Raw genomic sequence first — 228,675 nt, 5'->3', positions numbered from 1 at the left:
TGTAAGCAAACAAATGTTTAACCAACTGAGCTAATGTTAGAATTATACAACAAGGTTGCTCTCAAGCAATTCCATGCCAAATAGAGAAACGGAAACTTTATAGAAATCCGAGTACCCTCTGGTGTTAAAATTAATGATTGACCTATCATTTCAAATGTCACCTCGATTTTACCACGGGAAGCCCTCCCTTTAAGCCATTAGAGATTGTATGGAGGTCAAGGTTCAATTTTCGAATGTTTTTATAGAACTTGCTGCGGATGTCTCTTCAAACTGTGATATTAAAATAAGAAATTCCCTCTTTCTTCTAACTTTCCCACATCAATAAGCTACTTCAAAGGCTATATTGTAACTTTTTTCCTTCCCCTGCTCAATTTGTTCTCTTATGTACCAGTAACTCTTACACCATCTCAGCTTAGGTTAATTACTGCACTAATGTTTTTGCTTAAACTATCCTCAGTGAGGAAAAAAATACATGCTTTTATTATTAGATTTTCTGTTTTTAAGGTTTTAAGGTCAAATTTGAAAGTTATCGTGTGAGACTTTGTAGACAAGTTATCCTAGACTTATATAAGCCATTTTTGTGTATATGGAGCCAGTTGCACTCGATAATGACATTTGAGAAGGGCGTAAGTAATTTAAATACTTTTGTAGTTCGTAATTTAAAATTACTGTGCCTCGAAGCCGTTGCATCGTATCAAAAAGTGGCCATAACAAACTTGTAGGAAATTAGACGGGCTTTCGGAAAAAAATACACAGACAGAAAAAAGGGTTGTGAAGGGGAAAATTTAAACTAATTTTGTCGAAAATGCCAGTACAATTCCTGTCAGTTTGGGAGCTAGCTTGCAATAACATTTTGACCGAAAATTGCTTTTTGAAAAAAAAAAACAAATGTTACCTCTCAAAATGTGTAAATTCACCACTATTCCAGTGTTTTTTTGTCTTAATTGAGGTAATTAAAAAGCATTAAAAAGGAATATTACACCTTCAATATTACAGGGATCATTGTTGGAAGAAGCAATACGTTTCAGCGATGTCAATGAAACTTTGTAGAGATGTTATCTTAGGCCTATATAAGACAGTTTTGTGCATATAGAGCCAGTTGCACTCGAAAATGACATTTGAGAAGGGCGTAAGTGTTTTAAATATTTTTGTATTTCGTAATTTAAAAATAACTGTATCTCGAAGCCGTTGCATCGTATCAAAAAGTGGTCAAAGACAAACTTATCGGAAATTGAACGAGCTTTTCGGTAAAAATATTTACGAGAGTGAAAAATCAAGGCTGTCCAAATGCCAAACCCCCTGTTTTTTAAACATTTTTATTTTTAAAATCGCTGTATCTTCACAAGGATTGAACTTGGGACAATGATAGATATGGAAACTTTCATGTAAAATTGTCTGGAGAATCGATTTTCATCGGTTTTAAAAATGTTGACGTTTAGACCAGATTAAAAAACAGTTTTAGCAGATGATTTTTATATTTTTTTTAGGAGGGACAGACCACCCTGCATTTTTTGTGAGTCTTTTTTAACACCTTAGGCCTTTTTCTCAAAAATTTTGAACAAACAAAAAATGTGACATCATCTTATTTTCATTGATCCAATCCCACCCAATACTTTGCCATAATTTCGCTGCCGGCCGCACAGAAAATGTCTATCATTTATTTCACCGATCAAATATCCAGTAGAACAATTATTCCCAGAACCGCTCCCCAGGAAACGACTCAAACACGACTCCCACACCAAAAATAACGCAACGACAACGGTCTCCCGCTGGATCGATGATGTGTTTCCAGCACATTCCTAACCATTTCTTCACTCCCCAACCAGAAAACCCCGACTGTGTGTTATCCTTTCTTTCAGTTCAGCAGTTCGAATCAAGCGTGCGAGACCGGACTCTATTCATTAACGTCCGCTCGAGTGGAAAATTCAAATAAAATATATTTGCATACTTCGGTTGAGTGGGTTGGGTGGTCTCCATTGTTTTGCTCGGACAGGACATTCTCTCCCAAGGGGTGCGGAATCCTTTTCTTTCATCAAAGGGCCGTCTTTTCATTGAGCAAATATTCTCATTGTGCGGAAGACAGGTGGGTGTGAGAGCAGGTACATCAGTCATCTTATTCTCGAGAGATCCAATTATTCATCTTTATCAGGTGGACGCCGTCTCAAGTGAGAGATAATTGCTTTGTTTGACTTACTCCCTAAGAATTGGTACAATGGGACCGAAGAAAGCGGCGGAACGTCAACCGGTGGAGCGGGTCCATCCGAGCATGGAGCCCGTCGTTCGGGATGGAAAAATGTAAGAATTTAAAAAAGTGTCGTTTGATGTATTTTTTATTGACGCGGGATAATTTCAGTCGCGAACAGATCGAGTTGGAGAGCAAGGTGCGCCAAGAGTATCAGAAGAAGTGGGGCTTTATCAACCAGCCTAAGATGACCGAATATTTCGATTTGAAGAAGAACAACCAACGGCTGAAGGAACTGCATCAGCAGCGCAGCGAGAAGATCAACATGCACGAATACGACGGCCATGGAGAGTCGTTTTTCGTATCGCGCCAGATGTTTAAAACTCTTTTGGATACGTGCCGGTGTGGCCGGAAGAAGGTGACCAACTCGCACGCGCTAAAGTGTCTGCAGAAGTCGAAAAGTACGTACGAAAAGACGGACGACGAGGAGGAAGACGAGGAAGGGGAAGCTAAGAAGGTTGAGACTGTAGACACGGCCAGCGATAAGAGCACCAATTACATCCCGAAGGTTCCTCCGGTGAGTTCGGGTAGGTATCGAGTCGGACTTGAGTAAGGTCTTTAAAATTGATACGTTACTCTTTTCACCAGGAATGTACGGTTGGCCCCAGAATCGCTTCGTCGAAATGGAGAAAACGACGTACTACATTTCGCCGCGGTACACCATGCCCGGACATCCGATCGTCGATTCCCAACCGTACAGCGCCATCATTCTGGGTTAGAGGGACGTTCTCACACTTTCTATCGACAAACAGCACAAGAATCTTTTTTTCGCTTTGCACACGATCACAAGGTGGCTTTATCTCGAGTGTGGTGAAATGTAAGAATTTGAACAACAGAATAAAAATTGGTTTGTGTGTCCTACCTTAACCCTGCTGTATCAAGCGACCCATTCCATCCGAAATTATCTTCAGGTCCTTGAGATCTTTGTTGACCGTCTCCACCAGGAAGGCCATCGCCTTCTGCTGCATCGTCAGGAAGCTCTTCATCTCTTCGGAGGAATCTGAGAAAAGTGGAAAAAGGTAAAAGTGGTTATGTTACAGGCATGACCAAAATTACAAACAACTAAATTAGAAAAAAATAATTAAAAAAATTCTTGAATCAAAGCATTTTTGAGTTTTGCTGCAGAAGATCTTTGAACGCCAAACAGGTATTCACGGTTATTAACCCTCTATCTCTGGAACCATGCATTTTTGTTTTACCTGGTTCGACCTGCATAAGTTTATATAGAATGTTAACTTTTAACCAATAAAATTTCATCTAATTTGGTCGATCCAGTTACGAGTAATGTAGAAAAACGTAAAAAATCTCGATTTTGCTCTGGGCGGGAAGGGGTTAAGGGTCACCTCCTCGACGTATTTTTTAAATGTTAACCACATACAACTCACTGTAACATGGAAGATTTAAGAGTTTATTTTGCTCATCATCTTTGCAGAATCTAAATACTTGCTGTACAGTTTGTAACCTTTGTAAAAAAGCGAGTTCCGTGACTCTGTTACCGTTGATTCTTGCTGTTTCAAATATGTACTCCAATACCTTATGTTTTCCTCCTTCGCTGAGGGGTAAAATTGTCATCCTGTGTATCAAGTAATGATATGCTTTCATTTTCTGTTTTAAAGAATGGTTTGACATGGCGAAAATTGTTCTTCTGGTGTTCGTTGATTTCCTGTAGATCTCAAAGGTAAACGAAGATGGGTTCTCTTAGGATCAGGATGTCTAACAAAGGTAACTTTCCCTCAACATTCATTTTGTAAGTGAACTTGATGCTTCTGCGTGCACTAGTTATGTTGTCTAGTACCGAAGTTAGTGAACCCCGTTTGATTATTCAAAATACATCATTTACGTATCTCCACCAACATTCTGGAAATAGGTTTTTGGTATGTAGCTCGTGTATATGTCACTCAAGAACGGTGCTAGTGGGTACACATCGAAGCTCTAAACTTTTGTTGGTAGATGCAATCCCTGAACTGGAAGTAGCTCTGTTTAATGCATAATGTGGCTTATTTCATGTACTGGATCGATTACTGTCTCCATGGTTCGCCCACGTGTCGTGCGCCATTTCCGTAAAGATCCAATTGCGTTGTTTACCGGTATGCTTGAAGATAATGCTTTGACGTCGAAGGAAACCATTATTTCATTCTCAGCTATCGGTTCCGTCTCAAGAAGCTTATTAGTAAATACCTGCGAACTGATGACTGAACGGCTCAGGAAGGGTTTCGGCATACCGATGCCTCTGTGCTCTCTTGTACTAAGCTTGCTGGTTTTCCTATCTAGTTAGCATAAGAGAGCACAGAGACATCGATACTCTAGAATTCCTCGACGAGCAATTTTGCAATCCTATGGGTTGGGGCATCCATTGCTGAAATTATTTCTCGCATCTCGTTGCCTGGTAGAGTTTGGTTTGGTACTCCAAAATCTACAGCTGTTTCTGATGAGACCACACTGTTGTAGCTCGTGGCCTACTACCGTATTTCCAGGTCATCGCTGAACCATTTCAATACCGTTCCTCGAGTCCCGCTTTTCCTCAGAACACTTATCAATTTAGTCCGGTCAATGGTGTCGTAGGTCCACTTCAGCAACGGTAGATTCAGAACCGACTCGCAGGAATGATGTTTTCGAAAACCAGATTGTTCTTTCAGCAGCGCACCCTGTTCGCTCAATGAACGCGGTCAGTTGTTCCTTCACGATCGTCTCAAAGACCTTCTCGTACAATGGCGACATGTTGATTGGTTTATAGTCTTCAGGTTTTATGGACTTCAGAACATTTGGGATTGGAATTACCAGCGCAACTTCGGTGGAACCCCTCAGATAAAACTTAAAAAAAAAAAAACAAAGTTGTTTGTTAACCCGATCTCAATCAGTCTTACCCTTATCCAGCGTGTACTCGTTGATGCCGCCGGCGTGGGCCCACTGGTTGCGCTGCATTCGCATCTGCGACAGCAGCTCGCTCAGCTTGCCCTTGAACTGGGTGGGCGTGGAAACCAGCGCGTGCATGTTCTCCAGCTTGCTGCGAATCTGCTCCTCCTCCGGAGACAGCGCCAGTCCCATCTTGCGCGTGCTCTCCTGCTTCACAATCACCTTCAGTATGCGGTGGCTCAGCTCGGCAAACTTGCGCCGATGTTCCATGATTTTGGCGGTTGTGTTGGTGTGGCGCTGCTTGAGCTGTTCGATTTCTTTCTCTACCTTGGCCAGATAGCCCACGTGCAGGTCGGTTTCGTTCTCCTGGCACTTGATGCGCCACTTGAGCTCTTGGAAGCCGATCATCGGCACCGGGATAAAGCGCTTCGGATCGGGATTGTCGATTTTGGCCTGCTGCCACATGCGTGGGTCGATTCCTTTTGGTGGGTTTTCCAGGTATTCTTTAAGTTGGTCTTCTTCTGGTAGAACCAGCGCCACTATCGATTCCACTCCCAGCGTTCCCGCTTGCTGTTTGGGGTTCGGCTGGTTGAGGTAGCTGGCCACTTCCGTCGCAAGGATGCGTTTGGTTTCGTTGGAAGTGACCGACTTCTCCTCCACGTAGATTATGATCTGACATTTGTTATCTCCAACGGATTTGATGCTTTCCACGTTGATCAAAATGTTCGGTTTGTTGCCAAAGATTTGATTCAAACTGGTTATGAATTGTTGCTGTTGGTCCTTCAACTGGCCAGCGGATTTGTTCGTCGTTAGCCCAACCAGTCCGGCCTTGTTTTCCTTGCCCGGTAGCTTCGTGTAACCCATGGTTTTGAACCGGCACAGATAATTGTTCGGTGTAATGTCCACGGGTGCGTTCGACTGCGAGTAGAACGCCTTCCCGGTTCCCAGCATGGCCTGCAAGTAGTTCCACTTGGCAATGACCGTGTCGCGTTCATCTCCAAAGATCGACACATTGAAGATGGACTGCGCGAACGCTTCTTCCGGCGTTGGAACCGGTGCTTGCTGCTGTTGCTGCTGCTGCTGCTGCTGCTGTTGACCAAAAGGTTGCTGTCCAAATGACAACCCGGTGTTCTGCGGCTGCTGCTGCTGCGTTTGACCAAAGGCACCCGTACCAAAGCTCGATCCAAATCCGCCGAAAGCCGAGCTCGTGTTGGTATTCGTCTGTCCGAACAGTGACGGAGCCGAACTCGTCGTGGTGGTACCAAAACCACCAAATCCTCCAAAAGCCGGTGCGCTCGTCGTCGCCGTCGTACCGAACGCTCCCGCTGCCGTCGCCGTACCGCCACCGAATCCGAACGCCGGCGCGGCAGTGGGAGCCGTGTTGGTTCCAAAGTTAAACGCCGACGTACTGGCCGCTACCGGAGCCGTAGTCGCTCCTCCGAAACCCCCGAATCCCGTGTTGGTCGTAGTGTTGACCTGGCCACCAAACAGCGACGGAGCGGAACTGGTCACGGTCGCGGTACTGCCGAACGCCGGGGTCGCCGTCTGACCTCCGAAGGAGAAGTTTCCAAAGGCGGCTGGGGAAAAAAATGGGAGAGCAAAACAGAACTCGATAAGTCAAGCGGTAGAACGAACGGACTCACGTGCACAGCGTGATTTCATTGTGCTTGCGTTGCTGACCACATGGCAGCACAAATTGACCGATGGGCAAGGGAGTCGCCTTACAAGTGAGTTCGTAATTCGATTATAGGAGTGCATGTTCTGGCTGGTTTTGTTCTGTTTTGTTGGCCACTACTTGCACATTTACCTATCGGACGTTGTTATGTTTAGCAGTATTTAGTGAAAAACAGTGGTAAGAATTATCCTTTTTTAAATAACTCAAAATCATTTCAGAATTAAAAAGAAGAAAAACATCAAAGTCTAAAAATAAATTGCCAAAACCGTACAAAATTATGTTAGAGACGATTAGTTTTCCGAGAATGTCGGATTAGTTGTTTCATAATCCCGTCAAAGCAAAGCAAACAAACCGCCGACGAAGCAAAGTATCGATCAATTCCCCCGTCCAAGCCCGCGAGGTCTCGCTTTGCCAAAATCAATAGTCGTGCCCCATTTCCCAAATCGTAGCCGTCGTCCTCGCGGTGTCCCACACCTGTCCCCATATGGCCACAGGAAACTTGGTGCACTGCGGCTGCCACGGCGGAAACTCGTGCGCCGCACATTACCCACAGACTGCAGTCGCGGTGACCCTAATTGAATTAAAATCAGCGCCTCAAAGCGAAACCCGCGAAAAACACACACAATCCGTTCGTTGGCCAAACCTGGGGAACGGTCAGTCGTCAGTCGTTGTTGGCACGGTCGGTCGGTCGGTCTCCGGGGCAGAACTACGATTCTCTAAGAGGAAGACTCTCCCAAGAAAGCAGTGATATGTGTCCAAGGTTCATTTTGGCAGGACGGGGATCGATTCGGATTTGAGGCGGTTCTACGCAAAATCCGCTGTTAATTAGCTGTGTGATTAAAGGATTACTGCAGCTGCCAGTTTGTTTCTAAACCAAATCATCAAATCTGTGCTTTTGTTACTACACTTTGCTGTGATGGAACATTGTGAATTTCGACGAGGGGTGAAGGAGTGTTTTTAATTGGTAAATCCCCAAGTTAGAGCAAGTGCCTAAATCGTGTTGTGCAAATGTAAAAGGAATCAATCCTAATTTTCTATTTGTTTCTCTACTTTAAAAGCCATGTTTATCAAATCGGCCCGTTTTCTTGCCGACAAAGGTCAGATAGTATTTCCCGGACCGCCAACTCGGTCAGCCTTTTCGTTCTCGTACATCCCAACGACCGCCCTCTCCACGACCAGTACCACCACGACGGTGGCCCCTCCCGAACCGGAATCGTTGGACGTTAACGAGGATTCAAATTATCTCACCGGTAAGTGTAATCGAATGAATTCTTAACCAAACTAAACTAATCGTTTTGTTTTCCTTCTATCAGACATGTGGCGCAGTAAATCTCCGACCAGTTCGGACATGCTGTCTTACAAAATTCAGATGTTTTACATCTACATCACGGTCACCATTACATCCGTCCTGGTGCTCTTCATGCTGGGAGTATTTGCCTACATGTGCTATAAGAGGTACCCAATTTAAAATGTTTTAATTATTACACATTATTTTATTCAACAAAAAATCTCGACTTTTTAGGAAAGGATTCCAGAGCATCGACAACCAGGCAGACATTGAACAGGCTAGAAGACAGAGTAGTCGGAGGGCTCGAAGCCAGTCGCGGAACTACTCGAAGGAGATCGAGGCCCAGGAAAGTCCGGGACGGACGTTACTTCGCTGAGCGGCATTTATAAAAAATGATTATAGATTGATATTTTGTGCTATTGAATATTTTCAAACAGTGCTATATTTTATAAATATTGTATTTAAAATTCAAATTCTACAGTAAAATTTCAAAATTACAAAATTGGGATATTTGTGTATTTCCACACCAGAACGATCAAAACAAACAATCCGAAACATAACCCAAAAAGATTGCACTTACGTTTGGCCGGAGTGCTCGTCGATCCGAGGCCACCGGCTGCGGTCGGGTTGCCAAAGTTGAACGACATTGTCGACGTATTTGAATTACAGCTGTTTCAGGCAACTAGCGCGGATTTACACTTGAATTTTACTGATTAATTTGAAAAGTTAAACAGAAATCACTCCGGCGCGCCACCAAAACTCGCGAAACCCAGCAAGATTTTGTATACAAAAGCGCGAAACGTCAAAATCGGTTGATGATCCCGAGCAGAATAAAGTTGCTTGTGTTTTTAACGAAAGAATTGACACAGTCGCCAAGGTTCATGGATTAATCAAGGTTTGTCGAATTTCACTCAGGTTTCGGCAAAAGCTGTCAAAACCGAAACTACTCAAGTAACCAATCAGCACTAAAAGTTGTAATTCGACGGTAACATTTCAAAAGGCATCATGTACATTTTGACACTTTCTGGGTTATTGCATATTCTGAAAGTACTCCTAATAAGCTACCTCTCCACCAAAAATGAGCAAAAGTTACTTCAGTAAAGTCTGTTTAATCATGATTTTAAATAAAGTAACATAAACAAAATCTCTGCCATCAGCAGTCCCTGTTTATATAGCCCTGTCAACCTGTCAAACAAAAGACTACATGAACCTCGTGACGAAAAAAAAGCAACATGAACAAAGCGCCATGTACATTCGGCGAAGAAAAACGAATCATAACAAAGCATCCCCCTCAATGACAGCAGGGTGATATAGACGTTGGTGATTTCAAAAGGAGTTATGTTTGTTTTACTCAAATAAAATTACGGAAATGATGTTTTATTGAATTTGGATGATCAAGTATCAATAAAAGCAACGTTTTTCATCGTTTGTTATTATTAGAACATCTTATTTTGCTTTTATATTAAAACGGGAATTGAAAATGGATGCTCAACATTCAAATGCGTTTTTCTCAAAACGCATGGTTTGTACATGATGCTTTTTGAAATGTTGGCGTCGAATTGTTCAGCACGAACAGCGCTTTACCTGCAATTAATAACAGCTGAAATGGTTTGGAAATGGAATACCCGATACAAGTGGTAGTTTGACAGTTCGCTCCATAAGAAATACATTGTTCACTACCAATCGCGTCGGGTACTCCATTGGTGGAAATGCGCTTTTACAGCTGATTTGCAGCTGAATTTAGACTTTATATTTCTGTTTTACAGCTGGGCCCCTACTGTTGTTGATTCAGCCCTGCAAAGCGTCAAAAAATGTGAGACGCAAAAATTTTGTTATCTCTTTCTTTCTCCTACCCCAGATCTCTTTTCGGTTTGTTTACCAAGGGGGAGGAAACTTCAAAAATATTAAGAACATTTTGGTAGAATAACGAAGTTTTAATATACTTTTTAATATATTAACGAAATGTCAACCATGAGTTCTCACCAACACTTGAAGCACCTTGATTTTGACAGTGCAAGCGGATTGTTGTTGTTTTCATTTATCAGCTGATTGAAATAGGTTTATATTTCTTCTCACGGAACTTGTCCGGATCTTTTAGGAATCCGTTGATCAGTCATCGCAAAGAGAAAGTGCACGAGGACATGGCCACAGCAGCAACCGCTTTCAGTAAACTGAGCATCCTGGAACTCCCGCCAAACCGACGTCTGCGAGATTTACCGTAATTGAAGGGGGAGGAAGGTGGCCAGGAAGCATCAGGAATTCGTGGCGAAGAGCAGAGAGACAAACCGGCCATGAAGAGAACGAATTGGCCATGGTAGACGGCTTCAGGCCAGCTCGAGGTTCAAAGCCGATTCTTTATTTTCAAGCACAATTGAATAATAAAACAATTTTATAATCAAAGACCGTTCGAGGGGCGGGTTGGGAGATGTTTCGTCTAGGCTAGATTTTCTGCCGCGATATTTGTGGACCTGATTTGGACCTCAACCTTGACCTCAACACATTATCGTGCTCGTTTGCCTTAGATGTCAGGGCACGTTGACTGGCTTCAACATCCATCTCCAAATTGACCGTGTCTGGTGTAACATCTTCGGTAGGGACTCTTGACACATCAGCTTGCCACGTTTGTTTGGCTAGAGCTAGCCGCTGTGCCCGACCAGGCTCGATTGTCGGAATTTCCACCGTCAGACAGGCACTTGCAGTGGCATGACAACACTTCAGAAAATGTCACCCTCCTTCTCCTCCTACTACTGTTGCGCTCATGAGGCTGTTCCTTTGGCACTGGAATTATAGCCGTTCGAGGAACGGCTGGCAGAAATTCCGTCATGCCGTTCTGGACAGAACCAGCTACAACGGAATCCATCTTCCGGCAATCGCATGTACTCCGGAGATGGCAAAGTTAAAGCTTCCAGTTGGCGAGTTTGAACGATATGCGAGTATTTCCTGTTAGATACTTGGAACAGAGCTTAAAGTTGGCCACATCCCGTTCTCGGCGTGAAGAGCCTGGGTGGGAATCGGATGGGAACCTGGCTTGTGAGACCAGCAAGCGGCAACGGTCGACCGACGACGGTCGACGGTAAACAAAAACAACAATAAAAATCTGACTTTTCTATACATCAGTTATGACATTTCTATTAAAGGTGTATATATTCAGGGTGGGAAAGTATTAATATAATAGCGAAAGTTAGTATACTTATTAATATAATAGGTAAAGTTCAAAGCTTGACTTTTTTTTGATAAGGTCCTATAAACAAATGTAAACATTGAGTGTATCCCTTTCACACCTTATGTCAAAGTCCATCGGAGTAAGCGGGATACACTCAATGTTTACATTTGTTTATAGGACCTTATCAAAAAAAAGTCAAGAAAGGAGTTTCCTGCCCCTTGTTGTTTACATCTTCTATCCAGGTTTTTAAGCGAAGATGGCGTTCGAATTGTGAACGCCCGAATTGTCAAAATCGCGCAGTAGCACCAACATTAGAAAAAAAAGTATGGCTGTCATGCCATGGCACACTTTTTTCGTAATGTTGGTACCACTGCATGATTTTGACATTTCGGGCGTTCACCATCCGAACGCCATCTTCGCTTAAAAATCTGGATACTGAGTTTTGGAACATTAAATTTTCTCGAGTTTTTTTAAAGTCCAACAAACTAAATTTTATTTTATTTTGGGAGCGTTCTTTTATTACGTAACGCAAAAAAGCGGATTTTTAGACCCCCTCCCCCCCCCCTCGTAACAAAATTTCCATACGAATTTGTAAAATGTTGTATGGTACGCTCCATACATGGCCTCTGACCCCCCTCCCTCCCCCCCAATTGCGTTACGTAATAAAAGAACGCTTCCTTTTTGCTTTTTGAGTGTTCAAAACACTCTTGCTTTAAGCAAGTCAGAGAGGATCAAGAAAAGCCCCAAGAAATCGCTCCCTCTCCTTTGTTCTGCTGTTCGTAAAGCTGTTTCTTGACCCCTTTCCTTCCGATCTGCATACTAACCTTTAAGGCGGTTTCAAAAACACTCGAAAAGCAAATAGTAAAATTATGTATTTATTGGACCTTTTTTAAAAAAAAACTCTAGATTCCTGGGTTATTGGGTCCTAAAATAAAGCTTAGATTGCTGATATTATTGTTTACAACGATAAAGCTTATTTTTCTGAGTACAATGACCCTTTGTACGACCACAAAGAGTTTAAAATGGATTTTTAAATCAATTTTGAAAAATTAACCTCCCGGTCCTTCTTGACAGAAAAGCTCCTACTTGACAGATCGTTCCAAGGAGACCATAGTTGATCCATCGAAAAAGTGTTGCCTTGTCAAAAAAAATTTGCATTAAAATGAAAAAAAAAATGATCAGAAATGGTTTTTAATCGTGTTTTTTACCGTTGTACATAAAAATTGACATATATGACATATATCTATAGATTTTAAGACTTTCAGATTAAATTATTTTTAGATTTTTAGATGTTAAGTTTTTTAGATTTTAAAACTTTCAATTTTTTAGATTTTTTTAGATTTTTAGATTTTTAGTTTTTTTATACTGTTGTTAAATTTTTAGATTTTTTAAGAGATTTTTCGAATGTTGTTAGATTTTTAGATGTTTTAATTTTTTTGAATTAAGATTTTTAATACTTTGGTTGAATTTCAACCTGGTAACCCTGTTGCCAACGACAAAACTTAACGAAACTCATCTGTCACTTTCGACTTTTTTGACAGCGCCAGCCAAATTGCAAAATCCGCTCGCTCTCTCATCTCTCATTCGCAATCGGTCGTCCCTCGTGTGTTGTGGCCAGCAGCAGCAGCAGAGCCAGCAGCCATTCACTTTCGAGTTTTTCGGATTACGGAATTTTGAAGCCCTCGGTTCGACTAGTTTAAGCTCGTTCAAATCGTCGGTGTGGTCGCGGTCGAGCTGCTACTACTTTTGGCTACTAATCGCCCTGCGTGTGTGCGTCGGAAAATAGGTGCCTGCCAAGTGTTTTCCATTACGTGATAACCAGCGGGGGGAGGAAAGAAGAAAAAAAAACACCTCGAAACTTCCCGGAACATTCCCTGCACGCTGAAGAAGGAGGCGGTGGCGGCTGCGGAGCAGGGTTCAGCAGGGATCTACAGCAGAAGGAATCCCGGTTCTGTGGGACGTCAGCAAGGTGAGCGAGATTTGCGACCGAGTTTTCCTTTTTCTGGCCAAAGTATTGACCACTTTCTGCTCCTCTTTCCCACCCCGCAGGTTCGCGCACAGGTTCTTTCTCTTTTTGTGGCCCTTTTCACAGGCTCGCGGCCACTAGCGACTTGGTAGATCGAGTTTAGTAGATCACACCTCGGATGACGTCGAATTCGAGCGAGAGAGATTGAGCCTCCGCAAGACTAACAACTTGTCAACTTTTGGTCGCGGTTGTGTGTGAGCCAAAGTAGGACCGTGTTTTCGGGGGCGGAACTGTGCAGGGGGTGGAAAGAAGGGACACGCGATGGTGTTATGCAAAAGGCAAGAATTTTACTCGGCTCTGTCGCAGCAGCAGCAGTAGTAGAGAAGAAAATGAGGCATTTATCTTGATTTTTTGGTTGGTTCGACAGCTGGAGAGAAGATAAGTTCGGGAAAGTGGACTAGAAATTTCACCAAGTTTGACCAAAGGCACAAGAAAACCCTCAAATCTATTTGCGTGAAGAAAAAGTGCAGTTTGTTGTGTTTATGTAATCATCAGAGTATGTGAAATTCTTACTCCACACTCTGGTTGTGGCCGCGAGGTTGGTTGTTTATACTGCAATCAAATAGTAGCGATTCTCAAGTATTGATAGTGCTGCTGCTAGTGCACACAAAACCGTACACCAGAAGCGGCAGCGGCATTCGTGGCATGGAGAAGCTCTAAATTGATACGAATCAAGGATCGCACCGGACGGGCGGACGACTTTTTTGCAATAACAAAATAAGTGAATTGATTGTGAATGCTCTCTTGGTCGGGTTTCTACTTTGTATGACATTAATGTGTTTTGTCCAATTAGTTTCACGCGAAATGTGAATGTGTTTTGATGGTTTTGTCACGTTCTGGTGTGTGCCAAATTGTGAAAATTTGTAGCTAAAATCAACTTTCACTGCACATTCTGAAGAAGTTAAAACTTAAAAAGTGCAACTGAACCACAAAATGAGAACTCTGAATCACAATTGTGGCTCCTAAAAGTATCACTGAATTCTTGTATTATTATTAATGCAAACTAACCACTGTGACAGATTTGTTTAATTTTTGTCTTCTTAAAACGCATTTGAATATTTTTTTTTTTAATATGGATAAACATAAAATCATGGTGCAACAAATTGAAAAAAAAAATCGCTGAATTTGTCGAATTAGAAATAAAACCTTAGTTTATGGGATTAAACTCGATTTTCACCATTGTCTTTTTGTGAAACAAACAAAAGTTTTAAATTTAATCCATATTGTTTTCTATGGTTTTGTTAATACATAAAAAAATCCAAATCGATCTGATTTTGAAAAAAAAAATTTTTTGCTTTTTTTATTTTTAAGTAGGTTAGCAATTCTTCTGAAAAAAAAAATCTTTAGGTTTTCTAAATTTTAGAATTTTTTTAAATCATCTTAAGAAAAATTTGGATTTTTTAAATGAAGCCAATGCAAATTATACGTCAGGTATAAGTTTCCCCAAAAAAATCATAGTGCAAAAAAAATGTACTGCTAAAATTTAAAATTTTGAGGATAAAAGCTATACAAGGTGATTTTAAACTACTTTAAACTCATTGTAAAACGTGTATTTTAGAATTTTTAATCAAAAAAATGGCACATTAAAGCCTTTTACAAATTTTGAATGTTTCGACCTATCGGTAAAGACATAATATATTTTCCTACATTTATGAAACTTTTTTTTTGTACAATGTTCAAGGCTTAAAAATAATAGTTTATAAAGCATTTTGTGATACATTTTGCCTAAATATTTTTTGCCCCTTTGGACCTGACTAGAGATTAGTAACAAAAACCTTAAATAAAATCTACACAAGCTTTATTCAATTATTAAAATGTTTGGTGTTTTCAATTTAATTTATCCCTTTCAAGCTTGAATTTGAAAAAAAGATTATTAATGATAGGAAAATGAACTTTAGGCCATATGAAAATCATAGGCTAGAAAAAGCTAGTTTATAATTACTAATTAAAAAAAATCCATGTGTTATTATATTATTTAAATCATGACAAATTTTTAATAATATTTAAAACAAAATAAAGCTTTCCTAAAAAATGATAAGGGGTCATCCATAAACCACGCGGACAATTTTTGGGAAATTCTTTTTTATACACTTTTAATTTAGTTTAGTTTTAGCAGCTTTTTAATTGGGCAGTAGTCCACTTAAAAATCAGACAGACGTCAAAAACAAAAACAAACCAAGATTACCGAGGGGTCAATGTGTAAAAGTGTAAAAAAACAAGTTTTTTTATTTTTTTAGATATTTTAAGTCACGATTAATGGAAACATGAAAATTAAGCTCTGAGCATAAATAAATAACTTTAATTTTGTTATATTTTATGAAGAAAACAAAATGCATTGGTATACCCCTCGGCATTGTTTGTCCTGTCCAGTTAGTGAGTTAAATTCGCCAGTTACCGAACAAGTACTGTAATCCAATCCAGTGGAATTGTTCTCCAAAGCTCTACATTAATTAATGATTGTATTTGATAATGCAATATGCCCAGTATAACAAAAAAAAACATGAATAGATTTGAAAAGACTTTCTAATAACAAAAAAAAACCCAAATAATTATTTAAAACTATAAATAGATTTCCAAGTTTTCCTGAGTTCGCCGTTCAAGTCAAGCTTCTCCCAAACGCGTCCACTGCATCCCTGCATGATCAAGAATTAAATTTCACCAGCACCAAGCTGCTGCTGCTTTTGCAATTGCAAAAGAATTTCTCAATCCAAGCGGCGGCGTTGGCCTTCGTGAACCTTCCCGGTCTGATATTGCGGCTTGAACTGCGTACAGCGTACCGCACCGCGAACGCTGACCGCAAGTTTGATGATAAGTAGTCACTTTTTACTGTGTGTTAGTGTGTTTGTATATATTCCACGCTATAATTGATCGCGACTTTTGTTGCACCTCCAACTTGAACTTTGTTACAATTGCTAATTAATGAGCATTTACGTTTCGAGACTTTTCCAAATTGTTGACTTTTTTATATTGTTAGTATGCCCTTCAAAGATTGATGTGCTTAATAAAAGGAATACAATATAAGCTTTAATTTCAATAGAAAAAAAAACTACGAAAAATCGATATCGACGCTAGAGGCAAAGTCTGAAGAGTAAATGAAATAGGAACATACGATACGTTTCATGAACAGATGGTATCACATTTGGTATTCAAACCGAGAGAACGAGTTGATTATTTAATGATCCAATCAATTAATATAAAGTATACTTAAGTATAGAAGTTTCAAGCCCGGGTTCATACAAAATGTCTGCTTCTTTGTCATCGTATTGTAATCGTATTGTAACTTGTAACCAAAACGAAAAACTTTCTTAAAATACCGTTAAGAGGTCATTCTACCAGCTGATGTTTGCAGTTTCACCGTGACTCGGTGGGCACGTGACCGCACCTGACTTCCAAGCAAAAGCAAAACCAAACAGTCGCTGTTATGATAACAAACCAATGATTTATATCTTTTATCACGCGTACTTGTACCGACGACACACACTTGAGCCCCTCTCAAGTAGGTGCTTTGACGTGGTGGTTTTTTGTCGCGAGATTTGCATTCTCATTGCCCGCCGGATGGTCATCACTAGCAAAAAACCGATCTTTAAATGGTCGAGTGCAACGCCTCGTGATTACTACTATTTTTGCCCCCCGTGATGGATGGTCGGGGTGTATCGACGAGAGTCGAAGAACCGCTCTCCCACTCTTGGGTTAGATTGTATATGGTTGATGTAATCGTCCCGGAATTTGGCTTAATAGTTATACTTTCGGGGAGGATGATGATGAGATACATTTTTTGGCATAGAAAGACCAACTTGGCAATTGGCATGCATGAGTTAGTTGCACTACGTGCAATCGGTTGCATTCACCGGCAAAGCGAAGTAATGGCAAATTGTCACTGCACATCGACAGCCTAGCGAAATGAGCGAAGCAAGTTAGGGCAATTCCAATAAGCGAAACAATCAAACTTATGGATTAATCCCAAACATTAACTAACTTTTGCTCTTTCTTCTTTGTTCTTTTCAGGCACGATTTGAAAGGGGGAAGTCCCTGAGTCGAGCAATCTAAATTGCAGCGAATCCTTCGGGAGATCCCCGCTAAGTAGTTGGATTAACATTTTTCATTCGGTGAGTACGTTAAATAAAATAATATGATGATAAAATGAGGTGCTACATAATAGAAGAAACGATACTTTCTTAAATACCCTTTCTACAAGTTAATTTGTTAACTTAACTCTGCATTGACAGTGGGTCTTATAAAAAAAAACTTGGTTGTCATTAAATATAAAAAATAAATATGTTAACTCTAAAACCCTTGTTTTATGTGACTTTTTCAAATTAATATACTAAATATGAAACAAGAAAAACATAACACAAGAGAAGTCAAGTTGCTCAAAATTAAAAATTAATTTGGGCATTAGAGAGTTGAAAAATAGACATAGTAAACTTCTATGTTTTTAGGACCTTACCAAACAAAACCAATTGTACAATTGAAACAATTGTTCAAATTAGAAAAAAAAATATTTTGGCCTTCTGATTTTAACAAAATTGAATGGGGGACAAAAACATGATATAAAATTTGCATTGGCCTAAAATGCTCCAAAAATGATTATACGCTGCTTTATTTATCCTTCTGTTTAAGTAAAAAGTAAATCTTTCCCAGTTCCTGAGGGGAACACCCTTGAAGAGTATCGGGGCCGGCATTTACAAAGCGGATTCAGTGACAGTTTCATTCTTAACTTAATGTTAACATGTTAAGATTAATGTTAACATTCCATAGGTCGCCTCCCTAAGGTGTCGTGATAAGGTCCAGTTTGTGACGATACACTACCTTCCCTTTACTAAGCAATCGATTCCAGAAGGGAAAAGATCACCAGTTGTGTTGGTCCGAGCCGGGATTTGAACCCCGATCTACCGCTTACGAGGCGGAAGCGTTACCACTGGGCTACGTGGCTCGGTCAATCCTTCTGTTTAGCTCTTACAAAAAAAATCTTTAGTTTATGAATTCATTAGAAAAAAAAATGGCTTTTCGAATTTTATCCAACTTTTGTTAAAGCTGCGAACACAAAAATATATAACAATTGTATAATATGTACTTTTAAAATCCCCTCGTGAAGTTTAATTTTGTCAGGCATTTACCTTTTTTTTTCTCTCAGTTTCAATTTTTGCCATTTTGCATCATTTGTTTTCCTATAAGTCTTCCTACAATTTTACGGGCTGCTAATACAAAATAGGTACGTAAATATAGGTAAATATGTAAATATCTAAGAAAGGAATTTCTAATCAATTTGGTACCTTCAGCAAACTTCATAACCTAAATTTTTCTAGAAAAATAGACAACCAAAAATATCCTTTTTTAAGTTTAACTTCCAAAATTCGTTAATTCGTTTTTTTTCGAAATTTTTTATTTTTCCCGTGTTTAGGAGATCATTTTGAGCAACTTTTGTTCTACGAAAAACTTTACTTCTCTTGTTTTATGTTTTTCTTGTTTCATTTTTAGTATTTTAATTTGCATTTATCTTGTTTAGTTTATATTTGTTTTTGGTAGTATTTGGCCTACTCTACCACCTCCTATCATTACATTTTGCCTATCTAATTTTTTCATGTTTTTACAGGAACTTTTTAATTTTTTTGCATGTTTTTCACATTTTCTGCTATAAAATGGAACCATTATCATTTAAATTGTAAATAAATGCGTAGAGGCATAGTCTGGGGCACTAGAAAAATTACTGCATACTTCTTTTTACTTAAAATATAGGAAATGTTAGTAAAAAACACAGCAAAAGTTGACCCCTTAAAAAAATTATATTTTTAAAAACATTGGCAAAGTCACATAAAACAAGTCAAACTTCCTACCCTAAAATATTCCAAAATTTTAAAAGTTCTTCTTTCCAATGCTTTTTGAAGATCAAAAATTGGTTGAAAAATGGATTTTTGGCGATTTTTTAAATCGAAGTCCGCCTAGAGGCGGGGTTGGGTTGTAGAGGGTTAACTTAGATTTTCGATTTTTTTTTATATCTGAAGTTTTTTTTTTTCTTGAATCCCCTTCCTGACTCGAGGCGGCTTAAAGAAACACAAAAAATGAAAAAAATAAAATTTTGTTCATTCCTTTAAAAAACAAAATCTAGGTATTTAGTTTAGGGGATCAAAAAAGTCATATTTTGCGCTTGAGTTTGGGATGGCGCAAAATTTGGTCCTGGATTTAAACAATTTGAAAAAATGCATTTTTTGAAAAGAAAAAAATAGGATATAGTACATCTAAAACTTTGCGTCTAAATAACAAGTTATAATAGTTTAAATGGAATAAAAAATAATTATTGAAAAGGAAACAAATTAAAGCTTAAATAAATCAATATTCAAAAAAACCATGCTGAGCCCTCCGTACAAATGTATTAACCCTCTACAACCCAACCCCGCCTCTAGACGGGCTTCGATTTAAAAAACCGCCAAAAATCCATTTTTCAACCAATTTTTTATCTTCAAAAAGCATTGGAAAGAAGAACTTTTAAAATTTTGGAAAATTTTAGGGTTGGAAGTTTGACTTGTTTTATGTGACTTTGCCAATGTTTTTAAAAATGTATTTTTTTAGGGGTCAACTTTGGCTGTATTTTTTACTAACATATCCTATATTTTAAGTTAAAAAAAGTATGCAGTAATTTTTCTAGTGTCCCAGACTATGCCTCTACGCATTTATTTACAATTTAAATGATAATGGTTCCATTTTATAGCAGAAAATGTGAAAAACATGCAAAAAATTGAAAAAGATACTGTAAAAACATGAAAAAATTAGATAGGCAAAATGTAATGATAGGAGGTGGTAGAGTAGGCCAAATACTACCAAAAACAAACATAAACTAAACAAGATAAATGCAAATTAAAATACTAAAAATGAAACAAGAAAAACATAAAACAAGAGAAGTAAAGTTTTTCGTAGAACAAAAGTTGCTCAAAATGACCTCCTGAACACGGGAAAAATAAAAATTTTCGAAAAAAAATTTTGGGCAGTAGAGGGTTAAACAACCAGGAAGCCTTGTTATTGTTTTTGTTACCTTTATGTCTGGAGTTTTTTTTTTTTTTTTGAAAAGGTCCAATAAACCAAATTTCTAGTTTTTGCTTTTTGGGTGTTTTTGAAATAGCCTTGAGTCAGGGGTATTTAAAAACACCCAAAAAGCAAAAACTGAAAATTTGGTTTGTTGGACCGTTTCAAAAAAAACTCTAGATGTATTTTTATTTTTTGTATCATTTTTTTTATTGTTGTTAGTATTTGGATTATTTTTAAAAATTTCCAAATTTATAGAGTTTATAAATTTACCTTTTTTATATTTTCAATATTTTCCAATAAAAAAAGATTTAAAAAAAAACAAAGAACTGATGTAGGTTGTGAAATTCATCGACCGGCATCAAACAAACGGCTTCTCTCTTTGGCTAAAAATAGTATCACTATAAGATTCATGTGTGTGTTTGTTATGAACGTTCATGTCACGTTATATAGTAAGTGAAACAGAATCAGTTTCTGGAAATAATACCTAATAAATCATTGATATTTTATTCAAACTATTTTTGTTGTTTGCGCTAGAAGAAAATAATTGTTAATTTCTCTTATGCCTCAACGCTAATTAATTATACATGGAAATGTTTGTACAACTTAAAATTAAAATGTTAAGAATTTTCATTTATTCAACACATGAAGCTCCAACATCACAATAAAATGGCCGCCACACTTTAGACCCAATTATCGATTTTTCCACCTTCTGGGCGCCACCACATCCATACTGATTCGAAAACGAAGCCCTCGTTGAAGGGATGTTTCCACAATTACGTCACGCTGACGATGGTCTGCTGTTGTTGTCTCCAAACTTGTTGGATTGCTGCTCCTTGTGTATGTTTCATGACAAATTTATAAAACTAATTTCGGAAGTTACACACGCAAATGTCGTTCGCCTTGGCTGGGGTTAGATTTAGGATTCCGACGGAGGGACCAAAATATAAGTGCATCGCATGACACGGTGTCGTATAACTTCCTAAGGTTTGGGGACAATTTTGTCAGGATTTTGTCTGCCATAATGTTTACGATCATTGAATCAACAAAACTTTGTTGCCACTGTCTGAACTTGAGTCGTCCTTCGATTGGTGTGATGGCAGTGAATTTAACCAGGAATTTGAGTGGAGACGTTAGTTGAAGTGTTTCATGTCTAAAATTAGTTTTTGTTTTGCAAGTATTAACGATTTGCAGTTAATCATAAATATCACTTCCTAAAAATCCTAGCATTGATCAAATTTAACCATGACTTGATTTAATAACAAGCAGTAAATGGGGATACAAGTTTAATATTAACGAGAATAACAAAATTTCATCAATTTAAGTATTGTTTAGTTTCTTGAAGGATTGTCTAAAAATATCAAAAAAGTACTCAACACTCTTTTCCACCGTGTCACGTGACATTCATTCTCAAGTCGATGATCTGTTTTATGTGAATGAAGTGTTGTGGTGGTGGAGAAGAGAAAGAGCGCGCAGACACGTGGAAAATCGATAAGTCATTGTCGCGTGTAACAAAGTTGGGAAGGACGATCCAGTCCAGTCAAGGTGAGGAGGCGTGGTAAGGAGCATAGTTCGGTTGATGAACATGACCCCACCCAACACAGCGAAGGAAATGCTATACTGTGCTGCAGGTTTTGCCCTCGAAAATCAGGACAAAGTCCGCCGTGGTGCACTTGTCCTGGATTATTCTAATTTATTTCAATTCCTGTTGTGATTTGGTTCAATATAAGCTTAGTTTTACATTCTGAGTTTTTCGAAAATTTTATTATTTTAAATAGATTGATAAATTTTGGATTGATGCTTCAACAGATATAATTTCATATTTTTTTTTGTATTTTTATATTTATTATTTGAAAGTAAATTTTAGAAACATCAACTTTATCGTGACACCCCTAGCTTTCCGTCCAACTGAATGAATGAAACGCATCCTGGCCATGTATAGCAGCGAAATAGGTTCTGCTTAACGTTTATCCAGCATATCAAAACCAACAGCAACATTCATTCCGTCTCTTTCTGCGAGGGCTGCATGTCGTCATTAGGTTTTACACCGTGACGTCATTTGACAGCTCGCGTGCACTGTTTACATAGTCTTAATCGTGTTCGGTTCAAGAGTGTTTAAGTTCTTCAAAATTTGGTAAAATGCCTCGAAAATGTTTTGTGGATAACTGTGATCGGAGTCAATCGAGCGGAAAATTTACCTTCCACGCAGTTCCCGGGAAAACCGTGGATAACCATACGAACAATTTGAGCCTCAAACGACGAAAACTGTGGCTTGATGCTTTGAAGAAAAAAGACGATTTCAAAGTTAAAAAATTTGTTTGTGGCAGGCACTTCGTCGGCGGTAAGATGATATTTTTGATTAAATACTAATCAGATTATAGATTTTCATATATTTGTAGGAAAACCTTCTGCACTTTTGGACGTGGATAATGTAGATTGGGTTCCGACGATCGATTTAGAATTGACGCGCAAGGATGAACTTCCCGATGATGATTCTTCCGACAGCTTGGACGAGCCTGTTCGCGCCTCCAACGGTTCGACTGCCAGGCTGCAACCGGATGGTTCTGTTGCACGAACAACCGGTCACCGGCCTTCAACAAACGGAGCGGTTAATTCAACTCACGACCGTTCACGGTCCATAAGCGAACACTCCGACATGTCTACAAGGGCCGGATCCGGAAACATGGAGTGCGGAGCCGATAATTCGACCCACGGCCGGTCGCGGTCCAACAGCGAACACTCCGACATGTCCTCCAAGGCTGGTTCCGAAGACATGGATACTGGAACCGATCATTCGTCCCACAGCCGTTCACGGTCGATCAGCGAACGCTCTGACTTTTCCTCCAGGGCCGGTTCTGATCACAATTATTCCTCTAGCGATGATATGGATTCTGATGACATCAGGGCTGATTTGAATATGGATCGTTCTGATTTGCCAGAAAATTTCACCTCGTTACCTACAGACCAGCAACAGTCAAACCCATCTATATTGGCATCCAAACATCAAGAAGATGAGGCTGTTGCATCATCTTCGCGTAAGGGAAATTGCAACGTACAGGAAGGAGGTTTGCTACTTAATGTTTTGCTATTTATTTATTTTTGCACAGATTTTAATTTTAATTTTAGGTGTCTGCTATCCCGCAAAAACTTTCCAGCAGTACTATGATGAAATTATTCGCTTGCAAACAAAAAACGATGAGTTGGAGGCTGAGGTCCAAAAGTGTAGAAGAGGTCTGAAATTTGTCGAAGACGACCGAAAATGTTTATTCTATACCGGGATCAGCAGTTATGAAACCTTTTTTAAACTATTTAAATTTTTAGAACCTAGTCTAGATCAGCCTGTCTGTAATTTGTCAAAAGACCAGCTACTTGTTTTAACCCTAACGAGATTACGATTGAACACATCGCTCTCATCATTGGCCTATGACTACAACTCTAGCTTAACAACAATTTCAAAATATTTCCACAGAACCCTCTATCAAATCCACGAAAGCCTCAAGTGGGCAAATCTTCCCACAAAACCTGAAATTGCTATTCGACATTTGCCACAAAATTTTCAGTCCAAGTTTGGAAACAAACGAATATTTATTGTTGACTGCTTTGAAATTTTTTGCCAGAATCCCTCTGATTTAAAAGCGGCAACTTCTCTTTATAGCAATTATAAAAAACACGAGACGGTTAAATATATGATTGCGATCGATCCATTGCGATCCATGTGAATTATTATAGCAACAAAAATAATGTAACTGTGTAATTCTTCCCACAATTCGCTGTAATCTTTCAAATAAATTAACCTCTAATAACATATAAAACATTTAAACGATCTTTTTTTCATAAACTATCAAAAACATAATCGCAAAGTAACTTAGCCTTAGTTTGAAAGTTGAAAAACAACTGTTTACTTGAACTTGCGAACCGGCTTGAAATTTTCCCGTCCATAACGTTGATTGCTTCCGAAACCGGCAGTTAAATCATAGTCTTTCCAGCGTTGGACAGAGACTAGCTAAAGGTTAAACCGTTTCCTATAATTTGTTTTCAAAAGACTCTTAATCTTATAAACAAATACACAACCCATGTTCATACCGGCTAAGCAAGACCAAGAAACATTGTCGGTCCATTTGAAAAAATAAATAAAATAACTTGCTAACACCGAAAAGAACCTAAAAAAATAATTTTATGAAAAAAAATCTATCACTTCCGACTAAGTCCATGTAAACAGTGCACGCGAGCTGTCAAACAGAAAAACGAGATTGAGGTTAGCCGCGACGGCGTAAAACCTAATTGCAGTCTCCCCCTTTCCTCACCCCCATAAGAGAGTGGGGGCCAGCTAACCCAGACTTGGTGTTTTCGTTTTCTTCCCTTTCTGATGCTTGTTCTGCTTTCTATGCTATGTGGCGAACGGCAATCTCTCAAGGTCATATTTGTTATTTCGTCACGCGAGTAGCAACAAAAAATTTAAAAAGCGTATCCAATTTTAAGTGACAGTAATTGAGATATTTCCTTTAAATAACTCATCAAATTTTCAATTCTTCCTGTCGATTTCAATATGTTTAAAATTTTCAAGCTTTTGTATTGCTCAGAACACAAACAATTCAAATTGATGAAATATGACGTAAACGACAGCAAAAAAAGACATCTCCCATTTCGTATGCTCACGAATACATGCTGTGACAACTGTACAACAACACGCTCGGAGTTGTTGAACAAGTGACAGCAGTGCCACACGGTGCAAATTTTAGCAACTGCGCAGAATCTCGCGTAAAAAGCTTCAAGCTCGGGTGGGCAGCAAAGCAAGCCAGTACGCTCGCGGTTCGTTCGGCAGCTGTCAAACTAACCCACATACAGAGCGATGTGCATTTTTTAAACAGTAATACACATGCACACGTGTAGGAATATTGCATGTGCAACGAGAAAATGCATCCGCTCGACCGCGTGTGGGGAAAATGCAGATACGTGGTGGCGGTTTGTTTTAGCACAGCAATTGATTTGTTTTAAAACTTTTAGCATTTAAAAAACACACACAATTATATGAGATTTAGGTTTTCTGTTGAATTTTCATGGATATATTAGACTACGACAAACAAACAAACTTTTTAACTGTTTGGGAGTTTGCCTGCTTTGATTGTTTGTCTGAATTTGTTTGCAGAAACGTCGGCCTAAAAACATTTGACTTTGTTGGCGATACCTACTTCAGTTAATCAAGCCGCTATTACACTATCACAAACAAACAAACAAACAAACTAGACAAGACACAAACCAAAAACGCTTCACAAACAAACAAACAAACAACTTATTGGGGAAATGTTTGGGCAAACTTACACGCTTATGAACTTTTCGAAATTTTTGTAAACCTTGTTTTATTATTTTATAAAAAGTATTTCTTTTAGCATATTACGGTATTTCCACAGACTGTCTGTGGTATTTCTGGGTATTTCCTTTTGTTAAACAGGTATGAAAATCAACACACCATTTGTGTTACCTGTATAACTTCAATTCTAAAAATTATTAGTTCTTTATACTGAACCATATTTTTAAAGTACAAATTAAAGCAAAATCTTCGAAATATTGTACAAAATAAAAAAATATTAGTGAAGCAAGACACAGTAAAAATGTACTATTTAATCCTTTTACTATATTCATCAAGCAAGATTAAACATGCTGTGACTGTTCAAATGTTATGGGTCAACCTAGGGGCAACATATTTTTTAAAGTCCATCACAATAACATTTATATATGTAGTCAAAATTTATTCATGGTCAAATAATTTATTTTATGTCAAATAATAATTTACATTTAGATTGCCCACTTCTTTGTAAGGAGTACTTTTTATTCATTACCTTACACCTACACCTACACTTTAATTTGTATCCATAATAGTTACTTCTATACGATTAAATTTTTTTACTAAAAAACACGGCTCTAAAATATTTAATGGAAAAATAATATGTTATTGAAGGGCAACCCAAAATGTACAGTGTAAAAGTTTGAACAAACAGTTTGTTTGCCAAACTCGCTAACTGTTTGTTAACAAACTTTTCCGCAAACAATATGGCGGAGCAGGCAAACTGTCAAACGCCAAAAAGTTGCGTGTCTTGTCTAGTTTGTTTGTTTGTTTGTGATAGTGTAATAGCGGCTTCATTTAACAAACAAATGAAAAAATGATTTTCGATTCACTCAAACAGCCCCAATTTTTTAATGTCAATATCTCAGTAACTAATGGTCCAACTTTTAATGTTTAAAAAATTGAACAATGGCCAAATAATTGACCCATTCGAAATGTTAGCTATGAATCCATTTTTTTCTTATTTTTTTTAAGGAGATCAGGAAATTTGGAAAAAAAATCAGCATTAAAAATTTGACTATTAGTCGCTGAATTATTGGCATTAGAAAAGGGGGGGGGGGGTTTGGGTGAGACTTAGAAAACTTTAATTTTCTGAACTATTCAAATATATATTTTCAGAACTGGACACTCACAGAGACTAATATTAAAACTCGGAAAACTATTTTTTTAAAGTAAAAAAAATGTAATATTTTTATTGTTTCTTCATAGTTGAATTTTACCTCTTTTATGTTATTTAGCCTAAATTAGTGTGTAAAAAAATTACATAGAAACAGATCAAATTCTAACCTTGCATATTATATGTAATTTTAATTATTTCTGATGTAAAATTTCTATTTTTTATCTGACAAAAAATGTTTCTGAAAAATATTGTATGAGAAAAAAATGTATTATTTACATCAGATCGCCAAAACAATTTTTACCAGTTTTTAATCTCCGTGAACTCTTAGTTTTTTAGAAAAAAAAATTGTTTGCAGAAACGTCAGGTGGCATACATTTTGCTTTGTTTGCGAGTTTAACAAACTGTAAAACACGAAAAAGTGCGAGTTTGTTTGTTTGTAATAATCTAATACGTATTATACGTCCTTTACCCACCTTCCCCTGTAGTATTTTGGTATTAGAGATTTGACTATTTCGCTAGATTTGAAGAAGCATTGATTTTATCGATATCCGCATGATGATAATCAGACTTTGAACTTGTTTCCCCTCGTTATCATAGATCAGTTGGATTTGTGTTTACTTAAAACACGTGCCTTTTTTATATGTTCCTCATTTGTTTTACGTCCAAATTCGCACGTTTGTACTAGTACATGAAACCGCGCAAGGTGGTGCGTGTATCAAACTCGTATAGCATTTTTGATGTGTATTGGTTGGTTGGTTGGTTGGCTGACTGGCCGTCGTGTCCCGACCACTTTCAGTGCAAATCATACACATCGCAGTTTAAGTCGGCGCGGTTTACGTCTTACGCGAAACACACTAATAAGTCAGCTGGTGGTTTTACTTAGCTCGAGCAGTCAGACTGAAAATTATTTGGTTTGACCAATTTGAAAAAGTAAGTAAGTGGAAGTCACGGCGCGCGTTGACCCTTTAGTATAGTGACAAATAAGTTGCACAGCTCACAGTTGAGTTGCTGGTTGGTTCTACCTATATAGAGAGAGCGGTGTCTTATTTACCTCTGTGAGAAGGAGAGTGCAAAGTAAAAACAGACCGGTTTTTTTCTTTGCCGGTTGTGTAATATCGCATCCTGACCAGGAGCAAGTGTTCGAACAGTATTTAGTTGGAAATTGATTGAAGTTCTTAAAATTATGGTCAATTGTTGCCAAAATGTTTTCATTAGTTTGTTCTTGTTAATGTAAAACCTTTTCAAAGGTTAGTCGATCACCTAAGCTTCTAGTGAAGACTGTTGAATTTGAATAATTAGTTCGCAAATGTGCTTGAGCAACATCATCCTAACTCGTAAGAAAAAAAAAACAACATTCTACAAAGTGTGTGAACGAAAAAGTGAAATAAGGTATCGCGGCGCGCGCGTCCCTTGCGATAAGTTCCAATCACGATGACTTTCAATTTGTGACGAATTGGATTTGTTGAGGCGGGTCGAAGTATTTTTTATTTCTTCTCTTGCTGGATTGACTCAAATATAACCGGGCACGTTCCCGTGAATCACCCACTCGCGCATCTTGAGAGGAGAAATTTCTGATTCGCCAGTGCAGAGTTGTGCAATTAGCTAGAATGAAGTCATAACTTGGTCAGATGAGAGCGACTTGTTTTTATCGTACCTTAGTTAAACCCTTAATGACCACCATCAGTCAAGCACGGAAACTATTCAAATACAGTGTTTAAACAGAGTGCATGGAAAAAGAGGAAGTTGCCAACTTCTGCCAGAGATATTTACACCGAGTCAACTGTTTGAGGTCGGCAAACAAACTTGAGGGGTGTTTTGCTGTGACAGTGGACATGTCCCTTGTGAGTAAATAGTATCTTGGTCGTTTATCACCTCGAGTGCAAATTTAGGTTGCCTAGAGAAAGTGTGAAAAGTGTAATTTCAGCCAAGAAGGAAATCAAAGTTGTATTAGAACCGTATTGAACAACATTAGAGCTTTGTTGATACGTGATAAGAACCCAAAACACAGTCCACTCATGACCGGGGTACCATTTCAAGTAATCACGTGCAGTCGCAAGAACGCCACAAATCTAAGTCAAGCACGCCTTTGTAATACGAGGTGAGCCAGGATCATCTCGAAGTAATAAACATTAAACCGGTTTCCCGGGGCTAAGAATAATCTGCCGGCTCTCTACATAGAGGGTTGAAGCTTCGTTCGACGCAAAATCGTGCTAATTTGAAAGAGATTTTACAACCGGTAAGCCAGACCACAGACAAACAGGCGTGAATCTCTTTCAAAATCCATCAGTAAGCATTTTAACGGTTGATTTGAATTAGTAGAAACATACGACGATAAATCTAAACTCATCACAGTTCATTTACACGACCTTTTTTTGAAAAATATTTTCCAGTTCCTGAGCGATAAGCCTTTAGGGGCTATCCCCAGACCACAAAAACACGTTTTTACCTAGAGGGCATCTACAACTTACGTGATCTTAGTTTTTGACAAGCAAACATTTCGTTTTTGTTTGGATTTGAGAAAAATATTATATTTGAACTTTTAACCCTCTAACACAAATTTAAATAAAAACAACATCTCAAAAGGTAATTTTGAGCGACTTTTGTTCTACGAACAAGTTTACTTCTCTGGGCCTTTTAGCTGATAAATAAATAAATTTAGCTAATTAAAAAAAAACATTTTGTTTTTTTTATCAAGGCTAACATATTAAAAAAGCCAAAAATAATAAAAATAAATTTTATGTTGCTATATTTTGAAAAGACGCACTTTATCAAAAAATCGGTTAAGTCCTTTTCGATTGCAAATTTGATTTTACATAAAAAATTGAAATCAACTTTTTTTTTTCCAAAAAAAAAACTTTTTTTCAAAATATAAAAAAATAACTTGGTGGCAAAATTTTTGTCGATCCTTCTCTATGGCTTAAAAGTTGCGGTTTTTGTCCCCTAAAACATAAAAAAAAATAAAAAAAAATAAAAAGGTGGATTTTGAAAAAAAAATTGTGAAAAAAAAGTTAACTTAAAAATCGGCAACAAAATTCCGTGTAACCTTTTTCAAATACTTCTCACATACAAATTTACCGAAGACACCAAATAGATCAGAAATTCTTCCCAAAGTTACAAATTTTGAATATATTTGTATGGAAATCAAATTATTCGCTCTACAGCATTGCCACAGCATATTTGTATGGACATCTGCCAAATTTATATGGAGCCTTTTATGGGTGCACCAATGAAACAAAATGGCTTCTTTGGTGGTAGGAAAGGTTCCCATAAAGTAAAAAAAAAAAACATTTGTTTTAAAAAGGGTCGAAATCAGCCGATTTCGTAGAAAAAAAAGTAAAACTTCTAAACACATTTTTTTTTTTTTGAATTCAAAGAGTTCTTTTTGCATTGCTTTTTAAATATCGAATATTGTTTGAAAAATGGATCTTTGTCGAATTTTTAGATCGAAGCCCCCGCCTAGAGGCGGCAAAATGTTGGACACATTGAGATTAAAAATAGTTTTCAGTGTCACAGTGTGTGTTGCACAAAAAAACGAGATTGCAAGCCATGGAATCAGCATTTTGATGAAAAAAGTATTGTAAAATGCATAACACTGCAGTACAGTTGTTTTTCAAATGTTGGTTTAAAAAATATTCTAGTTTTGACAAAAAACATGTGTTTTGCAAAAAATAACTATTTGCGTAATTTCACAAAAGTTTAAATTTTTTTTGAACTGGTTAAAACACACCAACAAAAATTTAGTCTATTGCATGTCTATTAGGATGTAACAAAAATGACTTTTTGGCGGGCATTCAGGGGTTTGTTCCGATGGGCATACTGAGCCCAAATCCCAAATATGAGCTTGATTGGACGTAACAGGAGCTGGCGCTCCGCCCTTCAATTTTGAATGGGATTTAACCCGTAATTTTTTTTTTTCAAAAATGTCTATTTTTGGGGCACTTTGGTCACGAATGCGTTTACCAAAAACATCACTGGCGTGTAGGCCAGATCCTTGCGCATCTTTTGGTATATATAACATGTAAGTTTGGAGCACCCTGGAGCTCGGTACAAAGTTTGGCATTTTTTTAAAAAATCGTTCTCGGCAAAAAAGATATGCGTCGCACCTCGCGACGCCGAAGACGCCATTTGATTTTGCCGAGGCCGACTTTTCTAAAAAAAATGCCAAACTTTGAAGGTCTGTACCGAGGCCCAGGGTGCTCCAAACTTTAATGTTATGTATACCAAAAGATGCGCAAGGATCTGGCCTACACTGCCGTTCTACGCATAATTGTCCCATGTTCAAAAAAGTGCAATTGAGAAAAACGCGATTGAAATTTTTCGACCGATTTCTGCGTTTCTACGCATAATTGTCCCGTGGGTTCCTATTCGCCCTATGTGTCCCTAATTGCCCCAGTTAGCAGTTTATCACCCTCATTTGTGATTCTCTTGCTATACAACAGGTAACGAAGACATAATGCTTCGTAAAACTAATGATTCCGTGTAAGAAAATACTTGGTGGGACAATTATCCGTAGAAGTTTAACGGTGCACATCAACCAGAGCTTTTGCACCAAGATTTTTGTTACAGATATTTTAGTATTTTCAAAACAACGAGAACTATCGAAATATTTTTTTATTCTTCCCCTAAAGTAGTGTCCATAAAGTAATTTACAACAAAGTATGATTGGTTTTACAATTCCGTTATTGCAGGATTGGGTCCGTAAGTTTGACAATTTTGGAATAAGAAGACAGCAACTTCCGTCGTTGCTGTGCACCCTTAACGATGGGACAAACAGACTTGGTGTTGTTTTTAATGAGTTTCCGAACAAAGTACCAGATTTTATGTGTTTTTCTTAAAGTACACATCAAACTAAACTTAAAAATGTCATAAAGCCAAAATCGTCCAAAACTGACATGGGACAATTATGCGTAGAACGGCAGTACACGCCAGTGATGTTTTTGGTAAACGCATTCGTGACCAAAGCGCCTCAAAAACAGACATTTTTGAAAAAAAAAAGTACTTTTACGGGATAAATCCCATTTAAAATTGACGGGTGGAGCGCCAGCTTCTGTTACGTCCAATCAAGCTCATATTTGGGATTTGGGCTCAGTATGCCCACCGGAACAAACCCCTGAATGCCCGCCAAAAACTAATTTTTGTTACATCCTAATGTCTATGTATTTTCATAAAGTTTTGAAGTTTTTAAAAAATGTCTGACTGATTTTTTGGGTTGATTTTTAAAGGAGAGGGGGGAGGGGGAGGGGACGTCATAAGGGTTAAAAATTGAATTTTAATTTTTAAATCAATTTAGAAAAATTTACTACGTGACAGAAAGTCCCTTCTGTGACAGCTTGTTCCCAACTTAATTTTTTCGAAAAAAATGATTAGAAATAATTTTTAATCTTGTTAAAAAAAACTGTTTAATACAAAAATTAACAGATGGCTTAAGGAACTTTTTCGAAAATGGGATTTTAGTTGCCACTCTGATTAACACGACTTTGACAGATGCTTTTGAAACTAAAACTGCATTAACTCACACTACTACTACCATACATTTATTGTGGTGCACGTGTTCACAACTAGATGGCACTAGTGAAGAATCGTCAAAAATTAAAACAAAAAAATACAATGATCTACGTCGGTTTGTCTGTGGACTGTCTTAATGGTATTGCTGCCGTTGCGACTAATACGCAATTTGTAAGTCCTAATCGAAGATAAATTCAATTGTCCGCTTATAACGTGACTCCCATCAGTCTGAGTGTGAAGAAAGTGTCCAATCTAGTCAGACACTCGTTCGTGTGATAATCTGTACGCCATGCGAGAGAAACCACTCCAATCTGGTTTCACGCGGGAACTGACCTCTCCAACCGGCCGCCAGTCCGAAGAAACCATATGGTTTTTGATGGCAGTGGTTGAACCACGCGAGTCCGAATAAGTCGGCAGATTTTTGTATGTATGCTACAAGTACCTCACAATTACTCAATCCCTGAGTTGATGATAAGAAGAGTCGAGTTCTTCACATCTGCTATGTGCAGCAGCAACAACAACAAGGCGACTGTTATCAGTGTGGTACAAGTACAACACAAGCACACAAGATAAGTGTCGAGCAAAGGTAGAATGCGAGCGATGCCGGCGACGTTCTGGGGATTGATTTGAACGACGACCGGCGAGCAGAGCGGATCCAACTTCTGGGAAAGTACGTGACGTGTGATTTAAATAATAACTCTATAGTTTCGTGCCAAGTCACGGTGCGGCATGGGGAATTGATTCGCGACTAAGCGATTGGCGGTGATGTTGCGCAATTTGTTGATTTGGCTTATCTAGCGTGCGTGCGAGGGGGCACCGAAATCGACCAAACAAAATCTAATGAATTATCCTTTCTTTTGTTGCAGATTCGTTTCACCTGGAGATGCTAAAACCCTAGGAGGACAGAGGAAGCAACTGGTTCAAATTCCCACCCGTGACAGTTTTTCCGCTTGCCGCCGGAGGAGGACGGGTTGCATGTGTCATGAACCCGGACGAGTATGAGCAGCTGCCGACGACGAGCGTAACGACCAACATGACGGCCGGGGCGATTGCCGGCGTCATGGAGCACTGCGTCATGTACCCGTTGGACTCGGTCAAGACGCGGATGCAATCGCTGACGCACATGCACGCGCACGACACAATCGTCTCGACGATGCGCGACATGGTCCGGACGGAGGGGCTGGGTCGGCCGTTCCGAGGTGTGATGGCCGTGGTTGCCGGGGCGGGCCCCGCACACGCCCTCTACTTTGGCGCGTACGAGTACTCGAAGGAGGCGATCGCGCGCGTCTCCGACCGGAACCAGATAAACTACATGGTGTCGGCGGCGTTGGCCACGCTCGTCCACGATGCCATCTCCAATCCGGCCGACGTCGTCAAGCAGAGGCTTCAGATGTACAACTCACCGTACAGATCGGTGCTGCACTGCGCCCGGGTCGTGTACCAGACCGAGGGCCTGCGAGCGTTCTACCGATCCTACTCGACGCAACTCGTGATGAACATCCCGTACTCGGCGATCCAGTTTCCCACGTACGAGTTCTTCCAGAAGTTGCTCAACAAAGACAATAAGTATAACCCGCCGGTGCACATGGTCGCGGGCGGGGCCGCCGGAGCAGCTGCCTCCGCGCTGACCACTCCACTGGACGTGTGTAAAACGCTGCTAAACACACAGGAGGACGGTGCCGGCAAGACGCGCGGTCTGCTGGAAGCCGCCAAGAAAATCTACCGCACAGCCGGTCCGCTCGGCTTCTTCAAGGGTCTCCAAGCGCGCGTCCTCTACCAGATGCCAGCGACCGCCATCTGTTGGTCCACGTACGAGTTCTTCAAGTACATCCTGACGGGCCCGGCCACGCGAGTCTCCCGAGGCGGTTCCGCGGACATTGTCGCCTCCGCAGACCTCGTCAAGGAGGAAAAGAAGCTGTCCGATCTGCGGTACGTCCTGCCGGTCAGCGCCGCCTCCGCCGAAGCATCCGCCAGCAGTCTCATCGTACGAACCGGACCCTCCTCGTCGGCCGGAGGTTCTTCCACCTCCGGCGAGCGAGACTGTGGCCGCCGGGAACTGCCGGCCATGTCCGGAGCGGGAATCTACGGCGCCATGAGCTTCAACACGATGCACTCGAACACTGACCACACTCAGCACCAGCTGCGGCGACCCACCAACTAGAAGGTCGGTATCGTGTCTGTGTCTGTGTTTGTGTAATTAGGTTGGCGTCAATCATTGTTTCTTAATTTCTCTCGTTTTTTTATTATTATTTCATCGAAGACACATTGTGTAATCGGCCCCCAAAATCCCAGTTCAATCGCCGTCGTCCCCCCGGGCGGGGACGAACCCTAGAATCGAGTTAATCAAAAACAAAAATTCCCTCCCTTCATCGAGATCGATGCGCGCGAGCGCGCGCGGTTTTCTTGAAGCAGGACGAAATCGAAACCCGTTTTTCCGTGATTTTCTCATATTAAAAATTTTATTTATGCTTTTGCTCGACATTTTACGTTTCTTTTCCTTATAAGTTACCCGAGCCCCAAATATGATCCTTGTCGGTGGCGGCAGTCGTCCTCTGGTTCAAAATCCCTTGTATAATTGTTATTCGTTGTGTAAATAGAAGCGATCGCGATCTCTTTGGTCGTCCAAGCGCTGCCACCGCAAACCTAACAAGCAACTTCACACAAAAACAGTCAATTAGAGAAGTGTATGATGAAAAGTCGCGCGCTCCCCCGTTGCTGCTCAATTTTTTTTAAATCGAACAAGCCGAGACAGTCTGGCTTGGTTTTTCCGTGGCTTGGGCAGTGTCTTCGAAGCTGGACGTTTTTTCGGTTCAAGTTTTCACCGATTTTTTTGCGAGAAGAAGAAGAATTGAACGTCGAGGCGACGACACCTCTCCGCCCCCCTCCACTCCTGGATCGGTACTAAGTATCGTCTGATGGTGAGATGCCATAGAATGCTTGATACCAAAGGAATCAAGTTTGAAGAAGTTAGTAGCGAAATTTGACGAAAGAGGAGAAAAAACACACACAAAGTAGTAGCGAGTACATATTTAAAACAAACAAACTAAAAAGAAAAACAACGCGCGCGCCGGAAAATAAAGACCGAATAAAACTCTGATATTAGGAAAACAAGAAAACGCGCGCGAGATCATATAAGAAAGCTTGCGTTCACCGGTGTAAAGAAGAAAATAAAAAAAGCAACGTGTATTTAGAAGGTGCGACACACGCAGGAAAGCGTATAAAAGAGAAGAGAATAACACACAAAACAAAACAAAAAAGTGTACAGTTGTACAATGTGAAGAGCAACGTTTCAAATTAAGCAGAAAACAATAAATACCTGTATATGAGTCAAGTTGAAGTTTCAAGTAAACCGGCAAACGTTTTTTGAACCTCTACTCGCAAAGCATACCGAAAAGTCCTACTTATTCCGATTGTAAATATTGATCAAACCTAAAATAGTTTTCCTGGTCACAGTCGAGTCAACTAGATGCAACATATTTTGTTTAACAAAATTGAATGTTCCTCCAGTGCATCCATTTCCTAGTAGCATGTCCTGCTTAACCAACTACTGTCCAATATTTTTTTCGGAAATTTTTATTTTTCCCGCGTTCAGGAACTCATTTTGAGCAACTTTTGTTCTACCAAAAACTTTACATTTCTTGTTTTATTTTTTCTTGTTTTATTTTTAGTATTTTGATTTATCTTTGTGGTTTGGTTGAGCGTTTTAGCAGAATGCATTACTATGAATACAAAGAGACGAGTTGTTCCTTTTAATTCCGCTATATATTTTTTAATATCTTGACAGATACGTATTTCGTCTACTACTTGCAGACTTCATCAGTGTTCTGTTCTCGACTAGAGAACTCGAGAACAGAACACTGATGAAGTCTGCAAGTAGTAGACGAAATACGTATCTGTCAAGATATTAAAAATATGTAGCGGAATTAAAAGGAACAACTCGTCTTTTTGTATTCTTAATGTATCTTGTTTAGTTTATGTTTGTTATTGATAGTAGTTGGCCTATTCTACCACCTCCTACTATAACATTTTGCCTTTCTTATTTTTTCATGTTTTAACAGTCACATTTTAAATTTTTTCCTTGTTTTTTTTTTTTTATTTGTGCTTTAGAATGGCTCCATTATTATTTGAATCGTTAAAAAAAATGCGTAGAGGCATAGTCTGATACACTACAAAAATTACTGCATACTTATTTTCATAAAGTTTTTCAAGTTATAGCCATTTGAGGGTCAAGGTAAAGAAGTTTTTTTTTAAATGTACATTTTTTTCAGGAAATATTGTTTTATAAATATCTAGCAAAGAAAATTCTGCACATTTTTTATGCCTTGGAAATCGGACAAATTGCTGCAAAAATTTAAATTGAAAGAATTTATTACTAGAGTTTTTCTAATGGTCCAATAAACCAATTTTTAAATTTTTGCTTTTTGGGCTATTTAAACCCGTTTTGAGTTTAAAGGCTAGTACGCAGATCGGAAGGAAAAGGGTCAAGAAACAGCTTAAGGAACAGCAGAACAAAGGAGAGGGAGCGATTTCTTGGGGCTTTGCTTCACCCTCTCTGGTTTGCTTTCGCTGCCAGTGCTGTCCATTTGAAATTTTTCTTGATCGGTTCCTGCCGAAGTGCGTATACAGCTTTACACGGAGCTCACGAAAACAGTCAACTCGATGCCAACATTTCAAAAAGCATCATGTACAAACCATGCGTTTTGAGAAAAATGCATTTGAATGTTGAGCATCCATTTTCAATTCCCATTTTAATATAAAAGCAAAATAAGATGTTCTAATGATAACAAACGATGAAAAGCGTTGCTTTCATTGATACTTGATCATCCAAATTCAATAAAACATTATTTCCGTCGTTTTATTTGAGAAAAACAAACATAACTCCTTTTGAAATCACCAACGTCGATATCACCCTGCTGTCATTGAGGGGAGCGCTTTGTTATGATTCTTTTTTCTTCGCCGAATGTACATGGCGCTTTGTTCATGATGCTTTTTTTTTCGTCACGAGGTTTATGTAGCCTTTTGTTTGACAGGTTGACAGGGCTATATAAACAGGGACTGCTGATGGCAGAGATTTTGTTTATGTTACTTTATTTAAAATCATGATTAAACAGACTTTACTGAAGTAACTTTTGCTCATTTTTGGTGGAGAGGTAGCTTATTAGGAGTACTTTCAGAATATGCAATAACCCAGAAAGTGTCAAAATGTACATGATGCCTTTTGAAATGTTACCGTTGAACTCGTTACGCGAAGTCTTCGAAAATAATAAAGACTTTTTTACTTAGTTGTTATGTTTTGCTCAAATATGACCAAGAACACCCTCCAAAACGCTCGTTAGTGTTTCAGAAATTTTAAATCCAAGATGGCTGAGAAATGACGGTGATGAAATATTGAACAAAATAGTAGTTTATGCAACAACTTGCAAAAAGAAGTCGTACAGTTATCCAACAAGGTTTACCGAGTTGGATAAATACGACGAGTGCTGAAAAATGAAGTTTTGCAACGAGTTGCTTACAACATTTATTGCAATTTCGAAAAACGCTTCTTGAATGAAATTTTATGTCAAACATTCATGTGTTTAGTAAATTAACCGTTCAAAACAAATTTTTTTTTAAAAATGTTACTTTTCCATCTAGTGTTGAAAAGTTCGACTTTTCAGCACCCATTTTAGTGCTGAAAATAGAATATTTAATAAAATAGGTATTGAAAGGTATTAATTTTCTATCCTGTTATTTTTGGTAGGGAAAAGTAGGCCGTTTCGTTTCTCCAGAAGGACAGGAAAAGTTGACAGTTTTACAGCGGAATTGCAAAAATGTATTTTTGCCCTAAAATGAAGCTTAGATTGCTGATACTATTGTGTACAGAGATGAAGCTTATTTTTCTGAGTACAATGACCCTTTGTACGACCACAAAGTGTTTAAAATAGATTTTTAAATCAATTTTGAAAAATTAACCTCGCGGTCCTTCTTGACAGAAAAGCTCCTACTTGACAGCTCGTTCCAAGGGGACCATAGTTGATCCATCTAAAAAATGTTGTCTTGTAAAAAAAAATTTGCATTAAAATGAAAAAAAAGTGATCAGAAATGGTTTTCAATCGCGTTTTTTACCGTTGTACATAAAATTGACATAGGGCTTTAGTACCCAATTTGTGATATTATTGTTTACAACGATAAAGCTTATATTTCTTAGTACAATGACCAATTGTACGACCGCAAAGGATTTAAAATGGATTTTTAAATCCATTTTGAAAAAATAACTTCGCGCCCTTTCTTGACAGAAGAGGTCCTACTTGACAGCTCGTTCCAAGGGGACCATAGTTGATCAATCGAAAAATGTTGTCTTGTCAATTTTTTTTTTTTTTTTTGCATGAAAATGAAAAAAAGTTCAGTCAAAAATGGTTTTTAATCGTGTTTTTTACTGCTGTACATAAAAAATTACGTAGGGCTTTAGGACTCTATTCCGTCGTGAAACCAATTACTTTTCCTGTCGAACGATGAAAAAGCCTACTTTTTTGTACCAAAAATAACAAAATCAAATAGTAACACTATTCAAAATAAATGCTGAAAAGTAGAACTTTTCAACACTTGTTTCGAAAAGTAATACTCTTCAATTTTTTTTTATTTAAAGGTTAAATTGACAAAAAAAACAGGAACATTTGACTTATAATTCCACTCAAAGGGTGTTTTTTTCGGAAATGCAAAAAACGTTGTTAGTAGTTCATCCTTCGGCTCTGGTCATAATCGAGGGGAGAAAAACTTAATTTCAAATTAAAAGCCCAACATTGGGACCATCCATAAACCACGAGGACACTTTTTTCAACATTGCATCACCGCCATTTTGGCCGCCAGCTTGAATTTAAAACTTCTGGATCAATTAAGAGTAGTTTAAGGGTCATATCAAAGCTCGCCAATTAAAAATAAAACAGCGAAAAATAATATTTATTTCGTGGTTCGATTATAAGAAGTGAATTTTTCTCAAGGCCTTCGGATAATCAAGTCTGGACTGTATTACAGTTACGCTTCTACCAAAAATTTGCATAATATCAATGAATTTATAAATAGTAGTTTATGCAACAAGTTGCAAAAAGAGGATTTTTTCAGCACGAGTCGTACATTTATCCAACGAGGTTCACCGAGTTGGATAAATACGAAGAGTGCTGAAAAAATCAAGTTTTGCAACGAGTTCCATACAACATTTTTTGCAATTCCGAAAAACACCCATTGAGTGAAATTTTCATGTATTTTGTCAATAAATCGTTTAAATCAAAAAAATGTTGAAAAGTGTTACTTTTCGAAACAAGTGCTGAAAAGTTCAACTTTTCAGCACCCATTTCAGTGCTGAAAAGTAGAACTTTTCAGCATTTATTTAGAAAAGTGTTGCTATTCGATTCTGTTATTTTTGGTACAGAAAAGTAGGATATTTCGTCGTTCAAGAATGACAGGAAAAGTAAGTAGTTTCACGACGGAATTGCAAAAACATATTTTTTGCAATTCCGCTGTGAAACTGTCAACTTTCCCTGTCCTTCTGGAGAAACGAACCGGCCTACTTTTCCCTACCAAAAGTAACAGATTTGAAAATCAATACCAGTGCTGAAAAGTTTTACTTTTGGGTGCTGAAAAGTTGAACTTTAAAACACTTGTTTCGAAAAGTGACATTTTTCAATATTGTTTTGTTTTGAACGGTGAATTTACTTAACTCATGGATGTTTGACATACGATTCCATTCAGAAGGCGTTTGTCGGAATTGCAAACAATGTTGTAAGCAACTCGTTGTAAAACTTGATTATTTCAGCACTCGTCTTATTTATCCAACTCGGTAAACCTCGTTGAATAAATGTTCGACTCGTGCTGAAAAAATCTTCGTTTTGCAACTTGTTGCATAAGGCCGATGCAAATATTTAAAAAAGTTTTTGTCCCTCGGCCCTGGCCGAGGTCAAAGGGGGGGGGGCAAAAAAATAAAAAAAATATAAAAATTTAAATAACAAGCCATAGTCTTCACATTTAAATGAAAAAAGTGTTTAAAAATGCATTTTACACTAGTTCAGTTGTTTTGCAATCATTAGTTTTCAAAAAATCTAAGATCTGACAAAAACAAAAATTGTATCGAAAAAAAAGATTTTGCATCGAAAATTTTCAAAAAATCTTAAGATTTTTTAATAAACCCAAACATGCTAAAAATGATTATAAACGCAGAAGAATGTATTTTAATTTGATTTCAGCTGGTTGCACTTGAATTTTCATTGAAATTTTAAAGTTTATTGTAAAAATATTTTTTTTGCCCCCTGATTTTTCGGGCCAATTTTGAAGGGGGGGGGGGGGGGGGTGACAAAAACTTTTAAAAATATTTGTACCAGCCTAAACTTACTATTTTCTAAAGTTGTATGTCATCTTCCGATCTGTGGTCCCAAAACTCTAAATTTGGTAAAAGTCTGAGTATCCTTTTGATTAAAAAAACAAGAAAAAAACAACATTAAACAATGTATTAAAAATACTAAGTTTACAATCAATTGTACAAGTTTTTTGTTTTCAATGAAAATTTGAATTTTCAGCAATATGTATTTTTTTTTCTTTCCCTATGATTGTTTGAGGGGGGAGGTGTCCACGTGCTTCCATCCCGCTAGTCCATATGTATGGCATTAGTGTTGTGTTCACTGTATTTGATATTTTGTGAACCACACCGTATGCTATACTCGACAGATATGGACTGGTTCCAGGCCGGGCTGATGGGTCTCGCAGCTGGCTATTTGAACGTACCTGTTAGAACATCAAATCATGATTTTTTATCCTTTTGTTTCCTTAGTAACAGGAGAATAGTTAGTTCAGCAAGGGAAGCAATGGTTTGATCCGTTCAGCTGTTGAAGCAATTGCTTTCGATTCAAACTTGTACTGAACATTGTTGGACTACCTAGACTACGGTTGAAAAGAAACAAACACGAGGGTACAAAGGGATAAGCTCCCCCCGGATGGGGCTAAATTGTGGAACGCTCCCAGTGAGTTTTGCTGAGCTGCTTTGGACATTTTAGGTAATAGTAGTATGAAAATAGTTAAAGCTCGGTATTAATTCACTGGGAGGTCGTGGCAAATTCCCGTGCTTGTGAAGTTCTGTTTCTGTGTCACTGTTGTGTTAGCTTGTAACATGTTCGACATGACACTAATAACCAGCAGTGAATAGTTATGCGGAAATTTCCAAGTACGGGAACACGACGAAAATTAGACGACCCGAAGAAATAGCGAAAGTGATAGTGAAAGCAAAATAAATAAAGTGTCTATAAAGAATCATGAAGTAAAAATTTTATTATAATTATTTATATTTAATATGATATTACACTTTACAGCTGAGTTGAAACTCACTATCAGAATCTAATGTTTTCTTGTGTTCTCTTTTGTTCTTTTCGTTTCAAACTGAATGAGCGAGCATCTGACTTGCTACGCAGCCGCAGGATACAACAGACGTTGAGGACAAATCGACGCCAACATTTCAAAAAGCATCATGCACAAACCATGCGTTTTGAGAAAAACGCTTTTGAATGTTGAGCATCCATTTTCAATTCCCATTTTAATATAAAAGCAAAATAAGATGTTCTAATGATAACAAACGATGAAAAACGTTTCTTTTATTGATACTTGATCATCCAAATTCAATAAAACACTATTTCCGTAATTTTATTTGAGAAAAACAAACATAACTTCTTTTGAAATCACCAACGTCTATATCACCCTGCTGTCATTGAGGGGGACGCTTTGTTATGTTTCGTTTTTCTTCGCCGAATGTACATGGCGCTTTGTTCATGATGCTTTTTTTTCGTCACGAGGTTCATGTAGTCTTTTGTTTGACAGTTTGACAGGGCTATATAAACAGGGACTGCTGATGGTCCGGGAACCGTGGTGTTGGGGTAAGCGTGATTGCCTCTCACCCAGTCGGCCTGGGTTCGATCCCAGACGGTCCCGGTGGCATTTTTCGAGACGAGATTTGTCTGATCACGCCTTCCGTCGGACGGGAAGTAAATGTTGGCCCCGGACTAACCTAGAGGTTAGGTCGTTAGCTCAGTCCAGGTGTAGGAGTCGTCTCCCTGGGTCCTGCCTCGGTGGAGTCGCTGGTAGGCAGTTGGACTAACAATCCAAAGGTCATCAGTTCGAATCCCGGGGTGGATGGAAGCTAAGGTGTAAAAAGAGGTTTGCAATTGCCTCAACAATCAAACCTTCGAACACCTAGTTTCGAGTAGGAATCTCGCAATCGAGAACGCCAAGGCAATGCTGTAGAGCGAATAATTTGATTTTTTTGCTGATGGCAGAGATTTTGTTTATGTTACTTTATTTAAAATCATGATTAAACAGACTTTACTGAAGTAACTTTTGCTCATTTTTGGTGGAGAGGTAGTTTATTAGAAGTACTTTCAGAATATGCAATAACCCAGAAAGTGTCAAAATGTACATGATGCCTTTTGAAATGTTACCGTCGAAATAAACACCAGCTGTGATCAATACACGCAAAGCCGACATTAGTCTTTTAAGACTTAAAATTAGGCTTTATCGAACCTAACCGTGTTAAGTCTTTTTAAGCCTAATGATGGGTTAGTCTTAAAAAGACTAGTTTCGTTTTAGTACAAAAAAGGCTAAATTTTAGGCTTAATGTTATCGTCAAAAAGCCTAAATTTTAGTCTTTTTCGATAATGCGAGGGGATCAGAGCGGACAAAATCCAAGATGGCGGAACTTGATTAAGACTTATTTTTAGGCCTTAAAAGACTTATTTATAGGTTTAAAAGACTATTTTTTAGGCTTTTGCAAGAAACGGTAGGGGTCCAAGCGGACACAATCCAAGATGGCGGAACTTGATTAAGACTTATTTTTAGGCCTAAAAAGACTTATTTAAAGGTATAAAAGACTAAATTTTAGGCTTTTTAGGGAATGCGAGGGGTCAAAGCGGACATAATCCAAGATGGCGGAACTTGATTAAGACTTAATTTTAGGCCTAAAAAGACTTATTTTAAGGTTTAAAAGACTAATTTTTAGGCTTTTGCAGGGAATGGGAGGGGTCAAAGCGGAAATAATCCAAGATGGCGGAACTTGATTAAGACTTATTTTTAGGCCTAAAAAGACTTATTTTAAGGTTTAAGAGACTAAATTTTAGGCTTTTGCAGGGAATGGGAGGGGTCAAAGCGGAAATAATCCAAGATGGCGGAACTTGATTAAGACTTATTTTTAGGCCTAAAAAGACTTATTTTAAGGTTTAAAAGACTAATTTTTAGGCTTTTGCAGGGAATGCGAGGGGTCAAAGCGGACATAATCCAAGATGGCGGAACTTGATTAAGACTTAATTTTAGGCCTCAAAAGACTTATTTTAAGGTTTAAAAGACTAATTTTTAGGCTTTTGCCGGAAATGGGAGGGAATCAAAGCGGACATAATCCAAGATGGCGGAACTTGATTAAGACTTATTTTATGCCTGAAAAGCCTAGGGGATCAAAATGGCGGGAATAAACGGTAGAAAATAAAATATTGTTATATATTATCAAATTTTTTATAAAAATGTTTTTATTCGGTAATTCGGTAATTTCGGAATACGACAGATTCACGGATGAGTACAGCTTTAACCTGAAAATAAAAAATCAATATTTTGAAGATGAGTTGTGAGAGTTTGATAGTTATTTAAAAAATGGGTAATTTCATTTAAGAGTTTAGCTCAGAACTGGATTGGCGTAGTTTGACAAGTTCAATTTTTTGAAGATCTGACTTTAAGAATTGAAGAATTGAAGAATTTAAGAATTTAAGAATTTAAGAATTTAAGAATTTAAGAATTTAAGAATTTAAGAATTTAAGAATTTAAGAATTTAAGAATTTAAGAATTTAAGAATTTAAGAATTTAAGAATTTAAGAATTTAAGAATTTAAGAATTTAAGAATTTAAGAATTTAAGAATTTAAGAATTTAAGAATTTAAGAATTTAAGAATTTAAGAATTTAAGAATTTAAGAATTTAAGAATTTAAGAATTTAAGAATTTAAGAATTTAAGAATTTAAGAATTTAAGAATTTAAGAATTTAAGAATTTAAGAATTTAAGAATTTAAGAATTTAAGAATTTAAGAATTTAAGAATTTAAGAATTTAAGAATTTAAGAATTTAAGAATTTAAGAATTTAAGAATTTAAGAATTTAAGAATTTAAGAATTTAAGAATTTAAGAATTTAAGAATTTAAGAATTTAAGAATTTAAGAATTTAAGAATTTAAGAATTTAGGAATTTAAGAATTTAAGAATTTAAGAATTTAAGAATTTAAGAATTTAAGAATTTAAGAATTTAAGAATTTAAGAATTTAAGAATTTAAGAATTTAAGAATTTAAGAATTTAAGAATTTAAGAATTTAAGAATTTAAGAATTTAAGAATTTAAGAATTTAAGAATTTAAGAATTTAAGAATTTAAGAATTTAAGAATTTAAGAATTTAAGAATTTAAGAATTTAAGAATTTAAGAATTTAAGAATTTAAGAATTTAAGAATTTAAGAATTTAAGAATTTAAGAATTTAAGAATTTAAGAATTTAAGAATTTAAGAATTTAAGAATTTAAGAATTTAAGAATTTAAGAATTTAAGAATTTAAGAATTTAAGAATTTAAGAATTTAAGAATTTAAGAATTTAAGAATTTAAGAATTTAAGAATTTAAGAATTTAAGAATTTAAGAATTTAAGAATTTAAGAATTTAAGAATTTAAGAATTTAAGAATTTAAGAATTTAAGAATTTAAGAATTTAAGAATTTAAGAATTTAAGAATTTAAGAATTTAAGAATTTAAGAATTTAAGAATTTAAGAATTTAAGAATTTAAGAATTTAAGAATTTAAGAATTTAAGAATTTAAGAATTTAAGAATTTAAGAATTTAAGAATTTAAGAATATAAGAATTTAAGAATTTAAGAATTTAAGAATTTAAGAATTTAAGAATTTAAGAATTTAAGAATTTAAGAATTTAGGAATTTAAGAATTTAAGAATTTAGGAATTTATAATGAATTTTTGAATTTTTGAATTTTTGAGTTTTTTAATTTTAGAATTTTTGAATTTTTTAAAATTTTTAAAATCTATTTTTGAATTTTTGAATTTTAGAATTTTTAAATTTTGGAATTTTTAATTTTTTGAATTTTGGAATTTTGGAATTTTGGAATTTTTGATTTTTTGAATTTTTGAATTTTTGAATTTTTGAATTTTTGAATTTTTGAATTTTTGAATTTTTAAATTTTTAAATTTTTAAATTTTTGAATTTTTGAATTTTTGAATTTTTAAATTTTTAAATTTTTGAATTTTTGAATTTTTGAATTTTTGAATTTTTGAATTTTTGAATTTTTGAATTTTTGAATTTTTGAATTTTTGAATTTTTGAATTTTTGAATTTTTGAATTTTTGAATTTTTGAATTTTTAAATTTTTGAATTTTTGAATTTTTGAATTTTTGAATTTTTGAATTTTTGAATTTTTGAATTTTTGAATTTTTGAATTTTTGAATTTTTGAATTTTTGAATTTTTGAATTTTTGAATTTTTGAATTTTTGAATTTTTGAATTTTTGAATTTTTGAATTTTTGAATTTTTGAATTTTTGAATTTTTGAATTTTTGAATTTTTGAATTTTTGAATTTTTGAATTTTTGAATTTTTGAATTTTTGAATTTTTGAATTTTTGAATTTTTGAATTTTTGAATTTTTGAATTTCTGAATTTTAGAATTTTTGAATTTTTAAATTTTTAAATTTTTGAATTTTTGAATTTTTGAATTTTTGAATTTTTGAATTTTTGAATTTTTGAATTTTTGAATTTTTGAATTTTTGAATTTTTAAATTTTTGAATTTTTGAATTTTTGAATTTTTGAATTTTTGAATTTTTGAATTTTTGAATTTTTGAATTTTTGAATTTTTGAATTTTTGAATTTTTGAATTTTTGAATTTTTGAATTTTTGAATTTTTGAATTTTTGAATTTTTGAATTTTTGAATTTTTGAATTTTTGAATTTTTGAATTTTTGAATTTTTGAATTCTTGAATTTTTGAATTTTTGAATTTTTGAATTTTTGAATTTTTGAATTTTTGAATTTTTGAATTTTTGAATTTTTGAATTTTTGAATTTTTGAATTTTTGAATTTTTGAATTTTTGAATTTTTGAATTTTTGAATTTTTGAATTTTTGAATTTTTGAATTTTTGAATTTTTGAATTTTTGAATTTTTGAATTTTTGAATTTTTGAATTTTTGAATTTTTGAATTTTTGAATTTTTGAATTTTTGAATTTTTGAATTTTTGAATTTTTGAATTTTTGAATTTTTGAATTTTTGAATTTTTGAATTTTTGAATTTTTGAATTTTTGAATTTTTGAATTTTTGAATTTTTGAATTTTTGAATTTTTGAATTTTTGAATTTTTGAATTTTTGAATTTTTGAATTTTTGAATTTTTGAATTTTTGAATTTTTGAATTTTTGAATTTTTGAATTTTTGAATTTTTGAATTTTTGAATTTTTGAATTTTTGAATTTTTGAATTTTTGAATTTTTGAATTTTTGAATTTTTGAATTTTTGAATTTTTGAATTTTTGAATTTTTGAATTTTTGAATTTTTGAATTTTAGAATTTTAGAATTTTAGAATTTTTGAATTTTTGAATTTTTGAATTTTGGAATTTTGGAATTTTGGAATTTTGGAATTTTTGAATATTTGAATTTTTGAATTTTTGAATTTTTGAATTTTTTGAAATTGTGAATTTTTGATTTTTTGAATTTTTGATTTTTTGAATTTTTGAGTTTTTGAATTTTTGAATTTTTACACACACACACACACACACACACACACACACACACACACACACACACACGGAGTAGCACACAAGAAAATTTTCAAAATTGCGGTCATAAACACACATACACATACACACACACCACTCATACACACTCATTCACAAACACAAACACAACCACAACCACCTCCGATTCTATGACAATTTCCGGAATTCCATTTCCCGGAATTGACGTTTTCCGGAATGGACATTATCCGGAATGGACGTTTTCCGGAATGGACGTTATCCGGAATGGACATTATCCGGAATGGACGTTATCCGGAATGAAATTTCCCGGAATGGACGTTTCCCGGAATGGTCATTTCCCGGAAAATTAGTTTTTTTTATATTACCTAATATGGGAATGAATGGAATCTTACCTACTCGCTTACTTGTGGTTAAGAATTATTTAGTTTGTACCCCGTTGGTTTCACCTAGTCACATTGAAAGAACTCGATATATATAAGAATGAATGAATGCTAAAAAGAAAGTGAAATGATCGTACATAAACAATAGAGATCTCCACGGTTTCTCTCACGCACACCACCCAAGTAACATTTTAGGCTTTATCAAAGCTGTCACAACCGCTATAAAACCTATCAGCCAAAACCAACATTAAAACCCCTTAGTCGTAACACACTCCCCAGAACCTTGATAAACCCCACTTAAAACCCAAAAGGACCTCCGCAAAAGGTTGTTACGGCCTATTTATAAAACCTACATAGGAGTTCAAGGCTTTACAACTGAATCCTAACAACATCCGCAGGGCCTTGATAAAACCTTTGTTAAAACCTAGTCAGGAGTTATGGAAAAATGACATTTCATACGTCTTTAAACGTCTTATGCCAAATAGGTTTTATTTTGGCAAAAAATAAGTCTTCGTCTTGCCAAATGAAATTATGGAGATGGTTGTCAAAAACGGCGATGATAAATAATAGATATTAGAGGTAATCCAAATAATTTGAAAGCTTATTTCTCACAATTGATGGCTCAAATTCAGCTGCGGTTGAAATTTTATTGATAAATGTAGGGGAGATAGAGCCAAAAAATTCAACTCGCTTCATCAAAAATCAATATTTTGCAATCATAGTGTTTAATGTTAAAAAATATTTTATTGCAATTCTTTGAAAAAAATGTTCAAAATATTTTAAAACATCTATCGCTATATAAATCATACCAGAAAGTCAGCATAAATGTGTATTTTCATCAAACTTAAATCAAATTTTTCAGTTTTCTATTTTTTCAATCAAGATGGCGGTCAATCATATTCAATCAGAGCACGCGTCATATTTATGCACTGCTATTTGGCCGCGATAAATGCTCTTTAAGGAGCTTATGGTTTTAAGTGAGCTTTTTACATGCCTAATGGCACTTGACAGCTACAACACCCTAGGTTTTAACAAAGCATGCGATAAAACCGTTTGGCATGGCTTTGCCATCTGGTTTTCAAGCCTCTGTTAAAACTTTCATAAAACCTTATTGAAAGCCAGTCGGCTTTTATTTCCACCCGGTTTTATGTCCGAGGCATAAAACCCTGTTAGAACCTATTAATTAGCTCTTGCTTCTTGGTTGCGGTGAATGCCCAAATAAAACTATTAGGCAATCAAGATGCTACAATAAACCCTTAATAAAACTTGGTGGTGGCTAGCTGGTTTAAACATGTTACTTGGGCATGAATCTGTGTTAGTATTTGTATCCAGAGTATTGTTTTGGTTTTGATCGATTGTGATTGGCTGAATTCCAAGCAGCTGATTTTGTTTATACTATTTTTACGCAGACATAGGCAAATCGAGTAGCCAAACTCGCCTGTAAAAACCAGCTGTTTACCACGTGCTCGTGGTATAACAAAGGACACAGCTGATTTTGACAGACGAATCATTCTACTCGATTTGCCTATGTCTGCGTGTAAATTTTGTTACAAACTAACACACTCTCGCGCGTGGATATCTATAGAAGCAAGCGATGACTATTGAAACAATACTTTATCTTTATCAACCACCACGAGATGTAACAATGTAGATCGATAAATATTAGAAAAACACTAGATGTTTTTAACATTCTTTCAATGTGTTGTTATGTAATAATTTTCCCATCTTTTGTTAATAATTTGACTTATGTGACTGAATTCTACCAAATTTCTACCAAATGATTATTTTTAAAGAAGGGAAAACCTCAAGAAACTAAAAAGCTTTTCAGAAAATCTATGTGTAATGTGTCCTGTCAAGAAAATAAATAGCTTGAGTGTATTTTTAAAGAATGAAAAACCTCAAGAAAGTACACATTATACATTGATTTTCTGAAAAGCTTTTTATTTTCTAGAGGTTTTCCCTTCTTTGAAAATAATCATTCTGCTTTATAATAAAATTTGGTAGAATTTAGTCACAAAAGTCAACTGATTAACACAAGAAGGGAAATCTCTTACACGAAATTCCATCACATCGATTAAAGATCGTGTATTTTTAAAGAAGGGAAAACCTCAAGAAAATACACATTATACTTTGATCTTCTGATAGCTTTTTTTTCTTGAGATTTTCCCTTCTTTAAAAATACACGATCTTTCATCAAAGTAATGGGATTTTATGTAAGAATTTTCCCTTCTTTTGTTAATTCTACTAAATTTCAACTAGTTTTTCGTTAAGGAACTCTGCACTATAAAGAAGAATGTTTTTTTTAAAGAAGGGAAATCCTCTAGAAAAAAAGCTTTCAGAAAATCAATGTATAATGTGTATTTTCTTGAGGTTTTCCCTTCTTTAAAAATACACGATCTTTAATCGATGTGATGGAATTTCGTGTAAGAGATTTCCTTTCTTGTGTTAATCAGTTGACTTTTGTGACTAAATTCTACCAAATTTTATTATAAAGCAGAATGATTATTTTCAAAGAAGGGAAAACCTCTAGAAAATAAACAGCTTTTCAGAAAATCAATGTATAATGTGTACTTCCTTGAGGTTTTTCATTCTTTAAAAATACACTCAAGCTATTTATTTTCTTGAGGTTTGCCCTTCTTGAAAATAATCATCCTGCTTTATAGTAAAATTTAATAGAATTTAGTCACAATAGTTAACTGATTAACGAAAGAAGGGAAATCACTTACGCGAAATCCCATCACATTGATAAAAGATCGTGTATTTTTAAAGAAGGGAAAACCTCAAGAAAATACACATTATACATTGATTTTCTGAAAAGCTTTTCATTTTCTAGAGATTTTTCCTTCTTTGAAAATAAACATTCTGCTTTATAGTAAATAAAAATAAAATAAATTGCTCGCTCTACAGCATTGCCTTGGCGTTCTCGATTGCGAGATTTCTACTCGACACTAGATGTCCGAACGCTAGATTGTTGAGGCAATTGCAAACCTAGTATTACACCTGAGCTTCCATCCACCCCAGGATTCGAAATGACGACTTTTGGATTGTGAGTTCAACTGCCTACCAGCGACTGAAACCGAGACAGGACCCAGAGAGACGGACAAACATTTACTTCCCCGACCGACGGAAGGCATGATCAGACAAATCTCGTCTCGAAAAATGCCACCACCGAGGCCGTCTAGAATCGAACCCAGGCCGACTTGGTGAGAGGCAACTTCGAATACCCCTACACCACGGTTCCCGGACTCTACTGTATAGTGCAGAAGCCTTCAATGAAAAACTAGGTAAAATTTAGTTGAATTAACAAGGGCAGGGAAAATTCTTATATAAAATCCCATTACTTTGATGCAAGATCGCGTATTTTAAAATAAGGGAAAACCTCAAAAAAGTACACATTATACATTACTGAAAAGCTTTTTATTTTCTTGAAGTTTGGTAGAAGTTATTCACAAAAGTCAACTGACTAACAAAAGAAGGAAAAAATCTTACATAACAACACATTGAAAGAATGTTAAAAACATCTAATATCTATCGATCTACATTGTTACATCTCGTGGTGGTTGATAAAGTATTGTTTCAATAGTCAACGCTAGCATCTATTGTTTATGTACGAACATTTCACTTTCTTTATTTCATTCATGTATTTATCATTGATATCGTTGTCAAAATATCGAGTTCCTTCAATGTGACTAGGTCAAACCAACGGGGTACAAACTAAATAATTCTTAACCACAAGTAAGCGAGTAGGCAACATTTCATTCAATCTCATATCAGGTAATATATAAAAAAAACTAATTTTCCGGGAAATGACCATTCCGGGAAACGTCCATTCCGGGAAATTTCATTCCGGATAACGTCCATTCCGGATAATGTCCATTCCGGATAACGTCCATTCCGGATAATGTCCATTCCGGAAAACGTCCATTCCGGGAAATGGAATTCCGGAAATTGTCATAGAATCACCACCTCCACCACCATCATCATTTTCACCGCCACCGTCAGTTGTCCACTCCCGCTTCGTTGCCCTTTTTCACTTCCACTTTGGATTTCAATCCCCGGCGGATTGATTCCGAGATTTTCTGTCCACACGTCCATTTTCTGTCCACACGTCCACGCCGTCCACAAAAAAAAAGTTGCTTCCCTCCTGCATCCGCAAAAAAACACGCCTTCCCGTCCTCCTCCACCGTACCGAGAACCAGAATTTGGGAACCCGGTAAACAGCAGACATTTCGTTCGGCCGCCGTCTCACTCCGGCCGAACCTTCCGGCAGGAAAAACACAAAAACTTACCTGCAAACTGGCCAAAATCCTGCCCCTGTCCGACGAACAGCAACCACCACCGGCAACTTCAACTTTTTTTTATTTGACATGTCAAATCGTGAACCAAAGTTTTATAGTACAGAAAAGCCTTAAATTTAGTCTTTTTCTAAGTTTTGCACTAAGTTCTAAAAAAAGCCTAAAATTTAGGCCCGAAAAAAGACTAATTTTTAGGCCTTTTTCTGACAATACTGACCGAACTTCAAAAAAGGCTAAAAATAAGTCTTTAAAGACTAATGCCGGTTTTCCGTGTACCACACCGACTGACGAGGATTGCTACCAAGCATGGTGTCCACGGCTATATGTCCAAACGAGAGACCTCCAAGGTCGCAGGGAAGTATTAATTAGTATCGCCTTTTTATTTTTGACCATTTTGTTAATACAAATTTCGTTGCAGATACCACTTTAAAAGTATGCCTCACGGCCTGCTTTGATCTTTTGCTAATTCTATCCGCTTTCTACCCCCAATGTGTCCTGCACGGAGAACCTGGGGTAGCTTATGGTTGACCTGGGGAGCCCGAGGAATTATGCCGTAGGTGGCTCGTATAGTCTTACACACCTATCCTCGCGGCAAGGTCTTCCGTAGGTCTACACCCGAACATGCGACGTGGGACTGCATGAATCTTCAGCTGCTGCCGGAAGGGTGTATTCCGAAATTACCGAATTACCGAATATGTATTTTTTTTTCTTTCCCTATGATTGTTTGAAGAATTTCGAAGGGGGTGGACAAAAACTTAAAAAAAAATTTGCAGTGGCTAGAGATTTTTTTGCGTTGTTATTTCGCATGTTACGTGTTACGCGCTATATTAAAAAGAAGAAAAATTAACCTATTCTAATCACTCTAGATCAGCGATTCTAAATGGGGTACCGGGACTACTTGAATTACATGGCAGGGGGTACCAGCCTAGAAGAAGGTTGAGAATCTCTGCTCTAGATTAATGCGCGGATTTCTCCAAAAACAAATCAGTGCAAATCAATAAAAATAAACCATTTCACTTATTTTGATCAAACATTGTCCGTTTATTGATTCGCTTAAACATAAATCCACAGATCGAACCGGAAGCGTTATCGCTGGCTGGTGTCCCTCGGCCGGTACGGAATGCCTCGATTCTTCATGTCACGAATGATGCCGTTCGGTAACCGACCGGACACCGAAATGGCGTAAATTCCCTTTGTGAAGCGGGCTAGAAATAAACACAGAAAGCTTGCTTTAAACACGCCATTCAGTTTAACAAGATGTTGTAGTCGCAACTCACTGATTCTCTGCCACTTGCACACCCAGCTATCGTCCGGACTCATGACGGCAATCATCCCGTCGAAATTGTTGCTGGTGCAGTCGTACACCTGGTCCTTGTTGCCCTTCATCCGCAGAAAGTCCTCGCAGTTTTCGCAGCCATCGTACTCGAACTGGTCAAAGGTCTAGGTGAGGTTCGAAATTTACAACAACTTCATAAATTCAAGATTTGACGAAAGTGCTTACCTTCACCATCGAGCACACCAAACACGCCCGCAGTCCGCGCAGATCCTTGGGAATCGATTCGAAGGACATTTTTTGGAGGAAAACTATTGAAAAAACTAAAAATCTTTGAAGAACGCGCGATTGTTTTCGTGGCGTGCGGCTTCTGTTTTGACGCTTCGTTCCGTATGCCAAGTGTCAGACACTTCTTTTAAGGGGGCCTCGACTGTGAAACGTCAAACGAGTGTGTGTGGAAACTGGCATACACGCCGAAAGTGTTAACAATCCTTATTATCGAATCAAGCCGAGCGAGTTTGAATTTTTGTGAGTTTTTAAAACACAGTTTTTCAGAATGACCGACATCAAAAAGTGCTTCTACACGACGATCCTCTCGCAGACCATTTCCGGCGATGGAAAGTACCTGTTTTGCGGTAGCAATTTTGGAGAAATCCTGATCTACAGGTTGGTCTACATTGGAAACCGGCTTCGGATTGTAAATTCTAAAGGTTTTCCCTTCTAGCATCGACCGCATCCTGTCCTGCAGCGAGAGTTCCAACGGAGATCCGGACAAACCGCCGACGGCACCACACGCGGTCTTCCCCCTATCGGAAAAGTGCCAAGTCTACAGCCTGTCCTTCCACAAAGACTTTCTGATCGTTGGCCTCAACGGTGAAATCTGCGGGTACGCGTGGAACGTCAAGAATGCCACCGTTGGCAAGCGAGCCTGGACGGTCAAACTACCGGTTTCGGCCGAATACACCGACATCAACGAGGTCAACTACCTGTGGATGGACAAAACGGACGAGATTCTGTACGCCGGTTGTGGCGACAACGTGATGTACGCGATTTCTCTCGAGGACGGTCGAATCACGCGCAACTTCCAGGGTCACAAGGATTACATTCATTGCGTGTCCGGTTGCGGTGGCAAGTTGGCCACCGCGTCCGAGGATGGCTCCGTGCTGATGTGGGACGCGCGCCAGTCAAAGTTCACCGGCAAAATTGAACCCTTCTCGAAGGACACGCTGAACCGGCCGGAATTTGGCAAATGGCAGGGCACCGTGTCCATCACGGAGGATTGGCTCGTTTGCGGGGGCGGTCCACGCTTCTCCCTGTGGCATCTGCGATCGCTCGAGTGCACCACGGACTTTGCCTTCCCGGAGCGGCTGCACGTGTCCGGTTTCATCGACGACATGATTTACGCCGCCGGCGAGTGCCGGAATCTGTACCAGTACAACTTCAACGGGGACGTAACGGCCGAGATTCCGGTGTCGGCTCCGGCTGTCTACAGCGTGGTGCAGCAGAGCGAACCGAACAAGTTTATGGCCATTGCGGGGGCCGCCAGCCAGATCGACGTTTGCACCAACTTTAGCTTCAAGGACATTGTGCTTCAGGCGTACCAGAAGTGAGCATTTCTCAACCACAATAAACCACCCAAAATTTTCCAGTAAAAACCATTTATTTGATTTCCTTTCCGAAAACTAAACAATCTTGATCGATGGACATTACATTACTATGATGCAGTGAGAGTTAGAAAGTAGGTAGAAATAAGCTGGTTCCAAATTGCCCGTCGTTGCGCGCGCACAAACAAAAGAAGCTACACGAAAAAAAAACACTATTTACAATTAATACGATCCGTTTTTCCCGGTGGTCGTCGTTTGTTTGGATGTTGGGTGGTGGGGTCGTCCATGTCCTCGTCGTCGTTTGTGTTAGCGTTTCGTCTTCTTGGGACTGCGACTGCCGTTGGAGCTGCTGCCGTTACCGTTGTGAAATCTAAACCGGAAAAACAGGACACAGAGAGAAGGAGAAAAAAGGACCGTAAAAGCGATTCCTGTGGGTTTGGGGGGAGCGGGGACTGGGGGGTTAGTAGCAGCGCGGAAGCGGGAAATGGTTAAAAAAAACTAAGGATCTCGGCGGAGGGACAAGCTGGCGCGCGCGTCGTTCCTGAAGTGAAGTGGTTTAACTCATGTCCATGTACCGGTTGTTGGTCGGTCGCGGTCGCAGAATTAGCTTGCCCGTTTCGTCGCAGGACATGTTAAACTCGGCCAGCACGCTCCGCGTTCGGGACGTGATGATTTGCGGTGCAATTACGAGCTTGTGGATTCCGAACACAAACAGGAGCACTGCGAAAGAAGAATCGTGACTTTAGCCATCAACAACCCTGCGCCCAAATGAGACACAAATCTTACAAAGAATCGCCGTCGAAAAGGTGAATACTGGATGGTTCCAAAGGGAGTCCACGAGCGGGACAATCGAGGTGCGGGGATCCGTAAGCCAGTAGAAGGCGCCCAAGAAGGTTACCAGCGACATGGTACCGAGCAGGACTGTAATAAAAGAAACGAAGCATTAACTTGAAGCACTCGGACCAGACCAACTCGACTCACTCCTCCATCGCAGCGTGGACGGTTGCAGGGCAGCTATCACTTCGGTCAGGCGTCGTTCGAATGCCTTCAAATCTGCAGCAAAAAAAAAGGACTTTAAGCTTAGTTGCCCCTCCAATTTGAGCATCAATTACCTTCACAAGCGGATGGTTCCAGGGACATTTTTGATACGTTTACCAAAACCCTACCCTGACGTCACACTGATGCCTAGCGATTCAAGTTTGCGCTTCACACGAAGTTTGTCCAAAAAGTTTCAACACACAAATTTTCGAAGGACCATCGCTCTCCAAAATCGGGAATACTTTTCTCTGGAATAAAACCAAATCAAAACACCCAAGCGTTAATGATTCAGGAGCTGTCAATTCGTGACGCTTGGCATACAAACTGCTTTACCGACCGACAGCGACGATTTCTGTCACTGCTCACCCCATAAAAAAGTTGATTACTCTCCATCTGACAGTATGACCTGGTATGTCGAACTGGTTAGTCGACTAGATCGAATCCTTTTTGTATACTTTAGAGCCGTACACTCAAAATAAAAAGTATCCTTTTTTCAAGTTCACCCGTCGTCACCCTTTAAAAGGGTATCGAAAATGTACTGAATTTGACATACCCTTTTAAAAGGGTGACGCCGGGTGAACTTTTTGAGGATTGAAAGTACCCTTTTGAGGGATACTTCTGACTTTGAGTGTAGGATTTTAGTAGACGTAATAGATTTTCTTGAAATAAACCGGACTGTCAAAAATTATCAAATTATCGAGAAAAATCAAAAAGAGATATGTGTGCCGGTAACATTGCGCGGCAGGCTCAAAGGGCAACAGGTGCATTGCCATGATGAGTTTTAAAACAATTCTGGAGTTTTTTTTTTTAAAAAAAAAAGGTCAAATTTTTTAAAACCCCTGACTCAAGGCGGTTTCAAAAACACCCATACAAGCAAAAACTGGAAATTTGGTTTTTAAACCTTTTTTTTTTTTTTAACTCTAGAATTGAGCCTTAGAGCCGTCAGCGCGGATTTTTTCAGACTAGTAACTTATTTTGCAAAAAGTTCTAAAAATATGGTGTCTTCGGAAAAAAAAATTCCAATTTTAATGAAGATCCTAATTCCAAGAATCGGTAAGAATTGGAAAGTTATTGCGCCTTCCACAGGTACAAACTGAAACAGTTGCTTTTCTCCATACATGTTGGAAATTTTCCCCACACAACTTCAAGATCAGAAATTTAGAAATTATCCTAGTGATGGGTCAATCTTTGATGTCATGGGGTAGCTCCAAGGAAGCCCGAATTTGAACCACCCCAATCTCGATACATCATTATTCATTACAGTTAGGCCGTTACAAATGTTTTTTCAAAGTTTATTTCGCCCTCTCAAGAAACGGTCAAGGAAAGGAAAGGGTCGCAAATTTCTTTTTAATCGGTACGCAAATGAGAAGTACAAAAATCAATTTATTTGGATTTGCTTATTCATTTGAATGCGACTGAAAATTACAAACTTGAAATCTAGAGTTTTTTTAATAGGTCCTATAAACATTTAAAAGACCTTTAAAAAAAAAACCTCTGGAAATAATTATTTATTCGATGTAATAATATTGAAAATTCAGAATGAGGCCGAATGGGCCGAATCTAAAAACGCAGGATCTCGAAATTCTTTTTTTCTTGCATAAGCGGTGTATGCACTTCGGAAGGAATCGGTCAAAACAAATTTCAAATAAGCAGCAGCGGCAGCGAAAGCAAGCCAGAGAGGGTGAAGAAAAGCCCCAAGAAAACGCTCCCTCTCCTTTGTTCTGCTGTTCGTAAAGCTGTTTCTTGATCCCTTTCCTTCCGATCTCCATACTAGCCTATAGAATGAAATAAACCAGAAGAAAAAGCCATAACAATAATCATTGTTTTTTTTTTCGAAGAAACATTAATTAATTAAGAAATTTAACCTTTTGACATTTTTCGCGTGTTTTGACGTTTCATACAAATGCCCTTAGGGAGCGTTCTTTTATTACGTAACGCAGTTGGGGGGGAGGGGGGTCGGAGGCCGTGTTACGCTCCATACAAAATTTTAAAAAAATGTATGGAAATTTTGTTACGAGAGGAGAGGAGGGGGTCTAAAAATCCGATTTTTTGCGTTACGTAATAAATGAACGCTCTCTTACAAAGTACACGTACACTGAGCAAAACTTACACAGCTTAACGAAGTGTTCTACACATGATCTGGCCCTGCTGTACAGAGCACTCAAAAATCAATCGCAAAACACTTGAATTTTGGGCACCTAAAGATGCTGTCAATTCAATAGCGCAACACTTGAATTTAATGTGTTGTGTCACATGAAAAACTACATTATATCTATTGGTTTTAAATGATTTTTCCTGCTATAATCAATTCATGTTTGTATGTAATAGAAATGGATTTCGGTTTGTTAAATAAAAAATGAGAAGAAGTTGCGTCATGAAATTAATTTGACAGCTTTTATTTTCTACCAACTTTGCTTGTCAAAAATTGATTATTTTTTCGTTGTTAAATTGTCTTTTCTTCCGGTTGTACCTGCTTTCAGAATCGTCCTCCTGGTCAGGTGCGGGTTGTTCGCCACCACCGTTCCATCGAATCAAACTGTGCCTTTACCATCCGAATGACGCATTGCTTGGCCCCTGGGTGGAATGCATTCGAATCCTGCTTCTCACCGCTTCTTGTCCACACCGACACCGGTTCTCAAGCGCCCGGCGGGTGTTTTCCTTAATTTCATCAAACGCTTCCTGGTACGGCATCTGCAGCTCAATCGCATTTTCCTGCAAATCACACAAAATAAATCCAAAAATGAAAACAAAACCCCAAAAAAAAATCTTTCTCCACACTCACCAAGTGGGTGAATATCCGGAAAAGCACCTCTATCGCCAAAGTTGGCCTCTTTCCGGGTCCGGGAGACCGAGCCCTTCCGCTGGCCAGACGGATCCTGAACCCCGAGGACACAGCCTTGTGGCGATGCTCGTCTTCGCGATCACAAACCGGGCAGGCAATTTACTGGACAGGAACATGGCGGCAGCGACTTCACGCGGCCATTCGCCGAGCCTGCGAAAAACGAACACACCGGACCGCCAAAACACAAATGAAGAAACGAAGCAAATTCCGACGAAGCTGTCACGAAACTGCATTTCAAATCAAAACAAGATCAATGTCAAGTGTTTTCCTCATCACTTTGAATAGTTCAGCACAGTGGGGCAAATTCATGAGCAAAACACTTGAAAAGTTTGAGTCACCTGATTGAAAATAAGTTGTCAAAAAATGCCAAAAAGTCAATCGCTCAAACACTTGAATTTGATAATGGATTGGATTGAAATTCAAACACAAACAAATTAGGTCTAAGATGTGCCTTTATTGAATCATTCAAGTGTTTGGGCACTTGAAAGAAAAGTGTGGCGTATTTTCAGTGTATGCAACTACCGGTGTGTAAAAAAAAAACAAATATAAAAAAAAATATTTAGATACCTGAAAATAAAAAAATCACGAATTAAGAAATACAAAGATTAAAAAATAAATAATAAAAATTAAAAAATCAATATTTTTAAATATAAATGAACAAGCCTTACCCGAAAAACTTCGTCTTTTCCTTTTTTCGTTTGTTGACGTCTTTAGCTTTTTTCCTTATTCAGCCTCCTATGATCAAAATTTGATTATACGCAACTTTTCCCATACAATCTGCAGATTTTCCGGAATTTGAAATGAGAATTTAAGAATCTGATTTTTTGTCATTAATTCTTGAATCTGTATTCAAAAATTTCTGAAATATTTCATTTGAGTTTTAATTTTTTTATTTTTTGCATTTTGAATCATTGATTTTTTTAAAGGTGCCATCCCTTTTTTTTCAACACGATTTTTCGACACATTTCCTCTCATCATAAATGACTGATGAATGAGGCCAATTTTATATTTCTTCTATAATTTTGATCAAAAACCAATTTAGAACTCCACACAATAATGAACAATTGAAAAAAAAAATCGTTGATTGCAGAAAGTTGAGTTGACATGCAGAAATATTTAAAAAAGTTGTGTATGTATACCCAAAAAGTTAAAATATTAAAAAAAAACTTATTGGAATATTAAAAAAAATGGACTTTAAAAAAAACCTCACGATTTCAATCATTTAACGTTCTCCCCCAAGAACCTTAAGCGCACGTACCGTCACAAGCACCTATTAAACCGAACTGTCAATTTTACTTTAGGGGGGTTAGGATTTTTGGACCGATCCGTGGTCCAAAAATCGAAAAGTTGTAATAAGATTCAATTTTTTTTATTTGATCAAACATGCATAAATAAATGTTTTAAAATGTATTGGGAACAGGTTTTTTTTTATTTAAAAAACAATGTTAATGAAAATTTAAATTTTAGTAAATTTTTCGATTCACTGACTATCGACTAAAAACCGGCAAAACCGGTGCGAATGTCTGGTCGACTTTTTTAATGGGGTACCCGTACAGTTTGACAGCTTCAATCGGAAAAAGCATTTTCCTCAGCTGTCAAACCCAAACTTTTGAATCACGATTTTTTGAGCAGAACGCAAAGAGTGTTTTCTTGAAAACAGTTAACTTTTACCAGGAATAAGTTTTTAAAACCTTCTAATTATGGATGATCCGGAACTGGACTCGATCCGCCAGCAGCGCCTCCAGCAGATGCAGGTAAGATTTTGTTCAGTTTTGACTAAGAAAGATCAATAATGTTGGGTGGGTGCTACGACGGGCACATTTTGCCGGAAATAGTAATTTGCGTTCAATTCAATTCCAAAAATAGTCCCGCTTGATCGGGCAAGGGGATCATGTCGCGATTATTGATGCATCGAATCCTTCCAATCCGTTACAGGGCGCCAACCCGGAGCAGCAGAAGGCGCAACAGGAACAGATGGCCGCCCAGCAGGAAATGAAAAACTCGATGCTGTCACAGTTGCTGGACCAGAATGCGCGCGCCCGGCTCAACACACTGAAGATCAGCAAACCGGACAAGGCGCAGATGGTGGAGGGCATGATCATCCGGATGGCACAGATGGGCCAGATTGGCGGCAAGCTGGACGACGCCTCGCTGGTGAAGCTGCTGGAGAGCCTTAACCAGCAGATGCCCCGCAGCAACTCGACGGTCAAGTTCGACAGACGGCGTGCCGCGATGGACTCGGACTCGGACGATGATTACGGGATTTGAGGTTGTCGCGGGGACCGTGGTTGGCGGGGAGTTTTTGAACAGATGTTGGTTCCGAGCTAACGGTTGGATGCAATTTGTGCGCTTCGCTTCTGTGCTTGTCTCTGATTAATGCTAAGAATTTAATAAACCGGTTTGACTAACAAACTAAACGAAAGGGATGTGATATCTGGGTGGGAAGATCCGAAAGCATACACTCCTTCGTACTGGAAATAATCTTGCTAGTGTAATTCGAAATCGTTACATATTGGGACACTTTACACCGATTACAGTACAGACAGACACTTCCTAATACTACACCTTAAAAGAGAACTCGCGGACAACGCACCGTGTGTGGGTGTGAACATGACTAGAAAAGGTTGCTTAAAAATGGGGAATGCTCACCTGAGAGAGATTCACGTCTCCGAAGCCACACACACACGACTTACTCCTTCTTCTCGTGCCTCGGTTCGTCCTCTTCCTCTTCGGCGTCCAGAATGTCGGCACAGCAAATCGAGTACATTATCAACGAGAGAAAGCCCAGCGGAAGCCCAAATAGAACCGATGTCAGCACCGGATTGCCGAGCCACATGTCGTACAGGGACGTCTTTGCCTCGAACCAGGCCCGGTAGATGCGCACCGGGAGCGAATTTCCCCCAAAGGTCGGTGCGGTCTGATTGTGGATACTGTCCAGGAACAGCTCGATCGCTTCCGGGGTCAGCTGGAGGGGGTCGTCCTCCGGAATGTGGTGCTCGTTGGTGCTTGCGTTCAGGACGATCAGATGTGGCGTGGCCAGCGTGTCCATCGCAATCGAGTGGGCCAAATCGGGCGTGCCAACCCATCCAAACTGGAACCGGCCGTGGTACTTTTGCTTGTTCTTGTGCACAAAGATCTCCACCATATCGCGGAACTCCTGCTCGTGCGCAGCTATTTCACTTAGTTTGTTCTCCTCGACCACGGCCAGGACGAGATACTTTTTCGTTTGCACAATGTGGTGAATGTTGCTGCGGGTCACCTTCGGGAAGGTCGGGAACCTCTCCTCGTTGACCCACCGGAAGAGCGACTCGTTGAGGTGAGCTGGCTCGAGCAGATCAAAATTATCCGAGTACGGGAAGTAATAATGGCTGCGCTCCTTGTAAACCAACGCCGCCGGCACGGTATCGATGCCAAAGTGTCTCTTGGCAATCTCCACCGACGTGGCGTAAAAGTATCCGTGTGGTTGATACGACTCCGCAGCACTGTAGAACACGTCCCACAAGATTCCGTCCTGTTTGCCCACGTAAGTGAAGAAGATCGGGTTGTTCGCCTTGAGGATGTCGATACTGTCCGGCCTGGTAACCTGCTGCACCGGCGGTCCCGACATCCGGTTCACAAAGTGAAGCAAATCCTCCTTGGTGCGGTCCCCGGTATAAACGTAATCGTACGGTCCCTTGATGCTGACGAATCATAGAACAAAAACAAAAAACAACCACATTACATAAAAGCAATCGATATTACTTCACAAAAATAACACAATCGCAACTCACAACATAATCGTGGGGTAGGCGCTAACGCGGAACGCCTGGGCCACGGCCGAGAACCGGGTGCAGTCGACCCGGCCCACCCGGATGTTGGTGTTGTACAGGGCTTGCGCTACGTGGGCCCACACCGGTTCCAGCTTTTTGCAGTGCGCGCACCAGGGCGCGTAGAACTTTACGAACCACTGGCCCTCGTTCCGGACGTCCAGGAAGCGGTCGCTAAGCTCGAGCACCCGCGAACTGTCGGCGGTCGTGGCGGCGAAGGCTGCAAAAAATTGCGAGGTGTTAATTGAATTACTTGTGCGAATTCGCCTTTTTTCTCGTACCAAATACAAGGAAAAGGAAGCATTTCCACTGATTGAACAGCATTCTGAACACTTCTATACAAACTATCGCAAATTGTATCTAAATTTACTAAACTTATTTAAATTTGCATTGTTTAAAAAACCGATTACATGCAGGAAAACACGGATTTTACAATTTGTTTTTCGCTTGGGCCACAGCCTTTGATAAGAAAATTGTTTCTGCTGTCAGAACTTTTAGGGTGTTGGAAGATTCTATGACAGATTTCAAGGGAACTCACAATATTATGTGTATGGGTGCGCATTAGAGTAACCGTGTAAATTGACTTGGCGGGACAGCATAATTCTAATCGTTCTATAACCAAAAGTTCCTAAAACAAAAAGTTTTATTATATTGAAACAAATGACAACATTGCCCAAGTTCTCTAGCTATTCACATTTTTTTTTCTGATTTATTGTTTGTATTTTTGGATTTATATGAAACAGCGACTTCTCATGTCCAAAAATTTAATTTTTCATTGGTTGCTCTTAGCAAGTCTCTATACAAATTTTATGATTGCCCATCCATGTCTATACAAAAGAACTATGAAAATTTCAATTCAATTCAATTAATGCTTTATTATAATTTAACAGTTCTGCTGCAGGATGTTAAATTTCCAATGTTGTTCAAATATCCAAACATTTTTTTAAAATTCAAATATCCAAACATTTAAGAAATTAGAAATTCAATAATTCAAAGAATTTAAGAATTTAGGAATTTGAAAATTTAAGAATTTAAGAATATAATAATTTAAAAAAAAGAATTTAAGACTTTAAGAATCTATGAATTAAAGAATTTAGGAAATTGAGGATTTAAGAGATAACAAAAATATAAATTTGAGAATTTTATTTCTTTTATTCTGAAATTCATTAATTCTAAAAATCTTAGACTTTTTAATTCTGCGATAATTTTCAAAAGAACGTGTAACCTTGCTTGGAAAACGCCCAAGGGTACGGTCCTACTGTAAAATTAGCTTAGAATTCTAAAAAATTTGAGAAACATAAATATTTCAAGATTTGATTATTCGGAGCAAAATTGCGAGAACTTGGAATAATCGAGTACGAACAGTGTTTAAATTTTTCAAATCCCTAAATGAATGAATCATCGAATTTAGAAAGGTCTATTTTTGAAAAGGTTATTTTTTGAGGTTCTTAATTCGATTATTCGAAGTCTGAAATTTCGTATAACTGAACTTCGGATAATCGCAACTTCTTTTAATCGATGCTCAGGCTTATCGTCTGAACTTTATAATATACATTTGAATTTTTAAATTTATAATTACGCCGTTGCAAATATTTATCATTATTAAAATTTTCAGATTTAAACATTTTGAACTATTAAATTTTTGGATTTTTTTTATGTATAAATTTGGAAATTCAGAATTTCTGAATTTTAAACACACGTGCAGTGTGAAAATAATATGCAATCATTTTCAGAAAAATGTAAAATTTCACAAAAAATAATTAGCTTTTTTTATTTATTTTTTGCTTTGCAAATCTAACAAAATTCAAAAGATTTTTGAATCAACCCGAACATGTTAAAAATTGTTCTAGTGCAAATCAGAAAAATTGTTGGAGTTTATAGTGAATGTTTAACCTGCCAATACGAGAATTTCCCCTTGTTTTGACATTTCCTTCATTTTTACTACCTTCGGACCAATAACAAAATCCGTCTTTTTAATTTTTGCAATATTAAGGTTATATTTTTTTTCTTCTAATTTTTTTTATAGTTTCCATGAACAAAATTAAAATTTTTGAAGCAACATTTGAAAAGGGGGGTACGCCATTGCTCTTACTGCATTTCGTTCCGTAAAAAAATAAAACCTACATTCTTCAAAATCTACAACTATTAAATTTTTTGTCCGCTAATCAAACATATAAAAAACATTGTCCAAATGACCAGAACATGTTTTTTGTGCCATTTATGCCTCAAAACAACACCCAAAAATTTCGTGGTCAATTTCGTCTTAAAATAAAGCATAAATTGGTGATATTATTTTTCACAACGATAAAACTTATTTTTTTGAGTACAATGATCCTTTTTGCGGAACGGGAAGGATTTAAAATTGATTTTTTAATTCAATTATAAAAAAATAACCTACTTGACATCGTAAAATGTTATCTTGTCTATTTTATTTATTTTGTCATTGAAATTAAAAAAGTGTGTTTCAATCGTGTTTTTTAACGTTGTAAATCAAAATTGGCATAAGGCTTTGGGACCCTATGTATGGAGCGTGGACAATTGACAAACATTTCCCCTCAAAAGAATCTGGACGGAAATGTTCTTACCGTACAATCAGCACTCATAGATGATATCAGCTGCGCAAAAATACTGACGAATCTCAAGAATCCACAAAAAACGATTTCAAACCCTAGGCAGAAGATCACTCGTCTTGCAGATCGAGTATGTACTCAATTGGCAGCTACACTGACATCTGGAGGCCTCTAATTAGATGTAACATCTGTAAAAGAAAAGAAAGATTACAACACAGACGCCCTTGTTTTGCAATTGACACAACTTATACTCACATGTCCTACCCCTTCGAAATTTCATATCCATTGATGTCTCGCCATGGCGTGAGTTCCCCCTCCGTATGAATGGTTTCGTGTCCACACGGGGCGCTCATTCACACACCTTCAGCCGGATTCCGGATTACTCCAACGCCGCCGCTGCATTCGTACCTTAGCCTTCAGTCGTGGTAGTTCGCGCGTCGCGCAAAGGTGGTGTGCGTTGGGATTTGGATACGTACGTACTCGCCGTTTTCCGTACCTGTCATTTTGTGTTGGTCGTCGGTACCGTGTAGACAACCTCGTCCGCGTTTAAATTCCTTCGCGTGTCGCCGATATCAAGGGGTGGGAGCAGCTACGCCGCGATGTTCAGCAGATCTTCGTCGTTTGCACAAGTGCATTCCGTGCAGTAGTTCTAGGATCATGTGAGGTGTGGGTGGGCAGTTGTGATTAGTGTGTTGTTTGAATAGTATTTTTTTCTGTTTGTCGAAAAATGGCGAAGAAGTGGTATGACCATCATCATCAGCAGCAGCGATTCCACGGTCTTCGTAGTCTGTAAATATAACGCTACAACTCCGCAGTCGCTCTCCAAGTCAAGTCAGCAGCGGCGTGAGAAGGAGAAAGGAAGAAAGCAAGAAAGAACAGGCCCGAGAGATACCTTTGGAGCGGCCGATACGCGATACCTGTGGACAACCCAACGTGCCGAGAAAGAGTTGTTCAAAGGTGTGTGAGTGTGTGTTGGTTAGTGTGATGATGGTGTGGGGCGTGGTGGGCTTGTGTGGTGTACCAGAGTAAAGTCGCGTTTTTTTTTCCTTCGATGGGATGGAATCAACCTGAAAAGGGGGTAAAGAGAGTGTGGGGAGTCAGATTTTAGCCAAAAAAAAAAGAAAACAAGGTGAAGAGGAGAAAGAAAAACAAGCACCAATCCACATACCAAAAACCAACATAACAAAAAAAAGAAGGTTGAGCAGATAGAGAAGAGTGTTTGATGTTGGTGAAAGAGTTGCGGACTTGTGGATAAGTTGTTTCATACCTACAGCTCCAACGACACGCCGGGAATCGACGACGACGACGACGAGGCAAAACGGGGCCTTCGTTTTCATTGCAGAAAGATCGCGATGAGCAAGCAATGTGTTATTCCAGAACCAGAACCTGGGATCTCATTAGGCTGCGTCAAAACAGCTAAGCTTTAGTTTCAAAAGTAGAACCCAATGTCCCAGTAATTCCGCAATGTTACAAGCTGACCTAGTCATACATACTTCCCCCTTTTAAGGCTAATGATGGAAGCCCCCGAAATGAGGTCATCGACGATATGTAAATCATACCCTCAAGAACCTTTTGTTTCTGCTAGAAGAGAGAGAGCACTGAGCAAGTCATCATTTGTGTTGTTACTTTTTCTGATTTCTTCAGTGAATTAGTTTGTTAGCTGACTAAAATAACCATTTTCATCGTGTTACAGTTACAATGAGAATGAGCAGATTTGGAAAATTTACCAAAAAAAAAAATAAACAATTTTGGTATCTTATGGCTTGTTTGGATTTAGGTTAAAAAATGTTTTCTTTAAAGTTATACTTAATTTATGTGGAACCACATAAATCACATGCTCCAGAAAGTTAAAAACTTCAAAATTGTAATTACACTGTGATATTGCTAAAAAAGATTTCTTTTAATATCAGTTTTCAATGGAAGAATTCAAAAAAGCTAATCTATTAGTTTTTTTTTCTCAATTTTCTTTCAAAATAACAGACTACGCTTCAAAAATTTAAAAAAAATCTACGTTGAAAAAGGTCAACTCAAGAGATTTTTTTTTTTTTTTTTGAAAAGGTAAAATTTTCATTTTTTGCTTTTAGGGTGTTTTTGAACACCCCCGACTCAAGGCGGTTTAAAAAACAACCTAAAAGCAAAAAAAAAGGTTTTGTTTATTAGACCTTTAAAAAAAAATCTCCAGGATTATCAACAGAATTTAGCATCCAAGAATATAAATTCGATGTAAGTCACAAATGTTCTATGCTCTAAACTATTGATTCCCCAGAAATTTTCAAAATTCTACGTTAAACTTGTACGGTCTTAAATAACAAATTTGCAATTCCGTTGTTTAAAACTTCTTACCTTTCCTGCTATTCTTGAATAACGAAATGGCCTACTATTTATCGCCAAGAATAACAGTACTGGAATTTTTTTTTTTTTGCAATTCCGTCGTGTAACTACTTACTTTTCCTGTCATTCTTGAACGACGAAATAGCCTACTTTTCTGTACCAAAAATAACAGAATCGACTAGCAACACTTTTCAAAATAAATGCTGAAAAGTTCTATTTTTCAGCACTGTAATGGGTGCTGAAAAGTTGAACTTTTCAGCACTTGTTTCGAAAAGTAACACTTTTCAACATTTTTTTTTAATTTAACCGATTTATTGCCAAAATTCATGAAAATTTTACTTAAAATTTCACTCAATGGGTGTTTTTCGGAATGGCAAAAAATGATGTATGGAACTCGTTGCAAAACTTGATTTTTTCCGCACTCTTCGTATTTATCCAACTCGGTGAACCTCGTTGTAAAAATTGTAGCAAAAAGAAACTTTTTGCGATACAAAACATCGAAAATTTTCAAAAATTCTAAAGATTTTTAGACCAACCCAAATATGTTACAAATGAATCTTAACGCATGAAAATGCATTTTAAATTGATTTGAGCTAATTGCAATTAAATTTCTACTGAAATTTTGAAGATTTTTGAAAAAAAATTGCCCTTCTGATTTTTCAGGCCAACAAATACTTTAAAAGAAATTGTAACAGCCTAAGCATTCACGATTTTTTTTTTGTTTGAATAAAAAATACTTTTTTGCGGTACTGTACGGGAAGGTGGGGCAAGACGACCATATGGGGCAAGAGGAACAATCGCTCGTACGGCCGTAATTTTTACAATTTTGATTATTTCCAGTATAAGGAATTGTTGCTAGCAATGCAATTAGCTGATTCTACTACCACATAACCGCCAAAACGACGTAAACGCCACGGGGCGTAAGATTTAATGAAGTTTTTTTCAAAACCTTTGATTTCTTATAATATTTGGAAGGTACAAAATAAGGCTTAGGGTTCGTTTTAAAGCTCATTTTATCAAAATGCTATTTTTCCTAGATGAGTAGTGTCCCTACCAATGACATGCACCTATTACAAAGTATGATTTAACTTTTGGTTATTTTTGTTGATAGCGTTTAACAAATCTTGTTCAGGTGGGGCAAGTGTACCATATGGATTTTTAGTATGGAAAAAATACGAATTGCTGCAACAACATATTTTTTTAGGAAATAAATACATAAAAGTACTTAAAACTGAAAAACAATTGTTAAAAAAATGTCCGTTCAAAATATAGTGATATTATGAAAATTGATTGTTAATCATCTAAGTAATATTTTTTTTTCGTGAAAACGTTCAAATTTTTAGTAAAATATTATTATTTAATCTAAAAATTTAAGAAACGTTTCAAATACATTCTAATCTGATGTATCTAAGTGATAACAGTTCAATTGTTAGCAAATTAACATGTTGTTTCATGCATTGTTCCTCTTGCCCCAACGGGTTGTTCGTCTTGCCCCACTAGTTGAGAAGAACGTACGGAAAATCAAAAATTTTAAAATCATTTTTTTACATAAAAAAACAGGATTATAAAAAAAAACTGACAGATTTTTTAACGTTTTTAATGTGTTATAACGAGCATTTCCTTAGCTTGTTACACTTGCCCCACTTTCCCCTACATCGGACTTGTAATCGAGCCCAAACATGCTGAATATGATATTCAACGCAAGAAAATGGATTTAAAATTGTTTTCAGTTGATTAGACTTGTTTGCCCATTAAAATTTTGAAATTTTATTTTTGGCAGCAAAAATGCCTCTTGATTTGAATAAGGTTTGGTTTCATTAGTTTAGCGCTAAAACACATTTTTTTAAACTTGCTTTTCGGCTGTGGATTACAAGATTGTTTACATTCCTAAGAAGAAAACGTTCCGAATTTCCTTGAGTTTTTCACGAGTTTTTGTAAACTCTGCTAAACACATGAAAAAAAAAACAATTTCATATAATGTTGAAACCAGTTCTTATGTAGTAAAGTTATATATTTTTGTAAACATCTCCGATATATTTTATATTAAATATTCGTCACCTAAATCTATCAATGAAAGGAAGTAAACTTTATGTAATGTTTAAGTACCGAAACCATTTAACAGTTTAATTTTAGAATAAAATTTAATAATTCTCTCAGTAACTGACGCAGTCTAACAATTTTCCTCGAACGAAGATAAATATGCAAATCTTTCTGGATTAACTAGACGTGTTCCTCCTGTTTCTCTCCCTAGTGGCCTTTTTTGATAGTCCAGTCCTGGGCTGTAAAAATCTTGTTTTGTGTTATCGCGGGCACGATCACCTTTTCTCTCCCCCTCCCACAGTGTGAGTGTGTGCTTCCATGGGGGGATATTTTAAAAACTTCTGTTGACGATTCAAAGCATGTGTGTGTTTGAGTGTTTTCTGCCCGAAGGTGACAAAATGCGCATTCTTGATTCAACGGACGCGCATCGCTTAGTAGCGTTACGAGGGGGGAAGTTTCCGCTGAACTGGCCTTCGTTTTCTTCCCCCCTCAAGGGCCTAACCACTAATGACTAGCGGAGCGGCAGCGCTTAGTATCAGTATCACGATGAGGTGGCTTAGTCTAGCGTTCGTTTCGGCGAGGCAAGGGGGAAAAACACTCTTGATTTCGATCGAACAATAGAGCCGGCGTGGGAAATTCAACCAAACACTGGGAAATTTCAACTACATCTTTTTTTTGCGGTTGCACCATTCCACACTTGGCCGATTCTCTCAGTCAGTGGGGATTATTTTTCGCGTAAGAAGTTGTTGTTTTTTTTTCTTCTCTTCTCAGTGTTACGTTACGCGAGAAAAGATTGTGCGGTTGAGGTGGAACTCCACACACCACCATCACCCTCCTTGACTCTTTAAGCCGCGCGCTGTGTACAGTTTCCTCTCGAAGAAGAGTCATAAATATTTACCCACAAAAATGATGATCATGCATATAGTATAGACGAGAGAGAGAGAGAAGCGATTCTCTAGGCCTGGAGGCCAGGTGTGTTGCCGCGGGAAGGCAGAAACCAGTTTACGTAAAAGTGTTGTTGAGTCGGCGACCGGCAGATCATCAGCTTGACGGCTACTTTTCGCGCTATTCGGCTAAGCCTGCCCGATTTGGCGTGATTCAGCGGCTTCAAAGGGCGTCAACTCGTCACTCCATTGTACAGGTCGTCCGAACGAGATGCATTTTTCAATTGATGAAACGCCTATTGGATTCTACTACCACTCTAGTAAACTGTGTCACTACCGTTGGCGACCGCGCCCAAACCCCAATGTGTGTTCGTTATTCTAGTTGAATAGATTCAATAGCAGTGGCATCAGCAGCAGCTCATCTGTACAAAATAATCGGAAAATAGATTTAGATCAAATGGCCACCAACAGACCATCAACCAACAAACGGCATCGCGGCAGTGCATCCAACAAGCAATTAGATCAAGTGATAAACCTTGACCCGACGTGTTTGTTTGTTGGTTCGTAGCAGTCGTCGTCAACTATCATCAGCTAGTTAGTACGGTGATATACCTTCGTCGCACTGTTAAGAGGGGTGACATTGGTCATAAACGCGTTGACCAGGGATGGAATGATTTCCAAAATTTCGTTCTTTTGAATAAGTGAGATTCAACTTTATCTAGGAAATCTCGAAATATTAATCTTGCATTTCAACAATACTTCGCAAAAAAATGACGGTTTATATCAAATTGAAAAATAAAATTTGCAACCGACAAAGAATTGTTTTTTTCTTAAAGTTAATTAATTTAAAAAAATGTTTTGATGATTTTTCTTGGATATTTTTTTTTTTACTTTAGGCCGTTGCAAATATTTTTCAAAGTTGATCCAGGGAACAATTTTTTTTAAACTTCTAAATGTCAATGAAAATAAAAGTCAAATCAACTGAAAACAATCTAAAACGCATTTTTCTGCATTGATAATCATATTAAGCATGTTTGGGCTGGATTAAAAATATTTTGAATTTTCGCAGCACTCAGCACAGCAAAAACTTTTATTTTTGTATTCAATATGAAAAAAGTTTTTCAATGGTTTTTCACTGAACACGAAAAATGTTTGGATTTCATTTGCAAGTCAAGTTTTTTGATAAATCTTTATCTACATTTTTTTTTATCCAAACCACACTAAAAAAAGTTTAAGTGCATGGGGTGTTTTTAAATGGCGGGTCAAATTTGAAGCTCACATGAGCTTGCAGGCCAAACGTGAAAAATTGTTTATCAAACAAACAGGGTGACCACTCAAATCCCATTTTAAAATTCCCGACTTTTTCCCGACTTTTCCAGAAAGCTCAAATATTAGGCATTTCTTATGTAAATTTCAAGCAAAAAACGTTACTTAATCCACCTTTAGGTGGTTGGTGCCTTCCTCGCATATTTTTATCAAAATATCTGAGATCCGGCCTCACAAAAAGTTTATTAAAAACACTAAAGTACTTATAACTTTTGATAGGGTTGTCAGATCTTCAATTATCCAACGATGAATCGCATGATAGATCCGGACAACTTTTTCATCAAAATATTTGAGATCCGGCCTCAAAAAAGTGTATAAATAACACTTAAGTGCTCATAACTTTTGATGGGGTTGTCAGATCTTCAATCTTTTGAACGCGTTGGAAAGGTCTTCCAAATACCTTTCTAACAATATATAACAAGACGGGTTTTCTTAAAAAAAAACCACCCTTTTTATAATATTTCAAACTCTAGCCAAATCGTTTTTTTAGCATAACTTTTGAAGTACTTTTCTAAACTTCATAATATTAACTAGGGTCTTGTGGAACCCCAAGACGAATCGAATAAGACCAAAACGGTCCAATCGTGTGCATATTTTTCGGTGCACGGACTCACATCCAGACACACGCACAGACATTTGTTCAGAATTCTGAGTCGATAGGTATACGTGAAGGTGGGTCTACGAGGTCAAATAAAGAAGTTAATTTTTCGAGTGATTTTATAGCCTTTCCTCATTGAGGTGAGGAAGGCAAAACTCTCTATAAGAAAAGTCAATATCAACCACCGAAAAAAATCGAAATTATTTTTAAAAATATCCAATTATTGGCAATTTTTGTAAACACAGAAACTGAAAAAAAAAAATCAAAAATGGAAATTCGTTATTATGATTCAGAGTAGAAACACAAACAATTAGTCTTTGAAAAATAATCGAAAGTTTAACAATACGTCAAGTTTTTGATACTTCGATTCAATTGGAAATGGCAAAAAGTTAAAGATAACTGAATTTAAAATTTCATTCTTATTTTTTAACTTCTACTTCGTCATCATTTTAAATCAGTGATTAATTAAAACATAATTGCTGTTTTTATTATTTTGAAGGATTTAGAAAAACATCAAGGAATTCATAAAAAAATGTTTTTGCAGTATTCAATTGTTTTTTTTTTTTCAATGAAAATACAGTTTGATATGATTCTATGTTCTCTCACTTATTTTAAGCAAAATGTTTGAAGAGACAAATTTTTAAAACAATTTTGCAATAACTCAAAATTTCTTGGATTAATTTATTTGAAATTTTTATTCAATATTTTTTATAAAGTTTTCGAAACGTAAACATGTTTTTTGAATTTTATTCGATATTTAAATTTTCCGAAAAAGTAAAATCAAGCTTTATCTATAGTAGGTGATTGACCCATACCCACTAAAAAAGTTCAATGGAAACATCTGGAAAAAAATAGAAATTGCTAAATATTGTTAGATAAAAAATTAAAAATATTTACAAAAAAAAAACATTGCCAAACTCAAGTTGGAATCTGTTTTCAAATATTCAATTATGTGACAAAATTAAATAGAATCATAACTCTAAGCTGACCATTAGGCTCTATTTTTATATTAGTTTTTCATTAACTTTACCCTTTTGTTTGATATACAAAAATTAATAGAGATAATTTGATTCATAAAAATATGAAAATCTGTGTCAAAGACATCCAATATTTACCAAAATTTTTAATATCTTAAACAGCTTTTCCATACTCAATAAAAAAAACCTTAAATTTAAAGTAAGTTACTAAAGCAGAATTGAGTGAATTTAGTATGAAAATTATACAAAATATTACGTAAAAACGATCCAGTTTCCAACTAAAGGCATTAAAACTTTTATGATAATTATTCAAGAGTTGAAATAGTAGTTTATGCAACAAGTTGCAAAAATAGGATTTTTTCAGCACGAGTCAAACATTTATCCAACGAGGTTCACCGAGCTGGATAAATACGACGAGTGCTGAAAAAATCAAGTTTTGCAACGAGTTCCATACAATTTTTTTTGCAATTCAGAAAAACACATTTTGAATCGAATTGAAAGTCAAATGTCCATGTATTTTGTCTTTAAATCGTTTAAATCAAAAAAATGTTGAAAAGTGTTAAAGGAACTCTAAAATTGTTGTTTAGTGCTCAAAACGAATTGAGTGTTATTTTTTTTTTTTTTTTTTGGGAGGGTGATCCAGCCGCACATCGTTGATGTCGAAACCTCTAAACTGGGCCCTCGTCCTGTCACGTCCGTCAGTAGTCTTGTCGTACATTACAACTAGAATCAGATCTGCCAATGAATTAGTACACTTCGACCAAATAAACACTGACGCTGTATGGATCTGACTCTAGAATAAATGCACAGTTGTGTGTTATTCATAAGTCCAAAATGTTCAATTATTCATATAAGTCCAAATATTCATTTGCGGACAACTACCTAACTTGAATTGAATACAAGATTTAAAGCAACCTATCCGAAATCTACTCTTATCTCAAATCCCCGACATTGTAATTATTAACCAAAAAAAACGTTGCTTTTAAAACCTGTCTGGCTTCTTTAAAAAAAAAAAAAATAAAATAACAGTTGATATTTTACAAGTCGTGAATTGAAAAAGAGACGATCATTTGTTCGTCAGAATTCCAGTAGATCCTCGATTCGCAACAATGGTCGATACAATCATAATCCGACAACCGTTAGTTCAACAGATCAACGAATTTAGTCCGATATCATTTCACTATTGATTGATCGAGACTCTATGGAAATTTTGACAAATCAGAATGGTTTTTATGCTACTTGAATGAAAATCACCGATTCTGATAGAATTACTAAATTCACTGTTACTAATTTTGTCCCTAAATAACTAAAGGCAAAGTATAAAAAGTTGATATTTATAGTTAAAATCCTAAATTCTACAAACACTATTTTTTTAAACCCGCATCCTAACCTGACACCCACATTAAGATAGGGAAAAATCACATATGTAGCGGTTCATTGTACAAATGTGATATTTCCACTATCAGAGAACCTCCTTGTCTCGATGACAGCTTACCGGCCATCGATTAAGCCCTGAGACTACGCCAAAGTGGGTTCTCGCAGCATGAAGTGGTGTCCATGTGTAAAAATGGAAGCTTCAGCAATATACTGAACACTTCGATTTTAATTCCACATCGAATCAAATCATACTCTTTGCCAAACAAGCATCAAACCTATGACACTCATTATGACAAAGCCCAGGGAAAATCCTCTAAACTTAATGTTCAAAACTAAACGTTCCTTTAACTGTTGTAGTACTACTTCTATCAAAAACAATGAAAATTTGTGAACTGATATACAAATAGGATAGAAATCACGATTTGAAAAAGAAATGACCATTTACGTCAAAAGATCCGTAGTTTCTCGATTCGCAACAATGGTCAATACAACCATAATCCGAAAACCGTTAGTTCAACAGAGCAACGAATTTTGTCCGATATCATTACATTATTGATTGATCGAGACTCTATGGACAATTTGACATAAAAGAATGCCTAGTATTCTACATCAATCAAAGTTTATTGACAGCATTACTCTAACTTAACAATTGCAACTAAATTTATCATCAAATAGATTTGGAAAGCATACAGATTTATTTTAAATGTTAATGCTAAGCAAAAAATCAATTGTACTGTCCTAAAGTCCCACCTAAATCCCACATCGTGATAGTGAGAAAGTCACAGAAGCAGCGGTGTCTTGTGCAATTGTGATATTTTCACTATCGGAGAACTACCTAGTTCACGAAGACAGCTTATCGGTCAACGCTTAAGCCCTGGGGCTGCGGCAAAGCGAGTTCTCGTAGCATGAAGTGGTGTCCATAGTGCTTATAAAAAAGAATGTATACCAAAATTTTAACTAATGCACTAGGATCAAATCATGCCCCTTGACTTTACAAGGCCCAGGGAGTGCTCAAAACGAATTGAGTGTTATTAAATTGAAAATTGAATGAATATCACAACATTATTCAAAAGATAGAAAATCATTTTCAAACGAGAATGCTTTTGATTCCAGACTTTTTTTTCGTGTGTTGATGTTTTTACTGGTTCTAGGTTTTTGATATTCCAATGGAATTTTTGTATGGACAGCTACTAAATTCTTATAAAGATTTGTATAGACAAACTTATAATCTAGAATGTCCTTTTTGGTAACAGAGAAAGTAACAAAATATATCTTCTAAAAATATGCTAATTATTGAAGATATAACTATTACTGAAAAAAAAAGATTGACCTACTTCTAATAAGAATTTGGAATTAATTTTGGAATGGTAGTTGTACCATAGAACAAAAATGTCTTAAAAAACAAAGTTGCCCCACTTCACCGTTGTCAATCATCGCTTTTTATGTACGGCCCAGAAGTAGTTGTTCGTGAATCGAGTGCACAGTCACGACAACGACGCGCCAAGCCGACGACAACAACAACAACGGAAAGAAGAAAAACTACAGGAAACGATGCACTAGAAACCAAACACTATTAGTTACCATCGTCATCCGGACAAGTCGTCCTGTCCTGCTTAATCGGTATCTTCTTTCAGCTTGTCTCACCTTTAATGTCCGTTCTTCCGCTTGAATTGCAGAGTATACATGATACGACGATGATGATGATGACCTTTTGGTGCATCGGACCTCGAAATCTGCACACAGAACAAGAAGAACCCACAAGAATCTTCTCGCTAGACTCTGAGTTGAATTAAAGCAAAGGGGGGGTAAATAAACCAAAGAGAAGGAACGAGTCAGATAACCGCATCCCCGATGCCCTTGACTTGGTTGTTGTGTAGAATAATACGAGTCAGCGAAAGGGGGACAACAGGGGAGATTCTGTTTATGTTCTCTATATCCAGATCTTCGTAGTCGTTGTTGGCGATTCGAAGGTCTTCAAGTTGGCAAAACGACCCCGCGAAAAGTAGGGTCGAAGTGGGGTGAACTGGATTTAAGGTTCTGGCTTGGTTGAACTTGACGCTGGTGAGCATAATGTATAGGGGGAAGGGCTAGTATAGAGTAAGTGCACTGAAAGAAGTAAATTCGTGAACTTGTGAATATTGTTCACCAAACTCATGAAAATTATTCACGATTTTGTGAATGATTTTGATTTAGGAATCGTTCTAATATCTTCCTAGCTTTCCACAAACAAGCTCTGCCTCAATCTTCGAATCGGAAAGAGCACCCACAGTCACGGGTCAACGAGCTGCAAATTGCAGTGGAAGTCGCTGGGTCATGGCTCCAACCTCCAACACTTAACAAGAAGCCCCTTCCTCTGAGATGGTTCAACTCCAAAACCACAGCCAGAAACCTCTTAATTAATAGCTTGTACACGCTTCACTAAACTGCAACCACTTTTCCCTCCGATCTAATGTTTCAACCACATTCACACAGTTTTGGGGTGGCCCCCCAGCAAATTCCCAGCCCGGGCTCAATCGATCCATTACCGGTCCGATTCCAATTGGAAACCGAAAATAACATGCACGAAAAAAAAACGAACAGAATCGACAGGTTGCATGAACTTCAGTGAGAGGGAGCGATTTTACGCTCAAAAATGTAAATTGACTTTCCCTGTTTAGTTACTCCGGACCGGACCGGACTGGCTTGGCTTGCGGGTTGGCAATGTGTGTGCAACGAAATCGAAACCAGTCATCGTAGAAGTCGTTGTTGTCTGAGGTTCCTGCCGCCGCCGGGGCCAACGTGCTGCAGCGCATTTTATTCCGCTTTCGATGGCATTCCCCTTGGCGGTCAAACCGGCTCAGCCGACGACGACGTTCCAGAGGGGGATCTTCTTACGCACTTTTGTTGCCACTGATGACGGCGAGGCCCTTCCGACTCGAGCCGGGGATTCGCCCTTTTACTCATCATCTTCATCATCGGGCTTCTACGTGCAAATTATTATTACGATCCCCTTTCGTTTTTTTTTTTGCTTTTTCATTTCGCGTGTTGAAACAACTTTGTTTTACACATCTTTCATTGAAATTCATTCAGTGTTGGACATTGTGAGTCAGAGCTGTATAGGGCTTGGCTGGGCATTTAGTAATTGATCTGTAGTTGAGCTATACTCTCAGTGGAGTTCACGAATTAATTTACCTCGTATAGAGTCTTATTGAAATCTAAGATTAGAGTACTCGAAATAATTCTTCAAATTTTCATAACAAAAAAAATAATCTTAACATTTTTCAGAGACCGTTATAAGTGTTTTTAATCCATTTACCAATCTATCTTCTATCTATATATATAAAAAAAATCGGGTCTCCTACGAAAGGCCGAATCCCGAAAGGCCGAAATTCAAAACGTTGAATTACTCGAAAGGCAAAATTCTCATAAGGCCGAATCCCAAAAGGCCGAATGCTCAAAAGGCCGAAACTCATAAGGCAAACCGCGCCCAAAAAGGCAATATGATCGGTAAAGATAAACAGAATGTACGCATTATGTACTTATTTCGCTTGAAATTGCAAAAAAAGAACACAGTTTGTTAGTTTACTATATCTTTGAACATCATAATCAATGAATATCGTGAAAATATGAACAAAACTCTGAATTCCATAATCATTCCGCCTTTCGAGACATTCGGCTTTTTGAGACGTTTTGCCTTCTGAGCAAAAGACAAAATTCGGCCTTTTGAATTTCGGCCTTTAGAGATTCTGCCTTTTGAGTTTCGGCCTTTTGAGGCAATCCCAAAAATTCGATGGTTTTGTTCGAACGCGAATCAGTTCAATACGGAGCGTCGGATCGAGGTGCTCTTTGTTGCGTTAGGTTCGTGTAAGCCCAAGGAAGGTTCTTACGCCAAAAAGTTACAACTTTGGCCACTCTGGAACCGATTCCGGAAAATCTGCCGATTGTATGGGAAAAGTTACTAATAATTAAATTTTGATCACAGGAGGCTGAATAAGCAAAAAAGTTAAAAACGTCAACAAACGAAAAAATGGCAGAACGAAGTTTTTCGGGTAAGGCTTGTTTTATAGGGCAGAGGGGGCAGAATGGCCCGCCTAAGTAAAATGCGCCAAAAACCATAGAAAAACATACAAATTTATGAATTCAGTGTAGTAGGCTTATGCTTTGGGATGTTCCCTTCAATGTTGTATACTGGGTTGATGAAAATGATTAAATTAAAACTATTTTTTATGCACTTTAAAAAAAAAGTTTCGACTACTTTTCCAGGGTGCGGAGCAAAATGTACCTCCCTACGGGGCAGAATGGGCCACCTTAGAAAACAAGCCATTTCGTCTAATACAACGTTGAAGGGAGATAAGAATTGACTCAAGGGACCTTTCTAACATAGTTTCCATGAAGTTAGACCACTTTTATAAAAATAGTCACTTACCAAAAGAAACATTTTTGAAAATAGTGTTAATATCGTGGTTAATATGTTGTAATAAGACATTATTCTTACAAACAAGCATCAAAAGAACTAAAAAATCAACTAATGTTGCATTAAACGTGATTTGTGAAGCTACCAGAAGTGAAATAATCCATTTAGCTCAAATTTCGTAACTTTTGATTGTTTTTATAAGGCAGGATAAGGGTGGTCCATTCTGCCCCCAAGTGGATTTTAATTTAACACTTCCACCACCAAGTCTCTAAATGATTTTAAGGTTCCGTTGTTGTTTGTATACCTTGGTAGTAACATCTAGTAACATTAAAAGCATTGTACAAACTATTTCAAACAATCCAACTTTTCAGAAAGCTTATTTAAAAACCTCGAAATAAACAACATTTGCGTGGTTTTGCCAATAAATTTACATTTTTGCTCATAATTCGAAAAATACAATGAATTCAAACGTCGTTTTCGGTATGGTGATGTTATTTGGCGTCCTTTATAAGACCCTTGCCTTACGGTTGGTCTAAATCCATTCTAAAGCCCAAAACCAAGGGTGACCCATCCTGCCCCCATGGTCCATTCTGCCCCCCTGCCCCTATAACAGCTTACATACATTATGAAGGGTTACCATCACTGAGAAACTTTCAAAAAAACAGTGGGATATAACTAAAAACTAACTTAATCCACCTATGTGGTTGGTGCCTTCCTCACTCTTTACAAACAGTGGGTGGCATGATATCATATGATGGGACACACACATTTGAACACAAATTTTATCTATTTTTTTAGATCCGGAATAAAAAAGTACATAAATATCACAGAAGTGGTCATGATTGAGACAGGGTTGCCAGATCATCAATGTCTCCATGGCTTAATGGTTACGGCTTCTGCCTCACAAGCAGAAGGTTCAGGGATCAAATCCCGAATTTGATCTTTGAATATGAAGTCATAAATATTACTTAAGTGACCATATCTCGAGACAGGGTTGCCAAATCTTCAATGTTTTGGACTCGTTGGGAAGGTTTTTTGATAACCTAACCAACGATGGGTCGGATGGTGGATCCGGACATAGTTTACATACATTTAAGTGAGATCCGGCTTCCAAAAAGTACATAAATAACTCTTAAGTGAAAACTGCTCGAATGGAAGTGCTCCATTAAAAGTTATTATTCAAACTTCCAAGGGCGGCTGTGCTATCAACACACAAACACAATGACTTCACCGTGACAAATTGTAGGTAATTCCCGGAGAATTGGCCAATGTCGCTTGCTAGAAGGCCAGGTGCACCTAACAAAATGCATAGGATGAATGCGTTGCTAGTTGTGACGAATCTTTATTAGTGCTTATTTTGCGAAAGTTATTGTTTGCGTTGAATCTTCTAAAAACAGTTCAAAATTTAATCAAAATACAGTCCTTTGTTGCCCGTTTGTCATTCAACCCGAGTTCAATTCCCAGTAATGACGAATCATCAAACAACAAACCAAATTGTGATCTTTCTCTTCCATAAACCCAAAATGGTCACCCACGCGCAGGTGTTGCACTCTACACCCAGCCCCTAATTCTGTATTCAACGTACGTCGTCCGCCACCACACCAGCCAGCAGTCTCAAACCCAATAAAGCACTGTTGAATTTGAACCCCGGTCAAACCAAATCTAATCGAACGCATTTGTGTCGTCTTTGCAGCAGCAGTAGTGACAACGCGGCCGACGATGCACACACGATGGCCGGACTCAAGCCGAACATCTACGCACTGCTAGTGACCTGTCTGGGCTTTCTGTGCCTGGTGATCAGTGCCACGGCGGTTGGTGTGCCAATCTGGGCGTACTACGACAGCCGAGGGGGAGGTGGGTCATCAACTTCATCGTCATCACCGCGAGATTGTTGAGTTAGAATGATTTTTTTGTTTTTTTCTTTTCAGAGGATCGAGGATACTTTGGTCCGTGGCAAAAGTGCCAGGTTCTGAGCTACCGGGAACGATGCGGCGACGTCGTGCGGTTCCAGCCGTCAGGTAAGCGATCTTAGTTCTGCTCGTCGAAGGCGCGCACCGTGGTGAAGGTGTTGATCATGACGTACGCCCACTTGGGTTGATCGCGTGGAACCATGTGGCCAGCGTCTCGGATGAGCACCTCGAGCAGGTTGTTGACCAGTTTGAAGTAGCCGGCGATCTCGCCGTCCACGTAGAAGATGTACCGATCGGCGGTTCTGTACTCGGCGGCTCCGTTGAACGGGAGGTTCTTCAGGTAGTTGACCATCATCGGGTACGCGCAGATTATGTCCAGCTGGCCGTTGTAGATGAGCATGCGGTAGTTGGCCAGCAGTTCGACGATCCAGGGTGCGACCGAGTCGAGGATGTCGTGCTGTAGATACTTCTCGACCTTGTTGTCCTGTTCGAGATCGTGGAAGGGTAGATCGCCGACGTGGAGTGCCTTTCGGGTTTCTGGCAGTTTTAGGAATGCGGCCAGGTAGAACTCGTCCGTTGGATCTTCGGCTGTGTGAAGGTAGTTGTAGTACGTGTCGAAGCCGGAGATGTTCTTGAAGAAGGACGTTCCGTCGGTGTCTCCGTCCATGAGGTCATCCATGATTTTGAATGCGCAGTCGTAGTCATTGTTTTTGACGCAATTTACCGCATCGGCTTCATCTCGATCGAATCGATCCTTGGCGTTGGAATCGATCAGTCCCAGCTGGAACAGATAATCACCGTAATCGATCTGGTTCAGGGGGTCGCTGTACCCGTTGCCGATCGCCAGTCCTTGCAAATTGATGCGGATCTTGGCGGTAGGATTCTTCATGTGGATTGTATAGCCGATCGCTGGAACGTACTTTCCTCCGTACGATTCCCCACTGGCGTAGAATGGATTCTTCTGCAGCTGCGGGAACAACTGGAAGAACTGCACCAGCGCTTGGTACAAATTCTCGCCGACCTGCGTCTCGTTGCGCGCGTACCCATCCTCACTATCAGTAAAGCTGAACCCGGTTCCAACCGGATTGTCGATGTAGATAAGGTGGTGATTGTGATGCCAGGAGAACTCCCGCGGGACTGCCTTCAAGTTCTTCGAGATGAAAAACGGCCCGTTCTCCTCGAACAGTCCAAACAGCGACGAGGCCCCGGGTCCACCCTGAAGCCACAGCAGCACCGGCGTATCCGCGGTCACATTCTTCGCGGGAAAGTACCAAAAGAACAGGTTCGAGTTGTAGCGCTTGTCCACGGTGAAGAAGCCGGTGTAGCTCTCGAAGCCCACGATCCGGCTGTGATTGACGCGGGCCGCCGCTTGAGCTTCCTTGACCTTCCCAGCTTCCAGCAGCGGAGTCACGAATAGAGGCTCGCCATTGTCCCCACTGCTGGCGCGAGACAACCCACGGTGACGCTTCCAGAACCGGGCGTACGGGTTGATGAACGATGCGTCAACGGTCACGAAAATGACGAAGGTCAGCAGCACCGCCGCCACTAACGAGCGACCGCAAGTCATTTGGAGACTACGCCGATAATCCGATTAGGTTGGAATTCTTTCCTTTCGCCTTTCTTTAGAACGAAGTGAAACACTGAACAAAGGAGCAATTTCTGAGGGACTGCTCCGGCCGACGATTGAAGGCAAACTGTGAAGAACTCACACTATCAATCGCAGCGCAACTTTCGTTTGGGTCAGCTAGCTTCGAATGTAAACAAGCTGGTAGACACAGCTAGACGGAGATAACTCAGGGAGGATCTTGTTGAATTAATTTTTATTATCAAATTTTACCATGAGTAAACGAACTAAAAATGTCGAACGCCCACTTGGGTTGATCTTTCGGCACCATATGGCCTGCGTTACGGATCATCATCTCATCGGTACACCTGTCGAACAGCGTTTTTATACTCCTCAGAACCTCCAAACGACAACTTCCGAAGGAAGTTCTCCGCCATCGGATACGCGCAGATAACGTCCAGCTGACCGTTGTAGAACAGCACGTCAACCCGCGCCAACAAAGCCTCAACGTACGGTGCCGCACTTTTCAGCATGTCCTTAGCCAGCTTCTGCGCCACCTTGCCGGCATCGTCCGCATTCTGAAAGGGTAAATCTCCGACGTGAATCGCTCGGCGAACGTCCGGCTGCTGCAAGAACTTCATCATCGCCTCGTCATCGACGTCCTGCTCCGAAACCTGGAGGTAGTTGTAATACGATGCGATTCCGCTCACGTTCTTCAGGTACGAAGCGTGTCCATCGACGCCGTCCAGCAGTTCGTCGAGAACTCGCTTCGCGCCGGTCCAGTCCTGGAGTGTGGCTCGGTTGATGACGGTGGCCGTGTCCCGATCGAACCGGGCCTTGGCGTGTACGTCGATCAATCCGTGCTGGTAGAGGTAGTCGCCGTAGGCAAGCTGGTTCAACGGATCGGTGTACCCGTTGCCGATGATTACTCCACGTAGATTCGGTTGGCCAGCTTTAAGCAAGGCATGTCCAAAGGCCGGAACGTACTTACCACCGTACGACTCACCGGCGATGTAGAGAGGGTTGGACGTTAGCGGGAAGATTGAGTAAAACTGAGTCAGGAAAGAGTACAGATGGATTCCCACTTCGATTTCGTTAGTCACGTAACCGTAGTCATTCTGGGTGAAGCTAAATCCCGATCCAACCGGATTGTCCACGTAGATCATGTGATGGTTCTCGTGCCACGAGTAGAGCCGCTTCTCTACGCTCAAATCACTGCGAACGCGGAATGGACCGTGCTCTTCGAAGAGTCCCACCAGCGAGGAAGCTCCCGGACCTCCCTGAAGCCAGATAATGACCGGAGCGTTTGCGCGATTACTCTTAGCCGGAACGTACCAGAAGAACATGTTCGAGTTGTACCGCTTGTCTACGGTGATGAATCCGGAGTAGCTTTCGACGTCCTGGAACAAGGGATGCTGGACAGCGGACATGTTGAGTGCTTGATCTATCCTTTTGGCTTCAATGTACGGCGATAGGAAGAGAGGTTCTCCGCTGACACCGGACTTTAACGGATTACTGGGTCCTTTCATGAATCGTTCGTAGGGATTTGGGATCGCTGCGATTGAAACTAGCAGCGTAGCTGCTACTGTAAACCACTGAATCCACATCGTAAAAGCCATCTTGATCAACTGATCTCAAATCTGCTCAACCATCGATCATAAATACCGCTTTCGTTATCTCCAACCGTCTCCGAGTCATCGCACTTCCAACCTGATAACAACCCCTCCCTCCTTCTACTTCTCCCCATCCACAGGTGTCGTGTTTACCAGCGGCCTGATGGCGGTGGCCGCCTGCGCCCTGTTCGGCATCAACTGCGTGCTGAGCATCCTGCAGATTGCAATGATTTCATCGCGCGACCGTATCTGCATGCGGTACGCCGTCCTGACCACGGTCAAGCTGATTCTGGTGGTGCTGGCGACGTTCCTGTCGCTCGCCGCGGCCGGCCTGTTTGCGCTGCAAACCGACGACGACCGGACGGGGTACCGCATCACGCGCGGAATCTCCTTCTACCTGCAGATTCTGACGGTGGGGCTGTCGCTGGCGCTGCTCGTGCTGTCGCTGTACGATAAGATCCTGTCGAAGCGGCCCGACGGCGATCCCACCATGATGGTCACCAGCAACGGGTCCACGACGTACAACAACCCGGGCTTCCGGGACACGCCGAATGGTGAGTTTGAGAACATCAAGTAATAATACTAAGGTTTTACTAAGATTTTTTTTTATTCAAATTTAAGTGTTTTGTTGAGAACTCAAGAATTTTTGAATTGTGAAAATTTAGAAACCATTTTGTTTTTTTTTCTCGAAACATTTTTAAAACTATTTTACAATTTGAGGATTTTCTAAATTGGCGTCGTCTTGTGTCGTCCTACACACTCGGGCCACTCAAATTAGAAAAACGAACCATTAAAATTCTAAGTTGAAAATGATTTTAAGATTTAACATTTTAATTCAAGTTTCCGAACTGAAAAATGTCTTTTTGCAATTCCGTCGTGAAACTACTTACATTTCCTGTCATTCTTGAACGACTAAATAGCCTACTTTTCTGTACCAAAAATAACAGAATCGAATAACAACACTTTTCAAAATAAATGCTGAAAAGTTTTACTTTTCAGCACTGAAATGGGTGCTGAAAAGTTGAACTTTTCAGCACTTGTTTCGAAAAGTAACACTTTTCAACATTTTTTTTGATTTAAACGATTTATTGACAAAATACATGAAAAATCGACTTAAAATTTCACTCAATGGGTGTTTTTCGAAATTGCAAAAAATGTTGTATGGAACTCGTTGCAAAACTTGATTTTTTCAGCACTCGTCGTATTTATCCAACTCGGTGAACCTCGTTGGATAAATGTACGACTCGTGCTGAAAAAATCCTCTTTTTGCAACTTTTTGCAAAAACTTCTACTAAATTTATGTTTTTTAACGTCTTTGTTCTATTTTTTTCAATTGTTTTCTTTTTTTTTGTTTTAATATTTTTTAGTAAGATTTTTAGGATTTTGCAATTTTGATTTTTTTGAATTTCCTCATTTAGAAAATTATAAATAATGGGAAATTGGGAATATACAAATTTAAGAAATTTATAAGAATTTTTTAATCTTGGAATTATTTTGGAATTGAAGAATTTGAAAAATTAAAAAATTTTGAAGCTTTTTAAATTTTAGAAGTTAGTAGGGGAAATTTGCGTATGTTTGGCAGGTTAAGGAGGTATTAGACTGATGACAAACAAACTCGCACTTTTTTATAGTTTGCCTACTTTGTTTGTTTGCAGAAACGTCAGCCTGCATACAATTTGCTTTGTTTGCGAATTTGGCAAACTATCCAACACGAAAAAGTGTTAGTTTGTTTGTAACAGTGTTAGTAACAGTGTTATTTTGCAGTATTATTATTAGTTTGTAGTAACAGTGTTATTTTGCAAAACTTTTGATGTAAACATGCTTGTCACATTCCTATAGTACAATTAATTGAAAACTTCTTTTAGAAGCTGTAATTGAACTTTAAAGTGCTGATATGCCAACCAGGGATGCTACATTTGAAGATTTTCGAGCACAGGCTCAATGCTCAAACGTATTGTTTTGCCATGTTATTCGATGATTTTTAATTAAATGAATTACTCACGAAAAAGATTACAATGTTTTGCTTCTTTTGCCAAAAACAGATTTGTGAAATTTTATTTTGCCATCAAGTCAAACTCATTTGAGTTTTTGTGATGTTCCCGAAAATCTTCAAAATCTGGCATGCCTGATGCCAACTGCTATGTGATAGATGGATTTCTATGCTGTGCCATAAAAAAAACAAACGCTTGGCTTGTCTTTCAACGTTTCAATTTTGACTACCCATTCCAATCGAAGGCTGAAGAAAACCGAACGAGAAGCGAAGGCAAATAAAGAACAAAGGGTGGCTACCAACACCACCGCAGCGCCTGTTGGAGTGAGCCAGTGTTGCCAGGAAATTTTCTCTATAAATGCTACTTTTTGTGAGTGTTTGCTTAAAATTTCATCAATTTTGGCAGCACTAAGCAGGCCCAAAAGAGCGGTGGGAGCAAAAAAAAAACTAAGCTGAAAATAGGAAGATGGGCGTGGCCCAATGTATTCGTTTGATTAGAATACATTTTGGAAATATGTTTTTCAAATGCTTGTAAAAGGAATTTTTAGTAAAAGTGAAAATAAACAGAAATGTTCACAAAAAGTTGCTCTACTCGTTGGTATACTTGGTTTTAGTAAATTTTAGTAGATTTTGCTAACTTGGGTAAACGGAAATTGAGAATAGGGGAATTTTAAATTTTTGTGGAACCTGAAAATCATGTTTTTTTTTAAATTATTTTTGTGTTTTATTATTGTTTATTAAATTCTAAAAATATTGGAAATTTATTATAAAACATTTTTGAAAAATTTCGAAATCTGGAAATTTGGGAATCATGGGATTCGGGAATTCAAGAGTTAAATAGAAATAAATAATGTGTGTACTTTTATTTTATTTTTTTGCATTTTTTTTAAATATTAAAAATGTTTACATTACTGAAAATTTGAAATTTTTGAATTTAAGGACCTTGGAATGTATTTAAAACTAATAATTTTGTAAGTTTTAAATAGAAGAGCACATAGGCATCCAATTTAAAAATTATGAATTCCGAGGTATTTAAAAAATAGAATATCTAAATTTTTTAAATTTAGAGATTTCACAAATTTGGAATCAGCGAGTTTTGGAAGACGTCAATAAAAAAATACAGTAACTTTTTTTTAAACCTTGTTTTTTTTTTTATTTTTAAAACGTATTAGTGGTTACAATTTGAAAATGTTGGGATTTTATTTGTTAGAAATATTGAATTTTAGATTTTTTTAACCGCAATTTTGGATTTAATTTTATGTTGTTTCTATTCTGGGTTTTTTTTTTATGTATTTTGTAAAATTGTAATTTTTGAATTCAAGCACACTCAGTTTAAATTTTCGAGTTCGGCAGAATTCCGCCGAAAACAGAACATTGTACAGTCATCACACATATTCGGAACACCCACAAATTCGGAACACTTTTGTGGTAATTTGTCAATAGGATGCAAAATGCAACTTTTCTGTCGTCCCTGCTATTTTTAGGACCTTTATTTGGACATTCTCTTGCTATTTCACTAGTAAAAATAGTACTTTTTGAACAAAAAACCTCATTTCAAGACTATTTTATCCAGAGCAGCAAAACACTGCCTCCAAATTGCCTGTTCCATAACTGTGGGATGTTATTGTGCCTCCCACAATTGTGGAACACCTGAATTTAACTGATATTTTCACAAAAAAGTTATCAGACCATGTTTAAAACATCACTAAGCTTGAGTTTTATTGGTCTCAGAGTGTGAAGTATTTTTTTTTTGTAAAAAATATGTACTCCTGGAGAGAAAAAAAAGTTTGTTTACATCGTAAGAAAAAAGTGTTCCGAATTTGTGGATTTCAAGGGTCAATGTTTTTCTTTAAAAACTTGATATAAAACGTAAAAATGTACAGCAAGTCTATACATCAATCGAAATATCGCAAGAAAAGCTTTCACATGATGGAAAAAGCAAATCATTATGTTCAATTATCGATTTTCTATGATTTGTTGAACATTGGCAGATCTGTAAACCGTTCCGAATATGAGGGATGACTGTATCGCTTTGTTGAAAAAAAAATGAAAGAGGAATTGTAGAAGAATTATAAAAAATGTGAGATTTTTTTTTATTTTAGACTTAAAATTGTTTGAATTGGCCTTCGGATAATCGAGTCTGAAGTGTATTTGTAAGTTTTAAATAATAGGATATCAGATTTTCAAATTTTAAGGGTTTTTGTAGTTTTGTTTTTTTATCGAAACTATTTCTAAACTTGTTGAATCCTTCCAGGTATCGCCGTCACGGCCTCCAGCGGTCGACCGTACTCGAGCATCAACGGCAGCGTCCAGTCGATGAACACCACCGTAACGACCATGTCCAACGGTTCGACGATCGGGTCCGGCTCGGTCACGCGAACGCCGCTGCGCTCCAGCCTGAAAAAGCCCCGCCCGCAGAACGCCGACGGCATGGGCATCCGCAATCCGGGCTACTCCGAGAACGGCACCGTCGGCACGGTCAAGAAGGTCCGCATCCAAACGCACAGCACCGAGGTCTAGAATCTCCCTCCATCTTTTCTTTGAAGTGTGTAGCATTGTTTTAAATCTTTATCTTTGTTCTATCTTAAATTTTTATTTTTTAAACGCAATTGAGGGAGAATCTCGAGAAAAACGATCTTACTTAAAAGCACCCGTCGTCACGCGCGGTCAAATCAACGGATCTGATTTAAGTGTTATTTAGTCATGTAGTCAGTTAGGGAGTTTATAGAAGATTTTTTTTCTTTGCTGTTAGAAGTATCACACTTGAAAAGTACTGATTGTAAATAGCACAACGGTTGATGAGGATGATCGTAATTTGACTAAAAAAAGTGAATCGTACTACACTGTAGAAGGAGAGAGAGGAATCTACGCACAAAGGGAAAGTATTTTTTATTCGAATTGAATCGTGAGTGTGCGTGTGATAGTACTAGGAATTGCCAATTTTATTTATTGGAACGGTTAAGGACAAACTAAAGTGCACTTGGAGAAGAAGAAAAAAGGTTGCCTTAAGGTAGAAACACGCAGCAATAAAAGAATTGAACACTGAATATATGAATTCTGTCATATAAATTAGCTAGTGTAGAAGTTAACCATGGTTAGAGAACAGCAGAAACTTAGTATTGAAAGTTGAGTAATGATTTCCTGTTAAGAACCTCCTTCCCCCTGCAAGTATTCTTCGGTATAATTTTCCCCAAAATAGAAATAGGTTTGTGCACACACAAACAGCTACCACTACAATCAACATTCTTATCCTTAATGATTATGATTAGTCTTCCATCCGAGATCCGATCAAGTATTGTGTCTTTGCTAGCATTAGTTTTAACTAAATTTGCAGAGTTTATATCGGCAAAGCGTCAATCCATCCGTCCGAGAGAGATGTACTTGAGTGGAAGTTTATTTTCGCTGTTAAACATTTAGTTATTTTTTTTTTTCTTTTATACTTATTTACGGACAAGCAAATGTACTGTGATTCATTGAAAATGAATTGTGTAATAAAGAACTTAAGGTCAGCAGAACAATAAAAATGTCATCACTAACAATATTGTCTTGTTTTTATTTCAAATTATCAACAAGGTTAAGTAGGACGACAATGTGAACAATTCTGCCCAAATGTGGCAGAAAGTCAAGAATTCCAAAAAATAAGAATGACATTGGAACAGATAACAGAAGTTCCTACCTTGATGTCTCGCACTCATTCGATATCCGGCATGTTGATCGGCGAAGCGAGCTTCCAGCTCATGAACCGTTCGCCCTTCGGGACCATCTCCCGTCGACCATCGCCCACCGTCTGCGGAGCGGGATCCGGCTGGGTCAACGGATAATCCACGGACGCTTCCTTCAGCGGCGGCAGCACCTCGTCCACGTTGGTTTCCAGCGTGGGAATCGCGATCGCTTTCGAATCGGATGATTTCATGTCCTGCATCTCGACCGGCTCCGGCAACTTCTTGAGTTCCTGTTCCAGCACCTGTTCGATGTTGGCGCGAAGATTTTTTATCTTGGCCAGATTCAACCGCTTGTCGTTGATGCCATAGTCTAAGTACGAAGAATTCTATTAATTTGCCCCCACTCAAACTTCCCACTGTACTCACTCTTGAGCGCCTTCAAGATTTCCTTCTTCTCCTTTCTCAACATTTCAATCTCGAGTTCCTCCGGAGTCTTCTCCCGGGAGCAAAGCTTCCACAGCCGCAACCGATCCAGCAGCGAACTGTAAACAAAACAAACTCAACCCGTCAAACTCAATCCAAGCAACCCTTTTACCACTTGATTGACTCACCGCCCCTCGTCCCCTTCCCCCACCGTTGCTGCTGGCTCCTCCGCCGGAAGTGTCTCGTCAAGCTGGCACTCGGTCCAGTTGCCGGGCGCTCCACCTGTTGGCACCTCGTAGCTCAGATCCTGGTACGGCTTCGAGCGCTGAATCGAGTCGCCGGCTTTCGGTGCGGACGGGGCTGGCGCTACGCCACCACCACCAGCGCCAGTTGCCGGCTGGTCCGGGTGATTTCCGCCGAAGCAGCGCGTCAGGTTCAGACAGGACATGTTGGGTTGGTCGGGTGCGTTCTTTCTCACTGTTTATTCGATTTTGATAGTTTTATTTTTTTCAACTGCACAAAACACGTCGTTTGAACGAAATAAATTGAACTCGCTTCTTGTCTTCTGCTGCACTGTAACTGAAAATCACACTTTGCTAAGTTCGTATTCGCACCTGGCCCCATACGATTTTTTCAATTCAACTTCGATTACACTTTTTTGTGTAATCGCAGTCGAACTGAAAAAAACGAACTCAGCAAAGTGTGATTTTCAGTTACAGTGTGCGTCAGAGTCAAAAGCACAGTCACAGGGAGTAGAAAAAAGAAAAGACTTTTGACAATGCACGTTTAAATAAATCTTACTAACATAGAGGTATCTACGTGCGCATGTATTGCGTGTACGTACACGAAAAAGATTGAGGTTAAATTTTGTCCGGCCAGCAAAATCAAATGGTGCGCTAGTGTGTGTACGCGAAACGTCATAAAGCTCTATAGACAACAATAGAGCTTTATGACGTTCCGCGTACGCACACTAGCGCACCATTTAATTTTGCTGGCCGGACAAAATTTAACCTCACTTTTTTTCGTGTACGTACACGCAATACATACGCACGTAGAATGCTCTATAACAATCTAATCAAAATAGATTTGTGTAAAATTCAACGCAACGTAGACAAATATTTTTCATCAAAATTCGCTAAATAACTTTTTGAAAATCTAAAAATATTTTTATCGGGAAAAATCAGACAACATTAAACCAGAATTAGTATTTGAACTTGATAATTTGGGTCTCCTACGAAAGGCCGAAATTCAAATGGCCGAATTACTCGAAAAGCAGAATTCTAATAAGGCCGAATCCCAAAAGGCCGAATCTCATAAGGCAAACAGCGCCCGAAAAGGCGGGCGCGGTTTGCTATTATTATTTTTATAAACCATAGTTATGTTTCAAAAATTGGTTTCTAAATAAAGAAGGCTTACCGTAAACTGGGGTCAATCGGGACACATGGGGCGAATTGGGACAGCAGTTTTAACCATGTTGGAGCACAACATTTTGATTTTTCTAGTTGGTTTCGGTTAGAACAGACTCAGGTCAACAAAATGTGTACATCCATTTCCAAATTTAAAAGCTTTAAGTGCTCTAAAAACTGCTGTCCCTATTCAGACTGTAGTCCCGATTCACCCCAGATTACGGTAGCTTTCTAGCATTGCTGCTTACTAAATTTGTAATGTTTCTATTTATTTGGTGCAAAAAATTAATTGTTATAATTTTAATTTAGTTAAGTGAAGAATGATCAAATTTCGGTTACACTCAACCCCCGGTGGTTGGTCACTTTTTTATTTGACACTTTTTTAGTTTGTACCCCGTTGGTTGGTCAAAGTCAAACTAAAAAGTGACGAACTGTAAAATTTTATACGGCGCTCACACACACTATCAAAACAAACGATCAGTAGTGTGCGTGACCTCCGTGTAAAAGGGGTGTCAAACTAAAAAGTGACCCCGGTCGTTTGACAACAATTGGTGTCAAATCATCGGGTTTTGAGTGTATTGTCTCCATAATTCAATAAACAACAAGATTGAAACACTTTTGAAATGCTTTAATTCATTCTACTCTACTCTGTATGCATGGTAACAATATGATCGGCAGCAATGGAATAATCATCATCAAACGAAAATCATTGGATGTTCATCAAGAGAACAAATCCGAAGGGAGCATGCTCTCCTCTCTCACGCACGAAAGATCGGTAAAAGTAATCTAACTCGACCCTATGCATATCCATTGGGTATCCTCTGCAAGGGGAACCTCGGTTTGCCGTAATCTGGGAACTTTTTTTTGGTTGAAACATCCTAATGTATATATCCTGACGTTTGTACAAACAAATCTAGGCAAACTGTCAAAATTTGCGAGTTTGTTTGTTTGCCGTAGTGTAATAGCTCCTTGGTGCAAACAATGATCGAGCTCGAGCTGACACAGCCCTGCGAAGTATGTTGGCTGACATATCCAGCTAGAAGTCACCTAACAACAAACTTTTGCTAGAAAGAGATAGGAAATCTGATGCAAACAAACTTCCAGCTGCCATGTAAACATACTTTGAATGTGTTAGTAAATTTCTGGATAGTCCCGAATTAGTGCGTTTCAGTTCTCCAACACGTTACAAGAAAATTTTAGTTGTATACAAGAACGACGAATCACCATGGTTCTCATATCATGCATGATTCTCCATACAAACTTTGGAAAAAAAACATTCGGCCCTGTCTAAATATTGTGTGAAGTTGAAAAAGCATACTTTTCACTTTGAGTGTTTATTCGACAACAACCCAATGTTGGGTACAAATGGATGAAATCTTGTCGGGCTCACTGCTTACAAGTCTGCATTACCTTTGACTTGGATGTACCTTGAACGGCCGCGGCTTCTGTTGAGGAGGAGCTGCCATCAAACAAAAGACTCCACTTTTATGACTTTTATCGAGTTCTTTGGCGGCGTTGGTTCTAGTTAGGAGGAGTTTACCCCCCAAAGGAAAAAAAAGTTAGGAGGAGTTTGGTATTACATTTATCAACTTTATTAGAAGTAATCGCCCAGGATAATCCAACGCAACGATGGGGAAGAAAAACACCAAAAACAAGAACAACAAAAAGCCGTCTAAAAAGGGTAGGTAACTATTGAAAAAATAAAGTTTTTTTTTCTGAGCAAGCCGCAAAAGTTGGAGCTCTCAACTCGTGGTGCGCACAGTCATGGCCTACTCCTTTTAAACATTCAGAAGCTATGCCCTTGGGATTTCTTTTAACAGGATTATTTATTTATTTGCTCATTGCATAAATAAAAAAAAATCGTAATAATTATTATAAATTATTAGTTGTGAATAGAAAACAAAAAGCGGTAGCCATTTTTATTTTGCTCTACAGTAAACCACCGCTAGTTTGACACAGGGTTGCCAGACCAGTGAATCTACTCGGGTTTTAGTCGTATTTACGATTTTTTTCTTTCGATACAGCGGTCAAACGCGCGGCGGAGAAAGAATTGCGGAAGGCGGCCAAGTTTGAGATGCTCCAGAATCGCAACAAATACCAGGAACCGATTAAGGAGAGGCTGAAAGCAAGAAACTGCCCGCATCAGGAGATTGGGAATATGTTCCGCAGCGTAAAGTGCAAGGAGGCTATGTGGAAACATCAGGACCCGGTGCCGGTGCGTTTCTGCTATTCGAACTACCCGGCGAGATGGATGAAATCCACGGAGGAGATTCAACACCTTATCAATTTCGTCAACAACGATTGCTCGCGAAATGGGGCGAAAAAGCCAATTTACTCGAACGTAAGTGTTGATGTTTGAGTGATCCTTTTCAAAAATTTAAAGGTTTTTTTTTTCTTGTTTTAATCATAGAACGTGGGCGGCTACTTGCTGCTATTGATGCAAGACGAGGCGAGTGCCGAGTATGTGAACGGATTGCTTGACAAGCTGAACAGCAGCTTCCCAGACGAAGGGCTGCGGGTGCCCTCGCTGGAGGAAATTAAGACGTTCCACGACGGCTGGGAGGAGCGAAGCCCGAACATGTTCTCCAAGTACCTGAAGGGTGGTGCCCTGCGCGTGCCGAAACCCAAGGCCAACTAGACGATCTCGACGGCGTTTTCTTATTTTGTTGATTAACTCTTTATTTTCATTGACGAATGCTGAATTGATTTTTTTTTCGTCACGCGGTTAGATTCTGAATCTACGAGTACTGAATTAACATTTCTAACTTTTAGTTTAACAATCAAATGTATTGTTGCGCAATATAATTAGAATAAATGAGGCTCCTGTAGTCCTGTAGGTCGCAGTTTGATATTTGTTAAACACAAAACCAAAACGTAAACATCGGGATTATTCCACTATTCCATTCATTAGTGCACTCCCTACATGCCCTCCAAGAGTCAGATTGATAGCAAACAATTTCCCATTGAAAAAAAAATCAAAAACACAAAAGGGCACATTAAAACATTCCAGCAAAAACTGCAAATTAGGTTTATTGGACCTTTTCAAAAAAAAAAAAAAAAACTCCAGAAGTTTGTCCTTTTATTTTTCGTTAGTATTTCCTAGGTGAGGAACTTTTTGTGTTACAAAGCGAACTTTTCATATATTCTCAACACTAATTCACTTCAAAACAATGTTTGGTTAGCTTTTTATCCAAGGATTTCTGCAGAAAATAACTTCATCAAAATACAATATTGTCATCATGGGTGACATTGGGTCTGCTGAAATTTGTATGACCCAATCTCACCCCCCAGACCCAACGCCACCCCTGATGACGGTATTAAATAAGGTCCCGCGGCTGTAGTTCAGTTTGGCTCGATGTTTCGGAACCGACATCGGATTAGCGAGTCGCCTCTGTACAACCAATGATTCTGCAGCTTGAGAAAAGTCTGTATTCCTCAAAATTCTGCATACACTTGACGATTCTGAAGGGCACGCTTGAAAAGTGACAGCTCGCTGTTTTTGTTTTGTTTTCCTTCGAGGCAAAAATCAATAAAAACTGAAAATTAGATTGAAGAATCGGTTCCAAAATTTTCATCTTCGATTTCGTCAAAATGATGAACTCGGAAATGAGCAGCAGCATGCAGTCGGGTCGGCCGGAGAGTGAGTTCAGCATCGAGTGCTTCCAGAACTACACGGCACCGGAGGTTTTCGTGCAGGGACTCGCCGGGCTGGTCAACCAAACCGACGTAGAGGTCATGATTCGGGCCCAGAAGCAGATGTAAGTTTATGAGGCATTATCGATTTTTCTGTATTTTACTAATTTGTGTGGGTTATTTTTTAGGTTGCAGCGATTTGAGAAAACGAACGAAATGCTGCTAAATTGTAACGCGCTCAGCCAAAGTCGGCTCAAAATTGCGACGGACGACTTCAAAAAGCACACAAAATTGCTGCACGACATGAAGAAAGATTTGGACTACATTTTCAAAAAGATTCGCAACATCAAGTCCAAACTCGGCAGCCAGTATCCGCAGGCCTTCGCGGAGGCGGAGGCGAAAAACCGGTCCGTTTGCTTCGACGAGGAGGACGAAATCGACACCGGAAGCCGGGCGGAAACGCTGGACGAGTGCCCCCCCAGCAAAACGGGCACCCCGGTGAGGGTGATCACGGCGGCGGCGGCGGAAGAGGCCACGGAAAAGCAGAAACGTGGCTCCGTCAAGGAGAAGAAGAAGCCGGCGGTGGCCGAAGCGTCCACGACCGTGAGCTACATGAAGATGGAGCAGAGCCCGGAGAACCGCAAGTCGGGCAAAACGACGCCGAGCGATCCGAAGCGACGGTCGCTGCTTTCGACGCACAGCAGCTCGACGGACAATTCGAACGACTCTTCGGAGTGCACGTCGGACACGGGTTAGACGTTGAGTTGGGTAGTTTTGAGTCGCTTTGCCATTTTAGCTGTAATCTGTCTGTAATTTATCGAATATATTCGCAATTCGCAATTCGCAATTTTCAGTGTAAGAACGGGCCTTGACCGATCTTATGCACTAGGTTCCCAACGAACACGCACTGCCCTTACACCTACATCTCACCCTTGCTCTGAGTCAGTACGAGCAGCACGCTAGAACACGCTTTGAGTGTTCGTGCCAGGCATGCACACCTTCTTTTCCGGTTACGCATTTTAACTCGGCCGGGGGTGGTACATTACGTAGGGTTTGATGTAAGTATAAGCGCCTAACCATTTATAGTGTGCCTAACAACTTTCATTAAAGCAAAAACTGTTTTATTTTTAGTTTGAATTCAAAAACTAGTTGTTATTTACTGTGTTTTGTTTTCTCCTGAAATCTTTCCTAGTGTTGAGTCGTGTTTTTATGTTGCTATTTCTTTTGTCGCGGTGTTTTGTTACAATTTTGGTCCTAAGCATTTTATAAAAGTTTTTCAAAAGTACAATAGTAATATTTGTGTTAATTCTTTGATCACTCCAAAAAATGAGTAAGGGCTCGAACCTCATTTGTTTGAAGAAAAGGGTAAAGATTGAAAACAATGGACAGTGAAAGAAATATACTATTTGAAGAATCAATAGTAAAAGAAAGATAGTAATTTATAAAGTAGATAAAGAAATTAACAATAATTAATAAATAGAGGTAAAAAAACAAGCTTAGATTGTATTGAGGGCAATTTATAGGCCCAAATTTGAATATTGGCCCAAAATGAATATTGAATTATTCAAATAGACAAATAAAGAAAAAGCACATGATAAACAAAATTTACTGCCAAATTAAGGATTGATTGATTGATTGATTGATTGATTGATTGGTTGGGAAGGGGGAAAGCAGGGAAAGCAGAAAGTATGTTACAGCAGCACTGCCGCTCTAATCTAGTCCGTCCCATATGTATTTTTTTCAAAAATGAGATAAACTTGACAAAAGTTTTAATTTTACATGTACTTTTAGCCTATTGAATAAAAAAGTAGTGTTTGTTCTAAAAAATCCAAAATAAATATGACTTTCGTGCTGTCTCATATGCAAAATAAAGGCAAGTCAGTTCCTCATTTAGAAATGTCTCGCAAATCGTTTAAATGGATACGAAATTTTTGAAATCAACAGAATATATCTTTAAGAGTACATTTAACTTGAAAATATCATTAATTGTTCATTTCTGGTGAAATATTTGAAAATTTGAAAAAAAAAACAAAACACTCCAAACATTTAGTGACTTTTTTCTTTTGAAATATAAAACCACGGTAAGAAAAAATAAAATACATACCGTTATGGCTAATATCTAAATCATAAAATCAGTTATATTTCTTGAATGAATAAGCTTGATCCTGGATCTGTGAGAGACTCGTATGTGGAGCGTAGTTTTTTTTTGAACTAGGCAAGGGCTTAGCAGTTGAGATTTCTATTTGCCTCTGTAATATATTAACAATTTCCGGTGCCGCTGCAGATCATATTTTCATATGCAGAAACTTTACCAAATACATTATTTAAATAAATAAATCTGAAATAAACATTTTTTTCTATTATTTGGTTACAATTATTGACTTAGAAAACTACCAAAACAAACCTGGAAATGACAGTTGAACCAGGTTGAACCTGGGTTGTAAATGTTCAAGCCTACCATGATATCATAACTGACTTGCCTTTATTTATGGACAAATAAAGTCAAGTTGGTCTCTTGCTGGAAATTTCTCAAATTTACCTCCAAATTGTTAATTTTTTTAATCAAATTTATGGTAGTGGTGTTTTCAAGACTGATGTTGAAATAACTGTATAAATAATTATATAGAAATAATAAGTTTAGAATGGTAAAAATGGTGACACTTTTTTTGGGCTTCTCACAGCGTTATCTCAGCACTCACTTTTTACATATGGGACGGACTAGATTAGAGCGGCAGAGCATCAATTGGTAAAATAGAGTGAAAAAGCGTTGAGAAATAAGAGAATCAAATGAGTGCAATCGAAATGGAGGATAGTAAACAGAGCCGCGTTAGAAAATCAGTGAAACAAAATAAACAGAAGATAGGTGGTAGATGAAATGGAAAGAAGAGAAACCCCGTTGTGCGATGTTTCAGGTACATCCACAGCAGTTGACTCAACATACTGCGAATCAAAACAATACCGTCTACAATCACAAATTACTTCCCTTTCCCACATTGTCGCGCCCCTTTCTTTTAGCCGTCTCGACTTTGACCCACGGTGGTCAAAGGTTTACGATCCGTTTCCACAGGCCACCAGCTAGGTCATCATGAAAACCAAGCCAACGTGGAGGTAAGAAAATAGGACACTTGCAAGGAACCAGAGCTATACTGTCTTGACCAAGTATGATCTAACAGGACTACGGACGTAGTCAGTGACGCTCCTTCCAGGATGTTCCTCGCCTGAGCGTCAACTGAAGAGGTATCATCAGCATCATTCGCACTTGGCCTGCAATTTATCGAATATATTAAAACTAAACCCCTAAAGAAGTCCTTTAATCCTATTTATTTGCATCAAAATTCATCAAATAACCCCCTTCAATCCTGCTGCGGTCTCTTCTGGTGGCGCGAAAACATTCCCGGGCTCCGGTCGGACCAGCTGGCGTGGAACCGCTCGACCTCCTGCCAGCTGGGCTCTCGAATTCCCGTTCCGAAGAAACCCTGCAAGCCGGGCAGCAACGAGCGCGCAAACTCTGCACTAGGACCGTCCGGAAGCAGAACCAGCACGTAACCTCCGGTCAACTAAAAAACAAAACGGAAGATTAAAATTAAAAAAAAAATGCAAGAGACGACGCAAGCCTACATGCACGTCCAGCGGCCACCGCACGTAGTTCTGTCCCCGGAAGGCGTCGTTGATGTACGCGGCAAACGGGTCCACCTCCTCCTCCTGCTGGATCCACTGGCGCGGATAGTCCGGCAGACAGAAGCGCACGACCTGGAAGTTCGGGTTGTGGGCGAGCACGTCCGGCACTCGACGCAACAGTTTCCGGAGTTCCTGCGGGGGACAGTCTTTGTTCCGCATGGCATTCCGCACGATTGGGGCCTGCTTTTTCTGGCGAATCGCTACCTTTTGCTTGCGCTCCAGGCGCTTGGCCACGAACTTGGGATCTTTGGATTGTTTACCTCCCCCTGCGAAGAATGGCGGTTATTGTTTGTTTTTTTGAGCATAGTTTGTGATTCAATTACTTCTTGGCATCTTGAATAAGTGAACAGAATAAGTGCGATTTTTCTATGAAATCTCAGCAAAAAATAATTTTTAATGTATTGATCCTTGCACTGTAACTTGGATTTGGCCCGCACTTTTCTCTCGCACTTTTGACAACAAAATTTCCAAAAACTAGGCAACCAACAGTTGTTTATTTACATTTTCAGTCGCAGTTTCCACCAAACTGGACATTCGCACTTTAAAATTGCGATTGACAGGTGAGCAACATCGGCTCGCTTTGATCATTTTTTGAGAAAATTAAAATTTCCCAAGCCAGTTTGACGAGTCGCAATAGTGCGATCGATAGCAATAATTTAGTGCGAAGTCCAAGTTAGTGAGAATTGGGTCCTAAAATGAAGCTTAGATTGCTGATATTATTGTTTACAGCGATAAAGCTTATTTTTCTGAGTACAATGACCCTTTGTACGACCACAAAGAGTTTAAAATGGATTTTTAACTCAATTTTGAAAAATTAACCTCGCGGTCCTTCTTGACAGAAAAGCTCCTACTTGACAGCTCGTTCCAAGGGGACCATAGTTGATTCATCGAAAAAATGTTGTCTAGTCATTTTTTTTTGCATTAAAATGAAAAAACTGATTAGAAATGGTTTTTAATCGTGTTTTTTACCGTTGTACATAAAAATTGACACAGGGCTTTAGTACCCAATTGCGCAATAAAAAGCCGATTTGGTTCGGGCCTCAAACTTTTGATTATTTTGATGTAAACAATAAAAATAATTGAAGATTCTTTTATCCCTGTGACTGAAGTTGCTCTGTTGCGCTGCGTCTGTCAATGCACGTTTGCTATAGTTTGGCTATATTTAATCTAAAACTTAAGTTGATAAATTTCGAATCGAGTGTTTCTGAAGGGTGCGTAATTTTTTGACAGTTCACCAAACAAGCAGCCATCATTGCAACTTTTCGTGCGTCGACAGAGGAAAATAGAATTTTCAGCCGAAACTATTTAGCAATTTAAACGTATTTTGTAATCGTAAATGCTTGTTTCGAGCCTCCAACATGGAGAATAATCCCGAGGTAAGAAAATGCACTAATCGTCTCCTATCGAAACGCGTAACTTCCCTCCCCCTCCATCAGCAGCAAAACCATCCCCCGGCGTCGATGTTGCCGCCTCCGCCGCCCGGATTCATGCTGGGTGGTCCGTCGCTGATGGGACCCCCCGGCGGCCAACCCGACGACCCGAACCGCAACCTCCCGTCGTTGATGTCGCTCAAGTTTCCGGAAAGTCCGGAAGAGGCTGCTGCGGCAGCGGCCGACCTGGCCAACAAAAAGCCATCCGAACTGGTCCTTCCAAAAGCGCTCGAGGACGTGCTGGCCCTGAAGACGCTGCGTGCGAAAGAACTCGGCGCCGAGGAGGTGCTGGCCGCGGCCGGAGCCGTCGTTCCGCTGGTCGCACCGCCGTTGATGGCTCCACCGCCGCCGTCCGGAGTGATCGGGTCGTACCTGGACATGGACGGCGATTCGGACGATGAGAATCTGGACGGAGTGGCACCGGCGCCGCCGATCATCTCCAAAGCCGAAGGTCGGCTGGACAGGAATCGACGCCGGAAGCAGCGCAAGAAGGAGAACCGGAAGGCACGCCGCGAGCAGCAGGCCCAGGTCATGCAGCAGCGGGAAAAGGAGCACAAGGAGCAGGAACAGGCGAAGGAGGTGGCGGCGCCGGCTCCGGTTGAAAGCACCGAGAAGCAGGTTGTAGAGGAGCCGGTTCCACCGGAAGTGGAAGATGGAAAGGAAGTCGAGGAAGCGGTGGTGAAGAAAGAGGAGACCGAGGAGGAGCGAGAGAAAAGGAAGGCCAAGGAACGGGCTGCGAGGACCAAGGACAAACTGGCCAAGGCTGTGGCCATGATTGAGAACGAGCTGGAGCGGGTTGAAATCGAGTACGTTCCGGAAAAGGTCACGATCGCCGATTTGGCACCGATGTATCGTCAGTTCTATCGCGTCTTTGAGATCTTCAAGCTGGAAGCGAAGCCGAAGGAGCAGGCCAAGGCGGACACGACGGAAAGTGAGAAAATCGCCGCGGCGAAGAAAGCCAGCGAGAAGGACGGTGACGAGGACGATGACGACGCGATGGACGTGGAAATTGACGAAAAGGAGCGAATCTCCAAGCGAAAGATGAAAAAGCTAACCCGGCTGAGTGTGGCCGAGTTGAAGCAGCTGGTCCACCGTCCGGATGTTGTTGAAATGCACGACGTGACGGCACGCGATCCGAAGCTGTTGATTCAGCTCAAGTCCCACCGGAACACGGTCCAGGTGCCGCGCCATTGGTGCTTCAAGCGTAAATATCTCCAGGGAAAGCGCGGTATCGAGAAGCCACCGTTTGAGTTGCCGGCGTTCATCAAAAAGACCGGAATCATGGAAATGCGCGCCTCACTGCAGGAAAAGGACGAGGCCAAAACGCTCAAGGCCAAAATGAGGGAACGGGCCCGGCCAAAGATGGGCAAGATCGACATCGATTACCAGAAGCTGCACGACGCATTCTTCAAGTGGCAAACCAAGCCTCGGATGACGATCCACGGCGATTTGTACTACGAGGGAAAAGAGTTCGAGACCCGGCTGAAGGAGAAGAAACCGGGCGATCTGTCGGAGGAGTTGCGCGTCGCCCTCGGAATGCCAATCGGCCCGGCTTGCCACAAGATTCCGCCGCCCTGGTTGATTGCCCAGCAGCGTTACGGACCACCGCCAAGCTATCCGAATCTGCGGATTCCCGGCTTGAACGCACCCATTCCGGAGGGCTGCTCGTTCGGTTATCACGCGGGCGGCTGGGGCAAACCGCCGGTCGACGAAAACGGCAAGCCCCTGTACGGTGACGTGTTTGGCATGAGTGCCAGCGAGCATGATGTGAGTTTTTTTTTTAATTTCGCTGTAATTTGTACCCACTATTAACCTTCCTCTCTCTTCCAGAACGGTCTCGGCGAGGAGGAAATCGATCGCACCCAGTGGGGCGAGCTGGAATCCGAATCGGAAGAATCGTCCGAGGAGGAGGAAGAGGACGGCGAAGACCTGAGCGCACCCCCGGACGAAAGTGGCCTCGTAACCCCAGCCGAGGGTCTCGTAACGCCGTCCGGTCTGACCAGTGGCGTCCCGGCCGGCATGGAGACGCCGGACACGATCGAGCTGCGCAAAAAGAAGATCGAAAGCGAAATGGAGGACAACGAAACCCCCGTGCTGTACCAGGTACTCCCCGAAAAGCGCACCGACCGCATCGGAGCCTCGATGATGGGTTCGACGCACGTGTACGATCTGGCCGGAGCTGCCGCGGCGGCCGCAGCCGGTGGTGCTGGCGGTGGCGCCGGTGGTTCGCGTGCCCGCGCCGGGGCCATCGATCGCGAGGGAATGGTCGAACTGGCGCTGGATCCATCCGAGCTGGACATGGACAACGAAGCGATGGCCCAGCGGTACGAGCAGCAAATGCGCGAACAGCAGAGCCACCTGCAGAAGGAGGACCTGTCGGACATGTTGGCCGAGCACGTGGCCCGCCAAAAGTCCAAACGAAAACGGCAGCAGACGGACACGACCAGCAAGCAGACCAAGAAGTACAAGGAGTTCAAGTTTTAAGACTTGTTCGTTTCTTCTTGGAGGAGGTCGTCGTGGTAAGTCGCCCATTTGCATTACATATTACAATTTATATATCCGTGTTGCTAAATGCAAATCTAATAAATATCGGAACCACAGGATGTATGTTTTCAATGGTCAAAAACATGCCGAAAGTGTCTTGCTGTTGAATTTTATAACTTTTCAGGACTATTGTCTACATTCCCGTATCTTGCTGAGATCGTGGAAATAATCTAGAATCGTGAAAAATTATGAAATCGAACAAAGTTTTAAACAAACACAAAATCTTTATTCCAAAACACTAAAACATTAAAAATAAAAATCAAAATTTACGGAGCTTAAAAATTGAGAAGAAAAAAAATTATTGTAAAGTAAAAGCTAGTAAAAAAACATAATAAAATTAAATTACAAATTTGAACAAATTGAACAAAAATTCTGAAACTACAGGACTAAAAAAAACATCCAAACTAAACATTTAAAACAGGGTGGCCACCTCGGGAAAAAACCGGGAAAAAAACGGGATTTTCATCCACCGGGAGAAAACCGGGAAAAACTCGGGAATTCGACTGACAAACCGGGAAAATATTTTAAGTTTGGTTAAAATTTGACAAAAGCCTCTTTAATTTATTCAATATCTGGAGTTTTTTTTGAAAAGGTCCTATAAACCAAATTTTCATTTTTTGCTTTTTGGGTGTTTTTAGAACCGCCTTGAGTCAGGGTATTCAAAAACACCCAAAAAGCAAAAAAATGAAAATTTGGTTTATAGGACCTTTTCAAAAAAAAACTCCAGATATGTTCTTTTCTCAATTCTAATCTAATCTAATCTAATCAGACCCTAGCGCAGCCAATCTTTCGAAGGGATCCTGGAGAGTGCCTTAGGTTAGATGACGCCTAGCACTCTTCTTGTCATTTATTAACGTTTGTAGTGCGCCATTGCATTAGAAATGCATTGAAACATCACAAGCGTTAAAGCGGCCAGGCCTACTGCGTAAAGCCGTATCGCAGAGATGACTCGTAATTGGGTTGAGTTTGAGCACTTCGTGTTCGAACAACAACACAATTCTGAATCGACAGGGGAGGAAGAAGCGTGGGGACACACCACCATACGCTCCGAGATTTTTGGTTGTATTCGTTGGGAGCACCATGCTAAGAAGGTTTGGTACTCCGGGACCCTCTGGGATGGGACATTGTATTTCCACGAATGCCCTGGACCAGATATGTTCTTTTCTCAATTAGAATATTATTCCTGTTATTCTAAATGAAGAATTCGCGAAAACTATGTTTGAATTTGTGTAATAGACTCATGCTTCTTGGTTATGGATGTTTTTTTCTGTTGTATCCTATTATATTTTTACATGGTGATTTTTTTTTAATAAAGCAAAATGTTTCCTCTACCAGCGATTCTCAACCTGGAGTACATGTACCCCTCGGGGTACCACGAGCGGTCTCAGAGGGTCCGGAGGACACACCCCGCAATGGCGGACATTTATTTGAGAGAAAAAAAAAATGCTTTGAAGCAAAAAAAATAACAACCATGCTTAAAGTGCAATGAATTACGGGCGAATTGTTTTTGACCAATCAGAAAATGTTTAAAAAATATTTGAATGATAAATCTATAATTTGCATTCGTTTAGAAATTTTATGAATTTGAAGTAAAGTGCACCGTTTTTGAGTTTTTTTTTGTTTTTTTTTTTCTACAAATATTTGTTTAAAATTTGTATATTCCCTGGGCCTTGTAAAGTCAAGAGGCATGATTTGATCCTAGTGCATTAGTTAAAATTTGGGTATACATTCTTTTTTATAAGCACTATGGACACCACTTCATGCTACGAGAACTCGCCACTGACGAACTTATAACTTATAACAGTGCTTATACATTGACGCTTTGTATGATCACAAAAGGTTTAAAATCGATTTTAAATTAATTTGGGAAAAAATAAATTTAATCACCCCGCGGCCTTACTTGACAGCTCGTTCCAAGGTTATTTATTTTTTGTTTTGGTCAAGTATTTTCAGCCGTGTACTATTATGACGTCACTGTTGTAAACAGAATCGGTTTTGTGTCGATTGACGATAAACATCTCAGTAGAAGAAAATCTCAAATTTTGAACAGATTTTTAAATAAATTTTCAGATTAGCATATGCTGAAAGATTATTTACGATGGACGACAACAACTCGCTCATCTACGGATTGGAGTTTCAGGTGAGTAACTCAAAAATCCTCCCTAATTCAATCTACAATACATCCTCCATTTCCAGGCTCGCGCTCTCGCTTCCCGGCAAGCGGAAAGCAACGACGTTCGGTTCTTCCTGGCCACCCAGTCCCTGAAGCCAAACAACCAGCTGCACGTCGTGGACCTGGACGAGGACAGCTCAACGCTGCAAGCGAAGATCTTCTCCCACCCACTAGGCGAAGTCTGGAAACTGACGGCCAGCCCTCACGACGGAAACGTCCTCGCGTCCTGCTTCAGCACCCTGGGCTCTCAGGGGGTCATGCAAACGGCCCTGCTACGGTTGCCGGACCAGCTGACCTCGCCGGATGACGAGGCGGAATTTCTTCAGTTTGCTGACGTGGAAGTGTTGAACACGGAGGGGTACGGTGGGGAGATCCGTACGACGGAGTTCCACCCGACGGATGGGAATTTGCTGAGCACGGTCATTGATGGGAAGATTTTACTGTTTAATCGGGCGGAAGCTTCCACCAGGTTGGTGGTGGAAATTAATGCGAAGAACGCACCTAAATTTTCCGCTGGACGGTGGTCACACTTTAACCAGGGAAATCAGTTCATAACGCTTTACGAATCGTCGGTGAGGTCGTACGACGTCCGCGAGCCGAACCATTGCGCGTGGGTCATCGAGGACGCGCACAGTCAGTTGGTGCGGGACTTGGACTGCAATCCGAACAAGCAGTGCCACATCGTGACCGGTGGCGACGATGGCGTCATGAAGATCTGGGACTTTCGGAACACGAAGGAGCACGTGTTTGCGCGGAACGACCATCACCACTGGATTTGGAACGTGCGGTTCAATACGTATCATGATCAGCTGCTGCTGTCGGCGGGCAGTGACGGGAAGATTATGTTGACGTGCGCGAGTAGTGTGAGTTCGGAAGCGTTGGAAAGTGTGGGAGGAGGTGGTGATGAAGAGGAGCGGACCAAGGAACATCTGGCCGATGGGCTGCTGCAGACGTTTGATCAGCACGAGGATTCAGTTTACTGCGTCGAGTGGAGCACGGCCGATCCGTGGCTGTTTGCCAGCTTGAGCTACGACGGAAGGATGATTGTTTCGAAGGTGCCGAAGCAGTACAAGTATCAGATATTGCTGTAATTTCTATTTACCTAAATGTATTCTATTTATGCTAATTTACAAATAAAGGAACCGTACTAAACACTGTTTCGTGGTACATCAATATTTTATTAAAATTATTTCAATTGTTACTAAAATTAAGGTTTTTCCGTGATCTACAATTACGCAAAACAAAAATTGAAAAAGATGAAACAAAACTCAGTCAAACGGCTACTTTCGCCGTAGCTTTTTGATCAGCGTGGGTTCCTTCAGAACCTTGGGAGCGGCCTTTCGGCGGGGTCTTTTCGAGTCCGTTGAGTTCATACTGTCCTGGTCGCTTCGGTCGAGTTCATTTTTCATGCTTTTCGCGTTCCCATTCGGCACCGTCAGCAGTCCGTCGTACGAAATGTTGTGCTGCTGCAGGTTGGCCTTGGTCAACGGCGTCAGCGCCACCATCGGGACGGGCGATATCGGCGGTTGGCGCTTTTTACCCCGGCCACGCAAGTTGCGGGACTTTGTAACGGGTGTTGAGCAGCTTGCGTTCGCGATCGTGTCGTCGTTGGTGGTCGTGTTGTTTTCCTTGTTGGCCTCGCGATCCACCAGCGAGCAAATCATCGAATCGCTCGCCATCCGCTTGATCTTGGACGGTCGCAGACTCTGGTCCGTCTCCGGGTTCAGCTCAGACTGGGTGCTCTGGTCGCTCGGGATTCCCGACGGATCGACAAAACTGCTGGCCTCTAACGTGCTCTCCGACACGGTGCTGGGATCAACTGAAAATATATATATAAAAAAACATCTTAGAACCTTTAAACAAAGTCAAAATCAACCACAAACCTTCAATAGCTTCCGTCTTGTCGGGAGATACCACCGTAATCGTCGGATGCACGACACTGCCACTGACGTCCATTTCGTGCACCTCCGCAGAACTCTCTTCTTCGCTGGTTCGGCCACCGCCGCGGGATTCCCGACCCGGATGGCTCCGTCGGCCAACCGCGACCACACTGTTCGTATCCACGGTCTCAAACGATTCGTCAATGCTTCGATTGCGGGACCTTCGCGGGTGCGACAACCGGTTCAGCTGCGGACTCATGGACAGTTTCAAAGTGACCCGCGGTTCAAAGGACTCATCCGCGTCGTCCTCCTCTTCGTCCCCCTCCAAACCAACCGCCGTCCGGTAATCCTCCATCGACTGGTTCTCATCGTCCTCCTCCGCGATTGCGGCCTCATTCTCGTGTGGTGGGTTCTCCGCTCGGCGTTTCTCATAGACCAGCGCGGCCACCGGCTTTCGGCTCTGTTGTTCCCGCTCAATCGCGACGTGCTCCCGGTTGACCATGTCAAAAACGTTCCCACTCTGGTCACGCACCGATATCATAATTGTGGTCACCGTTTTGAACTGCTCCAGCAGCTTGTGGACCATGTCACGGAGCGTTTTGTTCTCCGCCCGGCACTGGAACAGCTCGTCGTGAATTTCGTTTATCATTTCGATCTTTTCGCGGATTTCCTCCTTCAGCTTTTGGTTGCTCAACACCACCTGCGAGTTGATCAGCTTGTACGCCGACAGGAGGTTCGTGTCCCCCATCCTGGTCCGCGGTCAGATTCCAGATTCCACAAAAACACAAACGATTCACGCAAGCTGCGTTGTTTGATTTTTTTAACCGACAAATCAGATTGACAGCTCCTTCGCGACGAAGATGCTTTGCTTGGTACACGCTGAAAAAATACTCGCAACAATTTGCTTCGGTTAGTAGTTGATACACGTTAAACCAAAGATCTTAGATATTGCTATTTCTTTAGATATTGCTGGTTGCTGACCTTGTGTTACGCGTTACAGGGGGGGTAGGGGGATCGCTCATCTGTTACGATTTGTTACGAAGGGGGGGGGGGGGTCAAAAATTCCAAATTTTGCGTTACGTAATAAAAGAACGCTCCCTATTAATAGTTTAACTCAGGGCTGTGGAGTCGGTGGAGTCGGGTCTTTTTGGGGACCTGGAGTCGGAGTCGGAGTCGTCAAAACTCGAACAGCTGGAGTCGGAGTCGGAGCCGGAGTCGGCTAAATTTGATGAGCTGGAGTCGGAGTCGGAGTCGGAGCCAAAGATTTCTGATAACCCGGAGTTGGAGTCGGAGCCGGAGTTATCTTAAATTCAACAAAAAATATGTTTTTTATTGTTCAGTATTTCCTATGTAACAGCTTAATTTACAAAACAACTTATATTTTTAATTGATTTATCAGATGCCATTATGTATTTGAAGCTTTTTATTGTGAATGAAATGCTCTAATTGTGTTATTACACTATAATCACTAAATGATAACCTCTTACCCAAGTATGTAGTATCATCATTCAAAAAATAATAATAAAAAAAATTGGTTATGTAGTCAGACTATATTTATGTTCCCTTTCAATTCAAATTTGACCAAATTTCATTCAGTTATTTCTGAAAAAAGTACACACAAAGTCATCTTTTACCCCTATAGCGAATGTCTTAGAGGTTTTAAGTTATATCATTTTTTAGGAAAAAAAATACGAGGTACATAAAAAGATTATAAATAGTAATCACTGTTTTTGCAGATCGAAAAAGAGTCACTGACAGTTTAACTTTTGTAACAATTAATCAACGATAATAACAATCTCTTACTTGAAACTCAACATGCGCATTTTGTTTCTAACTGAGTACAAGAAAATCTAAGTGTTGCATTTAAAATAATTGAAACTAACAAAAAATGTTAAAAGAAGTTGCAACAAATTTGAAATAATCATTGATTGTTGATGTTGATGTTGATTTTAGGTAAACTATTTTGATAGCGTTGCAAATTCGAGCCAAACATTTCATTAGGGCACAAAAGCAAAAACCGCGATTCGAGAAAATCGCTTGCAAAAAATGGACAACTTGTTTCAATTCCTATTTAAAAAATAAGCATGACTGATGGTATTTTTACTGATGATTCGATAAAACACACCATTATCCTCAACTCTGCTTCTTAATTTATGTTGATTTTCGCAATAAAACTCATAATTTTAAAAAATCTCGTTATTAGGCCCTTTTAGCTTTCCAACTGCTGTTCATAATGGGCCCTTTCTAAATGCAATTTCGAAGAGAACTAAAAGGGCACTAAAGCGCTGTCACCGGATTGTTGTTTTGAATGATGTTTATGGGCCCTTTTGTTTAGTTAGAAATAATGAGGAATTCAGTGGAAATTTTAAAGGAATTCTTGACTCGGTTTAGGGTAATAGTAAAAGGTTCTTTATTTGCGACTTGCTCGCTTGAGTGTTCAAGACTTAATGAACTAGAAGCTGGCCTGTCGATCGCACCTCAGCTTTCGCAAAGCTTGCTTCGCTACACCCCCTCTCGATCGTGCAAACCTAATTGTCCGTGAGGGTCTCAGGATCCAGCAAGCTTCCCATCAGCAACATGGTCCCGGATATGTAAACGCCCTCCGAGATCTCCTCGAAGAACAGTCAGCCAGAGCGCCTCGGCTTTGCAAGTAGATGTGGCCAACGTAGTAAGCGTTTCACCGAACTCCGATGTCCAGTCCGTTTCTTCAATTCCGGTTCCGAGGGTCAGCTTCACCTTTCTTCGCGGCCAATGTTTGTTGATCTTCATGTAGCACAAGGACAGCATCATTCCCCCTCTCGTTGAACCGATCGTTTTCCAGTGCCTTGAAGACAGCTTCAACTCGTACAACGACTGAGGAAGTTGACATGCTATCCATCGTTCTGCTTGCACGCCGTCCGGAACGACCTCGAAAATAGTCTGTTGCAGCTTCCCGCGCAAGCCACTCTGTTGACCGCCAACAGCCAGCTTCGTCCGAAAAAAGTCCAGCTTCGCTACCCGTTTGACCGTCTCGCGATAGTCAAGGCCGGTCTCACACTGGAATTGTTCCACAACGAGCTTTGCCTTGCAGCGTACAGGAGCACCGCCTTCGTACTCATCAACTCGGACTACCCATTTCGACTTCTTTGGCTTGACACGAACCAGACTCTTCTTCAGTTCGTCCGTTTCTATAGCGTTACGAGTTTCGTTATCGCTACCAGGTGGATCTGCAAGGTAGAATTTCTGAACAGCGCAGTGTGCTCCAAAGGTCGAAACATCCAGGAACTTACCTGGGAGTCTGCGCTCCCTATCGCTGCGCCTAGTGTTTGACTCTAAGCAGCCGTCACCTCTTTGTTGCGATGGGAGCGCCCCAGGATTGTCCTGTTCCGCACCCAACTGGCCGACGTCGTCCGCGTCGCCATCCGCAGGTCCTACGCCTCTAGCAACGTCGCAGAGTCCATCTCCATCCGTGCTGTCCTCGATCGGAGGTATTTCAACCTCAGCCGCATCCAGACTCACCGGAACATCATCTGCTTCGTACTGATCCCCCTCTGGCTCACCGTAATGAGCTTGCACCAACAACGGGGGTTCGGATTGGGCGTCTCCATGCTTGTTGAGAATATTCCCGGTCATCGATGACTCTTGGCTTTTAAGGTCCAGCTGTTTCCTCTGTTGACTTGATCTGTCACACACTGACAGCTTAAGCAACCCATCCACATGCGGGTGCACGCGTTCCTCTAGCCGAACAACAGGTTCAGGTCGGCCCTTGAACGACTCACGGGTTTGCTTGCCCATCACGGCAGTACACAGGTTCGCTGTACCTCCCAACATATTTACCTCGAGCTCCAGTTCATAGAGGTTGTTTCGTAGATATGCCTCTGCAATCACAACACCGTTGAACTTCATGACCGCCTTCTCACGTCCATGGCTGCCGGTAAACAGAACGTCAACGCCAGCCTTCGACAGCTTCTTCACAGACAGCAGGTTCCCACGTAGCTCCGGCAGGAAAACGACTTGTTTCATCTCCACAGGAACTCCCGCCATAGTGACGCCCTCCAGCACACCTTCGTAAGATCCGGTCAACGAGACGCCATCCTTGGCGACTTCCACAACAAACGGCTGCTTCAACTTGTGGACGGCCTTCAAACAGGCCAGGTTGTTCACCAGGTGGTCACTGCACCCGGAATCCACGTAGAACACCACCTTGGTTGAATCTGCTCCCGATTTGGCATGGTTTGCAACGAACGACACAGGTGTCCCATTGATAACCGCGTTCGCTTCGCCTTCAGGCAACTTCACCCGGCAGTCCTTGACCATATGACCCTTCATGCCGCACCGATGGCACTTACCGTTGAACTTCCTCTTCTGTCCAACAAACGCCGCAGTCGTAACTTCCGACGACTCTTCCATACGGTTGATCCGCTTGGCCTCCTCAGCAAGCAACCGTTGTTTACACAAATCCAGGGAGATTTCCTTCTCGTCCAGGTTCTCCAACGCAGTAACCAGAGGGTCGAAACTCTCCGGCAGTGACAGGAATAACTGGGCAATTAGGTCACCCTCCTCCAACTTTGCTCCAACGGACTTGAGCTGCCGAACGAGGTCATCGAAGCTCTGGAAGTGGCTCCGCATCCCGGTCCCTTCTTTCATCCGCAATCTGGCCAGCTGCATCCGGATGATGGTCTGACTAGCCACGGACTTCTTCAAGAAGTGGCCCTCCAGTGCTTGCCACATCAGCTTCGTCGTCTCCTTACCCTTCACAATCCCAAGGCAGTCCTCGGAAATGAATCCAACCAGCTGCGTCTTGGCCTTGCGATCCAGCTTCAAGAACTTCACGCGATCTTCATTTCCAGCAGGTATTTCCGCCGAGAAAACATAAGCTAACTCCGCGCCTTCAAAATGTAGCTTCACGCGGTAGCTCCAGTTCTCGAAGTTTTCGCTAGTCAGCAGCGGGATTCCTTCCTTCGTAGTGCCCATAACCTAAAGGAATTCTTGACTCGGTTTAGGGTAATAGTATCTTTATTTGCGACTTGATCGCTTGAGTGTTCGAGACTTAATGAACTAGAAGCTGGCCTGTCGATCGCACCTCAGCTTTCGCAAAGCTTGCTTCGCTACAAATTTTGATAATTGGTGAAGTTTTATGATCGAATGGAGCAGATAAGGTATGTGAAACATTAAAATTCTTCAAAAGTGTACTGAACAGCAGCCGCGGGCCGTATTCAATATTGTATTTCGACGAAGTTTTTTTTCTGCAGAAACCCTTGGTGAAACGTTAACCAAACTTTGTTTTGAAGAGAATTAGTGTTAAGAATGTATGAAAAGTTCACTTTATAACATAGAAAGTTCCTTAACCACGAAAAACTAACGAAAAAGAAAAGGGCACAATTGAACTTTTTTTCTGGTTTGGAGTGAACATTGTTATGTGCCCTTTTGTTTTTTTGATTTTTTCAATAGGAAATTGTTTGCTATCAATCTGATTCTTGGAGGGCATGTAGGGAGTGTACTATGGAGTGGAATAGTGGAATAATCCCGAATGTTTACTTTTTGGTTTTGTGCCCTAATGAAATGTTTGGCTCGAATTATCGTTGAACAAATCTCAAGAATTCAGTACAAAAATGAACTAATAATAAAAATTATAGAACAAAATATAGGATTTTAATTTATTTTTCAAATATTATAAATAAAAAACCCACAATCAAAATATTATCAACTGGTACGAATTTTCTCATAATGTATGTCTTACGCCAATATGTCGGAAGGTGATAATTATTGTAAATCAATGAACCTTATAAAAATGAAATATTTGTGACCTAGAAAATATTTTACTTGTGGATATTTGTTTTAATTATATTTTAAGTTTTTTCATATATTTTGATGGAGGCGCAAGATCATCCAAAAAGCTTCGTTTTAGGTGAAGATTCACGAAGTATCGTGCACCTCCTTTTTAAAGTATATAAAATTTTAAAATCAAAATCAATTAAAAATTTTCAGGTTAAAATATTTTCCATGCCACAGATATTTGAAAAGGACATCTTAAGCATCCTTTCCACGAAGAAATTGTTTAGATACATTGATTTGCAATGACCGAGCCATGTAGCCCAGTAGTAACGCTTCCGCCTCGTAAGCGATAGATCGGGGTTCAAATCCCGGCTTGGACCAACACAACTGGTGATCTTTTCCCTTCTGGAATCGATTGCTTAGTAAAGGGAAGGTAGTGTATCGTCACAAACTGGACCTTATCACGACACCTTAGGGAGAGGCGACCTATGGAATGTTATCATTAACCCTAACATGTTAACATTAAGTTGAGAATGAAACTCCCACTGAATCCGCTTTGTAAATGCCGGCCCCAATACTCTTCAAGGGTGTTCCCCTCAGGAACTGGGAAAGATTTACTTTTTATTTATTTGCAATCATAATCTCCTTCAGCCATGGCGTGATGTCCATGTACGTCTTAAAAAAAAAAACAAAAAAAAGTTTCGTTTAAAATTGTCATTTAAAAAACAAGGTGTTCTTGTGTTGTGCTTCTTACAAATGTCAGCCTTAAAGTTAGCAAATTGAATTTTAATGTTCAATAGATCATTAAGGCCAGGTTTCTTTTAGTTATTCATTCAAAAATAACAATTTAATATTTAAATTTATTAGCTTTGAAAAAAATATTTTCAAATTTGAGGTTAAGCAAGTAAATCCAAATTTACTTACAAAGCTGTTCTTCTCAAAATGCCTCTAAAACTGAAGATATTTTTTGATTTCTGTTTCCATAACGTATAAAACTTGTAATCTAGAAACTTTTTTCCGTTTATTTAGTTTACTTTACTTTTACTTATCTTATTTTTCTTGAGAAAAACATGACGCTTAGAGAGTATTTAAATAATCCTATTTATCAATGTTTTAAAAATAATTAACTAATAATAGATAACTAACTTTTGAAACATTTAAAAACATTTGGAGTCGGAGTCGGAGCCAACCATTTGTTGAAAGCTGGAGTCGGAGACGGAGTCGGCTAGAGTTGGTAGGCCGGAGTCGGAGTCGGAGCCAACCATTTGTTCAAAGCCGGAGCCGGAGTCGGAGTCGTTTGAAATATGACCCAACTCCGCAGCCCTGGTTTAACTAACAATGTTGGTATTAAATCTAGAGTAAAAAAATCTGGGTACTAAAGCCCTAAGTCAATTTTTATGTGCAACGGTAAAAAAAATACAATTAACATTTTTTATATATTTTTTTTCATTTTAATGCAAAAAAATATTGACAAGACAACATTTTATCAATGGATCAACTGTGGTCCCCTTGAAACGAGCTGTGAATTCAGACCATTTTTTAACCTGCTTGTAATTTAAGATAGGTAAGTCAGATCTTGAAAATTCTTACTCCACCTAAAAGGTCTTCTCATATGCTTTCTAAAAATATATAACACGTGAGGGTTTCATGGAAAAACCACCCTTTTTACCATAATTTTAATTTAATATGAAACAGTTTTTTTAACATAACTTTTTAAATACATGATGAAACTGCATGAATTTAAATAGCAACTTAGGGGACGTTAAGACAGATCGATTGAATCCATTCCGGCCAAAATCGGTTGAGCCTGTGACGAGATATTCCAGTGACATTGATTTGGTACACATGTCTACATACAGCCAAACACACAGACATTTGCTCAGCTGGTGATTCTGAGTCGATATGTACAAATGAAGGTATATATTAGGGTGTTTCAGCCAAACAAAAAAGTTCTCAGAATCAGGCAAACCGAGGTTCCCCTAGTAGAGGATACCCATAGGGACTCTCATGCCAAATATCAGCCCATTTGGTTGAGAATTGGCCTGTCCCCAGTGGTTTAAAGTTTACATGGAAATTACTATGGGATTTTTGTGCTTTTCATTCAATCGTTCCTACAGGTCTGGGGACAACATGGATTCACTCGGAATAAAGACAGGTGTGTAGGGGATGGTCCAATGAACACATTCCAGAAGGAATTAGGCTTGTCCATTTTGTCCCCAAGGTGCGCATTGGATCGACGTCCGGTGTTTCCAGAATCATCGATTCACCCTTCAAATGTACGCATTGTCCTTAGTATGCTATGACGGCTAGGAGAAAATTACGACGCCCCATGTCAGACGGTGAACACGTGGCAGAGCATCTACTCGAGTTTTGGATCAGAAACATTCTTTAAAATACTAAAATTATAATTATTGATGTTCCTGGAAGAATTTCAACTATTCTAAATAACGTAAAATGATGATTTTGTGTTGATAATGCAATCGATGCCTCTCCACGTGTTCACCGTCTCATATGGGGCGTCGTGGTTTTCAGCTAGCCGTCATAGCATACTAAGGAAATGTGATGCTTTTGAAGGATGAATCGTTGGTTTTGGAGACACCGGACGTCGATCCAATGCGCACCTTGGGGACAGAATGGACAAGCCTAATTCCTTCTGGAATGTGTTCATTGGACCATCCCCTACACACCTGTCTTTATTCCGAGTGAATCCATGTTGTCCCCAGACCTGTAGGAACGATTGAACGAAAAGCACAAAAATCCCATAGTAATTTCCATGTAAACTTAAAACCGCTGGGGACAGGCCAATTCTCAACCAAATGGGCTGATATTTGGAATGAGAGTCCCTATGGGTATCCTCTACTAGGGGAACCTCGGTTTGCCTGATTCTGAGAACTTTTGGTTTTGGATGAAACACCCTAGTATATATAGGTCTAGGAGGTCTAATTGGGTCCTAAAGTGAAGCTTAGATTGCTGATATTAATTTTTACAGCGATAAAGCTTATTTTTCTGATTTCATTGACCCTTTGTACGACCACAAAGAGTTTAAAATGGATTTTTAAATCAATTTTGAAAAATTAACCTCGCGGTCCTTCTTGACAGAAAAGCTCCTACTTGACAGCTTGTTCCAAGGGGCCATAGTTGATCCACAGACAAACAGACGGGACACTCGAGTGCCAAACCATCGTCCTTCAAAAACGGTTATTTCAAATGCAATTTTGTTTCGGCATCCACTCACCCGGCGCTGATGGCGCTGCTGTCGTGACAGCTCACCCGTCTGTTCTCAGTGTGTGTGTGATGCGTGTTTTTGTTTTTATGTTGAGCGTGAGCACGTGTGAAGCAGCAAATGAGAACACAAACATGTATGGAATTCAGGAAATCTAACGGTGGCTTTGCAGGAAAAGGTTGGGGAAGATTTTTTGGAACCTTTTCCCCTTTTTGCTTTTGTTGTTTAGCGCAACCTAACTGTGCCATGGACACGTTCCCTGCGGATGTTTCCAAACGCCCATCGTGGGGATCAATTCCGGTAGATTTGAATTGGATTTTTCTATTTCGGCGGCCACTACTGATGTTTTCGTGACCTGGGTTTTCTTGTTGATGATGGTGCCAGGTGTTCGAGCTGTTGGAGGAGAAGGAAACTTCGATAGAACTTGGAAGCAACGGGGATTAGATCTCTGTCGTTGCTGTTGCTGCTGCATGATTTGGCTCATGAAGTTCTGCCATTGGAAACGGAACTGATCACCGTCATCTTCGGCCATCGACATCGATTTTTATTTTTTGCATCGGGTACTGACGATCAGCAACAACAAAATTATTTCGGTCAGCTGTTGATGTTTACAATCGTTAAGGCTTGATTGTCTCACGCATACACTGACATAACACATGACAGTAATGAGTTTGTATGGGTATATTTGGGCTGCGATTCGGCATCAGCTCACCAGGCAGCGCTGGCGTCGTCGTGATTTGGTTTTTTGATTAAGGACGATGTATTTCAAAAATATTTTGTATGGAGAGTCACGTCTGTTTGTCTGTGGTTGATCCATCGAAAAAATGTTGTCTAGTCAAAAAAACAAAATTGCATTAAAATGAAAAAAAAGTGATCAAAAATGGTTTTTATCGTGTTTTCTACCGTTGTACATAAAAATTGACATAGGGCTTTAGTACCCAATTAAAAAGTTCATTATCCGAGTGATTTTATAACCTTTCCTCAGTAAGGTGCGGAAGGCAAAAACACTAAGGATGTGTTATTTAGGATAAGTGTGTTAAAAACCTGTCAAAATTCCGCTTTTGTTTGCAATCAATCTGTTGCATTCATTTAATTAAAAATTTCAACTGAAAATTTTCTATTCGAAGCAAATGCAATTACTGCAATAGAAACTATGGGAAAAAGTAAGTAAACCGCCATTGTAACTTTAAAATAAATATAAATATAATGTTGCTACAACAGGAAAATCATCGAGCAATCCGGAGATCGCGAAACGCAAAGCAGCTCGGCGGAAGGAGATGAACAAACTTGCCAAAAAGCAAGCCCCGATCACTTCGAACCTGCTGGAAAACGGGTTCACTCGGCATGAAGTGGAAAAGCTCTGGCGTAGATTTGCCGAACTGTTGTACGAACATCCCAGCCTGGTTCCGGTGCGGTTTTGCTTGCCAAACTATCCGCGCGAGTGGATTTCCACGGAGAGCCAGATGCAACCGTTTCGCGATTTCATAAACGATTCCTTCCTGGACCAGTCCCAGTTCAGCAAGCCCGTCAGCATCTTTTTCCATGGTGGATACGTGCTGGTGCTGATGGAGGAGAACTTTAGCGCCAATTTTGTGCGCGACTTGCTTCCCGAAATGCGACGGGCCATCGGAATCGAGGCGAGGCAGCCCACGCTGCAAGAGATTGGGATTTTTCACGTAACCTGGGCCGACCGGAGTCCGGGAATGTTTGGGCGAAACCGGAAGAAGTTTCACGATGGGAGTCACCGCTGGGACGATTGACCTTTTAAGTTTATGCTTGGCGACAAGGGTTGAAGACAGTTGAATTACAAAAGAAAAAATAAAATTTCAACGATATTTTGAATTAAAACTTTGTGTTTTTGTCTCAAATATTACAAAATAAATTTTAAACAAGTCAAATTTGGGTAAACGCCATTGATGGCAAAAGTAACTGCCTCAGATTCAGATAAATTTAAACGAACGTGTACGTGTTGCCCTTTCAAAACTCAAAGATGTGCTCAGTCGCAGGGAGTCTTGCGAAAATACACGAGGGAATCTTCAGGTTCGATTTGTTCCAACGGATTGAATATCTTTGTGATTTTTAATGGTTGTTTCGATTAATCCATTGAATGTTAACTCTCACCTGTGCAGCAAATGAAACCAGATTCGGCAAATCAAAGCAAAAAGGATCAACGCCTGGAGCGGAAGAAACGAAAGGCTTTGGCATTTTTGGAATTGATGGAGCTGAACGAGCGAGATAGAGAGACAGCAGCTGTCAAACAAACAACACCGTCAGCGGAATCGGCAGAGGAATCGCAGCAACCAGAGCAGAAAAAGGCAAAACTCGAGGAAGTCGACTATCAAACGCTGAAGACGGAAGTCAACAAAAAACGGGACAGGATGCGGAACGTTCCGAAGCTGCGGCTGAAGGAGGTTGGCCAGGAAGCGTTGATGAAGACAAAGCCCGAGGACCGGGTTCCGCTGCTGATGGATGACGTGCAGGCGCTGTTGATGCACACACTGCTGCGGACCGATTCTCCGATGAGTCCGGGCCGTTGGGTTGCGCTGGAGAAATCGGCCAAGTTGACCCACACGACGGTGCTGCTGGTGGAGGGTCTCACGTCGGACGACTTTGCCGAGTTCGAGCACGAAATGCCCGAGTGTAAGAAGATATTTCAGCACATTCTACAGGTGGTGGCACCGAGCGACAGGTTGGTTGAGGAATTGGCCTGCGTTCCGCTGTCCGACACCCACAAGGACATCCTGCTGGCCGAGTACGGTTCGCTGGAGGCCGCGATGCTCGGCTGCAAGGACCATCTGCTGATCCGGCGAAGCATTTTCAACAACATTGCCGGTTCGGACGCCGGTGTCGATCCGGACTACAGCGAGCTGGATCTGCCCCCGGGGGACAAGTTCCCGCGGACGCAACTGCTGCTGTCGCCGATCCAGATGATCAACGAAGATTACCCACTGCCACTAACGGGTGAGTCATTCATACGACAAGACTGTCTTTGTTTACACAACTCTCTGCCACTTGAAACTGAAACTTCCATGCGATAAACAAAGGGCGTTAAATCGCTGGCAAAGCAGATTTTTTTTAATGAGTTCTCGTCATTTTTCTCCCTTTGCAGGCAATCTGAAGCATCGCTACATCGATTACATTACCACGAACGACCATTATGCGCCGGTCACGCCCAAGTCGCCGATGTTTGGCCTCGATTGTGAGATGTGTCGGACCAGCATCAATGCGTCGGAACTCACCCGCGTTTCGATCGTTGACGAGCAGGGCCAAGAGTTTTACGAGTCGCTTGTGCGGCCAAACAACAAGATCATTGATTACGTGACGCAATTCTCGGGAATTACGCCCGAGCTCATGAAGAACGTGTCCAAGACGTTGAAGGACGTGCACCGGGAGTTGAAGAACAAACTGCCCCCGGATGCGATCCTGGTGGGTCAGTCGTTGAACTTTGACTTGAACGCACTGAAGATGATGCACCCGTACGTGATCGATACGAGTATTTTGTTCAACGTGACCGGCACGGCCGGAACTAAGACAAAGCTGAAGGTGCTGGCGAAAAAGTTTCTCCAGCAGGACATTCAGAGTTCCGCCGGAGGTCACAACTCGATCGAAGATTGTTCCGCCTCGTTGGCGCTCGTCAAGTTGAAGCTGTCCAAGAACATTTACTACGGCGATCAGTGGCTTCAAGATCGCCGAAACTATCACAAAAAGGCCAGCCGCATTGGAATCGCGACCCAACAGGAAGTTCAACGCTTCGGGGCCGATGCAACCACGACGGAAATAACCACAACGCTGTTTGGGCAAGCCCGCAAGAAGAACAAAAAGTCCGCAATCGTAACGAGCGCCAACAATTTGGACAACTTTGGCAACTATTTCGGTGAAGCGATGCAGGCGAACGCCGATGTGAAGAAGCTGCTCTGCTTCCAGAAGCTGGACTCGGACGAGGCCGTCATCGAGCAGACCGTTGACAAGTGCTTGAACTACGATTTCAACCTGAGCTGCATCCAGCTCAAGCCGGAAGATCTGGCCACGGTGGACGCCAAGCGCAACAAGATCCGACAGATTGACGGCTGGGTCCGGAAGCTGTACGGGGCCATTTCGGTGAACGGGCTGTTGGTGGTGCTGCTGGCCGGCGGCGAGGTCAGTCCCCAGAGCCGGATGGCGGTCGCGATGGTCGAAACGCGCAAGTGTTGAGTGGTGGTGTTGTTGTGGTGTGAAGTGATTGAATTCTCTTTCGGTATATCTCGTTGAAATGGAATAAAAAAAAAGGTTGAATTCTATATACGTTCCGTTAACAGAAGTCGAGTTTTGTTGGTTGCAAATTGCAGTGTATCACAAGTGCCTTTTGATTTGGGAGGCAGGAAATTTGGTAAGTAGAAACAGAACCGCCTAAAATTTTAAGTGGTCATCTCGAGAAAAACTGGAGAATTTTACTGACGAACCGGAAAATATTATTTATTTCTTTTAAATTCCATGAACTTCACATACATGAATTCATATTTTTTTTTCTCGATAAGCATATTACATAATTGAGTTCGGTAAATAAACACGACAACAAACCCCTGATTCTGATCACTTTCTTTCTATTTCGTAACTTGCTTTGTTCACGTCCTACAGGGCTATTTATACCTCGATTTCGGTTAAAACCTTGTTCATGGAAGTGTGATTGAACGCCAAAGTGCTGTTATGCTAACATTAGGTACATCATGGAATTATGCACCTCTAGTCAGATTTCGTATTTTTTCTTTTAAAATGTTTGAAAAATTTAGTACTAAAGTACATATTAGACTATGACAAACAAACTCGCTGGTTTTTTTGTTTGTGTGACATAGTCTAAAACCTCCTTCAGTTATTTAAAAATCGTTTCAAGATACCTATTTTTGAATATTTTTTATACAGTTTTTTGATGGACAGCTGTCAAAATTATACCATAGACAATTTTCTGTAATTATATGAAAATTTCTGAGCCTGAAGTAATGATGCAAAATGGTTTTTTTGGTGAACAAAAAAGTCGTATTCACCGGCTACCGAAAAAAAAGAAATAAAGAAATATATACCAGCTTTTTTCTTAAAGAAGTTGGCACAACGATTGAAGTGTATTTGCATATATGTTGTAAACTATGAATTTTATAAAATCTTCTCCACCCAAATGTTTAAAGAAAATAACTTTTAAAACGTCGCGTTGTACATTGCCTGTTTTCTACTAAAGATTTAATTTAAACATGTAATTTTAACATACAGTTCAGACTCGATAATCCGAAGTTTGGATTATCTGAAGGTTTGTATGAGACTTCGGATAATCGAATTACGACAAAACATTTTTGTTTGTTTTTTGTTAGAAACATCAAATTCAGTTTCTGCGACCCCATTTTAGTTAAATTTGAATAGTTGATTGCCTATTAAATAATAAAATGCATTTTACAATACTTCGTCAACGCCATATTGGCCGCCAACTTGGATTTAAAGATTTTAAATCACTTGAGCGCAGTTTAGGAGTTATATCTAAGGAGTTAAATGCATGTAGAAAATCTCTAAATTTCATATTACTGCAAAATTGTTAAATCCATTTAAAAGTTGTTACTCACTGATTTAAGCTATAAATTTTGCCATGCGTAAAGCGAACTGTCAAACTTTGAGAGTGTTTTCTCTAAGCCAGAGTTGATTTTCGGGTGCCAAGACATCTCGAGATGAGATGGACCAAATGAGCTAAAATTTGGGGTAAAGACTCAAGACATATAACGTGTCTATGACGAAGTCCGATTTTGTAATTTTGCTTTTTGAAAAAATACAAAAATCTTAAACTGACGGTTTTAATATGATGAAATGATGATAAACATATGCAGGCCAAGGGTGCATGATACTGATGATACTCGTCGGTTGACACACCTAGGCGAGGAACATCCCGGAAGGAGCCCAACTACATCCGTAGTGCTGTTTGGACAAAACAGCATGGCTCTGGTTCCTTGCAAGTGTCCTATTTTCTTACCTCCACGTTGGCTTGGTTTAGTCATCATGATGACAAGGTGTAACCTAGCTGGTGGCCTGTGGAAACGACTCGAAAACCTTTGACCAGCGAGGGTCAGAGTAGAGACGGCTAAAAGAAAGGGGCGCGACAATGTGGGAAAGGGAAGTAATTTGTGATTGTAGACGGTATTGTTTTGATTCGCAGTATGTTGAGTCAACTGCTGTGGATGTACCTGAGCATCGCAGAACGGGGTTTCTCTTCTTTCCATTTCAGCTAACAGCTATTTTCGGTTTATTTTTGTTTCACTGATTTTCTAAAACGGCTTCTGTTTACTATCCTCTATTTGATTTCGATTTTACTTATTTGATTCTCTTATTTCTCAACGCTTTTCCACTCTATTTTACCAATTGATGCTGCTGTAACAAACTGTCTGCTTTCCCTTAATTTGGCAGCGATGTCAATTTTGTTTATCATGTGCCTTTTCACCCTGAATACAATCTAAGCTTGTTTGTTACCTCTATTTATTAACTATTGTTAATTTCTTTATCTACTTCATAAATTACTATCTTTCTTTTACTTTTGATTCTTTACATAGTATATTTCCTTCACTGTCCATTGTTTTGAAACTTCACCTTTTTCTTAAGCAAGTGAGGTTCGAGCCCTTACTCAATTTATGGAATGATTAAAGGATTAACACAAATATTACTATTGTACTTTTGAAAAACTTTTTTAAAATGCTTAGGACCAAAATATTGTAACAAAACACCGCGACAGAAGAAATTGCAACATATTAACACGACTCAACAATAGGGAAGATTTCAGGAGAAAACAATACACAGTAAATAACAATTAGTTTTTTAATTCAATCTAAAAATATAACAGTTTTTGCTTAAATGAAAGTTGTTAGGCACACTTTAAACGGTTAGGCGCTTATACTTACATCAAACCCTACGTAATGTACCACCCCCGGCCGAGTTAAAATGCGTAACCGGAAAAGAAGGTGTGCATGCCTGGCACGAACACTCAAAGCGTGTTCTAGCGTGCTGCTCGTACTGACTCAGAGCAAGGGTGAGATGTAGGTGTAAGGGCAGTGCGTGTTCGTCGGGAACCTAGTGCATAAGATCGGTCAAGGCCCGTTCTTACACTGAAAATTGCGAATTGCGAATTGCGAATGAAATGATGATAAACATATTTTTAACTTTTCTTAATTTGTTTTTTTTTTTTTTGAAAATCGGCCTTCGCAAAAATTTTGACCAGATTTGGCCAAAGCAATTTTGAGATATCGTGGCACCCGTTTTTTTGAAACTGCAAACTACATATACAGCAATTCCCCACGAAAACAGCATGAAAAAAAAACAAAAGTGCTCGGATCGGGCTCAAAATTTTTCTGGGGGTTCCCTGGCCGAAATAATTAGACCCGTATTTTTTTGTTTGGCCATTAGGGTGACCTACGCCGTCTTAGGGTGGTCTGAAAAATGGCCATTTTCGTGGATTTTCGCAAAAACCACTTTTAAAAAAAATCATAACTCCTCGCCATTTCAACCGATTTCAATTGTCTTATACGCAAATGAAAGGTGATAAGTTGGCCTTTCAAAGAAAAATAATAAAAAGTTTCAAAAATCTAGCCTAACATATGAAAAGGTCGAATGAAACTTTAAAATGCCGTTTTGACGGTGTCTGGACCAAAGAGCCTATGTCTGGAAATATTTTTATAGGAATCCCCGAACATTTTTACATAACATACTAAAAAATGGGAGGAGTTCATTAACAGGATTCTGAGATATGATTTTTTGAAAATAAAATCCGCGTTTTCGACGCGCCGCGCGCAAAAATACAAAAATGACAAAATCGGCAAAAAATCAACTTATTCCACTAAAACTGCGATAACCTCAAAATTTCAGCGATGACCTATACATGTCTGGATACCAAAAGTTGCGTCTTTCAATTACGAAAATTTTGGTACCCAGACATGTATAGGTCATCGCTGAAATTTTTAAGTTATCGCAGTTTTAGTGGAAAAAGTTGATTTTTTGCCGATTTTGTCATTTTCGTGTTTTTGCGCGCGGCGCGTCGAAAAACACGGATTTTATTTTCAAAAAATCATATCTCAGAATCCTGTTAATGAACTCCTCCCATTTTTTAGTATGTTATGTAAAAATGTCCGGGGAATCCGATAAAAATATTTCCAGACATGGGCTCTTTGGTCCAGACACCGTTAAAACGGCATTTTAAAGTTTCATTCGACCTTTTCATATGTAAGGCTAGATTTTTGAAACTTTTTATTATTTTTCTTTGATAGGCCAACTTATCACCTTTCATTTGCGTATAAGACAATTGAAATCGGTTGAAATGGCGAGGAGTTATGATTTTTCGAAAAAAGTGGTTTTTGCGAAAATCGACGAAAATGGCCATTTTTCAGACCACCCTAACACGGCATAGCTCACCCTAATGACCAAACAAAAAAATACGGGTCTAATTATTTCGGCCAGAGAACCCCCAGAAAAATTTTGAACCCGATCCGAACACTTTTGTTTTTTTCCATGCTGTTTTCGTGGGGAATTGCTGTATATCTATATCTCGGAAATGATGCAACCAAATGTCCTCAAAAAAAAAAAATCAAAATTGAACAAATAAACAAACAAACAAACAAATTTGTTTTATTTATAGATGAAAATATATATTTTAGTACCCTGAATACAGATTAAAAAAAAAAGTGTCTGCTCATACCAGCCTCCGACATTATTGCCGATTTACATGTATGTAATCCCTTAAGCTCGACAATCAAAAATTAGAAAATACCTAAAAACAGAGTGTTGGAAAAACTATCATTTCATGATTCCTACACACCACGAAATCTCTTATTTTGTTTCGAGATTCCTAGCAAAGAAATTTTCTTTCCATTACTCCTCCTCTTTACGTCGTCAACGCGCTCTCACCAAAGATTCTTTTGTCCCTTCAGGAAATTGCATTCGAAGGTCGCGAGAGGGGAGTATCGAACGTCATTAGAAATCTTGTAAGCCACGCCCCTTTTTGGAATGTTTAGTCAGGCTCCTCCTCTCGTCCTAACAGTAACTGTCTGCTTTGATGAAAATTAACGTAATTCTAAAGAAAGTTTTGCACTAAGTTGCACTTTAAAAGCGCACTCAAAATTTGCGGGCTGTAGCGTAGTTCCGCCTCCTCGTGGTGCAGCCTGGATAACGCCAAATGGACTACTGAAAAAAATGCTTATTTTAAATCGATTTTAGATCGTTATCAAAGATAGTACGTAATTGCTACAAAATTAATCTGTGTGGATCTAAGTTAAGCATTTACCTTTCATCAGAAATATTAGACATGAAAAGATTAAATTTCAGTAGCGTACCTAAAAAATAGGTATTTGTATTATTATTTAGTGATTTTGAGAAAACGTAAAAGGTTTTTCATGCTGAACTAAACTGCCGCTCCAATCTAGTCCGTCCCATATGTATTTTTGTCAAAAATGAGATAAACTTCACAAAAGTCTTGTTGTTACATATTATTATAGCCTTTCGAATAAACAAGGCATGTTTGTTCTAAAAATGCCAAAATAAATATGACTTTCGTGCTGTCCCATATGCAAAATAAAAGCAAATCAGTTCCTCATATAGAAATGCCTCGCAAATCGTTTGAGTGGATGCAGAATTGTTTAAATTTTACAGAGTTTGTCTTTATGAATACGTAAAGCTTGAAAATATCATTAACTGTTCATTTCTGAAGAAATATTTGAATATTGAAAACGAAATAATTCAAACCTTTTTGCTTTCTTTCTTTTTCAAGGGAAAACCACGAATAGAAAAAATAAAATGCATACCGTTATGGCTTATATCTACACCATACAATCAGTTCTATTTTGTCTTGAATTAATAGGCTTGATCCTGGTTCTGGAAAAGATTCCACCTCCGAAAAGCGGATTTTTTGTAATTAATTTCAAGGGGTTAAGCAGTTGAGATTTGCATTCCTATGTCATTTGCCTCTGTATTATTTTAAAAATTTCTGGTGTCGTTGCTGGTCATATTTTTGTATCTTGAAATTCTATAAAAATCTGAAATAAACAAATTTGTATTATTTGGTGACCATTAATTACTTGGAAACTACCAAAACAAACCTGGAAATGACAGTTGAATAAGGTTGAACCTCTGGTGTAAATGTTCAAGCCTACCTTGATACCATGACTGACCTGACTTTATTTATGGACAAATAAAGTCAAGTCGGTCTCTTTGTGAAAATTCCACAAATTTAGCTTCAAATTTATGATAGTGGTGTTTTTTAGACTGATATCGAAATAACTGTATAAAAAATTAGATCGAAAATTTTGGTTTAGAATGAGAAAAATGGTGAAACTTTTTTTGGGCTTCTCACAGCGTTATCTCAGCACTCACTTTTTACATATGGGACGGACTAGATTAGAGCGGCAGTAAACTGCCGCTCAAATCAAGTCCGTCCCATATGTAATTTCGTCAATTTTTAGTTAATGATGCAGATGCAGCTTGGTCCAAAATCATGTAAACTATCAGAAAAACTTATAAAATATAGTAGTTTATTCCAGAAAACTGGAGAAAATTTCATTTTTTCGTAAAATCCTAACACGTAGCTTTATGTGCGGGACAAATTTGTCTTGCGTTTTTCTCGGCTTGCTGTTTTTACATATGGGACGGACTAGATTAGAGCGACAGTAAAAGATCTTGTCTGAAAAGTCTGATTTAGATTTTTATTTAATTAAATGTAATTTTAAATAACACGGATAACTCTTTCACAGATCTTAAAGCACAGTGATAGTTCAACAAAGCCACAATCATGAATCTCTACACCGGACAGCCGGAATCCGACGATAGTTGCGTCGCCACAGACCTGGAGCAGCGCTACAAAATGTTCCTGGCCGAAGGATTTACGCCGGCGGAGGCCGCCCGAGAAGCCAAAGAAATCATCAAATTCGAATGGCTGGTGGACCAGGGCCGGGACCAGGACCAAGCCGCGCTGCTGGTGCAGATGCCGTTGCGTTCGCTGATGATGACCACGTTCTCGCAGAAACCCGCCGACCTGGGCTATCCGGCGCGCGTTCAATGGCTGCTGGACCGGGGACTCTACACCTACGAAGAGGCCACCGTGTTTGCCTTTCAAAAGTTTGACTTTTTGGTGGTGATGCACGACGAGGTGGAATTGGCCGCAGGGCGGCAGCACCGGATTCAGGACTATTTCTTCGGGAATCGACGTAACGTGCAGGCTAAAAGGAAGAGTACTTTTCACCCGCAGTTTGGGGAATCATTTGGAGCGCCGGTGGCAAAGGTGGCCGCGGTGAGGCCCACGTTCCGGGATATGGTTTCGCCGGAGATTGCTAGCGAGATTGCGTTATTTAGGAGCCAGCCGGTGCTAACGTTGCCATTTCCGAATAGTGGCAACCTGGACCGACTGTTGAAGGCGCCGAGTCCTAAGCCGGAAGAGGCGCCACCGGTTGCGATTGCTGTACCTGAACCTGAACCTACGCCAAGCAGTAGCAAGGGTCCGGCAAAGAAAGATATCATTGTTCCTGTGGTGGCCAAAACGAAAAAGGCCGCTCCGATCGCCAAACCTGCCTTCAAGTGGTCCTGGAAGGGAGCACGTGCCAACTTGGGTGCCGTTCCAGCAGGTTTTGGACAGGATGACGAGGAAACTGCATCTGTATCCACAGTCACTGGACCGAAAGTACCTAAAGCAGACCAAGCGAGTCCCGTCCCAGACATTCCCAAAGTATTCAACGTCCCACCACCACCGCTGCCAGTTCCACCTCCACCGAATTCACAGACCTTGGATCCAGCGCTGCTAACGCAACCTGTTTTTACTTGGGCGTGTCCCATCGTGGTGCCACCAACCGTCGTCGAGAAAGCCACCGTGGTCACCCCGGAGGTCGAAGTCTTCGCAGAACCGCCACCACTTCCTCCAGAACAGCCCAAACCACCGGAGCCCGAGCCGGAACCGGTTTTCAAAATCGCGACTATTACGACCGGACCAACGAAACCGCCAGCGGACCCAACCAAGTACTCCTGGGTTAATCCGGCCATAAGTGAAAAGCCCAAAGCCGAAGAAGCACCACGTCCGATTCCGTCGCTAGCGGCTGTTCCGGACAACAGTTCCGCCCCGAAAAGCGCCACCACTGCGGCGAACCTCAAGTGGTCCTCAACGATTCCAACCATCAACACCCGGGCTGGTAATAACATCGTGATTACGCCCACCCCAGACGACAACCTCAAATGGAATCAACCTGCAACTCAAGCTGCTCCAGAGGAACCGAAAACAAGTGACGAATTCAGTCTCAGCTGGGACAAGGCTTGGGGCGAGGCGACGTCGAGTGGTGGAACGAGTCGATGGGCCAATTTCAAACCGGTCGAGGGCGTCGAGGAGGATCCGGACAATCCCTACGGAGTGCCACTGCTGAACAGGCAGAGCGCTTCGCAACCCGCAAGGAGCACCAGTCCGACCAATAAAGTTGAAGATTTGTACGCGATGCTGAATCGGTTCGATGGGAAGTAGCGGCGATCTGTTCAATAAATTCATTTTATTTACTTAGTTCAGCGTACCTGTCTTTACTGCATGAGATATTACATTCCGTTGAGTTCAGTCCGCGGCCTGGAAGTTAATCAAGCTGTCCGTCGCTTGATCTTCGTGGAAGAAGCTATTACTGAGTTCGTCGTATCTCTGGTCCATCAAAGCGTCCACCGAGTCGGCCGCTCGACAACTCCCCGGATCGTAACCAGCCTCGTAGTTTAGTTCTTCAACTTTGGGCGGTTCCCGAACCTTTTGCAAGGCTTTGTTCTGCTTCTTGCTACGATTCTTGACCTTTTTCTTCTTCGGCGCAGCACCCAACGGAATCACCTGCATTCGACTAGGATCAGCCACCTTGGCTCCGTAGTAAAACGCCTGCCTCTCGGACACGGTCGGCTCCTTCATGCGCCAGCCCTGGAAGCGCACGTTCCTTATCATCTTCTGCAGCGTCGAAACGCCGGCACGGTCCCGCACCAGCAGCAGCATGTAACCGGCCACCAGCATCTGGGACGCAATCTGGGGCCGGGGCACACCGATATGGTCCAGATCGGCCACGCACTTTAGCAGATAGGCTTGGAATTGCTGGTAGAACGTCTCGTCGAACCACCGCTCCGGATATTGACGAATCGAAATGCGCAGCGGGAACGGAGCGACCAGCAGCGTCCGGTCGGTGTCGTCACGCCGGAAGAATTGAATGGCCGTGCAGTACTGGAGCCGGGAGATCTGTTGGGCTTCGTATTCGAGAAAGCCGCTGGCCAGCAGCAGACGGCAGAGCTGGGCCATTTCCGCCGGGGAGGAGTCCGGTTCCCGTTGACGGACCAGCGAGGGAATTAGAGATGGACCGGCGGCGTAGTGGGGTCCTGGAGGGGGTTGTGTTGGTTGTCATGTGAGCGTTTAGGGTTTATTTATCCGTATTCTTACCGGAATTTGAGATTCGAGACTGGTCCATGATGGTAGGAGTTCCGTAGCAAAGATTGGTGCTAAAATGACAGCTGATTTTAGGTCTATTCCCGTACTTGCAGAATTGCAGAATTTCTGCAGCTTCTGCAGAATTCTGCAGCCAGCATAAGTCACTTTTTTGCAGCACGTTCCCGTACTTTTTTGCAGCACGTACTCGCTCTCTTCATCTCTCTCTTTTGCAGAAGTTCTGCAAGGAGAGAAGCCGCAAAACTTTTGCCTGGGTAGCGCGTTCCACTACTTTTTCTGCAATGTTGTACACAGTTGAGTGGATTTACTCAAATTGGGTATTGAAGTTTTTTTTAATTATCAAAACAATTAAAAAATGGATTGACAAAAATTGTAATTGAAAGAAGTTTACCTCTAGAACGGGGACTTATTTTTTATGCAAATCAACATTTTATCTAAAAAATCAAGCATGTACCATTTATTAAACTAGAAATTAATAATGCTTAGGTAGACATTTTATATTAGAAACAACTCAAAACTTTTACATTAGGTAAACAATTTAAGAAATGAGAATGGCAGGTACGTTTAAAAAACATAATTAAAAAAATAAAAAGGTTTAATATAGAAGGTAAATTTATATAGACCATAAATACATGTTTTAATAGCAAAATGTTTGAAAGATAACATAAATAAATTATGATTGGATTTCACATCGAAGAACAACGGTGACGCAGCGAAATTGACAAATAAAAAAAAATGAATCACAAACTCTACAATTTCGAAACTCATAATTTATAAATCTGAAAATTAAGAAATTCGTGATTAAAAATATAAAAAAAAAAAATTTCAAATTGAGAAACTTGAAAAAAATAAATCAGATATTAGAGAAATTTAAAAATGCAAATATTTATTTCTGAACAAAAAAAAACAATAAATCAGAAATTCAAAGCATGATAATTCAAATAATTAAAAATTAAACATTGAAAATTTCAAAAACATCTTAATTTTCAAAATCTGAAATAAAAAATAAAGGTTTCTAACTTAAAAGTTCCTAAACTTAAAAATTCAAATATTTTTAAATTCGACATAAATGAATCAAAAGTTTGATTTTTTCAAAGTTCAGAACACCAAAAATCCAAAAGTTACAATTTAAAAAAATTATAAAAAATTAAGAAACTAAAAAAACTAAAATAAGTAAAATTTTAAAATTCTGTACATAAAATAATGAAAACTCAAATATTAAAAACATAGAAACAGTTCGTACTCTATTTTCCGAAGAACTCGTTAAAATGTTCAATCTCTAAATCCTCTAAACCTGATTTTCTAACGACTCCAAAAAAATGTACTTTTTGTGATTCGAGATGGCGCATTTAAGAATTTCCGAATTTTAGAATTTAAACTTCCTAAAATTTAAGAATTCAACTAAATTACATCACATTTTTTGGTTCAAATAAGAATACAAATTGGTAGCACCGTTAAAGGTACAAATTATTATTTGGCAATTAAATTTACCTATTAGTTAAACACACATATTTAGTCTATTCAAAAAGTTATCATTTTAACACTAAAAAATATCGCTATATCATTTACATTAATGAACTAAGCATGAAATCGTTAACACAAAAAATCGTTCTCAATAAAACCAGACATAAAAAACTAATTACCCAAAAAAATCATCAATTCAAAATATACAAACGTCTCTTCAAAAGACTAATTCGATTTAGTGATAATAAAACAAAAAAAATATTACAACTAATAATAAAATGCTTGATTTCACCAAAATTGCAAACTTTATGTAAGCGTGTACTCAACATCCATCACACCAACTTGCAGTCACTTTTCAACAAGAAAGAAAAGAGAGAGCTTGCAGAAAAGTACGGGAACGGTTTTGCTGCAACTTCTGTCTCTCTCATTGCAGAAGTTCTGCCTGGGAAAAAAGTTACTTATGTTGCAGAAAAGTACGGGAACGCTCTGCTGCCGATTTCGTGCAGAATTGCAGAATTCTGCAGTACGGGAATAGACCTTTTGTTTGTTTTTTTTTTTGCAGTATTTATCTCGCCCAGCAAAATGAAGTCGATAATGTAGTCGGTTTCGATGAGAAAAAGTGGAAAATGTGGTCTAAAAATAGCGACGCCACGCACGCAAAGCCGACATTAGTCTTTTAAGACTTAAAATTAGGCTTTATCGAACCTAACCGTGTTAAGTCTTTTTAAGCCTAATGATGGGTTAGTCTTTAAAAGACTAGTTTCGTTTTAGTACGAAAAAGCCTAAATTTTAGGCTTTATGTTATCGTCAAAAAGCCTAAATTTTAGTCTTTTTCGAGAATGCGAGGGGATCAGAGCGGACATAATCCAAGATGGCGGAACTTGATTAAGACTTATTTTTAGGCCTAAAAAGACTTATTTAAAGGTTTAAAAGACTAATTTTTAGGCTTTTGCAGGAAATGGGAGGGGTCAAAGCGGACAAAATCCAAGATGGCGGAACTTGATTAAGACTTATTTTTAGGCCTAAAAAGACTTATTTAAAGGTTTAAAAGACTAATTTTTAGGCTTTTGCAAGAAATGGGAGGAGTCAAAGCGGACAAAATCCAAGATGGCGGAACTTGATTAAGACTTATTTTTAGGCTTAAAAAGACTTATTTATAGGTTTAAAAGACTAATTTTTAGGCTTTTGCAGGAAATGGGAGCGGTCAAAGCGGACAAAATCCAAGATGGCGGAACTTGATTAAGACTTATTTTTAGGCTTAAAAAGACTTATTTAAAGGTTTAAAAGACTAATATTTAGGCTTTTGCAGGAAATGGGAGCGGTCAAAGCGGACAAAATCCAAGATGGCGGAACATGATTAAGACTTATTTTTAGGCTTAAAAAGACTTATTTATAGGTTTAAAAGACTAATTTTTAGGCTTTTGCAGGAAATGGGAGCGGTCAAAGCGGACAAAATCCAAAATGGCGGAACTTAATTAAGACTTATTTTTAGGCTTAAAAAGACTTATTTATAGATTTAAAAGACTAATTTTTAGGCTTTTGCAGGAAATGGGAGCGGTCAAAGCGGACAAAATCCAAGATGGCGGAACTTGATTAAGACTTATTTTTAGGCTTAAAAAGACTCATTTAAAGGTTTAAAAGACTAATATTTAGGCTTTTGCAGGAAATGGGAGCGGTCAAAGCGGACAAAATCCAAAATGGCGGAACTTAATTAAGACTTATTTTTAGGCTTAAAAAGACTTATTTATAGGTTTAAAAGACTAATTTTTAGGCTTTTGCAGGAAATGGGAGCGGTCAAAGCGGACAAAATCCAAGATGGCGGAACTTGATTAAGACTTATTTTTAGGCTTAAAAAGACTTATTTATAGGTTTAAAAGACTAATTTTTAGGCTTTTGCAGGAAATGGGAGCGGTCAAAGCGGACAAAATCCAAGATGGCGGAACATGATTAAGACTTATTTTTAGGCTTAAAAAGACTTATTTATAGGTTTAAAAGACTAATTTTTAGGCTTTTGCAGGAAATGGGAGCGGTCAAAGCGGACAAAATCCAAAATGGCGGAACTTAATTAAGACTTATTTTTAGGCTTAAAAAGACTTATTTATAGATTTAAAAGACTAATTTTTAGGCTTTTGCAGGAAATGGGAGCGGTCAAAGCGGACAAAATCCAAGATGGCGGAACTTGATTAAGACTTATTTTTAGGCTTAAAAAGACTCATTTAAAGGTTTAAAAGACTAATATTTAGGCTTTTGCAGGAAATGGGAGCGGTCAAAGCGGACAAAATCCAAAATGGCGGAACTTAATTAAGACTTATTTTTAGGCTTAAAAAGACTTATTTATAGGTTTAAAAGACTAATATTTAGGCTTTTGCAGGAAATGGGAGCGGTCAAAGCGGACAAAATCTAAGATGGCGGAACTTGATTAAGACTTATTTTTAGGCTTAAAAAGACTTATTTATAGGTTTAAAAGACTAATATTTAGGCTTTTGCAGGAAATGGGAGCGGTCAAAGCGGACAAAATCTAAGATGGCGGAACTTGATTAAGACTTATTTTTAGGCTTAAAAAGACTTATTTAAAGGTTTAAAAGACTAATTTTTAGGCTTTTGCAGGAAATGGGAGCGGTCAAAGCGGACAAAATCCAAGATGGCGGAACTTGATTAAGACTTATTTTTAGGCTTAAAAAGACTTATTTAAAGGTTTAAAAGACTAATATTTAGGCTTTTGCAGGAAATGGAAGCGGTCAAAGCGGACAAAATCCAAGATGGCGGAACTTGATTAAGACTTATTTTTAGGCTTAAAAAGACTTATTTATAGGTTTAAAAGACTAATTTTTAGGCTTTTGCAGGAAATGGGAGCGGTCAAAGCGGACAAAATCCAAGATGGCGGAACTTGATTAAGACTTATTTTTAGGCTTAAAAAGACTTATTTAAAGGTTTAAAAGACTAATATTTAGGCTTTTGCAGGAAATGGGAGCGGTCAAAGCGGACAAAATCCAAGATGGCGGAACTTGATTAAGACTTATTTTTAGGCTTAAAAAGACTTATTTATAGGTTTAAAAGACTAATTTTTAGGCTTTTGCAGGAAATGGGAGCGGTCAAAGCGGACAAAATCCAAGATGGCGGAACTTGATTAAGACTTATTTTTAGGCTTAAAAAGACTTATTTATAGGTTTAAAAGACTAATTTTTAGGCTTTTGCAGGAAATGGGAGCGGTCAAAGCGGACAAAATCCAAGATGGCGGAACTTGATTAAGACTTATTTTTAGGCTTAAAAAGACTTATTTATAGGTTTAAAAGACTAATTTTTAGGCTTTTGCAGGAAATGGGAGCGGTCAAAGCGGACAAAATCCAAGATGGCGGAACTTGATTAAGACTTATTTTTAGGCTTAAAAAGACTTATTTATAGGTTTAAAAGACTAATTTTTAGGCTTTTGCAGGAAATGGAAGCGGTCAAAGCGGACAAAATCCAAGATGGCGGAACTTGATTAAGACTTATTTTTAGGCTTAAAAAGACTTATTTATAGGTTTAAAAGACTAATTTTTAGGCTTTTGCAGGAAATGGGAGCGGTCAAAGCGGACAAAATCCAAGATGGCGGAACATGATTAAGACTTATTTTTAGGCTTAAAAAGACTTATTTATAGGTTTAAAAGACTAATTTTTAGGCTTTTGCAGGAAATGGGAGCGGTCAAAGCGGACAAAATCCAAAATGGCGGAACTTAATTAAGACTTATTTTTAGGCTTAAAAAGACTTATTTATAGATTTAAAAGACTAATTTTTAGGCTTTTGCAGGAAATGGGAGCGGTCAAAGCGGACAAAATCCAAGATGGCGGAACTTGATTAAGACTTATTTTTAGGCTTAAAAAGACTCATTTAAAGGTTTAAAAGACTAATATTTAGGCTTTTGCAGGAAATGGGAGCGGTCAAAGCGGACAAAATCCAAGATGGCGGAACTTGATTAAGACTTATTTTTAGGCTTAAAAAGACTTATTTATAGGTTTAAAAGACTAATTTTTAGGCTTTTGCAGGAAATGGGAGCGGTCAAAGCGGACAAAATCCAAGATGGCGGAACATGATTAAGACTTATTTTTAGGCTTAAAAAGACTTATTTATAGGTTTAAAAGACTAATTTTTAGGCTTTTGCAGGAAATGGGAGCGGTCAAAGCGGACAAAATCCAAGATGGCGGAACATGATTAAGACTTATTTTTAGGCTTAAAAAGACTCATTTAAAGGTTTAAAAGACTAATATTTAGGCTTTTGCAGGAAATGGGAGCGGTCAAAGCGGACAAAATCCAAAATGGCGGAACTTAATTAAGACTTATTTTTAGGCTTAAAAAGACTTATTTATAGGTTTAAAAGACTAATATTTAGGCTTTTGCAGGAAATGGGAGCGGTCAAAGCGGACAAAATCTAAGATGGCGGAACTTGATTAAGACTTATTTTTAGGCTTAAAAAGACTTATTTATAGGTTTAAAAGACTAATTTTTAGGCTTTTGCAGGAAATGGGAGCGGTCAAAGCGGACAAAATCCAAGATGGCGGAACATGATTAAGACTTATTTTTAGGCTTAAAAAGACTTATTTATAGGTTTAAAAGACTAATTTTTAGGCTTTTGCAGGAAATGGGAGCGGTCAAAGCGGACAAAATCCAAGATGGCGGAACATGATTAAGACTTATTTTTAGGCTTAAAAAGACTCATTTAAAGGTTTAAAAGACTAATATTTAGGCTTTTGCAGGAAATGGGAGCGGTCAAAGCGGACAAAATCCAAAATGGCGGAACTTAATTAAGACTTATTTTTAGGCTTAAAAAGACTTATTTATAGGTTTAAAAGACTAATTTTTAGGCTTTTGCAGGAAATGGGAGCGGTCAAAGCGGACAAAATCCAAGATGGCGGAACTTGATTAAGACTTATTTTTAGGCTTAAAAAGACTTATTTATAGGTTTAAAAGACTAATTTTTAGGCTTTTGCAGGAAATGGGAGCGGTCAAAGCGGACAAAATCCAAGATGGCGGAACTTGATTAAGACTTATTTTTAGGCTTAAAAAGACTTATTTATAGGTTTAAAGACTAATTTTTAGGCTTTTGCAGGAAATGGGAGCGATCAAAGCGGACAAAATCCAAGATGGCGGAACTTGATTAAGACTTATTTTTAGGCTTAAAAAGACTTATTTATAGGTTTAAAAGACTAATTTTTAGGCTTTTGCAGGAAATGGGAGCGGTCAAAGCGGACAAAATCCAAGATGGCGGAACTTGATTAAGACTTATTTTTAGGCTTAAAAAGACTTATTTATAGGTTTAAAAGACTAATATTTAGGCTTTTGCAGGAAATGGGAGCGGTCAAAGCGGACAAAATCCAAAATGGCGGAACTTAATTAAGACTTATTTTTAGGCTTAAAAAGACTTATTTATAGGTTTAAAAGACTAATATTTAGGCTTTTGCAGGAAATGGGAGCGGTCAAAGCGGACAAAATCCAAGATGGCGGAACTTGATTAAGACTTATTTTTAGGCTTAAAAAGACTTATTAATAGGTTTAAAGACTAATTTTTAGGCTTTTGCAGGAAATGGGAGCGATCAAAGCGGACAAAATCCAAGGTGACGGAATACTTATTTTATGCCTGAAAAGCCTAGGGGATAAAAATAGCAGGAATAAACAGTAGAAAATAAAATATTGTTATTTATTATTTAAATATATATAAAAATGTTTTTATTCGGTAATTCGGTAGTTTCGGAATACGACAGATTCACGGATGTGTTCAGCTTTAACCTGAAAATAAAAAAATCAATATTTTGAAGATGAGTTGCGAGAGTTTGATAGTTATTTAAAAATTGGGTGATTTCATTTAAGAGTTTATCTCAGAACTGGATTTGCGTAGTTAGGCAAGTTCGATTTTTAAGAAATTTTTAGAATTTGAGAATTTAAGAATTTAAGAATTTAAGAATTTAAGAATTTAAGAATTTAAGAATTTAAGAATTTAAGAATTTAAGAATTTAAGAATTTAAGAATTTAAGAATTTAAGAATTTAAGAATTTAAGAATTTAAGAATTTAAGAATTTAAGAATTTAAGAATTTATGAATTTAAGAATTTAAGAATTTAAGAATTTAAGAATTTAAGAATTTAAGAATTTAAGAATTTAAGAATTTAAGAATTTAAGAATTTAAGAATTTAAGAATTTAAGAATTTAAGAATTTAAGAATTTAAGAATTTAAGAATTTAAGAATTTAAGAATTTAAGAATTTAAGAATTTAAGAATTTAAGAATTTAAGAATTTAAGAATTTAAGAATTTAAGAATTTAAGAATTTAAGAATTTAAGAATTTAAGAATTTAAGAATTTAAGAATTTAAGAATTTAAGAATTTAAGAATTTAAGAATTTAAGAATTTAAGAATTTAAGAATTTAAGAATTTAAGAATTTAAGAATTTAAGAATTTAAGAATTTAAGAATTTAAGAATTTAAGAATTTAAGAATTTAAGAATTTAAGAATTTAAGAATTTAAGAATTTAAGAATTTAAGAATTTAAGAATTTAAGAATTTAAGAATTTAAGAAGTTAAGAATTTAAGAATTTAAGAATTTAAGAATTTAAGAATTTAAGAATTTAAGAATTTAAGAATTTAAGAATTTAAGAATTTAAGAATTTAAGAATTTAAGAATTTAAGAATTTAAGAATTTAAGAATTTAAGAATTTAAGAATTTAAGAATTTAAGAATTTAAGAATTTAAGAATTTAAGAATTTAAGAATTTAAGAATTTAAGAATTTAAGAATTTAAGAATTTAAGAATTTTGGAATTTTGGAATTTTGTAATTTTAGAATTTTGGAATTTTTAAATTTTTAAATTTCTGAATTTTTCTATTTTTGCATTTTTGAATTTTTGAATTTTTTAATTTTTGAATTTTTAAATTTTTAAATTTTTGAATTTTTGAATTTTTGAATTTTTGAATTTTTGAATTTTTGAATTTTTGAATTTTTGAATTTTTGAATTTTAGAATTTTAGAATTTTAGAATTTTAGAATTTTTGAATTTTTGAATTTTTGAATTTTTAAATTTTTAAATTTTAGAATTTTTGAGTTTTTAAATTTTAGAATTTTAGAATTTTGGAATTTTAGAATTTTATAATTTTAGAATTTAAGAATTTTAAAATTTTAGAATTTTAGAATTTTGAAATTTTAAAATTTTAGAATTTTAGAATTTTAGAATTTAAGAATTTTAAAATTTTAGAATTTTAGAATTTTGAAATTTTAAAATTTTAGAATTTTAGAATTTTAGAATTTTAGAATTCTAGAATTTTAGAATTTTAGAATTTTAGAATTTTAGAATTTTAGAATTTTAGAATTTTAGAATTTTAGAATTTTAGAATTTTAGAATTTTAGAATTTTAGAATTTTAGAATTTTAGAATTTTAGAATTTTAGAATTTTAGAATTTTAGAATTTTAGAATTTTAGAATTTTAGAATTTTAGAATTTTAGAATTTTAGAATTTTAGAATTTTAGAATTTTAGAATTTTAGAATTTTAGAATTTTAGAATTTTAGAATTGGGTCCTAAAATGAAGCTTAGATTGCTGATATTATTGTTTACAGCGATAAAGCTTATTTTTCTGAGTACAATGACCCATTGCACGACCACAAAGAGTTAAAAATTGATTTTTGAATCAATTTTGAAAAATTAACCCCGCGGTCCTTCTTGACAGAAAAGCTCCTACTTGACAGCTCTTTCCAAGGGGACCATAGTTGATCCATCGAAAAAATGTTGTCTTGACAAAAATAAATTTTTGCGTTAAAATGAAAAAAAGTGATCAGGAATGGTTTTTAATCGTGTTTTTTACCGTTGTACATAAAAAATTACATAGGGCTTTAGTACCCAATTTTAGAATTTTAGAATTTTAGAATTTTAGAATTTTAGAATTTTAGAATTTTAGAATTTTAGAATTTTAGAATTTTAGAATTTTAGAATTTTAGAATTTTAGAATTTTAGAATTTTAGAATTTTTGAATTTTTGAATTTTTGAATTTTTGAATTTTTGATTTTTTAAATTTTTGAATTTTTGAATTTTTAAATTTTTGAATTTTTGAATTTTTGAATTTTAGAATTTTTGAATTTTAGAATTTTCGAATTTTTGAATTTCTTAAATTTTTAATTTTTAAATTTTTAAATTTTTGGATTTTTAAATTTTTGAACACACACACACACACACACACACACACACACACACACACACACACCACTTATTCACTAACACAAACACAACCACAACCTCCATAATTTTCGCTCATAAACACACACACACACACACACACACACACACACACACACACACACACACACACACACACACACACACACACACACACACACACACACACACACACACACACACCACTTATTCACTAACATAAACACAACCACCACCACCATAATTTTCACCGCCACCGTCGGTTGTCCACTCCCGCTTCGTTGCCCTTTTTCGCTTCCACTTTGGATCTAAATCCCCGGCGGATTCATTCCGCGATTTTCTGTCCACACGTCCATTTTCTGTCCACACGTCCATTTTCTGTCCACACGTCCACGCCGTCCACAAAAAAAAGTTGCTTCCCTCCTGCATCCGCAAAAAAAAACACGCCTTCCCGTCTTCCTCCACCGTACCGAGAACCAGAATTTGGGAACCCGGTAAACAGCAGACATTTCGTTCGTCCGCCGTCTCACTCCGGCCGAACCTTCCGGCAGGAAAAACACAAACTTACCTGCAAACTGGCCAAAATCCTGCCCCTGTCCGACGAACAGCAACCACCACCGGCAACTTCAACTTTTTCTGATTTGACATGTCAAATCGTGAACCAAAGTTTGTAGTACAGAAAAGCCTTAAATTTAGTCTTTTTCTAAGTTTTGCACTAAGTTCTAAAAAAAGCCTAAAATTTAGGCCCAAAAAAAGACTAATTTTTAGGCCTTTTTCTGACAATACTGACCGAACTTCAAAAAAGGCTAAAAATAAGTCTTTAAAGACTAATGCCGGTTTTCCGTGCGTCCCTATCGAGAAATTAAAAGTGAGAGTGTGTGCGTGCAACATGGAGTTAAACTTTTCAAAGTGCTATGGTAATCTTCACAGCAACTTCACAGAAAGTTTAACTCCATGTTGCACACACTCTCACTTTTAATTTCTCGATAGAGTTATCTACGTGCGCATGTATTGCGTGTACGTACACGAAAAAGATTGAGGTTAAATTTTGTACCAGCCAGCAAAACAAATGGCGTGCTAGTGTGCGTTAGAGCGGGCTTAGATAACTCTATACTGCCGTTCTACGCATAATTGTCCCATGTTCAAAAAAGTGCAACTGAGAAAAACGCGTTTGAAATTTTTCGACCGATTTCTGTGTTTCTACGCATAATTGTCCCGTGGGTTCCTATTCGCCCTATGTGTCCCTAATTGCCCCAGTTAACAGTTTATCGCCCTTATTTGTGATTCTCTTGCTATACAACAGGTAAACAAGACATAATGCTAAGTAAAACTAATGATTCCGTGTAAGAAAATACTTGGTGGGACAATTATGCGTAGAAGTTCAACGATGGGACAAACAGACTTGGTGTTGTTTTTGATGAGTTTCCGAACAAAGTTCCAGATTTTATGTGTTTTTCTTAAAGTACACATCAGACTAAGGCCGATGCAAATATTTAAAAAAGTTTTTGTCCCTCAGCCCTGGCCGAGGTCAAGGGGGGGGGGGGGGCAAAAAAATAAAAAAAATATAAAAATTTAAATAACAAGCCATAGTCTACACATTTAAATGAAAAATGTGTTTTAAAATGCATTTTACACTTGTTCAGTTGTTTTGCAATCATTAGTTTTCAAAAAATCTAAGATCTGACAAAAACAAAAATTGTATCGAAAAAAAAGATTTTGCATCGAAAATTTTCAAAAAATCTTAAGATTTTTTAATAAACCCAAACATGCTAAAAATGATTTAAAACGCAGAAGAATGTATTTTAATTTGATTTCAGCTGGTTGCACTTGAATTTTCATTAAAATTTTGAAGTTTATTGTAAAAATATTTTTTTTGCCCCCTGATTTTTCGGGCCAATTTCGAAGGGGGGGGTGACAAAAACTTTTAAAAATATTTGTACCAGCCTAAACAAAATTTCATAAATTTTGATTGTTTTTATAAGGCAGGAAAAGGGTAGTCCATTCTGCCCCCAAATGGATTTTAATTTAACACTTCCACCACCAAGCCTCTAAATGATTTTAAGGTTCCGTTGTTGATTGTATACCTTGGTAGTAACATCTAGTATCGTTATAAGCATTGAGCAAACTTTTTCAAACAATCCAACTTTTTAGAAAGCTTATTTAAAAACCTCGAAATAAACAACATTTGCCTGGTTTTTCTAATAAATTTACATTTTTGCTCATAATTCGAAAAATACAATGAATTCAAACGTCGTTTTCGGTATGGTGAAGTTATTTGACGTCCTTTATAAGACCCTTGCCTTACAATTGGTCTAAATCCATTCTAAAGCCCAAAACCAAGGGTGGCCCATTCTGCCCCCCTGGTCCATTCTGCCCCCCCTGCTCCTACTCCAGACTAGATTATCCGAATGTTGGAAAATGTCGAAAAAGTTCACTTCGGATAATCGAATCACATTTTTTTTCTTCTTTATCTCATTTTTGATTGTCGAGCTAAAGTTTGACTTTTAAACTATGCTAAAGTGATTTAAAATTTTGTAATCCAAGAATGGCGATGATGAAATATTAAAAAAAAATGCATTTAAAATGCAACAAGTTGTCTGCCTGTGTGGATCAATCGGACCGCGCACTGGACTCACAATCCAGAGGTTGCCAGTTCGAATCCCGAGGCGGACGCAAAAAATTCTAAGTGTAAATATAGGTATTCGGTGCCCTCTCCCTGTGGCATACCTTCACACTTAGGAGACCCGGGAGGCAGAGTCTTGTCACAAAAAGAACGATACACGCCTGTGGATCCGTTGGCGAAACCGCAAGGTTTAAGAGGGGCACATTAAAAGGTGTTACGTCGATCCGTTCCAGTTGTTATTTAATTTATTTATTAGGCAATCAATTCATCAAATTTGACTAAAATGGGGTTGCAGAACTCGAATTTGAAAACAAGAAAATTGAAAAAAAAATTGTGATTCGATTATCCGAAGTCAGTTTTTCAAAGCTAAAAATATCAAAAAAATTAGAAATTCAAAAATATGTACTTAAGAATTTACTACTACACAAAAACAAAACAAACTATTTCGCACTTTCTACACTCCTTTTTATTTAATATATATTGAAAGGATATTCAAAAACAATAATCCTCGTTGAATTCGGGATCAAAGTCTTCCCCGTACGACTGTTGTTCCTGTATCTGCTGTGGCCCATTCGTTTGGTACCGTCTATCATTTCGACGCTGTCCTTGTCCCCGCTGTTGTCCCTGTGCCTGTCCGCCCCGTCCTCCACGTTTTCCGGGACCTCCCCTTCTTCTTTGCCATCCATGGTTGCGAAACTTGATCAGGATGTTCGGATCGACCCGTTCGTTCCGGGTTGCGTTGAATTCATTGATCTCCGGCTCCGTTACCTCCTTCACCGCCATGCCGTCGTTGGCCAGCAGAGGAATCAAACCGCGCACAAATTCCGCCGTGAACTCATCCTTGGCCAGCACCAGGGCATAACCGTCTGCTTTAATCACTGCCTGCACCCGCGGTCCGTTCGGGCCACTCAACAGCAGTGCCTGTGCGTTCCGATTCATAATGTTTGCCTTCAACGGGTCGAAGTGGTCATTGTGCAAGAACCACTGCCTGGGGTAACCCAACGGACCAAGCCGCACCGGAATCGGACACACGTCTTCCTTCACGGACACCAAGCAGTAAAGCGTAGGATCCTCGGCGATCGCACGCACATCGCCGCGGAGGTATTTTTTGCTCCTCAGGTATCCATCGAAATTGACCTTGGCGGCCTCTCTTGTCGGTCTTGGGTCCCGTTTTTGAACCGTTGACATGTCGAAATCTTTCGGTTCCACCCATCTCAGCCTCTTTTCCTCCTCCTTCAACCTTTGGCGTTCCGTTAATTTTTTCTGCTTCTTTTTGGGCGGCTGTTGAGCAGAACTTGGACCCGCTGATTGGAAAGGCAAAAAAAAAAGTGTTGTTCAAAACCATCCAGTAAATATTCCAATTTATCTAACCTTCCGACATCCTGGCAGGAGTTTTGTTCCGGGACCGGTTCCAATCGTGAATTGGAGTTGTTTTGGCGTCTTTCTTGAAGGTTGAAGGTTGACAATGACGTTTACATTTAGGTCGGGCTTGCACGTTTATCCAACACAACGCACTTTTGGGTAATTTTCATTCACACTCGAGACTTGGCCCCAGTCACGGCGTTCTGGTAGGATTCTAGCAGAGTTCCAACAGAGCTGGTTTCTAGCAGAAATGTTTGGGGCTCGATCGTTTGGCCCATTTGGTGTTCATCTTGAGATCGATGCATCTTGTTTGGAGCGCTCAGTAATCAACTATTCGTGAGCAAACCAGGACTACACGCAAAACGGACATTAGGTATAAATTCCTAATTTTTAGTATTTTTTGAACTTATGTTCTAGCTTGTCAAATTATACCTAAAAATTAGTATTTTTTTCTTCCTAAAATTTAGGATTTTTTTAGAACACTGAAGTACTTCTTAAAAATTCCTAAATTTTAGTATTTTTTTTAGTTCTAAAATTGCGATTCACGTTTTGACAAGTCAAAACAAAATAATTTCGTGGCTGTGAGTTGGTTTTCCGCAGTGCTGCTGAAAACTTAGGAACTTTGGCAAGGTAAGTTTTGTGCAGGAAGAAAAGTGGTTCTCCGGTTCTGCACGGAGAACGGAACCCGGAGCATCCTTATTAGAGGAAGTGTGGCTCGCGTGCTTGTGGAAGAGGAGGAGGAGGAGGACGGAATCTTCTACTCCCGGTTGAATTAAAAAAGCCGCCTCTTCCCTCTCGTGCTCTGGAGGACGGATCTCGGGACGGATATTTGCGGAAGAGCTGAAAAGGGTAAGTATAAACGGACCCCAACCGTGGGGATTGTGCGACCGTGGCGATTGTGTGAATGAAAAATTGTATCGAGTTTGAGTTTGACGAACCAATTTTATATCTTTTTGTGATTTGGTTGGACGTTGCGGGTGTGTGTATGTATGCGTTTGTGAAAGTGTGTGTGTGTGTGTGTGTGTGTGTGTGTGTGTGTGTGTGTGTGTGTGTGTGTGTGTGTGTGTGTGTGTGTGTGTGTGTGTGTGTGTGTGTGTGTGTGTGTGCTCGTGTGTGTATGAGAGACTGAAAGTGAGAGGGTGGGGGTAGAGAAAGAGAGAAAGAAAGAGAAAGTGGGAGAGAGAAGAGGAGAGGGAGAGAAAAAGTGGGAGAGAAGAGGGAGTGAAAGAGAGCGAAAATGGGAAAGGGAGAGAGAAAGTCAAGGAGAAAGTAGAAAGGGAGAGAAAGGGGGAGTTTGTGAGAGAAGGCTGGAGGGGAAGAGCGAAAGAAAATGTGGGAGAGAGATAGGGTGAGGGTAGAGGAAGAGAGAGATAGAAAGTAAGAGAGAGAGAAAGTAGGAGTGAGAGGGGCAAAGATGAAGAAAGAGAGAGATAAGAGATAAAGTTGGAGAGAGAGTAGGAGAGGGAGAGATAGTAGGAGAGGGAGAGAGATAGTAGGAGAGGAAGGGAGAGTAGGAGAGGTAGAGAGAAAGTGGTAAAGAGAGAGGTGAGAAAATATGGGAGAGAAAGAAAGGGAGAGAGGGTAGGAGAGAAAGAGAAAAAGTTGAATTGAGAGGAAGGGAAGAAAGAAAGTTGTGTTTTATGTTAATAAAAATATTAATATCATTTTTTTTTTCTTCTGCCTGCATAAAAAAAGTAAATCTTTCCCAGTTCCCGAGGGGAACACCCTTGAAGAGTATCGGGGCCGGCATTTACAAAGCGGATTCAGTGGCAGTTTCATTCTCAACTTAATGTTAACATGTTAGGGTTAATGTTAACATTCCATAGGTCGCCTCCCTAAGGTGTCGTGATAAGATCCAGTTTGTGACGATACACTACCTTCCCTTTACTAAGCAATCGATTCCAGAAGGGAAAAGATCACCAGTTGTGTTGGTCCGAGACGGGATTTGAACCCCGATCTACCGCTTACGAGGCGGAAGCGTTACCACTGGCCTACGTGGCTCGGTCTTCTGCCTGCATAGCTCTTGGAAAATACCTAATTTAAAAATTAAAATATTGAAATATCAAAATATTAAAATATTAAAATTTTAAAATACTAAAATATTAAAATGTTCTATTCCATAGTTATAAGTAATAATTTTTCGATTGAATTACGATGTAAAACACAGCTGAAAGGAACACCAAAACTCTGTAGTGTACCTAAATGAACTCATTGTAACTTGATTATTCACAAATAAAACCGAATTGAAAAAAAATATTAAAATATTCAAATATTGAAATATTAAAATATTAAAATGTTAAAATATTAAAATATTAAATATAAAAATATTAAATATTAAAATATTAAAATAGTAAAATATTAAAATGTTAAAATATTAAAATATTAAAATATTAAAATATTAAAATATTAAAATATTAAAATATTAAAATATTAAAATATTAAAATATTAAAATATCAAAATATTAAAATATTAAAATATTAAAATATTAAAATATTAAAATATTAAAATATTAAAATATTAAAATATTAAAATATTAAAATATTAAAATATTAAAATATTAAAATATTAAAGTATTAAAATATTAAAATATTAAAGTATTAAAATATTAAAATATTTAAATATTAAAATATTTAGATATTTAAATATTTAAATATTTAAATATTTAAATATTTAAATATTTAAATATTTAGATATTTAAACATTTAAATATTTAGATATATAAATATTTAAATATTTAAATATTAAAAAATTAAAATATTAAAATATTACAACATGGAAAAAAACAAAATGTAAAAAAAGATATATTTAATATTGAAAATATAGATACATTAAAAAAATTTGAAATAATTTAAATTTTAATATTTATTTTTAGGTGAGAACATTTATGAAATAGTTGTGTTTGATGTAAATAAAAATATTAATATCATATAAACCATTGTTTTCTTCTGCCTGCATATCTCTTGGACAATACCTAATTGGATCTTTGATTATTCTTAAGTATAAGTAATTTTTGATCCCTCACTTTACTAGAAAATACCTCAAATTTAGGAATTTATGCCTAGAAATAAGGAATAATCATGGTCCGCCATCTTTGATTTACCTGATTATCAGTAATTTTGGATCCCTCACTTTTCCAGAACATACCTCAAATTTAGGTTTTTGTACCTAAAAATTAGGAATAATCATGGTCCGCCATCTTTGATTATACCTGAATATCAGTAATTTTGGATCCCTCACTTTTTCTGAAAATACCTCAAATTTAAGTATTTATACCTAGAAATAAGGAATAATCATGGTCCGCCATCTTGGATTATACCTAAATATTAGTAATTTTGGATCCCTCACTTTTTCTGAAAATACCTCAAATTTAGGTATTCATTCCTAAAAGTTAGGAATAATCATGGTCCGCCATCTTGGATTATACCTGAATATCAGTAATTTTGGATCCCTCACTTTTTCAGAAAATACCTCAAATTTAGGTATTTATACCTAGAAATAAGGAATAATCATGGTCCGCCGTCTTGGATTATACCTAAATATTAGTAATTTTGGATCCCTCATTTTTTCTGAAAATACCTCAAATTTAGGTATTTATACCTAAACATTAGGAATAATAATGGTCCGCCATCTTGGATTATACCTAAATATTAGTAATTCTGGTTCCCTCACTTTTCCAAAAAATACCTAAAATTAAGGTATTTTGGTTCTACAATTATACCTAAAATATAGGAATTCTCGTACTAAAACGCTATTACTAATTTTATTACTAATAGCCGATTAGTAATAAAATACCTTATTGCAGTCAGGTTCGATTATACCTAAAAATTAGGAATTTATACCTAATGTCCGTTTTGCGTGTAGTTTGATAGTAACAGTATTCCTAATTCCAGGCGTCGCTCACCAAGCATCACGGCTTAGTGGTTAGCATTTTTGCTTACCAATCCAAAGGACGGGGGATCGAACCCCGACTCGGGCGACTTTGATTTTTCGTTCATGTTCAGTGTTTCAAGATTAATATTTCCTATACTTTCTCGTTGGGAGCAGATGGGAATCGAACCCAGGACCATTCGCTTAGAAAGCGAACACCGTAACCAGTCAGCCACGGCCGCTCCTAAAAGCAAAAAAAAAAATGAAAAAGTGACTGTAAAAACTTGAAAAAAATAGATAGGCAAAATGTAATGATAGAGGTGGTAGAATAGGCCAAAAAATAAAATTATTCGCTCTACAGCATTGCCTTGGCGTGATCAGACAAATCTCGTCTCGAAAAATGTCACCAGGACCTTCTGGGATCGAACCCAGGTCGTCTGGGTGAGAGGCAACCACGCTAACCTCTACACCGCGGGTCCCGGAAAAGTACTACCAAAAACAAATATAAACTTAAGAAGATAAATGCAATTTTAAATACTAAAAATAAAACAAGAAAAACACAAAACAAGAGAAGTAAAGTTTTTCGTAGAACAAAAGTTGCTCAAAATGACCTCTTCAACACGGGAAAAATTAAAATTTTCGAAAAAAGTTTTGGGCAGTAGAGGATTAAGTATCGAAAGATCTGAAACTTTATGCATTTTCCAATGGTGCATAATAACAGTTTTAAGCGTATTTTTAATCGTTGTACATAAAAATTTACATAGGGCATTTGGACCCTATTCTATGGTGATATATTTAGTTGAATTAAAAGTTTGCATAATTAAGTTTTGATAAGTTTTAAGGTCGTAGAAGGTGTCCTTCACTTTTGGGGCAATGACTGTCAATGATGGTTCTTAATTCAGGGTCCAGTAATAGTAAATTGAAATGAGAAAATAATCACGATATGTATAATGCTTTTACTTACAATACAAAGAAAACCAATTTATGATTGATACATTCTGAATCAAGATTTGAACATTTTTATAAAACAAACAGAGCCGCCAAATGGCCGATCTGGAATGATGCCTTCCAGAGCCTTAACCCTACAAGATACACGCAAAACGGACATTAGGTATAAATTCCTAATTTTTAGGTATAATCGAACCTGACTGCAATAAGGTATTTTATTACTAATCGGCTATTAGTAATAAAATTAGTAATAGCGTTTTAGTACGAGAATTCCTATATTTTAGGTATAATTGTAGAACCAAAATACCTTAATTTTAGGTATTTTTTGGAAAAGTGAGGGAACCAGAATTACTAATATTTAGGTATAATCCAAGATGGCGGACCATTATTATTCCTAATGTTTAGGTATAAATACCTAAATTTGAGGTATTTTCAGAAAAAATGAGGGATCCAAAATTACTAATATTTAGGTATAATCCAAGACGGCGGACCATGATTATTCCTTATTTCTAGGTATAAATACCTAAATTTGAGGTATTTTCTGAAAAAGTGAGGGATCCAAAATTACTGATATTCAGGTATAATCCAAGATGGCGGACCATGATTATTCCTAACTTTTAGGAATGAATACCTAAATTTGAGGTATTTTCAGAAAAAGTGAGGGATCCAAAATTACTAATATTTAGGTATAATCCAAGATGGCGGACCATGATTATTCCTTATTTCTAGGTATAAATACTTAAATTTGAGGTATTTTCAGAAAAAGTGAGGGATCCAAAATTACTGATATTCAGGTATAATCAAAGATGGCGGACCATGATTATTCCTAATTTTTAGGTACAAAAACCTAAATTTGAGGTATGTTCTGGAAAAGTGAGGGATCCAAAATTACTGATAATCAGGTAAATCAAAGATGGCGGACCATGATTATTCCTTATTTCTAGGCATAAATTCCTAAATTTGAGGTATTTTCTAGTAAAGTGAGGGATCAAAAATTACTTATACTTAAGAATAATCAAAGATCCAATTAGGTATTGTCCAAGAGATATGCAGGCAGAAGAAAACAATGGTTTATATGATATTAATATTTTTATTTACATCAAACACAACTATTTCATAAATGTTCTCACCTAAAAATAAATATTAAAATTTAAATTATTTCAAATTTTTTTAATGTATCTATATTTTCAATATTAAATATATCTTTTTTTTACATTTTGTTTTTTTCCATGTTGTAATATTTTAATATTTTAATTTTTTAATATTTAAATATTTAAATATTTATATATCTAAATATTTAAATGTTTAAATATCTAAATATTTAAATATTTAAATATTTAAATATTTAAATATTTAAATATTTAAATATCTAAATATTTTAATATTTAAATATTTTAATATTTTAATACTTTAATATTTTAATATTTTAATACTTTAATATTTTAATATTTTAATATTTTAATATTTTAATATTTTAATATTTTAATATTTTAATATTTTAATATTTTAATATTTTAATATTTTAATATTTTAATATTTTAATATTTTAATATTTTGATATTTTAATATTTTAATATTTTAATATTTTAATATTTTAATATTTTAATATTTTAATATTTTAATATTTTAATATTTTAATATTTTAATATTTTAATATTTTAACATTTTAATATTTTACTATTTTAATATTTTAATATTTAATATTTTTATATTTAATATTTTAATATTTTAACATTTTAATATTTTAATATTTCAATATTTGAATATTTTAATATTTTTTTTCAATTCGGTTTTATTTGTGAATAATCAAGTTACAATGAGTTCATTTAGGTACACTACAGAGTTTTGGTGTTCCTTTCAGCTGTGTTTTACATCGTAATTCAATCGAAAAATTATTACTTATAACTATGGAATAGAACATTTTAATATTTTAGTATTTTAAAATTTTAATATTTTAATATTTTGATATTTCAATATTTTAATTTTTAAATTAGGTATTTTCCAAGAGCTATGCAGGCAGAAGACCGAGCCACGTAGGCCAGTGGTAACGCTTCCGCCTCGTAAGCGGTAGATCGGGGTTCAAATCCCGTCTCGGACCAACACAACTGGTGATCTTTTCCCTTCTGGAATCGATTGCTTAGTAAAGGGAAGGTAGTGTATCGTCACAAACTGGATCTTATCACGACACCTTAGGGAGGCGACCTATGGAATGTTAACATTAACCCTAACATGTTAACATTAAGTTGAGAATGAAACTGCCACTGAATCCGCTTTGTAAATGCCGGCCCCGATACTCTTCAAGGGTGTTCCCCTCGGGAACTGGGAAAGATTTACTTTTTTTATGCAGGCAGAAGAAAAAAAAAATGATATTAATATTTTTATTAACATAAAACACAACTTTCTTTCTTCCCTTCCTCTCAATTCAACTTTTTCTCTTTCTCTCCTACCCTCTCTCCCTTTCTTTCTCTCCCATATTTTCTCACCTCTCTCTTTACCACTTTCTCTCTACCTCTCCTACTCTCCCTTCCTCTCCTACTATCTCTCTCCCTCTCCTACTATCTCTCCCTCTCCTACTCTCTCTCCAACTTTATCTCTTATCTCTCTCTTTCTTCATCTTTGCCCCTCTCACTCCTACTTTCTCTCTCTCTTACTTTCTATCTCTCTCTTCCTCTACCCTCACCCTATCTCTCTCCCACATTTTCTTTCGCTCTTCCCCTCCAGCCTTCTCTCACAAACTCCCCCTTTCTCTCCCTTTCTACTTTCTCCTTGACTTTCTCTCTCCCTTTCCCATTTTCGCTCTCTTTCACTCCCTCTTCTCTCCCACTTTTTCTCTCCCTCTCCTCTTCTCTCTCCCACTTTCTCTTTCTTTCTCTCTTTCTCTACCCCCACCCTCTCACTTTCAGTCTCTCATACACACACGAGCACACACACACACACACACACACACACACACACACACACACACACACACACACACACACACACACACACACACACACACGCACACACACACACACACACACTTTCACAAACGCATACATACACACACCCGCAACGTCCAACCAAATCACAAAAAGATATAAAATTGGTTCGTCAAACTCAAACTCGATACAATTTTTCATTCACACAATCGCCACGGTCGCACAATCCCCACGGTTGGGGTCCGTTTATACTTACCCTTTTCAGCTCTTCCGCAAATATCCGTCCCGAGATCCGTCCTCCAGAGCACGAGAGGGAAGAGGCGGCTTTTTTAATTCAACCGGGAGTAGAAGATTCCGTCCTCCTCCTCCTCCTCTTCCACAAGCACGCGAGCCACACTTCCTCTAATAAGGATGCTCCGGGTTCCGTTCTCCGTGCAGAACCGGAGAACCACTTTTCTTCCTGCACAAAACTTACCTTGCCAAAGTTCCTAAGTTTTCAGCAGCACTGCGGAAAACCAACTCACAGCCACGAAATTATTTTGTTTTGACTTGTCAAAACGTGAATCGCAATTTTAGAACTAAAAAAAATACTAAAATTTAGGAATTTTTAAGAAGTACTTCAGTGTTCTAAAAAAATCCTAAATTTTAGGAAGAAAAAAATACTAATTTTTAGGTATAATTTGACAAGCTAGAACATAAGTTCAAAAAATACTAAAAATTAGGAATTTATACCTAATGTCCGTTTTGCGTGTATATACGCGCTGGGTCCTTGTCCATTTGACAAGGGTTCGGAAGTTCTAAATAACGTTTGAACCCGATTGGTGCAAACGTTCTTCAGGGCGGGGCTTGTCGATAAAAGCTGAGGGACCTCGCGCTCGGCTAGCCAGCGTAGAAATGGGTCACCGAAGCTCGGCAGAGCTAACACCTTCCAAATGCCTATGCGAGTTATTTGTATGTATAGAATGAAGATCTACTCACTTGTAAGAAGCGACCGCGTGGTCCCGTTTGGTTGGTTGCACACACACACACACACACACACACACACACACACACACACACACACACACACACACACACACTTTTTCATTTTTTTGCTTTTTTTCACATTTTCTGCTATAAAATGGCACCATTATCATTTAAATTGTGAAAAAAAGCGTAGAGGCATAGTCCGGGACACTACAAAAATTACTGCATACTTATTTTTACTTAAAATATAGGAAATGTTAGTAAAAAACACAGCCAAAGTTGACCCATAAAAAAATGACATTTTTAAAAACATTGGCAAAGTCACATGAAACAAGTAAAACTTCCAACCCATAAATTTTCTAAAATTTTAAGAGTTCTCCTTTTCAATGCTTTTTAAAGATCAAAAATTGGTTGAAAAATGGATTTTTGGCGATTTTTTAAATCTAAGCCCGCCTAAAGGCGGGGTTGGGTTGTAGAGGGAAGCATCTAGGTTTTCTAAAAAAAACACGTTTTTGAACACCTGAGTAAAACGTATGTTTGATCTACCAAAAAAAGGCAAATCACTATTTCGACTTTTTGGCAGGTTTAAAAAACGAAACCATAACAAAAAAATACCTAAAAAAATACAGGTCAGACTCGATTATCCGAAGGCCTCGAAAAAAATCACTTCGGATAATCAAAACTTCGGATAATCGAATCAAGACAAAACAAGTATGATCCCTAAACTACGCTAAAATGATTTCGAACTTTTAATTCAAGGTGGTGAAATATTGAAAAAATGCTATCTAATAGGCAATCAACTGTTCAATTTTGTCTAAAATGGGGTTGCAGAACTCGAATTTGATGTTAAAAACACAAAAAGGAAAAGAAAAAAAAACGAAAAAAATGCTTTTTTTTCTTGATTTGATCATTTGAAGTCCCATACAAACCTTCGGATAATCGAATCTGGACTGTAGCATCGAAATGTTAATTGGACACTTGTTTAACCCTCCAGCAGTCACTAAATCGAACATAACTCTTAAGAAAATCTTTTTTTATCAAAAACTTTACAAGAAATGCTAAAATTTATTGAAAATGTAAGAAATAATTATCTTAAGTTTTAAACCTGTGCTTAAAAAATCGGTAATAAATTGTACGGCAAGCAAAACGACCATGCGTTTCCACCAACATGAGATTTTTTACTCACCAACATGATGATTTATGTAAATCCAACGAGTGCTTTCTGCACTCCGTTGGTGCTCTCTGAGTTACTCTCTGTTGATGTTTCGAGTTGGTTCTTTAAATTTGCGCAAACCATTCGGTCGAGCTTGGATGTTTCAGTTTGGTTCGTGCGTTCCTCGAAGGAAGATTGGCTTTGCATTCATTCAATTCGAACGTCAGACGCGCGTGCCAGCATTTTTGTGTGACCGCGACCGTCGTGTGTGGGGGAGTGACGCGATATCTGACTTTATTTTTAATCGTTGGATCGTTGGTGAGAAGAAAAGAGGAAGCAGAACAAAGAATCGCTAAACAATCGTACTAATTATCGAGACAAACTCCACTGATAAGGACGACGATTGCGAGAAGCGATACATTATTTTATCGGAGTTTGTGGCAGCTACTGGCTGGCTTTTGGTGCAAATTTGTGTTCTTATGATAAGACCTTCGGAGTGTTCTAATTGCCGGAAATAGTGTCTTTGGTTAGCGGAAATCGACTAGTGAAGTTCAGAGCTTTAAGGTGGGTTTCATATTGGAAGAGACATTTTTGATCTAAACTACTGTATGGTCATTTTTTTCTGCCCATGATGCCCATGATTATCCCTGTAAATTTTGTGCAACTTTTAGCTGGTATTTTGTGCAACTCTTAGTCACTTTTTGTGTTTTGATTTATTTTAATATTTTTAAAACATTTTCATATCTAGTTTTTCTTTTCTTTGAATAATATGAAGCCTATTCCACAACCTCCATTTATTTTCTTTAATCTTTTTTGATAATGATGTGAATGTTACTTGTCTTTTAACATGTTGTGTTACAAAATCAACTAATTACTGTCTTGGAATTCTCATACGACTTTAGATCATTTTTGGGGTCATATTTGAGCTTAACGACTTTGATTTACAATAAGACAACGAAAAAGATATTCGTGAATCCATATCAAATGTGAAATTTTTGCGTAGACTTTGAATAATCTTTTCTAATTGTTAATCTATCAAAGTCAAATCTATTATATGTATAATCTCAACAAACATAAACCCAATCTTTAATTTTTTGAAGCAAATTCATAGCAAGTTTTCTGGACTATTTCAAAAATAAACTTTAGATTTATTTTTTAATTGAATTTTTACAAACGTCATTATTTTTCCTGGTTTAGTCCAGATTCGATTGTCCAAATTTTCGTGAAATTTTCACTTCGGATTAATTGAGTCACTTTTTTTTGGTTAAATACGACATTTAGCTGGAATATGACCTCAAAAATGCTCTGAAGTGATTTGGGAATATGTAATCCAAGATGACGGCTAAAATGGCGATAAGGAAAAATTGAAAAATGCATTTTTTAATGTAACAGGCGATACACCATTAAAATTCTACTTACATGGGATAGCTAAATTCGAAGATAAAATGAAGAAACAGGGTTGTTTTCGTTCTCAAGATACAGATTTTTCTATTTTAATATGTTAAGCTGAAAATTTTGTATGGACGAACTAAACATGCAAAAAGACTTTTTTGTTGATAGAGAAGTAACAACCAAATCAAAAATACAATAAATATCTTATCGTTACACGCAGAAAAATAAGGATTTTTGTGGAATTGAGAAAATCAAGGTTTGTTTCAACGCAAATTTTTTGTTGATTATAAAACTGTTTTATTTTTTAGTTTGAATTCAAAAACTAGTTGTTATTTTACTGTTTATTTTTTTCTCCTGAAATCTTTCCTAGTGTTGAGTCGTGTTTATCTGTTGTTATTTCTTTTGTCGCGGTGTTTTGTTACAATTTTTTTGGACCTAAGCATTGTTCGGGGTGTGGGGAGGATTTTGACCGCGTCGTGGCCAATCCAATTTAGCGGACTGTATTGGGGAGGGGAATTTCCACAGAAAGAAGAACACCGGCGGAGTTAAACTAAAACTTAACTGTATTTAACTCAAACACCTTTTCTCTCTCCTGTTTCTTCTTGTGTTTCTTCTCTGCTGCTGCTGGGATCGCACACGACCGTCTCGTTTGGTGGTCGAGAAACTTCTTCCTGGTGTTGGCCGCGTCGCTCGTCGAACGCGTTGTTTTCCTTCCTTTTCTGCTGTCAAACGGCTGCGCCGTTGTTGAGCAAGGGCGGCGTGATCTTTGGTTGCGCGGGAGGGGCAATTCTTCGTCGTAAGACCGAAAACAAGCATGTTATTCAAAAGTTTACCAGAAGTACAATAGTAGTATTTGTCTTAATCCTTCAATCATTCCATAAATTAAGTAAGGGCTCGAACCTCACTTGTTAGAAAACAATAGATAGTAAAGGAGAATATACTTTATAAAGAAGCAATAGTAAGAAAATCATAATTGTATGTTAAAAAATAAAAAGAATAAGCTTGATGTAGTAGATGTAGAAATAGGCAATAGTTAATAAATAGAGATAACAAACAAGCTTAGATTATTGTTATGATAGGCAAGATAAAAAATTATTCAAATAAATAAATAAAGAAGTAAATCAACAAAGAATAGGCAAATGATAATTAGACTTGGTATCACTAGTACATTAGGGGAAGGTTTATTTTAAAGAAAACACACAGTTTGTTAAAGCAGCATTATTTGGAAAAAAGAGTGACAAGCATTGAGAGATACGAGAATCAAGAGTTAATAAAATCAAAACCAAATGGTAAACAGAAGAATTAGTGAAGAAGTACGAATCAGTAGAGCAAAATAAAAACAGGAGATAGATGGAAGCTGGAAATGGAAAGGTGAGAAACCCCGTTCTGCGACGTTCAGGTACATCCACAGCAGTTGACTCAACATACTGCGAATCAAAACAATACCGTCTACAATCACAAATAACTTCCCTTTCCCACATTGACGCGCCCCTTTCTTCTAGCCGTCTCGACTCTGACCCTCGCTGGTCAAAGGTTTACGATCCGTTTCCACAGGCCACCAGCTAGGTCATCATGAAAACCAAGCCAACGTGGAGGTAAGAAACAGGGGCACTTGCAAGGAACCAGAGCTATACTGCCCTGATCAAGAATGATCTAACAGGACTACGGACGTAGTCAGTGACGCTCCTTCCAGGATGTTCCTCGCCAAAGCGTCAACTGAAGAGGTATTATCAGTATCATTCGCCCTTGGCCTGCGGAAGCTATTTTTTAATGTATTAAAATGTTACATTGTTTTACACTCAACGTCTTAAAATTATACCATTTTAAAGCTATAGCTCAAAAAATTTACAAAAATTATTGGAGAACTCTCATGTGTGGCAAGTACTAAAATTAATTTAAAATTTAATTTAATTTTTAATTTTACCAGAATAAAAAGAAACGAATTAAATACAAGCTGAATTGTATGGAATCATACTGAGCTTGGTAAGTGTGTACCTCAAGAAGTATGTAGTTTTCAACAAATTTAGAAAATTATCAAAAGTTAGTTTAGTATCGAAATCTTTGGACAATTTTTGTTCAAGAATACCCTAAAATTAGTTTCTAGGTTGCAAGTTTTTAACGTTATTGAAAAAGAAATCATACAAATTTTGAAATTTATAGGCATTTGCAGTGCAACAATTTTCTAAGTTAATTTGGATTTGATATTGATATTTTTCATGATAAAAAAAACAATTTCTAATGCATTTTGATCACACTTGGCACTTTTTATTTACTCGACCTAATTTATATAATTTATGTTAAAATTCAATAAACTAAGTTTAACTATCATCTAATTGTAAAAAAAAACAATCCTTTGAGAATGCCCATGATTATCCCTGTAAATTCCAATTCAAACATCAATTTCCAAAATGTTTAAAACAAATAAAAGAGATGGAAAAAACTACGCCCATGTTTTTCAAAAAAGGATCCCACCCCCAGACAAAAGCTCCACGCGAAAGCACATCCTGAAAGCTCTCACATTTGAATGACATTTCCAGCTGACGACGTACCACCTCGCCACCCCAACCCAATCCAGGCTGCTTTGATTGAGAGCAGGAAAGCAGCTGAGTGTCTCTCGTGTGGTGGTGCGTGAGTGTCTTTTTCACGAGTGGAGTGGCTCCATTCGCTGCCAGCATAAAAGTGAGATTTCCTCGGGAAAAGTAAGTAAACTCTGAATTAAACTGCCGTGATTGGGTTTGTGAATGGTGTTGTCGGGTGAGGATTGTGAAGTTATCCGATTTTGAGCATTTGATGGGGGGAAATCTGGCAAGAAAAATTGTCATCCTGACCAGGTATCGATTTTTGTCAAAATTTGAGTGCCCTCCCTTTGAAAGGACTCCACTCAGCGCACACGCACACAAAGGAAGCTGGTTTGAAAACAGAGTGGGACTCATTTTCCTAACCATGCTCACCAGCACGAGCTTTGAGCAAGGGGCGGGAAAGGTGACCAGTTGTGGGTGGGACGGGGCAGCATAAGTAGGTCATCGAACCAAAATGGAACGCTGAAAATTTTCTAGCGAGTTGCAGTTAAGTACTTTTAACTTAATTATTAGTAATCTTGTTTACTTTCGAAAAAAGGGGGTAAACATTTTGCGACTTTGTCTGCCATTACAGTTGGCCAGACCAGACACATCAGCGTTAATCTCCCCACTCGGTTCAACTTAATCGATCAAACTCCGCGGAACGCCAAGAGATGGGGGCTTATGGGAACCATCCCGGCTGCGTCGGGATGACCCGCACATGTCGGGGCCACTTAATTGCATTACGGACTGTTTATGTCAGTTTCGAATTGAACGATCAAATTTAATTCGCGTACGTGAGACTGTGCGAGGGTGCTCCTTGCGTGTCAAGACGTTTTCTACTCCCTCGGGAAGGGTCCTGCCTTTATGTACGTAATGCACTCGGTTCGATAAAGTTGTCTGGCGCCGCCGGTATACGTTGTGGTCACCCCCACCACCAACCTGGAATGCAATCTTTCTTTTTATTCGCATTTTAAATTTTCCTCAAACCAACGACGCCACACGGAAAAATGTAAAAGGATTAAAATGAAGCAAATTCAAACGACGACAGTGTGGCATTTCTGTGTCAAGGTTTATCTTCCGAATCCATCCCCGGACGGCCAATTGCGGATGATTCATGCGGGGAAAACTCTTACTCAGGAGATTTGAGAACCGCACTGCCAAGGTGGTGGTGGTGGTGGCGACGGTGGTGATGGAAAGCCGCGGCCGGTGTCAGTGACATCATTTTCCGCCGCTGGTTTTCAATGTAATGCGACCGCGAAAAAAGGAGAGAAAAAGAGGTGTTTGTCCCTGAAGGCGATTCTCGGTGGAAAATTCTTCTTGTGTACTATTTTTACCGTGACGAGGGGTTTGGAATGGATAGAACATTGTTCATGCTCTGGGCCAACGTGAATCGCGTTACATTTTGGTGTTTGTGGTGCAGGGGAAAATAATTGTCGAGGGAATGGAAGGCACGCGATTTAGTTGCGGTTTTTCGTGTCTTGAAAGGGACTTTCATAATCAAATTTAAAATTTTCTTTTGTATTTGTAGATTGTTATAAAATTACAACCAAAAAATATGAAGAAGAAAAAAAGTATACCTCAAAAATCAATTAAACTACTTCACGTTAGTCACACCTTCATTATTATCTCACCGTTGGAATTGTTTGTTTTCCATTTCATTTCACTTATGATCGCAGGGGAGTGGCGCACTTTAGAGCTTATAAACAGTAATCTTTGACTCAATTGTCGGCGTTGATAAGCTTGCAGAGCAAATAAATGTCCGAAACAAGTTTGAACGAGTTTAAACGGGGTGCAGTTTGATTGTAAAAGTGCACTTTTAAAAATTCTTAAAATGAGTAATCGCATTGTAAAATCAAGTAAATGTTAAGCTCAAATAAATAAACGCCAAAACCAAATGATTCTAGCTAACAATTTCACGTTTGATCGATTTCTCACAAACGTCTAATTAAATTAAGCTGTCGATTTCCAAAATTGGCACTGATATAAATCAAAAGCGTCTTTATCTACCTAATGTGTGTGACGCAGGATGAAAAACCCATACACACACACACAATAAAATTATTGATACATAGCGGCAAGACGTCGCGACGCTCCTACGACGAAAAACGAAGAGTACATAAAATTTACTCGTGCGGCGACGATAAACAAAACAAACACATTTCGGAAGCCACAAGAAACGGGCGCGCGCCACCACCACCAGCTAACAAACCGCGCGAGCCGCTGCAGGTTTCACTGGGAAGGTCATATTTCGACGGACATTTGGACGTTCGGGACGCGTGCACAAATCTGGGTAAAAATGTTACGTTAAAAGTCGAGTTTTCTTCAAAAACAATGCAAAAATAAAATTCTGCATATTTTCGCATCCAACTTTGAGCGAAACTTATTTGAGGATAATGTGGAGATTTTCCCTTATCCCATTAAAAAAGTGGAGCATTAACACTTCTCGTCTTCCAAAATCCCAATTCCATGGCGAAATCCAGTCTGCAATTCGCCGAAATCACCGTCTCCAAGCGAAGCGCATGTTGCTTGTGTTCGCATTCGAAACCCTCTTAAAAAAAAAGAAAATATTCTCTATCATTTCAAGTTCACAAAAGTTTACACTGTATAGAATCGGCGGTTCGGTGGGGTGAGGTGAAGTAAATGATTAACACATTTTTATTTGTGTAATTTATCGCTTCAGATAAACAAACAGCTTTACTGCATAAAACCGCACATTTCTGTAATTAATAGCTCTGAAAAAACCATAACTTTTGGTTTTTTAACACATAAATATTTTTGGGAAAATGGCAATGTTTAGAAACGAACTCAATATTACTGTAAGGCTACCAACTGTACGGATTATTTCCTTACCATACGGATTTTCGAACCTCTTCGCGGATTTTTAACAGGCCGGAATTTTTGTGGGCAATTTTACGCATAATATGAATTTGTACGGAATTTTAACAACTTCTTAATCATTGAATTGCTTTTTGATTTGGTCGAAGCTTTTGTTAACTAGAAATTTTTATTTTTCTGTGAGTTTGATTTAAAAAAGGGAGATTTTTCCGGGGTTTCCTCAATTCAAACTTGATTATCAATAATTCTAGAGTTTTTGAACTATTGCCTTTCATATGTTGATAGGACCTTTAAAAAAAGATCTAGAATTTTTCTTTTAGAAATTCCTTACTAAATATATTTATCCATTTCCAAGGCTTTCTAAAACATGTGAAAACATTTGAACATTTGAATTACCAAATCTAGGGTTTTTTAAAGGTCCTATAAACTGTTGTGTTATAGGACCTTTTCAATAAAAAAAAAACTCTGGAAAAGTGTTCGTGAAAACACTAAGAACGATATTATTCGTAAAAGCAAACTTGACATTTCGTAAACTTTTAAACGTTTAACAAAAAAAAAAAAAAAAAAATGAAGAACATAATACTTTGATTCAAATCACGGTTTATTTTATGAATACTTTTAAACGTGCAAGTCATAAGCACTATGATAGCATTTTGTGAAATTTGTTAGCTGTAAAAACGACACAGTTTTATATTTTTAATTCTCAAATTTATTAAATTTAATTTATCTAAACAATTCATTTACAGTTTTTGTTACACCATGTTGTCATATCGGCAAAGTGTTCGGATTTTTGCTCAGCAAGAGTTGGTAGTCTTAAAATACTTAATTCATTTGCAGGAATTTAGAACCTACTTGAACAACATTCTTTTGTGACTTTAAGCCGTATAAAATAAGTGTAAGCTTCTAACAAAATTATCATTATGAAAGTCAAGGCTTCATAAGTTTTACAAAGTTCACGTTATATGAAATACCTAAATTGTGACAAAAAAAATCATGAAATTTTTAACTATCTCAACTTAAAGTAATTTCTGGATTCATTTCGACCATTTTGTAACGCACGGTTTATGCCAAAATCTATAAATAACTTTTCATTGCGTTTACCCGTACTGTTATGCCAGCTGGACAGTCAATCAAGTAAACAGTGTTGGGAAATTAATCGCACTGCTAAATCAATGAAGCCATTCTAAATATAAACAACCACTAGTTTTTGGATGTTGAGTAAAATTTAAAATCAAATAGTTTTGTTTTCACCTTACAGAATAAATTAAACATTCTAAATAAATTCCACCTTGCGTTACAAACTTCACTAGCAGATCCAACACAATTTACTCTCGATTGCCCTATCCCCCTTTTCCACGACTGTTTTGCCTTCAACATTAGGAAATTCCCTGCGTGAACGCATAAAAAACGCACAAACATCAACATGGCTAGCGTGCGCTCTCCCACCTTCCCCAACAGAGTTTTAATTTTAGCTCATTCGGTGGACCAGAAACACCACCACTCTGGTTCGTAAGAAATTTTCGCCACAACCACTGTGCGTTCCCATTTTTTTCCTTGCTTAGAATTTCTGGTGATGCAGCACGTGAGGGAAGCAACTTTCATCTCCCAACACGATTCGTGTTGGTGTATTACTCTGGTGTGAGATTCATTACCACACCGAGGAGTTAGGAATAAGTAGAACATTTTATGTGTGTTAAAAGTAGAAATTATTATGCTGCAATGTTGTTAAACGAAATTATCGAATAACTTTCAAGAACTCAAATTACAATCAAAAATGTCAAGCATCAAACAAAGAAAACAACAAAATAATGTCAGTGAGATTTGTGAGTTGTAATTTTCTTAGAAAAAATCATTAACGAAACAGAGGATTTTTTTTAACAAGCAAAAATATAATTAATCCACTTACTTAACAACTTATAGACATTTAAAAATTTAGATATTTAGACTTCAAGACTTTTCAACAATTAAACATTTAAACTTTAAGACTTTAAATGTGAGAAATTTCACTGGTAACGTAAGCAGGATTTTTTGTGAAAAATAGTTTGAATCGTAAATTTTATAATTTGTTTTTTGAGCCCGAAGGAAAATTAAATGTCAGGGAATGTGTTGATAAGTGCAGGGTTGTTACGGACGGTGCGGATGGCGCGTATCGCGCGGATCTGGCGCGGATTTGCTGGCTAATTTTGCTCAGGCGCCGCGCGGATAGCAATTTTGATAAACAAATTAATTGAGAACGATAGAATTTCTTTCAAATTACAAAGCAAAATATTATTAACAATTAAATAAATTCAATCTTTTTCGTTGAGTGCGAAAACATCAATTTCTAAGAAGTTGTTAATGAAGAAAATTTTCTTCTAAAAATTATTGATTTTTTTTTCTTAATACGAAACTTTGAAATAATCTTCAAGGAGCGATTTTTTTTAATGTATTGAGATTTGTTATATAAATTTAACATAACATTACAACTCATTATTTTTAAAACATCTGCTTAACAATTCAAATAAATACCAATTTTATTAAAATCAAAATAACAAAATTCGAAAAATCACATAATTTTAAAAATTTGAAGCTATGAAACTTTTTAGATTTTCTATGTTTTTTCAATATAAAAATTTGAATTTTTAAATTTTTGGTTTATTGAAAAAAATAAAAATTCTGTTGCCACTCTGATTCAGGTAGAATTGATTCTACTCCCAATCATCACAACATTACGAAATCCACTTAGAAATCTGCTAAAGTCTCCGTCTAAAAGCGAAATGTAATGTTAAAATTTAAAAAATAAGAAATCTGGAATTCAACAATTTGAAATTTCAGAATTTACATATTCAAAAAATAATAAAAAATAGAATTCATAATTTGAAATTGTCAAAACTTACAGACTCAATAAACGTAAAAAAGTACGAATTATTAAATTGAAAAATTAAGAAAATATTACAATTGATTTTTTGTTAATTTTTAATTTTTTAAGAAAGTTCTTAAGTTATCAAATTATTAAATTATTAAATTTTTGAATGTTTTTATTATTAAATTATTAAATTTTTAAATTATGAAATTATGAAATTATGAAATTATAAAATTATGAAATTATGAAATTATGAAATTATGAAATTATGAAATTATGAAATTATGTAATTATGAAATAATGAAATAATGAAATTATTAAATAAAGTGTTTAAAAAAAATAAGCTAGGTATAAAAAAAGTTACTGAAATACGCTTCCTTAAACAAAGCATTGGGACGTAGCTTATATTTACAATGAGTATTTCAAAGTTAATTTTTTTTGTTTTTTTTTTTTTTTTTTGCTGCAAACAAACACTTATGCAGAAAAATGTAAAAAGATGATGAGCAGGTATCTATTAGGTATTAGGTGTTATCTCAAATTTATATTTTGTATTTTGCCGCTTACACACTTTGTTCAACATTTGAACAAATGTGAAATTGGACAGAAACCAGACAACATATCTATAAAGTGAGTAAAATACTTGAAAACAAATATATGAATTTTCGCAAAATTTTAGCAATATAAAAAATAATAACTTATTTTGTTATCGACACTTTTTGAACAGAATATTTTTTTCTTAAGAGAGTATATCAATATAATTGAAAAAAAATAACTTTAAAATTTTCAACTCTTCATAACAGTTTAGGCTTAAAGATCACATTTCATCGCCAAAATAATGTCAAAATTGGTCAAAATGTTCCCATTATGGAAAATGGGTCACAGTTCTAGTAAAATTCATAGAACAAAGGAAATTTCTCAATTCAGTCCAGACTCGATTATCCAAAGTTCGAATATCAGAAGGTTCGTATGGGAATTCGAAGATTTGAATCAAGAACAAACCGTTTTTTTCGTGTTTTTCCAATTTCTTGTTTTTAACATCAAATTCGAGTTCTGCGACCTCATTTTAGTCAAATTTGAATAGTTGAGTGACTATTAATTTACAAATTGCAGTTTATAAATATTTCATCACCGTTATTTTGAATTTAATAAATTCTAAATTATTTTGTCGTACAAAAGCTCGAATCCTCTGATTAGTTTATCCGAGGTGATTTTTTTTTTCGAGGCCTTCGAATAATCGAGTCTGGACTGTGTTTCATTACCGCCATCGCTCAATTCTAAGTGATGTTATTTTTCTTTATTTGACATATTTTTAACACCAATCATAATTAATGATTTAAAATCTTAAAGCCTTTTTACGTTTTTGAATATTTCAAAACTAAACGCAACAAAAATTAAATAATGAAAAATCATTAGAAAATAATGGGCACTTTTGGGTTTAGTTTCAAAGTCAATAAATTCTTCTAAAATTTAATTTTTAATGTCTGTTCAATTGAAAAGTTTAAAAAAACAAATTGCAAGGGATGTAAATTTTTCGATCGATTTATACAAATTTGCTTATTCGGGTTGTCTTATTTTAGGTCGTTGAAAAAAATCTTCATTCGATTCATTCCCAGGGTTTCATTGAGAGCTGCGAAAAATTGAATTGTGGATAATCTAAACTTTGGATAATCGAGGCATAGGATAACCGAGTTTGGACAGTATTTCCCTTTTGAAAAAGGTTTAACAATCTAAATGTGTTACAAGTGAAAATCTCTCTTTTTTTATTTACCATACCAGTTTACAATAAAATAGAAACGTTTCCATTTTATATTCAGTTCAAATACAATTTCTTGAAAATTTAAGGTTTCTCTGATATTAAGATCTCAAGATAAACATAAATGTGTAAGTTTTTCATTACACGACACGATATGTTGAACATCTGTCTCGAACTGACAATTTCTTAGCTGCACGCAATTTTGAACAAGAAAAAAGAGTCTTGCATTTTTCACAGCTGACTGGGCACCGACGCCGGCCGGGCCAGTTTGCATCAGGAAGTAGCACCTTCCTGCATCAGCTTCAGAACGCCAAAGACCCTGATATTGAACTCTGCCGTGTTGGGGCACATAAACAGCAACCGATTCAACAGAACTCACATTGTGTGTTCGATTCCCTGATGGTGTTGATGGTGTACAGCTGGAGCACGTGAGCTTTATAGATCGTTCTAAAGTTAATCGTACTGTTATGGTAATAAAATCTAACGATGAGCTGACCTAATAACCGTCGGCTTTGGATCGTTCCAGCCGCGAACTTGCCACTGACTGATAAACATGCATTAACGAGCCGAAATTACCATTTAATTCAAGAACAGCTCAAATTGTATCCCAGAACGACGCTGCTCTGTGAAGCAGAAATTTAATTAAACTGTTGCAAACACTGAAGAATGGATGGTGGCTTAAGCCACGTTCTTCAACCCATTCCCAGCAAACACTCAATTAAAGCTATTGAAGGATTTGCAACAGATGCGGGTGCAGCCAAACAGCGTCATTATTCAATTTGTAACCCCCTATCACAAACATAAAAATCAATTTAAAAAAAGATCCTGCGTCGGCCGGGAATCGAACCCGGATCAACTGCTTGGAAGGCAACTATGCTGACCATTACACCACCGACGCTCACATTTTCTACCGCAGTGTTGTCGCTGCAACGTCTTTCGATTGGCCTCCAGCAGTACTGAGCCGATGAAAATTCGCACTAAGCACACTTAAGCTCAACGACCCCCGCCACCTCAGTCGCGTGGCTGTGTGTCTTTCAAGGGTGCTAGAGCTCTAGTATATCGATTAGCGCGCCGGACTTAGTGTCTTATCATGGCGCTCAAGTTCATTAGCGCGCATTTTTTTGGGACCGGAAGCGAAATTAGCCCCGATTTCGATGCGTTTGTGATAAGTCCTTCGGAAGTGATAAAATCTGAACTTTTTTTGGGGAGGGGGGAGGTTACAGTTTTCGATACTAATCTGATATCACTAAGAAAAGATTGTAAAACTATTTATTAGGATAACTTTCTGAAGGTCGTCAGTTCCATCTAATTGTCAAATTCAAAAAAATAAATCATTGGTTAAATTTTCTGAAAACTATTTTCCGGAATTTTAAATATCACTATTAGCATTTGAAAAGAACTAAAAACATATCATTTGGATTATTTTTTTTTTATTTGTAACTTTGCTTTAACCAACCAAGGAATCACAACGCATATCCTGACTAATTCAATTGTCTTTTAAAAGGGTATTTCACGGTGTGAATCCCAATCCGATATGTTTTATCAGTTTGATACACAACAATGATGACTGCTACTGATAGCCACGGGCCAGGTTTGTTTATACCGCACCACTTTTCCTCTAATAATCACAACCCGTTGGTTGTTCAATAAAGCGATCGGGGAGTGTCGAGTAGATCGACCGCTCAAGAGTAATGAGTAATTACCTCACGGGACCAAGGGAAGAGGCACGTGTAATCCGTGACTAAGATGAAGTTGTAAAAGTTTGACACGCCATTCTTAGTCTTTCTTTTGATGTTACGAAATCAATTGTTTGTTTGATTTAAGTGCGTAGTTGAGTAGGGGATGACTCAAGTAGAATTAGTAGAACATTTACTATTTCCTAGTCGGAAGTAATACTTGGATAATTAGCAGGTCTCAAGTATAGTCCTCAAGTTGGTGTACGAGTGCCCACAAGTGCGCCTACAATCAATCTTCCGACAGTTCAATATTTCTTCTAAGGTGTGTTCAAGCTGACAATATCTAATCTAGAGCAACAAGTCCCAAAAAAAAGTGCGATTGCTAAAATTATCGCAAACTCAAGGTTTATGTCGGTTGTATTTTGGGACCGCTATGATTCGACCACCTTTCCCAGACTTTCCTTAAATTGTTCACCTTGCGCTGTAGTTGAGATTAGTGGGTGTGGAACCGACAATAAGTATTAATTGGTATCGCGCACCAGAGTTCTTCTTCCATCTACTCAGTATCAATATGTAAATATGCTCACAGTTTACGCTTTACATCGCACACCTCGTGTTAGAAGCGATGCTCATCGGCGCGACCTTCCTTCCTTTCTTTATTCTATCTCCTCCCAAGATCCGCCGAGGGAGGCGACAACCTGTTTGTCCAGAATAAACAATTACAAAAGGTTATTATAATTAGAGGAGACCCAGCAACTACATTGCCGTACAAATCCGACGCATCGAATCGATAGTGAGAATGCTGCTGGTCACCGTTTGCAGTCAGTCTTGTATTACGAGCGACAAAGTGCGTCATTGGAAATGTTTTGTGGGACCATCTTGGTCAAAAATTGTGACTTTTACTTGGGTGAAATTTCTGCGGTTTGGTAAACCGTCCCCTAAAACTCACTATGAAATCATCCGTTGCAAACTAATCTAGGCTTAGTGATTTTTCACGCTTGATAATTGGAAATTTCACGGGGACCTCAATTTCAAAACACCAAATTTCACGCAAATTTCGCGGAACGTGAAAAATGTTAAAATAACTCTGAAAATCATATGTTCAATCACAGAAACTACTTGTTATGCTTTATTATATATTATTTTTCAATAAACTAAAAAAAAAATCACTTAATTTGAACGTGACACAAAAATTTCTCCTAATAAAAAAAAAAAGTTTCCACCTGGTTTATGGATGAACTCTTTATATTTTTTGAAACAAATTGTAGGGTATGCGTTTCTCATTTACTGAACTGTTTTTATTTAAATATTCGACTAAAAAGTTTTCGCTGATTTGCATTTTATTCAATTTCATATCAAAGCAAGATTAAACAGTCTTGTTTAGCCTAAATGAGTAAAATAATTTGAATTTTCTGCGACAGTTAGCCCATTAAAAATATTTTTTTAATTTTTCATCTCACTTATCAAAAACTTAATTTAAAATCAATAATATGATTTGTAACGAATTTAAAATTTTTAATTCATAATGAGAACAGAAAACAAAAATAAGCGTATTTTTTATCTTTCACGGGAATCGTCCACCCAAATAATCAAATATTGTTAAAATTAAACAGGACTCCGATTAAAAATCTGAAATGTTTTAAAAGAATTTCGGTTGAAACATTACCTTTCAAATGAAATAGCAGGAAAATGTGTATTTCAACGAATGAAAATATTACTAAATTTAGTTAGTTTCTAAAAAAATGAAAAAAAATTACAATTCTTCAAATGGTTCATATCAAGCTTTTCAATTGAAAAATAATAAAATTTACTCAAACAGTGTTTATGGATCAAATATTTATTATTTTGTTATAAAAAAAATATTTGAAAAAAATGATAAATTTCACGAAGTATCCAGGTTTTTAAGCGAAGATGGCGCTCGAATGGTGAACGTCCGAAATGTCAAAATCGCGCAGTAGCACCAACATTAGAAAAAAAATATGGCTGTCATGCCATGGCACACTTGTTCCGTAATGTTGGTACCACTGCGTGATTTTGACATTTCGGGCGTTCACCATTCGAACGCCATCTTCGCTTAAAAACCTCGATAAGCCGTACACGAAATCGTCAAAAATCACTAACCCTATATTAGTAATTAAACCGCATAACTTTGCAGTAATTATTAAGATTATTCTCATTCCTATTTGAGTTTGATAAATTATTTTGAGAAATATCTTTACAGACTCACAGAAACATACCATTTCACGGCATTTCACGGAAAAAGCAAAATTTCACGGATTTCACGCTGTCCGCGAAATCGTGAAATTTCACTAACCCTACTAATAACGTGGCGAATTATACTGTTGATAACGAGTCGGAACATTGAACCGAGATTGTAGGGATTTCTTGAAATCATCGCGCATTTCAAACCCGTTAACACTTGTTTCGAAAAATTGGACATTTGATGATCAATAGATCAGAAAGCAAATTTTTCACAAACTTGTTAGACTATAAATCATGAGGCTGTAATGCAAATAATTTTCAAGAGTTATGTCGAATAGATCTGCAATATACTGAAAATTTGTTTCATCAATTAAAATTCTTTTCCATGCAATGTTCCCCAGTCACGAAATATTCTGCTGGGGCAGCGAATGACCAAGAAGGTTAAAGCTGCCGGAAATAAATGAATTAACAACAACGAAATATTCTAACAGTGCTGATTCTGTCAGAAACCTGCTGTAAGAATATCAAGCTCTGTGAGAACTCTGCTAGAAACCTACTAGAATGTCGTGATCTAATCCAATCCTTTGAATTTTTGAAAATGTACGTAATTATTTTTTTTTGTAGAATTTTCGTTTTTGTCAAATCTTACATTTTTTTTTTGAAAACTAATGATTGCAAAACAACTGAACTAGTGTAAATGTATTTTAACCCTTTCAGGCCGGATGGGTCATAAATATGATCCAAAAATCAAAATTTTCTAAAGCAGCCTATAATTTTTTTTTAAATTTTGGGACTAGTTATAGGAAAAAGACGTGAAAACTGGAGAAATAAATATTTTCATAAAATAATTGTTATTTTGCAAATTAATGACAGAGGTAATAATATATAGAGCATTTTGTGATTGTGTTGGCTTAATTTGTGAAAATTAGGCTTGAAAGGCAGTTTTTTTAATTATTCAAAGGTACACTGCCCATAATTGAAAATTCGGCTATTATGCCAAATCAAGTATTCCGAGAAAAACGCGTTTTAGTGTTTGACACAAAATCTCCGTCAAGGTAATTTCCCATAAGAGTGGCATATTAGCCGTTTGGTTTTTCGCATCGGCAGCCAAGTCTAGACACTATTTCAGTAAAATTCAGGTTCCAGAAGATGCGTTGGAACGTCCTCTACCACCTGGTGCTAATATCTCGTTTTTGCCAAAAGTGGATATTAGCCCTTTTTTCAATGGTGGGCAGTACAGCATTGTTGTATAACCCAATCTCACGCCTGCCAACACCGGGACAATTATGCGTAGAAAAGCAGAAATGTAGTTTCAATTAACCTCATAAACAAGGGCAAAACCTTAAATTAATAGACTTCTGATGTTCAAAATGAGCAAAGCCTTTTTGCTTACAAGGATCGATTTTACAGAAAAGTTAATTTTGTTTTCTATACTGCCGCTCCAATCTAGTCCGTCCCATATGTATTTTTGTCAAGAATGAGATAAACTTAACAAAAGTCTTGTTTTCACATGTTCTTTAAGCATTTTGAATAAAAAATTTATGTTTGTTCTAATAATTCCAAAATGAATATGACTTTCGTGCTGTCCCATATGCAAAATAAAGGCAAGTCAGTTCCTCATATAGAAATGTCTCTCAAATCGTTTGAGTGAATGCAGAATTGTTTAAAATTTACAGAGTATGTCTTTCAGAATAAGTAAAGCTAAAAAATATTATTATCTGTTAATTTCTGAAGAAATATTTCAATATTAAAAACGAAAAATCTCTAGCTTTTGTGCTTTTTTTCTTGTGTCCTTAAACCACGGATAGAAAAAAAAATAAAATCATGCCATTATGGCTAATACATACACCATACAATTAGTTATACTTTGTCTGGAATGAATAGGCCTGTAATTTGCCTCTGTATTATTTGAACAATTTCTGGTGTCGTAGCTGGTCATATTTTGAAATTATATCAAAATCTGAAATAAACAAATTTTTATCATTTGGTGATCAATATTCATACTTGGAAAACTACCAAAACAAACCTGAAAATGACAGTTGAACCAGGTTGAACCTCTGGTGTAAATGTTCAAGCCTACCTTGATACCATGACTGACCAGCCTTTATTTATGGACAAATAAAGTCAAGTCGGTCCTTTGTTGAAAATTCCACAAATTTACCTTCCAATTTTTAGTTTTTTTTTTTAAATCAAATTTATGATAGTGGGGTTTATTAGACTGTCATTGAAATAACTATGTGAAAAATTGTTGATTTAGATTGAGAAAAATTGTGAAACTTTTTTTGGGCTTCTAACAGCGTTATCTAGGTAACAAAAATGTTCATTTTTAAAATTATGAAAACGTCTTTTTCTTGTAAACTCCAATATTTAAAGCACTGTTTAAGTTATGTTATCTATTATTTTATCGAGTGCACGCGCACCCTAATAAATATTGATAAAATGTGACACATTTCAAGCGGAGTGCCCCTGCAGATTGCGAATATGGGCTCAAATTTCCGAACCATCCAATTCCAGCCGGTATTGGTAACACACATGCTAGTAATTATCTATTCGCACGTTCGTATCCCCCCAAAGAGATACAACCCCAAATCGAAACCAGACCCCCGGACCAACCTAACTAACTCCGCTCGAATCGATAAAAAAGGCGCTTTATCAGGAGACCGTCGTCATCCCGCGTGTATTGCATTCTTTTCTATTTACTAAAACCGACCTTCCTCTCTCTCTCTCTCTCTCTGTGCTCTCTCGTGCACCTTACAGATTTCGTCCACACCGGCAGCGGCAGCATAACACCACACAACACACGGGTCAGCAGTCTACCTCGGGACGCGGTTCTGCCAAGTCGTAACACGAACGCTCGCTCGTCCACTCAACGTTGGAACGTTTGAGCAGGAATCCACTCCATCGTCATAGGTCCACCTCCGGCAACCGGCAAAATGGTGCGGCCGTTCAACACGTCGGCGGAAAACGGCGGTGACCAGATGCAGCAGCAGCCATCCCCGCGGCCAACGGCCCCTCCGCTCGTGCAGATCAACCAGGAGGGAGACGACTTCTCCAACCCGGACCAGTACGTCGACTTTCTGATCCTGGGAAACAAGGAGAACTGGAGCGTCCGCGCGGAGAAGAAACCGATCCTCGACTCCAACACCCAGCTGGCGCACATCGTGAACGGGGTCGGTGCGACCACGACCGTCGTGGACGGCAAGTTTGTGGTGCGCGATGTGGACAAGGACAACTTTGAGATTTTTGTCAGGTGAGGGCAGATCCTTCTTTACCTGGACGGAGGGAGTGGGCCAAAAAATGTCGCGAATTTGATACTTTGCGCGAATTATTTGTGCGCGCTGGAATGACGAGGGCCACGCGAAATCTTGAAATGGTTCAACGGTTATTCGGGGTTTGCGCGGATGGTTGGATTTATTCGCTACCGAATTTGATATCGCGTAGAAAAAAAACGCAGCAGGATTCGCGGGGAGTCAAATTTAGAAATTACCGGTGTACGAATGAGCAATTTATTAGGTGTGAAGCTTGTGAAAATTTGTTTTAAAGCAAACGTGTTGAAATTTTTGGTCAAATGTGTTCAGAAACGACGGTGATTGATAAATCAAGTGTGAAGGGACGTTGCTAAAGAGAAAATTCCAACATTCAAAACTGAGACATGCCACGACCGAAGCCAAATATGTTGAACAGAGTTGAACTGCCGTTCTACGCATAATTGTCCCATGTTCAAAAAAGTGGGTTCCTATTCGCCCTATGTGTCCCTAATCGTCCCAGTTAACAGTCACCCTTATTTGTGATACTCTTGCACCAGGTAAACAAGACATAATGCTTAGTAAAACTAATGATTACGAGTTAGAAAATACTTGGTGGGACAATTATGCGTAGAAGTTCAACGATGGGACAAACAGACTTGGTGTTGTTTTAAATGAGTTTGCGAACAAAGTACCAGATTTTTTGTGTTTTTCTTAAAATACTTGATGTGTACAAAACTCAAAAATTACATAAAGTCAAAATCGTCCAAAACTGACATGGGACAATTATGCGTAGAACGGCAGTGAACCCGTGTGAGATTTTAACGTACAGAGTATTATGGAGACGCGTGGTTAATTACAAATATTTTCAATTATTGACGTAGACTTACGTCTTTGTCGAAGGTACTGGGGTGCCAGTCAAGGGAAGGTCAAGTACCCATTTTGAGGGGAAAATCACACAAGCAGCGCGAAAAAGGAGGGGAAGTAGCGGGCCGAAAACATATATAAGAAACCGCCAGATTTCAGACCATCATTCACGTCTCAGACGTCGGACCGACAGCAGCAGCAGGAGAGAGAGGGACCAGAACTGCAAAAGAAGCGCGCATCGCCTTCGCGTCGTCACCGTCAGGCAGTTGCCTCTCGATGGCCGGACCGTTTGGATCTTTCGTGGTAGGGGTTGAGGATTTCCCAACTCTTCGGAGTTGCCTCACTCCCCGTCTCTCGTCCCACCCGTGATGAGTCGGTGAAATGCCTTTTAGGAACTAGTGTTGGTCTTCAGGGGTGACGGATTGCACAGCTTTCTGAACCCCTCTCTCTCCACCACATTATGCAACCAAACTTTCAATCGGTTCGCGAAAAAATCGTTTTTCGTTCTTCTCTCCTCCATTCGATGTTTCCATTGTTTAAATAAGGCTTTCTAGTCAAAGATTTACCAACACATTCAAAGTATGGTTACATGGCAGTTGCGGTCCGATTGAGTTGACTGGAGTGTGTAAGTTCTATTTTGTCGGGGGTCCATCTCCCATTTACGATCTTATTCCGTTAATGTATTTCAAGTATCTAGCTAATTCTTCAAAATTAAGATATGGAAAACTCTATATCCACATCTCTTTTTTTTTTTTTTTGGGGAGGGTGATCCAGCCGCACATCGTTGATGTCGAAACCTCTAAACTGGGCCCTCGTCCTGTCACGTCCGTCAGTAGTCTTGTCGTACATTACAACTAGAACCAGATCTGCCAATGAATTAGTACACTTTGACCAAATAAACACTGACGCTGTATGGATCTGACTCTAGAATAAATGCACAGTTGTGTGTTATTCATAAGTCCAAAATGTTCAATTATTCATATAAGTCCAAATATTCATTTGCGGATAACTACCTAACTTGAACTGAATACAAGATTTAAAGCAACCTATCCGAAAGCTACTCTTATCTCAAATCCCCGACATTTTAATTCGCAATTCGCAATTCGCAATTTTCAGTGTAAGAACGGGCCTTGACCGATCTTATGCACCAGGTTCCCGACGAACACGCACTGCCCTTACACCTACATCTCACCCTTGCTCTGAGTCAGTACGAGCAGCACGCTAGAACACGCTTTGAGTGTTCGTGCCAGGCATGCACACCTTCTTTTCCGGTTACGCATTTTAACTCGGCCGGGGGTGGTACATTACGTAGAGTTTGATGTAAGTATAAGCGCCTAACCATTTAAAGTGTGCCTATCAACTTTCATTAAAGCAAACACTGTTTTATATTTAGTTTGAATTCAAAAACTAGTTGTTATTTTACTGTGTATTGTTTTCTCCTGAAATCATTCCTAGTGTTGAGTCGTGTTTATATGTTGCTATTTCTTTTGTCGCGGTGTTTTGTTACAATTTTTGGTCCTAAGCATTTTATAAAAGTTTTTCAAAAGTACAATAGTAATGTTTCTGTTGATTCTTTGATCATTCCAAAAATTGAGTAAGGGCTCAAACCTCACTTGTTTTAAAGAAAAGGGTGAAGATTGAAAACAATGGTCAGTGAAAGAAATATACTATGTAAAGAATCAATAGTAAAAGAAAGATAGAAATTTATGAAGAAGATAAAGAAATTAACAATAGTTAATGAAAAGAGATAACAAACAAGCTTAGATTATTGTTATGATGGGCAATTTACAGGGAAGATGAGAAATTATTGAAATAGATAAATAAAGAAAAGGCACATGATAAACAAAATTGACATCGCTGCCAAATTAAGGGAAAGCAGACAGTTTGTTGCAGCAGCATCAATTAGTAAAATAGAGTGGAAAAGCGTTGAGAAATAAGAGAATCAAATAAGTAAAATCGAAATCAAATGGAGGATAGTAAACAGAAGCTGCGTTAGAGAATCAGTGAAACAAAATTAACAGAATATAGATGATAGATAAAAACGGAAAGAAGAGAAACCCCGTTGTGTGATGTTTCAGGTACATCCACAGCAGTTGACTCAACATACTGCGAATCAAAACAATACCGTCTACAATCACAAATTACTTCCCTTTCCCACATTGTCGCGCCCCTTTCTTTTAGCCGTCTCGACTCTGACCCTCGCTGGTCAAAGGTTTACGATCCGTTTCCACAGGCCACCAGCTAGGTCATCATGAAAACCAAGCCAACGTGGAGGTAAGAAAATAGGACACTTGCAAGGAACCAGAGCTATACTGTCCTGATCAAGAAAGATCTAACAGGACTACGGACGTAGTCAGTGACGCTCCTTCCAGGATGTTCCTCGCCTGAGCGTCAACTGAAGGGATATCATCAGGATCATTCGCACTTGGCCTGCATCTCAAATCCCCGACATTTTAATTATTAACAAAAAAAAAAAACGTTTCTTTTAAAACCTGTCTGGCTTCCTTAAAAAAAAAAATAATAATAATAATAACAGTTGATATTTTACAAGTCGTGAATTGAAAAAGAGACGACCATTTGTTCGTCAGAATTCCAGTAGATCCTCGATTCGCAACAATGGTCGATACAATCATAATCCGACAACCGTTAGTTCAACAGATCAACGAATTTAGTCCGATATCATTTCACTATTGATTGATCGAGACTCTATTAAATTTTGACAAATCAGAATGGTTTTTATGCTACTTGAATGAAAATCACCGATTCTGATAGAATTACTAAATTCACTGTTACTAATTTTGTCCCTAAATAACTAAAGGCAAAGTATAAAAAGTTGATATTTATAGTTAAAATCCTAAATTCTACAAACACTATTTTTTTAAACCCGCATCCTAACCTGACACCCACATTAAGATAGGGAAAAATCACATATGTAGCGGTTCATTGTACAAATGTGATATTTCCACTATCAGAGAACCTCCTTGTCTCGATGACAGCTTACCGGCCATCGATTAAGCCCTGAGACTACGCCAAAGTGGGTTCTCGCAGCATGAAGTGGTGTCCATGTGTAAAAATGGAAGCTTCAGCAATATACTGAACACTTCGATTTTAATTCCACATCGAATCAAATCATACTCTTTGCCAAACAAGCATCAAACCTATGACACTCATTATGACAAAGCCCAGGGGGAAAACTCTATATCCACATCTCAAAACTTTACGTAGTCTACGCCATTCCGGTTATGTCTGTGACATAACTACTTTGACTTTTTCATTTTAACGAATCCTTAACTACCTATAAATGCAAAGTTGTCCCATTTGGAATTTTGGATAAAATAAGTTTAGAGAAAAACATTTTTTTGCCATTCCGTTGTGATTTTTTTTTCTTCTTTTCATCGCCAAAAAATAATACATTTCGATACATTTTCTTTAATTTGGAAAGTAAAATTGAATACTGAAGCAAAATGTATCACAAAATGTCAATTAACTTCGGAAAAAATTCTACAATCTACATACCGATTTGTGGTTACAAAATTATTGTTATTTTTTTGTGGATTTGTGGTTACAAAATTATTATTCAAAAAAATAAATTAACGTTAAATCTCGCTTATTTTTCAAAAGGTCCTACATAACATGGGAAACCCATGGCGCATTGGTTGTTTTAAAAAGTAATTGAATTTTAAGCAACATTATTTTTAGCAATATTTTTATTTCGCTAAGCTAAGCAACCAAAATTGGTATTATTCGAGCCGAATAATTCAAATCAAATCTTCAAAATCCGTAAAACCTGCACCGTCCGCAACAACATTGAAATTAATATCAATTTCCTTGTACTTCACAGATACCTCGAAACCAAGTTCATCAAGTTCCACTCTGCCAGCCACATGCTAGAGATGCTGGAGTTGGCCTCGCGCTTCCAGTGCCGTCAGCTGGAGATTCACAGCGTCAAAGAACTGGACCTAAACCTGACGAAGGAGCACGTCATCGAGGTGTTTCGCGCGCTCTGGTACTACAACTCGATCATCCCTTCGAAGGCCGTCGTCACCGGAGAGCAACAGAAGAAGAAAAAGCGAAGCCCCGTCGGAGGACGCAAGAAGAAAGACTGCCCACCGGAAGCGCCCGTCACGCCGGAGGAATACTTTGCTGCCCTGCTCGGAAACTGCCTGCAGCTGATTGACATGCACGCGGAGGACGTTTTCACCCAGGAAGCGATGCTGGCGCTGCGATTCGAAGAGCTGGAGATGATCGTGAAGCGCGATGCGTTGCAGATGTCATCCGAGATGGTACTGCTCGATCTGCTGGCCAGCTGGAGCCGCGAAGAGTGCCTGCGGAAGAATCTCGAACTGACGGAGGAGAATCGACGCCGCGTGCTTGGCGCCCTGTGCTACTCGCCACGCTATCTCACCATGACCCGGAAGGAGTTTGAAAACGCCAAGGACCGTGTCCAGCTGCTGGACGCGACCGAGTCGAAGCTGGTCGGAGATTTGCTAAACGGAAAGAAAACTTCCGGCCTCTCGCCGGAACAGCAGACCATGGTCGCGAACTTTAAACAGCAACGACCTGCCTTCGCGCCGATGCCGATCCAACTCAGTGCCAGAAGTAACCCGAAGAACTATCCGAAAAAGATGCGCAAAGCGGCCGAGGAAGCGGCGGCCGGTGGCGAACGAAACAGCTGCTGCGACCGGTTCTGCATTTCCTGCGCGCGGGTCTTCGCCTGCATCTTCGACTAGCGCTTACTGCTCTAAGAATCCGAACCGCGCACAGTGCAATCTCAAAAGCAAACAAGCCCGTCTGTGTGAACCGAATGGAAGCGTGTTTTGTGTGGCGAGGTATCTTGGAGTGGAATCAGTTAACTTTTTTTTTGTTAGGTTTAACTATTTAAGCTTATTGCAAAAGCGAAAACTTCCCTCTTTTTTTGGCAGGGCATTTTTATATGTTGTCAGTAGTGAATCGTTTGAGATGTAGGGAAAACCAGCGTACAACAATTAACACATTTAACAAATCTGCTATTGTCTCTTTATATGCGAAAAGAGAATATTATATGTTGACTACTGCTAGTGAATTTTAGAATCGAATTGTTTATTCAGTGAAATCTGTATCAAATATAGATTTGTAACTGTTTCTATCATTTGGCTAACCTCATGTTCATATCTATCCTGTTAGTTCAAATTGTCCATTCTGTTGTTATACTCTCTCTCTCTCAAAGTTAGGTTTAGATATCATTTTAGATTCCTATCAAAAAGCAACAGAACTAGGTTCCTAGGCTTTATGTTATTTATGTTAGTTTTTATCTTTGTCAGCTGCATAATCTAATCCCAATGAAACGTTTTTAAAACACAACAAACTTATAAAGAAAGAGTATTTTAACTAAATATAGATTGTTTGAAATGCTAAAGCAAGATAAATCTATCGGTTAGAGTTGAATCCTGATTAAAGCAAAGTTTAGCGCAAATTTCCCGTTTTAACTAAAAGAATCACAGCCAGAGTTTATTACACCGAAAGAAGAAAAGAAAAACGTTTTAAAAACATCCGCTTTAGAGCAAGCTAACAAGACGTATATGTTTGCTTTCTGAAAGCGACCCCCTCCTCGTGTTACAGCAGCATAGCTAGAAGATTTAAGTCCAGTGAGATAATGTTTTGTTTTCTATCGAAATGCAATAGTTTAACTAAGGTAAAAAGAAACAAAACGCACGCTTCTCTTTATTCTCTATACGTTGCCGCGAAGCAGAGCAAGTAGCAAAATAAAAAGCGAAAAAATCTGTTCTATATTATAATTCTCGTTGCCATATTATCCCACTCTTAAAAAGTATATGATACGAAGATGTTGGTTACATCATGTAACAGCAAACTAATGCAACATTTGTTTGAGTTTAGCCGTGGTAAGTGTAAATGTGATTTGAATGTTTGGCTTGTAGAACAAAATGAAACAAAGGAAAAACATAAGCGAAACCCAGCGATAAAAAAAATATCGGCAGAGGCCAGTGCAACATAATATACAAAGTCAGTCGAATTGTGCATTCGAATTTTAGTACTGAAACAATAAACAATACGTGTGTGAACTTATTTTTGCTACATTATTTTCCGAAATATAGTTATCCCGAGCTACTAAAGCTGATGTCTCCACGGCGGGTGCAAATCAAAATTGATCGTGCCTTATTAATACCATTAAAATCAATAGTTATGCGTCTATTTAAGTCTAGAAATTGTTAAAATCTAAAAACCTGTTGAATCCTATTGAAAAGTTTGAAGAATAAACATTTTTGAAAAATGTTAAAAGATCATCCGAGTGCAACTTGAACAAAATTTCAAAAAATGAGAAAATAGATAATTCAAAGATGTTAAAAAATCAGAAATTCATTGTAAAAAATCCTAAAATTTCAAAACAAAACAAATATTCAAAAGAAGTATATTTTTTAAATTATATTTTATTTGTTTTGTTTTTCGATTTTTATAGCTTTTAAGTTTTTTTTTGTTATTTTTTGAGTTTACGTAGTGATTATTGCACTCGATCGTAATTTCAAAAATTTATATATTTTTTTAAATTTATGTTTAAAACTAAGCAAAATACAAAAGCTCTAAAAGTTTAAAAATCCAGTAAATTCAAAAATTTCTGAAATGTAAAAAAAAAATGAATTAAAAATCACAAAATAAAAAAAATATAGATTTTTTTAATTCGTAATTTTTTTTAGAATATTTTTTTTAAAAGATGTTTAAAATATATTTTTTTACTTAAAACATTAAAAAATATTTAAAAAAAATTATTGACTAAATTTTTAATAAAATTTAAATTTGGATTTTTCAAACTAAAAAAAAATATATTTTTCATATTTAAAATATTTAAAAATATTAAAATTTTTGAATTCTTCAAATAATTATTTTTTTTTAAGTTGTGTTAAAATTGTAAAATTTTGTAAATTTGATTTTTTTTTAATTTTTGGAGTTGATGTATATTTTTATAGAAAATTTCAGTGGTGCAGTTTTCAAATTATTCAAATCAATCCGTTTAAAAAAAATACGAAATTAAAAATTCGAAATTTTTTTTTTTCAATCCAAGAATTTTTTTTAATCTTGGTTTTTTTTTTTATTTTTTAAAGTTTAAAATTTATTCAGTATGAGTGGTAAAATTAATTTTTAGCAATAGAGGAGAAAAGTAACTCGCGATAAAATTTTGAGGCTAGGAATTTTGACAGGTATGATTTTCATAAAGTATTCGCCTCCTTTTCTCTCCCACAGAAAACTGCGGACAATGTAGCTGTCAAACTAGGCCAAAATGTTAAAGTCACTCACAAAATGAACTTTGAGTTACTTGAATTCATTTCTGACGTCACGATTTTCGCCTCTATTCCGTCGTGAAACTATTTACTTTTCCTGTCATTCTTGAACGACGAAATAGCCTACTTTTCTGTACCAAAAATAACAGAATCGAATAGCAACACTTTTCAAAATAAATGCTGAAAAGTTCTACTTTTCAGCACTCAAATGGGTGCTGAAAAATTGAACTTTTCAGCACTTATTTCGAAAAGTAACACTTTTCAATTTTTTTTTTGATTTAAACGATTTATTGACAAAATACATGAAAATTTGACATAAAATTTCACTCATTGTGTGTTTTTTGGAATTGCAAAAAATGTTGTTGGAACTCGTTCCAAATTAGATTTTTTCAGCACTCTTCATATTTATCCAACTCGGTGAACCTCGTTGGATAATTGTACGACTCGTGCTGCAAAAATCCTCTTTTTGCAACTTGTTGCATAAACTACTATTTCAGTACTCTTATTTTCGGTGATGAAAAGTAAGCCGATTGAGTTGAAACGTCTACATCAGTTTGACAACTGGTTTTGACGGTTGAGTGCTTTTTAATTCGAATACGTTCGAATTAGCGAGCATTCGAACACACGGACATTCGAAGAAGCGAAATTAGAATTAACGAATCCGATCTGTATTAGACCGATTCTTCGGCTCCTTTTCAAAAAATTCCCAAGTTTTTTTCAGCGTTTTGGCTGTAGTGGCACAATTAAAGAAGAAACCCCCCAATGTTATTACATATTTGAAAAGATAATTGATTTTCCAACATAGAAATGACATGCATAATGAACAATATTATACCTGTGCTTCTCCTGAAATGAAAATGTAGCGTGACGGGACAACATCGTAAAACTGGAATTTTAAAAGGCACACCAAAAAAATCGACACAGTTTTGCCAGATTGATTTTTTAAAACTTTTGCTCTTCTACACATTATCACAAATTGAAAAACGAATCTTTTGCTCTTTGAACTGAAAGATTTGGTTGCGATTTGAGTTTTTGCCAGCCATTTCTTTTCGTGGCGGGACAACGAAAGGAGCAGATTTATCAAAAAACTCCTCTTCCATTCCATGACTTGCAGACCTTATTTGGTCAATATTTTTGGCATTTCAGATAAGAAAGATAAGAAAACGCATTTAAAGCACATTGCAATTATTAGATCAAAATTAAAATGAAATTTTTCATATAAAAAATCACATTGAAAATAGAAAAAAGTGACATTTTGGTGTAGCTTCGCTAAGAATCGGTCATTAATGTTTGGTTAACTTATTTTTGTAACATCCAATTTTACTCGGGAATCTGCTAGCTACTCCGATGCAACTCCGCGTTCGTTACCCAATAGTGGAGCCACCAAACAGTAATAATGTTGCGTAGGTCAAAGATCTGAAGTTTTGACGTGGTTTGATCCCATGTCTCACTCCCATAGAGCAACACCGGTTTAACGTTCGAGTTGAAAATTCATAATTTTGAGGTCATAAGGGAATGTTCGGATAAGACCAGAACACGCGCATCTACCATTTTCACACATACCTTAAACTGTATTCTTCGCCGTTATTTCTGATTGAACGCACAAAATCTACTCACGATCCGTCGTATTTTGGCAGCCCTCCCGTCCCATCACTAGCAACAGTGTCCGTCGTGTCCCGCGTGACCGGCTCCCTTGTGGTTAGTTATTACCGCAGCACCGTCATGGTTTTCCGTTCCTCCGCTCGGCGGCAGTTCCCTCTCGAACAGTTTGGCCAGTTCTGCCAGATCGCGCCGCATCGAGTACGCGTCCTCGCCGTCCGCGTAGTATTTCGGCTCAATCTCCAGAATGCGGAAGCCGAGCGAGTTGGTGTACAGGTTCAGCGCAGCTCGGTTCGACTTGCGGACGTGCAACGAGACGTACTGCGCGTTGAAGCACTCGACCATCGCTTGCGAGGCCTGGTTCATGAGTTTCTGGGCCAGCCCAAGTCGGCGGTAGCTTCGTTTCACGGCCAACGAAGTAATGTGTCCATGGGTGCTCTCCTCGCCCGGTTCCGGCTCTTCCATCTTGGCCAGCACGTAACCCACGATGTTACCTTTGTCATCCTCGGCCACGTAACTGAGCTGGGGCCACGTCAATCCGTGGTAGAAGTAGTACTTCATCTGATAATTCTCCGGCAGGCACAGCAGATTGCAGTGCTGCATGTTCATCAGATCCTCGGGCTTTGCACAGCGGATATTCATGATTACGATTGCTTTCTCTCAACCACTCTCGAAGCTACCCCGCGGGGATCAATCTCTCCGTACCTTTCGGGCGTTTCGTGATTTGCTTGTGTCCCCTCCGGAACCTGCTGCCGACGCACCGTCCGTGTGTGTTGGCGAATCTGCGGACTGAGCCAAACCGAGCAGCTCGCGGACCAGCTTAAACCGCGACAGGAACAACTTCCACACCAGGTACCAACCTGAAATAACGAGAAAAAAATTATCCAAAATAACATTTTTTGCAATTTATGGCCAAAAACCAGCACACGAACCCAAACAAACGACCACAATCACAATGAGAAGAGAGGCAAGAACGGAAAACACTGCAATCAGTCCCTCCTGGAAGTTCATTGCACGGAATTAATCACACTTTCTTAAATTGCTGACGCGATTAAATGCATCCGACTTTTGTTTCAAGTGGAAAACTTGTGAAAGCGCTTTTAGTGCGTCTTTTCTGCGTGAAATCAAAACTAAAAATGAACCGTGCAATGTGGAGCAAAAAGAGTGTTTCTGGTGGTGACAGCTGAGTCAGTAAGGAAAACATCATGATGGCTCGAACTGTCATCAGCTGTCACAACACGCGATGACAGACGCACACAACGAAGCTTCTTGGTGTTATTGAACCACAGACAACTATTATTTATTAAAAAAGCTTATTTTAAAAATAAAATTTATACTAATTTAGTATTTTTTTTTAATGCGCTGTTATACGAGGCTCACAAAAACATCCAAGATTTAAAACTGATACAACTAAACCAAAGTCAGGACCAATGAGTTTGATCTGTTTATCTATGGTTTCCATAAAAGGTAAAATTTTAAATATGTTTTTAGCTATATGGATTGTTGTACTTTATTTCAAGTTTTGTACAGAAATAGTAAAAAAAAATATGTTGAAAGAAAATTAATAAGGAAATTCCAAATCAAAAATCCTTGTAAATTTTCGTAAACATTGGGGTTTTGGAGGTTAGAACTCTTTAATTTTTCCTGACGAACTACCGGCAAATATTATCGATCCTCAACGAATTGACTCTGCATGTTTCATTAAGACTATTACTTACTTGTTAAGTTAGCAGGTAAGTTGTGAAAGAATCCTTGTTTTACAGTCAATTTCCCGAGAAATTTGAGATTTTTGCACAACTTTTTCACTTCTGAATCGCGGCGCCGAGCTGATGGTTTTTGACGTTTATGATGTTTGACAGTTTTCACGCACGCACAGCGTTGCCAACCATGTTGAAGTTGGCGGAAACTGAATATGCAGACGGATCAAAAGTCTGCATAAAAATTAAAATCTTATGATATAATAATTATTATATTAATATAAATTTAGTTAATTATTTATTGGGTACTAAAGCCCTATGTAAATTTTTATGTACAACGGTAAAAAACACGATTAAAAACCATTTCTGATCACTATTTTTCATTTTAATGCAAAAAATTTTTTTGACAAGACAACATTTTTTCGATGGATTAACTATGGTCCCCTTGAAACGAGCTGTCAAGTAGGAGCTTTTCTGTCAAGAAGGACCGCGAGGTTAATTTTTCAAAATTGATTTAAAAATCCATTTTAAACTCTTTGTGGTCGTACAAAGGGTCATTTTACTCAGAAAAATAAGCTTTATCGCTGTAAACAATAATATCAGCAATCTAAGCTTCATTTTAGGACCCAATTAAAATAATAATCAACGATATAATTAATTATTAATTATATTCATGATTTTTTTGTTAATAGGGCCCTAAAATGAAGGGGTAGGATTTCAAGTGTGCAAATATTTGGTGTGCAGTTATGATTTGCAATGGTGGAGAATTTGGTGCAATGTGTGCAATATATATTTTGGAATGGAGCGGTCGTGGCTGAATGGTTACGATGTTCGCTTTATAAGCGAATGGTTCTGGGTTCGATACCCATCTGCTCCCAGCGAGAAAGTTCTGGACTCATTGAATTTGGAATTAATGAAAAAAAAAAAACTTCAAGCTCACGGCGGGGTTCGATCCCCTGTCCTTAGGATTGGCAAGCAAAATGCTTTCCACTTAACCGTGGAGCATTGGTAGCTTGAGGAGGAATTAGACTGGTATAGTTGAATCCAAGAATCGGACAAAGAGTCAAATTGAATGCAAGTTGAACATCAGAACTCAAACAAGATTGCATGCAAGATTGCAAGCGCAGTTGAAATTGAATCTAAAAATACCTCGCTAAAATAGCCTGGGCGACTGATAGAATTCATCCAATAAGAGATGAGAAGAATTGAAAGCATTCCCATTAGAAATGAGAACACACGAAGAATTCGAACAACAATGCCAAAGGTCGTTACCACTCGCCTAGGGTGGCTCCTCAGACCATTCACCTTCCCAAAAACCGTCCAACTCCAAGCGAAACTTACTTGAGGATACCATGGAGATTTTCCCTTAATACCAAGGGGGTTGACACATCAAATATTTTCATTCGAATCATTCTGTTCATTCCAGAATTATTCTGGAATGATGCTGGCATAAACATAATTATTCCGATTCTACTTAATTTTATTTTCGCGTGTTAGCGATCTGTGCCTGTCACTTTCATGCATGAAGAAAAAAGTAAACATAAACATTGAAAATTAAACTCGAACGATCCGTTCCGTTGTCGTTTGCGGCAAGCGGAGGCCCTTCCGGAGGTGTTTCCGCCTCATGTCGCCAGATGCGAGGAGATGTACAACCCGAAGTTTGCCGTTGGAGGATTATGTTTGGAAACAAAATCCAGTGACGAGCAGGATCGAAGAGGTTGTCGCGTTCGCCACCTTGTAAAGGTCTGTTTCGTGGTGAACCGGTCCGACGAGGACCTCCTTGGACACGTTATGGTCGTGTTGCCGCATGGCTCGATCGGATTCCGCGTCCGGGAATGCATCAACAAACAGTACAACAGTGTACGCGATCAAATTCTTGCCGGTGACACTGCCGTTCTGACAAAAACCATCTTCACCGCGGGTGTTCCTTGACGGATTGGTTCACCACGAGACGTCTTCCGCCGCGACCGTCTCCTGGTGGAGAAGATCGTCGTGATGGCTACGATAGTGGCTGTTTATACCTCCTCCACCCAGCTCGTCACAAGCTTGTTGTTTACGTACTCATCCACCGGCAAATTCCGCGAGGTCCACTGCAGGTGCCTGGTGCACGTTGGAAGGCGACTAGTTTTCAGTAGCAGCAAAAACATTTTCATCCGCAGCAATGGTTTGACTTTCTTTTTTAGCAGGATACGCTCCGGAACCGGCTCTGGAATTAGTATAATCATCGAACAGCTGATCGGCAATGTAATAACGCGCAAAAGACTTCATGCGCACGATCCCGAGATGCGAGTGGTGCAGCTGCTTGAGAATGCGCTTGCGCTTGGACTTCCGGAACCATGACGTGTTCATCCAGACATCCTTCGAAATCGCAAAGACCAAAACAGCCGCTTCGGGTTTAGCGATCATCGCAGAAGATTCGTGCCAGCCTTCCTGGTGGTACTTGATGACACTTCCAAAGTCCATTTCTCCGATGTATCCTTTCGGATCACGGCGTGCGTGACCAGGAAGTTGTGAATAAAAACATCGAGTTCATCATCCGACGAGATTTCCAGGTGATCGTTGTTGATCAGAATGGTAACCCAACCCTACAGTCGGCTCGCCGAGTGGACTGGGATGGTCTGAGGCGAGCCGAATATCAATGTCCGTTGAGTCCCCAGCTGGAACACATGCTCTAGAAATCGCTTCCGTAGGTTCCGCTCCAGAAACACCATCCACAACTTACAATGTCGATGCGGTTACGCCACCGAGTTGGATAAAATTAAACCAACACAATTTAATTAAACTTTATTTTACAATATCATCAAATTACATTACACTTTCCGCTATGTTGTGGCTCTTTCGTCAACCAGTAATCGCTTGAGTAATCGTCTATCCCAGAAAAAACACCTCAAACACTGAACTCTGGAAAATCTTGATCAGCTGCTCCCGACGCCGCTTCAGCTCGAGTCTTTTCAATTGCCATGATCATCCCCAGGTACGGACCGCGCACGATTCGCGAAAATCGCTCGGAAGTCCGCCGCGGACGATTTGTTGCTGGATGCTAGAACTCGTTGCGGGACAAAGAGTGCATTTCTCCGTGCCTCAGGTTTTTTTAAGTACGCGGCGTTTCGGAGACCATGGAAGAGGGTTAAAGTTGGTTCGTAAGAATTATGTTGGGGTACATGGCATCGACGTCCAGACTCCAGATGGTCGGGCTGTAAATTTTTGCTTTCTTTCGGTGGTCAGTCGGTGGCCCCCGACTGACCACTCCGAGTGCGCACAGTATAGGAACGAAAATCTGTAGGTTATGTTAAACAGCAATCGCCAGACTCGCGCAGCGGCAGAATAATGGCCTTCATGAAGACAGCCAATTTGAATAAGGCTCACCGTTCACTTTTCGGTGATTTTGTCCATGACGAACTCGGCCGGCATGCACGTCTTGACGCCGTTCCTAAAGGTTCCAAAAAAATACGTTAATTATTCCATTGATTAAACTCATATCTCACAAAAATATCTCACTTGTTTTGAAACATCTCCCGCTCCCGATCTTCATATCATCGAAAAAGTCCTGCCCGTCGGCATCAGCCTCCTCGCGAACTCCTCATCCGACTCGTCCTAGGAATCTCCGCCGCCACAGCTCAGTCGCTTTTTCGCTATCGACGGCCCAAACAAGTCCCCCAACAGGTTCAGTTCCGATTCCAAGTCTTGGATGCGCTGGCTCAACTTTCACCGGAATAACTAGCACGTTGGCCTCGCCGGTACGTAGCTGGTAGATGCTGCCAGGAAAATCAGAAATTGTAAGTCAGTTTTGAAAAATCCACTCAACAACCACTTAGCAATTCCAATATTGCTAACCTCGTCCAACACCTGGATTGTGCAGCTCGGTCAGATTCAAGTGAAGGCCAATCCGGCCGTTGCTCTGGATGTCGCCGGCACCGAAACAGTACAAAAGAACCGCCGGTTCGGTTGTCCTCGTTGTCCTACCAGGTCCTACCCAATGCTGCAGAGCACCCAGAGCACCACAGCCTCAACATGTTTTGGTTTAAAAAGATAAATATTATGACAGTTACACTCTTACCCGCACTTGATCATTTTTGCTAGAATTATCATCGTCATTCCGTTCATTCCAGAATTAACCCAGAATTATTCCAGAATGATCGAGTGTCAACCCCCTTGCTTAATACTCTTAAAAAAGTGGAGCATCAACACTTCCCGTCTTCCAACTCCCTTTCCTTGTCCCTGGTGCGCGGTGGAGATGGGAGCGGCCGGCAATGGACGGCTGCCATGGTGGTGAGAATCTGGTTCAGGTGGAATTGGTTCTATTCCCAATTATCGATTCCTAGGCAACTTGGGCTTAGACAATCATCACATCACATGGCGAAAATCCAGTCTGCAATCCGCTAAAATCACCGTCTCCTAGCGAAGCGAAGCAATGTGTGCAATATATATTTTGGATTTTAACTGTAACACGTTTAAAAAAATATTTTATTTTTTTTAGATTTTTACATTTTTAGATTGTTAGATCTGTAGAACTTTTATTTTTTTCATTAAAATTTTTAGAATTTTTATTTTTGATTTCCAGATTTTAATGATTTGATTGCAGGATAAGGATTATAAATTTTCAGATTTTCAAAACATTGGACTTGAAATTTCCAGCATGCTTGCATCGGATTGGCTGCGTTTGTGTTAGATTAGATTAGGTTAAAGTAATTTTTTTATGTTAGATTATTTAGATTATGAGACATTTTTGGATATTCTAGATATCATATTTTTGGATTAATAAAAATCAGTAATTTTGATATTTTTGGAAATTGGGATTTATTTTTTTTAGATTTTTGAATTTATAGATTTTTAGTATTCTTCTAGGATGTTATTTTTTCGCATTTATAGAATTCTAGATGTTTGAATTTTTGGAGTTTTTGATTTTCAGCTTATTCGATTTAAGAAATTTGCGATTTTTGGATATTGATTTTTTTTCTTTGTTGAATTTCTAGATTAACATTATCAAACTTTTAGATTTAAAGATCTTTCGATTTCAAGGTTTTATGTATCTTAGACATTAATTTTGAATTTTCAAAAATATTTATAAGAGATTTTTAAAATGTCAGAAATACAAAACCACGTCTTTACAAAATAACAAAGCTAACAAATAACAAATGCTTGAATGGGGTAAAATCTTGGGTAAAATTCGCTAATTGGAACGACTGACAGCTGTCAAAAGATTGAACCCAAGTGTTTGGAAATTGTCGAACAATGGTGTTGAATCGTCAACATCAGTTTGACAACTGGTTTTGACAGTTGAGTGTTTTTTAATTCGAGTACGTTCGAATTAGCGGACATTCAAGGTAGCAAAATTCGAATTAACGAATCCGCTCTGTATAACATATAAAAATTTGATTTGAATTTTGATTAAAAAAAAACTGATTTTTACAATAATGTTGGGGTTCTAAATTTTTGTACTTTTTTATTAAAATATTTTAAAATAATTTGATTTTTATAGTTTTTTCTTCAATTTTGATATTTAAAGATTATGATTAAGATTGAAAAATCCTTGTTTTTAACAAGGGGCTGGGAACTCTAATATTACTTAGGAATACTGAGTATACTAACGATATTCCAGTATACTTGTTAGTATACTAACCGAAAAGCAATAAACGGTTAGTGGGGGTCTCGTGGCGCAGGGGTAGCGGCTTCGGCTGCCGATCCCGATGATGCTATGAGACGCGGGTTCGATTCCCGCCTTATCCACTGAGCTTCTATCGGATGGTGAAGTAAAACGTCGGTCCCGGTTTCTCCTGTCTCGTCAGAGGCGCTGGAGCAGAAATCCCACGTTAGAGGAAGGCCATGCCCCGGGGGGCGTAGTGCCAATAGTTTCGTTTTCGGTTAGTATATTAAGATACTCTCAGTATATTGGTAAGTATACTGGAAATATGTAAAGGAAATAATAAGTATACTAACATATATTTTGATCATAACATAATAATTGGGTCCTAAAATGAAGCTTAGATTGCTGATATTATTGTTTACAGCGATAAAGCTTATTTTTCTGAGTACAATGACCCTTTGTACGACCACAAAGAGTTTAAAATGGATTTTTAAATCAATTTTGAAAAATTAACCTCGCGGTCCTTCTTGACAGAAAAGCTCCTACTTGACAGCTCGTTCCAAGGGGACCATAGTTGATCCATCGAAAAAATGTTGTCTTGTCAAAAAAAAAATTTGCATTAAAATGAAAAAAAGTGATCAGAAATGGTTTTTAATCGTGTGTTTTACCGTTGTACATAAAAATTTACATAGGGCTTTAGTACCCAATTATAGCTCTAAGAGTTTCCAACCCCTTGGTTTTAAGTTTTCGAGTGTTACGACTTGAGTTTTTTTTTTGTTATTTTTGGGTAGTTATATTTTCATAATATTGATTGTTCAGATTCATTAATGGAGTTTTTTTCAAAGGTCCAATAAAACTAGTTTTTACTATTATAAACGGTCTTAAGCCTTGATCAATTTTGTTAAAATTTATTTCGTAAAAAATTAAATTCGCTTTTTAGGACCCCATCCACAAATCTGCACACTGGACTTGGAAACTCTGGCACCACTGTCCGACCGTCAAAACTTTTGACGTTTCTCTTCCTCTTCGCACTCGTCATCTCGCTGCTCCGCTCGCTCGCTCGTCAGACCATCAGTTGTCAAGGTGCGAAGCAAAAGGTCGGTCGACGTGTGTGTAATCTTGAGCAACTTTTTTTTTTCTTCTCGTCATTTTGGAAAATTCCCAAAAAAATTCAAGAAAAATCGAACCGTCCGCAGCCAAATTCAACGCGTCGGACCGTGGTCCCGCTTCTCCGGGTGGTGTTCCGTGGCGGGGACTGGGCTCCGAATGGCCAAAATTTGTTAATTTTGCGTGCTGAAGACGTGAAAGAAAGAAGGAAAATTTCGTAAATGTAGAACGCAGTTCATTCGAGGGGCTGCTGCTGGTGTGCAAGAAAAAGACAAGGCCAGCTGCCATCGGGGCTCGGATCCTAGTGAGCGCTGCGGAAAAATTGATTGTTTTTGTTGATCGCGAGCAAAAAGTCAACAAGGAGGACCAGTTCGGGATTCGAAGCGTCGGAAGTGGAAGCAGCTGAGAGGTGGATTTTTGCGGATCTCTTCGCAAACGCAACGGGGGAAGGAGAGGTGCATGAACTGAGACACGTACGTAAGCCTCCAACAACAACAGCAGCAGCAAGAGTCTAGAAGAGAAGCGAAACGTTATTAACGGGGATTTATTTGTATTTTTATTGTTGTGTTGTATTCTGCTGTGGAAGTACATAGTAATGCACCTCAGGGCCGTTTTGCGATACACAAGAGTCGCAAGATTGCAACGCAAATATAGTAATGATTCATTGTTTTGACTATCGTTTTTGTGCACTCTCAACAGAGAGAGGAGCTCCCTCCACACACAAAAGACAGATAGATATCTCCCCCCGGGGAGGGGAAGTCCCGCTCCAGCCAGCGACACAAGATCTGTATCGACGAACCCCCGCTTCGCGTTCAGCAATAAACGCACACGGCAAATAAATAATTGCTTCTTCTCGAGCACTAGAAGCAGCGGCGCACGAATAACTGTATCGCAATGTTGTGGTGTGTGCATTTCGCTGCTGCTGCTTCTGTTTTGTAGGAGTATGGCCACATACAGGAATATATAACTGAGCGAACGTGTGCAATATTGGGGTCAAATGTGGCTTAACTTTGCGGTTTGTCGTCGCGGACGGACGGCGCTTATCGCCTGAACTCTCTCTCTATTGTGTTCTGCGAGTCGCTTTCAACACTCTCACATATCACAGACCGAGGCTAGGCCGATGCCGGCTGACTCAGCTGTTTGCACGAGGGGGTGGCCCCCCTCAGGGAGGAGAAAGAGGCATATTTATTACCTAACTGTGTCTCTGTGTTTTTCATTAGCATTATATCGGCGAAACTGCTGCCCCACAACACTATCGTGGTTCGTGGTTCGTTGTTGGTGGGTGCAATGCAGGTGCGATTAGTTTGTTTCGGTTCAGGTGTCCTCTCCTCTGTGGCCTGTTTCTTTCTTTGTGCGGGGACATTTTTTTTTGTCTAATGCTGTTCCATTTTAATGGTGAACATTTTAAAATGAAAGTTAGATAGTCAGTGGCTGACCCAATTTTCCAGTAATTATTTGTAATCAAATTAACATCTCCCGTGCAAAAAAATACGTTACTCAACGCAAACTAAAAAAAACACCTTCAGCGGTTCGAAAACAGAACCAAAGTGTGACTCACGCACCTCAAACAACTTGTCTGTAATATTTACTTTTTTGCCAATTTTTGTTTTCTTAGCCGGGAGCGCACTCTCACACACCCTGATGATAAGAAAACATCCTCCTCCTCCGTGTGCTTCCTCCATTCAAATCTATGCGATAGCGCGCGCACTGTCGCCTGATCAGCCAAGCCAGTCGTAGGTTGTGGTTCGAGCCATTTTTATCAGTGTCAAACACTTGTCGGCTTATCTTGCGGGGCCCAGTATGGTGCGAACCGGGAAATGTTAGAACGTTTTAAAAATTACAAAAAATTTGGAATTTTAAGTCATTCTAATTCTAACTTTCTCTCCTCTTTTGCAGATTATCGCAGCGAAGAACCGTGAAAAGCTTTCCGGCCAAGATGGACACGGCAACCGGATCAGGACTGATGGAGGAGTACGACCTGATGAAGCAGTCCAAGTATCGCGTGTACATGTCGAACATTGACAAGGCGCTGAAAAACTTTGAGTATTCAAGCGAGTGGGCCGATCTCATCTCTGCCCTGGGCAAGCTGAACAAAGTAATTTCGACAAATTCGCAGTATCAAATCATTCCGAGGCGGATCAAAATCTCCAAACGACTGGCCCAGTGCATGCACCCGGCGCTGCCCTCGGGAGTCCACCTAAAAGCGCTCGAATCGTACGATGTGATCTTCAGCAACATAGGTGTTGATCGCCTGGCGTCCGAACTGTTCATCTACAGCGCTGGCCTGTTCCCCCTGCTCGGTTATTCCGCGATGAACGTACGGCCCACGCTGCTCTCGATCTACGAAAAGTATTTCGTTCCCTTGGGCGAAAAGTTGCGACCCGCGCTAAGTGGCTTCCTCAGCGGAGTCTTTCCCGGTCTCGAGTCCGGCCAGGACCACTTTGAACGGACCAGTTCGCTGCTCGATAAAGTGTGCGCCGCCGTCAAGCCCGAGTGCTTCTACACCTGCCTTTGGGAGTGCATCGTGACAAACGCCTCCGTTCGCCTCCCCGCCATCTCGTACGTGCTGGACCATTTCGACAAGAAGCGACACTGCGGCGACCAGAAGGAACTCATGGGCAGCAGCGTAGAACTGCTCGTCACCGGACTCTGCGGCTGTCTGAACGATGCCGTCATCCTAGTTCAGCGAAACACGCTCGAATTCCTCCTTCTCGCATTCCCACTGCACGAGATGGTCCTTGCCAAACGGGACGTCATCAAACTCGTCAAAACTGCCCTCAACACCATCCTGCGCCGGGACATGTCCCTCAACCGACGACTCTACTCGTGGCTGCTCGGCGCGGACACCAGCCTGGGCAAACATCTCGAAGACATCGGCCACGACCGGGAATCGTCCGACCCGAACAGCTACTTCGAAATTCACTCGAAAGAGGTCCTCATCAGTGCATTTAAACTCATCCTGAAATCCAGCGTGACCTCCAATCCCGTCGATCTGAGCCCCTACCGAATACTAATATCCCTGCTGGACAAGGCAGAAATCGGCCAACGCATACTGGACGACGTTCTGTGCGACATCATCCGCACAATTTCCCTCTGCAACGGCAACCTAGAAGTCCAGAAATCGGCCAACCTTCTCTTCTCCACGTTCGACCCGTCCTACATCTGGAACTACATGACAACGCTGTATCGCGATGCGGTCCAAAAGAAACAACCAAATCGACCCTCACCCGGAACCATCATCACCAGCGCCAACGTCAAAGACCACGTTCGCATCGACGGCGGACCGCCGGGCGCCATCGAAGTTTGCTTCCTCACCGAGTTCCTCCTGGAAACGCTCTCGCTCGAGATGTACAACGAAACCACGCGAGTCTACCTCCCTAAATTCCTGCTCTCCCTAATCCGCATGCTAACCGTGTACTCGGAAAACATGAACGCGCCGGAAGTGGGCGCCTCGCTCAGGCTGTGCGTCAAGATCGTCTCCAAGGTGCAACCGATGATCATGTCCGAGAAGGTCCTCGATCTGTCAATCAGCACCCGCAGCAACAGCGTCACCCCCGAGGGTCAAGAGGCCAAAGAAACGCCCGTCTCCCTTGAAAAGAGCAACTCCGACTCCAAGATCCACGAGAGCTCGCTCCAGGTCAACGACAGTTCCTTCGCACGATCAAGCTCGAGCCAGGGCCTAAACAAAAAGAGCAAGTACAGCAAAAAGTCGAAAAAGAAGTCCAAATCGTATACCAAGCTAAGCGAACTGGACCAGTCGGTGAACGCGGCCGAAAGTGCCAGCAACAGCAGCAGCACCAGCAGCAACAGCAACAAAAGTGCCGCCACCGTCTCGAGCGGATCGAGAACCACGATCGCAACGGCAAGTTCAACGCCAAACTTGAAGAACGAAGACGGCACCGCTGGGGAGTCAAGTCAGGAGGAGCGCCAGAGCACGTGCAGCGATCGCGAGGACGTCCACTCCGACATTGTGATCAAAGTTCCGACGCAGATTCCACCCGCCCAACTGCCGGATTGTCCCATTCTGGAAAAGTGCATCAAACAGTACGTTCTGTTCTACGAGCTGTACGTTTGCAGGCAGATTTTCGACGGAACCAACCTGGACTCTTCGGGCAGTTCCGGCTCCTCCTCCGAACAGGTCAGCCTACAGGACAACCTGTTTATCAATCCGAGCGACAGCAAAAGTTTCCTGAACGACGATGTGTTTGTGATAAACGCGCTGCTGCCCGAGCTGGAAGACGCGTTTCAGAGTTTGAAAATGTCCGGCGGATCGGACAGCAAAAAGCTACGAACGATCCTGGTGAAGTCGATGGACAATCGACGAGACTCGGACGTGTTTGAGCGGTGGAACCACGTGGAGTCGGTACCGGAGCGCGAATCGTTCGAAATCGAAGGTCTGCTCGAGAGCAACGAAAAGCTGAAGCGACTCGTAGGCGTGAGAATTTCCGAGTCACTCCGAAACGCTCTGAAACTCGCGTGCAACGTCCTCACGGAGATGTCGTCGTTCCCCAGCTATGGGAACGACTGCGGTCTCAACGAACGCTGCGAAGACGTTCCGGGTTGGCTGAAAGCGTTGACCATTCTGGGCTCGTTCATCGGCGATTTGGAGACGCAGCTGTCCGCGTCGCAGACCTTGATCGATATGGTCAGCTTGCTGCGCACGAATCAGCGACCCAAGTCGAGCAGTTCCGGAACGACGTTCGTGATGATGATGCCGCTGTTGAAGCTGTCGCACGTCAACTATCTGGAGAGCAAAACCAAGGTCTTCCAGGTGTTGACGACGATGCTGTGGAACCATTTGGATTCGAGCAGGTCGGAAGCGCGGAACATTAGCGTGTTGCTTTACCGGATTCACAGCTGTTTGGACACGCGGTTCACGGAGAGTGTGATCATTAGCAAGTTGCTCGTGACGCCGAGGGAGTTTGGGTTGGCGGATAAGCGAAATTTGAATGGGTACTGGTCAATTCCGACGCTTTCGACGAGCGAACTGATTGTAGATCCAGCTGGATTTAGGCGGTTTCAGCTGTTGTGGAAGCTTGGTCGGGATACGCATCATGGGAAGGAGTTTGAGAAGGTGCTGTTTCTCGTGCTGGACATTCTGACGCTGCCCGCGAACTTGTCAATTCAGATATCGGCTTCGAAGTGGCTCCAGGAGGCGTTGGTTAGGGGAGATATTGGCCGGATAATGAAACCTTTGCTGAGGATTCTGCTGAACGAGAGCACCAAGCGGATGAGCATTATTTACACCAAGCGATATCGGCAGGACACGGACACGGGAAGTGAGTGGGAAAAGGACCTGGTGACGGATGGGGATTCGTTCCTGGACAAGGAGTGCTTCGCGGTTAGTTCGGAAGACGGATGCATCCGGTATCACATGGACAACGTGCTGAGCAAGAAGCGCAGCCCAATTCGGACGATTCAGAAGAAGATTTTCGGCGTTTCGATTGGTTCCAAGTCAAACAACAGTCAGGTTGTGTCGAACTACATCACGAACGACAGTGCCAAGGAGGTGGGCAGTTCTGCCGCGGCGGTTGACGATGGTAACTTTACCAAGATGTCCGTAATTATAAATCCGTTGGAGTCGGAGCTGAACGGGAAGAGTGCGGCCATGCGCAACCGCTCCAACTCGACGGGGCTGATCAACGTTGAGCACGTTGAGGCGGGATTGCTGCCCAACGGCGTCGTTGACAAGAAGGACTTCCACCGGTCGACCTCGGACATTGACGAAGCAAGTGACGGAGATTTTGACCGCAAGAAGGGTCGCCTGAGCGAGGGCAGCTACAGCCGGTCCACGACGGCGACCGATTTCTACGACTCGGAAACGGTCGTCAAACGGTACGTAGAGGACGGTCCGATTGTGGAGTTTATGAGCAAGTCGGGCGATCGGTTCAAAAATCGGAAAACCTATTTAATCTCTTCTAGTGGTGGTGGTGGCGGTGCGCCGGATGACGAAGGCTTCGTCTCGTCGGTTTCGGACCGGAATCTCAACTATTCGTTCACGTCGTCTGCAGCGGACTCGGATGGCGTGACGGAACCGGTGTGCGTGGCCAAAACGGCAGCGCCGGCAGCTGCGGAACCAACGGCGACGAGTGCGTTTGGAGGTGAATCGCAGCGAAGTAGTGGGACGAGCAAGGACAGCAGTAAAAGTGGCAACAAGGACGGTGGCGATCTGTTTGGATTTGGTCGACGCAAGGCGTGGAGGAACTCGTCCAAGCTGTACCCGTTCCACACGCACTTTTTGATCTACGAGTCGATCTTCAACACGAAGCAGATTTTGTACACGCTCGAGACATTGAAGAACATTCTGGCCAATGATAGTCGGTTCTTTTTGTGCCTGTCGGTGACGACGTCCGTGTCGAGTAGTCAGATTCGATCGTTGTTGGTGCGACACCGGAGGAACGTGTTTGGAAAGGGCTTTTCCGATGGTCAGGATGAGAGCGAATATCAGAGTTTGTACCGTGGTTGCATGTATTTGGAGGTGATTGTAACGATCTTGCTGTATTACACGCGGAGTTACTACCAAAAGGATGAGGAGCAGAAGGCGCAACCGTCGAAGGATGATCTGAATGGGAATTCCAAGATCCAGCTGGAGTGTATTAAGTTGATGACGCGAATCTTCGCTGAATTGCTGTCGATCGTGAAGGACGTCGGCAAGAACCTGGCCAATTACATTGCCGATTTGATGGAAAAGTGCAAAGTGCAAAAGATTCTGCTGTACTGCATCAGCTCTTCGGTGAATTATTTTACCTCCCCGCAGTGTTACACGTATTCGGATGAAATTTTAGTGTTTAACGACCCGGAGAGTTCGCGGCTGTACGCGGAAGCATATCAGATTGAACTGTTGAATCTGCTGCTGGCGGTGATAAAACTCGAGCACGAAATCATGATCCAGCGCAACGACGAACGATTCAACGAGGGCATCAAGAACGTACTTTCAAGTAATTCTCCAACGCGACCAGCTCCGGAGAACAAACGCATCTACAAGTACATCCCGAACCAGCTGGTGAGTCAACAGCCCATGTTCCTGTCGTCGATGTTGTCCGCGCTGGCCTCGGAAAAGCTCAAACACATCCACAAAAACTGGACCGACATGATCACGTCCTGCCTGACCTGCCTCCCCCTGAACAACCTGACCAACATCGTAATCAGCATTATTCATCAGCTGTGCGCCAACCTGGACCGTCTGACGCGGCGCGATCGCATCATCTACAACCAGTGCACGGACTACATCGTGGCTCAACTGGAAGCGATCACCGTCCTGTCCCACTACTGCCTGCTGGACTCGTCACAGCAGATCTCGTTGGCGAACGTGTTCAACGCGTCCAACAACATGACCTCGCCGGCGACCAACTCGGGCCAGATCATCAACAGTATTGTGAACGTGTTCCTGTCGTCTTCGCTGCTGAACGTGAACCAGGCCAAGACAAGCCACCAGGAAGTGGCCAAGAATGCCATCCTGAGCCATCTTCCGCGGATCATCATTACGATCGCGACGCTGTGGGAGACGAGCATCAGCGAGTTTCGACACGTCAAGCACCAGCTGCTGGAGTTCCTCAGTCCCATTTCGTTGCACTACGGGACGAATTTTCTGACGGCCATTTCCGTGGCGTGGTACGAGCGAAGCAGCGAGTCCGGAGGAAGTACGGCCAGTAGTGCCAGCACCAACGGATCGGATTCCGCGGAGATCGAGGGTGATTTCTTCGACGTGATGGCGAAGTCACTGCCACAAGCCTGTGATAATCAACGGTTGCTGGTCAAGCTCATATCCGGCATCCGGATCATGTCCGTCGATTCGTTCATCCAAACTATGCACCAGGTGATCAAGTCACCGCCGCAGATCTACCAACCTCCGGTTGGGCTAAATCTGGAAGTGAGCGCGCTGGAGCTGTTGTTCTACTACTTGAAGAGTGTCGCCCAGACGCAGTTTAGCGACTGCTGGAGTTCGCTGTACGCGCTGCTCAAGGATTGCCTGTCGCTGCAGATCCCGGCCCAGTTTGTGGCGCTGTCGATTCTTAACGAGTTTGTCCAGCGCTGTCCAAACATTCCGTTCAGCGACAAGAAGGACGTGCGGGATTTGCACGACGTAACTTCCCGCCTGGTGGAGGCCATCTCGAACGTGGCCGGATCGTGCCTGGAGCAGACGACCTGGCTGCGACGGAACCTATCGGTGAAAGAGGAGTTCAGCTCGATCGAGAGCACCAAGGACGGGCTTTTGATGCCGTCGAACCAGCACTACTCCATTCAAGCGCAGTCGGTGAGTTTTGAGCGCGATCACTCCCAAATTCTTCCGATTCACACAACAATCTTTCTTGCAGATTCTTGCCGCCATTCTGGCCCCGCTGCTGGACGTCGCGTTCAGCTCGCAGGAAAAGGACAAGGTCACGACGATCGTGACCGGCGTCATGTACAACATTGTGCCTTACCTGAAGACCCACACGGCGAAGAACATTCCGACCTTTCACGCGTGCTCCAACTTGCTGGCGAGTTTGAGCACCTATCAGGTGAGTGCTTCTTCAAGTGTCTCTCGATCAGCGACGATCACTTAAAGAGCGATCTTCTCTTCACAGTACACGCGGAAGGCGTGGCGCAAGGACGCCCTGGATCTGCTGCTGGACGCGACCTTCTTCCAGTTTGATAGCCGCTGCTTGCCGTACTGGAAAACTATCCTGGATAGTTTGATGACCTGTGATACTACCACTTTTAGAGACTTGATGAGTACGTTGTTTGTAGACGATCGTCACCACAGGTCGTACTCACTGATGATCATTGTCTTTTCTGCAGATCGCTTGCCACTAGCACAAACCGGAACGTTGAACATTTTCACCTCCAAGGAGCAAGAGTACGAGCAGAGGGCACTGCTGCTGAAGCGGTTGGCCTTTGTGATCTTCTGCAGCGAGGTGGACCAGTACCACAAGTATATGCCGGAAATTCAAGGTGCGATGATCTGCTCGCTAGAACCGCAACAGAAGGCGGACACTAAACTAAAATACCGTTTGTCATTTTTACCCGCAGAACAACTTGCCAACAGCCTGCGACTGCCGCAGGTCGTGCCGCTGATCCAGTCGGCGGTGTTCCTGTGCTTCCGGGTGCTGCTGCTGCGCATGTCGGCCGATCACGTGACCAGCCTGTGGCCGATCATCATCGCCGAGATGGTGCAGGTGTTTTTGTCCATCGAGCAGGAACTGATGACAGACACCGAGGAGTTTAGGTGAGTCCCTTTGTGTTTTTCGTTGGGTTAAGCAGGTATTAGACTATGCAAAACAATCTCGCACTTTTTTGACAGTTTGACAGATTGTCAAACTCGTAAACAACTCAAAATGTAAGCAAGCTAACGTTTTTGTTAGTTTGTCATAGTCTAATACCTGCTTAAGGTGCTTTGTGTTGGGGAATCTCCACTTCTGGGGGGCTGGAATTGCTGGATAGCACAAACACAAACGGACACAGTTTGTGTTCATAAAAAATAAAAATAAAATACTAAAATCTGAAATTATTAAATTATTAAATTCCAAAACAATTAAAGACTTCAAAATCCTATAATTTTTGAAAATTCTTTATTTCCTAAGTTTTTAGCTTTTATTTTTTTCAATTCTGCCAGATCGCTACCAGATTAAAATATATAATAAATAGAAAGTCCTAACAAATAAAAAAAATTAGACTATAAAACTTATGAATTTTTGAAATCAACTTAAAAAAAGAAATGCATTTTTAATTCTTAAACTAATTTTAAAATCCTTCAGAAACTTTTGAATTATGAAAATCTCAAATCAAATAAAAATTCTCTATTTCCACAATAATGAATCCTAAATCAAAAATAACAAAATATTTATTAATCAATTTTTTTATTTATAGTAATTAAATTTATAGTTCAAAATTTTTGACATTTACAGAAGTAAAATCACGTAATTTTCTTGTTTTGAATGAAATACTATATTTATTAAATTTTAAAATTCCTAGGTGGTTCCTGAAAATCTAAAATATTTAATTCTTAAGTCTTAAATTTCTGAAATTCTTCAATTTGTCTATCAAAAATTCTGTAATCCTGAAATTAATAAATAAAAAAAAAAACAAAATTTACAGATTAAGAAACCACACTAGGTATATTTTTATCAAAAGATTCAGAATTTCTGAAGTTTTTAAATTTTGAATTTCTTCTTAAAATCACTTAAATCATCGAATTATAAATCTTAATTTTTCAAATAATTTCAGTTATGCTTAATTTCAGAAATTTATAACTTCTAAACTGCCCATGATCGCATAAATGTCCCATATGCATTTTCGTCACTTTTGAGCTATTGATGCAGTTTGGTTCAAAATCGTGTGCTCTTTCAAAAGAGCCTATAACATCCAGTACTTTGTTCTAGAAATCAGGAGGAAATCCAGTTTTTTCGTGAAAACTTAACACGTAGCTTTATGTGTGGGACAAACTTGTTAAGCATTTTTCTCAGCTTGCTGTTTTTGCATATGGGACATTTATGCGAGCATGGGCAGTAAACATCTAATTTTTAACTTTAGAAATCTTTATTTTCTGAAAAAAAAAATCCTAAATTGTTTGATCACTAGATTTTTTAATTATTACAAGCCATAACATTAACACTTAAATAAAATAATAGTTATAAAATGCATTTTACACCAGTTCATTTGTTGTCCGGTCCGGCTGCAATCATTAGTTATGAAAGTAACATTTGTTTTCGCAAAAAAAAGGTTTTGCGATACAACATACTTTTTCAAAAATACGGAATATTTTTAAACGAGTCATAAAATGCTATTTATTTAAATAATTGAAATTGCTAAATTATTGAATTATTACGTTGATAAATTATTAAAATATTCAATTATTTTATTATTTTATTATTAAATTATTGAATTATTAAATTATTGAATTATTAAATTATTAAATTATTAAATTATTAAATTATTAAATTCTTAAATTATTGAATTATTAAATTATTAAATTATTAAATTATTAAATTATTAAATTATTAAATTATTAAATTATTAAATTATTAAATTATTAAATTATTAAATTAATAAATTATTAAATTATTAAATTATTAAATTATTAAATTATTAAATTATTAAATTATTAAATTATTAAATTATTAAATTATTAAATTATTAAATTATTAAATTATTAAATTATTAAATTATTAAATTATTAAATTATTAAATTATTAAATTATTAAATTATTAAATTATTAAATTATTAAATTATTAAATTATTAAATTATAAAATTATTAAATTATTAAATTATTAAATTATAAAATTATTAAATTATTAAATTATTAAATTATTAAATTATTAAATTATAAAATTATAAAATTATTAAATTATTAAATTATTAAATTATTAAATTATTAAATTATTAAATTATTAAATTATTAAATTATTAAATTATTAAATTATTAAATTATTAAATTATTAAATTATTAAATTATTAAATTATTAAATTATTAAATTATTAAATTATTAAATTATTAAATTATTAAATTATTAAATTATTAAATTATTAAATTATTAAATTATTAAATTATTAAATTATTAAATTATTAAATTATTAAATTATTAAATTATTAAATTATTAAATTATTAAATTATTAAATTATTAAATTATTAAATTATTAAATTATTAAATTATTAAATTATTAAATTATTAAATTATTAAATTATTTAATTATTAAATTATTAAATTATTAAATTATTAAATTATTAAATTATTAAATTATTAAATTATTAAATTATTTAATTATTAAATTATTGAATTATTAAATTATGAAATTATTAAATTATTAAATTATTAAATTATTAAATTATTAAATTATTAAATTATTAAATTATTAAATTATTAAATTATTAAATCATTAAATCATTAAATTATTAAATTATCAAATTATCAAATTATTAAATTATTAAATTAATCAATTATTGAATTATTAAATTATTGAATTATTAAATTATCAAATTATAAAATTATTGAATTATTAAATTATATAACTTTGCCATTTTTGGATTTGTCGAATTTTGAAGTATTAAACTGTTATATTTTTAAGTTATATATTTATTCAAATTCTAAAATTATAATTCACAATACTTGAAGAATTTCAAATCTTCTGTTAAAATAATTGACTCCAAAATCTTAATATTCCGAATCCTGCTAAAAAAATATTATTTCAAAATCACTGCTTTTTACATAAAAAAAATCACAAAATTAACAAAAATTGGATTATAGATTTTAATATGTTTATATATTTTTTAAATAAAACATTTTATTATTATTCTTTTTCTACGTGCAATACTCGTTTTGCCCCCAGGAGTGGAGAAGCCCTTAGACACTTTTTTCATAAACGTAGTGTAGTGATCTTTTGGATGTTTCGCGTGCCTGTACAGTTGCTTCTACTAGTTCTCTTCAACTCTTCGCTAACTCTGTCGTGTAGATGCCTTCTTCCAAACCAAATTTAAATGAACATTTAAAAAATAGTTGACCACGCCCTGTTTTTGTCTCTTTTTATCGCTCCTTGTCTCGTTACACGTTACACAATTATGTCTATCAGATCGCAATCGAGGTAAGAAGAAACGGTGCACCCTTCGAGGAGGTTTCCAGCAGGTCTTGACAAAAATGTTGTAATTTTCTTTCTTTTAGTCAGCACATCCGGATGCTGTCGGGGCTGGACACGGCCTGGGTGACCAACACCAACAACGGCCTCTACTCGTACGGACATCCGCACTGGCGCATGGTCCAGCTCGAGACGGCCAAGCTGCTGGAGCTGGGATGTGTCCTGCCGGCCACCATCTTGCCACACTTTCAGATGTAGGTTTAAACTAGATGGTGAAGGTCGCTTAAATCTACAGTTCTAACTTGACCTTGCAGGTATCGGTGGGCGTTCGTAAGCAGCCAGAACGAGCACTACCTGAAGCTGGGCAGCTACGACGACTCCAAAAGTGTGGCCTTCATCCCCCACGTGACGCGCATTTCCCAGCTGATGGACTTTCGGTACACGTCACATTCGCCGGTAAGTTCTGATTGCGTTGGTTGGTTGAAATTTCTCTGACCTCCTTCTTCTCCCTTCCAAAGAAACCCCAAACAAACAAAGGCAGCCACATCATGCTGTCCTGCCAGGCGATCAACACCCTGCAGGATCTGTACAGCTTCTTTTCGACGTTGTCGATGCGCTGGCCGTCGCACATCTCGTACACGGCCGACACCGAAAAGGACACCAAGGCCTGTCTGGACGAGGTGGAGCGCGTTCTGGCGCTGGACTTTCTCGAACGAATGCCGCAGACCAAGTAGTGCCGGTGGATCGTCGTCGGAACGTCGGTACGTTTGTAAATATTAGATGTTTTCTTTTAAACGTGTAGCAAAACCGAAAAAAAACAGGATAAACAGAGAGTCTATTTGATTCCGCTTTGTGATTTAGTCGATTTTGTAACCCTTTTCACGAGAATTTCACGCGCCCTCTTAATTGTGTAAAGATAAAAAGTTTATCACTCTAACTCTATTTATTCTAAATAAGCTAAGGCCGGAAAAAGTGTAAAGCAAAGTGTAGTGAGAAATTGTGACAAGAAGTGAAGGTTTGTGGTTCAGAGAAACAGGTGATATAGAAAGAATAAAACTAATGAAAAACAGAAAGCACACACATCACATAGTATCTATAGAGTAATAGCTTTGCGGTGAGCAAGTTATAAATGCAACAAAAAAGTAAATTTTATTTTCTTAACAAAAAATGATAAGGACAGCTGCACGTGCTGCTTATATTGTACTGTGTAACGATAATAATTTATCAATGCAACTAGCGAAACAATAAAAAAAACGCGCAGTGGAATCATGTTCAATGTTTCCCTAATTGTTTTAACAAATCACACGTTGGAAGTTTCTGTCTGTGCGTGGAATATCACAGCCTTGTTCTTTTTCTATGAAGGAAGAAGACATTTAGCATCATTAGTTTGTCCATTCAAGTCTCCATATAATTTGGGCAACTGTCCATACAAAAACGGATTTTCTGATCGATTTGGTGTCTTCGGAAAAGGGGTAGGATATTGCTTAAGGAGCTATTAGACTATTGCAAACAAACAAACAAACTCGCAAATAAACTAACAGTTTTGACAGTTTGCCTGCATTTGTTTGCAGAAACGTCAGCCTGCATCATTTGGCTTTGTTTGCGAGTTTGGCAAAATGCCAAACACAAAAAAGTGCGAGTTTTTTTTTGTTTGTTTGCCATAGTCTAATAGCTCCTTTAGGACATAACAAAAATAGTTGGGTGGATCTCTACGATTGCGCAAATTGTCCACGCATCCCCTATGTCAAAACAATTTTGGGGGCTGGTTATACAAAATGGATTTGTAAATGTATGAATTCTTGAGAAGAGATTTTCTTATCGATTTGGTGTCTTCGGAAAAGGTGTAGGTTATGATTAGGATTTTTTAGAAAAAATAGGTACAAGGGAAACAAAAAAGTCCCATATTTTTATTCACATTTTTACCATTCAAAGTTGAAACCCCCCTTTTTTTGAAAATATCGAAAATCGGGGCGAAAAATATATTAAAAATAATTTTGCAACTGTATCAAAAAAAAAAAAAAAAAGGATCCGTTTTCAAGTTAAAGCTACTTTTAGGTATGAACTTTCGATTTTTTAGGTTTTTTAGTTTAAAAAATAAAGCTTGATAAAGAAGCATCTCCATAAAAAAATTCGCCGAGTTGAAATGTAAGTCTTGATTCCAACTATTTCAAAACATTTTTTTTCGAAAAGATCATAAAATTTCACAAATGTTTCATTTTCCAACATTGGAAATTGGACCGTTAGTCTTATTGGCATTAGAATATGTGGGAATGTTTGGATGAGACATAACAAATTTTAATTTTCTTGTTTCTTTTTCTTTCATTCGCTGTGTTTTAGCAACCAGAGGTCCAATCTTCATTGTCTTTTATGGAATTTTATTGGAAATTGTCTTGGAATTTTCGAAAAAAAATATTTTCAGCTGATGGACAATCAGGAAGATTATTTTCAAAAATATGGAAAAACGGGAATTTTTCAGTTCAAATTTAAGTGACTATATCTTGGAAACGGTGAAAACAATCTAGAAAGTACTTTTCGATTGCAAATTTTATTTAACATTGGTAACTGAAACAATTTTTTTTTTTGAAAATTTCAAAAACTTTTTTTTTTATAACTCGGCGTCGAAATGTTTGTCAATAAATCTCTATGGCTCAAACGTTGCGGGTTTTTTGTTTCCTAAAACAAATCAAAAAATTTCATAAAATAAAAATGCGGATTTTGTGAATTTGATTTTTTGTGAAAAAAAAGTTTATTGAAAATCGGCAAATTCTTTTCCGTGTACCTATTTTTTCTGAATAGTCCTTACTAATACCTTCAAGGCTACAACTTTGCCGAAGACACCAAATCGATCAGAAAATTCTTTCAATAGAGCTATCTAAGCCCGATCTCACACACACTAGCACTCCATTTGTTTTGCTGGCTGGTACCAAATTTAACCTCACTTTTTTTCGTGTACGTACACGCAATACATGCGCACGTAGATAACTCTATAGTTGCAGATTTTCGAATATTTACGTAAAGTTTGTCTGCCAAAATTGTAAGAAGACTTGTATGGGTGAACCAAAGACACAAAATGTTTATTTGGTTAATAAGGAAGGCCCCCACAAAGTCTGAGGAAAATCTAAAATTAAAAAAAAAAACAAAATGGTCGAAATCGGCTGATTTCGTTTAGAATTGCTCAACATATTTGCAACGGCCGTTACCCTCATAGGTCCGAATTTTGAAAAAACAAATGTTTTAATATGGTGATCGGAAAATGATTTTTAGGACCATACGAAATTAAAGGCTGTGGGATCCCGGGTGAACCACCCTGTGCAGAGAGAGAGAGAGAACGAGAGACGACATCTGGTGACGTCTATCGTTCTGCCGTTTTCCGCCATTCGTGAAGACGCGCTCGAAAGAGTCACAAGTTCGATTAACTCGATAATCAAATAAATCTCGTTAGATTATTAATCCTCCGGCTTTTATTATTCGCCTCGTTCGTTCCCCCACAGTGGTGACCCGCGACGTTCGAAAGTTTACCGGTTCCGACGGAAAACCTGCGAAAAAACGTTTTTTCACGCGAAAAACAAAGGGGGACATAACCTCGAAATGTCTAACCCGCCGCCAGCCAACCTAGAAGGGAACGCAAGCAACATGCAAGCTGTCGCGGCCGTCGGTGTCAAGCTTCCAGATTTCTGGAAAACGGACCCGGAAATGTGGTTTGCGCAGGCGGAGGCGCAATTTACTTTGGCCAACATCACACGCGACGACACAAAGTACTCCCACATCGTGGCCAAAGTCGATCAAACCGTGATTTGCCACATCGCCGACCTGGTCCATCGCCCCCCGCTTGAGAACAAGTACAACGCAGTGAAGGAGAGACTGATTGGCCGCTTTGCTTTGTCCCCTCAAGCCAGACTGGAAGGACTGCTTGGAACGCACGACCTTGGAGATTTGCGTCCCTCCCACCTTCTCGCAAAGATGCAGGAACTCTCGTCGGGATTGGGAGTTGAGTCCGCGCTGCTGCGGATGCTCTTTCTGCAGAAACTGCCAACGAACGTCAGAGGAATCCTCTCGATTTGCAACGAGTCGCTAGCGAACATTGCGTTGATGGCAGACAAAATGATCGAAACTATGTCAGCAACCGTGGCATCCGTGAGCAAGCCGGAAGGGCTTCCGACCTCCGAAACCGACGATCTCAAGGCACAGGTTGCAGCTCTCACAGCTGAGGTCAAGCGGATGAGGATCCAGCCCTCGCGTTCTCGCAGTCGATCACTGTCCCGAGCTCGGGACGACGCTCGCTCTCCGTCCAGAAATCGAGATGACGTGTGTTGGTATCATCGCAAATACGGAAACAACGCTCGACAGTGCCGTGAACCGTGCACGTTTTCTCCAAAAAACTAGATGTCGGCCCATCTCAAACGGCGGAGGTGGGTGGAGCTTCAACAAGTCGTCGTCTTGTCGTCTACGACAGATCATCCAAAACAAGATTCCTGATCGATTCAGGGTCCGACGTGTCCCTGATTCCCGCGAGCAGAAGTGACCGGACCGGAGGCGAGATACCTTTTCACCTGCACGCTGCAAACGGCTCAAGCATCAAGGCGTACTCCAAGAAATTCCTGTGCACGGATCTGGGACTGAGGCGGAAATTTGTGTGGAGCTTCCTGGTTGCGGATGTCGGCATGGCGATCCTCGGCGCTGACTTTCTGGCGCACTACGGGCTGATCATCGATCTCAAGCACCAGCGCCTGATCGACAACACGACGAAGCTGCATTCGCTTGGTGGAATGATGACGGCAACGGTCCACAGTGTCACGTTCGTCGACGAACAGAACCCGTTTCGGGACCTGCTGCACGAATTCCAAGAAATTACTGTGCCCTTCTCACTCCGGTGCCAACCAACCCACGATGTAACTCACCACATCGTAACGAAAGGCCCTCCTGCAGCGTGCAAGGTGCGAAGACTGCATCCCGATAAAGCGAAGGCCGCGAAGGAAGAATTTCAGTTGATGATGGACCTGGGCATCTGCAGACCGTCGAGTAGCAGCTGGGCAAGTCCACTGCATTGTGTCCCGAAGAAAAATGGCCAGTGGCGGTTCGTCGGGGACTACCGGCAGCTCAACAAAATCACAGCACCCGACCGGTACCCGGTGCCTCACATCCACGACCTGCTCCACACGCTGACCGGTAAGTCGATATTCACGACACTCGACCTGGAACGAGCTTATCACCAGATACCGGTAGAAGAGTCGGACATCCCCAAAACAGCAGTGATAACACCGTTTGGCCTTTTTGAATTCACTCGCATGCAATTTGGGTTGATGAATGCCAGCCAAACGTTTCAACGCTTCATGGACCGTTTGTTTGCAGATCTTGACTTCGTCGTGAAGTTCATTGACGACATCTGCATCGCGTCCACGTCCATGGAAGAGCATCGCCGCCACGTTCGCATTGTGCTAGAACGGTTGCACGCCAACGGCCTGGTGATCAACGTCGCCAAAAGCCAGTTCGCTAAGACAGAAGTGAATTTCCTCGGCTATGTGGTAAGCGAAACTGGAATTCGTCCGCTCCCGGAACGGGTCAAGGCTGTGCGAGACTTCCCAACGCCGTCAACGGTTCGTGAGCTGAGAAGGTTTCTGGCGTTAGTGAATGTCTACAAGAGGTTCATTCCACACGCCTCCGACATTCAGGCAGACCTTCGAAAGCTGATCCCCGGGAACCGGAAGAATGACACGCGGAAAGTGCAGTGGACCGAGGAATCGAGAGCAAGCTTTGAAAACTGCAAATCATCTCTATCTTCATCTGCGCTCTTGACGTACCCGGATTCGAGGAAGCTACTAGGGCTGATGATCGACGCGTCCAATACTGCTGCTGGAGCTGTTTTGCAGCAATTTGACGGCAAGTCCTGGGAACCACTTGGATTCTACTCCGAGAAGTTTAACGACGCACAGAAGAAGTACTCCACTTTCGGCAGAGAACTGACAGCAATGAAAATGGCCGTTCAGTACTTCCGCCATTTCCTGGAGGGGAGGAGTTTCACCATCTTCACGGACCACCGGCCTCTCACGCACGCGATTACTACAACATCCAGTAGCCGCCTTCCTCACGAAGAGCGATACTTGAGGTTCGTTGCCGAGTTCACCACGGACATCCGACACATCAGCGGCGTTGACAACGTTGTGGCTGATGCACTTTCTCGCGTCGACGCTGTCCAGTGCACCATCGACTTCGAGCAGCTGGCGAAGGACCAAGAGAACGACGTCGAGTTGGAGAATCTGGTGAAGTCACCCACAAGCTCGTTGAAGCTTGTACAGAAGCATTTCTCGCACTGTCGCAAACCGGTCTACTGCGACATCTTGATCCCGAACATCCAGCGCCCTTACGTCCCGAAGAAGCAGCGGCAGTCGGTTCTGGAGAAATTCCACGGCTTGGCACACCCTGGTGTGCGGGCTTCTCGAAAGCTTATCTCGCAACGGTATGTGTGGCCATCGATGAACAAAGATATTGCAAACTTCGTCAAGTCGTGCGTGAACTGTCAACGGTCGAAAATCTCACGGCACACTGTCTCGCCCCTCGGCAGTTTTGAATTGCCAAAATCACGTTTCCGTCACGTTCACATTGACTTGGTTGGTCCGCTACCAACGTCCAAAGGCTGCCGGTATCTGTTGACAGTCATCGATCGTTTCTCACGTTGGCCGGAAGCCATACCACTGGCCGATATGACAGCGAAGACGGTGGCGGAAGCGTTCTGCGGAACTTGGGTATCGAGATTTGGAGCACCGGAAACCATTACGAGCGATCAAGGAAGGCAGTTCGAGTCCGAGTTGTTCGCCGAACTCAACCACATGCTGGGAACAACTCACATTCGAACAACGGCGTATCACCCAGAAGCAAATGGGATGGTGGAGCGGTTTCACCGAACGCTGAAGGCGGCGATAATGTGCACTGACCCGACAAACTGGTACGACCGGTTGCCGCACATTCTCCTTGGCTTGCGAGCAGCCTACCGCGACGACCTGAACTGTAGTGCTGCCGAGTTAGTGTTCGGGCAATCTTTGCGGCTGCCGGGCGAATTCTTCGACGATGCACTTCCGGCGGTCAGTCGAACGGAGTTCGCGAACAAGCTGCACCAAGTGTTTGAGGACGTTAAGCCACCAGCAGCTTCGAACCACGGTAAACGCAGTGTGTTCGTCAGTGGCGACCTTAAGAAGTGCTCGCATGTCTTCGTGCGCATCGATTCTGTCAAGCGATCACTGCAGCATCCGTACGACGGTCCCTACGAGGTACTGGAGAGGGGAGACAAGAGCTTCAATGTGCTGGTAGCAGGAAAACAACAATGTATTTCCATCGATCGACTGAAACCGGCGTTCATCTGCAATCTTGAGGTCAACGCGCACCCCCAAGATGATCCAGCAACGAAAGTTACACCTTCTGGACACAGAGTGCGATTCTTGGTGTAACTGGGGGGAGGCTGTGGGATCCCGGGTGAACCACCCTGTGCAGAGAGAGAGAGAGAACGAGAGACGACATCTGGTGACGTCTATCGTTCTGCCGTTTTCCGCCATTCGTGACGACGCGCTCGAAAGAGTCACAAGTTCGATTAACTCGATAATCAAATAAATCTCGTTAGATTATTAATCCTCCGGCTTTTATTATTCGCCTCGTTCGTTCCCCCACAAGGCTTTTGGTCAATGTGACCTATCAGACCCTAAAAGGGTTAATCTTGGAACATTTTTTTTTTTTTAAATTTCGTTTGTCATTCTTTTTATACTTGTAAGATTCTTTCAAATATATCATAAAACCCACCAAATTGATTAAATAAATACCAATACATTTTTACGATTGACATGGAGAATTAATCTACTTTATTAAATCAATTTACTTCGAGAAAGAATACACGTTGAGGGACACAAAAAAAAAAGAAATAACAGTGTAATACATTAAAACAGGTTCCGCCAAGTCTGCAGGTTCAAATATCTCTTGTGGTTCGGCAAGCCGCGCGTGGTTCCCCGGGAATCTCCGTGTTCCGTCTACATGAAGAAAAACACAAACAGGAACACCACAATCAGGATGACAATCAGCGTGTAGAAGAGCTTCTTGAAGGAGTATTTCTGGTCCAGTGCCAGCAGAACCTGCCGGAGTGAGGCACGGATCTCTCCCTTCCCGTCCGCAGCAACCGCCGTCGCCACGGGCTTTTGTCCACGAGCCGCGGCCAGTCGCGACTGAACGTAGTCCGATCCGCCAGCACTGGCCACCGGAGATGCCGCGTACGCGCTGGAACCGATCGTACGCCGAACCGGGTAATCCCGACCGGTGGTGCCGCCTTGGGTAGATTCCGCCTTCAACCGGGACAGTCGCTTGGTGAACTCGCTCAAGTAGGGCGAATCTGTTGGGTCTAGCTTGAGCTCGTCGCGTTGCTTCGGCGCCGGAGAACTGTACGAGGTGTACGACGTAGTTGTGGTCGCCATCGAGGGCCGTCCGAACGAGCTGGAGAGTGCTTCCGAAGCGTGCGAACCTGCTCCACCGATGGTGGACCGCTTGCTGGTGATGCTGCTGATGTTGGTCGTGGTGTTGTAGCGTGATTCACGGGACGGGGTCACCGGTGGACGGATGACCGGTTCCGGTTCCGCTGGAGGCGCTTCATCCATAATCTCATCCACCGATTCCGTCAGATCAATTTCCATCTCTTCGGGGATGACCGGCCTGGCAGCGGCCTCGACCTTCTGGCTGATGTACGATGTGGTCACCATTTCTGCCCGGGACAAAGAGGGACTCTTCGATTTTGACTTCCGATCGCGGGTTCGCATCTGCGTCAACGGAACGTCGTCCTCGTCGTCGGAATTCTCGATTATCATAGGTTCCTTCGGGGCAGCTACTACCGAACCGGCATCATCTTTGCTCAGCACCGGGGTCAAACGACCGGAACGGCGCTTCGAACCTGCATCGACAGTCTTCTCAACGGCTGGCTTGGACGGGGGTGGCAACTGTGGCATCACCGGCAATGTCTGGGACAGCTTTGCTGCCGGTCCACCGATTGTGGCCCGTCGGTTCACTTCCTTCTTGGCTTGGGGTTTCTTTACCGGTTGCTCCTCGACGTCCTCGTCGGAAGAGTACTTGGCCACATGAATCGTTTCCCGGCGGACTTTGCTGTTGGCATTTTCGACGTGATTTTTGAGCTTTTTAATCAGAACCTTGCGGCTCGTTGAGGTCACCGGAATGTTCGGCAGGCCGTACTCTAGCAGCTTCAGCCGGATTTGGTCGTTGGTTAGGTCGTCGAAGTTTTCCATCCTAAACCGGAGAAATTGCAACATTATTTTTCTAAATTCCCATTTAAAATTTTATTTTCTATCATACCTGCACAAATATCGCCGAAATGGACTCAAATATTTTGCTAAATTACAAGAATTTCAAATCCAGCTTGGAAATAATGCTTCGGTGCCGCCGTTTTGTTGAGATTTGACGGGTTATTTTTTGAAAAGTCTTGTTGATCCACGAACGTCGTCGAACAGTCACCCGCAGTGAAGTACCAGATTGGGCAAGTTCTAGTACGGTGAAAGAACATTTTGAAAGGGACAAAAAAAATAAGATTTCTTTTTAGGAACAGAAAAAAATGTTAAAAAATTTAAAAAAGGTATTTTTTCAAAAGGCTAAAAAATCGTTTTAAGTGTTGTTGAATCCCGCTATCTATTGACCTCTCTTGACATCAACCTCTTTTATTTAATGATACGCACTGGTCAGAAGTGCAAATCATTGATTACCGTCATCAGGAATTTGGTCTGGGGGTGAGATTGGGTCATACAAATTTTAGCATTTTTGTATTACCACCTAATCTCACCCCTGATGACGGTAGGTCGAAAAAAGAAATCGCAAAGGAATTGATTGTTTTCCTTTTTTGTGGATCTTTCAATAAAATAATTACAAGTGACTTATTCTTAGTGGAAATCAACCAAATTTAATCCCGATATTTAAAGTACATTTCACATAGCCACAAAACACAAGTCGATACCAACAGCAAGTTTTGTGCATGTAGATTCAGAGAATAACTTCCAGTGTAGTCAACGAACCAACCAAGCAGCTGACCCAAGCTCAAAACCAACACTCCCTTGGTTATCATGTTAAACCCAAGAGCGTTTGGCAGCATAGATTCCAGCCCTTTCTCCCCACAGTACTCGGCAATCGTCAAGTTTTGATTCACTATCGTTATGGACCGGAAAATCCCGTAAAAAGCCGATGTAATCATCAGCGGTACGATGCTTCTCATCTCGGCCATCACGGACCGTGCGATGACCAGGCATAGTCCAGCCATCAGAAACGTGTTTCGATGCGAGAATTTCATCCTATCGACGAACGCTGGCACAGTGACACGCGTGAGCAAATCGGTTGTCGAAAGCATTGACATGCAGTTGGCCGTTTGAAACATGTCAAGGTTCGCTGTTTTCTGAAAAGGTATTTTTTTAAAATAATACTTTGTTTTTGGTAGTTATGTTACCTGTAGAAAATATGGGAAAAATAGAGAGAAGCTGGTTGATGCTGTATATGCAAGTCCCAATCCAATAATCAGGTTAAGAAATGAGACTTTCTTAAGAATCGCTACATCCATCAATGCTGCCAATTTTGACCATCCACTGTCAGATTTGCTAGGATTCGTAGTAGTACTTGTTGCTGCTATCAGAGGAAGCCTCTCATTGTTTGACTCTTCGTCCAACACGTGTCTCTTGTGCCATTCTACTGGCTGCAAAAGGGCAGCTCCGACAACCTTTTGTAAAAAAGATCTGAATGTACCTTTTTATGTACAAATGTAACTTGTTTACATACCCCATTGAAAGCTAGTCCACCAATGATGAGCGTAGTGCCACGGAAACTGAAAATATCCAGCAAGTACTGAACTAGCAATGGCATCAAGATTTGCCCGATTCCAGTTCCTGCCAGTGCAAACCCGACAGCTTTTCCCTTATTGTTTTTGAAATATGAATTCAATGCCACGAATGTCGATGACTGAATAAGACCTAATCCAAATCCAAACACTAAACTGTAGGAAAGTATGATTTGCCACATCTCGGTTGCATACGAGCATGCTGTCAGAGCACCGCCAGTTAACAAGCTGCCCAAAATAGATGCCTTCCTCGCGTTAAATTTCTTTATGATTGGACCGGTGATTAATCCTAGATTAATGAACAAAAATATGATGTTTTTTTAAAGTTTGAATTAGACACAATTACCTGAAAAGTTCAAGGATATATTGCATATGTTCATAACGAGAGCAGCACCGAAAGCATTTTCACCCAAATCGCTCAAATAGTCTCCAAACATCAAACCAAACACGGATATGAGTGACTGGTTGAATATCTGAAAGTATACGTGACGAGCTAATTAATTGTATTTAAACAGGTAAATGCATGCAAACACACGTTTATCACTGCACAACCAGCAACGATCACCCATCCGTATCCTCCATCCGGGGGCACCTTATTTGAGCTCACCATTGATGATTTTGTACAGTTTCCCGAAATTAACAGACATTCAGCTCCAATTTGGCAGAGCAGCGTTTTCTCAGCAGACTTAAGTTTCGCTGACACTGGTCCATGATTCACTAAACGCAAGACAATAAGAACAGATCCTGGGACGTGGCGCGGCAGGTGTTATCAGATCAGTCAACAAATGCAACGCGAGATAAAACTGGACATGAAGCATTTGCGCTCATCCCTACACTGCCGTAGGGGCGGTGTTGATAAACGCATGCAATCGTCGTGTAGAGTGAGCGCAGAGAGTTTAGTGCAAACATGCATTCAGATAATATCCCATCGCCGTGAGAAGCTGTGGCATGGGATGGTGGGCAAAACGTGTGGTTCTCTCCCGAAATGTATTTTGAGCGCGATCGTGTCTTATCTGTTTGTCCACAAAAATGCTTGAAAGATCGTTGAACTTGCGAAATCATTGCGAGTAAGGTTTGGTAAGAATGTAATTCAGTTTGTAAGTCGTTGCAATTTTTCCCTTTTAAAATGTTTCAAAAAATAAGAAGACATTGTTTTTCTTTCAAGAATCTTCCAAATTCACCGTCAACACATTTCAAAATGTATGATCCTGCATTGTTTTTATGTTAAGTATCATAACATAGTTTTATTGGTCTCTATTGCAAGACTCCTTGAAGCAGCCTTGATCTGGTACCTAATTTGTACCTCGACCAGGCAGACGACTCCTACATCTGGACTGACCTTACGACCAAACCTATAAATTAGGCCGAGACCGACATTTACTTCCCCATCCGACGAAAGGCGTGATCAAAGTATCTCGTCACGAGAATGCCAACCGGAGTCGACAGGGATTGAACCCAGGCTAACTGGGGTGAGAGGCAACCCCGATTAACACTACGCACACCACAGACCCCAGCCTTGAATATTAGTAGAATTAAAATGTGAAGCTAGTTAGTTCAAACTTCTTATTGCAAGAAATCTGTTATCGTTATAATGGATTATATATAGAGTAAGTATACTAGCTCCTTTCTTTGAAATAACTTTTGTTGCACATGATTTTTAAATTAACAAATATAAATACACTCAAACACCGATGGTTTGACACCAACTGTTGTTAAACTAACGGGGTCACTTTTTAGTTTGACACCCCTTTTACACGGAGTTCACACGCACTACCAAACGTTTGTTTTGATAGTGTGCGTGAGCGCCGTGTAAAAAGTGACAGTTCGTCACTTTTTAGTTTGACTTTGACCAACCAAAGGGGTACAAACTAAAAAAGTGTCAAACGAAAAAGTGACCAACCACCGGGGGTTGAGTGTATGTACAAATCTGGAGTTTTTTTTTTAAAAAGGTCCAATAAACAAACCAAAATTTCAGTTTTTGGTTTTTTAATACCCCTGACTTAAATTTGTTTTTTTAATACCCCTGACTCAAGGCGGTTTCAAAAACACCCAAAAAGCAAAAACTGGAAATTTGGTTTATTGGACCTTTTAAAAAATAAACTCCAAAAATGTTTAGTATTCCAAATTTCTTTTAAACAATTTTGTTATTAAGGGGAGCAGCATCTAAGTCAAGCGTGCCTCTAATGTTGCCTTATCAGCACTTTGACCTTTAAAAACAGCTCATAAAAAGCGTTTTCAACTAAAATCGAGTGATAATTAGCTCAATAAGAAGTGAGCAAGCAAGTTTCGTTTTCGTTTTCGTTTTACGGAGCAAGGTGGGGGACGCGTCCTCAAGTCAGTCCAAGTCCGGTTTCTTGTGGAAAAAAGGGTAGTGGCCGAACTAGTATTGCATACAAAATGAACACCACCGGAAGATATAGGGGATCGGGAGGGGGAAGGTGAAAGAAAATTAGTGTAGGTGTGAGTAGTAAGAACTTGGATGACTTGATCAGTTACGGTAATCTTAGTTTAACACTGAATAATGAAAGTCTTAAATTTTGATTCAAAATAAAAAGGCCTGGAGGAAATTAAGTTATTAGTTAATTAAATAAGAAAACGTAACTAATCGGAGATTTATACAAAGGAAACCTAACATGTATATCAAATTTAAAGGAAATTTAAAAATATGAAATCGAAAGAAAAAAACTAACTTGTCTAGGGAATACAAATCTTGAGGCCTTTTTCTGGGCCACGTCCTGTCGCGTCCGTCAGTAGTCTTGTCCTACATTACAACTAGAAGCAGATAAAAAAAAAAACGAAACTATTGGCACTACGCCCCCCGGGGCATGGCCTTCCTCTAACGTGGGATTTCTGCTCCAGCGCCTCTGACGAGACAGGAGAAACCGGGACCGACGTTTTACTTCACCATCCGATAGAAGCTCAGTGGATAAGGCGGGAATCGAACCCGCGTCTCATAGCATCATCGGGATCGGCAGCCGAAGCCGCTACCCCTGCGCCACGAGACCCACCCAACTAGAAGCAGATCTGCCAATTAAATAGAACACTAACTAATTTGAATTAACAACCTTAAATTAACTGTTCATATTTTACAAGTTGAACACTCGTCGTTAAGACGACTATTTCGTGCCTTCCATTTTATTAGGACACACAAGCTTTGCAAACAGGAGCGTATCCCTATCATACCTTTTGTAAACTGTTATTTGAGTGGGAGAGATACACTCCTGTTTACAAAACCCATGCGCCCTTTTGAAATGTTAGGTTCTATTTGATCGTCAACCTCCAGTAGATCCTCGATTCGCAACAATGGTCGATACAACCATAATCCGAAAACCGTTAGTTCAACAGATTAACGAATTTTGTCCGATATCATTACATTATTGATTGACCTATGATTGATTCTATGACAATTTCCGGAATTCCATTTCCCGGAATGGACGTTTTCCGGAATGGACATTATCCGGAATGGACGTTTTCCGGAATGGACGTTATCCGGAATGGACAGTATCCGGAATGGACGTTATCCGGAATGAAATTTCCCGGAATGGACGTTTCCCGGAATGGACATTTCCCGGAATTTTTTTTTATATTACCTGATATGAGAATGAATGGAATCTTGCTTACTCACTTACTTGTGGTTAAGAATTATTTAGTTTGTACTCCGTTGGTTTTGACAACAATATGAATATAAATACATGAATGATAAAAAGAAAGTGAAATGTTCGGACATGAACAATAGAAGCAAGTGTTGACTATTGAAACAATACTTTATCAACCACCACGAGATGTAACAATGTAGATCGATAGATATTAGATGTTTTTTACATTCTTTCAATTCTTTCATTTTTTTCCTTTCTTTTGTTAATCATTTGACTTATGTGACTAAATTCTGCCATATTTTACTATAAAGCAGAATGATTATTTTCAAAGAAGGGAAAACCTCAAGAAAATAAAAAGCTTTTCAGAAAATCAATGTGTAATGTGTCCAGTCAAGAAAATAAATAGCTTGAGTGTATTTTTAAAGAATGAAAAACCTCAAGGAAAAATACATTATACATTGATTTTCTGAAAAGCTGTTACTAGAGGTTTTCCCTTCTTTGAAAATAAACATTCTGCTTTATAATAAAATTTGGTAGAATTTAGTCACAAAAGTCAACTGAATAACACAAGAAGGGAAATCCCTTACACGAAATTCCATCACATCGATTAAAGATCGTGTATTTTTAAAGAAGGGAAAACCTCAAGAAAATATACATTATGCATTGATTTTCTGAAAGCTTTTTTTTCTAGAGGATTTCCCTTCTTTAAAAAAAACACATTCTTCTTTATAGTGCAGAGTTCCTTAACAAAAACTAGTTGAAATTTAGTAGAATTAACAAAAGAAGGGATAATTCTTACATAAAATCCCATTACTTTGATGAAAGAACGTGTATTTTTAAAGAAGGGAAAATCTCAAGATAAAAAAAAAGCTTTTCAGAAAATCAATGTATAATGTATTTTTCCTTGAGGTTTTTCATTCTTTAAAAATACACTCAAGCTATTTATTTTCTTGACTGGACACATTACACATTGATTTTCTGAAAAGCTTTTTATTTTCTTGAGGTTTTCCCTTCTTTGAAAATAATCATTCTGCTTTATAGTAAAATATGGTAGAATTTTGTGACATAAGTCAAATGATTAACAAAAGAAAGGAAAAAAATGAAAGAATTGAAAGAATGTAAAAAACATCTAATATCTATCGATCTACATTGTTACATCTCGTGGTGGTTGATAAAGTATTGTTTCAATAGTCAACACTTGCTTCTATTGTTCATGTCCGAACATTTCACTTTCTTTTTATCATTCATGTATTTATATTCATATTGTTGTCAAAACCAACGGAGTACAAACTAAATAATTCTTAACCACAAGTAAGTGAGTAGGCAAGATTCCATTCATTCTCATATCAGGTAATATAAAAAAAAATTTCGGGAAATGTCCATTCCGGGAAACGTCCATTCCGGGAAATTTCATTCCGGATAACGTCCATTCCGGATACTGTCCATTCCGGATAACGTCCATTCCGGAAAACGTCCATTCCGGATAATGTCCATTCCGGAAAACGTCCATTCCGGGAAATGGAATTCCGGAAATTGTCATAGAATCCTATGATTGACTCTATGAAAATTTTGACATATCAAAATGCTTTGTATTATTACTTAAATGGAAGTTTAATATTTATGCACGTAACATTTTTTAAATAAATTTCAAAATCTATTCTATCCTACAATGCCTAGAAGAGGCCTCTGTTTCTGTTGTGAGTAAGCGCTGGTTTCAGAGTTCATTTTTAAATTTAAAAGGGGTGGGAGACGACTAATTTGCTTCATGAACTCCTACTCGGCCTTGGGACCACCTCTTAAGACACTGATGGCTCCTAGCTAGGAATTAAACCTAGACACAGCGTCGAGGCCCGCTTCGCATGGCAAAAATGTTGGCTGGGGGGGAAGTGATATTATCACGAAATTTTATTTTAAAGCCAACATTGCTAACGGCGTCGAGGTCCTTACTCATGCCCAAGGAATAAGAAGTGAGCAAGCAAGTTTCTATCAAAAGTTTTGCAAAATTAGTTGTTTAAATAGTGAAAATCAGCAAATTGGATAGAATTAGGAGCGAGTGTCAAACATACGAGAATTTCCCCTATTTGCTCAGAGTGTAATCTAGTACCACAATTAGATTTTAAGGTCGTGGAACATTTCGATGTGTTTGTGCACTTTCGTCTGTCACGCACATTTTGAAGCATTTTCAAGGGGAGTATGTACCTTAACAATTTTAATCGAGAAATTCTAGAGTTTTTTTTAAATGGTCCAATAAACCAAATTTTCAGTTTTTGATTTTTGGGTGTTTATAATACCCCTGACACAATGCGGTTTCAAAACACCCAAAAAGCAAAAACTGGAAATTTAGTTTTTTTGGACCTTTTTTTTTTTTTAAAAAAAAACTCCAGAATTATAAAAAGAGATGTGAGCCGATAACGTGGAGTAATTTTTTTGCGGCTGTCAACTTTACAGAAACATTTAGTTAAGAAAGATTAATCCTTGTTGCACTTTAAACACCTCGATAATTTTTAGTAAATATCAATGTTTTGAAAATCTATGGTTGTGATCAAATAAAAATAAATAGTCATATTTAACATATATTATCAAGTTTACTACTTCAAAAAAAAATACAAAATTTTAATGTTGAGATCTGGAGATTTTAAACAAAGTTTTTATTTTTTGCTTTTTGGGTATTTTTAAAACCGCCTTGCGTTTGAATACTAAATTAACACCCAACAAGCAAGTATAAAAAAAAACATGAAAAAAGAATCTTCAGAAATTAGTTGTTTCCATTATTTTTCTGACAACGCTGCATACCACCCTGCCTTGACAGTTGGACGCTGACGTTTCATGTGACAGCGTTCCAAAAAAGTCACTCTGGCAACACAGTTCAATCTAGCGCTGTGGCTGTGTGTTGTAGAATGGGTTGCTGTAATTGCTTTCGAAAGTTTAGTAAATTTTTGGCCTGCTAAGAGCCACTGCCCTACGAAGTCGTGTTTGTTGTTCGCGATTCGCGTTCGGTGCGTGTGTGACTCAGCGTTCCGCGTCAGAGCTCGAAATCGGTGGTTCCGGATTTCCGTGGGCGGTCCCCGCCGACAAAAGTGGTGCTCGAGGGAAGGGAAATCGCCGTGGAAAGCCAAGTGAAAATGGAGAACGCGAAAAACAAAGATGCCCATCAAACCAAAGTGGACTCATCTGTTCCGTCGTCCAAACCGACTGGTTCCAGCGGGGGAAGCAAGCTCAAGCGGGCCTTCTCGCTGTCCCGCAACCCGTTCCAGTCGGTCGTGAGTGGTGGCCGGAAAGCTACGGAAAAATCCGGAACGATGACAAATGCGAGTGGCGTTGCGACCTCCGAGCAAAATTCCATCAACAGTGGAGGGGGAGGCGGAAATGGCCATGAGCCAAAGCTTCAAGGAAGTTCCGGTGGGACGACGACGGAACGGAAAATCTTCCGGCGGCTGTCGGTGAAAAAGTTCATCAATCGCATTGCACAACAAATGACATATGTCAATCTTGCAGTAAGTTATTTTCTGGTTTCTAAATCTGTTCTAAATCTGCTTGCTTTTGCACTGGGAAAGGCAACAACATTGACACAGTTGGCCCTGAAAATTGTGCGTGAGTTTCGCAAAGTCGTGACCCGACTAAAAAGTGAGTGCATCACCCCACCAAGGAGGGTGACCCGAGCAGAGACAAAAATATTTAAATACTTTTTCGCAGAAATAAGACCGTGAAAATCTCGAAAGACACCTCGCCTTTTAAAAGCCAAGAAAAGTCATATCATATCACATTGCGTGTACTCTACACCGATACAAACACACACACACATGACCTGATGCCACACACTTGCAGCCAATCTCAAGTGTAGTGAAGTGGAGGATTGAGCATTGCGAATGATACCACCCCCTTTAACCCGCCCCGCGCGCACTACCCGTTCGATCGTGCGGTGGCCGCGACTGGGCCAAATTGGTTGCTCCACTGAACTGCTTGCTTGAGGCTAGTTCCAGGGTAGTGTGAGCAATCGTTGGATATCGGCGGAATAAGCGCGATTTTATTGCATCAGTCAGTGGAAAGCAAACGAAAGGTCACCACCGCGGCCAGCTCACCCCATCGGCTTCCGTAGGGGTGGCCCGTAGCGCTAGTACACATGGATTGTTACTATCAAAGGGGGGTGTGGTGGGTGGTAGAGAGGGTGGAAAATAGACGTCCCAACCCTACGGAACTGAGCGATGCACAGTGGGTGAGAATGGGTGGAAAAGTTGTCAATATTTAGAGATAATTGAATAGAAACTTATACCCTCCTTGACTTGATACATAGTTTAACTAACAAGTTATCGTACCCAATAAAACAACAAATTACAAATTACTGGGCAACATTTCTTGCGGTAAATATTTTTAAATTTTTTAAGCATTTATTCTGCGTTTAAAATCATTTTTAGCATGTCTGGGATCGATCAAAAATATTTTCAATTTTTGTAGAATTCAAATCTACAGCAAAAAGTTTTTTTTCGGCGATAAAAAAAATTCTTCAGTTCTTGAATATTCTGAAAACTAATGATTGCAAAACAACTGGGCAGGTGTAAAATGCCTTTAAAACACTTTGTTCATTCAAATGTTAATACCATGGCTTGTAATTTCATGTTTAATACTTTTTTAGCCCCCTCCCTTCGACTTTGGCCAGAGTCGAGAGACATAAACATTAAAAAAAAAATGAAGCGGCCTAGATGGGGAAAATAAAAAAATAAACATTTGAAAATATGAAAAAATGCAAGAAAACATTTAATGAAATTGTTTAGGTTAGGTATTACAAATAAATTTGAAAAAAAAATTCTAAAAAAACATTCCGCATTGAGTCTAATTGAAACAGAAGCATTTCATTACAATCCGAATAATCAAATAATGACAAAAAATATTATATTTTTTAAATTTTTTTTTCATTTTCTTATTTTTTACATAAAATAAGAGTTCTGCGACCCCATTTTAGTCAAATTTGAATGGTTGATTTCCAATTAATTTTAAAATGCATTTTTCAATATTTCATCTTTTTTTTCTTGTATTTAAAAATTCTAAATCACTTTAGAGCAGCTTTAGGGGTCAAGCTCGACAATCAAAAATAAGACAAAGAAAAAAAAATGAGAGAAAAATTAAATATCAAAATTATGATATTAAGCCTTTTGATGAAAATAATAAAATTTAAAATGTAATGCAGTCCAGAGTCCAGACTCAGTTATGCGGAGCCTCGATTATAAGAAGTTTCGATTATCCGAAGTTCGATTATCCGAAAGTTTGTGAAACTTGTTAAATATTTCAAATCAAATTAGAAGAAATATACCCTTTATCATTGCATTTCTATTATCGGCCTATCTGCCGTTTAACCTTAAAAAAAATCCTATAAAAAAGTTTTGTTTGGTTTCATTTACTCGTTTGAAATAAATCTTAGTATATTTCAGCAGTTCATCATTTTAAAATTTGATTTTCTTTTTAAATTTATAAAATAACATCCCTCTTTCATTCTAAAATTTTTGGAAAAAAAGTCCAAAGCATCGTTGAAATTAAACATTTGTACATATCGGTCACATTTGGTAAAATTGCTCGATTTACCATATTTTCATTCCTTTAAGAAATTGAACTTGTTTTTTTATTTGCTGAAGTTTTTTTTTTAATTTATGTATTCATCTTTATAAGAATTACAATAAAACTATGCAGATATATTAAAACGGCCATTGAGACAGTTTAAAATTAATCTCCAGCTACAAAAATCAGGCTTGAGTGTGAATACGCAGCAACTGCAGTCGCACATAAAGTGCGCCAATTGTGGTGGCAATCACACCAGAAACTACTGCGAATGCGTCGCTCAAACTCCGACTTTGCGGAGCAGAGAAAGATAAATTCTCTTGATTTAAAGTTGAGTTCCATATTTTGTCCAGTTGTTTATCAACTCACTTCCACCGTGCCCTCAATCTCCCGCCGCGGAATCGTTTTGAGCAAAAATATTTTGAGCTGCTGCTGCTGCTACTGTATGCTTTTCCTGCCGTTTTGCTGAAATATAATTGACCTTCTCCGTTGATTGCTCCCAATCATCATCATCGCTCGTAGAGAGCATCCAATTGTGTGGGTCCACTGTCCAGGCAGATTCCCGCGAGGGGTGCCACGATCGTGTGTGTGTGCGTTCCGATTTGTGGCGGAACCAAAAAATGTTTGAACGAAAAAAGGTGTAAATTATCAACCGAAATCGCATAAATCACGCATGAAAGATGGCTGTTTGCTCACAGCCGGGAGCTTCCTGGCCTATGGGTGGATGTTATTTGGGGGGAAAATGGAAAGTTATTGCTTGACTCTGCTGGAGAGCAATTGGCAAGGCAGTAAATGTTGGGATTTTTGTTTTGGTATGAAGTTGGAAGAAAACATTATGCAATATTAGTGCACTTGTTCTTAGAATTCACTTTTTTTTATTTATTTATTAAAATAAGGATTTTAGATTTCAATTCTGCAGCCCCTCAGGAATGTGCCGCATAACTGCTTTATATTAAAATATTAAAGCTCTACCCCGCAGCACAACCTCCCCTTCTGAACACAGTCAATTCATACACACTAAATATGTTTCGTTTCTTCTCGCCGCAGGGCAATCACCAAAAGGGAGGAGACCGCGTGCCGTCCGCGGGCCCACCGGCCAACGGGTTCGTGTGGCCCGCGGACACGACCCCGGGCGTGATCGGGCTGCGGAACCACGGCAACACCTGCTTCATGAACGCCGTCCTGCAGTGTCTCAGCCACACGGACATTCTGGCCGAATACTTTGTTCTAGATCAATACAAGGTCGGTACTTTTTGAACTATCTCTAAATGATCGAAACTATAGCTAACATTTGCGACTTTTTCCAGGCGGATCTAAAACGACGAAACAAGATAAATGCCAAAAAGTTCGGAACCAAGGGCGAACTGACCGAGCAGCTGGCGCTGGTGCTGAAGTCGCTGTGGACGTGCAAGGACGCTCCCGAGTACAGTTCGAGTTTCAAGGTAACATCAATTTGATCCCTTATATCACAATCAAGATCAACTAATCGTTTCCTTCCTTTTTTCCGCAGGCCGTGGTCGACCGCTACGGGAGTCAATTCCGGAGTTCCACCCAGCACGATGCCCAGGAGTTCCTGTTCTGGCTGCTGGACAAGGTGCACGAGGACCTCAACACGGCCAGCAAGCGGAAGTACAAGACGATCAAGGTAACGAACGACAAAACTTTTTTTTCTCCATTTTATTATTGTATCTGGAACTTAGCGGAGCGGTGCTAAACATGGCTTGATTAGAGACACACAGAGAGCAATTCGGTTAGCGAAGCGGTTTTGACGCAGAAAAAAATGCCACGGCGCGTTCCACGTGAGCGGCGTTCGGCAACCTGGACACAAATCAGGATGTGATTGCGAACCGTCGTTGTTTGTCATTTTGATTAGGTTTTTTTTTCTTTGTTCCGCTGACGCATTAATTAGGGCGATCGATGGATGTCGTGTGTTGAAGTTTTTCGTTAAAACTTGTCAACGCACTAGAGTTAGAATCTTGGTGTCTGGAAAAATCGGAGCTTGATCATTAAAAAAAATATTTTAAGGGCAAGAAAGTAAGCAAAAGAACATGGCATTTCAATATTGTAACATAAAAATTGAAGTGTTTCAAAAGTGTTTTTAAATACATCAGAAAGAATTTAATTTCATTTTTTTAAATGCGAGTACTTTCAAAATTGAAAAATATGTTTTTTTTACTTGAATTTAAGTTTTCTTGTTTTTTTTATTTATAAAAACTTATAAACACATTTTTCTTTGTAAGCCCTGGGCCTTGTAAAGTCAAGGGGCATGATTTGATCCTAGTGCATTAGTTAAAATTTGGGTAAACATTATTTTTATAAGCCCTATGGACACCATTTCATGCTACGAGAACTCGCTTTGCCGCAGCCCCAGGGCTTAAGCGTCGACCGATAAGCTGTCTTCGTGAACTAGGTAGTTCTCCGATAGTGAAAATATCACAATTGCACAAGACACCGCTGCTTCTGTGACTTTTTCACTATCAAAATGTGGGTTTTAGGTTGGGACTTCAGTATAGTACAATTGATTTGTTGCTTAGCATTAGCATTTAAAATAAATCTGTATCCTTTCCAAATCTATTTGATGATAAATTTAGTTGCAATTGTTAAGTTAGAGTAATGCTGTCAATAAACTTTGATTGTTGTAGAATACTAGGCATTCTTTTATGTCAAATTGTCCATATAGAGTCTCGATCAATCAATAATGTTATGATATCGGACAAAATTCGTTGCTCTGTTGAACTAACGGGTTTCGGATTATGGTTGTATTGACCATTGTTGCGAATCGAGGATCTTTTGACGTAAATGGTAATTTGTTTTTAAAATCGCGATTTCTATCCTATTTGTATATCAGTTCAGAAATTTTTATTGTTTTTTGATAGAAGTAGTACTGCAACAGTTAAAGGAACGTTTAGTTTTGAACATTAAGTTTAGAGGATTTTAGATTAAAGTTTAGATTTTCAATCCAAAGTAGTTAGTTAGCAAATGAATATTTGGACTCAAATGAATAATTGAATTAGTTGGACTTATGAATAACACACAACTGTGCATTTATTCTAGAGTCAGATCCGTACAGCGTCATTGTTTATTTGGTCGAAGTGTACTAATTCATTGGCAGGTCTGATTCTACTTGTAATGTACGACAAGACTACTGACGGACGTGACAGGACGAGGGCCCAGTTTAGAGGTTTCAACATCAACAATGTGCATTTCAATATAGTAATATAAAAATTGAAGTGTTTCAAAAGTGTTTTTAAATACATCAGAACGAATTTAATTTCATTTTTTTTTAATGCGAGTACTTTCAAAATTGAAAAATATGTTTTTTTTACTTGAATTTAAGTTTTTTTTTTTTATTTATAAAAACTTATAAAAACATTTTTCTTTGTAAGCTTTTTTTGAACATTCGCTAGTCCGTTATGGGTCCCAAAGATACTAAATTAAAACCAAAGAACTCGCTGGAAGTTGCATTTCTTGTTCGAAAAGGAAAACTAAAATTTCTAAATTTCCCTCTCTCTCTCTGTTTTTCCTCCCAGAACAACTACGGCCGCTCGGACGAGGTGATCGCGGCGGAAACCCTCGCCAACCACATCCGCTGCAACAATTCGTTCGTGCAGGCCGTCTTTCAGGCCCAGTTCCGGTCGTCGCTGACGTGCCCGCGGTGCCACAAGCAGAGCAACACGTTCGATCCGTTTCACTGCATTTCGGTGCAGCTGCCGCAGTTGACGCTGCAGCCGGTGCTGGTGCGGGTGATTTACGCCTCGCAGCAACCGAAGCAGGTCCAGCTGGGGCTTGGGGTGCCGCACGGATCTCTGGTAGAGGGATTGAGGGAGCAGTTGCACGGGGACACGGGGATTTCGGGGGAGCGGATGATTTTGGCGGAGATTTGCGAGAGCGGGTTCAATCGGGTTTATTGTGATTCGCACTTGGTGGCTTCGGTTGGGGACGGGGACGGTACGGTGTACTGCATTGAGAGTCCGGTGGTGGGCGAGGGGATGACCCAGATTGTGCTGTGTATTAGTAACGCGAGGCGGGACGTTGGGAGTGGCGAGGTGCGACGGTTTGGGACGCCTTTCTGTTTGGTGGTAAGTCGGGATGTGTCGTACGTGGAGTTGCAGAAGCTGCTGTTGAAGGAGATGAGTGGGATTTTGAAGTCGGAGGTGTTTTCGTTTAGCACACCGGTGCAGGAGATGTTCCGGATGCGGTTGCAAGATCCGTCGTGCGATGCGGATGCCTTTTTGGAGACGAGCGTTGAGCATCCACTTTTTACCGAGATGATTGATCTGGCGTTGTCGGTGCTGCCTACGGATGCTGGACCGGCTCATGTGAAGCTACTGATTGAGTGGGTCAATCCGGAACGGTTCTTTAGCGATATGACCGATCCGTTTGTGGAGCACGAGAGCGTTAGCCAGATGAAAGACAAGATTCCGGCAAGTTCTTCGCTGACGCTGGAGCAGTGCCTCGAACATTACACCAAAGCTGAGACGCTTTCGGCGGAAGACGCCTGGCGATGTCCGCACTGTCAAAAGTATCTGCCGGTGGTGAAAACGCTCGGATTGTGGTCCCTGCCGGACATTATGGTGATTCACTTTAAACGTTTCCGCCAGCAACAACTGCGCGGAACTCAGGCTGCCAAACTGACCACGCTGGTCAAATTTCCCTTGCACGGGTTCGACATGACTCCTCATCTGGCACGAGAGCTAAATGCAGAGGCATCGACCGGTGGAACGAACGGTCCCACCGAGGACAATTGGAGCCCGTGGCGGAAAACGACCAAACGTAACCCGGCTCATCAACATTCCAACAATCAATTCCCGCACCACATGATGGACAATCGGTACGATCTGTACGCGGTCTGTTACCATCAGGGCGATACGCTTGAAACCGGACATTACACGGCTGCCTGTAAAAATCCGTACGATGCAAACTGGTACAAATTTGACGACCAGCGAGTGAACCAAGTTCCGTCGGATCGCATCCAGGAGGAAATCGTCAACAATGAGGCTTACATTCTATTCTACCAAAGACGCAAGATAGATGGATCGGAGTGTTCCGGGACGAGTTCCAGCTCCGGTGTTGACCACTGGGTCTCGCGAATCGCTGTTGCCCCACTGGGAGCGTCGGCCGTCGAAAAATCAAAAGAAGCGGTTCCCGTTGCAGTCACGCCACTTCCAGCGGTTGAAAGTTCCCCAGCCGTCGTGGCCGTTCCCAAAAAGGCCGAAATTGAAGAGACCACAATCATGCATTCCGAAAGTGAGAGCGAAATAAGCGAGGAAAAGACACCCGCCGAGGAGCAGCAGCAGCCTGCCGAAGTCGTCAGTGAAGAACCCAGTGCAAACGTGCAAACGGTCATCGTCGAGGTGGAAGCTCAAGTTCCGGTTGAATCGCCGGTAAAATCGTTGCCCACCACCCCAACCGAAGAGGAGGAAGAAGAAAGCAACAAGCCAATCCCGATGGAACAGTCAGAGGAGGAGTCCTCGATTGCGACCCTCACGGAGGAACCGTCCTCGCCGGAACTGCCGGAGGAGTTGTCCACCACTACGACTACCTCGGACATGACCACAACGACCAGTGACACAACCACCACGCGGTCACCCGACTCGAGCAGTCGGTTCTCGTTGCCAACGTCGCACTCCCACTTCCAGGACATTCTGTGGCGTGACAACGCGGCCACAACCGTGTCGGAGTTTATCCAGCAGCACCAGCACCATCGGCCATCGTCATTCACGTACAAATCGTACGAATCGGACGCCGTCTCGATGATCCGCGGCGCCAACACGTGCAGCAAGGACACGCTGCTCTTCATCGACCAGCACCATCAGTCGCACGGAGGTGGACTGGACCGGGTCGTGCTCGACAACGACGACGATGACGAGTCGGACATGATGCCACCGCCGGGCAGCCGGGCCCTCTGGGTGAGTAGCAAGCAATTACACAACGGCCGATAAGCCGACTTGCTAAACAATTGTCTCTCATTGCAGATATCGCCAGTCACGCCGCATAAACTGATAACGGTCTCACCGAAGAACTAAAGCAAAAATGGTGTCTGTTTTAAGCGTATTTTTTATACAAAGCAACAAGATTTCAAAAATCTACAAAAAAACCACAACCTCCCATCCACCAAAAAGCGAAACATTTGTACGATATTTGTGAGCGAGAGAAAGAAATCAATTACTATTATTACAATTACCAGCGGAAAAAATGAGAGGGCGCGCGCGAAAACATGTTGAAAGTTTTGTTTTTTTAATTCGTTTTTATGTTATATATAATTTTGTTTTTCCGTAGAGAACATTCTACACCTAATTATTATTTATTAAAATAGTAACACCACAGAAACGGAGTTTATATAAAAAAAAAACTGCTGGGGAAGAAGGCGCGGTGACATTCCCCAGATTCAGAGTATTTATTGAAGTGTAGAGATTGTAATATTCTATAGAATGTTAGTCTTCGGGCGGCAGATAAAGAAGTCCCACTCTCCCCCTTCCTCCTTCTCCCGAACTATTTCCAGTCCACATTACAACAACACATTTAAGCAAGTTACGATTGAAACATTCTCATCCTCTTGAACAAAAAAAAAAAAAAAATCTATGAAAAAAAAACACAAAAAAAACTCACCTTCACACACTCACACACATTCTGTACCAATAAGAGCAATTATGAAAACAAAAAAAAATCGTTTATGTAAATTTACTATTGAAAAAAAGAAAGAAAGCGAAAAAGGTGTGTGTTTTCGGTAAGCACTTCAAATTAATTAAACAAAAATCTATTACTTAGGAGCTAAGAAGCCGGGAAACAACGCCGTTGAATGATTCCGGGTTTTGCGGGTTTCAATTGGGGCGTTTTCGGCGACGTAAAATCGAGAACAATTTAAAGCACAAAGTGTATGCGCGGTTGGACGCCCCAATTGAAAGGCAAGTTCCGGTCTGTGGAAGCTAAATATAGAGAAGCAGTTTGGTAGCGGAGGCAGCAGCGTTTAGTGTTTAGTAAG

The 228,675-nt window shown here is 39.1% G+C and overlaps 31 protein-coding genes, 1 long non-coding RNA gene and 1 other non-coding gene across 43 annotated transcripts; 16 read left to right on the top strand and 17 right to left on the bottom strand.

The window, feature by feature from the left end:
• Window positions 1–1,843: 1,843 nt before the first annotated feature.
• On the top strand, window positions 1,844–2,977 carry LOC120422855 (uncharacterized). Its single transcript, XM_039586403.2, has 4 exons — window positions 1,844–2,083; window positions 2,150–2,295; window positions 2,354–2,769; window positions 2,831–2,977. The coding sequence occupies exons 2-4, from the start codon at window positions 2,213–2,215 to the stop codon at window positions 2,959–2,961; spliced, it is 630 nt and encodes a 209-aa protein (XP_039442337.1). The 5' UTR covers window positions 1,844–2,083; window positions 2,150–2,212; the 3' UTR covers window positions 2,962–2,977.
• A 25-nt stretch (window positions 2,978–3,002) lies between these two features.
• Window positions 3,003–8,832, bottom strand: LOC120422853 (probable nucleoporin Nup54). Its single transcript, XM_039586402.2, has 3 exons — window positions 8,639–8,832; window positions 5,107–6,672; window positions 3,003–3,242 (listed from the first exon to the last, which is right to left on the bottom strand). The coding sequence occupies exons 1-3, from the start codon at window positions 8,703–8,705 to the stop codon at window positions 3,106–3,108; spliced, it is 1,770 nt and encodes a 589-aa protein (XP_039442336.1). The 5' UTR covers window positions 8,706–8,832; the 3' UTR covers window positions 3,003–3,105.
• On the top strand, window positions 7,417–8,564 carry LOC120422856 (uncharacterized). Its single transcript, XM_039586404.2, has 4 exons — window positions 7,417–7,734; window positions 7,829–8,020; window positions 8,084–8,225; window positions 8,293–8,564. Exons 2-4 carry the CDS (start codon window positions 7,831–7,833, stop codon window positions 8,432–8,434), a joined length of 474 nt encoding a protein of 157 aa, XP_039442338.1. The 5' UTR covers window positions 7,417–7,734; window positions 7,829–7,830; the 3' UTR covers window positions 8,435–8,564.
• Window positions 8,833–12,808: 3,976 nt separating the features above from the next.
• Window positions 12,809–35,579, top strand: LOC120422833 (mitoferrin). 6 transcript variants are annotated; one of them, XM_039586372.2, is made up of 4 exons: window positions 12,809–13,190; window positions 17,253–17,353; window positions 33,097–34,394; window positions 34,491–35,579. In XM_039586372.2, exon 3 carries the CDS (start codon window positions 33,213–33,215, stop codon window positions 34,389–34,391), a length of 1,179 nt encoding a protein of 392 aa, XP_039442306.1. In that variant the 5' UTR covers window positions 12,809–13,190; window positions 17,253–17,353; window positions 33,097–33,212; the 3' UTR covers window positions 34,392–34,394; window positions 34,491–35,579. The 6 variants fall into 6 exon arrangements, with proteins under 6 accessions (XP_039442306.1, XP_039442305.1, XP_052566019.1 ...); XM_039586371.2 differs by lacking the exon at window positions 12,809–13,190 and adding an exon at window positions 13,660–13,785 and having other exon boundaries at window positions 33,097–35,579; XM_052710059.1 differs by lacking the exons at window positions 12,809–13,190; window positions 17,253–17,353 and adding an exon at window positions 27,634–27,655 and having other exon boundaries at window positions 33,097–35,579.
• On the top strand, window positions 22,384–23,983 carry LOC120422838 (uncharacterized). Its single transcript, XM_039586379.2, has 2 exons — window positions 22,384–23,329; window positions 23,391–23,983. Exons 1-2 carry the CDS (start codon window positions 22,921–22,923, stop codon window positions 23,981–23,983), a joined length of 1,002 nt encoding a protein of 333 aa, XP_039442313.1. The 5' UTR covers window positions 22,384–22,920.
• Window positions 35,580–52,696: 17,117 nt separating the features above from the next.
• LOC120422883 (transcription elongation factor SPT4) lies at window positions 52,697–53,341 on the bottom strand. Its single transcript, XM_039586443.2, has 3 exons — window positions 53,181–53,341; window positions 52,957–53,119; window positions 52,697–52,884 (listed from the first exon to the last, which is right to left on the bottom strand). Exons 1-3 carry the CDS (start codon window positions 53,247–53,249, stop codon window positions 52,766–52,768), a joined length of 351 nt encoding a protein of 116 aa, XP_039442377.1. The 5' UTR covers window positions 53,250–53,341; the 3' UTR covers window positions 52,697–52,765.
• A 97-nt stretch (window positions 53,342–53,438) lies between these two features.
• Window positions 53,439–55,276, top strand: LOC120422881 (THO complex subunit 6). Its single transcript, XM_039586441.2, has 2 exons — window positions 53,439–53,618; window positions 53,677–55,276. Exons 1-2 carry the CDS (start codon window positions 53,509–53,511, stop codon window positions 54,560–54,562), a joined length of 996 nt encoding a protein of 331 aa, XP_039442375.1. The 5' UTR covers window positions 53,439–53,508; the 3' UTR covers window positions 54,563–55,276.
• On the bottom strand, window positions 54,594–55,843 carry LOC120422882 (nuclear envelope phosphatase-regulatory subunit 1 homolog). Its single transcript, XM_039586442.2, has 5 exons — window positions 55,669–55,843; window positions 55,538–55,609; window positions 55,343–55,477; window positions 55,132–55,276; window positions 54,594–54,926 (listed from the first exon to the last, which is right to left on the bottom strand). The coding sequence occupies exons 1-5, from the start codon at window positions 55,694–55,696 to the stop codon at window positions 54,863–54,865; spliced, it is 444 nt and encodes a 147-aa protein (XP_039442376.1). The 5' UTR covers window positions 55,697–55,843; the 3' UTR covers window positions 54,594–54,862.
• Window positions 55,844–60,020: 4,177 nt separating this feature from the next.
• On the top strand, window positions 60,021–60,858 carry LOC120422824 (programmed cell death protein 5). Its single transcript, XM_039586359.2, has 2 exons — window positions 60,021–60,190; window positions 60,372–60,858. Exons 1-2 carry the CDS (start codon window positions 60,137–60,139, stop codon window positions 60,702–60,704), a joined length of 387 nt encoding a protein of 128 aa, XP_039442293.1. The 5' UTR covers window positions 60,021–60,136; the 3' UTR covers window positions 60,705–60,858.
• A 47-nt stretch (window positions 60,859–60,905) lies between these two features.
• Window positions 60,906–65,113, bottom strand: LOC120422820 (protein disulfide-isomerase TMX3). 2 transcript variants are annotated; one of them, XM_039586355.2, is made up of 3 exons: window positions 65,068–65,113; window positions 62,207–62,462; window positions 60,906–62,116 (listed from the first exon to the last, which is right to left on the bottom strand). In XM_039586355.2, the coding sequence occupies exons 1-3, from the start codon at window positions 65,096–65,098 to the stop codon at window positions 61,126–61,128; spliced, it is 1,278 nt and encodes a 425-aa protein (XP_039442289.1). In that variant the 5' UTR covers window positions 65,099–65,113; the 3' UTR covers window positions 60,906–61,125. The 2 variants fall into 2 exon arrangements, with proteins under 2 accessions (XP_039442289.1, XP_039442288.1); XM_039586354.2 differs by lacking the exon at window positions 65,068–65,113 and adding an exon at window positions 62,524–62,733.
• A 211-nt stretch (window positions 65,114–65,324) lies between these two features.
• Window positions 65,325–89,354, top strand: LOC120422822 (uncharacterized). Its single transcript, XM_039586357.2, has 5 exons — window positions 65,325–65,769; window positions 80,432–80,592; window positions 80,667–80,756; window positions 83,966–84,379; window positions 88,070–89,354. The coding sequence occupies exons 2-5, from the start codon at window positions 80,469–80,471 to the stop codon at window positions 88,333–88,335; spliced, it is 894 nt and encodes a 297-aa protein (XP_039442291.1). The 5' UTR covers window positions 65,325–65,769; window positions 80,432–80,468; the 3' UTR covers window positions 88,336–89,354.
• On the bottom strand, window positions 80,627–82,217 carry LOC120422819 (vitellogenic carboxypeptidase-like). Its single transcript, XM_039586353.2, has one exon. It carries the CDS (start codon window positions 82,213–82,215, stop codon window positions 80,767–80,769), a length of 1,449 nt encoding a protein of 482 aa, XP_039442287.1. The 5' UTR covers window positions 82,216–82,217; the 3' UTR covers window positions 80,627–80,766.
• LOC120422821 (vitellogenic carboxypeptidase-like) lies at window positions 82,554–83,959 on the bottom strand. Its single transcript, XM_039586356.2, has one exon. The coding sequence runs from the start codon at window positions 83,829–83,831 to the stop codon at window positions 82,569–82,571; it is 1,263 nt and encodes a 420-aa protein (XP_039442290.1). The 5' UTR covers window positions 83,832–83,959; the 3' UTR covers window positions 82,554–82,568.
• LOC120422823 (uncharacterized) lies at window positions 88,360–90,475 on the bottom strand. Its single transcript, XM_039586358.2, has 3 exons — window positions 90,089–90,475; window positions 89,904–90,019; window positions 88,360–89,847 (listed from the first exon to the last, which is right to left on the bottom strand). The coding sequence occupies exons 1-3, from the start codon at window positions 90,346–90,348 to the stop codon at window positions 89,507–89,509; spliced, it is 717 nt and encodes a 238-aa protein (XP_039442292.1). The 5' UTR covers window positions 90,349–90,475; the 3' UTR covers window positions 88,360–89,506.
• Window positions 90,476–92,794: 2,319 nt separating this feature from the next.
• Window positions 92,795–94,142, top strand: LOC120422843 (uncharacterized). The gene is made up of 4 exons (XM_039586387.2): window positions 92,795–92,828; window positions 92,863–92,987; window positions 93,331–93,647; window positions 93,717–94,142. The coding sequence occupies exons 2-4, from the start codon at window positions 92,936–92,938 to the stop codon at window positions 93,942–93,944; spliced, it is 597 nt and encodes a 198-aa protein (XP_039442321.1). The 5' UTR covers window positions 92,795–92,828; window positions 92,863–92,935; the 3' UTR covers window positions 93,945–94,142.
• Window positions 94,143–94,808: 666 nt separating this feature from the next.
• On the top strand, window positions 94,809–95,767 carry LOC120422847 (kxDL motif-containing protein CG10681). Its single transcript, XM_039586392.1, has 2 exons — window positions 94,809–95,064; window positions 95,128–95,767. The coding sequence occupies exons 1-2, from the start codon at window positions 94,898–94,900 to the stop codon at window positions 95,693–95,695; spliced, it is 735 nt and encodes a 244-aa protein (XP_039442326.1). The 5' UTR covers window positions 94,809–94,897; the 3' UTR covers window positions 95,696–95,767.
• Window positions 95,768–98,245: 2,478 nt separating this feature from the next.
• LOC120422841 (uncharacterized) lies at window positions 98,246–99,709 on the bottom strand. 2 transcript variants are annotated; one of them, XM_039586385.2, is made up of 3 exons: window positions 99,587–99,709; window positions 98,558–98,883; window positions 98,246–98,496 (listed from the first exon to the last, which is right to left on the bottom strand). In XM_039586385.2, the coding sequence occupies exons 1-3, from the start codon at window positions 99,594–99,596 to the stop codon at window positions 98,293–98,295; spliced, it is 540 nt and encodes a 179-aa protein (XP_039442319.1). In that variant the 5' UTR covers window positions 99,597–99,709; the 3' UTR covers window positions 98,246–98,292. The 2 variants fall into 2 exon arrangements, with proteins under 2 accessions (XP_039442319.1, XP_039442318.1); XM_039586384.2 differs by lacking the exon at window positions 99,587–99,709 and adding an exon at window positions 98,941–99,459.
• Window positions 99,710–99,834: 125 nt separating this feature from the next.
• Window positions 99,835–102,648, top strand: LOC120422840 (splicing factor 3B subunit 2). Of its 2 annotated transcripts, none has more exons than XM_039586383.1 (3): window positions 99,835–99,993; window positions 100,057–101,814; window positions 101,878–102,648. In XM_039586383.1, the coding sequence occupies exons 1-3, from the start codon at window positions 99,976–99,978 to the stop codon at window positions 102,529–102,531; spliced, it is 2,430 nt and encodes an 809-aa protein (XP_039442317.1). In that variant the 5' UTR covers window positions 99,835–99,975; the 3' UTR covers window positions 102,532–102,648. The 2 variants fall into 2 exon arrangements, with proteins under 2 accessions (XP_039442317.1, XP_039442315.1); XM_039586381.2 differs by having other exon boundaries at window positions 100,054–101,814.
• A 1,930-nt stretch (window positions 102,649–104,578) lies between these two features.
• LOC120422858 (EARP-interacting protein homolog) lies at window positions 104,579–105,931 on the top strand. Its single transcript, XM_039586407.2, has 2 exons — window positions 104,579–104,731; window positions 104,788–105,931. Exons 1-2 carry the CDS (start codon window positions 104,690–104,692, stop codon window positions 105,853–105,855), a joined length of 1,110 nt encoding a protein of 369 aa, XP_039442341.1. The 5' UTR covers window positions 104,579–104,689; the 3' UTR covers window positions 105,856–105,931.
• Window positions 105,847–107,522, bottom strand: LOC120422857 (uncharacterized). The gene is made up of 2 exons (XM_039586405.2): window positions 106,648–107,522; window positions 105,847–106,583 (listed from the first exon to the last, which is right to left on the bottom strand). Exons 1-2 carry the CDS (start codon window positions 107,390–107,392, stop codon window positions 106,045–106,047), a joined length of 1,284 nt encoding a protein of 427 aa, XP_039442339.1. The 5' UTR covers window positions 107,393–107,522; the 3' UTR covers window positions 105,847–106,044.
• Window positions 107,523–116,627: 9,105 nt separating this feature from the next.
• Window positions 116,628–117,430, top strand: LOC120422831 (uncharacterized). Its single transcript, XM_039586368.2, has 2 exons — window positions 116,628–116,784; window positions 116,843–117,430. The coding sequence occupies exons 1-2, from the start codon at window positions 116,775–116,777 to the stop codon at window positions 117,379–117,381; spliced, it is 549 nt and encodes a 182-aa protein (XP_039442302.1). The 5' UTR covers window positions 116,628–116,774; the 3' UTR covers window positions 117,382–117,430.
• A 109-nt stretch (window positions 117,431–117,539) lies between these two features.
• On the top strand, window positions 117,540–119,905 carry LOC120422828 (RNA exonuclease 5). Its single transcript, XM_039586365.2, has 3 exons — window positions 117,540–117,661; window positions 117,751–118,582; window positions 118,731–119,905. Exons 2-3 carry the CDS (start codon window positions 117,754–117,756, stop codon window positions 119,810–119,812), a joined length of 1,911 nt encoding a protein of 636 aa, XP_039442299.1. The 5' UTR covers window positions 117,540–117,661; window positions 117,751–117,753; the 3' UTR covers window positions 119,813–119,905.
• Window positions 119,906–128,115: 8,210 nt separating this feature from the next.
• On the bottom strand, window positions 128,116–129,148 carry LOC120422830 (uncharacterized). The gene is made up of 2 exons (XM_039586367.2): window positions 129,039–129,148; window positions 128,116–128,977 (listed from the first exon to the last, which is right to left on the bottom strand). The coding sequence occupies exons 1-2, from the start codon at window positions 129,064–129,066 to the stop codon at window positions 128,190–128,192; spliced, it is 816 nt and encodes a 271-aa protein (XP_039442301.1). The 5' UTR covers window positions 129,067–129,148; the 3' UTR covers window positions 128,116–128,189.
• Window positions 129,149–136,166: 7,018 nt separating this feature from the next.
• Window positions 136,167–139,514, bottom strand: LOC128093417 (uncharacterized). Its single transcript, XR_008212444.1, has 2 exons — window positions 139,243–139,514; window positions 136,167–136,269 (listed from the first exon to the last, which is right to left on the bottom strand). It is a non-coding gene; the product is annotated as an uncharacterized LOC128093417 (long non-coding RNA).
• A 2,226-nt stretch (window positions 139,515–141,740) lies between these two features.
• LOC120422842 (uncharacterized) lies at window positions 141,741–142,814 on the bottom strand. The gene is made up of 2 exons (XM_039586386.2): window positions 142,669–142,814; window positions 141,741–142,601 (listed from the first exon to the last, which is right to left on the bottom strand). Exons 1-2 carry the CDS (start codon window positions 142,676–142,678, stop codon window positions 141,790–141,792), a joined length of 822 nt encoding a protein of 273 aa, XP_039442320.1. The 5' UTR covers window positions 142,679–142,814; the 3' UTR covers window positions 141,741–141,789.
• Window positions 142,815–156,462: 13,648 nt separating this feature from the next.
• Window positions 156,463–177,944, top strand: LOC120422850 (uncharacterized). Its single transcript, XM_039586396.2, has 3 exons — window positions 156,463–156,606; window positions 170,534–171,026; window positions 175,730–177,944. Exons 2-3 carry the CDS (start codon window positions 170,710–170,712, stop codon window positions 176,616–176,618), a joined length of 1,206 nt encoding a protein of 401 aa, XP_039442330.1. The 5' UTR covers window positions 156,463–156,606; window positions 170,534–170,709; the 3' UTR covers window positions 176,619–177,944.
• Window positions 164,725–164,796, bottom strand: Trnag-ucc (transfer RNA glycine (anticodon UCC)). The gene has a single exon. It is a non-coding gene; the product is annotated as a tRNA-Gly (tRNA).
• Window positions 177,945–180,704: 2,760 nt separating the features above from the next.
• LOC120422884 (N-alpha-acetyltransferase daf-31) lies at window positions 180,705–181,400 on the bottom strand. Its single transcript, XM_039586444.2, has one exon. It carries the CDS (start codon window positions 181,398–181,400, stop codon window positions 180,813–180,815), a length of 588 nt encoding a protein of 195 aa, XP_039442378.1. The 3' UTR covers window positions 180,705–180,812.
• On the bottom strand, window positions 181,288–181,944 carry LOC120422885 (small integral membrane protein 13). The gene is made up of 2 exons (XM_039586446.2): window positions 181,691–181,944; window positions 181,288–181,618 (listed from the first exon to the last, which is right to left on the bottom strand). The coding sequence occupies exons 1-2, from the start codon at window positions 181,767–181,769 to the stop codon at window positions 181,449–181,451; spliced, it is 249 nt and encodes an 82-aa protein (XP_039442380.1). The 5' UTR covers window positions 181,770–181,944; the 3' UTR covers window positions 181,288–181,448.
• Window positions 181,945–189,095: 7,151 nt separating this feature from the next.
• LOC120422888 (protein dopey-1 homolog) lies at window positions 189,096–202,506 on the top strand. 3 transcript variants are annotated; one of them, XM_039586452.2, is made up of 11 exons: window positions 189,096–189,619; window positions 191,043–194,981; window positions 195,069–197,400; window positions 197,462–197,647; window positions 197,714–197,861; window positions 197,928–198,080; window positions 198,159–198,354; window positions 201,696–201,707; window positions 201,785–201,952; window positions 202,013–202,154; window positions 202,217–202,506. In XM_039586452.2, the coding sequence occupies exons 2-11, from the start codon at window positions 191,083–191,085 to the stop codon at window positions 202,430–202,432; spliced, it is 7,452 nt and encodes a 2,483-aa protein (XP_039442386.1). In that variant the 5' UTR covers window positions 189,096–189,619; window positions 191,043–191,082; the 3' UTR covers window positions 202,433–202,506. The 3 variants fall into 3 exon arrangements, with proteins under 3 accessions (XP_039442386.1, XP_039442383.1, XP_039442384.1); XM_039586449.2 differs by having other exon boundaries at window positions 191,043–197,400; XM_039586450.2 differs by lacking the exon at window positions 201,696–201,707 and having other exon boundaries at window positions 191,043–197,400.
• A 7,013-nt stretch (window positions 202,507–209,519) lies between these two features.
• LOC120422887 (otefin) lies at window positions 209,520–211,210 on the bottom strand. The gene is made up of 2 exons (XM_039586448.1): window positions 211,032–211,210; window positions 209,520–210,965 (listed from the first exon to the last, which is right to left on the bottom strand). Exon 2 carries the CDS (start codon window positions 210,962–210,964, stop codon window positions 209,708–209,710), a length of 1,257 nt encoding a protein of 418 aa, XP_039442382.1. The 5' UTR covers window position 210,965; window positions 211,032–211,210; the 3' UTR covers window positions 209,520–209,707.
• A 393-nt stretch (window positions 211,211–211,603) lies between these two features.
• On the bottom strand, window positions 211,604–213,256 carry LOC120422848 (monocarboxylate transporter 12). The gene is made up of 5 exons (XM_039586393.2): window positions 213,086–213,256; window positions 212,897–213,023; window positions 212,493–212,839; window positions 212,167–212,433; window positions 211,604–212,115 (listed from the first exon to the last, which is right to left on the bottom strand). Exons 1-5 carry the CDS (start codon window positions 213,158–213,160, stop codon window positions 211,630–211,632), a joined length of 1,302 nt encoding a protein of 433 aa, XP_039442327.1. The 5' UTR covers window positions 213,161–213,256; the 3' UTR covers window positions 211,604–211,629.
• Window positions 213,257–219,020: 5,764 nt separating this feature from the next.
• Window positions 219,021–228,394, top strand: LOC120422832 (ubiquitin carboxyl-terminal hydrolase 31). The gene is made up of 6 exons (XM_039586369.2): window positions 219,021–219,640; window positions 222,741–222,935; window positions 223,001–223,135; window positions 223,204–223,338; window positions 225,224–227,602; window positions 227,669–228,394. Exons 1-6 carry the CDS (start codon window positions 219,269–219,271, stop codon window positions 227,717–227,719), a joined length of 3,267 nt encoding a protein of 1,088 aa, XP_039442303.1. The 5' UTR covers window positions 219,021–219,268; the 3' UTR covers window positions 227,720–228,394.
• The last annotated feature ends 281 nt before the right edge of the window (window positions 228,395–228,675 follow it).

Source organism: Culex pipiens, chromosome 3, assembly GCF_016801865.2.
Source record: "Culex pipiens pallens isolate TS chromosome 3, TS_CPP_V2, whole genome shotgun sequence".
Classification (NCBI taxonomy): Eukaryota; Metazoa; Arthropoda; class Insecta; order Diptera; family Culicidae; genus Culex; species Culex pipiens.
The sequence above is the reverse complement of the archived record's forward strand: the minus strand, read 5'-3'. Positions and strand labels throughout refer to the sequence as shown.

What these genes read in the sequence shown, in the direction of transcription:
- LOC120422820 (XM_039586354.2), bottom strand. Translation starts at nt 62,566, where the DNA reads ATGCTGTTCAATCAGTGGAAATGCTTCCTTTTCCTTGTATTTG. An exon ending in CTTCCTTTTCCTTGTATTTG is followed by an intron (nt 62,463 to 62,523) that starts GTACGAGAAAAA and finishes AATTTTTTGCAG; the next exon opens with CCTTCGCCGCCACGACCGCC. An exon ending in GCCTACCCCACGATTATGTT is followed by an intron (nt 62,117 to 62,206) that starts GTGAGTTGCGAT and finishes ATGATTCGTCAG; the next exon opens with CATCAAGGGACCGTACGATT.
- LOC120422822 (XM_039586357.2), top strand. Translation starts at nt 80,469, where the DNA reads ATGGCCGGACTCAAGCCGAACATCTACGCACTGCTAGTGACCTGTCTG. An exon ending in CTACGACAGCCGAGGGGGAG is followed by an intron (nt 80,593 to 80,666) that starts GTGGGTCATCAA and finishes TTTTCTTTTCAG; the next exon opens with AGGATCGAGGATACTTTGGT. An exon ending in CTTCCGGGACACGCCGAATG is followed by an intron (nt 84,380 to 88,069) that starts GTGAGTTTGAGA and finishes GAATCCTTCCAG; the next exon opens with GTATCGCCGTCACGGCCTCC.
- LOC120422843 (XM_039586387.2), top strand. Translation starts at nt 92,936, where the DNA reads ATGGGGAAGAAAAACACCAAAAACAAGAACAACAAAAAGCCGTCTAAA. An exon ending in CAAAAAGCCGTCTAAAAAGG is followed by an intron (nt 92,988 to 93,330) that starts GTAGGTAACTAT and finishes CTTTCGATACAG; the next exon opens with CGGTCAAACGCGCGGCGGAG. An exon ending in AAAAGCCAATTTACTCGAAC is followed by an intron (nt 93,648 to 93,716) that starts GTAAGTGTTGAT and finishes TTTTAATCATAG; the next exon opens with AACGTGGGCGGCTACTTGCT.
- LOC120422848 (XM_039586393.2), bottom strand. Translation starts at nt 213,160, where the DNA reads ATGGTGAGCTCAAATAAGGTGCCCCCGGATGGAGGATACGGATGGGTG. An exon ending in CTGGTTGTGCAGTGATAAAC is followed by an intron (nt 213,024 to 213,085) that starts GTGTGTTTGCAT and finishes GTATACTTTCAG; the next exon opens with ATATTCAACCAGTCACTCAT. An exon ending in GTGGACTAGCTTTCAATGGG is followed by an intron (nt 212,434 to 212,492) that starts GTATGTAAACAA and finishes TTTTTACAAAAG; the next exon opens with GTTGTCGGAGCTGCCCTTTT.
- LOC120422830 (XM_039586367.2), bottom strand. Translation starts at nt 129,066, where the DNA reads ATGGACCAGTCTCGAATCTCAAATTCCG. An exon ending in GTCTCGAATCTCAAATTCCG is followed by an intron (nt 128,978 to 129,038) that starts GTAAGAATACGG and finishes AACCCCCTCCAG; the next exon opens with GACCCCACTACGCCGCCGGT.
- LOC120422888 (XM_039586449.2), top strand. Translation starts at nt 191,083, where the DNA reads ATGGACACGGCAACCGGATCAGGACTGATGGAGGAGTACGACCTGATG. An exon ending in ATCTTGCCACACTTTCAGAT is followed by an intron (nt 201,953 to 202,012) that starts GTAGGTTTAAAC and finishes TTGACCTTGCAG; the next exon opens with GTATCGGTGGGCGTTCGTAA. An exon ending in GGTACACGTCACATTCGCCG is followed by an intron (nt 202,155 to 202,216) that starts GTAAGTTCTGAT and finishes TCCCTTCCAAAG; the next exon opens with AAACCCCAAACAAACAAAGG.
- LOC120422841 (XM_039586385.2), bottom strand. An exon ending in GGTGGCCGCTGGACGTGCAT is followed by an intron (nt 98,497 to 98,557) that starts GTAGGCTTGCGT and finishes TTTGTTTTTTAG; the next exon opens with TTGACCGGAGGTTACGTGCT.
- LOC120422885 (XM_039586446.2), bottom strand. Translation starts at nt 181,769, where the DNA reads ATGAACTTCCAGGAGGGACTGATTGCAGTGTTTTCCGTTCTTGCCTCT. An exon ending in GATTGTGGTCGTTTGTTTGG is followed by an intron (nt 181,619 to 181,690) that starts GTTCGTGTGCTG and finishes TCGTTATTTCAG; the next exon opens with GTTGGTACCTGGTGTGGAAG.
- LOC120422853 (XM_039586402.2), bottom strand. Translation starts at nt 8,705, where the DNA reads ATGTCGTTCAACTTTGGCAACCCGACCGCAGCCGGTGGCCTCGGATCG. An exon ending in GACGAGCACTCCGGCCAAAC is followed by an intron (nt 6,673 to 8,638) that starts GTAAGTGCAATC and finishes TTTTTTCCCCAG; the next exon opens with CCGCCTTTGGAAACTTCTCC. An exon ending in CGAGTACACGCTGGATAAGG is followed by an intron (nt 3,243 to 5,106) that starts GTAAGACTGATT and finishes CACTTTTCTCAG; the next exon opens with ATTCCTCCGAAGAGATGAAG.
- LOC120422857 (XM_039586405.2), bottom strand. Translation starts at nt 107,392, where the DNA reads ATGGGGGACACGAACCTCCTGTCGGCGTACAAGCTGATCAACTCGCAG. An exon ending in CAAGACGGAAGCTATTGAAG is followed by an intron (nt 106,584 to 106,647) that starts GTTTGTGGTTGA and finishes ATATATTTTCAG; the next exon opens with TTGATCCCAGCACCGTGTCG.
- LOC120422824 (XM_039586359.2), top strand. Translation starts at nt 60,137, where the DNA reads ATGGATGATCCGGAACTGGACTCGATCCGCCAGCAGCGCCTCCAGCAG. An exon ending in AGCGCCTCCAGCAGATGCAG is followed by an intron (nt 60,191 to 60,371) that starts GTAAGATTTTGT and finishes AATCCGTTACAG; the next exon opens with GGCGCCAACCCGGAGCAGCA.
- LOC120422884 (XM_039586444.2), bottom strand. Translation starts at nt 181,400, where the DNA reads ATGAATATCCGCTGTGCAAAGCCCGAGGATCTGATGAACATGCAGCAC.
- LOC120422881 (XM_039586441.2), top strand. Translation starts at nt 53,509, where the DNA reads ATGACCGACATCAAAAAGTGCTTCTACACGACGATCCTCTCGCAGACC. An exon ending in GGAGAAATCCTGATCTACAG is followed by an intron (nt 53,619 to 53,676) that starts GTTGGTCTACAT and finishes TTTCCCTTCTAG; the next exon opens with CATCGACCGCATCCTGTCCT.
- LOC120422840 (XM_039586381.2), top strand. An exon ending in TGAGTGCCAGCGAGCATGAT is followed by an intron (nt 101,815 to 101,877) that starts GTGAGTTTTTTT and finishes TCTCTCTTCCAG; the next exon opens with AACGGTCTCGGCGAGGAGGA.
- LOC120422828 (XM_039586365.2), top strand. Translation starts at nt 117,754, where the DNA reads ATGAAACCAGATTCGGCAAATCAAAGCAAAAAGGATCAACGCCTGGAG. An exon ending in TTACCCACTGCCACTAACGG is followed by an intron (nt 118,583 to 118,730) that starts GTGAGTCATTCA and finishes CTCCCTTTGCAG; the next exon opens with GCAATCTGAAGCATCGCTAC.
- LOC120422850 (XM_039586396.2), top strand. Translation starts at nt 170,710, where the DNA reads ATGGTGCGGCCGTTCAACACGTCGGCGGAAAACGGCGGTGACCAGATG. An exon ending in AACTTTGAGATTTTTGTCAG is followed by an intron (nt 171,027 to 175,729) that starts GTGAGGGCAGAT and finishes TGTACTTCACAG; the next exon opens with ATACCTCGAAACCAAGTTCA.
- LOC120422882 (XM_039586442.2), bottom strand. Translation starts at nt 55,696, where the DNA reads ATGTCCCTGGAACCATCCGCTTGTGAAG. An exon ending in GTCCACGCTGCGATGGAGGA is followed by an intron (nt 55,478 to 55,537) that starts GTGAGTCGAGTT and finishes CTTTTATTACAG; the next exon opens with TCCTGCTCGGTACCATGTCG. An exon ending in CTTTTCGACGGCGATTCTTT is followed by an intron (nt 55,277 to 55,342) that starts GTAAGATTTGTG and finishes CTTCTTTCGCAG; the next exon opens with TGCTCCTGTTTGTGTTCGGA.
- LOC120422821 (XM_039586356.2), bottom strand. Translation starts at nt 83,831, where the DNA reads ATGGCTTTTACGATGTGGATTCAGTGGTTTACAGTAGCAGCTACGCTG.
- LOC120422832 (XM_039586369.2), top strand. Translation starts at nt 219,269, where the DNA reads ATGGAGAACGCGAAAAACAAAGATGCCCATCAAACCAAAGTGGACTCA. An exon ending in TTGTTCTAGATCAATACAAG is followed by an intron (nt 222,936 to 223,000) that starts GTCGGTACTTTT and finishes GACTTTTTCCAG; the next exon opens with GCGGATCTAAAACGACGAAA. An exon ending in AGTACAGTTCGAGTTTCAAG is followed by an intron (nt 223,136 to 223,203) that starts GTAACATCAATT and finishes TTTTTTCCGCAG; the next exon opens with GCCGTGGTCGACCGCTACGG.
- LOC120422819 (XM_039586353.2), bottom strand. Translation starts at nt 82,215, where the DNA reads ATGACTTGCGGTCGCTCGTTAGTGGCGGCGGTGCTGCTGACCTTCGTC.
- LOC120422887 (XM_039586448.1), bottom strand. Translation starts at nt 210,964, where the DNA reads ATGGAAAACTTCGACGACCTAACCAACGACCAAATCCGGCTGAAGCTG.
- LOC120422847 (XM_039586392.1), top strand. Translation starts at nt 94,898, where the DNA reads ATGATGAACTCGGAAATGAGCAGCAGCATGCAGTCGGGTCGGCCGGAG. An exon ending in ATTCGGGCCCAGAAGCAGAT is followed by an intron (nt 95,065 to 95,127) that starts GTAAGTTTATGA and finishes GTTATTTTTTAG; the next exon opens with GTTGCAGCGATTTGAGAAAA.
- LOC120422823 (XM_039586358.2), bottom strand. Translation starts at nt 90,348, where the DNA reads ATGTCCTGTCTGAACCTGACGCGCTGCTTCGGCGGAAATCACCCGGAC. An exon ending in GGGGAAGGGGACGAGGGGCG is followed by an intron (nt 90,020 to 90,088) that starts GTGAGTCAATCA and finishes TTTTGTTTACAG; the next exon opens with TTCGCTGCTGGATCGGTTGC. An exon ending in AATCTTGAAGGCGCTCAAGA is followed by an intron (nt 89,848 to 89,903) that starts GTGAGTACAGTG and finishes CTTCGTACTTAG; the next exon opens with ACTATGGCATCAACGACAAG.
- LOC120422858 (XM_039586407.2), top strand. Translation starts at nt 104,690, where the DNA reads ATGGACGACAACAACTCGCTCATCTACGGATTGGAGTTTCAG. An exon ending in TCTACGGATTGGAGTTTCAG is followed by an intron (nt 104,732 to 104,787) that starts GTGAGTAACTCA and finishes CTCCATTTCCAG; the next exon opens with GCTCGCGCTCTCGCTTCCCG.
- LOC120422883 (XM_039586443.2), bottom strand. Translation starts at nt 53,249, where the DNA reads ATGTCCTTCGAATCGATTCCCAAGGATCTGCGCGGACTGCGGGCGTGT. An exon ending in TGGTGTGCTCGATGGTGAAG is followed by an intron (nt 53,120 to 53,180) that starts GTAAGCACTTTC and finishes AACCTCACCTAG; the next exon opens with ACCTTTGACCAGTTCGAGTA. An exon ending in GTGCAAGTGGCAGAGAATCA is followed by an intron (nt 52,885 to 52,956) that starts GTGAGTTGCGAC and finishes GTTTATTTCTAG; the next exon opens with CCCGCTTCACAAAGGGAATT.
- LOC120422856 (XM_039586404.2), top strand. Translation starts at nt 7,831, where the DNA reads ATGTTTATCAAATCGGCCCGTTTTCTTGCCGACAAAGGTCAGATAGTA. An exon ending in GGATTCAAATTATCTCACCG is followed by an intron (nt 8,021 to 8,083) that starts GTAAGTGTAATC and finishes TCCTTCTATCAG; the next exon opens with ACATGTGGCGCAGTAAATCT. An exon ending in GCCTACATGTGCTATAAGAG is followed by an intron (nt 8,226 to 8,292) that starts GTACCCAATTTA and finishes TCGACTTTTTAG; the next exon opens with GAAAGGATTCCAGAGCATCG.
- LOC120422855 (XM_039586403.2), top strand. Translation starts at nt 2,213, where the DNA reads ATGGGACCGAAGAAAGCGGCGGAACGTCAACCGGTGGAGCGGGTCCAT. An exon ending in GTCGTTCGGGATGGAAAAAT is followed by an intron (nt 2,296 to 2,353) that starts GTAAGAATTTAA and finishes GGATAATTTCAG; the next exon opens with TCGCGAACAGATCGAGTTGG. An exon ending in GGTTCCTCCGGTGAGTTCGG is followed by an intron (nt 2,770 to 2,830) that starts GTAGGTATCGAG and finishes TCTTTTCACCAG; the next exon opens with GAATGTACGGTTGGCCCCAG.
- LOC120422833 (XM_039586372.2), top strand. Translation starts at nt 33,213, where the DNA reads ATGAACCCGGACGAGTATGAGCAGCTGCCGACGACGAGCGTAACGACC.
- LOC120422838 (XM_039586379.2), top strand. Translation starts at nt 22,921, where the DNA reads ATGTCTACAAGGGCCGGATCCGGAAACATGGAGTGCGGAGCCGATAAT. An exon ending in TTGCAACGTACAGGAAGGAG is followed by an intron (nt 23,330 to 23,390) that starts GTTTGCTACTTA and finishes TTTTAATTTTAG; the next exon opens with GTGTCTGCTATCCCGCAAAA.